This window comes from Tiliqua scincoides, chromosome 3 (genome assembly GCF_035046505.1).
Source record: "Tiliqua scincoides isolate rTilSci1 chromosome 3, rTilSci1.hap2, whole genome shotgun sequence".
Taxonomy (NCBI): Eukaryota; Metazoa; Chordata; class Lepidosauria; order Squamata; family Scincidae; genus Tiliqua; species Tiliqua scincoides.
The window spans coordinates 163,608,379-163,848,998 of NC_089823.1; the positions used below are offsets into that span (position 1 = coordinate 163,608,379).

Sequence of the window (240,620 nt, forward strand, 5' to 3'; positions counted from 1 at the left end):
TGCACGTGGATTCACAACAGATTTGTACCAGTTGGCATGTGTGTCTGTAGGGAAAATAGAATATTTTCTTTAATGGCAACTTTACAGACAAAACAGTAAACACAAGGAAAGTAAATATGAAAATGTTATCCATGAGAGTCTTACCCATTGTGTTTTAATGTCACCATGACAGTTGGAAAATAAAATCAACAAAAAGAAAGCAAGCAAAAATACTGCCAAGTCGAAATTTTCAATGGATTTCCTGTGCATTTAAGCATACATGGTTTACTCAAACAGCAAGACGGTTTGTTCAACTTCATTGTGAACTGCAGACCTATGCAGGATTGAGGCTTCATTTATTGGAGTGTAATGGATAGCAAATGTTGAAAGAATACAGTGGCTTTGAAGACCAGTATGGACAGCTACTCATCAAGGAAGTCTGCAAGAGCCTTCACTGACAACTTTCCCATATAAATGTCTACCACTTAAGTTCTCACCTCTGATCGTCTGGAGACTTACCATGGCATTAATCTGCTTCTCTAAATTCTTAATATGGTTTATCATAGTATATGAGTAGTCATTTTTCAATCAATTTTATGTTTTTTTTTTAAATTAAACTTCTATGCAGATGTTAAACCTGGTGTTTATTTGGCACTTTTTTACATACTTGCTTTCTGTGTACTATTGCCACTAAACAATACTATGGGAATGTTATGGAAAATGTTTTTGTAAACCCGCATGTATCTGTAGCGAAGATGGAGTCTTTGGAATAGTTACGGACCCAAACACTTATATCAGCATGCAGAAATTAACTGTGGGTTCGTGCCTGTACCCCATGCATGAAATACAGTCAGTTCTTGTTATCTGTTGTGATTTAAGTTCCTGAGAACTCCAGCAGATAGCAAATCTGCAGAAAGTGAACAATTGATCAAGTGGGGTTGGGGGAGGGGTGGCTCTGCAGTTTTCTGACGGTATCTGCTTGAATTAAGAAGCTCCCAATGGCCATTTTAATGGGCTCCACACTAGTTGTGGGTTCCATTTTGAAGTTCTGAGTTTCCACATATAGTTACTGCTATTATAGGAAAAAATAGGGCAAAGACACCAGTTCAGTTGAGAGTTCTGAAGCAAATATTCAATGGCTGCCACTTCCCCCCCCCCCCAATGGCGACAGATTTTGTACTTCTAGGATGCCTGTCTTCAAGTTCATGAAGGAAGTCCTATCTTGGAAGGGTCATCCTTTTTTAACCTTACCCTGTAAGAAGTCCTCCTAGGAGGACAACTCCTGATGTAATGGCAATGGTGCCACCCAAGTTAATGAATGCACAATGCCTACGTCCATTAAGGTCCTCTCTTGATTTCTTGAAAATGGCATCTTGATTACCTTTCTCTTCATACCATCAGCCTTTCTTCTACTGATTTCTGTTTCTGTTCTAAACCCTCAGGTTCCAGGAAGACTCTGCTTATTTTACTCTTCAGATTGCCTCTGGCTGCACTACAGTGAATTTCAACTGCCTTAGTAAACTAAATCAACGGCTTAATGTTTTCAGCACAACTCTCAGTAATAATCTTTCTGTTCACCTCCTGCCAACATTCACCTGTCTACCACTGCAGTGGAAGAAGCATTGAAGAGGAAAAGCTCCTTTAAGCTCCTCCAAATACCTGCCCATATGAGATGTAAAATTGCCTGTCACCTGCAATATTAGCATAGAGTGAGACTCAAAGGCTGATGGCAAGCCCCAAAGAGGATTTAAAATACTGCATTGCTACACCAAAGGCCTACCCAAGTCAATGGAAAACAGAAGCATCTATATCTTTTCTGCATTGGGATTCTATCTATCTTTGCACAAGGTGCAAATTGCTGGAAGAGTGTTCAATGTTATTTCCTTTCATGGGTGCAGGAGACACATAGCTAAACACTTGGTGCTAAGTGCCTGCCTGCAGACCAAAGAGCAAGGCCCGTACTGTGGCTCTTTTACAAGGTTGATGGCAACATAAAGACCAGGAAGAACACGCTTTTCATTGAACCATGGGATCACCTTGGGAATCATTCTTTGGAGTCAACACCCCACATTTGAAGGGAGAGCAGTTTACTCAGTCATAAATGGCATTTTCGTATCTCCAAAATGTAGATGAAGCTTTCCAGCTCTAAATCCTGTTGAAACAGCATATATGACCATAGCCACCTTCCCAGACTTTTGAGTTTGGAAAAACCACTTTTGTAAAACAAAGGAAAGATTTCATCCCTCCAAAGGTTCTCAGTAACTCCATGCTGGAATTCCAATCTAGGAATGAGACAATGACCAACTAGATACCACACCCTCAGTTGGCTAGGTAAACAAGGGCAGAACTCAGGCAGGGTCATTCATCAGGAACAAAGGATTCCCTGTTTAAATTACCCTACCTAATCATCCAATAGGATTATATGTGGCAGAAATCTGTATAAAATAAGCATGAAAGTCGTGCATTGATTACCACAGACACCCGCCTATAAGTCGACCCCACAGATAAGTCAGGGCAGGTTTAGAGCCAACAATCATGGAATTTTCTATGACCCTCGGATAAGTTGGGGGTTAAACTTAGGGGGATGTCTGACTATAGTTTTGTCTGATTTTACCCGAGGCCAGATCCTGAAAAATAATCTACCACTAATTGTTACCTAAGAACTGTAGTCTCTAATTTATTAAAAACATAATAAAAGATCATAACATACATTTTTATTCTTTTTTAAATTCTGGTCTTCACCACTTTTTTGTAAGCACTATCAGAGTAAGTGCACTGTAAACAACATACCAGTAAAACAGTGGTTCCCAACTTGGTATTCATGTACTCCCAGGGACATTCAACAGGACCTGTAGGGGTACTTGAAAAAGAATGGAATAGTGGCAGAAAAAGGCAGGTCGTGCTCCAGAATGCTTTGCAGGGCCAGCAAGGCAGGAAGGAAGGTAGCTAGTTGACTGTGAAAGCCCCACCAATAGCTAGTTTTTGGTCATCAATTAATATATGCACCAGTGATTGAAAACCAGCACAGTAAAAGAGCTGAAACATAATATGGAAAGTGATCAAGAATTTCTCAGCACACTTCTGGTGCAAAACAGTGCAAAGGCAGAGTCTTCTGTTCTTCAAACAGATGAAAAGAGAAAACACTGTGATGAATACATGAAGTCTGGGTTTTAATATGGGGGAGATGAGGGCTTGTATTATTAATTACAACATTTTGCTAATAGGAAGGGTACAATTTATGGAAATAGGCTGCCAAGTATTATGCAAGTGAAAAAGGTTGGGAACCACTGCAGGAGATCCATGAATCAAATCCACCTTTAAGGTGTCTGGTGTGTTAAGCCAGAAGCTCTACGTACAACATACAACCCATAACACATAACTGGGAGTGTGCAATTCAATTCACAGCAGAGAGATGCAGCTGCATATATTTGCAGCCCTTTTTACTCAGAAGTAGACCCACTACTTTCCATGGATGTTATTCTTAAGTAATGGTGCATGAACTGTAGCCTGGGAAGGAGGGTCCCATCCTGGTGTTTCCAAAAACAGACCTGCTTTGCAAGCATTTGCCAAGCAGAACCAGAACCAGGCTGCAGCAGAAGGAAGATTAAAAGGTTAACTTTGGCTGGAATTTCCCAGGATCTCTGCCCTGCCTGCCTGCCACCTGAGAAAGGAAACTGTTCAGAGTTGAAAGGCTCTGCCCTCTGGTTGACCCAGAGATCAGGCGAAGTGAGAATTGAAGCTTGATTACTTGGCAAAAATTTCACATTGAGTATTTTCGGTACTTCCCCATCTTGCTCTCCTGCCATGTTGCCAGTTTTAGAGTCATAACCTGCTGGTGCTGCATCAAGTCACCCCCCACTGGCCACCATCTGAGAACTACTGTGTCAGCCAGCACTGGTTACAGCCTGCAACCCACTTTCTTTTCCAGGCTTCTCTTCCAAGATGTTCACCGAGCCTTTTTGGCCACTGGCCTCTTTCTCCTTCTTCCTCTCCCACTGCACTACCCACCATCCGCTCAAAAAAGACAGCTTGGCCTCCTTCCAGGCTGTGGCCTTATTGCATGTTAGAGTCTTACTCTTTCCACCTTTGAAACCCCTCCTTGCCTCTAGAGCGAATCCTGCGGCTGACCTCTCGCCGCTGTGACCCCTTGCAACTTAATGTTCTCAAGTTTCACAGAAGCTGATTAGGAAACCTTGGAATCATGATTTTAAATGAGAAAATTATTTCTGAGCCCCAGCTATTGTTGTAGGGAACATGAAAGAGGTCATGGACATCTCAAGCAAGTTCCTCTGCAATATTTACAAGTCTCAGTGCTATCTGACAGCAGAAAGGCAGAATTACAGGGCGTAACCTATTAGATCTTTGCTGCTGCCATTGCAGTATCCCTGGCCACAGGAATCCACAGAAACTGCGGTTCCTACAAATCTTGACATCAAAAGTCGGCATTGGAGGCTATAATGAAGACCCTGTGGTGAGATTGCTTCATCACCTGGTAATTTTGGATAGGAAAAGGAAGGGTGTGGGTGTAGAGAGGAGGGATGCAGGTGCCTTCTGAATCAGACCTGGTATTTGGAAGAAGAGCATAGGCCTGGTTTTAAAAGGGCTTAAGTTTCAGAAAGCCAAGCTAGTAGGCTTATATTCCAAGCCTCGCTTCTGAAATTCATTGTTACCAATAGTAGAAATTTGGGGTGCTGACGGAACAGGGCAACTGAGAAACAGGACTGCAGAGAGACTTCAGGGCAGGGAAATAGAGAGAGGCAGACCTGTCATACACAGGGTGAGCAAGATAGTGCTACAGAGATAAATTTAACATTGTAACAAATCTTCTACAGTTAATAGTCATACGACCTTCATTAGTGAAAGTATCAAAGTGCTCTTCCGCCTGATAGAAGCTGTGTACCCCGCATTAGCAGAACTTTTTCCTGTTTCCATATTTTTCTCTTTCCAACTGAAACCAAAAAGGAAAATCAGTCCAGAGCACCCAAAGGGAGCAGAGCATATTCTAGGTTCTCAATGTCCCCCACATCTTTTTGTCTTTCCAGAGATGAGATTGGGTACAAGAAAAAGCGCAAATGCAGCATGGGCTTTCATGAAAAAACGGCAAAGGGCCTGGCTGAAATCTCAACAGGCATTGAACTTGAGTGGCATAAAGCTAAACACTCGCCCCCCCAGCTCCAAAATTGCTATAACACAGGCCTGCCTTACAGACTGAATTGGAAGTATTTAGGAAAAGGCCATGTGTTTTGATAAATACAAGGCCTATAGCATACAACATGGTGCATGAATATATATGAACTGTGAGTTTCAGGGGCATACAGTTTTTTCAGCTTCATGTGAGATGACCGTGTAGTCATTCATATGATTTTGTTCAGATGCAAGACAGGAAGGTCTTGTACCCATATTGAACAGGTACGTTCAATATGATCACTACATGCATTCTAATGTGCTTTTGATTTGAGTACTTTTTAACCTGCTGGTCCATTTTGAGCCTAGGCTCTTATACAGAATGCTATCATGACATTGTAAGCTATTTCTACTCTGGCTGTAGTATGCTAGCAGGCAATTTCCTTTCTTTTTCTCCAAGAGCTGTACAGCCCAACCTACTGAGTGATTGCTGGCTGAAGTAAATGCTGGATTTGTGCCAACAGCCAGCTGCATCAAAAATAACTGTGGGGCAAAGCTGGGAGGGTTTCCTTATTGGCATGGCGCTAAATAAGTTACATCTACAGACCTGATCATTCTCAGGGATTAATTAAAAGATCATGTTTGCTTTAAAGAGAGGAATATATGAGGCAATAAACAGCTTTTGCAGCTTGATTCAAGTTAAGGCCAAGACAATCAAAGCAACCAATGACTGCAGAAGTCATTTATTGCCTTGAAAAAGCCTCTTGCTAAGAACATTATTCTTGCTGAAATCACCTATTAAAGAATGAGAAAGAAAAAAATTTCCTGTGCCTCTCCAGCAGCTGTATTCATACTGGGCATTAAAATAATTTTTAAAACGCACAAATGAAATACAAAAAGGAAATATATTAAAACCTTAGATTTATGGTGTGTCCCAGTAGAGGTACATATCTTAGCTAGCTCATTTCTGTGTGCAAAGTCAAGACAGAAATATAAGCATGATGGGATACCAAAAAGAAATTATAGTTCAGTGAGTGAAGGACCTTTGTTCAAAAATCACTTGCATTTTCACTTCATATCGCACCAATAGAATAATTACTCAGAAGCCTACATATCTGTTTTTGTTTAAATGCCTTATCACAAGCAATGCTAAAATTTTTGTTTAAAATTCAGCTCTTTTTAAAGATCTGTAACACTGTTTAGCACAATCCTGTGGATGTTTCCCTGAAAGTTAAATTCCTGTTTGTCAATGCAATATATTTCCAAGCAAGTGTGTGTAGCATGTGCATCTACTGGGACTATGTTCAGTTGCACATAGTTAAAGAAGAGTCCTAAGTATGAAAAAACTTGCTACAAGTTACAGTTAAACACAAACATACACATGTAATACCTATTTCTGCTTTTTGATATTATCTTTGTAACAACTCTGCAAGTTAATATTGGTGTTTTCTGACACAATAACCGCAAGTAAGCTGAAATGTGAAGTGTTAAGATCAATTTTTTAATGAAATAGTGGCTATGAACTGTTATATCACAGCAGGACAATTCCAAGGGGTTTGCTACACTGTATTTAAAAGCCACATGAGTGACAAGTGGAATGCAGCAAATACTCACATAACTCTTACTAGAGGTGATTCTGCTTTCCATCCTTATAATCTGTGTTCCAACAACTTTCACTCCACTGTGCTGAATTAGGGTAGCAGGCATGAAGGCCTAAGCGCTGATTTTTCAACCATACATTCCATCAGCCTTAATTTCTACAATACCTCTTATCTGTACCATTCAAGCTTGTACAGTATTCTCCAGTGGACTCTCACGCTCCTTTTCTTTGCTGTCCCTTCACCAATATATATATATAGCTCATGAAGTTGTTCTAGCCAACAAGTAAAGCCTGATTGAAAATTGAAATTTTTTTGATAATTTTCACTACAATACCAGTGCAGAATTAAAAAGAACATACCATCCTAGCAGCTCTCCTATACTTGGTTTCAATAGTGAATTCTTGATTAGGAAATAATGTTTGAGACCAGAGGCAGTTGAGAATAGCCTCTGCTGTTCACTGCAGGTATTGTTATATGCAACCCTACTTTGTGGTTTTATTTATATACTGTCTTTCTTACTCAAACTAGTTTACATAGGCAGGCTTCTCCTAGACCCAATAAGGGTCTTTACGATAGATCGATCGATATCGATCGATCGATCGATAGATAGCCATACAATCACACAACAGCCATACAATCACACCGAGAGCCAGGCCCTTCCAGTTTTTATCACTCTTGTCACTGACATTTTCAGCATTCTAAATTCCAGTCTGTCCTCTCACTATGGCAAGCAACAGCGACTCCTTGTCAGACCTTTGGTGTCCTCCAGGCCTGGAATTGTTGTGAGCCGGATGTGGCAGGAGGGGCCTTGATGTCCAGACCCAGTGAACAAATGTAAACATTGGAACTGCAGCACTGTTATCGTAATCAGTAGCACCAGTGTTAGGTGGGTGCCATGTGACCTGGGGAGATGTGCACAGAGTCACATAGGCAATGATGGAGTGGAGCAATGCACCACTGGACAGCCAATCAAAGAAGGTCACCTGACTGTCTTGTGATGATGAGGTCGCCCCATTCTGATTGGCTGGCCCCAGTATATAAGGGGGCGAACACAAAGTGTGGGTTTGCTGTGGTGGAGTTCTGCATGTCGTGCTGCTGGTTTGTGTTCTGACTTGGACTGCCTTATTGTGACTGTGCCTTGCTGTATCCCTGACTTCTGGACTGTCTGACTACTCTTTTGCCTGCTCCTTACCAATACATGCCTCTGCATCCAACAAGCCAGTGTCTGTGGCTCTGTTTGGGACCAGTTGCTTCCTGTGCTACCTCTCTACGCTCCTGTGCCACTCTGCTACCGGGAAGGCAAGGGTCACCCTCCCCTGCCAACCTGACACTCCTCATTCTCACCAAGGGTCATGGCCCAAAGTGGCCAGCTGATGTTTCATCAGCAGATAGGAAAGTATCTTTCAATTAGTTGAGGATATGTTTTTGATTCATACACTGGCAGAGTTTGGAAATGGCAATACCTCGCAGATGAGAGGTAGAGGTGGACTTGTGTGAGAAACAGCAGGAACTGAAGTTGGTAGTTTGGAAAAAACAGAAATCAAGTCAAAAGAAAACTGCAAGCTTCTAGCTGGAGTTAGCTGAAACTGGTGATGCAGCTGCTGGGGGGTAGCTATCCAAGTTGTTCTAAGAAAGCTGCCTTGTAGGAGTGCCTGTTTGCCAGCACTTGTGTTCTGCTTGTAATATTTGTAAAGTCCAACCAATATTGTAGACACTTCTTGAGTCTTCTATACCAGGTGTTTCTCCTAGGAGCCCTGGGATTCCCAAGACCTCTTCAGGGGCTCCCCAAGCACACCAGAAGTGGCCTCCATCTATCCTCTGCCTGGTTTGCTCATTCATTTGTCCTGTCTCTCATTTGTGGCTCTCCTTCCTCATTCCTTTCCTGTTATAATTCTTCACCCAGTATTAGATGAACATAAACCAATGCTCTGTGGCTCCCTGAGACTCCATGTATGCGCCAGCAGGGCTCCCCTTTAGCATTGTGAAGAACTCCAGAGGCCACAGTAAGAACTGGTGTCCTACTTTCCTGTATATGTAATGGTGTAGATCTGGCAGCACTGCCCAGAACTTCTTGCTACTCAGGGAAGCAAGAAGTGCACAACAGCATCAAACCAGGAATGCGCGACATTTCCTTGTATTTGCACATCAACATTTTAAATGGAGCTCACACTTCCCGTCTCCTCTGCTACTGTCAACAATTGTACAGAATGGCATGAACCCATCATTTGTAAGCCTACTGTAAAGATCAACTTTGCGGAACCAAAAGCAAAAGAGGTTAACAGCACTGTGCACAGAAATCAAAAGCATTCTAATTATATTTGGATCCCCTCCTCCACCTCTCCTGCTTCTCCCCCCCCCCAATTGGGGAAGTGGTAATCTGGAATAGGGTCTGGGAAGAAGAAGTGGGAAGGGGAAGATAAGATAAATTTTATATTAATCATCAATGTCAAAACAATAAAATCAGAATAAAGCACACATTCAAACACATTCCAATAAAAGCCAGACATTTATCCCAAGTGTAATTTATATCAACCATTCATACTTCACTTTGCATAATCAGCAAGAATTTATCATAAATTATTTCCTTAAGACTGTGCTAGCCAACAAGGAGGGGATGTATACTATGATCAGACATGAAAATCCTCTGCTACGGCAGTGAAAGATCCATGTGTTAGGATAAATGTGTGCCATTACAAGCTTTTTGTTGAATGTGCAGTAAAAAACCAGATCATGCAAGCTGTGAAGTGTTTACTGTCACAGAACCAGCTGTTTCCTCCACTGAAATATTCATTAGAGGAATATTTTTTTTCTCCAACCCCATGCAGCTGTTGTGTTTGAGTAGAGATGAAGAACATGAGAACATACAATGGGCTGCTTAATGCCAACTTGGCTTTTTTATTTTTTACTTTTCACGGAATGCTAGTTTAATGGTACAATATGGTAGCATATCTATCTACCAAAGTCTGACATGTTTATACATGTTGGAGTGATCAAAACAATCCTGCTCCATAAGCCAACATTCTTTTCTTTAGAAAAAAATCGAATACTTTACATTGTTGAGGTCTCATGGCTATTCAAGCTTTGATGCCAACGTGCACAGCAAGCCAAAAACCCTAAATATGACATCTATACATATATCCTATGTATATTTTCAGACCGCTTATGTAGATTGCCCTTAATATATTCAGAAAATTGTGTACACATCTGGAACATACATGCACATCTATGCACAGACGCATGTCACTACTGACTCCCTTTTATAAGACACTTTAATGTACAACTATTGTTATTAAAGCCTTCTAGAACGTCTATTACATGATTTCAGTTCATATGCTCCATTTCCTCTGATGCAGCAGGCATTTCTAAGCAGACGTAGTCATATCTAGATTTCTTAAAAAAGCATTCCCCCCTCCCATTTAAGAGTTTAATGCACTAGTGCATAAGAGACATCGTTTCCAGCATGAATTCTCAATGTAATAAGATCTACTTCTCGAAAAGCTCTGTTTATATATTTGCTCTTTTAGTTACAAAAAATATATAGGATTGAAACCAACTGCATACATTTGATATCTGAACTGCGGTATACTGTAGCTGTACATATATACACATACATACACACACTATATATACACACACATGTATAAATTTAAAAATTGCACCCTCTAAACAGGATGAGGAAATGGCCCAAAGTGAGCCATTATTGGTAATTCCTATTAAAAAGTCAACTGCTCTCAAAATGATGTCAGGAGACTGAAGAGCACCACATACTTCAATATATAAAGGTGGGAACAGTATTATTCCAGATTGGTAGGTTTTGCCACTGTTATGTCAATGTACATTCTGAAGTGATCTGAACCAAACATTATTCTAAGTTATTTTCTTACTAATTGTACCATTAAAGCAAGCTAGCTTTAAAGAAAGATATACAACCAGTTAGGTGAAGTACTCATACAAGGTATACAAATTACTACGGATTCAGAAAAGTGGAAGAGACCATCTTATGTCAAAAGAGAACACTTATTCACATGTGCAAAACCTGTTAGTTTATTTTTCTATCAAATACGAATCTGTAGCTAGTCTGGGAATTCAAAACTACCTCACAGTAAGTTTACATGAAAAGGTTTTGTACAATGCAAGTATTTAAGACTTAACTATCCCAAAGTAAAGTAGGTGGCTCCATTCAAAATGCCAGCCTTCTCTCCAATTCTTGTATTTAATACATGTATTTACATGTTATTCTAGAGTCTACTATAAATGCTTTGAAATCTGCTGAATATCAGCTGACAATGTGAGCTGGCAGCCATTATATTAAGAATAGTTATTTGAGTGAATGCATAAACTTTTCAAGACTATATTCAGAGTCATACTGTTCTTGATCCCAAAGTTCACCAAGATTTTCAAGAACCGACTTCATAGTTGCTTTTCCAGAGGCAGAAGTGGCAGCATCCAATTTTTCAGTCTTTCCATCCTTCAAGGAATCCGAGCGGGAGGGGTGGAAGAGGAGAAAATAAAAACACACACACAAAATTTGATTTATTTTAAAAGCCTGGAATTATGTACATGAATATCAACAAGGAATTTGTTGTTAAAAATTGTTTAAAAACTGTTAAAAATTCTTTTTAAAAACTGGTAACTGCATACTACGAGTCAAGATAAGTAAAACCTTAACGGAAGGTTTAGATTAGAAAGAAGAATCTACAATTCTATTTAAAAACTTATTTAACAATTGTTCAAAAGCATAACCACCATTACTGCAGCATTAGGTGCTCATCTTCAGATAAGAAATGAACTATTCTTTACCTTGTCAAGAGTGAAGAGATCAAGAAGCTGATCTGTCCCCATGCTTTGTAAACTAGTATTCTCTTGACTAATCACTGTATTTGCTATATTCATTTTGAACTTCTGCAGACCCATTATTTTTTCTTCCAAGGTTCCTCTTGTTATCAGGCGATAAACATTAACAACTCGTTTCTGCAAGACACAGTTCATGTTTATAAGCAACAAGTCACACACCCAGAAGCCAGTCATAGGAATATTCCATATGGCAAGAGGGAACATAGGAGCTGATGAATATGAAAAACCTACACTGTCCAATCCTACCTAACTGCACACGGCAATGTAGCGGTATCTGCTGTATCCTGCAGGGGAGTTTCAGCATTTTGAGGCCTCCTTGGTAAAGAGAACATGTATTCCCTTCCCCTGGGTAAGCCCTGCTGCTGACATGGTTGAACTTAGACCTGCACCAGCGATATCGCTGGCAAAAGTCCATGTTGACCAGTGAAGGCAGATCAGGCCTGGGAAGGGGGTTCGGTTTTAGTGCGTACTGCTGCCCTTAAACCTGTCCCCTTCCCAGGCCTGATCTGTCCTCCTTCCTGACCTTGTTGCACCCCATTATACCCAGCCACTGCCACCCCCTCCCCGCCTTCCTCTGGATCCTGTACAATTTTACCACTGGTGGCAGCATACACTATCTATCACTAAGTGGACCTAGTAACTCATGATAATAATAATAATAACTATTTATATACTGCTTTTTAACAAAAAGTTCCTAAAGCGGTTTACAGAAAAAAAACCAAACAACTAATGGCTCCCTGTTCCAAAAGGGCTCACAATCTAAAAATATGCAAAAGAACACCAGCAGACACCCACTAGAAAAGACACTGCTGGGGGGAGGTGGGCTAGTTACTCTCCCCCTGCTGAATAAAAGAGGAGCACCCATTTGAAAAAGTGCCTCTTACTAGTTAGCAGGGGTAATGGCAGTCAGGATGCACTTGCTGACACTAATGTGGTTGCAACAGCCATAAAGCTGTCTACACCACTGGAACATTTGTTCCACAACCTGAAACAAGGATCAGGTTATGAATTACCACCACAGTGGTAGTAATATAAAAACAAATGCATGCATTCTTGGCTAGTCAAGGATTTTTTGTGTTGCTTTCAGGTTCTGAACAGTACAAACAAGTTTTACTATGTCCTGAGAATACCATCACTGTTCCTTTGGGGAGGGTAAGGTAAGGGTATGGAGAGAGGATAATTACTGAAAGTTTAACATGGACCTCTAAAAGGAATACAGAAGTAATTGTTATTAGTCATTTTATATCAGAGGCTATTCCATACAGGTTCCAGAGACCATTCTGATGGTTAGTGAAAGGCCTCAATGATGTACTGGAAACATCCCCATTTGCACAGGGCATAAACTTAAGACAGGCACAACCAAAATGTGCACAAGCTGAGAAAACCAAGAATGAAATAAAATTAGAGTTTTTCTTTGCGTTAGCTCTCATTTTTTGTATTGTTCAAGCGGTTTTAATTGTTCCTGAATCCTAACTGTTGATTACCTGTCCTATGCGATGTGCTCGATCCATTGCCTGCAAGTCCTTCATTGGATTCCAGTCATGTTCTACAAATACCACTGTATCAGCTCCAGTTAAATTTAACCCCAATCCACCAACATGAGTGGTAAGCAAAAGGACATCTATGGATGGGTCATTGTTAAACCTGTGTATGAAAAGCAGATATTTTGAATACAGACAGGCCACAGCTTTATTGCGTATAGCTTCCACAAATTTTAGAATGAATGACTGGTACCCCCAAGCCCCTTTTTAGGGCTGGGCAGGCAGGAAGGAATACCAACTTAGGATAGCTGCCAGAGTGAGCCAGTTCTACTTGCCATCTTCAACCCAGGATTGTGGCAGGCATAGCAGTTCCCAAGATGGAGACTTGCCCCTTATGCCCCTGAGTAGGGTTAATTGGCCTCTGAGGAAAACCAGCATTTTGTAATTGTAAGGCAACAGTCTCCTTGCATCCACTCCTGCATATGGGTCCCTTCTACTCAGAGATGAAGTCTGAGCCTGTATCAGAAACCATGGTTTTCTTTTTACCTCACAGTTCATGAACACAGATGAAAGTTAAAACCAACTCCGCAGTGACTGTTACTGTTAGCATTCCAAAGCACAGCCAAAGGAAAAAGCACCAAAATGATGACCATACTCTGCAGTATCATCTAAGAGATAGTCTTTGCCATTGGGCAGACTTGGGGCTTCTCAGCATTCTACTTTAGCACTGTCCAACCTCTAGCTTATGCCAAACTGTGCACTGGCTAGGTGTGTGTGCGGCGGGGGGGGGGGGGCTTGCTGATGGCCCCATCACCTGCTGCCACTGCTAAGCAGTGCGGACCAGGCTTTAACCCTGCTGGGTATCAGCATGCCTAGTACTTTGGCAAGGAAAGCAGTCATGTCAGCTTTAAGACACCACTCTCCTCTGCTGGCAAAACAGCAGTAAAAACAAAGGCAGTCACAGCTAGAGGCCTCTGTCTATCCTCTGCTGCAATTTACTTAATTGCCCCCAGCAACATCAACACAGAACTTGCTGCCACAAAAAAATTCATTCCCTGCCCTCCCAATCCTTAAAGGGTACATCCCTATATAAAGAACCTTTTGTGAGGAAGCAGAAAGCAAAATTCTTCAAACTTTATCCAGAACCACTCTACTAGCACCTGTCCTCTGTGCAAGGCAAGACTGATCCAGGAAGCCATGAGCTAAGCACGTGGAGTCATTAGTTCTAACTGGCCCTGCTTCATGATTGGGTGAGTGGCTAACCCATCTGTATAGAATGCTGCCTCCACCAGGGAACCACAGTCAGTTCTCCAAACTACTCTTCTATGCTGCAAGTTCAAAATATGCACACATATTTTGCTCCCTGCTCCCAGTTAGGGACTCCACTAAACCCTGCTCCCAGTTAGGGACCCTGCTCCCAGTTAGGGACTCCACTAAAATTCCTTCTTAACCCTGTGAACTGGTGACAGACGCCTGGCCTATAACCAATGAAAAATTATCTTACAATAATATACATTACAAGACAGAAGGGAGGCCAGGCATGAAAGTACTGGTCAATATTTGAATAAGGCTCTAACTTATAGCCCAGAAATTCTCACTCTGGCCAGACTTTTAGACTCCCCACCCAGACCACACATCCTAAAGTCAAACTGGCTTACTAGTAAGTCTTGCATGCAGCAGTATGAAAGATCCATGGACTAGAGCAGCACACACTACAGCAGCCACCTGGCCTCCTAATGCATGCCAGTCCCTTTACCTTCTCTCTCCCATGCTAGAATAACTGGGTCGCACTGCTGAGGCAGGGAACCAGACTGATCATATAAGAAGTAAGCACCAACTCAAAACATCTTGTCTCTTGAAAATACGTATGTTCTAAGGAATTGCAAGGGTACTTGTGTGGCACTGGTGGGGCCAGAAAGGACGACAACATGGTATCCTAAAGGCCCTGAAGTCAAGTAATCAGCAAAACCAAATCTGTATTATTTAAACAGTAAGGAACTCTTTTGGCAAGGAAGAAGGCTTGTAGAGCTTTGCCCCACTGGATAAGGACAGCATGATGAAAATGTTTGGTATAACCCTGCTCTGGGCATACTTTGTTGTTGATGATGATGCTGTTAGCTATACTTGTTACAACTTCCACTTTCATAACCACATTCACTAGCAACCTAAAAACCACCATCAACAAGTAACATTTTGGAAACCCTTTGCAAATGAGGCTAAAAGAACATGAATACTAATTTGAAATAAATTGACTTCTACCTTGACTTCTACACAATCCCCTACGCAAAGCTCTGTATACCTTTACTACAAAAAATTAAAACTGCCAGAAAGGCTGAAATGTTGTCCTCTATAAATCACACCATTTATATAATTCCTTCTAATTTGTATGTTCTGCCAGTTGTAGGAGGAACAACATGAACACTTATCCATTCACTTCCAACACCAAGAGGACGAGAAACAGGTTTTTGAAAAAGACAAAGCACTAAGATTCTCAGGAAGCCAAGTTCTATGCCCCTTGCTATAGTCTCTGCTTCCAGAGCCTTGACACACATACACATTTGCTCATTTTTTAATCTTAAAATACAGAGCACAAATTATACAACAACCTTACAGTAGATGCTAACATTTACTGTTACATGGACAGAAATTAACCACAAGACTCCATGCCTTTTGGTAAAACAGTAAGTAATCCAAACGCAAGAATGCCTTCGCTTTATAGCAGTGATCTAAGGACAGAACTTACCGTGAAACAATGGAATGTCTCTGCCCAGCAGGTATGCTGCCATCTAATCGCAGATAGGTAACAGATGGCAAATGAGGCTTGAGAAGGTCATTTTCTACTATATCCAGCATGCTCTTGAGCTGGCAGAAGATAAGGATCCTGTGCTGGGCAACAATGGTTTCCGTTCCATTTTCTGGTGAACCACCATTTCCCAAGCCACAATCTAGTAGCAACTTAAAAGACCAAAAATAGAGCATTCTGTTAACCACTTGAACTTAGTCCCATCAATAATACTAGGTAGATGTCATCCACAACACTAAACCATGAACAAGATAGAACTATACTTGACTTTGTATAAGAAGACTCAGAGCTCAATCCTATCCAATTTTCCAGCACCAATGCAGCCTCAATGAACAAACATTCCCTTACTTTGAGGAGGCCTCCATGACTGCTGCCCAACTGCAGGATGCAGCACATGCCCCTTTCGCATGGCTGCATCAGCACTGAAACGTTGGGTTGAACTGGGTCTTCAATTATAAAAAATGGATGCTTAACCCACTGAAAGATGGATGCATGCTTTCTAACAGAAGGTAAGAGTGCTACACTGAATGGAGTATAGTATCTTTTTATTTTTCAAAGTATTGCACTGTGGGGTAAAACCTACTTGAAATTTTAAAGGCTTATACTGAAACAGATACAACACAGATATCCTGTAGAGCAAGGGTGTCCAAAGTTTTTGGCAGGAGGGCCAGATCATCTCTCTGCCACTGTGTGGGGGCCGGGGAAAAAGAATTAATTTACATTTAAAATTTGAATAAATTTACATAAGTTACATAAATGAATACATTAAAGATGAACTTATATGAATGAATGAAGGTCTTGCAATAGCTCAAGGCCTATAAAAGGCCTTGCACAAAGCAAGGCTGGCCTTTCATTTGCTGCCGCATCACAGATGTGAAACCGCTAGTAGTGGAGAAAGCCCTCATCCCACAGCTCACACGAGAGGTCAAACAGTCGCCCTCATGCTAAGAGCAGTTGCATCAGGCCAGTGTGGGCTCCAACAAATCTCTGGAGGGCCACAGGCTCATTGGAGACTGGGGGCTCCCTGAGGGCCACATTGAGAGCCCTCGAGGGCTGCAAGTGGCCCCAGGGTTGGGGTTTGGGCACCCCTGCTGTAGAGCAAGAAGTGAATTTGTTTTCATAGAAGAAAATCATCCAAGATTGCAACAGAACAGGAACTGCATTTGTGCAGTCGTGTTAATAATTATTATAGGATTTATATATTTCATAAATACATGTCCGCAAGGACTGTATATTTAGTTTTCCATAGAGTATTTTGCAATTGCTGAGTACTTGGTATTTCTAATTTATTTAGAAATGAAAACTCATGATTTTTTCCTTTTCCTCCTTTCCTTTCCTTTGTTCCATACTTTACAGAGATTACGGAAAAGTGACAAAAAAAGAAAGGAATGTACTGCTGATTATTCTAGATTACTCTAGGGTGCTCACATCCCCCAATAGGACTACTAATAAATGACTCTCCTGTGGCACACCTGTAGACCATTCACAGCACACCAGCAAAATGGTTGAAAATGGCCGCTCCAGGCAGTCACATCTAGCCGGAAGTATAGGTGTGAAGCCAGCTGGGGCAGTGGGCTACAGACATGATTGCATACAGCAGCGATTTTCAACCAGTGAGCAGTGGCACACTGGTGTGCCATGGGAATTTGGGGAAGAATAATTTATTATTAGTGCCATTGGGCACTAATGCCCCCCCCCCACCAGCAGCATGGTGTGCCTTGTCAGTGATCAAAAGGCTGATCAAAAAGCTATCCTTGACAATTTTAGCACCTTGTCAGTGTGCCCTGAAATGAAAAAGGTTGAAAATTGCTGGCCAAGAGTGTTGCATTACAGCAATCAGGTGGGCTTCTTCCACACAGAGCAGCGGAACAGTAAGAATGGGCCCAAACAGGGACTGCTTTTTCCTGGCACAGCAGTCACAAGTTTGGAGACCGCTGCTCTGGATAGGCAGTTCAGGCTTTGTCTACCTGTTTCAAAGCAGAGAGTTTTGGTGCATGCTGGATGTCGCGGAGGGAAGAATTATCAGCTGCAAGTTTCTCTGTGATTCTCTTGTGTTCTGGATGATGAGCAGTTAAAACTAATGCTGGATGGTTGCACAGTTTTCTGAGATACTGTAATGCCTTAAAAAGAAAACCAAGGAAGAGATTAAGCTATACAGTAAGTTACTAACAATATATTTACATGTGGCAGAATTTAGTTTACTGTTTACAGACATTTTACAGTGTGAAAATGTTACTGGAAAAAGATGGATGTTATGCTCATCTTATCTATGAATAATGCTAATCACTGCCTGACAGTTGCACTCTGAAAGACCAAATATGTATGTGGTCCATAGTTTTAATGAGAAGTTTTTGGAACAGTAAAGTTTATTCATGGGATGGTTATCCTGACTGAACTCCAGCAGTGTGCTCAATGCAACTTGAACAAAAGATTATTTGCAACGTCTGAATAATCTGTTTCCAGTTCATCCTGAGTTGTTTTGGCCATACTACTCAATCTGTAAGTCCAATGGGTTCTGGTGCAGCACTCTAGTAAACACTCTCTCATAGTCCCAAGTTGAATACTATATCTATTAAGGATAAAAATACAGTGGTGCCTCGCATAACGAAATTAATCCGTTCCGCGAATCCTTTCGTTATGCGAAATTTTCGTTGCGCGAATCACGTTTTCCCATAGGAATGCATTGAAATCTAATTTTTGCGTTCCTATGGGCAAAAAAGGTCAAAACGAAGTCAAATTTGGTTTACAAAGTGTTTATTACGTGCTCTTTAAAGGCATACATACTGTACAGAGGATTTCTAAAATTTGAAGCATACACGAAATTTTTAATTTTTAAAAAATTCGTTATGCGAAGCACGGACCTAAAAAGTTTTCGTTATGCGAAGCACGGACCTAAAAATTTTTTCGTTATGCGAAGCAAGGCCAGAAATTTTCGTTATGCGAGTTTTTCAAACTCAATCGAAAGCTCAATCGAAAAACTCTTTCGTTATGCGAGTTTTTCGCTGCGCGGGACATTCGTTATGCGAGGCACCACTGTAATTAAACCTGTGTGTTTAATTATGAGGAGCTCCAGAAGGATCTTTCCAGACTGGCAGAATGGGCAGCAAAATGGCAGATGCACTTCAATGTCAGTAAGTGTAAGGTCATGCACATTGGGGCAAAAAATCAAAACTTCACATATAGGCTGATGGGTTCTGAGCTGTCTGTGACAGATCAGGAGAGAGATCTTGGGGTGGTGGTGGACAGGTCGATGAAAGTGTCGACTCAATGTGCTGTGGCAGTAAAGAAGGCCAATTGTATGCTCGGGATCATTAGAAAAGATATTGAGAACAAAACGGCTAATATTATAATGCCATTGTACAAATCTATGGTAAGGCCACACCTGGAGTATTGTGTCCAGTTCTGGTTGCCGCATCTCAAAAAAGACATAGTGGAAATGGAAAAGATGCAAAAGAGAGCGGCTAAGATGATTACGGGGCTGGGGCACCTTCCTTATGAGGAAAGGTTATGGCGTTTGGGCCTCTTCAGCCTAGAAAAGAGACGCCTGAGGGGGGACATGATTGAGACATATAAAATTATGCAGGGGATGGACAGAGTGGATAGAGAGATGCTCTTTACACTCTCACATAACACCAGAACGAGGGGAAATCCGCTAAAATTGAGTGTTGGGAGAGTTAGGACAAGAGAAAATATTTCTTTACTCTGCGTGTGGTCGGTCTGTGGAACTCCTTGCCACAGGATGTTGCCAGTGTGTCTGGCCTGGATGCATTTAAAAGGGGATTGGACAAGTTTCTGGAGGAAAAATCCATTACGGGTTACAAGCCATGATGTGTATGTGCAACCTGCTGATTTTAGAAATGGGCTATGCCAGATGCAAGGGAGGGCACCAGGATGAGGTCTCTTGTTATCTGGTGTGCTCCCTGGGGCATTTGGTGGGCCGCTGTGAGATACAGGAAGCTGGACTAGATGAGCCTAGGGCCTGATCCAGTGGGGCTGTTCTTATGTTCTTATGTTCATTTTATCTCATTTTAACAGCCAAACTAAATCTGTTCCTGGCAACTCCACCATGAACAATTTGACAAGAAATGTCTTATAGTACACCTGAAATCAGCAGTATTGATTTAAGTCAGATATTTATATCCCACCTCTGCATGAGCTTAAGGTAGTTCACATAAATCTAAAATTATATTGTAAAATACCACTAAAATCAATATCTGACAGCAGAGAAATAGCACAGACTTCTTCCTTTATCTAGCTACTCATTTAATACGACACACATAAGGGAGAAGACCTACTTTGATTAAAACCTAAATACACTGCCTAACATTTCTTTAAAAATTATAAAGTATCATTTAACAAAAAAAAGTGTAAATGCAACAAGACAACCCATTTTGCTTTGCTTCAATTTATAACTGCAGTACTGAAGCAACCAACCACCACTATCATTCAGCACCTGATCACACTTCAGCTTGAATGATTATAGAAAAATCTACTGGTTTTTAAAATATTTATAAAGCATCAAAAAATGATGGAATTTCAACCTGGAATACGTGTCCTGTGGCTTTAAGCTTTGGTTTTTCAGTCTCCTCAGTTATCGACGCTGCTGAAACAGTTTCTTCCACATCACATTTGGCACGGGATTTGGCAAAATCTTCATAAAGTTGAATCTATAAAAACAAAGGAATAGTTCCTAGACTATGATTAACTCCAGAGTTGTCTTACAAGAGGTAATCTCTGTTTTGTCAAAGTAGATGTCGATTCCCACATTAACCCAGGCAATAAAGAATCACTTCAGTTTGCGTCTCATACATGAGTGTGCACAACTGAAAATAAGTCACAATTTTTTTCACTGTGCACTGACAGCAGAACCCTATCTTGTGCTGGAACAGGCAGACCAAGAGGCTTGCGCTGTATCCAGCACAAGATAGGGTGCTAAAGTGACTCAGCCAGTGGTAAGGGAAAAGCCACTGCAGCCCCTATTGGTCTCCTTGGACTTGTGGCACCTCCTGAGGTGGTGCACGTCCGAGGAGAGTGGAGCGGCTTGCAGCTACTTGGGAATGGGGTTGGGACCCAGCATAAGAGCCAAATCCTAGCCCTGCCTGCCCATCCCCACGCCGTCCTCCGCAAGTCCCCCCTGCCCTGGAATGCATCAGCCAATGCAAGGCTCGCTCTGCAAGCTGCCATGGAGGCTGAATGCAGCCCTCCATGCTCCAGTGCACCTCTGCACTGGCACGGCTTGCTCACAAGGAGGCACAAACATGCTTTATGTTATGACTGTGCGCCGGGTCTCATTTCTTTGCAGCACTGTGCAAAGGCCAACGTAGCTATGATGTCTCCAGGGCAGTGGTTCTCAAACGTTTTAGCACTAGCACCCACTTTTTAGAATGACAATTTGTCAGGAGCCACCAGAAGTGATGTCATGGTCAAAAGTGACATAATAAAGGAGGAAAATTTTAACACCCCCATATGATAAAATAAAAAACAATCAAGTACATTAAAAGTGTACAATAAGTTTAAAAATGTATTTAAAATAAAATAAACCCTTCTAACCCCTCCAAGCAGTTGCTGATCTGTCAAAAAAAAATTACCCAAACTTCCCAAAGGCTGCAATCCTACCTGCACTAACCTAGGAGTAAGCCCCATTGACCATCATTGTGAAAAGAATATACATAGTAGCCTGTTAAAAGTACAGATCTGTACCATTTCTCCAAATGCAGTCGCATGCCATGGTAGCACCAAGTCTAATAAATTAAAACGAAAATACACAGTTCCCAACCCACAGATTGAGAAACACTGGTCCAGGGAAAGAGAAGCTGTTGCTCCATACCAGAACAGTCTGCACTGTCACCTTACTGCCAGTTCCCTTGGGAACCATCACACTATTGCTGGATTTTTCTATTTTTAAGATTTAAATGCAATGGTGAAGGAGAAGCCACATTGCTGCAGAAGCAGATCTACGGGTCCTTAATAGTGTGAAGTCAACACTAAACTGCTATTGTGAATGAATTAGAAGATAACAGGTTAATATCACCATTATCTTATGTTATCACCAATATGTTCTTATTGTACGAGTTAAATGCTTTTCTAACACTCCAAGACCCAACAAGGGTCATGTCAAAGAAGTCATAAGAAGTTTCTCATAAGTCAGCATGCTAAGCTTTTACCTTCAGTGCAAAATCAACAATAGGTTTCCAAGCAGGACACTCAATCAAAATGGGAATTTTATTCTAAGTTTAGGATTCTGAGAAAATCCTCAGCTTCTTTGTTTGTTGCCTACTAATGTCAACGTAACACCAAGCTAGCATTAGAATAAGAATTCTGCCCCTTTGAACTTGCCTGTAGAGGACTGAGGGTACAGTAATAGTCTTGAATAATTTTTGGTGGAAGGTCTTGTAGCACATCTTCTTTCATTCTTCTCAACAAAAATGGAAGAACTTGCCTATGCAATGCTTCCATTGCAAGAACACCTGCAAATAATCATAAGAGAAACCACATATGTACCACTAAAATGAACAGGATTATTCATATAGCACACACTAGCATAACAGTAAGACATCTGATTTTTCCAACTCTGCTTTATAAAGAAATAAAACCTTCTTACCTGCCTCTTGTTCTCGACTAGAACTTCGAGCATCTCTACTTGCTAATATAGGCTTGCCATAGCGAGCAGCAAACTGACGCTCAGTACCCAAAAATCCTGGCATAAGGAAGTCAAATAGTGACCACAATTCTAAGACACTGTTCTAAACACAGGAGAAATATTAGTTAGAAAAACTCTAATTAAAAACACACAAACGTATGCTAGACCAGGTTTGATAAGTTTACCATATGGTGGGAATCAGAATAGCTTCTTCCACCTTCAAGCCCGATTAGTGCCCATGAATTGTTACTTTGTTTGCTTAGGACCCTCACATTAAAATGGCATGTGCATAGACTCAAACGCTGTAATCGATACCTTATATCAGTGGTTTCAAAATGTTTTAGCATTAGGACCCCCTAAAAAGAAGTTTCATAAACCAGATGCTCAAGCCCTTGTGGCTATAAAGGAGAGTGGGCAGCAGTGCACCCCCCCCCCATGGCAGGCTGTTTAACCCTTGATGCACATAGCCTAATCAGCCTTGTCAGTCTTGTGACCCACCCAAAATTGGGTCATGACCCACTGGTAGGCCATAGATTCACACTTTGGGAACCACTACCTTATACAACAATTGGAACCTGACAGGGGACTATACTACTTTTCTGCATGTAAGCACTAGGCAAATGAAGTGTCCATGAGTGAATATTCAGCACATGTGGAAGTGGAACAGATTTTTTAAGACGACTTTTATCTGACCTCATTTACAAGAGGTTTGAAGTAGCTAACAAGACAGTTTAAAATACATTAGGCAGCAATAAAACACAAAATAAAAATACAAGACAGCAGAAAAACAGCACCCAGAGAGAACGGTAATCAAATCAGCAAACCAAACATCTTAAACATACCCAAAAAATGTTGAAGTAGGTTTTTAGGGAACAGCAGAACATAAAAAAAGAGAAGCAGGATAGTGAATTCCCCAGAGGTGCAAGTTCCACAAGGAGGGGGCTGAACAGAAAAGGCTCTCCTGTATGTCCCCACTGCTCTGATGTCAAATGAGTGGGAGACAGGCAAAACAGATATACAGACATGCATGATGGGTAGGTGCAATCCCTCTTCCCCACCATATGCAACCAATAAGTCAGAACCAACCAGTTTTTTTTTAAAGTTATATTCTATTTCTACTCCTATTGCTTTTGAACAGAGATCTGAATTACCTGAATTGGCGTCCCAGATAGTATTATTCTATAATTGGCAGTCAACTGCTTTATTGCTTTGGACAATTTTGTTTTTCCATTTTTGATGACATGGCCTTCATCAAGAATGCAGTAGTTAAATTTAATATTTCTAGAAAAGAAAACACAACTAATCAAATTAATGTTTTTAAAACAAATGATATACTGAATAAGGAGGAAGAACAGTTCTTACCTGAAGAAATCAATGTCATTTCTCACAACATCATAGGAAGCTACAATTAGGTTGTGCCTTTTTACATTATGTTGCAACCTTAAGAGGAAAAGGTATAAACAAATTCAGTCTTTAGATACGGAATGAAAAAATCTCTCTAAAGCACAGCTTTGTTATTTGTTTAAGCTGAAGACTAATTTCTATATTTTCACATCTCAACAGGAGATGCAACTTCAAGGCAAATCTTAAAATAAGAGGCTTCAATGATAAATTGCTTACCTTGCTCTTTCTGTGGGAGGACCAGTATAATGCAAAGGATTGAGATACTCTTTGGAACAAAATTTGCCCACTTCATCCACCCAATGTCCTGTAAGTGTGGGAGGGCATACCACTAAAGATGGGAGTGGAATGCTATCTGACATCTTAGTTTTTTCATATTCCTGGGCCCTTTAGACAACAAAACCCACATTACAAGAGATGCAAGCCAAAAGCTTTGAAGCAGAATATACTCTTGCTGATGGTCAAAGTTACCTGAGATAGTGATCTCCTGCAAGAATACAAATTGACTGCAAGGTTTTTCCTAAGCCCATATCATCACAGAGGATACCATGAAGTTTGTATTTATTAAGAAATGCCAACCAATTCACACCTTCCTGTAATTGTGAAAAGAAAAACAGTTTGCTAAGCACAAGAAAACAAGAGTAGAGTTGAGGCTTCTCTACCTAGAGAAAGATTTTACTACAAGTAAAAGCTGGTCCCCTGCTCCCAGTCAGGACTCTCTTTCAGAGATAAGTCTGTAACTCTACTTTCAAAGAGATACATAATCAGAAAGAACTCTCAATCTCTCTATAAAAATCATGAACAGAAGCAATGGATAGAAGACTACAAATCTGAAGTCCTTCCATAAAGTGATTTTTCAGGTGATATGATGGATATCTTAACAGTCTCAGTAAGCTAACAGAACTTCCTTTAAAGAAAAAAGTACCTGCTGATATTTCCTGAGTTCTGCTTTAATGGGAACTGGAATTGTATAATTTTCTAGTTTTTTCCCATCCAATAGTTGCTCCAGAAAGTGGCGCTCCTTGGCTTTAATTTTGATCAAGTCTTCAGACATGTTTGGTGGATCTGGAATGCCAGCCTGAAACAGGAAAAATATTTCTTGCATACTTTGGGAAGGAAGCAAAATCTAAGATTTCCTAGCAGATTCATTTAAATCACATGTAATGTTCTACCAGATACTACTACTGATGCTTAAAAAGAAAACTAATACTGGAAAAAATGTATTTCCATATCATCGGTGTACACAACACTAAACAGAATGAAGGGACAGGTCCCTGCTCCAAGGAACTTACAATCTGGATGTTTTCACAAATGTTAGAAGCAGGAAACCCACCAGAGAAGCGGTTGGCCCTCTGGATGGTGAGGGAGGGAAAAGGGAGATAAAAGGAGACTTCGAAATGGCAGAGAAATTAAATGAGTTCTTTGCATCTGTCTTCACGGCAGAAGACCTCGGGCAGATACCACTGCCCGATTGCCCCTCCTGACTGAGGAATTAAATCAGAGGTTAAAAGAGAAGATGTTTCAGACCTCATTGATAAATTAAAGATCAATAAGTCACCGGGCCCTGATGGCATCCACCCAAGAGTTATTAAGGAATTGAAAAATAAAGTTGCTGATCTCTTGACTAAGACATGCAACTTGTCCCTCAAAATGGCCACGGTGCCAGAAGATTGGAGGATAGCAAATGTCACGCCTATCTTTAAAATGGGAAAGAGGAGGGACCCGGGAAACTACAGGCCGGTCAGCTTAACATCTATACCGGGTAAGATGGTGGAATGCCTCATCAAAGGTAGGATCTCAAAACACATACAGGCCTTGCTGAGGGAGAGTCAGCATGGCTTCTGTAAGGGTAAGTCTTGCCTCACAAACCTTATAGAATTCTTTGAAAAGGTCAACAGGCATGTGGATGTGGGAGAACCTGTAGACATGATACATCAGGACTTTCAGAAGGCGTTCGACACAGTCCCTTACCAAAGGCTACTAAAAAAACTCCACAGTCAGGGAATTAGAGGAAAAGGTCCTCTCATGGATTGAGAGCTGGTTGAAGGCCAGGAAACACAGAATGGGTGTCAATGGGCAATTTTCACAATGGAGAGAAGTGAAAAACAGTGTGCCCCAAGGATCTGTCCTGGGACCGGTGCTTTTCAACCTCTTCATAAATGACCTGGAGACAGGGTTGAGCAGTGAGGTTGCAAAGTTTGCAGGCGACACCAAACTTTTCCGAGTGGTGAAGACCAGAAGTGACTGTGAGGAGCTCCAGAAGGATCTCTCCAGACTGGCAGAATGGGCAGCAAAATGGTAGATGCACTTCAATGTCAGTAAGTGTAAAGTCATGCACATTGGGGCAAAAAATCAAAACTTCACATATAGGCTGATGGGTTCTGAGCTGTCTGTGACAGATCAGGAGAGAAATCTTGGGGTGGTGGTGGACAGCTCAATGCAAGTGTCGACTCAATGTGCTGTGGCAGTAAAGAAGGCCAATTCTATGCTTGGGATCATTAGAAAAGGTATTGAGAACAAAACGGCTAATATTATAATGCCGTTGTACAAATCTATGGTAAGGCCACACCTGGAGTATTGTGTCCAGTTCTGGTTGCCACATCTCAAAAAAGACATAGTGGAAATGGAAAAGGTGCAAAAGAGAGCGACTAAGATGATTATGGGGCTGGGGCACCCTCCTTATGAGGAAAGGCTACGGCGTTCGGGCCTCTTCAGCCTAGAAAAGAGGCGCCTGAGGGGGGACATGATTGAGACATACAAAATTATGCAGGGGATGGACAAAGTGGATAGAGAGATGCTCTTTACACTCTCACATGACACCAGAACCAGGGGACATCTGCTAAAATTGAGTGTTGGGAGAGTTAGGACAGACAAAAGAAAATATTTCTTTACTCAGCGTGTGGTTGGTCTGTGGAAATCCTTGCCACAGGATGTGGTGATGGCGTCTAGCCTGGACACGTTTAAAAGGGGATTGGACAAGTTTCTGGAGGAAAAATCCATTACGGGTTACAAGCCATGACGTGTATGTGCAACCTCCTGATTTTAGAAATGGGCTATGTCAGAATGCCAGATGCAAGGGAGGGCACCAGAATGAGGTCTCTTGTTATCTGGTGTGCTCCCTGGGGCATTTGGTGGGCCGCTGTGAGTTACAGGAAGCTGGACTAGATGGGCCTATGGCCTGATCCAGTTGGGCTGTTCTTATGTTCTTATAAGGAAAGAAGGATGAAGGTAGGAGTGAATAGGGGAAACATACAGGTTGAGTCTTGGTATCCATGAGGGTTCCGTTTCCACCACCCACGCGGATACCAAAAATCCACAAAAGTACCAAAAAATGTTAAAGGAAATCCATTTAAAAAACAATGTCCTTTTGCTCAGCGATTTAAAAACAGCCTTGCTGACCTTTATAATGCACAACAGAAGCATCAGGCAGACTTCCTCAGGCAGAATTAATCATTCTTTCTTCAGATATTTGGAAAGGCTTCACTTGCATTCTTTCACTTTGCAGTCTTTCACTTTCACTTTGCATTGATGCTTCCTAAATGCTAGGCCAATAGTTGTCAAACTTTTAGCACTAGGACCCACTTTTTAGATTCTCATTCTCATTTAGATTCTCATTCTAAAAAGTGGGTCCTAGCGCTAAAAGTTTGACAACTATTGGCCTAGCATTTAGGAAGCATCACTTTTACCATATGTACTTCTTGTTCACTAAGATTTGCCAGGAGGCAAATGCAACTCTTGGCCTACTGAATCCTAAAACACTGCAGAAACCCCGTGTCTCTGTCAGAGCCCACTGGAAGTGTCATGACCAGAAGAGACATCATCAAGCAGGAAAATTTTTAACAATCCTAGGCTGCAATCCTACTCACTCTTACCTAGGAGTAAGTCCCATTTACTATCATTGGTAAAAGCATATACATAGTAGCCTGTTGAAAGCACAGAACTGTAACATTTCCCCAAATGCAATCACATACCATTGTAGCATCAAGTCTAATATATTAAAAATAAAATATTGAAATGAATGGGGACCCACCTGAAATTGGCTAGCAATCCACCTAGTGGGTCCCAACCCACAGTTTGAGAAACAGTGCTAGATTGTTTAAGGCTTCATATATTAATACCTAAACTTTAAATTATGCCAGGAAGCTAATAGGTAGGCTATAAATATTTTGAAGAACAGGCCCGACCTCTGTCAGAAGATGGAAGGAAAAACATACCGCAATGGTCTACTCCAACATTATAGTAACCCCTGCTAATTGGGTAAGAGGCACTTTTTCAAGTGGGTGCTCCTTTTTTTTTAGCAGGGGGAGAGTAACTGGCCCACCTCACCCCAGCACTGTCTGTTCTAGTGCCTGTCTGCTGGTATTCATTTGCATCTTTTTAGATTGTGAGCCCTTTTGGGACAGGGAGCCATTTAGTTATTTGATTTTTCTCTGTAAACCTCTTTGTGAACTTTTAGTTGAAAAGCAGTATAAAAATACTGTTAATAATAATAATAATATAGTATTAAACATTTGACCATGTTAAAACAACTTGCACAAACTACATATCATTCAAGGATGTCACATTGAAGAAAGAAGATGATACTCGGTTCTTCCAAGAAAGGGCTCAGATATAGTTTCTCATTAATAATTCAGATGCTTCATTTATTAATGAAGAGCCTTGTTTATAGTATACAGTGAAAATTTAATGCATTACTTGATACCATCATCTAACTTTACACCCTTTGCTATATTCGCTATGCCTTATCAAATAAATACTACTCTTTTGATACGCTTCTTATGTTCGAGTGTAAGCATTGGACATCATAAGAATCATTTTTAGCAATCTGGATGAAATTACATTCTGGGGTTGTTTTTTTTGCAAACTTGTTCTCAATCCAAAAACTCAGAATTTTTTATTGTTGCAATATAACACTGCTCCAAGGTTTACAGGTATAACCTAAATTATCCATGTATTTTTCACTTACGATTTTATCTCAACACAATGAGAAGAGTCCTTTAAATTAAAGGAAAAAAGTTTTCCTTGGCAATTTTCCTTGGAGTGAAGAACAGCTTCACTCCAAGGCAAGTGACCCCTCCCTTCCTCCAAGCATGTGAAAGAATGATAATCACCATGCATTCTTTCCCAGTGCTGTGCTCTGAGTGAAGGGAAGGGTCGCTGGCTTGGAGTAAAGCCTTTCTAAGCGCCTGAACAGAGACTGATGGATGGATTATCTGCCTAATGCCTCTGTCTTACATCACAAAGGTAAGCAAGGCTGTTTTTAAACCATCTAGCAAAGGGACATTGCTTTTTAAATGGATTTGCTTTAATGCGATTTTTGCCATTCACATGAGTTCAGGGAACAGAAACCTCGTGAATACAGAGACTCAACCTGTACAGCAATCCTTAACCATTCAATAAAGATCATACAATTCCAGGTTCTAATGAATGATATTGTTTGAAAAATAAGGGTATTGAAACACATGAAGCAAATAGTGCCTGATGACTGTCACTACATACAAACTCAATTGAGACTGCCCTGCTAACTGGGCAACGCGGTGGTTTTCTGCAGGGAGAGAGCAACCATCCCTATTCACTGCAGCATAGAATTCCTCTCAGTGCTGTTGCCTTCCTTTGTGTCTTTTTTTCAGTTTGGTAGCAAGGAATCATCTTTTTATGCATGTGATATGAAAACTACTTTGAGAACTTTGTTGAAAAGCAGTACAGTATAAATATTAAATGATAATTATGTGATCAATACTACTAGTACTTATTAACAATATTTATATACTGCTTTTCAACTAAAAGTTCACAAAGCAGTTGACAAAGAAAAATCAAACAACTAGTGGCTCCCTGTCCCAAAAGGGCTCACAATCTAAAAGGATGCAAAAGAATACCAGCAGACAGCCACTAGAAACACACTGCTGGGATGAGGTGGGTCAATTACTCTTCCCCTGCTAAATAAAAGAGCAGCCACTTGAAAAAATGCCTTTTACCCAGTTAGCAGGGGAAAATTAGCAGAATTATTATTACTAATAATAATCTGTTCATGACCAGTGTGAACAAGTGGCATAAATAAAAAGAAGCTATAAATCCAATACAGGCCAGTTCTCTTCTTTCTTAAAACTAGCAGACCTAGTGACTTCAACTAGAACTGCATCTGTAATAACAACATCGCTTCTTGGCCTTTTGGCTAAGATCAAGCAAAACATTCTCTATAAGATTTGTTGGGAGTATTCAGGGTGCCTCAGTTCAAATGTGTTCTTTCTGCGCTACTCCCTTAGCCCAGTGCTTTTCAAACTGAGGGCCCTGGTCTCTGCCCCCTTAAGGGGCAGGGGCAGCCTAGAGGAGGGGGAAGGCAGCGGTGCAATCCCCAGGACTGCAGGGGCCACTTCCACTTAAGCAGGGACGGGTGTGATCGCTCTGCATCCACTTTCCCTGCTGCGGGAACCCCTGCCAGAGGTCCCCGCACTCCAGGGAGGCTGCAGGAAGCTTGGGTAAGTACACCTAAGCCCCTGCAGCTCCCTGAGCAGCGCAATCCTGGGGATTGCACCGCTGCCTCCTCCCCCTGCCCCTGCAAAGACTTATTGGCTCTCAAACTCTCCCAGAGTTTGAGAACCACTGCCTTAGCCTTGTGTGGTTCTTTTTATTCACTTGCATACTCCTCAGCAGAGTATTTCCATAAAATGTACTCCTCATAAGAGCAAAAAGTTTATACAGTGGGCCCTCTTTGCCCGTGAATTCAGGAATCGCAGATCTGATTATCCGCTGGTCCCGAACCTGTGGGGTCAGCCTGATGGGAGCTACACTCCAGCTGCCTCCAGAGGGTATTCTGAGGCCCGAGGAGGCCACACATAGCCTCCCCAGGCCTCATCATAATGCCTTCCAAGGCCTTCAGGAGTCCTCAGAAGGTCACTTCTGGTTTTCTGGGGAAAACCTTCTGAGGCCCAGGGAGGCTTCATATGTAGTAACTGTAAATAAATGGCCCAATAACACAAACATATTTTATACCCAACAATTGTTCAGTGTGATCCTTGAGCTTGTTTTGAGGAACATAGATTTTTGAAATTGTGTTCAACTTATGTAAGATATAGTCATAAATTTGGAAGTGCATTCAGCTTACTACAGTATTTATTTTTTATAAAGGCATAAGAGAAAGGGGCTACAGAGCCGGTGCAAAAGTCTATTTGTACAGCTGTCGTGTTTTGTTTTTTAAATGTCACAAAAGTAAAGAAGGTTACATGCAACCATTGGATAGTATTTCCCCACACACTGGACTTAGGAAAGCCTTCACCTTCTACATATGAAAACCATACTCAAGTATTCATCACAGTCTCTTCTCTTTTTACCTGTTTGAAGAACTGAAGATTGCCTTTTCATTGTTTTACACCAAAGTGTTAGATATGTCCTGAGAACTTCTAGGCGACTGATCACTTTCACATTATGTTTTGGCTTTTTTACCATGCTGCTTTCAACCACTGCTCCATAACTGATAATACACTGATGACCAAAAACTAGCCGTTGGTGGGGGTTTCGGTGACAGCTACCTGTCTTTCTCTCTGCTTTGCTGGCCCTGCAAGGCATTCTGGGGCACAACCTGTCTGCTTAAGGACTTGTTTACCCTTGGGGTTCAGATACGCCAGGTTGGGAACTACTGCCCTAGCCCAGGGGTGTCCAAAGTTTTTGGCAGGAGGGCCACATCATCTCTCTGACACTGTGTCGGGGGCCGGGGAAAAAAAGAATTAATTTACATTTAAAACTTGAATAAATTTACATAAGTTTACATAAATAAATATATTAAAGATGAATTTATATGAATGCATGATGGTCTTACAATAGCTCAAGGCCTATAAAAGGCCTTACACAAAGCAAGGCCAGCCTTTCCTTTGCTTCTGCTATTGCATCACAGACGTGAAACAGTAAGCAGTGGAGGAAGCCCTCATCCCACAGCTTACGCAAGAGATCAAACAGTCACCCTTACGCTGAGAGCAGTTGCTTCAGGCCAGTGTGGGCTCCAGCAAGTCTCTGGAGGGCCAGAGGCTCACTGGAGACTGAGGGCTCCCTGAGGGCCGCAGTGAGAGGCCTTGAGGGCCGCATGTGGCCCCAGGGCTGGTGTTTGGGCACTCCTGCCCTAGCCTCACCACCACCATCTTGGAGTTGTAAGTGCAAGAGGCTTTTGCATGCGACTGTGTGTAGTCTACCGCTGTGTATAGGGGTCTGTAGTAAATAAATGCTAAATAAATTCTAGCAGGAATGTTTCCCTCACACTCTCTTGCCTGGGAACAATTCACACCAACCACCCACTGAACCCAGTACTAGTCAACTGTTCTGACCAGATGAAGGCTATGCAGGACCAAGGCAGAGGGGGGAAGCACTGGCCTAAAGGACAGATAAGGAAAGGCCATCTTTCTTTCAGTTGCTGCTTGTAGAGTTTCTGATCATGAATTTTTCTTTCTTGTCCTGAGACCATGAACAAATGTGCTCCTGAGACAAAGTGAACATCCACCTTCCCACATATTAATGGTTGCTCAAAATTCTGTACAGCAGACTGCTCAAATTTTCATAAACAAGAGTCCCACAATTTTAGAATCCAGGAGTTGCAGAAAACAGAATATACACATTTGGAATTCAAACTGACTTACCTCAAGAGGCATTAACCTAATTAACGTTGCGAAGCACTGAGTGGCCATGAAACGCACACAGTCCGTCTGATCACTCATTCTGCCCAGAACTGGAACCACAAGGAGGACTATATAGGGGATGATTCCAACATCTAGTTGCTCCATTACAGCTGAATACATAATTAAGGAACTTCTTTCGCAACAGTTTTGAAGTCATTTCAACTCCAACAGCATTTCAGGCTTACTGTTGAATTTATATCAAGTCTTATTTCTTGTCATCATCTCATTCCAAGACGATCTTAAACCAAAGATGCATCTAAACAAGACTCATTAAGTTAATGCAAGAACATTTTTTATTATCTGTTCAGGATGGAGGTCAAGCAATATATAAAACCCTGCAGCTCAGCCCTGCCAAATGCTAAGAAAACACATTAAAATGAGGTAGAATTTAAAAGATGAGAGCATGCTATTTTTAAAATATTAAATGGAAAATTCACTTTTTAAGAAGGGAAAGTGTCAGAACTAGAGTGATCCTCTTTATAGGGCAAGTCATTCCACTTCTTTCCTCAACTAAAAATTTTTTATACTGCAGAGATGTAGATGTTGTTAGATGCAAGCAGTACCAAAGAAACCACATAAAAGTTATTTTGCCATGAAATATAAACTGACTAACTCCTTTACTAACTGAGAACCCAATCCTATCCAATTTTCCAGTGCTGGTGCTATTGTGCCAGTAGGATGTACACTGCATCCTGTGCTGGAGGGGCAGACACCGGGGCCTTCTTAAGGTATGGGAACATGTTCTCTCTGACCATGGGGCTGCATTGTGGCTACACCAGAGCTGGAAAGTTGGATAGGACTGGGCCCTGAGTTGGTCAGCATGAGGTAGTCAAAGTATTCAACTGGCATCAAGGAAATTCCCATTTAACTGTTAAGCTTATTGAGGACCTTAAGTCTACTGTCCTATCACAGCAACACCCTTTTAGAACACAGCATTAGAAAAAGGTTCTTTGCTATTGTGCTTCTCCCTAATCTACAGAGATCTGTTCTTTTATGCCTCCCTTCCCTACAAGCATCAGTTGGTACAGAAATCAATTTTTCTTTTCTTGTACCACATATTTTAACTCTTTATTACATTTTTATTCAATCTTTCCTCCAAGGAACTTGGGCTTGCATATGAAGTGCCTCCCCTCCCCTGCTCCAATTTTATCCACTATATCACACCGGCTCTCAATATTCACATTTAGCAACAGAAACATGTATATTTAGATCCATAACCTTCTAAATAACCACAGAAAATGGCAGAGGGCACAAGAGCAGATGCATCTAATTCTGGAAACATAACCAAATGCTTGCTGGCAGCATACTAGGCAAGAAACAGGCAAAGTAAGGGATGAAATTAAAAAGATGATCATGAAAGGTAAGCAGAATTGAACCATATGGAATGATTTAGAGAGACACTGAAGAACAGAATGTTTAAAGAAAAAGAGTAAGGGTAAAAAAGAAAAATCAAGGACAAAGATGCAGGAAGAAGAAAATTTAGGCCGAGGTTAAACACTCAAAGTCCTTTCAGTACAACAAAGTTTTTAAAAGCTGAAACCTAATAGGGGGTTAGCTGAATCTAGTTGGTCTTCAGTTGGAAATAAATTGTTACAATAAACCAGGGCTCTTCAAACCCTGGCCCATGGGCTGAAACTAGGGTTTGGAAGAAGCCCTCCCTCTGTGAGCAGCACTTAATGTTTCATCACATCACAGTGTTTCTTTCAAGTTGATCTGGGCACAGGGATGCTCTGGGTAGTCGCACCTACATGGACATCCTGCTGCACAGCCTTCTGGAACACTGGGTAATAGATGCGACTGCCTAGAGTGTTCCTGTCCCCAGATCAACTTGAAAGAAACATCGCTATGTGGTGGAACTGTAAGCATCACTCAGGGCATTTTCAGGATAAACAAATACTCTTTCCAATGGCGATAACATACCACAGATACTTGAGTATAAGTCAACGTCACAGATAAGCCAGGGGCAGGTTCTGAACCAAAAATCATGGAGTTTTCTATGGTCCTAAGATAAGGTGGGGGTAAAACTTTGGAGTGTGTGAAATTATTTGAAAATGACTTATCAGGAACTGTTCTGAAGCAGTAGCATAAAACCAAAAAGGAAAAAAGTAATCATTTTACCTTCTCCAGACAGGAAGGGAGATGAAGGTGCTTTTGGGGAGTTGTTAGGAGACTTTGTGCTGCAGCCCTCATACAGACTACAATTCCCATAAGCGCCTTCTCTTCCTGCCTGGAGAAGCTAAAATAGCTACTTTTTAACTTGCTTTCTCTTGCTGCCTCAGAACTACTGGTAAGTAAAATTGCTCCTTTTCCTTCCACCCCTCCACATCCTGCTTCTCAGCCCAGTCCCATCCCCACCTCATCAAGCAGCTACTCCTAGAAGCTTCATTCATCGCACTGACCTATGTATAAGTCAACCCATGTTTTCAGGGCCAATTTTAAGATTTTTTTCACCTTATACACGAGTATATATGGTATCTCAGACTAAGGGCCCAATTCCATCCAACTTTCCAACATTGGTGCAGCTGCAATGCCACCCTGAGATAAGGGACAAATGTTCTCATACCTTGAGGAGGCCTCCGCAACTGCTTCTCCATCACAGGATGCAGTGCATGCTCCATTGGCACAGCTGCACTAGCACTGGAAAATTGGATAGGATTTGACCCTAAGTTCACTGTTTCTGCAAGAAGTAGATTATTGCTGCTATATGTCATGTAACTTGCAAATATAACAGGGCATACAATTATTCAGATAGTGATTGGGATTCAAAATGTCACATAGACTTCAACTTGCACACTAAGTTATTTCAACCCCTTTAGGTGCTCCTAAAGGTCAGAGAATCTTACAGTTTGCTTCCAGCGCAGCACAATCTTGGTCAATTGAATTAACTTGTCAATTTTTAAAAGTATCAAAGCAGTGGGCAAAGTCATAGTATTAAGCTTAAGCAGCACACTTTGCAACAGAAAGCTTTAGACTATGTTCCTCTAGGGCAGGGGTATGCAAACATTTTGGCCAGAGGGCCACATCAAATATCTGGCACGGTGCTGAGGGCTGGGAAAAAAAGTAAATATAAAATTTATATAAATAAATTAGAGATGGAACTTAGATGAGTGAATTAATGAATGAATGGGTTCATTCATTCAAACTCTCTGGCCCTTAGAACACCCTCCAGATGCAACCAGAGCAAGTTGCTCCTAGCAAGTTCAATTCTATCACTCACTCTAGATGGGCCAGAGGCTTTCATGGGACAAGAGGCTGGCCGTGGGCTGCATCTGGCCCCTGGGCCAGGGTATGGAGACCCCTGCTCTAGGGGCCAGAGAACACATACTCATCTATCAGCCAAGAAAAGGATATCTTCTCACTATCCGAATTGAACTTGCTAGGATAGAGTGAGGTTTCTGGAATATTTAAGAACATAAGAACAGCCCCACTGGATCAGGCCATAGGCCCATCTAGTCCAGCTTCCTGTATCTCACAGCGGCCCACCAAATGCCCCAGGGAGCACACCAGACAATCCAGATTTCTTGATGTAGAATCATAGCATGACTTTATCATAGCTCCCTTTATGTTACCAAGTCTGGAATCACAGTGATCACTCAAATCATGCCAGTCAGAAACAAGGAACTCTGCTCTAATAAGTTTCTGGTGCAGCATGTAACATTTTCTTTTTGTTTACCCCTAGGGTAGATAACACTTATGAAGTTTTCTTACTATTCCTATGATTGGAGAATATTAGGCAGTTAAGGCAAAATTACTAATGTATTAAATCAGGAAAGGATACAAGCAAGAGCTTCAATTGCACCTTCTTGTTTTGTACTGTCATCTATTGCTCCCAGCCACGGAAGAACCTTTTCCAAAAAAATGTGCATAGTTTCTATGGTAGCTATTTTGCTCATTACACCTACACAACGAGCAGCCATGTGTCTTACGGCTGTGTTGGGATGTTGAAGGCACATACAAAGATAAGGCAAGTGCTGTATCAGCTGCAACAATAAATAATATTTCAATTGTAGACATACCAAAACCTATTTAAAAGCAGCTACTGAGTTTCTTAAAAATAACTATTAACCCACATAATGTCAGAGTTCTTCATTACAGCATAGCACACAATTATTAGTCTCTACACTACCTTTATCTAGAACATACATTCTTTAATATCAGAGAAAATGAGCCAAAATAATGTATATTTTATAATAAGAAAACAAATGAAAACCTTATTTTTGCAAATTTGGTGCTCAGCAGTTGAATGCTTTGTTTCTTATTTTTAAAGGCATTGCCATAGTTTCACTAGGAACACCCTTCTTAGATCATCTGGTAAAATAATAGCCAGTATTTGTACTAAGCAGCTCTCATCCCACTGAAAGCCACTTTTTGAACATGGTTGCAGAAAGTAGTATTTGCAGCTTTTACATCACAATCTTATGGTAATGGTGAGAGCTGTGTTAAGTATTTTGTTAAAAAAAATCTAAAAATATCACTCATTTCAACACAATACTTATATAATCTTTTGCAACAGCTCGACTTGCGGACTAATTATAGATATTTTTCTTATTTTATAAATGTGAAAAAGTCATCATTATCTTGAACGTCTACATCAATGACTTCCATTTTTAAATTCCGCATAAGTTGTGTTTGAATACAATTCCTAAACAGTCTAATTACCAAAGGATGAAGCTGGACATCCATAGAAGCTGCTGTTGTTTCAAAAACTTGAAGAGAGTTCACCAGTTCCTGGGCTGAGCCATCTCCCTTTTCCAAGAGCAACTTTCGATCTATTAGGAAACATATCTCTTATGAAAGAACATGTATATTTCAACTTGTAGGATAAGTCATAACTGGAGAATTATACATACCAAAATTATTTATATCAATACTGTTCCTTAAGGAACCAACCATAGCATCCCAGAGATGCGGCAAACCCACCGCCATTTCACCACCAAAATGTTTAGCAATAGTAGATAAAGCAAATTCTGCTCCTCTTCGCTGCACAATGTAGGGCTTCTGAGCCTAGAATTAAATAGAAGGATTAATAAAAATTTAAGGAGATAAGGTATGAAGCAAAATGAAGTGCATTTCTATCTAATACTTAAACCTTTTAGCACTGGGACTCACTTTTTAAAATGACATCCTATTGGGACGCACCTAGCTTTATGAGACTTTTCAAAAAGGTGACCTAGAAAGAAATATTTGCAAAAAGCTCAGTCCATTTCTCATGATGAGGCAGTCCTAATGAATAGCCTCAAGGCTTGAAGGGCTTAGTTATGAGGCCCAGCAAAGGAAGGAAGCACAAGGAAGCTGCTTTTTTCAGAAAGGCAAAAATTTCTCACCTTATAGGCGAATATGTACTGTAGATCTTTCATATCACAATGCTTTTAAAAACAAAGCTAATTAACACTTTAAACTCATCTCACTAGCCCATCAAATTATACATACAGCTGTGAAACAGGCCTCCAAATTAAAAAGGAATCAGGTAAACAGGGTTCAGAAAAGTGCTGCCAACAGCATCACCCTCTGCTTTTAATCCTCTTAAATTGTTCTGGCATAGGAACCAGGAATTGTTCTGGAAGGAACCAACACAAAGTTGGTAAATGTCATGTTTTTCTTTTAACAGTGTGGTACTGAGAGAGAGAAAAAAAAGATCAGCCTGCAGCAGGTCTGGCCAATAAAGAAATTAACTTCTCTCTCTCTCTCTCTCTCTCTCTCTCTCACACACACACACACACACACTCACTCTTCAGCTATAAAAACATTCTCTTCAACTCAAACCTTTATTAGGCATAGATATTTGATAAATAACATCTCCATGCAAATACCGTACAAAGAATAAGCCTAGAAAACAAACCAATATAAGTGTATTTATACATGCGTGCATATAAATACATATATTATACAACCTTATATCATATTATATTACATTCTTTGTGAGCCTTTTTGCCCCATGATGATTTTATATACAGAGGGGGCCCCATATCCACTGATTCACGTATCCGTGGATCAGGTTCACAGAACCTGTGTGCTCTCTCTGGGAGCTTTGCTTCCCATGCCTCCGGGAAATCCTCTGAGCCCAGCAGAGGTTCAGACTGAGCCCAGCAGTAAAAAAAAAGAAAAAGACGCTACTTCCTGTTTATCTTTTTTTTTTTACAAGTGCCGCCACCTAGGGAGGTACGTGGGGCGGCTGCAAGAAATAGGGCCTTCTCAGTAGTGGCACCAATGCTATGGAACTCCCTTCCCCTTGACTTAAGAATGGCTCCCTCTCTTGAGACCTTTCGGCAAGGCCTGAAGACCCTTCTGTTTAAACAGGCCTTCTGAGTTCTCGGCCTTTTAACATCTTTTAATATTTTTTACAAGCCTGATTCTTTTATGACTTGCTGCTGCTCTATGCTCTTTTTACCTATTTTTTTTACTCTGACTGCTGTTTTTTTATGATGTGTTAATATGTTTTTATTTGTTTTTAAATTATGTTTTTAATATGTTGTAAGCCGCCTTGAGTCCCTTCGGGGAGAAAGGCGGGGTAAAAAATAAAGTTATTATTATTATTATTATTATTATTATTATTATTATTATTATTATTATTATTATTATTATTATTATTATCTGCAAAACTAGAAATTTTAATCCCCTAGGAGGCACAAAAGGCTTCCCCAGGCCTCCTAATGCCTTATAAGGCAGTGTTTCTCAATGTTTGTCCTCCACTGTACAACTTCACATTGTTCATCTATTCAAAGTACTACTGAAAGTAACTGGTGATGACATCATTGCCAGTTACTTCTGGGTTGGCCAAATGTGATGCGACCAATACCAGTAAGAGGGTGGACAGGAGGGCTTTTTTGAGCATGGTAAAGCATACTTTGGAGCTCTGTCCACTGAGCCAAACTTCCACCACTGACTGTTGCGTCACATTCCTGGTCTCTCTGCCAGACAGCAGGGGTCCAGTGAGTACCACCAGAAACCACCTCAAGTACCACTGGTTGAGAATCACTGTTATATGGTATTAAAAATGTCACTTCTGGTTTCATGAAGAAACCAGAAGTAGCATTTTTTTTTACACTGTTGGGTTCAGTCTGAGTCTCTGCTGGGCTCAGAGGACCCTCCAGAGATGAGGGAAGCAGAGCTCTCAGAGGGAGTGTATGTAGGGGGGCGCTCCCTAGTATTCACAGTTTCAGTTAACAGTGGAGGGTTCTGAAACCCCTGCAGATACTAGAGCACACCTGTACTTTTTATTACTCCCATAATGCAATATTTGTTCTGTCTAAGCTGGCTGTTCCCAAACTGTGGGACCGTGGTTCACAACCCAATTTTTGGTGGTTTGCGAAACTGAAAGGGTAGATTAGGCTACATGCATCAAAGGTTAAACCACCTGCTACTTCGGGAGGGGGAGCATTGCTGCCCAATCATCATTATAGCCACAGAGGCTTGAGTGGTTGGTAAGTGAAATTTTTTTAGGTGGGTCCCGATGCCCAAAATTTGGGAACAACTGGTCTAAGCAAAACCATCAGATCATACATCCCTATAATGGAATAACACAATTCTATTTGTAAAACTAAAAACTGAATAGGATTATACTCACCTCATCAAACTCTGTGGTTATGCTTCCACTACTGCTTGTAGGCAAGTCTCCAACTGGGTTTTTGGGGTTTTTTGGTGTTGGACCTCGTCTGCTTGTGATGGCAAATGCAGCTTTTTGATGCCTATATAATGTGATTATACCCCTATGTTTGGTGACTGTATGATGCATCCCATCTCTTTCAGAACTGGAACCTACAACAAATAAAAGGTGGTAAAATACTTGGAAAACTAGGCAGCAATTGGTTGATAGATACTGCTGGTTCTAAGGTCAGCAATGGGAGGCTTAGAAAAGAACAGGAAGGAAGGAAGGAAGGAAGGAGAGCAGATAGACTGAAATATCAGTTCTCTAATACATGCGGAAACTGAAATACAGAAAGAAATAAAAAAACAGCAGCTCACTAGAACCATCTGTGCACGATTTTACAACAGAGCGATATACTGATGGGGAAGGCAAGTTAGCATGATGCAAATTATTCCTAGAGAGAAATAAAGTGTTAACTGGAAAAAATGTCTATTTGGAAATTAATCCTCTGCACCCCCTGCCCCTCTGGAGCAGTGCTCAGAAGAGGGACTCTAGTTCATATACTCACTTGCTACCATACATGTTACTGTGGGGAACTCAAGCAATGTTTTTTTGAATCTGATTATTTGAGCACAGAATCTCCCTAACACTTTAAAGGAAGCTCTAATCTACCACAGACAAATTCCTGTGTTCAAATGATTAAGAGATCTCCCAAGAATCATGGGAAGAAAGTAAACTGCTACACAGGCCATCATGTGATCAAAACCAGGGGCTTTCCCAAGATCAGTTCCAAAAAGATTCCCATTCCTATATGAAGCTTTAAGCACCAAAATCTGAAAATAGTGAAGCAGTTTCTCTTTTTAGATGGTTGTCATTAAAAAGATAACGTTCTTTAAATGTTGGAAGTACAAATATATCAGTGGCTAGCTGGCAGTACCCAATGGATTTAAACAAAAGATGTTTAGAGTTCCTCTAATACTCTCCTATTCTTGTGATCCAAGAACTAGATTTCAAATATAGCACTCAAAAAGCATCCATGAAGGATTCCTGGGCAATTATGAATTTCAGTGCCAGTTGGTAATAACTGCAACCAAGAGGATGGTCACAGGTTATTCAACAAGAAATTCCCCAGACTCCTTTTTGGGCAGCCATTTCTACACAGGCCCCCTCTGAACTATTCTGCTATTAACTTGATAAATAACCTAACCTTACTTCAGGTTCCTCCCCCTGGGGGCTGGGGATAAGAATAGGCCCTCAGTTTGGCTGTACTTGTCGTAAGAGGCGACTAAACAGCCACCGGGTAGATGGGACTCGATAGCCTGGGAAGGCAGCTCATCTGAGAGAAGGAAAACTCTGATCCCAAACCTCCACTGCCTTGTGGCTACATCCAGTTATGGAAAAGGCTTCAGGAGTCAACCTCGAGGAAAAATCTGGAGCCGGAGTCCCTGAGGCAGTTCATGGCTGAACACAGTCACGTTCTGGCAACTCCTGCGACGCTGCTGGAACCAACCGTATTGGCCTCTGCCTTTCCATTGGACCATTTCAGCGACGTGGAGAGGGGGGATTTGCTGCATGGGTAAGAGCCTATCCTCCATACCTACTTTACCCAGGCTTCGCGCACTGGAGAGGACACTCTGTTCCAGAACCACCATTCAGAGCGTGACATCATAGTCTTCCGAGACTGAAGGATGCCAACACACAACACTTCAGGTTCCAAAGATTGCATAGGAGGTGAAAACTGAAGCCAGCACACGCATTCAGTCTTCAGGATTGTGAAACATGCACAGCTGGCTGGCTGAGAGCAGGGACTGGATGGACACTGCCACTACTGACAAGCTAGGAAGCTACATAATGACCACCATCATCATCAGTTATCACTACATCTCTCAGCCCCCCTCCCCTCAGCAAACTCTGCTGCTGACAGTGAACAGGTGCATGAAGAACTGTTGGGCTGGTATTTGGCTCCTAAAAGCCAATAAAGTGGTACATGGAGGAAAGAGAGGAAAGGACACAGAGGGATGGAGGAAAGAGTGAGGGGAAAGGGGGCAAGAGAAAGTGAATACAAGATGAAAGAAACAGAGCAAGGGAGAAGGAAGTGGAGAGAGAAGGATAGAGGGATCAGAGGTAAAGCTATGGAGATAAGGGAAGGAGAAGGAGAGATGTAGCTGGAAGGAAGGAGACAGAAGAGATGGAGAGACGTGCAGGATATGGAAAAGGACTGGGGACCCCACAAAGATTATGCCAAATCAGAAAGGGGGGTGAAACCCAAGATGGCCGGTGACTTGGGGCAGTCACGCTGCTTCTAGGGCTAATCAACCCTCCCCTCCTTGGGAAAATGCATACCAGCCACAGCTTCCAATGCTATGGCAAACCAACCCCTTCCTTTCACATCTCTGGCAGGTCTCAGGGTAGGCCTCAGTGAAGACTGGCACCAGAGACACTCTTGGATCCAGGCAATACTCTATACCAGTGGTTCTCAAATTTCCCAGAAGTTTTACTCTCAGGGTAAGTCATGGGGGGGGGGAATTGCCCAGTATTGTGTCGCTAACGGGGGTGGAAGGAGGGTGCTTTTATTTACAAGTGACTGCAGGACATTGCAGGGACCCCTGCGTAGCCCTCTGCTTAGAATGTTGAAAAAAAATCGAGCACAAAGCACTTCCTTTTTGCTTTCGCAACTATGAAGTGCTTTGAGCCCCCTTTTTATCAACGATCAGAGCAATAGAGAACCCGGGGACGGGGAACCCTTTACATGAACTGGTGGGTTGCAACCACTGCTCTATACTATCTCACCTCATGGGCCTCCAGTATCCAAGGAGAGCTTACCTGGGAGCAGCAGGATCATCCACATGAACTCCAAGACAATGAGGCAAGATTGGCGGGTGGGAGTTAATTTGTCTAAATCCCACCAGAATGAATTAACCTGAGGCAGTTCGGGAATTCCTGGGCAATAAAGGCTGAGCCCAAACTACAAAGTGCCTTATTTGTTGTCTAGGCCCTGGGACAGGGCCTTCTCAAATCCCTTCAAAGTAGAGCTCCCACTCTGGGAGAAAATGACACGTACCTTTTGAGTTTTCATGGCTGTTCTGAGGTTGTGCAGGACATGATGCTAAGGGAGTAAGATGCGGATCCACACAAAGTGAGTTGCACAGATTTTTTATAATTTTTGAATTGGGACAGGGAACCCTTGTTGTACACTGTCGAAGTAACTTAGCTATGCATAATGCTGCATGATTTTGCACCAGCATATTCTCTTCCTTCTTCACAGCCTCCATCAGTGGCTTTATTACAGGGTTTAATTTTTCTGGAAGTTGTTCCAGGTTCACAACAGCACAAGCAGTAAATGTATGCACTCTCAGCTGCAACGTCTGCCATTCTTGGTTGGTCTCTGTCACTGTCATTAAGACCTGTTGTCGCTTGCTTTCCAATTGCTGTAAAACTTTAGGATTTAAATTAAGCGAGGATGTGACTTCAGTGAATACAGTAGTGACCTAAAAAACCAAAATGAGGTCAACTTGTGCACTTTGACCAAAGATTAATTGCTCAGCAATTGCTTAAATTTTCTGAGGAATAAGCATTCTACATCCTTGATACACTGTAAGAAAAAGGATCCCTAGCTCAGAACTTTATATAAACATTTATATATAATTTTGTGCTACAGGTGGAGCCTATTAATCCACATTAGTTCTGTTCCGTGACTCAGTGCAATTAAAAAAAACATGTCGTGCTCAATCCCATAGAGTTACGCAAATACACTGCAGCCTGACACTTCCGGATGGAAGAAAACTAAGGCAGCTGTTAGCAATCCCCTCCCCTCAGCCTTCCTCCTTGCGTGCTGTCTGGTTTCTTTCACAGCTGGGATGCTGATCTTTTAAGAGTCCAGGTCTATGTGTTTCTACTCAGAAGTAAGCCCCATTGTAGTCAATGGGGCTTACTCCCAGGAAAGTGTGGAGAGGATTGTAGGCTAAATCTCATGCTTTGCTTGGTGGGAAGGCTTGCTTGTGTCTGTGATAGCCTGCACCATGGGGGGGGGGGTTTGCTTGTGAGCCTGCACCATCTCAATGGGGGGGGGAAATTTGGCAAACACTCCCTGGGTTTTTTAAAGCAATCCCCTCTGTTGCTACCACACCTGCCCCTGAGAGAGAGAGAGAGAGAGAGAGAGAGAGAGAGAGAGAGAGCGCTCCACCTTGCTGCACGTGTTCTGGCTACAGAGATTTTCGCCCCCCCTTCCCCTCTTCGCTGGCTCAGAAGTGTTATTGTTCCTTTGCAAGGGGAACCTCTTCCAGGGCTATTACCCTGCCTGGGCGAGACAGAGCCCTTCTGCAGTGTTTTGGGCTGCCTAGAAATAGAGTGAGATGCCAGTGCAGGGCAAAGGAGATAAAGGTGTGTGTGACTTTCGGTTCCCCCACCCCATTCGCGTTGAGACAAATCCAAAGATAAAAAAATCTGGATAAATAGGCTGCACCTGTATTTCCTTATAAGCCATTTGATATTACAAAGTATTGATTAAAAAGAAAGTACCAATTAAAAAAATTGGTATTGATTAAAAAGACATTAGTGAATTGGAGTCCAGACTACATACTTAGCACAACTGCAGTGATCTACTTTCTCACCTCTCACACTTTACCATAAAAATCAGAGACCAACTCTTTTATTGATTCACTTACCAATTCGTTAGCTTGATCTATTGTAAACACACTGCAGTTTACTCTGCTGCCAATGTCAATGTTTGCATCAGTGAAAGCGGAGATGAGTTGTTTACATTCATTCTGCATTCGTGTGAAGGGAACAGCAATTTCATCATAATAAAGATGCTCAGAAAGGACTCCAAGTAAGCGTGACTGGACAGCAAGAGCCACAGCTTTGTTTTCCTGAAAACAAATATGATGTTCAGTCATTTGTAGGTCAATTTTTATACATTTTCGTTCTGATCTATTTTTATACATTCAAGGCTAAACTGCACATTATGTAGAGTGAATCTCTAAAATATATGGGCAAGCCTGGCAACATCTCATAAGCAAAAAGCTGCCACAGGAATCTGTGATCAGAATCGGAATTTTGGTGGTGGTGGGAGGAGAGTCGACTCTGTGCTGTTTTCCCATCAGAAATCACCACCCATCCTAAAGTGGCCATTTCCAAAGGTGGACTTCTGCTGGTGGAAAATGGCATCAACCACCCTCAGTCCTGATTTGGCCTGAAGCCTTCTGTGAGTTGTGTGAAGGGTTAAAAGGAGATGCTGCCAATCTCTTAAGGGCACATAATATGAAATGTAGCTCCAGATGTAGGCTACCTTCAACTTTAAATAAAGACGAAATTGACATCACAAAAACACGGACACATCCAAAAGGATTCAACTGATTGATGTCTATTGCAATTCAAAGATTTCCTGCTCAAATTTTAAGAAATCAAATATTCCATACATTTACATGAAAATCAAGACAGGAACACTCAGCATCCAAAGATTGATTTATTTGAGATACTAAGGCCACCTTCACTCTCAGCAGCTTTCGCTGCTTTTCCAACAACAGTCAATTCTACTAGGTGCTTAAGTAGCTTTTGTCAGTTTCATCTTTCCAATTTAAAAATACTTTTACATTGTCAGGTATTGACAGCATAAAGTTAGTTTTCATGTTACAAAATTACTACTTTTCATTTATCTAATGGATACAAAAATGGTTTTACTTTGAAAACCATGAATTTGTGTTGCCATAAGAGTCCTACCTTCTGCAAAGCAGCCCACTCACAGATTACTAATGCAACAGTAAACCTCTGCAAAGCCGATTTGGAATTCAAGTGGAAAAGCAATAGCTGGGCTAGTGATTCAGCTGGCTTTATTTCTTGAGAAATGGCATTCACACTTTGATCACAAATACAGCAGCAAAGTGCTCCAAGCAATCTGGAACAAAAACCAACAATCCATTTATTACATTCTGAGCAACAGTGTTCTGTACATTCTAATTTCAGCTGGGCTGTAAGGGCCTTTCCTAAAAACTCATATTTTTAAAAACATTTGTTTAAGGTTATCAATAAACTTACTTAGCTGCCATCATCCGGGCTCTCATAACAACGTAATCTCTGGTTGCAGAATCTTCTGAAATGCTTTCTGCACCAGCAATGTACTCTTGTACTACTTCCTTAGTCTGAGTTTGACCTTGCCGCACCTTGCTGCCTGCTTTTTCCTATGAATAAGATATGAAATATTTTGCTTTCAGTACACAGTACTCTTTTAATATGTGGTACATACATTAGGAATATTACATTGTTGTGGTTATAGTGTTCTGGTTCTCAAACTGGTGGGTCACGAGCTACAGTTTCTGTCAATATAGCTTTATTTCTCTTCTTACACCAATTTATGTCTTCAAATGATGGTGTGCTCTTGAGCACCAAGTGAAATACTCCACCCTGTTTCACTTTGCGCGCAAGAGAACTGGACTTATTTTTGCCTTAAACACCTTTATAAGCAATTGTTACTTGATTCTGGCAAATTTATTAGGATGAGGCTGGATAACTCTGATTTACTAAATTACAACCTGGATTTAGTAAGGCTCCAAAAAAAAAAAAAAAAAAGCATCAAGAAGGTAAGAATGCTAGTCATATTTAGTTAGATGGTGTAAAGTCAGTAGTAGATTTGTGTATATAAACTATTACATCATAAAATAGTTAATGAAAGCTATGTAAAGCATTCAAATCCTTTAGAGATAAGCAAATCTCAAAAGTGTGCTCAAAGCGATTATTTCCAATGCGTATACAGATAGTAGCAAATGACCTTTTTTTTATTAACAAGGAAAAAATTCTATTCAAGGCAATTCATTTCAACACAGCTGAAGAAAACTGTATGGTCAAGCCTAACAGTATCAGACAGTACAGTACCCAGAAGCCTAAATAGATAATAAGAGGGTTCAATAAGCTTGGAAGCTTTGAAACTGGTTTACCTGCTAAGTTGGATTTAAATACTATTAGGCCACATGGTATTGAATACCTCTGCTAAACAATAGTGAGTATCATAGTCCTACATGAAAGTACCAAAATTACTCAAACAGCTTCTACAAGGACCAGTGCTGGGTTTCAAGCACTAGCAGATTTCAAGGGAAATCCAAACAAACATTGCTACAGCCATATCAGAACACTTATGGCTCTGAACATTTGGTACAAAACTGTTCAGGGCAGCCCAAATCTAGCCTGCGCTGGTACAGCCAGGCCACATGGCCTGCGCTGTATCCAACACAGGTTAGGAGGTATCATTGGGGAGATACCACACCTTGCCTATGGGGTTACTTGGACTTCTATCAGCAATTCAGCTGGTGGAAGTCTGGGTGGTCCCATGTAAGGCTGCCAGGCCTGTGAAGGGGGTTAGGATACTGCATATAAGGCCTCCGCTGATCCCACACCCTCCCAGGCCTGATCTGCCCTTGTTCCGCCTTCCCCACACCAGAAACACCTTCCCCACCATCCTCTCTACACCCCTGTGCTGCAGCACCTTGTCTGTGATCAGAATGCAGTGGAAGCATAGGCCTCCCCGCCAGGGCAAAGCATGTTTGCAGCACCCTCAGCCACTTCAGCAACCACTGTGCCACCGATTGCTTAGGACTGCACGCTGAAATCTCTTGAGCAGAGACGGTACACCCTTTTTCTGGCATTACAAGCATTCTATTCTGTCGTATTCAAAATGGTATTTTTTTTCCCCAAATTATGTCACTCTCTTTTCTGACCTTTGATCTGGCTTTCACTTCTAGCAACATATTTAAATCAATAGGCAAATGAGAAGGCTGCATCATTAAACAGAGCCAGGCTCCCATCCATGGACATGCAGCTGCTACCACGTATTGTAGAGATGCCTTGCTTAACAATTCCAGCCACACCTACAAAAGAACAAAAATCATTTATACACAATTTAAAAGATATTTAATTTTCATGACAAGTGCCGTTATTAATTCCTTTAAGATGCCATACACAAAATAGTCTCACAATTCTCACCTACAAGTTTTACAGAACAGCATTTGACAGAACATAATACAAGCCAAATTAAAATATGATTATTCAACACTTATACACAGGGCACTACAAAACAAAAATGGTTCACAACCAGATTTATAAATAGGGCTTAGCAAGCTTTAATTTACAAAGTGACACATACCTTATGAATTAATTCCAAAATTTCTTGATTACTTTCTAAAATGCAGAACTGAAAGATGTGTCTTAACATGTCTTGCAAAATGGGAGTAAGCCAAGCTGCAGAGTTCTAAAGACAAAAAACAAACCAAAGTAGCTGGGAAAGGCAGCATATAGGATTACTGTAAGGTATCAAGATATTAATTGAAATTTGCCTTTAATTGTATTTTTAATTTTGATAGTTGTAATGTTTTATGAACATTGGATTTCAAAGAAAAGCAGCAGAAAAATTTGTTCCCATTTACCTGAAATAACTAGAAGATTACTAGCTCTTACCTGATCTTGTGTTAACAGTAGAGTGAACAGGGTTTCCAATGCTGCTTTTCGAACAGATGATATTGTATGATGTAAAAATGGCCACACACGTGGTACCAGAACTGTGAGGGATTGCTCAATACTGAAGTGGAGTGAACAAAGAAAAAGTAAGAAAAGAAGTCAAACTCTAAAAATGTGAAACTGAATTAGTTACATGTTCACACCAAGAAGAAGAATGTATTCTCCGTACCATTATTAGGATACAGGTACTAACAGCCAATCCTTAACATTTCCAGCCTCTGTCACTTTCTAGTACCCTTACAGCTCAATCCTATTGGACCCAGGTGGCACTGGAACTCATATTCTGTTGCTGCTGTCTACTGTAAAGCAGTCTGCACTAGCTCTAAAAGGTACTCCAGCAGAGTGAGGAATAGTGCATTGCTGGGAAAGCCAGAGTCTTTTCTACCCATTCCAACAGATCCTCAGCCACCTGCCGAGAAAGATAAGGTAGATGGGGAGAAGGCATATCGGGGGCAGGGTGGTGATGGATCCAGCACCAGATCCAATCCCCCTTTTCTGCAGCCTCTCAGCCTCCTTTCACTCCCTAAGACTTCTGCTAGTGAAACTGCTAGCACAGGTTCAAGGAGACCCATTGTGGAGAGGGAGGCTTATGGAGGTGTAAGGGGATTTAAATACCCTTTTGCCTCAGAAAATTCCCAATCCACCCTGCCTCCCCAAAGGATACAGCATGTCTGCTTTTGGAGAGAATGCACTGGGGGGGGGGGGGAGAGAATAGAATAGGGCTGTTAACCTTCTCCGTTAACCACTTGTAGGACTCCCAGCACATTCCAAGTTTAAATCAAATTACAAACAAAACAAAAGCCCTGTTAAAATGTATTCCAAGGTAATATACATCATAATTTCTCATCTCAACAAAAATATAGAATGACATTTTGAGAAGTAGAAGAACTTCTCTATTGATTACCTGCATTTTTGAATCTGAGAATATGTCAGAAGGGATGAAAGAAGGGTCATGATACTGTTTGTGGAAGCTGTCAAGTCATCCAATTCCAAGAGCGCATCCCACAATATATTTAAAATAAAGGGTACCTAGAAATAAGTTCCAAAATGGTAGCTATGTTAATGTGTTATCGCAAAGACAACAAGAAGTAAGGAAGAAGAGATGCCTCTTCTGCCACACTTCTTTGTGGCTAGAAGTGTTTGAAAACTGTTATTCATTTTACTCAGAAGTAAGCCCATTGTGTTGAGTAAGACTTAGGCTGTAATCATATCTTGTTCAAAAGAAACAAACATCTCTACTTGTAGCACTTATACAAGTAGTGCCCATGGCACTCTACTTGTGAACCCTAGTCTTCTATTCTGGAATAGTTTGCTACACCAGAGGCATCTTTTTTGGAAAAAACTTGCGAGTCAGAGATTCTGCAACTTTGTCAACACGTTGTTACACAATATACAAAGTATAGCTAGATACCATTTATTTTTTGTGAATAAAAATACATTACAAAGGCGAAATGTATTCAAAACACAACTGACATTCACATACAGTAGTGGTTCCCAAACTTACCGGGGTTACGGTGCCCTTCTTTCGGGGCAGCCTCTTCTTCCCAGCTCTCCTGGGCATATCCATCTAGGATAGCATGAGATCTCATGCAATCCAAGATGGCAGCAACCAGCTGGAAGAAAGGGCCACCAGGGACATCCTGCAGCAACCCTGTGAGATTGCTATGGCAAACAGTTTGGGAACCACTGAGGTTTGGGGTACATTTGTAAGCATGGTGGTATTTTATATCTCCAAAACTCATTTTCTTTGTCTTTTGCAAACTAAAGTAATCCTGAAAAGTGTTAATAGTCTCAGGTAATACTATCATAACTTTTGAGCAATCCTGTTTTCAAAGGGCAAGAATTTAGTACTAAACCTGGAATAAGATCTAAACATCTAACAAAGTAAAAGGCAGAGTGTAGCAGAAAGATTAAAGAGTTACTGGGAGAGAAAAAGTACCCTCAAGCAGGCAATCATTTCAGCAAGAAGCAAACTTGAAAAGACAAGCAGAAATGGAACAACCTTCTACTCTAGATGTTTGATCTTACCCTAGGACCCTTACACTAGGTGAACCTGATGAAATGCAGAAAAGGGGAGGGGAGACATTCCTTGAAGGTTTGCTTCCCCTTACCTTATGTATTCCTTTGTAATCATGACTGTGAAGGCTTCTGCTACAAGACGAAGGACAAAGGTTGAAAACTAGTGTTTATCACTTAGTGAACAAGACTGCATATATGTTATGCAGAGATAGTATTAATCTAAAACATGGTTGGCAACCTTCAGTCTCGAAAGACTATGGTATAAGCCTACAGGACCCGGTATTCCCAGGCGGTCTCCCATCCAAGTACTAACCAGGCCTGACCCTGCTTAGCTTCCAAGATCAGACAAGATCAGGCATGTGCAGGGTAACAGTTGCTGTCTAATCTAAAACATAGCATTCTTTCATTTTATATAACCATGTTCAACAAAAAAGTTCACAGTGCTTCACGTGGCAAATAGAGAAAATGACAGAGAGGTAAATTTGTCCCATTTAAATCAACATTTTTTTGCCATAAAAGGAACAGGCTCTCTCATTGTGGGTTTAAATTTGTCTAACTTTTCACATCAAGGTTGGCCTATTGCAATGCACTTTATGGGGCTACTCCTTCAACAGTATTTAGAAACTTCAATTCATCCAGGATGAGGCAGCAAGTGCTGTTCTTGGGGTCCACACCTGGAAGCACAAGATCTTGTACTCTTCCACTTGCATGGGTTATCGGTATATTTCCAGGTTCTATTCAAAGAAAGCCTTTAATGCTTTGGGACCAACATATTTGAAGGGCCAATTTTCTCCATATAAATCTGCTTGCCCTTTCCTGTTGTCATGGGAGACTCCACTTCATTTATCCTGATCTTCTGAGTTATGGATGGACAGGACACAGCCCACCTGGATGGACTTCATAAGCAACAGAACTCTCTCCTCCTACAGGACTATTTAGCCTGTTGCGAGCTGCGTTGTGCCCAGACCGCTCTGGAACAGCTCCGCTCTGCTGCTGGAGCTCCGCCAACAGCTTGGCACGCAGGAAGCTGCGCAGCAGTTATCGTTTCTGTGCCTCAAAGCCAAGCACTATCATCCTCGGCGAGAAAGAAGACTCAAAGGCAGAAGTTCTCCACCACACTCCTCCTTTACTATGTACAGATATTTACAGAGTCCAAATAGTACAAACGGTACACGATCCACTGTTCCAACCAACGTAGCCTCCGGCTCACAATGCTCTGCTTCTCCCACACTCTTTGCTTGCCCCTGCTGGAACTTATACTTCTTGTGACCAATCAGAGTGCAGGAAATACTGCACAGTCATGCTGACTATGCAGGTGCTGCTACACACATACACACACTCACATGTAGTCACCTGATGCATGTCACCAGATATTGCATCAGCATGAGGCTCCCAGGATGCTGTGCTGCTCTGGTATGGCCAAGGCTTCAGGCCTGTTACTATGCAGCCAGCAAATTACTTGTCAGGACTGAGGATCAACCCGTGACATAGCCCCTCTATACTGAACTTTCAATGCCTGGTAAAAACTTTTATTTTTGTTTTATCAAGCATTTCAGCGGAGTTAAATTTCCCTGTTGGGTTGTTTTTGTTTCCACTGCTCCTTGCATTCAGTGTTTTGGTTTTTGCTTTTTGTATCAGTAGTTCTTTTTTTAAAGATTACCTTGCATTGTTTATGTCCAACAGTTTTAATGACTATTAAATCTCATTAATTTTGAGTTAAGGAGTTTTGCAGAGGCCTTTTGGAGGCCCAAAAAACAAGATTCAATTGACTAGAAACAATTTTTAGAATGCACAGAATAAAGATTTTCATACACTTATTTCCCAAACAAAAATCTACTTAGGGCAGTGATGGTGAACCTTTCAGGATTGGTGTGTCAAAAATTAGGAAAATGCCTAACCTGACTCTGCTGGCATGCCCCCCCCCCAACAGAAAGAGAAACAATTCTTTACACATTCATTTATTTAAAAAAATACAGTTCAATCACACATGCGGCTATGTATTATATAAAGCAGTGGTTCTCATGCATTTAGCACTGCGACCCATTTTTTAGAATGAGGATCTGTCAGGACCATCGGAAGTGATGTCATGACTGGAAGTAACATCATCAAGCAGGAAAATGTTTAACAATCCAAGGCTGCAATCCTACCCACACTTACCCAGGAATAAGTCCCATTTACTATCATTGTTAAAAGAATATACATAGAAGCTTGTTAAAAGTACAGGTCTGTAACATTTCCCCAAATGCAATCACATGCCATGATAGCATCAAGTCTAATATATTAAAAATAAAACATTGAAATGAATGGGAACCCACATGAAATTGGCTTGCGGCCCACCTAGTAGGTCCCGACCCACAGCCTGAGAAACACTGATATAAAGAAACATCAAATTACAAAAATGAAATACAAGTAATTGTTGGGAGGTGAATGCTGCTTGGTCACTCAAAGCATCGTGGTGTTTCATGTTTGACATGCGCATCATAGGTTTGCCATCACTGTCTCAGGGCAAAGCTGTTTCACAGTACAGTTCAGTCCCAAATTTACAAATACAAATCTATTCCAGAACATAAACAGTGTCAATTAACTCCTGTCAGAAGAATAGGGTTTAAAAAGACTAACCAAATTATTTCAACATAAGCTTTTGTGAACTACAGTCCACTTTATCAGTTGCATGTGTTATTCTCAGTAGGCAGATTTTTTTTATTTATATAAACACACTTTACTGTTTTTTATACACACACATACACAGTGTGTGTGTGTGTGTATATATATAATCAGAAGCATGAAATGGAATCCTCAGTTTTCTTCAGGCATTTGTGTTCATACATGTGCGTGTCCGTGTATAGACACACACACACACGCACACGTATGAACACAAATTCCTGAAGAAAACTGAGGATTTCATTTCATGCTTCTGATTACATGGACTTTAGTTTATGAAAGTGTATGCTGAAATAAATTGGTTGATCTGTAAGGTACAACAATGCTCTTTGTTACAGATAAAGAGATAAGATATACAAGGCAAGTTAGTTCACCAAAACACAGAACCCTAATTCCTGGACATATTTTTAGAGGGATTAAAATCATCCGTTTCCATACTCACTTCCTGTGGTTGAAGGTGGACAAGGTTTTCTACTACCGGCACTAAGGATGCTGCAGCAACAGCTCTGACATCATCATCCAGATCTTGCAGACCTTCAGTTATTGCCGGCAAAACTTTAGGCAATAAAGTATCAATTAAGTCCTGCAAGAGCAAGAACCATTAGGATACAGCTGACTGTACACCTACAATCAGGACCACGTCCCTTGCAACATTCTCTTTAGTAACTTAACAAAATATGACCAAGTCTCTCTCTCTTCCTAGAACAATTCCCATGGCTATCTGCAAATATTCTATTTATTTTTTTCTTCTAACTTGATCTAAAACAAACCCTTCCTCCCAGGGGTGCCAGTTAGATGCAACTGTCCCTGCAATTGGCCCTGCCTGCTTGGCTACAATAGTCACATACACTCAGACACATACAAGCTGCTCTCTTGACTTCAAAGAATAATCAAATAAGCAATACCACCTTGAACAATTTTAAAGGCAATTACCTGACGAACTGCCAAAGCATACTTTATCCCTAGGAGGCCACCATGCCTCACTTCCCACTGTTCCTGTGTAAGTAGCTTTAGCAGGATATTCACAGTTTTATGAACTCCACTCTCATTCATATGTTTCAGCACTACTCCCAGTGTCTGAGCACAAGTCTCTCGTACTGGTGCCACAACCTAAGATTTAAGGAGAAAAAGAGCCAACAATAGTATAAAGGCATTTTTTAAAATCATGGCTAAAATCCAAAGTGAGAAAGCTTTCAATGTGGCACTTACTTCATCTGAAACAAAATCACCAAATCTGTCTAATGCAAACACACAAAGAAGTCTGATAGCCAAATCTTCCAGCCAGTCTTGGTGCTGTTGAGTCATCTATTTAAACAGTAAGTAATAAATGGGTTAAATGTTGAAATACTCTCAGCATCTTGCCTTTTACAGGTTGTCATAAAAGTACTTACATGTCACTGACATGTTAAATTAGCATGCAGAATACAACTTATTCTTGTAAGGTAATGTTATATATTTTGTACTACTAGTAAACTATATAGTTAGTCCAGTGGTACTCAAATTTTTCTGGCCTGTGGCTCCCTTGACACCTGTGGCTGTTGGCCATGACTCCCCAAAATGTTCCTGAGGGCTGGAAGTGACATCATTGAACAGGAAGTGGCCAGAAGTATTAACTATATTAAATATAATATAATATTAAATTGTATATTATATATTTATTATAATATAATATTAAATATTAAATATATATTAACTATATTAATATTAATTATATTAATCATATCATTAATTAAATGCAGATCTTAAAAATATATTGTTAATACACAGCAATATACATGCTTTATAAATGACCAGCTGCTGATCACTGTTGGAGACAGCATGCTGGAGTAGGCAGATTTTGTCTGGTCCAGGACTCATTTTTTTAAAACTTTGTAAGCATACCAATAGAATTGTTTTATCAAATGAACTTTGTGAACAAACAGTCTGACCAACATTACACACACATACCCCTGTGGACCCCAATCCAACTAGTCATTTCTCCCATTCTCCTTGGATAGGATTGAACCCTTTATTAATTTATTGAAATTAAATTTTTCCAGCAGCTGGTGGGGAAAACAAAAATAGACCATGAAAATATATCAGAGCTAGTAAGGGTTTGGTTAGGAAGCTGATTTGTCTCCTATACTAGGAGAGGCACAGCTCAAGCCTATGCATGTCTACTCAGAAGTAAGTCCCATTAGAGTCAATGGGGCTCACTCCCAGGAAAGTGTGGATAGGATTGGGCTGGCAATCACTTCATCAATGGCTGATAAGTATTCCCTTCAAACAGCAAGATTCATCACTTTAAAAATACAGCCTTTCCTCTTCAGACAAACAACAAGATTAATAATTACAAGTAAAGTGTGTGCTTCTCTCTCTCTCCCCCCCCCCTTTGCCAACTGCATGGAAACAACTTTAAGACCCCTGGTGACTGGTAAAATAGGAAGTGTTTTATTTGGGGAGGGGGAGGAAAGCGGGAAGGTTTGGAGATCGAAAGGGGGAAGTGGAAGAGGGAAGGGGTTGAAAAAAGAGATTTCACTTTGATGAGAAGCGATCCCAGGCTGGGAACTAGGAACCAACCAGACAAGGATCAGCGAGGGTTAAAGACTGCAAGCTGAGCGTGCTCAGTACTTGCCAGATGAGCTTTGGAAACAACATGCATCGAACACAGAAGGCAGCAGCTTCAGAGTGGAGGGAGAAGAAGGCGGGGCGGCAGCAGCCACTTTAGCAGCTGAGTAACTCCCATTTCTTCTGCTTTAAAAAAAAAGCACAGACAGGCTTGTATTCTGCCTAGGGGTGTGACTGTATCACTGCGAGAGGACATCCCGCACCTCCCCTTTGAGTTTCTGGCGCCTCCCTAAAGAACCGTGCCACACAGTTTGAATAACACTGAGTTATTCTATAGTACAGGCTGAGCCTACTTATCTACGGTTTTTTGGTTTGCTGATTTAGCTCAACACAGGTCCTCTGGACTCCCATTGAGCCACATTCAGCCCAACCTGAAGCCTACGGAGGCAACTGGAGATATGCTCCAGTCGCTTCCAGAAGCTCTTCTGAGGCTCCCAAAGGAGTCGGAAGGCGAAATTGGAAGTTGCCTTCCAATGCATTAGGGAGCCTTCTGAGGCCGGTTCAGCCCAGAAAGGCCTCCAGAGGTCATAGAAGGGCACTTCTGGTTTTTGGCTGAAAACCAGAAGTGCCCTTCTAGGACTTCTAGAGGCTACTCTGAGGCCCTTGGAGGCTGTGCACAGCCTCCATGGGCTTCAGAACAGCTCCAGCCGCATTCAGTGCTCAGTGGACCCCAAAATCCACATGATTTGTTTAGTCTACTAAATACAAACTAACTTTAGATATTAATAACTACTACAACATTCAGCACTTAACATTGCCCAGGGACAGTTAAAGAAAACCAACTATGGAACATCATAAAGAATGTCAAAAAGATTGTTTAATGGCTGAAAACTAAATGCAAGGGACACCAAGATGAATTACCCAACTTCACTGATGTGACCACATGCAAATCTTCTAAAAAGTATCAAGTATGTTTATAAATAGATTATTTCATAAAACTACACCTAATACAATTCTACCCATGAGCAATGCTACTTCGCCAGAGAGTTGGGCTGATCTGTAAATGCAACAGAATGAAATTGGAGAATGGATTGTACTACTTCAAAATGCAGATGAGGGTTGAAAGTTTCTTTGCATAAAACTCTGTGAAAATAAACAGTATATCTAGGAAAAAGATATTGGCCCAGGCCTCCGGCTGTTATGCTAGTTTCTATTTGCAGGAAGGACTTTTATGGAAGAATGCAATAAAAATTAATTCCCCTATAGTCTAGGTGGTACATTCCAACATCACCTCAGCTGCTTTGATAGAACCAGTGACGAGTTCTAAATTACTTTATTTAAAGAACACTACTCTCAAAAGTCTTGAAAAACAATGATAATCCTTGGTATCTCCATCAGGTAAGGTAGAAAAGACTCCTGTTTGGAACTCTGAAGAGCAACTGCCACCCACAGTAGACAATATTGGTCCAGATGGACTAATGGTCTGCTTCATATATTCAAAACTTGGACTGGGATGAAGACGGAGCATGCAGCCATTCTACTTTCCCTCAAAAGAGGCAGCATGAACATTCATTGCACTGCTTTGACCAATAGAAACATTTCATTCATGAAAGAAAAGCAGTGGTACAAATGAATGCATAAATACTGATCATGCATTATCTAGGTTTGCATATTAATCTTGCCTACCTCTTCGATAGTGCTGTCTCCTATTTTGCCTCCACTTCTACCATGAGCTTTAAGTACTTCTCTCAATCCAACACCTGCACCATGCCGGATCTAAAAAGTTGCAAGAGCAAAACAGATTGAAATTCTAGAGAATGGAAGCCACAACACAAGATTATTTCTATGTAAATAAAGGCTACTGGTACAAAACAATCAATTTACAATTATGCTTGATCACACTCTGCATTGCTAGTAGATGCATAATTTAGGAGTAACAACAGAAGTGGTCTACAAAACTGCTACATCAGTAGCTACGCTTAAGGATACAATCCTATACACACTTACCTGGAAGATCAATTTTGAAACAGAGGGACTTATGTGCATAGGACTGCGCTACAAGTTGTTCTATTAATATGGTAGCATATGCTGCTCTTTACTGAGGCAACCTGAGCTATTCACAAAGAAAGGAATGTGGAAACCAAGAACCAAAGCACCAGTACTTTCAGCAAGTACCTACTGGATAGCAATCCAAACATATCATTAGTGCTTACGCAATTCCAAAGAAAAAATAACTACTTCTAGAAAGGCAAATATTCCACCAGACTATCACAATATACTGGAGAATAGTTGACTAGAATCTGTACGTTTTTAAGATTGCTAAATACATAATTTTTTAAATCTTCACTGGAATATTTTCCTGCATCCCGATCACAGATACACACAACAATACCAGAACAAATGTCACAGCCAAATCATTAGTTTAGCCTTTGGGAACATGATGCAGGCTACCATGCTGCCTCCCCCCCACATACCAATTCCCTCCTCCACTGTCTGCTTCAGGACAACAATAAATTTGGAATGATGTCTAATATAGGTGAACTGTGGGTACTGATAAAGAGAGATTCTGGTAGACAGCAGCACATGTCTAATGGTTAAGCCATGCTTTGGTTGTGATATCTGAATTCCTCTCAAACCATTATCAGACAAGAAAAGTTTACCTCCCATGATGGGTTAAATAGATCATTGCACACCTCTTCACAAAAACTCTCCAAAGGCCATTCATTGTTCTAAAAGTAAAAAATGTGGTTGTAAACAATAACACACACCCCAAGATTGTCAGTTACACTTGGTTATGATTGGACCTTAATTTGGATTTAAATTATGAAAAACTAAGGAAATTCTATAGTATTAGAAAAGAATACAAGATTATTAGTTTTTCTACAACAAATAGGAATAACATTTAGTCTTCACACTTTTCAATGTTAGAAGATTCAGGCAATTTGTCTATGGGAGAATTATGTGAACTGCCACAATCCTAGCTTGCCCCTCTCTCAAATTCACTCTCTTTCCTCCATTAAACACAGTTTTTTTTATTTTATTCACATTTCTTACACACTCTGGCACCCATTTCCTTACCAAATTTAGCTTTATTACATTTTGTTTTAAAATGTCAGGGAGAAGAAGAGGAGGGAGAAACACACAAGTCTCCAGCACTAATTCTCATAGTATTAAGCCATGTGTTAAGCCAAGTATCATCATAATTCTGCTTCCTTACAAATATGTAAACCGAGTTTGAAAGTTTCACTTTTCTCTTAAGCCTTTGATCTTTAATCTCTGCTTCTTCATCTATATTCCTAAAGGTCTTTTCTTTAAGAATTCTGTGGGAAGAGTATTTTAAATTTAATTTCTATACAGTGCCTTATTTTAAGGTGTTTTAGAAATATTAGTATGAACTGAAAGCAAATTTATTTGTATCCAATTTGTCCGCCTAAAATAGAGGGTGCTTAAGGTGGTACAGTGACAGTTAAAACACAGTAAAACATCAATACAAAATACAATAAGACAGTGCCAAAATTTAAAACACAAAAGCACACCTGAAATAGACATAAAACTAAATGCAAATACAGGTGGGCCCCCATATCCTCGGTTTTATTTATCTGCGGATCCCAGGGACACCCCTACGTGCCTATTAAAGTTCTTTATAGGCTTACCAGAAAGTGTTTCTTGCTTTAAGCAGGTTGCTATAAGCATTCAGGCTTATAATACGATAAGAGCAGGCTGCCAGCAGCTTGAATGCCTGACAAAACTAGACCTACTGCTAATCAGGAAACAGAAGTTCATTTTAAAGAACATTAACGGGCATGAGTGCGGGTGCTATTAATACTGGCATGCCTCATATTTTCAATTTCCATATCCATGGGGGATCCCCAGAACAGATCCCCACAGATACGGGGGTATGCCTGTAGAACAGCAGAGGTAAAATGCAGAGCCCAATACAATAAAGAGGGAAAAAGCAAGGCAAAAAAGGAAAGTTTAGAGGCCATGCTGGACAACTGGCAGGGAGTTCTTAATACTAATGGGAGAGAGTTCCATAACCATGCAGGGCCACCATGGAGAAGGCCCTGCTTCTCCATCACCTCCAACCTGGCTCCTGTCCCCCCCCCCCACAGAGAGAGAGAGAGAAAGTAGGGTCCCCTCAACAAATCTCAGAGGACAGGCTAATTCATGTAGGAAGAGAAAGTTCCTCAGATACCTTGGTCCCAAGACCAACAGGGACTTAAAAGGTCAAAACCAGCACCTTGATATGCTCAGAAACAAACTGGCAGAAACAAACAGCTAGTGTAGTTCCAGAACAGTGGCTGGACAGAGTCAAACTGTCATGCTCTCGAGACCATGCGGGCTGGCACATTCTACAATAAACGCTTGAGAATTATGCATAACAGTATGAAAGTTACAATCTTATGCAACAGAAGAATTGTAAGCATAAAGAACACTGGAAAACAGTTCTCCAGGACTCCTTCACTCAGGATCCTTAAAACACTTGGTTTACTCAGTGCTCCTTGCAGCTAAGATACTGCCAATGCCAAATTCTAAGCACTGTAGAAGAGTACAGGCATCAAGAGAAAAAATGATGAAGAGAACAGAGACTTTGCAATAGATGCTGTCCTATCAAAAGGAAATGAAGGAGGGTTGGCTGGCTGGCTGGCCAACTTCATAATGATGCCTGGCAGAACCCAATACTAGGTGATACAAGCCCAGGTGCACATTTGGAATGTTCCAAGCTTCCCTTGCGCATTGGGGTGAGGCATTTCAAACTATGGAAGTTTTTAACTTCAAACTTTTCCAGTGTTAATAGTGCTTTCATCTCAGTTTTCAATACTGCAGATTTCAATGGGATAAAGTTCAGCAGGTGTTTAATTACCCTAGTGAATTAACTGGGCTAACATAATTTGGTTGGACTGTGTGGTTAATTTAATTTGCTAAAAGAGCATACTGTACCTCTTCTGGTATATTATCTACCAATAGTTTGGAGTCGGTTGCAGGTTGATTGATGATAACATTTGTGATTTTTCTTCTCTTTTCTTCTGGTTCCCCGTCAGTGCTGTCATTGCTGAAAAGGAAAACCAAAACATATTCATGTTTGCAAAGTGAACACAATTAAACAGTATAGTTATTTTCCACACAATCTACTGTACACATTTAAATTCTAAACAGAAATGAATTAACATGCTGGTCATTCCAAAAGAGCATGTGTCATCTACTAGATTACACAATGTTGGGTTTATTATGAACAGATAGAGGGCTGTATCCTTTCTCAAGTATAATGGGAGCAATTATTGCCAATGTCTCTGTAACACCAGAGCCCTCATACTCTCAGAATCGTAAGAACGTAACAACCCCACTGGATCAGGCCAAAGGTCCATCTAGTCCAGCTTCCTAACAGTGGCCCACAAATGCTTCAGGAAGCACACAAGACAACAAGACACAACCTGCATCCTGGTGCCCTCCACTGAATCTGGCATTCTGAGGTAAAATCAGAATGCTGCCTGGAGATCTCTCAGCCCTCAAGAATGGTTTTTCAGGGAGAAGAAAGAGCTACTGAGTTAAGAAGGGAGTGAGGAAGTTTTCTTCCATTTACATCCCTTAGGGTATAACTCAGTGCCAGTGAAACATAAAAGTCCATAGAAATATGTACAGAAGGCACAGACACACAAGAACTGGCAATAGTTTTGGTACTATAAATTAATCTGCTCTAATGTATACTACAAAACATGAATGGACAGCATAAAGACTACATATCCGTTTGCCCTAATACACTGAAAGGGCATTTTCAGCAACCATGACAACAGAACAGTACTTGATGCACTTGCATATTCAGATAAGGTCAAGTCTTAATGCAAATTCCAGTGGTCTGAAAAATTCATATTCACTGGAATATTCAAAAAATAATTTTCCGCAGCTAACTAGGATAGTACCTCTTCTCATTTGTTTCTACTGCATCTCTTGATCTCTGTTTTGCAAACAGCTTAGCCATTCTTTTGGCTTTATTCTTTTGTCTGCTACTCATACCAGCTCGAAATTCTGAATCAATCAACTCAGCAGCTTGAAGAGTCTGAAAAGATTAAAAGATTCAGTATTATTGTGATCCAGAAAACCGAAAGTGGAGTTCTGAGGTTTCCTGCCACCTTCTCCTCACTGTGATCTTTTCATTTCATCCCTTCCACACACACACAAAAAAAATCACATAAGAGTCAATGAACCTTCCAGAAGAGAGTGGGAAGTGGCATGGGGGAGTGCTACAGGAGGAAATCAGGGATCCCAGACCCCTCGGACAAGCAAAAGTACCTTCTGCTTGTGCCATGGGCTGTCTGGATCCTATCCCAAGTCTGCAATTTAACAGTTCGTAAAAACTTGCTATATGATCTTCACCTTGAAGACTGAGCAGTGATTTTCATAACAAGATTGTGACAAATGACATTTTCATAACTGAAGTTATAGGACAGATACAGTTTAAGGCTCAATGCTTTACAATGGCAGATAAACAAAGCAAACCCACTCAGTGAGTTTGTAGCCAAATAGTCTGGCATTTTACCTACAGGTTGTTTGTGCACAAGAAACGATGAAGCAGGAGTATAGTCCAAATCCTCATCATTGAACAGGTCTTCTGTATTCATTCCAATTGCAGCACCCATATCAAGGCCAAGTTTCTTTTGGAGCAATTTCCTCTGTCGTGCTATCCTCTCTTTGGGATCAACTTCCCCTTTAAAAATGTAATAATTCATGTTTTTAAAACCCGGTTTATCTTTTGCTAAAAGCAAAGTGCTAAACACATTTTAAATCTAAGTCAGGAAATTGATTTGGAATAGTAAAGTTAGAGAAACTGACATGAGAAAACAAGTTGAGACTCTTTTCTGTAAAGCATTTGCCAAACATCTGAGGAGCTAGATGCTAAGGATTTTCTTGGCTTTCAACATCATGCCCGATGAGCTAAAAATAGATATGTCATCAGGAGAAGGCTTGGAGGTCAAGTTCAGGAGAAGCAGAACTGCTTGAGAGTTATGCATATGCACATCTTTGGAGTTCATGCAAATAACCATAAGAATACAGTGTACAGTTATGCTATATGTGAATTTGTTCATGTGTCTCCTTTCAGTGTGGAAAGATAATGGCAAATGTAAACAACATATCTGAATTATGAAAGCTCAAGCTAATTATTCAGTTAGGTATACAAGGTAAAGAAAATAAAATATCACCTATAACTACAAACTACAAAAACTAAAAGACTATGAAGTGATAGTTTAATTAGTCAAGATTTTTAAAAGATGCCAAAATACAAAATGAAAAACATTGTTTGAATGCAACACTGTTAGCTGCAAATACTAAAAGAAAATGTACCTGATGTGTCATCTTGGACCTCAAATTCTGCACCAGCAGACCCAAGAAGAGAAGCACCATTTTTTAAAAGTCTGCAGATATCAAATCGATCAAAACGCAACCGATCAGAGACAGGTAACTCTTCCACTGGACTTTCACAGCCACCTTCTAGATAAAGGTTAACAAAAACTAGAATAAGACTGGTATTGAATTGAAGAAAATAAGTTGTTTGCCATTCAAAAGTCTTACTTTTGGTAAATGAGGCCACAATCCTATCCACACTTACCTGGGAATAAGCCCCATTGACTATAATGGGGGACTTCTCAGTAGACATGCATAGGATTGGGCTCCAATTTAATTATTATGCATCTAAGCATAGTGTAAAAATAGGTAAGAGCCAAATTATGTACATGTAAGAGTCGCTTAGTGACATTCCAACTACTGACAGCCTGCATACGTGACAGCTGCCGCTGATCCCTGTTCACCCCCCTAGCCTCTGAAGCTAAGGGAAGCACTTCCCCTCACCTCTATGAGGCTCAGACCGGCCGTATCAGTCAAAAACACATGACTTCCGGTTTCTTGGGAAACTGGAAGTTGCATGTTTTTGCCAGAAATGGGCATTCTGAGCCTTGTAGAAGCAGCGTACAAACGTGCTCTGCCTCTGCGAGACTCGGAAAAGCGCCCGGAGGCAAGGGGAACGTGGCTCCCCTCACCTTCAGAGGCTTTGCATAACATCAAGCCTCACTTGGTGATGGAGGTGCCAGTCTGCATTCCTGCCACTAAGCAATGCACAGTTGTATTTTAGAAAGAATTCTTTATTTATTGACTTTAGTTAATATCCAAATACTAAAATGCAAAGGATGTTGCAGAACAGGGTTGGAAAAATAGTCGCACAGAAAGAACAGGCATGCTCCAGTATCTGCAGGGGTTGAATTCCAGAACCCCCCACAGTAAACTGAAACTGCAGATACCTGGGAACACCCCATCCATCCTCTGGAGAACAGGAGAGCTCCCCTCGCCTCTGGACGGTCCTCTGAGCCCGGCATTGGCTGCGCACGTTCATCTGTGGCCTCTGCCAGGCTCAGACTGAGCCTTAGAGTAAAAAAAAGTAACTTCCTTTTTAAAAAAAGCAAAACGGAAGTGATGTTTTTAATGCCTTATAGGCATACAGAGGCTTCCTAATGCCTAATTCTCAAACTTTCTAGCCCAGGACCCACTTTTTAGAATGACAATCTGTTGGAACCCACTGGAAGTAATGTCAATAACCTGGAAGTGATGTCATGGCTGGAAATGACATCATCAAGCAAGAAAAAGTTTTAACAATTCTAGGCTGCAATCTTACTAACACTTATCCAGGAGTAAGCCCCACTGACTATCATTGTTAAAAGCATGTACACTGCAGCCTGTTGATAGTATAGATCTCCCCAAATGCAGTCACATACCATGTTGGTATCAAGTGTTATGCTAAAAATATCGAAATGATTGGGGACCCACCTGAAATTTGCTCATGACCCACCTAGTGGGTTCCAACCCACAGTTTGAGAAACAGCGCTCTAAGGCATTAAACATCACTTCCATTCTTTCATGAAACCAGAGGTTACTTTTATTTACTCTATGGCTCAGTCTGACCCTAGCAGAGGCCGCGGATGGACATGCGTGACATCTGCTGGGCTCTGAGGGCCCTTCAGAGATGAGGGGAGCAGAGCACCCCTCATCTCTGGAGGGAGTGGTGGGTCCCTTGGACCCAATTCTTTGATAAGTGAATCTGTGTGTACGGGGACCCCATGTACTTCATAGTAATTCTATATATTTTTCAAGCACCTTGTTTTGGTCTTGGAGTTGGATTCCATTCTGGTACATTTTTCACTATTGCTTCCACAGCTTGCCCAGCTGCAATCCGAGTATCCCAATTTGTACTCCTCAAGTGTATTAATACCTGTAAGAAGTTCAATTATGTGTTATGTTCCATATCTTAAAGCAGTGGACATTTTATTCTGTCTTATAAAGTATGATGTTAAAAACTAGTAGCTGAAAAATGAGAACAGCAAGGGCACAGGTCACCTTTATAAAATGTACTGCAGACAGCCTGAAGCATCCCCAGTAGCCTGCCAAGATTAAACAGTTTTGGGTATCAGAGTACTAAGTAGTAGTCTCATTTCAATGGTTTTTTAAAAATGCAGATTTTTGAACTTCAGGAGTCAAGATTGCTTTTTTAAAATATAGCTTCAGGGGTTAGTTACCGAGGACCTGATATTACAAAACCTAGTGTCATTTTTATACAAAAAGAGCTCAGCAGCATAAGGTTCTCTACATCTCAGCTCAACAGACCTGCTAAAAGCATCTGTTTCTACAAAACACAATATTCAGATGAACCCTTAATTTCAAAGAGGACAGAGGCAATAATGTCATAGAAGATGAGCAACTCTAAGAACCAAAAGATAGGAACACTACCAAGCAGTGCAGCTGACATGATAAATAAATCTTTTCAAGGTAAGGGATTTATATATTTTTAAACTGCATAGAAATAACTTTCAAGTTTCAGCTCACCAAAGCAATCAGAACACTACTGATCCGTGCAACTGTTTTTGTATTTGGGTGACTTTTTATTGTTGTTCTTGATCCTGTTATTAAGCTAAATGTCCCTTGCAGTAAGTCTACAAATATGCCCTGCCCTCACATACCTTTGACAAAAATTTGCAGCACCGGAATGTCCAAAAAGCAGGGTGACCAGATGTTGTAACAGCAAAAGAGGGCAGAGCACCCCAAAATGTAGGACATGGCAAAAGCTAAAAACACTTGCATATTGATTTCATATGGTTAAACACTACATTACTTATTATTGAATTTAAAACGATATTACATATAATTTATTAACTATAAGAAGGCTATATTCACAGGGAAAAGGAGGACATTAAAGTTCTTTTCCAGGACGCGAAGCTAAAAAAAGAGGACATGTCCTGGAAAAGAGGGCATCTGGTCACCCTGTACAAAGGAAACCAGCGAGTTGGTCCAGATTCAATAAAATTAGAATCCTGATTCTTGCTTCTGGTTTGCAAACCAAATTCTTGCTTCTGGTTTGCATATTTTGATGAAATACCAAGTATAGCTTGCCTCAAACAAAAAAGCTTGAAAGAATCACCACACACAAGATGGAGAGGAACTACATGAACCTGATGTTCACTCAGGCTCATCACATAATTTAAACCAAGGTATGGTATAACACCAGAACCACTTCACTATGGTCCAAATCCTAACCAACTTTCCCCGCACTGATATAGCTGTGCCATTGGGCCATGTGCTGCATCCTGCAGTTGGGCAGCAGTCATGGAGGCCTTGTCAAAGTAAGGGAATGTTTGTTCCCTTACCTTGGAGCTGGAAAGTTGGTCAGGACTGTGCTGTATGTATCTCAAGGATTTAGGCAGTTAGCCACTCTGCTGATATCAAAAGTACACACACCCAAGTATTTTTGGAGCAGTATCATGGTGAGTAGCTCCTATGCAGATAATCAAGATATGGAATTAGGGATTATTCAAGTGGTGCTCTAAATCAGAAACATCACAAAGGATAGAATGTTGTAAAAATTCACTTTGGAGTCAAAAATAGATTAAAGATTACTTATTTGGCTGAACACTCAACAAAATGCTTACTTTAGCCAAGAGATTGTTTAGTTCATGTGGATGAAGTTTCACAACCTCCCCAAGTTGTTGCGCAGCTGCTTTCCTAGTTACGGGTGTTGTACCAGTGTCCAGTAAGATAAAGAGACGATCAAGCCTAGCATGGATGACAAAATGAAGATAATGTGAATATTTAACTAACATTTTAATCCTGACTCTATACAGTTTGAGACCACTTTAACAACATTCTGAATATCATAAGACTAGTCAATGGCTACAGCTCTGTCTATACGATTTGCTCATTACAGTGCCTTGCACCAACTGTATTTATCATGATGTTAAATTCCTTAGGAAAATACTATGGAACTGATCAGTGGCTTGGGTTCAATTGTTTCACTAATGCTGCAATGGGGAAAGCACAATCACATGACCATCCAGTTCTTGAATATTCAGGATGACTTGCAATACAGCATGTCATCTTGCTTTCTTTGTTGAATATACTTCAGTTATCCTAGCTTTATCCTGAAACTGAAATTATGCAAGAATCCAAAATCTGACCAGCCACCCAGTATCTTACTATGCAGAGCAAGTAGTTTTCTTCATGTTTGCTGCAATTTCTCTAATTAATGACTGATTCTCACTTTTTTGTATGCAGTACAAACGCTAAGAAGCCAAGTCATAGTAGACACACTTTATTCATATTCATGTATTCAATCAGCAACAGCCAATCTATTTACTATGACAGAGCCAAGTTAGATTCAATTGAAGTAGAAAGTTTCTTAAATATTTAGTTAAAATATAGCTAAGCATATAGCGCTCAGACAAAGCACAGGCTTGTTTTCTAGTTTAAACTATTCTAGTTTTAAATGGCCAGTACAAGTAACAAAAAGGTCACTTTTTCTGTGAAAACAGACCTGAATAACAGTCAAAATACAACTTTATGATAACATTAAATTGCATATACCATATGACCCAATCAGCACTGGACAAATGCAATATTAAATAAAAACAGATTCTTAATATAGAGTACAGCCCTGTGCTGCTTAACAACCATTCGCTTAACAATGGATTGCATAAATGACAGTGGTCAAAGCACAATAAAGATGCTCTTAATGAGGCTATTGTGTCTCCCATAGCCTGCAGCAGAGTGTCTGTTTACTCAGCAGAGAGTCTCTTAATGCAAAGAAGGGGCAATCTCCAGTAGCTTGTGCAGCCAGCTAGTGTCTGGCAAGAAGTGTCTACTGACACCACAAAGGTAATAGATTGGACTGAATGCTCACTTAATGACCTAAATTGCTTAACAATGGGGATCAGACAACCTATCCTGGTCGTTAAGCGGCACACCTGTAATATGTTTCTAGCAATCCCCATCTGGAAGCATGATACTGAAAGCATGATCACAGTAAGTCCTAACTGCATTTTATAATGTGCAGCACAATCCTAAACGTATTTATTCAGACATAACTCCCAACAAGTTCAATGGGGCTTACTTTCTAATGGGTGCACTTAGGAGTGCAGCTTTAGTTGATCCATACATAGTACGTATTTCACACTTCTTACAAGGAGTTAAAGTTTGCTGCTTCAACCAGCAGCTAAAGCAATTCATGGGTTAGAACTCTAGTTTGATACCTGCACTACTTTATCATTCCAGTCTTACCCAGTTTCAATTTCCTCACATCATAACCAAGGCTGCAGGATTTTCCCAGCAGAGTCATAGGAGGCAATGCTTGCAGTGCACACTTCCATGGCTCTTCCTGCACCTCAAACCTATTACACTCCCCAACCCAGCTCACTTTAGTTCTTACCTCCCACACAAGGCATTTCTGGCATCACCACAATTTCAGCGTTTCAACAGAAAAACTGAGGGCAAGGCATAGAATTGGCTGCAGTCAGGGCAGTACTACATCCCTTACAGCTGACAAGATGGTGATAGGAGACAACAGGTCTTCAAACCAGTGAATCTGGACATCTTAATACCAAATCTTTCTTGCAGTAAGAGCTCAAGTATTCATAATTTCTTAAAACAGTATGCATTGAGGGAGGTGGGCTTCCTGGATTTTTCTCAAGTCAAAATGTGATTCTTGCAGCAAGATCACTCAGAATACATAGTGCTCAGCACCATCATACTGATGATAGCATATTTCCTGGAATTCATCTGAAGACATGTCAGTTGTATGTAAAGGAATATCCAAATCGCCAGTCTTGTAGTTTTAATCATATTTCAGGAATGCCGCATTTTGGTGAACATTTCCTATTCCCACTAGGGGTCTACCTGGGGGAGGGAATGACTTCAAACTTATGTGGTTTGTGTTTGTTTTATTTAAAACCCCCATGGTCCACCAACATGTTTTAACTTTATAAAACCAAGGGTACGCTCTATCTGAAAAGTTTAGGTATACAACAATCTCTTGAATTTTATCTATTTGACATTCGTCACTTTGCTCTTTCAACCACATTTGCTCTTTTAGTTATAACCACATTTCAAGTTTTGTCCACTTTTTTCTTTTATTTGACTTCACCCACCCTTCCCCAACATTGGTTGACAATCTTATGTTTGTTTTGGTTTTACACATATCCTTGTGTGTTATGTTTTTCACTGACCAAAATAAATTAGCAAGCTAAGTAAGGCTATGCTTTGACATTCACCAATTTTTTACTTTCATCCATGCTCTAGTCCCTAACTAGACAAAAGTGCAAAGCACTGCTGCACCTGACCTGTTAAGCAACTGCACATCCATACTCATGTTAATGCTAACAAATTTCAGAAGTGCCTTGCTGAATCAGACCAAGATCTACCTCATGGACAATTTGGAAAAAATGGAAATGATGCTTTAATGCCATTTAAGGCATTCTGAGGCCTGGGGAAGCTTCTTCGAGAAACTGGAAGTCATGTTTTTTTAGTTCTAGGAGCCTGTCTGAAGCCTGCAGAGGCTGCGGGTGGACACACGCTGCCTCTGCAGGCTTCAGAAAGCCCTCTGAATGGGCAAAAGGGGCAGAAAATAATGGATTTGTCTATCTGTGATTTTCTGTATCTGTGAGGGATCCAAGAACTGATCCCCCACAGATACCGAGGTTCCAACTGTATAAAAGTTAGCAGTGCAATCTCTCTCCTGAAACTGAGCTGTGACAAAGACTATTCAGTTATCTATTACAGTTGAGGAGGGGTACAAACTATTCCTTAATTGTGAGAGACTCACTATGATGAAGTTTGAGAAATATTGCCTTAAAATACGGATGGAGAATATATTCCCTTGCCGTTTCAAAAGAAGAATTACTCAATCTACAACAAAGCATACACATAAACAGAAATGTGTTACGTTCCCACCCACTTCCACTGTATTTGGGACTAGTTCAGTGGTTCCAAAACTTGTTCAACCCATGGTTTCCTTCTCCTACTGGCTATTGGACATGGCTCCCCTTTACAGTGCACCTAAGAGAGAGGCACTCTTTATATGTTTAGAAGCACCCTTTCTTACAGCTATGTGTGTAGTGAAGTGGGGATTTGTTGGTATTTTTAATATTATTATATTATATTATTATTATTATCAGTATTTATATACTGCTTTTCAACAAAAAGTTCACAAAGCGGTTTACAGAAAAAAAAAACAAAAACTAATCGTTCCCTGTCCCAAAAGGGCTCACAATCTAAAAAGATGCAACACCAGCAGATAGCTACTAGAAAAGGCACTGCTGGGGTGAGGTGGGCCAGTTACATTACAGCAGGGGTGCCCAAACCCCGGCCTGAGGCCACTTGCGGCCCTCAAGGCCTCTCAATGCGGCCCTCAGGGAGCCCCCGGTTTCCAATGACCCTCTAGTTCTCCAGAGATTTGTTGAAGCCCATACTGGCCCGATGCAACTGCTCTCAGAGTGAGGGCGACTGTTTGATCTCTTGCGTGAGTTGTGGGATGAGGGCTCCCTCCACTGCTTGTTGTTTCACATCTGTGATGCAGTAGCAGCAGCAAAGGAAAGGCCAGCCTTGCTTTGTGCAAGGCCTTTTATAGGCCTTGAGCTATTGTAAGACCTTCATTCATTCGTATAAGTTCATCTTTAATATATTCATTTATGTAAACTTATGTAAATTTATTCAAATTTGAAATGTAAATTGATTCTTTTTCCCCTGCCCCCAACACAGTGTCAGACAGACAATGTGGCCCTCCTGCCAAAAACTTTGGACACCCCTGCATTAGGGGGATGGTAAACTGGAATTTTGGGTTCAGAGTGTAAGAAAACATCAGAAATTATGGGGGATGTGGGCACAGGATGCTACCTGGGGAGAAACCACTGGCCCCAGCTCTTTCTGACAGTATTAAGATGCACATTTTTATGGTGGGAGACAAATGGCAGAGTAGCTCCTTTCAGCTCAGCAAGGATGCTGTAAAAGAGGATCCTGGATGGTGCCTCTGGAGATAAGGAATCAACAATAGGCAGAAGGACAAACATCTTAAAACTATCTGGACAGAGCCTGAAAGGTACAAATCTAACTTTGGGAAAGGAAACCTCAAAAGGTGTCTATGAGAGGCTGGCACATAGCTTAAGTAGTGAACCAATTTCTTTGTTAAGAAGCTCTGTAAAAAATGGTATAAACAGAGGATGCATGAAGTCTCATGGCTCTCCTCTTCCTTCCCTATGTTCCATCTTGCCTGCTGTCAAGGGAGCATCATGGATTCACCGCAGGCCAGGCAGGAGTCCACGGGAAGTTGTCTTGACCACACCATAGGCAGATTGCCACAGACCCATCTTAGAAGCCAGGTATCAGGGAGTCAGACTAGATAGAATTTATTTTAATTGCTGTATCTTACGCCTTATCTTTTCCTTTGCACAAGGGCTTTGCTCTCATTTTGTTTAGCTATCTTGTTCTAAATAAGCTTACTTTATATACTTGATTAGTATTTCCTGACTGAACCTTTAAGATGTATATTCAAGGGACTAGTGGCAGTAATTACTGTTTGCATAAGAAAGCCAAGGTGAACCAGAGAGAGAAAGTGGATCTGGCAGTTAAGAGTTAGTCTGGGTGCAGAAGCCACAAGTATGGTAAAAGCTGATTTTTACCAGCTGTTTTGCCAGAAAACCCTAAAATGCTCCTTAATAAAAATTAATGCTCTTGGTCCACAGAGGTGATAGCATTACAATGTTTATATTCCTAAAATGAGCCCTAAAGTGGATTTTCCATGCTTATATTAAGCAGCAGTGAAGCCAAGAGCACAGCCCATGGCAAGATTAGGATGCTGCCCTCCCTTCCACAGAAGGCTTGGGGAGACTACCTGGTGGAGGGCACTGACTGCACTGCACAGCAGATTGAAACAAGAGAAAAACCAATGAGTACAAAGCAGGCTTATGAACAGATTGGTTTCCAGACTTCCCACTATGTTTTAGACATGAACTATCTCCCCAAAAAGGAATATTAGTTTTAAAAACAAATTAAGCAATGATAATATAGAAAATAGAATGCAGAGCATACCTTTCCAATTCTATCCATCAGTTTTTCTCAAACTGTGGGTTGGGACACACTAGAGGGTCACGAGCCAATTTCAGGTGGGAACCCATCCATTTCAATGTGTATTTTAATACATTGGTCTTGATATGATATGCAACTGCCTTGGGGGAAACGTTTGTTACATACTTTTAACTGGCTACGATGCATATGCTTTTAACAACATAATCAATGGGGCTGATCTATACTAATGTGAATCCGCATTCACAATGGAGGTAAGGCACTGATGTGGAGGGGCTATTCTATTCATCCTAGCAGCCAGCAAGAAAAGGGAAGATGCCTGCATCATTTGCCTGTTGATCCTTCCTTCACTGAATTTCTTCAGTGGAAGAAGAATCAACAGGCAGTGAAGCAGGCAGGCCTGTATAATAGACTCTATAGCATCTAGTACTGTGGACCCTTCTTATCTGCACTCGGCAGCCACGGACGCCAAGCTTGCACCGCAGAGGGCCTCCTCGGTGTGACCAAAAGCCACTTTCAGTTCATGCTGGTGACTTCCAGTCACATCAGAGAGGTGTTCAGAGGCATGGGAAGCCATATGCAACCTTCCTGCACCTCAGAAGTCCTTCCAGATGCAACGGAAACCTTCTGGTTGCATCCAGGGGGCATTCTGAGGAAGCTGGAAGGCCTGCGCACAACCTCCAAAGGACAAGGTTCAGCCTCCAAGTAAGTCTTGCAGCACTGCAGCAGTCTTCTGCGGATGTTATTAACTGGATTTTGGTATCCGTGGGCAATCCTGGTATAGATCCCCTGAGGATACCAAAGACCCACTGTATATTATTAACTAAAAGATTTCCATAGAGACCCCGATTGTTTTCCATGGTGCACACTTTGGGAACTATTGGACTAGTTAATTGTGGTCTTTTTTAAAAATTAAATTTCTATTCAAGGAAATTATTTTTTCAAATATTTCTCTCTGTTAGGAGATGAGAGATACAGGAAAAGATAGAAAGAATGTAAATGAGATCATTTTCCACATGAATGTAATTTAGTGGAAGGTTGTTGGCAACCTTCAGTCTCAAAAGACTATGGTAACGCGCTCTGAAACGTCGTTCTGGAACAGCGTCTAGTGTGGCTGAAAAGGCCAATTCGGAAGTGACAATCCCTTCCACACTGGGAGCAAGTGCAGTCTGTCCCTGGTCTGTCTCCCTGGCTATGGGCCTTCCTTCTTTGCCTCTTAGCCTCAGACTGTTGGCCAAGTGTCTCTTCAAACTGGGAAAGGCCATGCTGCACAGCCTGCTTCCAAGCGGGCCGCTCAGAGGCCAGGGTTTCCCACTTGTTGAGGTCCACTCCTAAGGCCTTCAGATCCCTCTTGCAGATGGATCTGCAAGTGGAAGGTACTTTAGTGTAAAAATACCAACAACAGGGTAAGCCCTTTTGCAACCTCAATTCTGAGTGGGTTCATCTGAAATTGATTTTGCTTAAATCAGAAAATAGATCAGAGTATTTCTAAACTCATTCTGAATTTTGGGCCACTCTGCACTCCTGCTGACAGGCTCCATTACATTCAATACTTAGACTACTTAATAAGAACTCATTTTCCAGGATTTCTGCTGTCCAAGACTGCTGTAGCAGATTTCTCAGGATGTCCTGGCATCATCCCTCCCCATGCTGGAACCAGCCAAGTCAGAAAAGTAAAGGTGATAACAGGCTGATATTAAGGTTCTCATTAAGACCAAAAATGCTGCTTCATCTGCATGAGAATGCTAACTCCCATTAGGGATTCATGGCTGGCTGCATATTGTTGAGAAATGATCCTGTGACAAACCCATGTTTACACCTTCATGAAGTATAAAATGCCCCTTACATGAAATGTTTGGGGAGGAAACTAAGATGACGTATTTAAGTTAGTTTGTGACATATTACATTTATTGTTTTCTATAGCACCACCAAGGACTGTCCATCTTCTTTTCACCATCAATAAGTACAGTACTGTGAGGATTTTTTCTTGATACTTACAACCAACAGAATGAAACTGAAACACTCAAAGACTTGACAACACCAGAATGAATATTTCAGCTCTAACAGGTCTCCAACCACTCAGATTTTTGTCTGGCAAATACCAATCGTATTCACCAATTTCCTTCTTTTGACCACAAGCCATTCAAAATGACAAGTTTCCTGTCTTTTTTTACTGTTAAGATTCTCAAACTCCCACATCATTTCTTCAGACTTATACATGGTTCGATTATTCTGGCTTTTATCTTACTATAGGTCAGGGGTCGGCAACCTGCGGCTCTAGAGCCGCATGCGGCTCTTTCAGCTGTCTGCTGCAGCTCCTCCCGGTGAAAGTGGCAAAGGGGGTAACAGGAGGCACCTGTGTTGGGAGGGCAGGCTGCTTCCCTCCACCCCCTGAGCTCACTGCCCTCCTCTCCCTTCACCCCCACCTGTCCCACATTGGTTTCCCTTTTCAATTTTGCTTTTCCTTCCAGCAGGGTGCCTCTGGAAGGTGGGGGCAGTTCTTTAGTATCCATGTAAGATAAGCAGATGTCATAACCGCCATATGTATTGGAATCCTGGAATATCTGGTGAGGAGGTAGATGTGGTGTCAGCAGTGGCCCCTTTAAGGGTAAGGCCTGAGCATCCAGCAGAGTGTGCTGCACAGCTGCAGCCACTTGAAGGCAATGGGGCCCTCAGGGATATAAGGAGCGCCTGAGGCAGGAAGGGGGTGTGGGTTGGAGAAGGAGTGCAGGTTGGAGGGAGGGGGAGGGGGAGACTGACTGGGCTTATTGACTTTGACTTGGATACTGTGACTGATTTGACTGTGACTTAGCTTATTGACTTCGGACTCTGCCCTGGATACTCTGACTTTGTGACTAAGGGACTGCTGGAGACATTGGAGTTTGAAGTGTGGCTGCTGTGCCCAAGACCTGCTGATGACCCAGGGTCTGCTGTAGTGGTGGGAGGCTGCTGGCAGGAGAGAAGATCTCTGCAGGTTGAACAGGCGAGCTACCCTGGAGGTGGGGTCCAGCAGGACTGTAGGGCAGAACCAGGGTCATTTGTTGGGGGAAAGAAGGGGAGCTAATTTGCTTAAAGTGGGCATAATTCTCCAGGCAGAGAATGGCCTTGGAATCAGGCAAAACACCATAGAGGACCAGGCATCTAAAAACACAGGATAAGAATGTATGACAAAACTAACTAAAAGCTACAAGAGGGGGCTACATTATAAAAACGGGAACTATAAGAGCATAAAGGTAAAAAAAACTATATATGCAGTATCATCTTCATTTTAGATGTCAAAAGGGTTTTGTGGCTCCTGAGGTATTTTTCCTCGGGAAAACGGGTCCAAATGGCTCTTTGAGTGTTTAAGGTTGCCGAGCCCTGCTATAGGTGATAAGGTTCTTCTATTGCTTTTTTTTCTGATATATGTAGAAACTATGCAGTCCCAAGACCAGGTTCCAATTCTAAAGGAAAGAATTCTGCTATATGAGAATATCGATAAAGTGACCCTACCTTTATTCAGCATAATTCTGAATAATCCCAGAATAAGAATTCAACATAAAGGTGTTTTAACTCTGCAATGACATGCAATTTAACTCTACCCACCTCCAAGGATTTTTATCTTTAACCCACAAACTTGAGGGTTATGTGCACATTTTTAATAGGAACAAATATTACACACACACACAATTCAAATGAAATAGTCTTATCTATGAAATATATAAGTATATATACATAAGTATAATATATTATATATAATATGTATAATATATAAGTATATATACATTATATATTACATAATATAAAAGTTTATATATATTATATATATAGTATATAATTTCATATATTTTATTTATACTTATAAATATATAAGTATATTTTATGTTGACTGCCAACTTTTATATTGCCTACATACAATTAGTGCTTGCCAGGAGTACTGAAAATCTCAATCAAGGTATTTGTTTTAACCATGCTTGCTACATCTAAGTAGTATGCACTATCAACCATCAGTAAAAGTACAAATCCAAAAACAGACTGTAATGGTTTGGCCACATTGACAGAATGAACACCAGTTGGTTGCCACAGAGTAGCCGGCAGGTTAGAGTGACTTCCATACTGGAGGGTTCAACAGGCAGCATCAAAGAAAACATGGCTCAAACACATTGAGGAAGATCTAAAGAACCAGTGATAGGCTATAGATGAGGCTAGAAATATTGCCAACAATCGTCAAGAGTGGAAGGATGTCATGAATGACACATGGATTCCAGCAGTACCTACAGCAGCGCATTGGTTGAGAATCAACCTGCTCCCCAACTGCCAGATAAGAACTAAAAGAAGTACTGTAATTACCATTTCCTAGCATCTGGAGGCACATATCGAAACATCACTGAGTTTTTGAAACGTGATTCAATACTGTAGGAATCATTCACAAAGAGCCAGTGCATGGCATGGTTACAGAACTAGACTTGGTTCCAATCTTAAACACAGGCATAGACTTTTGGGTTATCTTGGGTGTTACTACCTCTTAGCTTAATTTCTCTATCTGTAATAAAATGAAATACTACTCTTGAATTAACTACTGGTTTTTTCAGCATTTTGATAAACATTCCTGTGCTGTTGAATGTTGGTTCATAACAGATAAACTGTAGTGCAATGAACGTAACAATCTCTCAAGCATTCCAAAATGTTCTACTTGGTGACAAGTGGTAGTTGGAAAGAAAAATATTCTCTACTCAGATACAACATTTAGTGTATAGTCACATAGTGCATGGCTTTAAAACTTTAAGAGTATTACAGTTAACTCAGTTATTTTGGAAATAATGACTTTGGCACATTCTGCTCCAAGTCAACTATAAAATCTCACCTTGTTTTTTTACTTTCTGGGACCTTATTTGGAAGCTGTCTTATGCATCTCATCTAGTACAGTATACTTCAAGGAGAAGCTGGCTTCTAAAACCTCAGGTCTTTCTCAACCTTGCTACTAGGAATCTTTTAAATAAAGATGCTACTGATTGAACCCTTTTGCATGTGAAGGACACACACTGCCAGTGATTTACAGCCCTCCTCATATTATGCTATAACTCTGTCATGAACTCCAGCATAACAATTATTCAAAAGATAAGTTGATATTTCTGCAATTGAACAGAAATGAATCAATGACAAAAGCTCACTTAAATTACTACAAGACAAGACAATTCAAATTTACAGATCACATCCAGCAACAGAAGTTTTTTCAGTAAGTCAACAAGAAAGGGTAACTAAGGTACAGCAGGGCTGATTAACAGAAGAGAAACTAAAGCTGCAAGCCTAACCACACTATCCTGAGAGTAAGCCCCACTGAACAAAATAGGGCTAACTTCTGAGTAGACCTGGTTAGGATTGTGCCCTAAATTATAGAAAACTCCCAAGACAGAAAGTTCTGACTTCTACAGCTATATAAACTTCTCGTAACCCATTGGCTCAGTTCAGAGGTCATGCTAAACCATTGTTTAGCAAGATAATTATGACCCTCAGGACCACATGTTCCCACCTTCAAGTATAGAGGAGGGAAATTTTCAACTTTGTCCTGTTTGTAGTCTAAACAGGACAAGATTTGCTGTGATCCCCAAAGCCAGAAAATCCTGGTTTGTTCAAAACTAAGAACAAATGTTCAGATCTTCCTCCTCTTTCATGTGAAAGAGCATAGAAGCTCAAGGTTCACAATCTATGCTAGACTATACTGTAATTCAGGGGTTTCCAAACTTTTCAGATAGAGAGCTGTATCAAACATCTGGCATGGCACTGAGGGCTGGAAAAAGGATAAAAATTAAAAATTTAAATTTTACACACACAATACACACCACAGAAATAAAGCACACCTCAAATGGACCCCCATTCCCCCCACCTCCCAAGCAGCTTATGTAAATATACACCTGGCACATGTTCTGAGGCCTGGGGTAGGCCTCCCTGACCCTCAGAAAGCCTTGTAAGCCTTCAGAGGACATAAAAAGTTACTTCCGGTTTTTTGGGAAACCAGGAAGTGATGTTTTTAGACCTTTAGAAGGTGTTCTGAGAGCACTGTCCAGATGTGTCCAATGCACAGCTCCGGTCATGTTCAGTTGAGTGGGCCAGAGACTCTTAGGGGACCAGAGGCTGGTCACAGGTCAGATAAATAATAATAATAATAATAATAATAATAATAATAATAATAATAATAATAATAATAATAATACAGGCATTTATATACCGCCTTTCTTGGTCATCAGATTTCTCCTTAGACTTTAATTCAAGGCGGTTTACATAGGCAGGCTATTCTAAATCCCCATAGGGATTTTTACAATTGAAGAAAGGTTCTGTCTTTCAAGAACTGCACAACATTTCAGATGGATCTGTTATGGTCTGTTATCACTTTCTGGCCTCCAGATTCCTCCCACACAGGCTGACAAGCAGCTCCTTCATCTCTCCAAGAGCAGGTGGAATAACTTGGCTAGGCTTGTCAGCTGCCTCAAGGTCTCGCCATTCACGGTGCCGGTGGCTTCGAACTGGCGACCTTCAGATGTTATCTTCAGGCAAACGGAGGCTCAACCCGAGGCTTGCCATGGGCCACATCTGGCCACTGGGTCAAGGTTCGGAGACCCCTGCTGTAATTCAACATAGCATTTCAACCAGATCACTGTGCTTTTAAATGGCACAATGATTAATACGCTACTCAGACATGGTAGCTGAATGTTCAATGAAACTTACTCTTTAGTGAGCATGGTTAGCATTGTAACTAGTTTCTTATCTACAGGAGTCTTATCTTAGGAGTAAGAGATCTCACACACAGAGATGCTCAACTGTTTCAAAATACTGTACTATTACCAGTGTTCCTCAAGCAATTATCTTTCACCAAAAGTACTATAAAAATGTAGAAGGCACATACAAAAGGGGGTTTTAATGGAATCTAACAACTTCTACAAGACTGGACACAGCATATTAACTTATAATGTAGCTGTCTGTCAGGCACCAAGCTTTGCACACCTCTCTTAAAAAGAATTCATATACTATATTACAAATTGTGTTAGAGAGCAAGTTGCACATCATGATAAAGGTCCACTTTGAAACAACTCTTGAATTCTATTTCTTAGCTTACACTTAGCATAGCTACTATAATGAATATTACATAAAGAACACTGACAGACAAAAATTAGGAAAAAAATTCCCATTCATAAGTGTAATCCTGACAGTTGGATGGACTACAAAATACATAAGCAGACAAGTGAGCAGCATGTACTAATAACTGAGAGGAATGCGCAGCAAACCCCTTAGTATAGAAATGTAGTATAATTACAGTCTAAGACATTTCAGTTCAAAGCACTCACTTAAAGCATGGGCTTTAGAAAAGAAAGGGGCAGAGGGATACCAAGCGCTTCTTTATTTAAACTGAAGTCTATGTGCACACTTTATATACCAACCATTTTCAACCACTGTGCCATGACACACTGTCGCGAATGGTCAGCAGGTGCACCTTGGGAGTTTGGAGGAGGATCATTTATTAAGAATATAAGACAAGACCTGGCGCATTCAGGGGAGTATGGCTGTAGACCAGTGGTTCTCAAACTTTTAGCACCAGGGCCCACTTTTTAGATTTACAATCTGTCAGGACCCACTGGAAGTTATGTCATCAAGCAGGAAAATTTTTAACAATCCTAGGCTGCAATCCTTCCACACTTACCAAGGAGTAAAGTTCCTTTTACTATCATTGCTAAAAGCATATACACAGTAGCCTGTTAAAAGTACACATCTGTAACATTTCTCCAAATGCAGTCACATATTATGAGAGCGTCAAGTCTAATATACTAAAAATAAAATATTGAAATGAATGGGGACCCAGCTGAAATTGGCTTACAATCCACTTAGTGGGTCCCAACCCACAATGTGAGAAACACTGGTATAGATCAGTGTTTCTCACACTGTGAGTCAGGACCCACTAGGTGGATCGTGAACCAATTTCAGCTGGGTCCCCATTCATTCCAATATTTTTAATATTTTAGACTTGATGCTACCAGGGTATGTGACTGCATTTGGGGAAATGTTACAGAACTGTACTTTTAAGAGACTACTATGTAAATTCTTTTAGCAATGATAACCAATGATACTTACTCCTGGGTAAGCATGGGTAGGATTGCAGCCTAGGATTGTGCTTGATGATGCCACTCCCGCTGGGTCCTGATAGATTCTAAAAAGTGGGTCCCGGAGCTAAATGCGTGAGAACCACTGCAGTGGACATTTATTAGCAGGGCCTTTGTGGGATGTGACCCCCACCAACAGCAGGGTGCGCCCTGACAATTTCAGTGCCTTGTCAGTGTGCCATGGGCTGAAAAAGGTTGACAGTCACTGTGCTGTACTGAAGAGGCCTGCAAGAAAAACCCCTGACTACCTTAAGGGCTCCTCATTCGCTTCTGTGGCACTAAAACATGACTCCAAAAGTTGGAGAAGGGGGACTACTCCTGGCTCAGCCCTCTGCGCCGAAGTTAGGTACCTGCCTCACTTCTCCCTAAGCGGCGGTGGGCCTTGTGTGGACATGGCCGGGCCCCCCACGCTCCTTCAGGGTTCTCAAGTCTCTTAATGGTCAAGACTACCCTGAAGACCAGGAGTGGGGGGGGGGGCTGGCCGTGTCCACACACAGGCCCACCGCCGCTTAGGGAGAAGCGAGGCAGGTCCCTAACCTCGGCGCAGAGGGCCCAGTCCCCTGCGCTTGCACGTCTACGGCCCCCCCAGGCCCAGAGGCGCAGCCTCGCCACCGCCGCCTCACGAGGCCCACCTCGCTGAGGGGGGAGCCAGAGGCGGCCCACACGACAACGACGGGCCGACTCCCGCGGCCACCCGCCCCCTCGGCCCGCCCCACACTGACCTGGAGACGGCCATGGCGCGCGCGAGTGGGAAGCAGGGCCCGGCCTGCCGGGGAGCAGGCCGCCACGGTCCTGGCAGGAAGGAGGCGGCAGGCCCTGCGTCCCGCCAACGGGACGGAGGCTCCGTGCGGTGGCGGCTCGGGCCGCGCTCCCCCCTGCGGGCGCCTGTGCGGGCGACGGCGACACGAGAGAACGGCCGCACGGATTAAACTCCCTATTCCTCCATCACCAGGGAGAAGCCCGAAGCCTGCCTTTATATGAGCAGCCATCTTGTATTTATTCCCTTCCTCCATGGAAGCCGCTTCCTGATTGGCATGAAGGCCGCGCCGCAGCCAATCGCGAGCCTCCTTTGATGAGGAGCGCGGGGGCGGGGCCAAGCAGGGGCTGAATCGCAGTCCGCCATTGCGTTCGCCGAGGCTGGCTGGGCGTGACGGTGGTGGCGGGCGGTACCATTCTCCCAAACAGGGGAAGGAAGAAAAACTCGCTGGCTGTGGCGCCCACAAGGAGGAAAGCGATTCGTTTCTTCCTCTCACGCCTTTAGTATGCTCAGTCCATAAAACAAAGCGGGTTGCGTTAACTCCAAAGACAAATAATATTCCATGATCACCCCCCAAAAAACCGTTTCAATGGAATGACCCTTTATGTGTGGTTGCGGGCAGCAGAACTAGTCTACGCATTGATCGCGGTAGTGGGACTACAAAGCCCAGTGTGCATTGCGCCATGACATATCACGTTGGTCGCATTTGTCTTCTACCATTATGGAATGAAAGAAAGGGGACGCCTGTTGTTCAGTCTTCCTAGTGATTGTTCTATGGGGCTGCCCTCATGAGGATCCTTGACAAGTCACTCCCCTCCCCCCCTTTCCCTCTTATTTCTTCCATCCTGCAATATCAAAGGGGAAGATAGAGATGAACAGTACCCCCTTGATTAGAAGTTTGAGTAGACATAAATATTTATTCATACATACATACTCCACTAATAGCCCAATCCTATGCCTCTACTCAGAAGTAAATCCCATTAGTCAATGGGGCTTACTCCCAGGAAAGTGTGGATAGGATTGGACTGTTAATCTGCCCAATGGGCATTCTAAGCAGCTTACAATACAAAAATATAAAAAATACAAAAATATACATATAAAATAGAAATCAATACTGCCTTAAAACAACTCAGAAATTAAAGTTTTAGAAATAACTTAGAAATTATGAACATTATAAACATTAAAGACAAACAAAAATCATAGACATTAAAGTTCAATTGAATGACATTAAATTGACAGACATTAAAATTCAGAGTATCTAATCTCTAGAAAGAGCAGTGAAATTGAGTAACTTAACTATTTTCAACCTTTTTCATCTTATGACACACTGAACAAGGCACTAAAATTGTCTAGACACACCATCAGGTTTTTGACAATTGACAAGGCACACACAGGCTGCCAGTGGAGGGGCGGTTATATCTCCATTTACCCTACTAATAAATGACCTTCCCCCAAATTCCTGTGGCACACCTGTGGACTACTCACAGCACACTAATGTGCACATTACAACAAGTATGCATAGAACTGCAACCTCCAAAAGCAAAAGCAAAGCCTAGTCCCTACATTGCCATCCCCACATTGTCTAAGCAACTTCGTCAGTGATTTTCAACCATTCTCATCTCATGGCACACTGACAAGGCACTAAAATGGTCAAGGCACAACACCAGGTTTTTGACAATTGACAAGGCATACAATGCTGCCAGTGGGGGCTCACATCTCCAATTATATGTTGGCATCCTTCAGTCTTGGAAGACTATGGTATCGCGCTCTGAATAGTGTTCTGGAACAGAGTGTCTTCTCCAGTGTGCGAAGCCTGGGTAAAGTAGATATGGAGGATAGACCATTACCCATGCAGCAAATCCCCCCTCTCCACGTCGCTGAAATGGTCCAATGGAAAGGCAGAAGCCAATTGGTTCCAGCGACGTCGCAGGAGTTGCCAGAACATGACTGTGATCAGCCATGAACTACTTCTCCAATTAGCCATGAACATCTCCAATTAGCCCTGTTAATAAGTGACCTTCCTCCAAATTCCTGTGGCACAGTGGTTGAAAATGGCTGGGCTAGGACGCTAGGTAAACAAAAAATACTATGCAACAACTACTCCTGATATGCTTATAGACAGGAAGTATTGCTACTAGGGCTGCAACTCTGTGCATACTTACCAGAAATACAGTACCTTCCACTGAACTTACTGCTGTAAGTATACTCAGATATCCCACCCCCATCCATTCACAGTTAACACCCAGGAAGATTTGGTTGCTTTAACCCATAATGTACCATACCAAAAAACCAACAGTTGGATAAAGTTATTGGTTTAACTGCTTGCATACTTTTCAAAAACAGAATATAGATGCAATTTTGAGTTTTTGAAGGACATACAAAATAGATTACAGTCTAACCCAAAAAATCCATTCAGTAGCAGGGTATCTTAAATAAACAAACAAATCACAACTAACAGAGACTTTAAAACCCCAACATGCCATTATCTGTCCTGCCAAATTGAAGGCTTAACAATACAGCTAGCCATCAATCCTACCTCAACACTATGGAGAACTTGTGCAGGGAAAGCACCCTACAGGTAGACCACAGTTGTGCTACAAGGATATCTGCAAAAGGGATAGACCAAAGTTGTGCTACAAGGATATCTGCAAAAGGGATCTGAAAGCCTTAGGAATGAACCTCAACAGATGGGAAACCTTGGCCTCTGAGCGTTCTCCTTGGAGGCAGGCTGTGCAGCATGGCCTTTCCCAGTTTGAAGAGACATTTTGCCAACAGACTGAGACAAAAAAGAGAGGCCCATAGCCAGGGAGACAGACCAGGGACACACTACACTTGCTCCCAGTGTGGAAGGGATTGTCACTCCTGAATCGGCCTTTTCAGCCACACTAGATGCTGTGCCAGAACCACCATTCAGACCGCAATACCATGGTCTTCCAAGACTGAAGGTTGCCAACAGCCTCTCCTTCAATATAAAGATGAGGAAATAGAATTTATAGGCTAACATGAACTCCGCCCAACCCTCTTTTTCACCAATAATTGAGCTTGTTTTGCAGGTGTGCTGTAAGTTACTGCACTGGAAACCAGTCTTTTCCAGGGGTGGGAGGGATTGTTATGTGTTGAACACACAAACATAGGCTTATTAAAAATAATGGTGTCCTATCATTAAAATTAATTGTATGGAGGTTGCCATGTTGTTACTATACACCATGGAGGCTACCATGTCCTGACAAATTCCTGCATTCTTTAGACAGGAAAATAGGCTGAAGTGATACATGTATGGAGGCAGTCATCTTTTCTAGTTTCAACTTTGCTTTTCAAAATTCTAGCATGGCTAGCAAGCTAGAACCTAAAAAATGAAGTTCTAGCATGCTAGAAGTTAAAAAACAAACAACACCCAGTTCTCTAGCACTAGAAACTAACAAAAGAACACAACCATAGTAGAAGTTACTTGAAGCCATTTGGTGGTGGGGGAGTGGCATAATAACTCCTACTACCATTTCCATTCTGAGGTGAGGAGAAGTAAACAAAGTGAAATGCGTAACATTTCCTTGGGAACATCTTAAACTTTTTTTAAAAACTTGTGAAACAGTGAATGTATGATCCCAAAGGAATGTGTGATCGTTTACTTGCCAAAGGAAGTTGCTAATATGTAGGTTCAAGGTTTATCAGCCCCATATTTTGGTGAACCTAGTGTAATCTTGTGTAGAACCAGTCTCAAGGAGGGAGTAAGGGCTTGATCCTGAACAAAGCATGCTGGCCGAGCACCAGCATGCACTGTCGCAAACATGCTGCAAGGCATGCTTCCGACAGTCGCCACCAGTCCAGCGCTAGAGCAGGTTCAGAGCAAGCCCACGCTGAGTCAGCGCTGGCCGGCAGACAGAGGGTTGCCACCTGGAGCTCCGGGTGGTGGAGAGGTGAGTGAGGACATGGGGGGGGGGGAGATGTTCTGGAGTGTAGTTGGGGAGAGAGGGAGGGTAGGACTGGCAGAGCTCAGCTCTGCTGGGTTCATAGCCCTGTGTTGGGCTTCCTGGCCAGACACAGGGTTAAATAGCCAGCACAGAGTTGAGTAGCTCCATTGCAGGGTTGCTTCCCTTACTCAGGGGAAAGGGATGAATGTCCTCTTCTCCAGAGGTGAAGTCGGGAGCTGCCTACAGCCATAGGATGCCATTTCATTGCCACTGAAATTCAGTGCAGCAGCCATTTCAGTGCCGCTGCAGCCTTGGGCACTGGGCAGCTCAGGATTGGACTGTTGTTTGCTGGCATTTGCTTAGGAAAGAGAGGAATAAATGAGCTGGAAAAAAATCATCCACCTCTCTAAGAGCTAAAGGAATATCAGAGCTACAGGAGACCATACCTCTGAGGCCTTCTGAAGGCCTCTTGTTGGCACCTCCTGGGTCTGCTGCTAAGGAAGAAGGGAGTACATTAGTATTTGAATTAGAATACTGTTAGAATACTGTTAGAATAATAATTGTGTTGTTGCTATATAGGAGAGATAATATGTTGAGGTTTTGCCTTTAACTTGCCTGTTCTTGCTTTTCTTTTCCTCTTCAGTAAATTTGTTATGATTTTATCTCATCTTGGCTTGTCTCTGTTCCACCCCATGTACTGCCTTCCCCCAAGTTCCTGGTTGTAGGGGAACTTTCCACAACAGGAAGAGGCAAAGGTAACCGAAAGCGAGAGACTGATCTTTTGGGTACCCAAAGAAACTCTGGAGGAAGAGCTAAGAATCTTGTGAGCTTGGAGAAGGACACCAGAAAAAAGATCTGAGGTGAAGGCTTTCTCAGCCCTTCATTGGCTAGCCAAGCTCCACAGAGCCTCAGCAGCAACACCAATAAACCACTATACCAGTGGCAAGAATGTTGACCTCAATAGCAATTCAAAGCCATTTGTGTGTACAAGAACACACAGGGGTATGTTTCATACACTTATTTATCTTCAGATAGGACTCACCATCTCTTCAAATATGACCTCCTTTATCTTCAGATAGGGCTCACCATCTCTTCAAATATGACCTCCTTTATAAACTGAACTCAAGTAAGTTACTCAAGAAGTAAAACCCACTGAGTTAGTAGAACTGAGGCCAGCACCAGATGTGCAGTCAGTCAGTGGAAAATTACCTCTATGAGCATATCCCAAGTTTCAACCCAAGTGGGATTTGCAACCACATGTTCATTCCAATCTGGAGGTTTATCTGTAGAAAAAGCCATACTAATCCCACCTTCAGGGTTGTCAATCATCCTTTCAGCTGTCTTCCTATGACTGCATGCAGTGCTTTTTTTGTAAAAAAAAAATAGGTGCAGGAACTCACAACTTTTTATTTATTTATTTATTTTTAAACCATTTTTTATACATGCGCGCGCACATGCACACACACACACACATCCATCCCGTGTGAGCTCCCTGATAGCAAAAGCACTCCTGCCACAGCTGGAGTGAAACACCCCATTTTTTTTAGGTGGGGAGGTGCTCCATTGGGCTATAGGAAACTCTCTCCATTGGGCTATAGGAAAGCCTATACAGTAGTTAAAGTGTTCAGAACAAATATATAAAGTCTTGAGCCCAGCTGGTGGCCATCAGTGCCTCAAGTGTTGGTTCCAAACACTTTGAGCCTAAGAGCTCTGGTGGCTCAGTGGCTAAACTGTAGATCTGTGAAGCCAGAGGCTTGGGGTTCAAATCCCACTGAAGAATTATATATATATATATATATATATATTTTAGGTGGGAAGGTACTCCATGGCTGCAAAATATAAAGGTTGGTTTCTAGTTGCCAAAAGGGGGGCCAGTTGAGGCTGCAAAACTCCTCAAAGTTCAGTCCCAGGCAGGCTCTTTTTTGAACTTTTTTTTTTTTAAGTCCCAGGTAGGACTTAACCCACAGCCTCCAGCAGGGGGCTCACTCCAGGAGCTTAACTGTGGGTTAAGTCCTAACTGGAACTTAAAAAAAAAAAAGGTAAAAAAAAAAAAAGGTATAAAAATATATTTATGAGCATGAAAAAAAATCATTATATAAATACAGTGTGCCCTCGATATCTGCAGGGAATCCATTCCAGAACCCTCTGTGGATACCAAAATCTGTGGATGCTGGAATCCATGGGGGAGGTTGCAGCACCACAATTACATTAGGGCTGCATTGGGCCCGCAGCCCACTCCATGGGCCTCCCTGCCTCAGAAGGCCTCCAGGATGCACCTCTGATTCGCATCCTTGACTTCTGGTTGCACCTGGGAAGTGTTCTGAGGCCCAGGGAGGCCCAGAGGGAGTGTCACAGTCCTCCCCGTATTGCAGAACACCTCCCAAGACGCAATCAGAAGTGACTTCCAGTTGCACCATGGAGGACTTGGAATCTGTGGACAGTGGAATATGTGGACACCGAAAGCCCAGTGTACTAGGTTTAGAGTGCAATCCTAACCAACTTTCCAGCACTGGCATAGCTGTGCCAGTGGGGCATGTGTTGCATCCTGCAATTGGGGGCAGTCACGGAGGACTCCTCAAGGTATGGCAATGTTTGTTCCCTTACCCATAAGTTGCATTGCCCTTATGTCAGTGCTGGAAAGTGGGTTAGGATTGCGCCCTTAGAAAATTACTAGTGAGTGCTCTAAGGAGGGCCAGATTACTACCATGAACTTTTGGATGCTCAAGCAAATGGTTTGTACCTTCCATAGGGAAGGTGAATACTGGGCTATGGGGGTGAAAGGTGGTTTTTACCTTCCACACAAGGAGTCTACAAATGTAGTGCTTTACTTTTCCTCACAGAAGCGAGTGCCATTCACTTATTTTAGAAAGAGTGGGTAAGGGGGAGAAATACCAGTGGGAAAGGGGAAATCTGCTCCTGGTGAACCCATGTTTTGCCCCTCTTAGTACTGTCCCAGATAGTTGTGTACTGTCTTATAGAATTTCATGTAAACCACTGAGAAAGCAGATTTTTTTCCTGAATCTTTGATTTCAACATTAACCCAATAATTGCACCAGTTACATACTTAACAGTATGTACAACAAGAATCACCCATATAAATATGTTGGCTTCTTTTTCCCCCTCTTCTGGCATAAGGTGTTCTGTGCCTTGTCTAATGCAGTTAGATAGCTAATTAATTATTGGTAGTGCATATCTGTGCATAGCACAAGGGAATTTGAATTACATGCTGGGGTTCCTGTTAGCTCTGTTTCCACCCCTTTGCTGTCTACTCCACAGTAGCTTATGTAACAGAAGGTGCTCTGACATTCTTGTGTTAAGTGGTTTGTGTATTTTGTGACATGGTATGCCGACATTAGGAAGACACCTCCCTATTATCATGTGTAGACAGTAGTTTCCTTCATGCCTGTCACCTGACCTGCCTGCCTGAGAGGACTTCCCCAACACTGAAAACTGGCCCTGCCATGGAGTCACTCAGAAGCAGAATTCATGGGAAGACAAATCTTTCCATTTCCTTGATGCCTGGCCTGCATGGGGGTGTTATCACCATGATGCCATGCCATGATTAGTGAGCGCTGACAGTGTTGCTACAGATGTTGGGGGATTCATGTGTAGGTTGTGTAGGGGGATCCATGTGTAGATGCAGCTGCAATGCAGTCTCAAGGTAAGGGATAAAACATTCCTTTACCTTGAGGAGGCCTCTGTGATTGTCCCCACCACTACAGGATGCAGTGCATGTCCCTTGGCACAACTGCATTAGTGCTAGAACTAACCAACTTTCTGTAGTTGTGGTGTGGCTAAATTAGATTGTGCTGTGATTGTGACTGTGCTGTGGGCTAAATTAGAGAATAAGATTTCCTGACCCATCATAAAGTCCTATAAAATAAGGAATAAAGTGAAGGGAAACTTCTTCTGAGATCATACAAGTAGAGTATGAACATTTAAAAAAACTCAAGTTCATATTTTTTCATTTTGAAATAACCACTGCCTTCAACTTTCAAAGCAGGAAATATTAACAAATCCAAATTGCTACAATCATATGAATTAATCGAGTTACTATAACTATTTATTTTAAGTTTATATTTACAGGACATTTTTTCTCTTCCTTTCAAATCCTACCCTAATTCATAGTGAAAGTCTGTTGAAAGTGGTCTTTACATTTTTTTATTACAAGTTTTGTAACATGAAATAATTATATACACTTCCAAATGGGGAAGAACAGTTTCTGTTGTATTGTATGCTATGGCCTTCCAATTTCACTAAAAACAGCCATTATTTCTGTTTCACATATGTTTAACACTTATCTTCACATACACTTAACAAATGTACATACAACCTAAATATTAAAAAAAAAACAACCCCAAACATTTGTAGAAACTAATCTAATCACAGGTATTGGTAATTTTGTAATTTTGAAAGGTATGCTTCTCCAGTTGGTGAAAAGTTTTGGTCCACATACAAAGGAATATGAGTGAAACATGCATGAAGATACTTATTTGATTCATTTCCAAGCACAGTATTCTCTTGGAGGTAAATTGTAATGTGCTGTATCTTCCTCTTCTGATGCACCGTCTAAAGGCAAACCATAATTGTAATCAATTGTTACAACTTGAGATTTCTTCCCTTGACCCATCTCTCTTGAAATGTCGTATTGAGGTCCCCTTCTGTATTCCGCTGAAACCAAGCTACCTTTCTGGTGTGCAGACGAAGGGTGACGTATTGAGTGTGAGGGATATGGTACAAATCGAGTTTTCCCTCCTCTATTAATTTCAACTGAAAGACGAATTCTTCTGTAATCTTCAGGACAATCAGGCCTATAATATAAAAACAAATATGCTTTGGAAACATCTTAAACTGCTCAGGGATGGATTATTAATAACAGAGACAGATGAATACTAAAAAGATTGCACTTAAAAGAAATTATGGATAGCTCCCTGAAACATTGTAAAAAAAATTGTCCAACATTACATTATTCCTCTTGATATCCACTTTACTTTGAAAGAAAACATGTCAAAACTTGTAAAAGGTGTCTTTCTCCAAATTATGTTTATTGTACAGTGTACAAGATGGTAGCACTCAGAAAGGTCTTCATCAGTAGATGGAGCATCTACTTTCAACACATTTTAGCATAAAAATATTATCAAAGCAGATCCCAATGCATGGTGGGACTCTGATTCACACATAGCACTCAGTCTCCAATGGAGAAGGACAGTCTCTGTTCTCTTCTATAAACTGAGAAGTGTTCTATGCATATAATTAGACAATCGCTATATATTTCACGGCAGAAGAGAACAGAGTCTTTATACATGCTATGCTTCCGGTGTAAATCAGTCTCTTTGCAGAATTTAGCTGATGCCAAAACCACCCTGTTCCCAGCCTCAACACAGTACCACCTTCCTGCCCTTGTCCCTGCCCTGTTCCTCCCATCACTGTTTCGCCCAGCCCAACCAACACCCCCTGTGCTGACTTACCTGTGCCAGGGGCTTTTTAGGAGGCTGCTGGTGGTGGCCCCGCTGTGTGGAATGGTGGTTTGCCTTTTGCGACCACTGTAAAGCATTCTGTGCTATCGGAATGCGTGTTCTAATGGCACAGCAGGCCCATAGGATTGGGCTCTAAGTAGTACTGGCTGTCAGTAAACAAACTGCATATGTTTTATGCAGAAACAGTACTTTAATTTTGAAACAAAACTCCAAATCTTCCACCTTTTCCTAGATAAGACCTTCTCTGCTGTGAAACTGACCCGATGCTGACCCCACAGGAATACAAAGAGCAAACCAGTTAGCGCTGCTAAGACTGTTTTTTTCTTTTTGGAGAGACACTTTGCCTCCTTGCTATATTTAAAATTTCAGTTTATCTTTTTGCAGTGTTGACTGCTAGCTTCCCAACCTTTGAAAACATGGGTCTGGGAGACCAAACCCTAACCCATCTCCCCACCACTAGAACTAGTGTTCCAATGGCAGGAAGCGCATTACAACTCTCATGAATGGTGGCCTGCTGGTGGCGAAGTTGGAGCTGCTTCAGGTGTGATGAAGGAGTGCAGACGATATATAGATATAGATATATAGGTAGATTGAGAGAGAGAGAGATAGATTAATATTTATGAGGGAATCAACACATTCATAAATATCATGAGAATCTTACCTGCAATTTCTATTATAATCATCTGTATCTGAGCCATAATCTCTATGATGCAAGGGGGACTCTGGGAACTGCTCATGAGAAGGAAAAGGCTGATCTCTGAAAGGAGCAAAACAACATATTTGATTTTTTTAAAAGCATGTAAACAATACATTGAATAATTACCATATTTCCTAAAATACTTAAGTGTATGAGGATGATACAGTCTAAATTTTATTGACTTTCCAAAGTTATATAGCATCTAAAGAAAAATGGTAGAAAGCCAGTGAGGGGGGACAGTGGATGCTTTCCAGTATATTGCACTGAGTACCATATGTATAATTATCTGCCTGTTGGCATAAGTTGTGGGTGTGTCCTCGGTGCAATGAGCTCTTGGTTCATTTGAAGCTGGTCTTACAAAAAAGAGCTTCTGTACTTGCAATTTGTTTATTGCCAACAAACAATTAGGTGTACCATTCTTCAATTATATCAATTAATAATCAATGCTATCAAAGAGAGAAGGACGATTAAGGTAGGATTTGGCCTGAGTGAGTAAGACAATTATTCTCACCTTTCTAAATATCCTTCATATGGCACATTATTGTGAAGTGAATGGTCATTAAAAGGTCTCATTCTTTGTCCAGGTCCTCTATTTAGAAAATCATTTGACTGCATCTCCTCACCGAAATCATCATAAGACTGATGGTCATGAAATGGTCTGCATCTTGATCCAGTATCTCTGTTATCAAAAGGTTCAAATGGCATCTCTCTTCGTTGATCATTGTAATGCTGATGGTCCATGAAAGGCATCATCCTTTGTCCACACCCTCTGCTGAAAAACTCAACATCATCTCCTGGTTGTTGCATATCATCATGAAAATGTCTCATTCTTTGTCCAGGCCCCTTGTTGAGGAAAGGAGGATCCCGTAACTGCACATGTGGTCGAAATTCATCATTGGGTTGTGGGTCATACAATGGTCTTCGTTTTTGTCCACAACCCCTATTAAGTTCCATGTCTGTCAGCCTATCATGGTAAGGTGGGTTTTCAGGAAAACGCCTCTGCCTTTGTCCATGGTTCCAGCAGTCTCCAGCTGGTGCATTTCCTAGGAAGTTGTCAGAAAACTGGTGATCATGGAAAGGTCTCTGTCCTGGTCCCCTGGTACCAAAGTCTATATCTCTGGGATGCATTTCTTCTTGGCACTCATCATAAAACTCATCGTCAGGAAATGGCCTTGGTCTCATTTGCAGTAGTGGCTGCATATCATTTTGAAAATGGTGATCATTATATGGTTTTCGTCGTTGCCCAGGACCTTTGTTAATAAAATCAAATTCTCTCATCTGCATCTGACCTGGTAAGTCACAATGGGGGTGACCATCCTGATAAACTCTTAATCTTTTTCCTGGTCTGTTAAAAAAAAATAAAAATAAAACAATGCCTTTAAGAAGTGTCAAAATTAGTTAGCAATACAAAGCATTAAGAAGCAAAAGTATAAGTGTTTGAGAGATTACATTTACCTTAATGAAAACCCCCTCACCATTTAGTATGGAAAAAGCAAACACTAAGTATTCATTCATTAGTCATAGTCTTATGTTGGCATATCAACTTTATTCACAGAACAAATTCTTAGGTAGAATGAATGGACGTGACTTCTAAATAGTGACAGTACGTTAAAAAAATTATTTGCTTTAACAACCTAAGAACTGAAAATGGAATGAACTACACAAATATAACCATTCTAATAATTTTTTTTCTATAACACTCAGCTGAAGAAAAATTAATCTATGTCAATTACCTAGGAAATTCTTCATTTGGGAATCTATCCACATGTCCAACCATATCATGTGGTGGTGGCATAATATCTCCATCGCTATCCCACATGTTCATTCCCAGATTGCTAGAAAATTTAAGAACAGGATAAGACAAATGTTCTTTGCTTAAGTTACTGCTGGAAAAAAGAGAAAGCAATGTGACAATATTAATTCTAATCAAGAAAGGAAGAGTTTCCCAACTATACTTATGGGCTTGTTTTGCACCTTATTCATGAATAAATGTTTGGATACTTCCAAGAAAAGCCTTAGTTGGGCTTTTGGGAATGAGCAACGGGTGTGCTCAGTTAGCATTCTTGGAACGCTAATTCCAACTATCTTTGTGCTGATCAGTTACCAGTTCTTTAAAAAAGAGAAATCTGTATTAGACATACATTCATAGATAGTGAACAAAATAAAAGCAAAAGCAAATTACGTTATATGCACCACTTCTAAAATCTGAAAAAATAAGCACTGAACTTACACAAAACCTGGAATAACAGAAATAGAACATACTTGACAATTAAAAAAAAAAAAAGCTCTTTTCTTACCTTCTCATTGGTTGGGTTTTGAGATCTGTCAGATATATACTACCATCCATATGGTGGCCACGAGCCTCACCAAAAACTAAACAGATTTTGAGAACATTAGTATATGTGAAATGCAGCTTGGTAAAATGAGAAAGGGTATGTGTGCCTGCTGATGGAGGCTTCAAATATATCACAACACACTAAAAGTAGGATTTTCATTTTTTCTAATCTGACATTACATTGTATATGAGACTGATGTCAAAACATAACACTTGAAAACTGTAATTGCAGTGGACTGATGCTAACATATGATGTCAAAACATAACACTTGAAAACTGTAACTGTAGTGGACTGATGCCAACATAGCACCAATTTATTGTGCCAACACAGCACCATTAATTGTGGTTAATGAATCTGGAGGTTGCCTTGGGAATACAAGTTCCCTGTCAGTGGCCTTTCATTAAAACACATATTTCCCTCCCTACCTCAATCATGGAAAAACAGTTTGGCTTAAAAACAGTTAAATTTAACTGGGATTTGAAACTGTGGTTAAAAAGGGTATTTGCTCGAGGGAGGAGAAGGTTAAGCATGATTAAGTTAGCTTATACTTGACTTGATTAAGCCAACTTCATATTTGCAACTGCTATTATAAAGAAAATATTCTATATCATACAGTTCTTTAGAAAGTAAACAGTTTCTGTCAGTATCCTTCACATACTGCAGCATTCCAAGAGGTGATTCATGAATTACACCAAAAATGCTTTTTTCCCCTTCATGAGAGTTATCTATCTGTATGAACAACTTGACATGAACCAATCACTTCCAGATCTTAGCCTTAGCACTGTGGTCTTTGGTACATCAGTAAATCAATATACTGTATAGCCCCTCACACTCCATGGTCAGCACATAGAGTTAAAATTGTGTATACTAAAAACTATATTGAAAATCCCTTACTTTGGAAAATAGGTACTATCCTTTTACAAATTACAAGATGAAGGCAGGAACTGAAGCTGACGGGCAGCCCAATCCTGAGCTGCTCATTGCGCTGGGACTGCTGCGGCACCAAAACAGCTCCTGCGGCTTCCTGTGTGCAACAGAGCAGCTGCCGGTGGCTCCTCAGGGGAGGGCAAGTAGCCCCGCAATGAGGCTACTCGATTCTATGGCAACTGTTGGGTCATTGTAGAATCAAGAGCCTCTGTGTTGGGCTGGTGGCCCGACATGGAGGCTGTGGATGTGGAGGAAAGGAGCACAATATGTAGAATGCTGGATAATGTTCAAGTGACACAGATACCTTGGATTGCTGTTTCTGGATCCCAACCTTCAACATCAATAAGGTATCTAAAAGAAAATACGCATAGATGTGGATCAGCAAATCAGAACACATCACTGTTGTGAAAATAATTATTGGATCTTTGATGTAAAACTTACCTACATATCAGGTAGCCTGTTCGATTAATTCCATTAGTGCAATGTACTCCAATGAGTTTCCCTTTTTAAAAAGTAAAATGAACGTTCAATAATGAGAATATAAATACAGTGTTAGTGCATAACAAAAGTCAATGAACAGAAAATGTTTTGAAAAGTACACTTCCTGTTAACAGATCAGTATGTCTGTGAAACAGACTCATAGAGAGAACCGTGTAGAGGTGGGAACCTGGTATTCGCAGGGTATCAGTTCTCAAACCCTTCGCTTATACCGAACATTATTGGTACCTCAGAATGCCCGTTATTGGGCCTCAGAATGCATTATATGGCAAAAAAGTCACTTCTGGTTTCCCTCAGGAAAGCACAAGTGGTGTTTTTTCGCCTTTCTGGGCCATTCTGAAGCCCGCAGTGGTAGTGGGTGGACATGTGCTGCCTCTGCATCCGGAGCACAGAGCTGGGACTGGAGGGGGGGGGATCGCAGTGCAGCAAGGGGGGATGGGATTGAAGGGCAAAGGGGGAGCCAAGTTTGGCTCAGTGCGGGTCTGGGGGACCTGAACTGAGCCAGATCCATGGATGAAAAATCCACGGATAAACAGGCGCCACCTGTATTCATCAGAAGGTTGCCTGCCCTCTACTGCACTGGCAGAGCCCACACTAAGATGTGATCATGTTCTGTCAAAGCTGACAAGGGTGATCACCAATTATACTAAGGGCGCAATCCTATCCTGCGCTGGAACAGGCAAGCCAAGAGGCTTGTGCTGTATCCAGTGCAGGATAGGGGCCAGAATCAGCTCAGACAGAGGCAGGGGGAAACTTTTCTCATTACCCCTGTGTAAGGCGCCCTGGCCCCTATGGGTCTCCTGAGACTTGTGACACCTCCTGAGGTGGTACAAGTCTGAGGAGAGTGGAGCGACTTGAAGCCGCTCTAAACTGCCCAGGGAATGGGGGTTGGGATCCAGCATAACAGCTAGATCCCAATCCCGCCTCCCACTCTCCATCTGCCCACTCCCAGGGCCACCCACCGCCTGCCTTGAAACACCTCCCTCCCGCCCTTTCCCCGCCCACCCCAGAGCCTTGCGTAGGTCCAGCGGGGCTGACGCAAGGCTCACTGCCTCCATCAGTGCAGAGGCTTGTGTCAGCCTCCACAGTCTGGCATGCCTCTGCGCGCTGGCCTTGCCGACTCCTGAGGAGGCCCTCCTAGGCAGGCGCAGCTCCTCCATGTGCAGCTCAGGATTGTACTGTAAGTCTCAGGTTGGCTTATCTACTTTTTTTCTACTTAGTGATTGATGCTGTCAGAGATCATAAGTCCAGGTCTAGATGTGAAGTTTTCCTTCCCTATCTCCCACAGCAGCTGTTTCTTACACTAACAGTGGAACTTATCAAAAATATATAAAATCTTAAAGCTATTTCCATATAATGATTGGGATCTGAAGAACTGCATAAATGGTTTTGTATGCACAAGAAGAGGCTGGATTTGCATTACCTGAGTAGCAGCTACTGTCATGGCAAACTTCTTTTGAAACTGAGGGGTCTTTGAAAAGAATTTATTGAAATAGCATGGGAGCCTGCCATTCAAATAATTAAAAAGAAAGTCCCATCGGGTGTGTCTAATCCCTCAAGCTTGTCTAAAGTAGATATTTGGGCCATAGTCAATGGCCACAATCCAAAGAACCTCTTTAGACACATGACACAGCCTCTATATATAGTAGGGGCTTCTTTTTTTTGCCCCAAGAAACCGATCTTGCTCTACCCCTCCCAAATCACTCCCATCATACAACTGTAATGTTAGCTGTAAAGAAAGCACTTCAGAATTCATGCACTGCCAGTCTTATGGAATTACATTTTGAAAAGTTACAAAATTCTTGATTAGCCACATTTGAGAATCCTGAATCCATTCTAACAAATACCAGTTGCAATTCTGAAATCATACATTTATATGTAAATAACACTTCTCCCATGAACAAAATTAAAGTTGTTGCTAATTACCATTCTCTGCATTCTCCCACAGGAACTTCCTGACCCATTTTTTGAATTGTAGAATAGTAGGATTATCTGGGACTTCAAGTCCAACTGTATAAAGTTTCTTATACTCCAAATTTTTAGGTAAATCCTAACAATGAGAAGGTAAACAAAATTGTAGCAAAGATTAGTTATTAAATTATTCCATAGCTGTATAATTACTATTAAATTATATTAATTAGAATATTAATTAAAATTAATTATAACATCATTTGAAATTATTTCATATTTTAAAATTATATTTTAAACACAAGCTCCAAATAAGGTTTATTTTTGGTAGCAACTGAAAGTAAAATATTATATCAGGTCATAGGAAACTACAATATCTTATACTGTACTGGATCAAACCATTGGTCTACTTAGGTTGGCACTGTCAAGACAGACTGGTAGTGACTCTCCAGGGTTTTAGAGAGGAATTTTTCTCCATCTTACCCAGAAACACCAGGGACTGACAGCCCAATCCTGAGCTGCCTGGCACACGGGACTGCAGCGGCGCTGAAAATGGCTGCTGCCGCATCCTGCACACTCCAGGCAGCTGCCAGCAGCTCCTCGGGGGACTTTATCCCTTTCTCCTGGGTAAACCAAGTAGCCCTGTAATGGGGCTACTTGATTCTACAGTGACCCAAAGGTTGACGTAGACCCAAGAGCCTCTGTGTCGGGTAGTGAACCAGTCGCACCTCCCTCCCAGTGCCTCTTTTCTGCACTCTCTCTGCCCTTCCTCTATCTCCCCCCATGCCCCCACCTACCTCTCCACTGCTCAGCAGTCCGTGCGACTGCTGAGTGGTGGAGCTCTGGTGCTCATCCGGCATTAGCCCAGCGCCGGCCAGTGCTGGGCTACCACTGGCACTAGGGCCCATAAATGTGCCTTCTGGCATGTTTGCGACAGTGTGCGCTGCTGATAAGCTGGTGCGCCAAGCTGAGGATTGGGCTCTGAATTTGAGACCTGTGCATGCAAAGCAGATGCTCTCACTGAGCCACGGTCTTTCCCCAAAGAAGTCATTCTTCCAAAGAAGCCAATCAACACTTTTGCTAGTACAGATTATCACTGAACTCTGAAACTGAATGTTAAATGTTGTTTCTAAAAAAGGATAATAACAGAGGAGGTTTACCAAGGAAACATCTTTCATTTTTATAACCCTTTGGTAATCTGTGGACCAGGTTCCAAAGAACTATGTCAGTCCCCTCAGTTTTAGACATGATTTGTCATAGGGAGGGGCTGCTAATTGAGCAATTCAAGTTCAAATCCCCCTTTGGTGCACAAAAACAGTTGCACATTTCTTTGAATCCTGGTCATAGTAATTCTATTTAAAATGTCTATGTTTCAAATCACTTTGAAAACAACAAGAACACTGCACAGTTGACTAATAGAGACCATTCATTCTTGTTAAAAATGAAGCACAGTACTCTTCACATTTAAAAATAATTACATATTTCTACTGATGTTATAGGCATGGTAAAAATACAAGCAACACCTCAATTGTGGAATTCCCTTCTGGGGGAATTAAGAACTATCCCCTCCTTCATGGCCTTTTGCTGAGGGCTCAAACGTTTTCGTTTCATCTGGCATTTGGGTGATGCTTTGTGGTCTGATGTCCATGTCTCTGCAATAATGCTGTGGTCTAAATAGCGGTGATCTAAATAGCCCCCAATGGTTTTATATTATTGTTCGTATTATGACTATTTATTTTACATATTGTACAAATGTATTTGTAAGTTGCCGCCTTGGGCATTTGCTTCTGCATGGAAAGGCGGGATATAAAATCTTTTAAATAAATCTTTTAAATCAATCAATCAAATTTATTTCTAAATTAGCAATAAAAGAGAAAATTTAATTATTTCTGCAAATATTTATTTGCTGTACCTTAACATCATAGTATCTTGTTGTGTAGGTTAAATCAATTATCAAGCCAAGTTCCACGTTTAAAGCTTTCACTGCAGCAATCAGATCTTTTGGTGTAAACTTCTGATTTGGTGTTAGCCGCTGGTTGATTGCCTATGATAAGGAAAAAAGGGGAAATTATAAAGGGGAAATTATTGCCATATAAGTTGACAAAATTATTCCCAGAAGGGCAGCAAGTACAAGTTCCAGGAACTGAGAATAAACAAGTGGCTTGACCTGAGACCTAACTTAAAAAGACACAGGTGGTTGGAACAAGCCTTGGAAAAACAAAGGAATACATGTTAGTCTGTGGGAAAAGGCTCTAGACCTGCGGTTTTCAAGCTCTCCTGGAGTTTGAAACTCGCAGTAAGTCTTTGCGGAGGGGAGGCAGCAGGAGCAGGGGAAAGGCAGCGACGCGATCCCCAGGATCGCGTTGCTCAGGGGGCTGCAGGGACTGGGATGCACTCACCAGTTCTTGCAGCAGCTGTCCCTGTGTGCGGGGAGCCCTACGTGAGTGCCTGCAGGGTGCCCCAGGTCAGGGAAAGGGAGAATGGAGCGATCTGCTCTGCTTACGCAAAAGTGGAAGCGGAGTGCCATCGCACCACTGGGGGCACCGCAGTCCCTGCAGCCCCGTCAGAAGGGAAAGCGGCGCGATTGTGCTCCACTTCTGGTTTTGCGGAGCGGGGCGCAATCGCTCTGCTTTCAATTTTCCTGACCTGGGGAGCCCTGCTGAAGGTTGCGCAGGGCTCCCCGCACCCCTGGGAGGCTGCAGGAGGCTTGGGCAAGTGCACCCAAGCCCCTGCAGCCCCCATGAGTGGTGTGATCACGCTGCTGCCTTCCCCCTGTCTCCTGGCTGCCCCCGCCCCTTAAGGGAGCAGAGACCAGGACCCACAGGCTGGGGCATCGCGACACCCCAGTTTGAATACCACTGCTCTAGACTATGAAAGATCTGGCTAGAGAGCTACAATTTGGAATTCCAGATCCTCACTTGCAGTTGGAGTATCTGGTTATGGTATGTTATAGCACCCCAGTCATGCTTGACAGTGTTCCCAGTGAGCCAGGACATTAACCTCTGCCTCTTCATTTGTCTTCTGTCTTCATTTGTCTTCACTCTCTTCAGGTGCAATCATAACCCTTATGTTAGTACTTTCCAGCACTGGCATAGTGGTACCAATGGGACATGTGCTGCATCCTGCAGTTGGTGGTCACTCAAGGAGGTCTCCTCAAAGTAAGGGAATGATTGTTCCCTTACCTCAGAGCTGCACTGCCCTTATGTCAGTGCTGGAAAGCACTGACACAAGGGGTTAGGATTGCACCTTTCCTTGTTTCTCCCTTCTTCTGCCTCCCAATCCCTTATTTCCAGTTCTCCTAGCTTTCTTCCCCTCCCCTTTGATGTGCCAAAACCTTGCCACCCAGTGATAGAATTGCTGGCAACTCTTCACCACCCCCCTTCAGCTCTTCTGTCTCTGGAACATTGCCCCCTTTTCCTAACAAGTCACCACAAGCTGGAATAAACCTGAAATCATAGGCAGCTTGAAATCTGGGCTGCTTCCCTGGCAGAATGCATGTTCTGCCGGCACCAGCTGCTGAAAAAGGCCATAGAGCGCTGGACAATAGCTGAAGCTGTTGGCATGCTGGTGGAAAGGCCAGAGTTTTCCCATGCAAGCCATTGAACCTTGGAAGGTCCACCAGAGCAGTCAAGCTTGGTGCAAGGGAGGGCAGGATGGGGAAGAGATGGGGCAGGGGATGGGTGGATCAGGCCTTGGAGGGGGGAGGCTTCAGTGGTGGCACATGCCGAACCCAAACCCCCTTCCCAGGCCTGATGTGCCTGTGTGAATCAATTCGGACTTACACTATAGAGCTGGTACAGATCTGAATTGACCCATAGTGGCTGCTAGGGCTTATCATGAGGCAAATCTCCCTTTATCCCAAGGAGACCCCTTTACCCTGAAAAAACCCCCAAGGAAAGCTCCCCCATGGGATACAGTAGAGGCTGTGCTGCTGCCACTGCATTGCTGTGCAGGGAATTAGGTAGGATTGGGCTGTAAATCACACAAAGTCATAAGCACTGCATGTTGGCTGGCCCTCTTCCTCATCTATACCCTGCCTGAACCCCTCTTTAATCCTGGATATTCCTGGTCATTGACCCAGAACCAAACTTAGCTTCCTAAGTCTGAGCAATGTATCTAAGCCCTCCAGATACCTACTTGTCTCAACAAGCAGGGGTAGTAATCTTGGCCAGTGGCTCCCTGCCAATTATTTTCAAATTTCCAGCACACATCTCACTGACTGTATGGTCTCTCTGACCCCCACCTCTCAACTAATGTTTTTTGCATATTATCCCCTTCCATCGCAAAGCCTTAAGCAGCAAGTTTGCAAATTCTGTCTGGCTATCTATGTGATGTTGATTCTTGAGAAACTGTCATGTGAGCAGCTGAAAAAATTCAGCTGTTCAAGATGTACATTTAGTGCACGTAGGCCAGTTTGTTCTTGGTGTATCTTGGAAAGAAATTGCTACCATTCTGTTCCACTCAGTTATCTCAAATTAAACTTACAGAAGCAACTGAAAGGCAGATACAGTTTGTGAAGCCAAGCAGTGGTGGACCTCCCCAAACTCGTGCCCTGAGGCAAAGGTCCAAGACGGCGCCCCTCGTGGGATGCTGCTGCCCCCACATGCAAATCTGCCCCCCCCCCCCCCACTCACCTCATGGAACCTCATGCGACTGCAGGCTGCATTGGGAAGCTTCCCGAGGCTTCCCCGAGGCTTTAAACTATGCTTCTGTTTTTCCGGAAGCACAGTTTCCGACCTCATCGGGAACCTCAAAGAGGCTTCCGCGGGGTTCTAAAGGCTCCTGGCCTGGGGCATTTCCCCCATCGTACATAATGGGAGGTCTGCCACTGAAGCCAAGTGCCAACTCAATACCCTGTCCTGCAATGACAGCACCCTTGACCACAGATTGTAGAGCAGGGAAATGAAAGGAGGGCTTTCCCCTCACTTGTTTACTGACTATAATATTTGATTTGATAGTGTTTAAGCATACTGTTACCCAGGGAAGTTAAAAATGGACCTCACGTTATCTTTTATATTTAGTGATTAACATACATCTTTACAAATAAGATGCTATACATACCCCTTTCAAGGGTACTTTGAAAGCAATGAACCGAGTTCCAGGTATAGGTTGTCCAACTGGTGAAACATTCCGCCATCTGTCAACAAAGCAAAGAATTCTTGCATTTATTCCTTCATGTTCAGAAAGAAAAATATTGCATTATTACATGAAAGTCTGACGCAGAGACATGTGCATACACTAGAGGGCATTCCTTAGGTTACAGCATCAATTAACTGGAGAGGGGCACTACTGGAGATGGAATCTGGATACCCTTTGATGGGTGGGAAGTGAGACTTGATTCCACCCTGTATGGGCACTTTCAAAGCTAATAGCTCAACTCGTTCAGAGTGGCACTGCACAAGAAACACTGGGTGTTTCTTTAGGGTACTGTACTGGGTTCCTAATCTAGTAAAAAATGCTTTGCCCTTACAGCATTAGGGTGCATGTGTTTATGAGACACCTTGCAGCTTTCCTTCCAAATAACTGGTTCTCATTAAAATGCCAAAATGTAGTTTCAGATAATAACATCTTTGGGCATGATCAAATCAAAGTTAAGTACTTGTTTATATGATTTCAATAGAAGATGGTTAAGCAGGTACAGCCTATTTATACACGGATTTTTTATACACGGATTTGACTCAATATGAATGGCCCCTGCAAATGAGAAGGAATGTGCTGATCCCTGGAGAAGGGGAAAATGCACCCATTTAAAACCAGTTTAAAAAACTGAACAGTCCTTTAACAACAGCCTTGTTAATGAGAGAGAGAGAGAGAGAGAGAGGGCAGCTGGCTGACAATCCATCAATCCTTCTCTCTCCAGTGGCCCCTCCCTTCCCCTTGAGCACCTGAAAGAAAGGTGATCCCTTTGCATTGGTGAAGGGAGGGGCTGAGTGAAGTGCCTTTCTTCTAAGTGCTTGGAGGACAAAGATTGATGGATTGTCCTCTTAACGACTCTTATCTTACATCACAAAAGTCAGCAAGGCTGTTTTTAAATCAAAAGAGCAAAGAAACTTTGTTTTTTAAATTGATTTGCTATAGTGCCAGTTTTTTGCCATTCACATGAGTGCTTGGAATGGAACCCACAGGAATAATGAGGCTCAACCTGTATTTTATTTTCATAATGAAATCATTGGAACTTCAAAGGCTTAACTTGGTTAGAGTTTTGACTGTGCCTTTAATTTGTTCTATTTCTTACAACAAATGGCTTTATCCAAAGAAAGTCTGCCATGATGACCAAGTACAATTTAAGTCATTTCTACCCAACACTGCATATATATAACAGGAAGCAAATGTGTACACCTGTGGATCAGGCAAAAATGGGTTAATTTAAATTGGACTTAATGATGACTAAGGGCCCAATCCTATTCAACTTTCCAGCACTGGAAAATGCAGTGCAGCCCCGAACTAAGGGAACAAATGTTCCCTTACCTTGAGGAGGCCTCTGTGACTGCCTCCCCACCACAGGAAGCAGTGCATGCCCCTTTGGCTCAGCTACACCAGCACTGGAAAAATTGGATTGGATTGGGCCCTAACTTTTATTGGATAAGACCCCAAATAATTTGGTTACTGAAATTATAATATGATTTTCTATTACTTCAGTGTTTATGCAGACCAAGGTAATGAAAATTAAGGTGTTCCAGTACTGGAATGCTGAACCAAATGTATGCTTGTGATGTTTGGGAACAAATGGATGCAGATGTTTCTCATAGAAAAAAAGGCTTAGGGCACAATCCTAACCCACTTTTCAGCACTGACATAAGGGAAATGCAACTCTGAGGTAAGGGAACAGACAATGCCTTACCTTGAGGAGGCCTCTGTGACTACCCCCCAACTGTAGGATGCAGCACATGTCCCACTGGCGCTGCTATGACAGCGCTGGAAATTTGGTTAGGATTGCGCCCTTAGACATTTACAATTGACATATTACTACCTACTTTTAATTGTGCACAGGTTTTTGAATTAATTATACATAATGCAATTTTGTAGCAAATACCTATACATAAAATATATTTTTTTCCACACAAGAAGAAATACCATCTTCTGAAGCTTAAGCCCTTAGACATCATCAGGAATTTTCTGTAGAAGACGATGATGGCTTGTACATGTATCCTCAGTTTTGCAGAGCTCTGCTCCACCATCTCTTCTTCCATTCCGGGAAGGAGCTTCTGATGATGGAACAGGGATGTGTGAAACCTTAGGATACAACCCATGATCTGTAAACATGCAGGCAGCGATGCCAATTCATTAGAAAAAATTCCAACAAGCATTTATATTTTCAAATGGAGAGTGGCCATCAATATATTGCTTAGTATACTTTGACACAACTTGCACAAGTTTTCAATGAACCTTCTAAAACCCCATCTTAAGACTGCAATGTGTTGTAGACGGCCTATTACCAAGCTCTACATCAGCAACATCTCATCTTTTTTTAACATCTAGTCTTCAGAAGAATTCAAAAAAATTAAGAAGCCAACTCAATGATTTGCAATTTTGGGGTAATGTTCCTAAATATATACAATACCATGTAGAATGACATACAATAGAGTGTTTGAGATGTTGGTGGTGTGCTGCAACTCTACTATCACACACACACTCACACACACACACCCTTCTGCCTATGACAAGCCATGAAAGCCCTGGAATTCCTGGGAACTAGAAATTCACACGGAGCCATGCCCAGGTGACCACTCCCAATGTTTCTATGACTGGTCAGCACAATCATAGAAGCTTTCAGTCAAACATGCATCCAGTTGTGGCAGGAATGAGATATTGCAGGCTCGCATGTACGAGGCCAGTCATAACTGCAATGGTTTTTATTATTTTAAAATTATTTTATTATTTAAGAATATTAATATACTGCTTAAAAAAGTAGTTCACAAAGAGGTTTACATAGCAAAATACATAAATAAGCAAATAGTTTCCTGTCCGCAAAGGGTTCACAATCTAAAACTATTAAAATGAACAAGTGGAAAAATATGATATTTCATGGACATTTCTCTTTGAATACTGGGATACTGTATACATATATGAACATACAATATAAGCTCAATAATTCTTTTTCCTATCAGTAGCTATATAATCAATCAACCAATCAATCAATCTGAAACAGATTAAATACAGCCAAACAATCTGAACACTGAAAATGTTAATTCTACAAAAAATCAACCTATCCATCCTCTCCCAAGTGATTTTTTTTCTTTTTGAAAATCAGAAAGCTCCAATTTAGTACTGTTTCATATGTTGAACTTATACCAACATATAACATGGGGGGATGACGTGCTAAAATCGCGGTTTTAGGAGCAACCCCATCATCAAGACCAGAGTGAAATAGCTCCTTTCCTTCAAACGTTATCGCCAAAAAACCGTAAACAAAAAAATGCATGGAGCCCTATGGAAAGTGAAACCGAGTTGTATCATGTCTTTACTCGCGGGTAGGCGAATGTGCCTGAGTGCGTCTCAGGCAGGCTGAGAGGAATCCAACAAAACCTGAATGGTCCCTATACAATGAATGCAGCACCCAAAAAGTCCCTCCCTCCAAACTGCGAGTGTATTGAGCCCTATGGAAAGAGAAACTAAGCCACGTGGTCATATTTACTCATGAGTAGGTGGACTTCCCTGAGTCCGTCAGAAAAGACAGGCCGAGAGGAATCCAACAACATCAGAATGGTCATGATCCAATGAATGCAGCTCCCCAAAAACACCCAAGAAGGAGGTCCTTCCCTCCCAGTTGCATTGAGTCCTATGGAAAGCGAAACTAAGTCACACAGTTGCGTTTACTCACAAGTAGGCAGACGTGCCTTGGCTTGTGATCAGGCCAGGCAAAAGGGGAATGTGAGGACACCAGAATGGTCCCAATCTGATGGAACTGGAGTGCAACAAATGTTCCAGAAGGCAGCCTCCCCCCCCCCCCACCCTACTAAAAAGGACCAAAAAAAGAGGCTTGAACTGGTAAGGGGAATGTTTTCTATTTTGCACTGTAAAGCCAGGTTGGTCTTTATATTGATATGTTTGAAATAGAAGAACTTTAAACTGGGTACTGGGGAGGGCTGATAATCTGATTCTTTTTTTTGGGGGGGGGGGTGTTATTTCAGGCAGGCTACAGAGAAAATTCACTTGGTGGAACAGGACTGGCTCCCCCTTATTTAATTATGTCTTTTATTTTAATTTAATTATTTATTTTAATTTGCTTGATGATGTCACTTCTGACCATTACCTCACTGCCAATGGGTCCTGGACAGATTGTCATTCTAAAAAGTGGGTCCCGGTGCTAAAATTTTGAGAGGTGCTGCAATAAGGTGTTAGTAAGTTGACATGGGTGTGCGTGTGTGTGTACAAGTTTTCAAAATCACTAAAATCAGAGTTTGTAGGAATAATACCATTATGTTATATATAAATCAATGCATAATTTCATGCAGAATGCAATGAAACAAACCACACTGAAATAACTGTGTTCTATCAAAAGGTACAGCCCAAAAACCAGTGGGAGTGGGGCAATGGTACATCACCATGCCCACCACCTGGGGTGTTGCCCCGCCCACTGCATGGGGTGACGCACAGGCCTCTTGCACCAGGTGACGCGAATCCTAGTGACGCCACTGTTGAGACCCACTTTTTAGAATGAAAATCTGTCTGGGACCCACAGGAAGTAATGTCATTAACCTGGAAGTGATGTCATGGCCAGTAGTTCAAGCAGAAAATGATCTCCTCAGAATGCAGCAAGCACTGAAATTGTGCCATTATCCCAGGTAGGCAGACTATAAATGATTGACAGCCCAATCCTATCCATGTTTATTCACAAGTAAGTCCCATTAGAGTCAATGGGGCTTACTCCCAGGAAAGTGTGGACAGGATTGGGCTGTCAGGATGGCAGCTGCAATGGGTTAAGGGGACAAATGTTCCCATATCTTGAGGAGGCCTCTGTGACTGCCTCCCCACCATAGGATATAGTTCTATATTTATATATATATATATATAAATCAATAAGATTTTCAGCCCTACCAAGTGCCCAGTTCAATTTAAGTTCTTATATTTAAACGAGTTCAGTGTGATTTGGGACAAAATCAGTTTTAAATCCAACATGTTTTTTGTTTAGGCTGGACTGAGATTCAAATGGTTTCAATACCAGAGCACCAGCCTCCAAAGTCTATGCATCCCTCCTTATCCTCAGCCCTTAGTTTAGCCTTCCTAGGAATTAGCCTTACCCTACAAATGGATTTGAGCTTTGTAATGCTCATATAATTTATGCACATATACTTATCTTGACCTTTAGATTCTCACTCCTGCAGTCTTACTTTCCTATAAAAAGTTGAACCCACTCCCCCCTATTTTGGGAAAGAAAAAACATTTTGCAAAAACACTTTTCTTTGCCAGTGGAAAGGAATGGTCACAGTGGCTACACTAGAGGGGGTGCGGGTGGTGCAGGCTGCACTGGGTGATGCGCACAGGGGGGGTGACATGCTAAAACCACAGTGGTTAGGAATAATACTGTTATGTTATATACTGTTGGATGCGGAATATCCAGCAGAATGCAATGCAAAAAACCAGAGTGAAATACCTCCTTTCTATTAAAAGTTATGGCCAAAAAACCAGAGAACAAAAAATGCATGGAACCCTATAGAAAGTGAAACTGAGCTGTATCGTGCGTTTACTCGCGAGTAGGTGGCCTTGCCTTAGTCCGTTGGAAAGGGCAGGCTGAGAGGAATCCGACACCAGAATGGTCCTAATCCAATGAATGCGGCCCCCAAAAACACGTGAGAAGGATGTCCCTCCCTGCAAGCAGACAAATGTATTGAGCCCCATGGAAAGCAAAACTAAGCCTCCCGGTCGTGTTGGCAAAGGGGCATGTGAAGCCACCAAAATGGTCCTGATCTGATGGAACTGGAGCTCAACAAATACTCCAGAAGGCAGCCTCCCCCTCCCCCCCACTAAAAAGGATCAAAACAGAGGCTTCAGCTGATAAGCCTCTGATAAGCCTCAGCTGAACTTTTTTGAGACTTGCAAAGCCAGGTGGATCCTGGCAGTGATCTGGTTTAAACAGAAGTTCTTAAGTTGAACTGGGCACTGGATAGGGTTGAAAACCTTACTGATTTTGGAGGGGGGTGTTATTGCAGGCTGGCTGCAGAGGAAATTCACTTGATGGAACAAGGCTGGCTTCTGCTTATTTAATTATTTGTTTTACTTTAATTATTTATACTTATTTATTTTAATTTGCTTGATGATGTCACTTCCACCATGACATCACTTCTAGTGGGTCTTGGACAAACTGTCATTCTAAAAAGTGGGTCCCAGTGCTAAAAGTTTGAGAACTGCTGCAATAAGGTGTTAGTAAGTTGACACTCTGGGATGTACGTGTGTGATACCACTAGTGACCAAAATCACTAAAATCACAATTTCGAAGAATACCATCATGTTATATATCAATCAATGCGTAATTTCATGCAGAATGTGCTCTATCTTTGTTCTACCAAAAGGTACAGCCAAAAAACCAGTGGGGGCAGAGTGATGGTACTCATGGGGTGTTGCCCCGCCTGGGGTGTTGCCTGGGGTGTTGCCCCGCCCACTGCATGGGGGGTGACGTGCTGGCATCCCACACTGGGTGATGCGAACCCTAGTGATGCCACTGAATGGTAACTCCAAAATCTGAACTGGGGTAAAATCTAAGCAACATCCCTCCAATCAGCATTAAAATCTCAGAGGGATGAGAGGAGGAAAAGAGTAGGGGTGGAGAATGAGTCTCCACTGTGGGGGGGGAAGGGGTTTGGAAAACCTTTTCCAATACTCAAATCTACCTAGCTTTACAAGACTTTAAAAAAAGTTTCACCTTACTAGCTTAAGCCTCTGTTTTTAACCTTTTTTTACCACACCATAGTGGGGGTAACCTCCCTTCTGGAGCATATGTTGAACTCCACATTCAACAGATTGGTGGCCTTGCATTCCCCTTCACCTGGTCTTTGATAGGAGCTGAGGTACGTTTACTTATCCATGAGTAAACACAAACGTGTAGCTCAGTTTTGCTTTCCACAGGGCTCAATACATTTGTTAACTTGAAAGGGAGACTTCCTTCTCAAGTGTTTTTTCGTGCCTTTGTTCATAGGCTCAGGACCATTCTGGTGGTGTTGCATTCCTCTCAGCCTGCCCTTTGCAATGGACCAAGGCATGTTTGCCTACTTGTGAATAAACACAAAATGTGACTCAGTTTCACTTTCCATAGGGCTCAATGCATTTTCCTTGTCAGCTAGCAATTTGTCAATTTCACAACCCACCAACGAACAGGTTGTGACCCACCAAATGGGTTTGGGACCCACAGTTTGAGAAACCCTGACTTATACTATTTTACAATTCTATGGGCCTGCCTTCACTTCTTCCACATCAAGGCTTTAGATAGGTAGAAGTTAATAAACTACGTCGCCCTTAGGTGATCTTTGCAAAATGAAGCAGTAACCAGAGAAACTGACTCCACTAAGGGTGCAATCCTAACCAACTTTCCAGAACTGACATAGCTGTGCCAATTTGGCGTGCACTGCATCCTGCAATGGGGAGGCAGTCAAGGGGTCTCCTCAAGGCAAGGGAACATTTGTTACCTTACTTTGGGGTTGCATTGTGGCTAGGTCAGTGCTAGAAATTTGGTTAGGATGGCACCCTAAATTAATTGTCCATGCGCCAGTGAGTTGAACAGATCATCACACCAATTAATAAATATTGCCTCCACTGCTTCCTTTGGTAACAACCATTAATTCCACACTTTCAGTCACACCCAGGAAAGCTAAATAACAGGATTACAGAATGTTTTGAAGGGAGAAGAGTTATTGATTGAATCCAGTTTTGCTATCATTTAGCTTTTCCACACTTCTATAAATTGTCAGCTTTCAGGCAGTGAGGGAACCAAGTGTGTCAGTATCTGATTTAAAATAGGGAGTCTACATAGGAGGAGATGTTGATGTTGGTACTAAATACGTGAAAACTACTGCTATTGTCAAGAAACATCAATACTGACATTCTGTTTATGATCAAATAACATGCTTTGCTATTATCACTACTAACATTAGTTACAGGACATTAATATTTAAAGGGCTCTAGAGCTCAATTCCTAAACCAAATAGCTAATTCAGAGATTACTATGATCAACACTATCAAAACTTATTGAGAAATAAGGGAAAATCCACAGGGTCACATAATCTCACCCATTTCCTACCATGTTATAACTAGGTGACCAATCCCCAAAGTATGTTGTAAGCAAGACTGAAATGGGTTTAGTGTAGTAGCTATGAAACTGAGCTGCAAATCCAGACTACCCTGGTTCGCACCTCGTTGCTGTCATGAATTCTTGCTAGGTGGTTTTAAGCAAGCCACTCCCTCTCAGCCTCAGACAAAATATGGGGATAATAATGTTTTCTTCCATTACAGGGTTGTTGTAAGGATGGCTTGAAACAAGTGAAGCACTTTGCACGCTCAAAAGACACTATACAGGTGCTTATTATTATTTCTGGTGTTCTGCAAATTCATATCTGGTAGCAAAAATGAGACCACTGTTAACCCATTTTTTTACCCAGTCCACAGGTGCACACATTTGATCCCTGTTGCATATATGCAACATTGGGCAGAAATGGCTTTTAACATGACTGGTCCCAGACAGCTAGCTGCTAGTAATGTTTCAAAGAAGCAACAATGAGCAGGCTCAGCAGCATGATTACATCTGCTTTATTGTTAATGGTGTGAGACATACCCATGGCACCAACCTCACCTATTATCACCCCTTATGAACATTACTGGTGACACCAGTAATGGTAGCCATACTTCAATGGTTCCCATGCTGGTGCCAGAAACACACACATGGAGCATCTTGTGTAATCCTAATAATTGGTTAAAAGCACACCACAACCACAGTACCCATTGATAGTTTTCAGTTTTATTTGGTCTTTGACATGACAGATTCACACACGTAACTAGAAGACATAAGTTACATTTAAAAGAACAACTGGAAGCCTCTAGTCTAGTGCAATGACAAATTGGTGAAAGCCCTGACCTTTTGCCACTCTGTAAGCCTTCGAGCAAGCATGCAAAGGCCTAGCTACACTATGTCTTGTGCACACCAGGAATGGATGACAGAATCTATTCTGACTTTCTCAATGAACCATTCAATGCTAACAGTTTTTTTCCTTCACAGCAGAGCCAGGTTTTACTAGAAGTCTGAAAGTCTTTGGGAAAAAAGAGTGGCATATAAATACTTTTAATAAAGCAATTCCAACAACAAAAATAAAATGGTTTTATCAAGAATATATGCAGCGATAGATACAATATTTATACTATTGAAATAGCTTTATAACAATATAGTAGTTTAGTGAACCTAAGGAGGAGGATGGTTGCAGGACCATGTCTTCTTGGTTGTTGAATGCCATCAGTGGTCTTCAGGAACCAGACATGGATTATAATAAATAATCTTTTCCAACGTCTTTAGAAGCTATTATATTAAAACCATGTTACATGTTATTGTGGTTGTATGCATTCTAGAATGATGGTATCATCATCATCACTCCCCCTTATTTCTAGAGTTCTAAGCCCATGCTAATAGGTTTATATACAAAATAGAACCAACAAAGAAGATAGAGGTTTTCAGGAACTCTGTGAATTCCAAAGAGTGCAGGGGTCTGAAACATAAAAAAAAAAAAAGAGGAACCACAAACATGCTTTGTTTCTTTGGAAGCCTAATGGTTCAAAAGAGAGAGTCTCTTTGGCATTGGAGCGTTCTGCCTGGGGCAGGGAAGGAAAAAATTTCTGCTGCAAGTCAGCATTTGATTATTCAACTTCCAATTATTCTTGAATGCTTTGTTTTCACCTACATGTCATCTCTCTGTCCCTTTATATGTGGTTTCTTATGGTGTGGCCTATTTCTTTACACTACTAGTAAATGCCATTAAAAACCATTTACATCAAAGGATACTTCCACTAAAAAAATGATACTTGTAAACGCCCTTGAAAACATTTACTTCAAAAGAATACTGCCATTAAAATACTGAGTTCCTACTCAGTTTGAAGTTTATACTATGTCAGTAGCTTCTACATCCTGATTTCTCCACTGGACTCTCTATTACTAAAGTAAACATGCAGTGTAGCCAGGAAAAGGGGGAGTAATGGCAACAGTACAAGATTCAGGATCAGGAATGCATTTGTGGATGTAACTCGCTGCACAAGAGGTGGTGCTAAGAAGTGGAGAAAACAGGATAAAGAAATCATACCAAAAACTGTCACACTGCTTCTATGGCTAAACCATCTATTTGCCAGAGCTCTTTTATTACACAGTCCTTGGATAGCAACTAAACAATTGGGTTAAAATCTCATAAAGCAATCTAGGATGCCATCCTCAGTCTGCTCATTCGCATCTGCTCTTTCCACTTCTTATATTGAAAAAAAGGTGATGGAACAGAAGGTCAAAGGGAATGTCAAGGGAACAGAAGTGTGAAAGGGACACACTTTTCTCCCCTTTTCATCCTATTTCAATCCAGGTGAGAACAGAGGCTGACACATTTTCAAGTAAGGGGAGGCAGCATTTAGCATGCTGCTTCTGTAACTGCGAGGCCTTGCTAGGCCTGTTCATGCATATACTGTGGTCATGCCACTTGCTGCTTATTGCACGGTTCAAAGCATAACTGGATTATCAGCTATGATCTTTGTATCATCGGAGGACCACACACATTCTGCAAATATACCAGACACAGATTTTGGTTTTGTCTGTACAATTCAGTGCTATATAAATATATTTCTTGTCTTTATAGATGTGAAACTGTACTTGAAAAATATGTATGAAGTAACTGATGAATCTTAGAAGAACAGATGTAGGTGGGTGTGCCCTCACCAGGAGAAAGATGGGGTAAAAATTCAGTAAATAAAGCTACAACTAGTCCAAAATGCAGCTGCTAGAAAGTTAGCAAAGGTGTGACACATAGGTGAGATGATGCTATTCTGTGTTAGCAGCATTGGTTACCAGTCTGCTTCCAAGCATACTTCAAAGTGCTAGGATTTACCTACAAAGCTGTAAATGACTGTGGAACCAGGCTATCCTAAGGACTGACTTTGCCCATATGTATCTACCAGAATGTTAAGATCAGCACCATAATCCCTGCTTTCTGGTCTGCTGTTAACTGAAGAGCATTTCACAAGTATTAGAATGAAGCTCCACAGTTGTGGGATGAATGTCTGACCAGATAATGAATGTCTGACCCTTGAAAATGTCTGACCAGATACAGGATGATTATCTATTAGGAGCACTCACTTTAAAAGTAATGTCATATTTAGTTCAAGAATAACCCATTAGCTAGATAGTAAACATTTTTACATTAACAGCTTTCTTTCCCACCCTCACTACTCTCTCTTTCTCTCTCTCACACAAGTGCACACACACTGCTGCTTGCAAATATCTGGCATATATAATATGCCACATTCTTTAGCAGAGAGTTTCTGAGTCATGCACTGGCTGCTGGTGGTACGCCCAATCTAAAATGCAGCAACTTTAAATAGAGTGCTGGAGGCACATCACTCAGACAGTTTAGATGTGGCCAAACAAAAACTAGTGGCACTATGTATTCATTTGGAAATGCACATTTTTTCACACAGATTGCTAGTTACCTGGGATGAAAAAAAGTGAATAGATAACTGGTACACATTCTCTTTCATTTGATAAAGTATGTGGGCTTAAGTCTTCACTCTCAAAATGAATTGGCTACAAAACATCATCAAAAAGACTGATACAGCCAACTGGTGAAACAAAGAGACTGAAATATTTTATAGGACGAGCTTGCTAAAAAGACAAATTAAGTATAGTCTGGAGTCTAAACTTTTCTTCAGGCTAATTCAAAGTGGTGAGTCTACTTCAAGATTCATACAAAATCATATGCAAGAATTTAAAAAATAGCCAAAAGGTATTTGTTTTTCTTGCCCCCCAGCAGTGCCATACCATTTAATATAGTTTTATTTTTAATGTTTCACTGAAAAGAGTATTTTTTCTCTCCTGTACTAGGATGAACAACACCTGCTTTTAAACATCTTTAACAAAGCAAGTATAAGCTTTATTTCAGCAGGAAGTCCATTCATTCTTAACCAAGGTTCCTGCTCTCCATTACTTTTGTCTTACTATACTGCTCCAACCTAGCTTTGATAGCTGGAATCACAATGAAAATAAATGGGGAAATCACTTCAATAGGAAAAAGTCACCCAAATTTTAGTTTATGTTAACCATATTTTATGTTCATAATCCAAACTATGATATGAGCTTCCAAACACACAACATGAAGTTTAGAGCTGCTTGTTTGCTTTCATTTCCCTCTCTCAGCACTTCTTAAACCTAGGGCTCTCCCTGGGTTGTTTCTTTTTTTAACAGCAAATGTATGTAAACATGTAAAGGGTAAGGATTACAAATTCAAATCCAAAATTTTTCAAAAGACCCCATACCATTTGGTTCCTACAAATAAAATATATTCTGGGTCAACTTTCTACCCTCGTGTCAATGAAAAAATGCATATGCAGAGTGGAAAAAATTTTCCCAGTTATACAGGCATCCCCTGGTACCCGCAGGGCATACATTCCTGCCCCTACCCCACGGATACCAGAAACCACAGATAAGAGGAAAACTACTATAGTAAGTTCAGGGTTCTTCTTCCACCCCACGCCCATTACCCTGTCTTTGTTCTGCTTTTACAGATCGAGAAAACCTTGCTTTTACAGGTTGCTAAAATGGGAATGTGACAAGTAGGCAGTCTGCCAGTCAGTATGATAGAGGGAAAGAGTGCCGGAATGTTAACAGGAAGCCCTGCTAGCAGCTCTAACGATGTTTTTCTACGGGGTCAATTCACAGAAGGAAGAATTAGGCAAAAGAATAGTACTAAAAAGGTGTGGTTTTGGTGTTAATGTTTCAGGATTAACAAACTATGTATTCAACTTATGTAGTCTTATTTATCAAACTGCAATAGTATTTAGAGCTCAATCTTAAGCTTCCCTGGTGCCCAGTACTGAAATGGCCACCGCTGTATACTGTGGGGCCAGAGAAGCTGCAGGAGGTCTCATCGGGGTAAGGGAACATCTGGGTAGAATATTATTTCTGAAAGGCTCCTACTAATACCTACTTTAGTTAATACATGGCGAGGACAATTTTACTCAAGCATTTTCAATGGATGTTTCTCTGAAGTTTGTTTTGTGTTTTTAATTTTGTTTTAAAATTAAATACTGAACGTAAATTTTTTTGACTTGGAAATTTCTGTTGAGAAAGACAATACAAATCTTTACGATAATGTTGATCATAGTAATATCACTTTAATGAAAAAATGCAGTACTCATTTTAATGACATTTTTAGTAAATTTATTTTTGTCTCAACTGTGTTCATTTCAGTTCAATACTAAATGATACAACCCCAAATTATGTGAATACTTTAATATACCAGCTGTTTTTGTTCAAAGTTGTATCCCAAGATGATAATTAGGGCTGTCTATGGGAAGCCAGTTCACTGTGAAGAGAGCCGTGTAGTAGTAACAACTTTGTCCTCTTGACCTGGATATCATCTGTTCTGTGCCTACATTTGGTCTGGATGATTGGTGCATCTAGGGAGAACTTGTACTTTCCCACAACCACCACCAAGGACAAGGTAATAAGAACTTGAATAGCTATCAAGTATAGGTTGAGGGAATCTGTTCCTTCATTCCAGTGTGAAAACCCCACATGCAGAAGCCTGTCCATGCTAAGACTGTAAGCAACTTTATTCAACATGTTTGTAAAGTTACCTTGAAGATCAAAATTGAGGAAACACAGGACATAAATTTGTTAAACAAATAGGGCTCATTTCCATGTTTTTTAATTGGTAAATCAATCACAAAATAAGTGCTAATGTTTTTTTCCCCCAATATTTTTTTTTGTTACTATCCTGATCACATGAATGTCACAACACAAGAAACCGTGTGTTTACATGTACCTGCAAATCTGCTTTTTAGAATCACTAACATAGGAAGCTGCCTTATACCAAGTCATCTAAGGTTCATCTATGTCAAAACTGTTGAAGTTACTGACAGCAACTCTCCAAGGCTTCCAGCAGAAATTTTTCTTTACTCTGCTTGGAGGTACTGGGATTGAAAGTAGGACCTTCTGCATGCAAAGTAGATACTCTTTCACCAAGCTATGGCCCCTCCCAAGAAAGGAAGGAGATACCAAGATGGAGCACTATGTTATGCATAGATCTACCTATGCAAAATGTCCTACTTGAAGTATTTTCCCTGCAAGAGGATCAAGTTGCCAAGGAGCAAACAGACTGTGTATATGGTATCCTTTTTTCCTTCAATGTGATATTTGCACATATGTACTGTCAATGCACAGAAAACAACTCAGTATGAAAGGAATAAACGGACCAAAGGAAATCTCCTCAACAGGTAGCTGCTGTCACAAAATTAAGTCAGCAGAATGTGCCATTGGGAGTTCACATGATCATCACCAGCACACTCTGAGCTCCATACAATTTTTAAGCGGCATTTGAAAATTTACTCATAACAATTCAGTGAGGCATACAACACTCTGTTATCACACACTATTGAACTGGAACTTGGCACTGTCCAAGGTTTTTCAGTTGGCAACTGTATGGGGGGAGGGACTGCACAACTACAACCAGAGAAAAATCAAGATTTAAAAAAACCTAAAATAGGACAAGTACTGGGCAACCATAGTTTTAATCAAATTGACTGATCAGTTGCATCTTTAATGTAACAGATCATGCATATCAGTTACAACTCACTGTAAAACTTAGATGTGTGTGCTTATTTCACTCTAGCCTGATTTTCTACGTGCAGAGTGCAATTAAACTTTATCCTCATATTTTATTTGGTACCAATCCTTTCTATTTTAAGTTGAATTGCTACCCTCACTGCTAAATTCCAGTTCATCTCTTTGGGTAAGTTTTGCACTAATGAGTTGACCCACTTCAATTTGTATATGTTGTAGCTATCAATTCTAAATATATTCTCAAAATTTTATAGTCAAGCCATGCAGAAATCAAGCAGCCTTCTATTACCTCTTCAAGCTTCCTGAACTTCTGTATTAATAATTTAAACAAGAGTAAATAATACATGCAGCATAAGCTATGTTGATAGTTTAATATCATGTTACAGATCATAGGAAAGAATGGAGAACATCAAACTAAAAAGTCTGTGCAATAATGAACTTTGCTTTGGAATTGCTACATAATTTATTTGAAAACATCATTTCAAAAATCAGTCTTGTATTTATTGCCTGTGAATCAGTTTCATTACCAACATGAGATAATGCTTAACAATACTATTTCTATATTCTAGAATTACTTCCTAGCTATATAACAGTCTTGCACTTCAAGATAAAAATCAGACAAATCTGTACAGTTTAAAGATACTTTTCAGCTAATAATTCATGCTGTATTTTATGTCGTTTTGGAGGTATGAAGGCATCTCACAGAAGGAACTCCCATAACATGACTGATGTTATTTTGAAGAAATCTCAGTGTCAACTGATAATGTGACATAACTGAGATAATTAGCTGCAACCTATTTCCATTTTGAACACATATGACAGGAGGATAGAACATGGGCCATCTGCTGGCGGAGTAGTATTCATAAACAGTGGGATAAAATACTCACCTGGGAGATGGTAAGCAGTGTCTTCCCTGTGCTGTTACAAATACTTACCTTATCTTACTCTGGATGGCAAAGATGGTGCTGAAGCAAGGGAGAAAAGGTGGGGCTGTAAGAGCCCCCTTCCTTTCTCAAAATATTTGACTGGATACTTACCCATCAGGGATAGTATTCTTCTTTACCATGCTGAAAGCAGGAGCAGACAAGAGCAGGAGACAGCAGAGAAAATGGGCAGCACTGCAGCAAATGAGAGAGAGAACCGCGCAGTTAACACGGTGCCAATCTCTTTCTCCAACTCTCACAGGTCTGTCCCTAGGGGGCCAAACTAAATGTTATGGCAGGAAACCTGTTTGTCTAAACCCAGATATGCCCCCAAGCACAGAGCATGGTCTAGAACACCTGACAATAGTTGCAAAAAGTACATGTAGAAGACGAGCCATCCCTTCCTACAGTCTCACTTCACAGAAGTCTCTCAACCAAGTTAATACCAGAGCTTAGTTGAGGAGAGAGGATGGGAGGAGAGAACTGCAGGATGGAAAAAGCCCTTTCTAGCCACATGCCCTTTTGTTCTAAAAAAAAAAAAAATCAGGGCTCCAACTCTATTTTTATCAGAACTCTGAGGTGGACCAGGGTTTAAACAAATGGGCAAATCCGTCCCCATCACATCTAGTTTGGTCTTAGCCCAGTGTTTCTCAACCAGTGGTACTCGTACCTTTGGTGATACTTGACGTGATGTCTGCTGGTACTCGCAGGACCCCCAAATCCCCACCACCTGGTGGCAAGACCAGCAAAGCATTGCAACAAGCAGCAGTAGGAGTCTCAGCTCAGCAGGGAGAGCTTGAAAAAGCCCTCACATGCAACCCACGCCTCTTACTGGTGTTACTGGTGTTTGTCACATCGCATCTGGCTAGCGATCATCGCCAGTTACTTCATGTAGTACTTCCAACAGGTGGACCACATGAAGTGGTACACTTGTTGAGAAATGCTGACTTCACAGGTTGGGGCCCTGCTGGTGGCAGCAGTTTGGGGCACATCAACAGAAATAGGTTCCCTGTGGGTCTGACAGTGATCGAACAGCTGGTGACGAACAGCACAATCCAATGCACGTCTACTCAGAAGTAAGTCCCATTATAGTCGATAGGGCTTACTCCCAGGAAAGTGTGGACAGGATTGCAGTCCAAGAACCCCATCCTATGCATGGCTACTCAGGAGGAAGTCCCACGAGAGACAATGGGGCTTACTCCCCTGCAAGTGTGGACAGGACTGTAGCCGCAGAGAGCAGCGGGAGCCCACCCGCCCGAGCGGGGAGGAGGCAGCGGCAGGAGCATGAGGGTCTTCGAGGCGCAAGAGGTGCCCCGCCCACCTCCGCTGCGAGGCTGGCTCCTGCCTCCACGAGGCCCACCGCCCAGCTCCGGCCGCAGAGGCAGGCGCCGCCACGGCCTCACCGAGGTCTCCTGAGAGTGCTGAGGCGGCAGAGCCTCGCCGCCATCAGCCGGGGGGGGCGTGTAACGGTCTCCTTCTCCCCCCTCCACGACTTTCTCGGGCCGAGTCGCGGAAACCGCCACAGCAGACCTCGAGGGGGCCGCGGGCGGCGAGCTCGTACCGTCCGACTTTCTTCCCCACAGAGAGGAGCGCCTAAAACCAGCGACGGGGAGCCCTCCCGAGAGTCTTTGCACACTGCGCATGCGCCGTGCCCGGCCGAGGGGTTGCTGCGCGTGCCCAGGAGCTGCCACGTGACCAAACCCGTCACGCGTACGCTCTGTTGGCGGGGAACGGGGGAAGTGAGGTCCAGCGCTGTCAGGAAGACGTTTCTGGGCATGCGCAGGGGAAAGCCTTTGTTCTCTTGTCGCGCGCTGGGCGGGTGGGGTGCCAGCGCGCATGCGTGTTTTGCCTACTGTCATAACGGTGGAGCGGGGAGGTAGTGTTGAAGTGGGAGTTGGGATGCATGGAAGGAAGTACGTGGTCAGAAGCTTCAGATGGGAAGGCTGCTGGCCGGCTCAGGACAGGCCGAGAGGGAGGGAAGGAGCTGAATGGCCCCATTGCTGAGGGAAGGGGCATGTGGCTCAACTGTCTTTGGTTTAGTCAAGGCAGCCTTTCCCCTCTCACACAACACCAGAAACACTAACGCTGTTAGTCTGTGGAACTCCCTGCTACAAGATGTGGTGATCTGGCCTTAGGGCCTTTAAGCCATTGCTGCCCAACACTGCATCTGCGCAACAGGGACCAAATGTGCACACCTGTGGGCCAGACGAAAATGGGGCTTGGACAGACACCAACACCGGATTTCTTTACCCTGCATGTAATTGGTCTGTGGAACTCCTTGCCACATGATGTGATGGCATCTGGCCTAGGTGCCTTTAATACAGTCATTGTCAACCACTGTGCCATGGCACATTGGTGTGCCTCGAGTGGTTCACAGGTGTGCCACAGGAATTGGGGGGAAAGTCATTTATTAGTAGGGCCAATGGGGGTGTGAGCCCCCCATTGGCAGCATGCTGTGCCTTGGCAATTATCAAAAACCTGATGGTGTGCCTTGACAATTTTAGTGCCTTGACAGTGTGCCATGAGATGGAAAAGGTTGAAAATTGGGCAGATTTCTGGGAGGCAAAGTCCATCACAGGTTACGCCCCATGATAGGTATGTGCAACCTCCTGGTTTTAGAAGGCTACCTCAGAAGGCCAGGCGCAAGGGAGTGGCTACAGGATGCCACTTGTTGTCTTGTGTGCTCTCTGAGGCATCTGGTGGTGCACTGGGAAGTGAACTAGTTATGCCTTCAGCCTGATCCAGCCAGGCTTTTCTTTTGTTCTTAAGGGCACAATCCTAACCAGGTCTACTCAGAAGTATGTTCTATTGTGTTCAATGGGTCTTACTCCCAGGAAAGTGAGGTTAGAATTGCAGCCTAAGTATTATTAATTATTATTATTAACAGTATTTATATACCACTTTTCAACAGAAAGTTCACAAAGCAGTTTACAGAGAAAAACCAATTATCTAATGGCTCCCTGTCCCAAGAGGGTTCACAATCTAAACAGATGCAAAAGAGCACCAGCAGACAGCCACTAGAAAAGACACTGCTCGGTGAGGAGGGCTAGTTACTCCCCCCCCCCCACTAAATAAAAGAGCACCCACTTAAAAAGTGCCTCTTACCCAGTTAGCAGGGGGCAAGTCAAGTTATAAAGTTCAAAATGCGAACTAGCAGAAAGAAAGTTCTTAGAAGTTCTTGAAGGGACAAAGAGTGGGGCAAGGCCAGTCAAGAGAAAGCGCTGAGAGAGCAAAAATAGTTTTAAGGTGTACTTTGAGAGAAGATGCTCACAATAACACTGATATATACTTCAGTCATTTCTGCTCAACATTGCATATATGCAACAGGGATCAGATGTGTACACCTGTGGGCTGGGCAGAAATGAGTTAAAGAGGTTGCTTTTGTGTCAAACAATTTTTTGTGCCCTAGGGGCCAATGAATCCAGGGGCCCCAAAAGTCATTATGGCGCTTCCAATATTTAAGACTAGGTAGGAACAGAAGATCAAAATGCCAAGTGACACTGAGGTGCCTGAAGTAAAGAACATGATTTGTCTGTGTTGCTGCACCAGGGATTCAGGAAGGCCATAGCTGACTGAAGGCCCAGTCCTATCCAGTTTTCCACTGCTGGTGCTACTGTAACAATGGGGCATGCACCGCATCCTGTGGTGTGGAGGCAGTCACGGAGGCCTCCTCAAGGTATGGGACCATTTGTTCCCTTACCTCACTGCTACTTTGAGGTTGCACTGGTGCTGGAAAGTTCAACAGGATTGGACCCTGAAGCAGCTTTGTTACTCAAAACATTTTAAGGTCTTTAAAATTCAATACAAAAGATTAGGAGGATTCCCTTCACCTCCCCTTGAGTTGTGTTGCTTAGGTCCTAACAGGGTTGCTGACTCAGGGCCCAGTCCTATCCAATTTTCCAGTGTTGGTGCAGCTGTGTCAATGGGGCATGCATCCTGGGGGGGGGGGGCAGTTACAGAGGCCTCCTCAAGGTAGGGGAACATTTGTTCCCTTACCTCGGGGCTGCATTGCAGCTACACTGGTGCTGGGAAGTTGGATAGGATTGGGCCCTGAGTCCTTGCCCTCTGTACTTGCTCAGGGTTGGGAAGAGGCCCTTCATTCTAGAGTTGGATTGGGATATGGCCTTTGAGAGTATTGCAGCAACCACAACATGTGTCTACTAATCTCGCCAGGATTAGGAATATCAGAAAGCTTCATGGCTCTCTGAGGGTGCCCATGGACTTGCTCCCAGTCCAATAGGGGTGTTGTTGGGCCAACTCCCTTAAACTTCTTAGGGCCCAATCCTATCCATTTTTCCAGGGCCAGCGCAGCTTTACCAATGGGGCATGTGTTGCATCCTGCGTTGGGGGGGGGGGAGGCAGTCACACAGGCCTCCTCAAGGTATGGGAACATTTGTTCCCATACTTCTGGGTTGCATTGCGGTTGCACCAGAGCTGGAAAGTTGGACAGGATTGGGCCCTTAATCTCTTAAATATGGTTGAATTTCTTCTCGCTCCAAGGGTGCAATCCTAACCCCTTATGTCAGTGCTTTCCAACACTGACATAAGGGAACAAACATTCCCTTACTTTGAGGAGGCTGCCGTGAGTGACACCCAACTGTAGGATGCAGCACACATCCCATTCGCACCACTATGCCAGTGCTGGAAAGCACTGACATAAGGGTTAGGATTGTGCCCTAAAACAGGCATAAAGCATATCAATTGTCAAGATCTGCGTGACTGGTTGGTTATCTGACAAACTATGCTTTAACGTGCATGACTTCCCTGGTCTTTTCATTCTTCATGTATTTTCTATCCATATTTTTCACTTCCTCTATAGTCATTTTCTACCTGTCACAAGCATACCTTTGCTTTAATCTGGCTCCAGATTTTTGTCAACTGGAGGGCATCATTATATACAGACAAAAGTAGCAGCATTGTGGTGGAAGAGAGGATGGTACTAAGAGGCAAGAGAACCATATAGAAAAATTGGTTCATTCCTTTATGTTACCCATTCTGGGATTGAACATTCAAGCTGATATATTTTTTATAACAAAATGAGACATTTCAAATCCTTCATGTGTTTTTCAGTGTTGTCCTTTGAAAATAACTGTTTAACCCCCCCCCCCCCCAATAAATCAGGTGTTTGGAACTGATATAGAACCACAGGAATTACTTCAATAAAGGAAATGGGATAAACAGCCTGATGGATGAAGAGTTAATCACTCCTAGACCATTTATTTATTTGATTTAGGCATTTATAGGTATGTGCTGCTTAACAGCCATTTGCTTAACAACGGACCACATATATAACGGTGGTCAAAGCAAAATAAAGATGCTCTTCATGAGGCTATCGCATCTCCCACAGCCTGCAACAGAGTGTCTCAGTACACAACAGAGAGGCTCTTAATGCAAGGAAGAGGCAGTGTATCTCCAGTAGCTTGTACAGCCAGCTAGTGTCTGGCAGGGAGTGTCTGTTTACACAACATAGGCAATAAATTGGACAGAATGCTTACTTACTGAGATGGGGCACAATCCAAACTTTGAGTTCAGCCGGCCCAAGTCCCTTGGGCTGGCCTGGGAGGGTCGCAAATGTGCTGTAAAGCACGTTTGCGCCTCCTCAAGGGGAAGCCAGGCCAGCGCTCTGAGAAGCACCAACCTGCGGAGGCTGACAGAAACCTCCGTGCCGGCTTCCCCTCCGCTGCTTGTGTTGGCCCGCCTGCGCAGACACAAGCGGAAAAGATAGGCATGGGGGTGGGCAGGGAGGAGGAGGGAGGGAAGCGTTCCTGGGCAGGCAGAGGGAGGGTGATGGGCAGCTCTGGGGGAGGGCGTGCAGGGAGCCGGAGATGGGACTGGGATCCAGCAGTTATACCAGATCCCAACCCTTGTCCCTGGGGAGAACGGAGTGGCTTCAAGCCACTCCATTCTCCTTGGACTTGCGCCATCTCAGGAGGTGGCGCAAGTCCAAGGAGCCCCATTGTGGCCAGCAGGCCTTACTCAGGGGTAAGGGGAAGAGGGAGGGAGGGAGGGAGGGAGAGGGAGTGAGGTGAGTCTGATGGAGCTCTGCTCCACCAGATTCTGCACGTTCGTGTGGGGTTTGGTGCCCTACACAAATGCCTTTACCTTGGTCAGTGGTAACTTGAGTAACCCCATTGTGGGGCTACTTCCCTTACCTGGGAGAAGGGGATGAAAGTCCCCTTCTCAGGTGCCTCCCACAGTAGCCTGAGGCGCGCAGGATCTGGCAGCAGCTCAGGATTGGGCTGTTAATCTGCCCATCTCCAACCTCCTCCCCACCCTACCCTGCCTTGCTACACCCTCGCCCTGTCTCCCCCCCCCCCCCGGCCTTTCTCCGCCCTGCCCTCACTGGTCTGCAAAGTGCCTAACTGTTCCAGCAGGTGCTGGACCTTGACAGTATTTCAATTTGTAAATGATGCTATGTCTGATTGTGTTGAAAGCCATCTTATGCAGTTTTTAACTGAAAAAGCAACATAAACAATCATAAAATAAATGTAGACATTTTATGAGTCAGGTTCCATTTGGACAATAATCTGTATTCTTTCCCAATTCTTTTATAAATGGATGTAATCCAAACAGAAATGCTACTGAATAGAACAATTGTATTAGGATAAACTTTGAAAAATATTTTAAAGTAATTTCTTCTTTAATTAAAATATACCAATTAATTCATGTAATGTTTGTTAGTTGATTTTGTTATTCTAGAGTATATAGAGTAGAGTAGATAGAGTAGAGTAGATTCAGAATAATTACCAGATGTGTATTTATGTTTGAAGGTCAAGGATGTATGCTAGACAGTTAAAAATAACTGTCATTTGAGCATTTCTGAGAATAGACCTATAGATATGTTTAACTCTGTTTCCCCTAGATCATGTATAATTTTTTTAAAATACACATTTAAAATATCTTCAGAGCTTGAACGATAACTCATTATAGCAAATCAACATATAATAGTTATTAAAAGTGATAGTTGACATTTTTAGGTATGAAGTTCATGTAGAATTGCTTTTTGTTGTTTTTCTGTGGCACAGCTCTAAATTATGCAAAAGGCAGACATTCAGTTGGTGTGTCGTCCCCATCTCCATACTGGGAATACCTGTACCAGTTGAATATCTGAGGGCGCAATCCTAACCCCTTATGTCAGTGCTTCCCAGCACTGACATGAGAGCAATGCAGCTTCGAGGTAAGGGAACAAACATTCCCTTACTTTGAGGAAGCCTCCATGAGAGACACCCAACTGCAGGATGCAGCACATGTCCCATTAGCACCTCTATGCTAGTGCTGGAAAGCACTTACATAAGGGGATAGGATTGCGCCCTGAATGTCATACTGCTGTCTAGAAAAAGGTGGAAAGTAACCTCCTCTTCTTTCCATCAAAATATAAATATTCTCATGGGGACTGATATAAGGTGACCTTGTCTAATTACCAGGAACCAACTATAATAAGTGCATTTGTTAGAAGTCCAGACACTAAGAAGGCTTCTGTAACTTTTAGGGTGGGATCTTCGTAGTTACCAGGAAATACCATTGAATTAAGTGGTACTTACTTTTGAGTAGTGATGTACAGGTTTGCATTTTGAGAATTCTATAGATATTAGAGTTTCACAAGGTGTCCTTTATTCCAGTACAATACTTCCTGGAATCCATGCCTGACAGAATTTTCTCTTTGATGCAACCCTAACTTTTATTGATATGAATTATTTGAACATTGTCTGTTTACTAGCAACCTTTGTGTATAGAAAACTTTCCTATCCAGTTTTCCAGTGCCAGTGCAGCTGTGCCAAATGGTGTGCGCTGCATCTTGTGGTGGGGAGGTAGTCACAGAGACCTCCACAAGGTACGGGAACATTTGTTCCCTTATCTCGAGGCTGCATTATGGCAGCACTGGTGCTGGAAAGTTGGATAGGTTGAAACCAGATTTCCAGCACTGGCATAGCTGTGCCAGTGGGGCATGTGCTGCATCCTGCAGTTGGGGGGGGGGGGGGAGTCACAAAGGCCTCCTCAAGGTAAGGCAGTATTTGTTCCCTTACTTTAGAGTTGCATTACCCTTATGTCAGTGCTGGAAAATTGGTTAAGATTGTGGCCTTAGAAAGGGTGGATATTTAAATATGTTAAAAAAAATGATTTATTCTTTAACATTTACTTTAATTTTTTTCCCTTGGGCAACTTTATATAAGCAGACTGCAGACAACATGTATGGTGATAGAATACAAACTGAAACTTTAGATAGAAATTCACAAGAAGGTATTTCAAGATTTATATTCCTTACTAAGTTGGATCTTACCATTACTGATGTTTAATTGCATTTTGATGTAAGAGGCTTAAATAAATGTGCTGCATGTGTGTGTGAATAGATAGATGGTTGTTGGCACTCCTAGAATCATGTTTGATATATGAATTTATAATTTAAATGTGCAATATGTATCTCAGGCTGCAATCCTAACCTCACTTTCCTGAGAGTAAGTCCCATTGAACACAATAGGACTTACTTCTGAGTAGACCTTGTTAGGATTGTGCCCACAGGCAAGCAAAACATTTTCCAAACTGTAGGAAGAAATTAATCTGAATTATGGTATATAGTTTCAATTTTTCATAGCTGCTTTAGGGCCCAATCCTATCCAATTTTCTAGCATCAGTGTAGCCTCAATGCAGTCCCAAGGTAAAAGAACAGACGTTCCCATACCTTAAGGTAGCCTCTGTGACTGCACCCCCACCGCAGGACGCAGTACATGCCCCAATAGCACTGCTGCACTTGCACTGGAAAATTGGATAGGATTGGGCCCTTATGCCAGTGTTACTGCATTAGAGCACAATTCACTGAAAGTTAGGAACTTTTAAATGTCATTTATTTTAATGGACTACAGTTAACCACATGCCTTAGCTAATAATTAAAAAGCTAAGATCATATTCTAAGTAACATGATGACAACAATACTTGCACTTCTTTCCCCAGCCCCCCTGAAAATTGCTCAGGATTGTTGGACTCTTGGGAATGGTATGGGATACATCACATGGGGCTATGGAGGAAGGGAGAAGTTGCAAAATAAAGCACGTGAAGAGATGTTTGTGCTCATGGAACTCTGCTCACAGAGTCTTTGCACATTTTAACCTATGTATTTCCCCTTCCTGCCACAGCCCCCTTTGCTGCATCCCACACTATTTTCAAGGATCCCTGACTTTCAGGAGTGTTTTTGGGAGTGTTGGGGAGAAAGGCAACCCCTAATTTCTGTTATCAGCTTCCATCTTATGTTCTGATATAACTTAAAGGTTAAGAACATTTAAATACCAGGTAAAGGAGGGGGGAACAGCATGGACTTGTGTTCATGACATTGGATTGTGATCATAACAAAATCTTGGTCTGTTTAGTCATCTGAACCCACACTATGATTTACATAATGTAAGAATAATGTAGATATATTCTGTTGCACAAAGCATTTTTAAAATATTTGTTTTAATACTTGCAGTGACTGACATAGAAAAAGAGAGCAGATTAACTGAATAGAGTAAGAGGAAAGTCAAAAACTGCCAAGGTAACAAAATAGTTTTTACTCAGTTGTAATTCAGCATTTAAATGGAATGTGCAACACACTATATTTGTGTTTATATGAAAGGTGGAATTTTCAAATACTGTAAAAGAGTCATCGTCCTTCCCACATCGAATGGAGAACCTCAGAAAAAAGAAATTGAATACAAGATATGGAAAGCCTGTAAGTGATCTCAGTTTTTTCTTCCTCATTTTTAAGAAGAAAAAGGATATGCTTTGTTTTAGGCTGCACAAGATAACTAAGATATGCTTTGTTTTAGGCTGCACAAGAGGAAAAATCTTCAGACAAACTTTATTGTGATACTAAAGAATTCCAAAACATTGACACGAGCTGTGAGGTAATAAACCATTTATAAACATTGCTGCTAAGAGTGTTTGACTAAACTCATCATCTGCACCAGGGGTGCTCACACTTTTTTGGCTCCAGAGCTACTTTGAAACCCTGCAAGGCCCGGAGATCTACCAGGGGGGAAGGAAGCGTCTGACAGACACACCCTTTAATGTATGGAGCCCCTGCTAGAGTCTAGTCAGTTTCGTCAGTTTTGTTGCTGCATGCCTGAAGAGCAGCTAAAGTGTCAGTTTCAGTGTCAGTTTAGTGTCAGCTAAATATGTCAGTTTCGTCTAGTCACTAGATGAAACTGACATATTAACAGTTTGGAGAGACAGGGCTCCGCGATCTACTCATTTTGCCTCGCGATCTACCGGTAGATCGCGATCCACCTATTGAGCACCCCTGATCTACACAGTCTGGTATAACCAATCCCCAATATGAGTACGTAGATATTGAAAAAATGCAGCTTCTGGTTTTCTAGAAGTGACACTTTTAATGCCTTAGAACAGGGGTGCTCACACTTTTTCGGCTCGAGAGCTACTTTGAAATCCAGCAAGGCCCAGAGATCTACCAGGGGGGAAGGAAGCGTCTGACAGACACCCCCTTTAATGTATGGAGCCCCTGCTGGAGTCTAGTCAGTTTCGTCAGTTTTGTTGCTGCATGCCTGAAGAGCAGCTAAAGTGTCAGTTTCAGTGTCAGTTTAGTGTCAGCTAAATATGTCAGTTTCGTCTAGTCACTAGACGAAACTGACATATTAACAGTTTGGAGAGACAGGGCTCCGCAATCTACTTATTTTGCCTCGCGATCTACCAGTAGATCACGATCCACCTATTGAGCACCCCTGCCTTAGAAGGAATAAAATGACCTGGGGAACCCCTCTGGGGGGGGGAAGTCCTCTGTGGGGCCCCCCCATGCATGCCACCTCCGGAGGTGAGGAGAGCTCTGCTGGGTCTTCCGAGCCCAGCAGAGGGTGCTCGAGGGGAGTGGGGGGCCACGAACTCAATCCGCGTTTAACTGAAACCATGGATAAAGGATCTGCAGATACCGGGAGTGGAGTGGGGGGAGCTTGTAGTGAAAAAGAGAAAGATGGGTAGACTGGCAAAGACAAAGGAAGAACGAACAAAATACAATTCACTTACAGCATGGGTTCTCAAACTGGTGGGTCACAGCCCACCAACTTGAGAAGCCCTGTCTCTGCCCACTTGAGGAGGGTGGAGGGATGGTGGGGGTGGTGATGCGATCCCTAAGGTTGTGCCCCCATTGAGAGCCAAGGGGCTTTTTTTGAACTTACCCCTTCCTGCTCTAGCCTCCTCTGCAGGGCTCCCCATGCCTCAAAACAATGAAAAGGAGAGACGAAAGACAAGGAGATGAAAGACATGGCCCCAAAGTGGCTGCAAGTTGCGTCCACTGGCCGCGATTCAGTGGCGTTCTGGGCCACCCCTTCTCTCCTCCTTTATAGGAGGAGAGGAAAGAGGTGGGCTAGAGCAGCAGCATTCTGGGAGTTCCAACTTGCGGCACGCTACCACTCTAGGCTGCCCTCCTCCTCCTCCTATAAAGGACCAGCCTAAAGCAGCAGCACACCAGGAGTTGTGACTTCTGGTGTGCTGCTGCTCTAGGCCGCTGGGAGAGGAATTGCAGCTGGAGTGGCTGCAAGTTGTGGCCTTTATGGAAGGATGGAAGTGGCTTAGAGTGGCAGCATGCTGGGCATTGTGACTCTGGGCATGCTGCTGCTCTAGGGCATTTCTTTCCTCTCCTCTTATAAAGGAGAAGAGTAGAGGAGTGATCCAGAATGCTGCTGAATTGCAGCTGGAGTGGCTGCAACTCGCAGCCACTCCAGGCGTGATTCCGTGCTGTGCCCTCCTTCATCAGGAGGAGGGGAATAAACAGGCACTGGAGGGGCGAGGCTGGCAGCGGTGCTGCCTCCGCAGGCACAGCCCCTGGAGCATTTGCCCCCCCCAGGTACACCACTGAGTCTAGGAGAATTACAGCCTAATCCTATTGAAGAAGTATGCCAGCGGAACACACATTCTGCTGGTGTAACCTTCTTTATTGCCATCACAAACTTGACAAGGCCAGTGCAGATGGGCTGGCCACCACCACAAGCGGTGAGTGGCCACTTTCACATACCACTGGAGGAACTAAGCTAGTGCAGGGGGTTGGCGGGAGCCAGGGAGGTGGTTGAACAGGGTGGGGGTGTGGTGGAGCAGGGGAGTTGTAGGTGGAACACGGTGGTGATGAGACTAGGAGGAGGAAGGAACAGGCCCGAGAGGGGTGCTGGTTCATTGATTGTGTACTCTGGATCCTGATGCCTTTCCTGGGCCTTATCTGCCTTCACTGATCCACGTGAACGTGCACCAGCTGTCAAGCTAGTGCATGGCTGCTGAGGCTTACTTTGGGGCAATGAGAAAAATGTCCACTTATCCTGAGGAGACTTCCGGCAGTCAGAACATTCCCCACAGAATGCAGTGGAAGGTGCACTGCTGCTGCATTGTCATGTGGGGAGTTAGGTGAACTGGAGTTTTGACTGAGAAATGGGAAGGTAGGGGTGGATTTTTGCAACATATAAGTAAAAGTTACATGACTTGGTGACAAATTGAATATGAGGGTCCAAAGATCAAATCAAAGGTAAAGTTAGGGTGAATGGTGGTGTTAATGGAAATATAGATGCATGAATAGGAGAAAAAGGAAGACCACCCAATGATTAGTAGTATTGATTGATAATTAACTGTTTTTCAATCTTAGAATCAAATCTCATTAGATGAGGGCTTTAAATTTTTTACATCGACTTTTGAAGAACAACCGCAACTGAAAGAAGCGGGTCAAGGTATTGACCAGGTATTGCTATATTCTTGTTATAAACATTGCCTTCTTCATGTTGCATTATGTTTATGGCATGGCTTTGCGCTTGTATCAAACAGAACCCTGAGCATTTGCACGCATGTGCAGCGCAGTCCTATCTTGCGCTGGAACAGGCAGGCCAGGAGGCCTGCGCTGTATCCAGCACAAGACATGGGCCCAAAGTGGCTCAACTGGCAGTAAGGGGAAACTCTTCCTGTTACCCCTGGGTAAGCCACTGCATCCCCAGTGGGTCTCCTTCGACTTGCGTCACCTCTCGAGGTGGCATAAGTCCGAGGAGAGCAGAGCAACTTGCAGCTGCTTCACACTGCTTGGGAATGGGGGCTAGGATCTGGCATATCTGCTGGGTCCCAGCCCCACCTCCCACTCCCTGCCCACCCCGCCCCCTGCACAGCCCTCTACCTACCCCCCTGCCCTGGAATGCCTCCCTCCCATCGTCTCCTCCTCGCCCTTCCCAGAGCTGTGTGTAGGCCAAGCTCGGCTGACGTTAGCCTCCCCTTGCAAGTCAGCGTCGAGGCTGGATTCAGCTTCCACGGGCCAGTGCTTGTCCTTATAGCACGTCTGTGACCCTCCTAGGTTGGTGCAAGAGAGTTAGTGCCCTTAGTTATTGTATTTTATTTCCTCTGCTATAGTTAAAGCATACTTATGAAATAAACTAAGTTATAATCTGTAACCCAGAAGGAATGTACCAATATAAAACCATCAAGTATTCTTTAATTAGTTTTCTTTGCTTATCCAGTTTTTACTTTCAGAATACCCAGCTTGTGACATCCATAAGTTTTGTCAAATTTTCTTTGACCACAGTTCAAAGAAATCTTTTATGTATGAGGTTCTAAACAGAAGAGCAGCTTGCAGTCATGGGAAATCACTTCAAAAGAAATTCTGTGCATGTTGTGTCCTTGCCCATGCATAAAATACTTCTTTGAAACATGTCAGAAGTGTACATATTGACAGTAATCTCAGATAGTTATTTTGTAGTTGCAACTATGAGATAACGAGAACCCATGTTTCTTTTCAGAAAAGTTTCTCCAAGTTTGCTGTATCTTGTGATAGAATTACATGTCAGACCAGTTTAGATGTGACCAAACCAGTCCTGTCCACATGTGATTGTGTGTGGACAAACATGGAGTTTCCAAATCAGTTGCCCTCATTTATGGTCACCATGAAGTGGAAACTTCAAAAAATATAGGGTGCTACTGTGAGTCTCCGCATATCTGCAGTGAAAAACATTTTGGAAATGGTTGTTACTTTTTCAGTTAGCTCCATATGCTGAAAGAGGCTTTGTCCCTTCATGCAAATAAAAATAAACCCCCACCAAAACCCAAACTCAATGAATATTACACTGAATTTCTTCCTGATAACTAAACAGAAATCAATGAATGACAGTCTTCAAAACTTCTGTACCTTGAATGAGCAAGTCGCTCTACTTGACCATGTAAAGGAAGTGTTACTGCCAGAATTACTTGAAGTAAAAGCTCCTGAATATGATTCCAGTGATTTGAACAAGAAAAAGCAATGGGAGCAGCTTTTTGTGCCAAGCACTTCCCCAGGTATGATGTTTCAAAATAACATAAAATAATCAATAAGGTATGATATGTTTCAAAAAAACAGTACACTGTTTTGCACTACAATAGTATATGTGCAAATGTTGTACAGTCACGCTGTACTGCTCAGTTGCTGGAAATTGTACCAGTGTAGGTGAGAGGCAGTCTTGAGATTCTCTACTACTATTTGTACAGTATTAAAGCAAGAATGATCTCTAAAGTGCATTTAATACAATCATTGTGATTTCAAAATCTACTGCTGAATTCTGGGGGTTTCTGGAATTCAGCAGCAACAGGGTCCATCTAGGAGAAAGACCAAGATTTTGTCCATCGGATTGTCTGACCCAACTCCCTTTTGGCCACTTTTATCTCAGACTCTGGCAGTAACCAGGCACTAAACTTGGAATGGAATGTGAGAGATTCGTCCATCAGCCTATTCTGACAGTTATTCTCACAGATTTTTCTAGATTGATTCTCCCTCTATTTTATTCTCCATCCCTTTCTCCCTAATGTGACATGTATCTTTACCTTTAGCTGTATGCTTGATGGGTAGGGCTCATGGTATTTCTAATTTATGCTCAGCAATTATGTAAATACTTTATAAATAAGTGCTTTATAAATAGAATATTATCATCAGCATTTAGTGTCAGAGCGAAACCACAGCCATTTTAGAAAACAACCTCCAGATTCCATTTCAGGTTGCTGCTTTCATGCCTGGCAGCTTTTCTAAGGGTGCAGGGTCAGGCCTGGTTAGTACTTGGATGGGAGACCGCCTGGGAATACCGGGTGCTGTAGGCTTATACCATAGTCTTTCGAGACTGAAGGTTGCCAACCTACCAATCCTAATCCTAGCTTTCCAGCACCAAGGTAAGGGCAATGCAGCTCAGAGAAAAGGAACTAACATTCCCTCACCTTGAGGATGCCTCTGTGACTGCCTCCCAACTGCAGGATGCAGCACGTGCTGGCACAACTATGTCAGAGCTGGAAGGTTGGTTAGGATTTGGGCCTTAGAGATTTTGCTAACTTTTACAATGTCAGGAGGGAACTCAGGGTCATATTGATATTTTGTTATGATCACATATTTTTATTTTGCTGTTAATTTATGAATATTGGTTGCATAATGTTAGTGACAGAGCCCCCTTTTGGTCCCCCCCCCACCCTACCCCCTTATCTCAGAAAACTGCTATTTCTTGACACCCCAGGACTTAGATAGCTAAAAAGTATGAAAGGCGTGTGAATGGCAAACTGGTCAGGCAACAAAGGTAACAAGACTGGTGGAAGACAGAAGTAGATGAGGAAATGGGATCAGGTCAGCTTAGCTCATGTACTGCAACATGTGCAAATGCCAATTGGCTGGAAGAGAAAAGGCCCCACTGACGAAAGGCCAAGGAGTCCCTGCAGTGGCATCACTAGGGCTTGCATCACCCAGTACGGGAGGCCAGTGCATTACCACTATGTTGGTTCTCCTCCCATGCAATGGGACAATGCCCTGGGCAGTGGGCGTGGTGATGAACTATCATCTCCGCCCTGCTAGTATTTTGGCTATAACTTTTGATAGAATAGAGATATTTCAACATGGTTTGTTTCATTGCGTTTCACCTGAAATTACCCGTTGGTTTATATATAACAAGATGGTATGAGTCGAAAATACCAAGATTAAAAATTTTTTGGTGAGTAGTGGTTTCACCCCCCTGTGCGCATCGCCCAGTGCAGCTCATACCCCCCAACACCCCTGAGTCCCTATGGCACTGGCTAACAACAGCTTATCAGCCCTCAACGCTATGTGAAAGGGGAGCAACAGAAGCCCTTGAAATGCAGATAAGGGGACTCTGACTACCTCCCCCCCAAAAAGCAAGTGGAAATGGAATTTTCCAGGCCAGGAGACAAAGGGTGGGTGAGTATACAGAGGGGCCCATTTCAGAAAGTAAGTCATTTTGACAAGCTGTTCCAGGGGTTAAAAGGAAGATACCTGAAGAAACTCCAGGAGGAACTTCTCCATCATGTTCTCCCAACCTAGGTGTCATAATCATGTCAGTGCTGCATCTAGTCAGTAGTAAATGAGCATGTGGGATTAATTAGGGAACTTGGGCGCAATCCAGTCCTTGACTTGGGCCTGCACAAGTCCCTTGCACCGGCCTTATGGCACGTTTGCGCCTCCCCAGAAAGAAACTGGACCAGTGCTCAGAGAAGTGCTGGCCTGCAGAGGCCGATGCAAGCTCCGCACCTGCTTCCTCTGAGCACCTTGTGTCGGCCTGGCTGTGCTGATGCAAGGCTCTGAAGTAGGCAGGGTGGGCTGAGAGGAGGCAGGAGGGAGGCGTTCCTGGGCAGGGGGAGGGTGAGCAGTGGGCGGCCCCGGGAGCAGGCAGGCAGTGAGCAGGAGGTGGGGCTGGGATCCAGCAGTTATGCCAGATCCCAACCCCTGATCCTGGGGAGAACAGAACAGCTCCAAGCTACTCCACTCTCCTTGGACTGTGGGACCTCCAGAGGTGGCTCAAGTCTGAGGAGACCCATAGGGGCCAGAGATCCTTACCCAGAAGTAAGGGGAAATGTTTCCCCTTTCTTCTGGCTGAGCAGATTTTGGCCCTTATCCTGCACTGGATACAGAGCAAACCTCTTGGCTTGCCTGTTCCAGCACAGGATAGGATTGCGCCCTTAGATATTGCTACCTTTTGCTCTAATCAATGAAGCACGACGGTTGTTTCTCAGCATCCGTGGGGGTTCCATTCCCAGAACTCCTGCAGATGCCAAAAATCATGTTAAATGAAATCAATTTAAAAAAACAATGTCCCTTTGCTCAACCATTTAAAAATAGCCTCACTTACCATTGTTGTGTGAGAGAATGGTGGCAGATTGGCAATCAATAGCTTGGTAGTTGTGGTTCAGTCCATGGCAATCGACCCGCCCCCCCCCCCGAGCATGCAAAATAACGCTAAGAGAATGTAAAGCAGAAGTGATATTCACTTCTTTGTATTCTTTCATGCACATTCCAGAGGGAAGGGAGGGGTCACTTGCCTCGGAGTGAACTGAAACTAAGGGCACAATCCTAACCAACTTTCCAGCACTGACCTAGCCACAATGGAGCCCCTAGGTAAGGTAACAAACATGCCCTTAACTTGAGTAGGCCTCCCTGGCTGCCTCTCCAATGCAAGATGCAGTGCATGCCACATTGGCACAGCTATGTCAGTGCTGAAAAGTTAGGATTGCACCCTAAGCTGTTCTAAACCTCTGGAGAGAGTTTGATGGATTGTTTGTCTGCTGCCACTCTCCTGCATTACAGTGGTAGGCAAGACTGAGTAAAGGGATGTTTTTCCTTTAATTTAAAGGACACTTCTCATCCATGGTTATCTGTGATAAAATTAGGTTATACCTGTACTTTCATTGACAATTGGAATATTCAGTCTGGCATTTTTTTTGCTGATTTTGCAATTTAGAAACGAGGCCAAAATATAGTTCATATTTAACATTGTTAAAATTGTTGAGTTAATGCTGGAAGCTTGCAGAAGATTTAAACTTCCCTGGGAGCCTGTGCGTGCAATCCTAACCCCTTATGTCAGTGCTTTCCAGCACTGGCAAAGCGGTGTCCATGGGACATGTGCTGCATCTTGCAGTTGGGTGTCACTCACGGAGGCCTCTTCAAAGTAAGGCAGTGTTTATTCCCTTACCTAAGAGCTGCGTTGGCCCTATGTCAGTGCTGCAAAGCACTGACATAATGGGTTAGGATTGCGCCCTATGTCATTTTAAACCATTCTGGAAGAGTAGTAGGTGAGAAAGAGAAACATGCAAAAGAAAGAGAATTCTTGTCTGAAACTTCACTGAGCTAGGAGTATGGAATGCAGCAGGATGCCAAGGACAACTATTTAGAAAATGGCAACAAAGTCCCACATTGCATTTGAGTCTCCTGTTTGTACTTTCATGGGTCAGGTCTGCATATTTGACCAGAAAACAAGGAAAAAAGCATATGCCAAAATGTATAAGTATATACATTATCCTAAAATGAATTATTTATAATGAATAATAATTATTCCCAGTTGTACACAGCTGTAAGCTACCAAACAATACGTTGCCACGACTCTTAGAAGAGGAAGGATTTTACATTCCACGAAAGCCATGTGTTTCTAGAAACACATACCACAAAATGGAAAACCGTCTCCTACAGCAAAAAGGGGTAAATGTACCGTTTAGTTTTTTTTTTTAAAATTCTGCCTCTAAATAATACATTAGTAGATTAATTAAATCAGTAGATTTGCTCAATATCATTTCTGTTTCTTAATCATTTTTATAAAGGGAAAAAGCTGGTTTGATGAAAGTGGGGAAATAATTTCTTTGCCTTCTCCAATCAAACAATCAAGTCATTGCAGGGTGTCTTTTCCTGTAAACATCAGCCCACAATTAAGGACAGTGTATAGAAAGGTTTGTTTGCATTTTTTATTAAAGCAACAGATTAGCTATGGCTTCCCCTACCCTATGTGGGTATTGTTCTTTAGAAAAGACTTGCTAGCCTTGCTAGAATTATATGTGAGTATGAAATCACTTTTGATTCACAGAAGGGGTCAGTTTATCATGCCATATAGATAAAGATATCTTTGCTTAGGTGTAAAACTCAGCTTAACTTTTTGTAAATAAATAACATATGCTGCTAGGTATATTTTTTGCAGTCACTTTATACCGTGTTTCCCCAAAAATAAGACCTACCCCAAAAATAAGACCTAGTGTGTTTTCTGAGAATTGCTGAAGTATAAGGCCACCTGGAAAGCACCTGCTGTGCTGCCTTGGGCAGAGGACGCAGAGGAGGAGCGTCAGGAAGCAGCAAGCGAGGCACCGCTGCCTACCGGGCTCTGAGGCTCTCCACACCTTTCAGGGAGTAAGTCTCATTAACTATAAAGGAACTGACTTCTGAGTAGACAGGCAGGCATCCTCCTGGGTGTTGTTCTGCCAGATTCCCAATCCAAGCCTCACTTAGGGAACTTATGCCCACTCTAAGCTAATTAGCTTATATCAAGGCCAAAGTCCAGAGTCAATAAGCCAAGTCACAGTCTGAGGTCAGATTCCAGGTAAGTCAATCAGTCAGAGTTGCCAAGCCAAAGTCCACCATCAATAAGCCCACTCAGTCTCCTACCTGCACTCTTTCTACAACCCACAAACCCTTCCTGCCTCAGGTGCTCCTTATATCCCTAGGGACCTCATTGCCTCTAGTGGCTGCAGCTGTGTAGTACACCCTTTGCTGAAAGCCCAGGCCTTAACTCTTAAAGGGGCCACTGCAGACACCACATTCTACCTCCTCGCCAGATCTTCTGTGATTCCTATACAGGAGCTTAGGGAACACCCTCTCCACACCTTCCAGGGAGTAAGTCCTATTAACTATAAAGGGACTGACTAAGTCCTATTAACTATAAAGGGTGCTGAGGGGATATTTTTGTAAGGTATATTTTTGTACATGAATGACTGTGGATTGTTGTACATTAAAAAAAAAAATAAGACCTACCCCAAAAATAAGACCTAGTGTGTTTTTTTGTGTAAAAAAAAAATATAAGACAGTGTCTTATTTTTGGGGAAACACAGTAATTGTAGGAATGCTTAAGGATTTAGCCTTAAGTCTCGTAATTAAGGCTGGAGACAGAAATAGTTTTTAGAGCCCATTCCTATTCTTCCTCTGCCCCACAGGTGCAGGCACCCTGAAAAGGAGCGTGCTATGTCCAGTTGGGGGGAGACATATCAGACATATCAGAAGTCTTCAGAAGGGAAAGGAAATTTTTAAAGCCTCTTGCTCCACAGTGGGTCTCCTTGGACCTGTGCCTGCTCTTCAGCTGGTGCATGTCTCATGAGAGAAAGGTGGTGGGGATACTGCCAGTGGAGAGGATAGCATCCTGTGTGAGCCATCACCCTGGATCCACCCCCTCCCACAGCCTCCCCACCCCTGTTCCTCCCCTTCCCACTCAGTTTCATCCCCTTCCTGCTCCTGTTGTTGCCTTAACTACTCTGGTGGCCATAGTGGGGGTCCAGTAATGGACAGGGAGTGCTGCTGTCTCTTAGGACAGTGCTCCTAAAATGACAGATGATGGCGCGCTCAGTATGCTGTCGGAACTCTGTTCAGCTGTTGCAAACACTTCTATGCAACAGCCTAATCTTGCTTAGTGACTGATAGAACAGTTGAAAATGGGTGAAAAGTGGATATCATTTCCCTTTAAGTGTATACACACATTGTCATGGTAGTAATGTGTTGAGAATGAGAGGGAAAGTGAGCAAACAGCTTGCTTTGCCCCCTTCTTGCTCCTCCCCTTCTGTAGATTTCCCATTGGTCACTAAATAAAATAACTGTGTATGGCTGCCTTCACTGAAGCAGTCCCTGATCTTGGCAATCTTTTTGCTTATGATCCAACTACTTTACCAGTACAGCAGCGTTTTACAACACAGTATATATACAGTACACAACATAGTTACAAAATGGAAGAAACAGGTACATTTCCTACTTAGGCAAACATACATATCACATATACATTGTCCTGTTATAATCTCTGGTGAAACAGCTTTCAATTATGCAAAACTTTTTACTCCATTTCAAGATTACTTATTCTAAACGAAGGTCTGTGCCTGTCTGTCTGTCTGTCTGTCTGTCTGTCACAGGCAATGCAACCTGAGCTGGAAAATTGCATCATAACTATATCAGGGGACCAGAGTGAAATTTATCAACTAGATCTTAACATATCAAGTATTGTGTTTAGCCATCATTCTCTTTTCAGTTGTGAACAAGTGTTAGCTGCAAAGTTGCTTGATATCTATGAATGCTTTCAGAAAAGGCAGCAGCAAAATGTTACTCAATTGCTATCTGAAAAAGTAAGAAAACACTTTTTTTGTTCCTTTTCAGTTTCAGTTAAGAGTGTCAGTTAAAGAGTTGAAATATTTGCTGATAGTTTATATCCCCAACTTTTTCGACTGGCTGCTCCCTTAACCTACAGCTCTCAAATAGGGCTACAATCCTGTACAATCCTGTACATTTTATAGGGCAGTGAGTTTTACACAAGGATTCTGTTGCTCCCCTGGCTGGTTTCTGCAGCTACCTGGGGAGCCACCATTGGTAACCACTGGTTTATATGATTTCTAAAGTTCAAGACAGATTTGGGGCTATAAAGCATCAGATTTTCATGTGATTTGTGGTGTAGTCAGCAGTAGCTTGAGCCAGGCCTATAGCCTATCTCAGTGGTTCACAAACTAGCACTGGGACCCATTTTTAAAATGAGACTATAGGAACCTTCCTAGCTTTACAAGACTTTTCAAAGAGGAGATCTAGAAAGAAATAATATTTTTATTTATTTATTTTCAAGCAACTTTTATTTGTTTGTTTGTTTGCTTGCAAAAAATCCCCTCAATCCATTTCTCGTAATAAGGCAACCCTAATGAATAGCCTCAAGGCTTGAGAGGATTAGTTATGTGACCCAGCTTTCACCTGCCTTCCATACCTGTCATTGATGGACTTGTTAAAAAGACACTGGAAAAAAGACACTCAAACATTTCTCTCTCTATATTTACACAAGCTTGCAAACTGCCGGAGCGCAGATGTTTTCAATCATGAAACTGGAAGTGGGTCATGATAGTTACAGTATTTTTAGATATTCTGAGGCTTGGGGACCTCTGCAGAGGTGTCCATGGGCTCCCTGCACCCCCGGAAGGCTGGGGCTGCCACTGGTAAGTACAAAACAAACCCCTTTGTCCCTGGTAGCGCATGATCCTGTGATCGCATCACTGCCTTTGCCCCTCTCCCACAAAGACTTAACAGTGGTTCCCGAACTCCTGGAGAGGCTTTGGGAACCACTACCTTAGTGTGCTTATACAAGTAACTTTTGAGTGATCTAAATCTGGCTATTGGAAAAATTTCACCGCTATTAGTGTTTGTACCATAAAAGCTGTTCTTGAGTTTATTTAGGCAATATCTTAAGATACTGATACACTAAAGTGCGTTTTTGTTAACTATAACTCCCCCCCCCCCCCAAAAAAAAATAGTGGTCAGTGAATTGTCTTCTGTAAGTTATCTTTGCATTTCTGTAATCTGATTAATCGTGAATGTTTTTATTAATATGAATTGAATAATAAGAGTTCTGTACATAATAAAAACTTTGAGAGGAGTGCTTTTGCAACAGCTTTTAACCCCCTCTCCACAGTAAGTCTTTAACCCCCTCTCCACAGCAGCCCCCCCAACTGCTCCTCAAGGTCAAGATCCCTCAGTAACAGCATGGAATGTAGTTTAAGAAGAAGCTGAAAGTGGAAGGGGAAGCCATGGAAACCAAGTGGAGCAGAAGTGCCTCTGCCTATTTCCACTTATTCTTCCTCCCTTTGCAGCCATCCCAACACCACATTCCATGCCATTGCAGAGAGTTTCCGCACTCAGAAGCTTCTTTTCAAGGGTTGCAGAGACTTTTATTAGCAGAATAGAGTGGGAAAGATAGCTTGCCTGACCATTTGTCTGAATGCCTCTCAATTATTTTTATTTTGCATTTTTTCAAGGTTATTGCTGCCTGTGATATTTTTTCACTTTAACCCATTTTTGCCAAGCCCACAACTGTACACATTTGGTCCCTGTTGCATATATGCAACGTTGGCTAGAAAAGGCTTTAAATAGTAGCCATTTTTTCAGAGTGAAATATTGATTGCTTGATTGATTGATTGATTGATTGATTGATTGATTGATTGATTGATTGGATTTGTATTCTGTCTTTCTCCCGAAGGGCACCCAAGGCGGCTAACAATCAAGTTAAAATACAAGGCAACAGATAAACATTAAAAATACTAAACACGTAAAAACAATTAAAACAAGATAAAAGACATAGCAGCAGATTGAAAGCACGCAGTAAAAGGCATAATTTATAAAAACAGCCCTTATAGTGCCTTGAAGGCTTTCCTGAATAAAAAAGTCTTCAGGCCCCACCGGTACGTTAATAATGAGGAAGCTACTCTCAATTCAAAGGGGAGGGAATTCCTTAGTGCAGGTGCCACCACCGAAAAGGCCCTGTTTCTGGCCGCCATTCCCTTCACCACTCTCAATGACGGCACAACCAACAGGGCCCCTTCTGATAACCTTAGAGAACGGACCGGATTATACGGAAGAAGCGGTCTCTCAAATACGCTGGTCCCAAGCCATTTAGGGCTTTAAAGGTCATAACCAGCACCTTGAATTCAGCCCGGAAACGAATGGGCAGCCAGTGCAGCCACCGGAGTAGCAGCGTGATGGAGTCAAACCGCCAATTCCCAGCAACTACCTGTGCAGCCGCATTCTGCACTAGTTGTAGCTTCCGGATCGTCTTCAGGGGCAACCCCACGTAGAGCGCGTTACAATAATCTAATCTTGATGTCACTATGGCATGGACCACCATGGCCAGATCCGCCTGAGACAGGTACGGCTGCAGCTGGCACACCAGCTGAAGCTGGGCAAAGGCACCCCTGGCCACAGCTGACACCTGGACATCCAGGAGGAGCTGCAAGTCCAGGAGAACCCCCAAGCTGCAAACCTGCTCTTTCAGGGGGAGTGCAACCCCATTCAGAGCAGGGCGATAGTCCAGCACCCGCATCGTGGATTTCTGCACCAGGAGAACCTCTGTCTTGTCCAGATTTAATCTCAGTTTGTTCGCCCTCATCCAGATCCCAACTGCCTCCAGGCAACACTCCAGGACAGAGACAGCCACCCTGGAATCTGGTGGAAAGGAGAGATAGAGCTGAGTGTCATCAGCATACTGATGGCACCCAACTCCAAATCCCCGGATGACCTCTCCCAGCAGTTTCATGTAGATGTTAAACAACATGGGGGACAATATAGAACCCTGTGGCACCCCATACCTCAAGGGCCAGGGTGCCGAACAGGTGTCCCCTAATACCACCATCTGGGACCTATCGGCCAAGAAGGACTGGAACCACTGCAAAACAGTGCCCCCGATCCCCAGCTCGGCCAACCATCCCAGAAGGACACCATGGTCAACGGTGTCGAAAGCCTCTGAGAGGTCCAAAAGGGCTAGCAAGGATGTACTCCCTCCGTCCAGCCCTCGGCGTTGGTCATCCACCAAGGCGAACATGGCTGTCTCCGTCCCGAAGCCAGGCCTGAAGCCAGATTGAAAGGGATCCAGATAATCCGCTTCATCCAGGATCCTCTGGAGCTGAGATGCCACCACCTGCTCGATCACTTTGCCCAGAAACGGGAAGTTCGAGACTGGCCGATAATTATCCAATATAGAGGGGTCCAGAGAGGGCTTTTTCAGGAGGGGGAGAAAAACTGCTTGCTTTAATACCAGAGGCTCCACCCCCTCCCTCAAAGATGAATTTACTACCCTCTCTGTCCACTCGGCCAGTCCCTCCCAGGCAGGTCTAACCAGTCATGCTGGGCACGGATCCAGTGGGCAGGCGGATGGCCTCACACTCCAAAGGATCCTGTCTACATCCTCAAGTTCTACAAGTTGAAAAGAATCCCACAAAACAGGATTGACAGGTGCCACAGGGACATCACTAGGCATTGTCAACATGGAGTCCAAGTCGTGGCGAATCCGAGCGATTTTATTCACAAAGTGCCTGGCAAAGTTGTTACAGCGGACCTTCGTGTGGTCCTCCTGATCCACTGATGGGATCTGATGGATGAGACCCCGCAACACACAGAACAGTTCCGCTGGCTGGCTATGTGCGGACGCGATAGTGGCAGAGAAGAAGGAGCGCTTCGCTGCCCCTGTCGCCACAGAGTAGGCCCTGTAGTGGGCCTTAGCCTACTAATTTACTTTGTTACTAATACTAATATGCTAAGAAAAACAAATATTCTGAGACATTTATTTGTATTACAGCTTAAAGCATTAATAAGTGCCACAAAACTTGCAGAAAATAATATAGGAAGTAGTCAGCTGAGCACAAAAACTTTAGAGGATTACAGATCACAGATAAGGTAATTGTTTAAATGAAAAAGACTGAACATGCTGCAGGTATGTTTGGATTTCATCAGAGTTAATGTCTTGTAATTTATGAATGCTACTCAGTTTGCTCACGAAATAAAACGTGCATCGCCTTCTAGGTGTCAGTTGCCATTGTAAGAAGCTAAGGAATTATAGGAAGTTATGCTAGTATATATGTAGAGTCCTCTGTGTCACATCTGGGTTGGCTGTAAAAATTCCAGCCAGTGTTTGTTGGAAGAAAGTTCAGAATATTGATAGTCAGTTGACAGTAGAGAGTTTAAGGCTGCAGTCCTAACCACACTTTCCTGAGAGTAAGCCCCATTGAACAAAATGGGACTTACTTCTGAGTAGACCTGGTCAGGATTGTGCCCTAAGAGGCTGATCTCAGGGCTCATATGAGTGAAGGTAGTCTGTAATATTTTAACATCATGATTATGGTGTCCCACTTTCTGCAAACTCATTCAGAAAGAGGAAGTGGTTTCAGTAAATATCTTGGCTAATGTTAACTTATTAACAACCAGTTCCATGCCTGTTTCTTCAAATGTTCAAGCAATTAACCGTCCAATCCTATGGAACACACTTTCTGGCCGTCACAAAAGGCAACCTGGAAGTGTGTGTAGCTATGTGCTTCTCGGCCACTGCTGAAGAGGCCTCAGAGGCCCTGTATACTGTGTCAGGGAGGGCACACCAATGGAGGTGAATAGGTGGGGGTGAGTAGAATGGGGGAGTGAGGCAAGGCCATGAAAGAAAGCCACTTATGCTAACAAACCAAATGTTTACAAGCTTAATGAAGCAAGTGCGTATGCTATGCTATAGGTCAGGGGTGCTCACACTTTTTTGGCTCAAGAGCTACTTTGAAACCCAGCAAGGCCCGGAGATCTACCAGAGTTGTTTTTTTTTTGCAATAATAGCATTTGCCATAACAGAATTTCCCACCTGCTTCTGCCCCATTTACCTTCCTCATCTTCTCCAGTTCTGTCAATTTACAGTTCATGTCTACTCAGAAGTCCCATTAATGTCAATGGGGCTTACTCCCAGGAAAGTGTGGATAAGATTGGGCTGTCTGCTCTCTGCCTTGGAGGCCACCCATCCCTCTGTCAACAATGTCTACATGTTGCCCAGATGGCTTCTCATTCCATCTGCCCCCCCAATGGTCATCTCCCTCCCTTTAAGAGATGCCCCAAGGTTCCTCACAGGCACCAATGTTGTTTCAGAGTCCGGTCCAATGCCTGTCTACTAAGGTCCCATTATAGTCAATGGAGCTTACTCCCTGACAGGTATGGACAGGACTGCAGCCTCGGAGCCCCACATCCTATGCCTGTCTACTCAGAAGTCAGTATAGCCACTGGGACTTACTCCCAGGCAAGTGTGGATAGGACTGCAGCCTCAGAGCCCCATCCTAAGCCTGTCTACTCAGAAGTAAGTCCCTTTATAGTCACTAGGGCTTACTCCCAGGCAAGTGTGGCTAGGACTGCAGCCCCAGAGCCCCATCCTATGCAGGTTTACTCAGAAAAGTCCCATTAGAGTCACTGGAGCTCACTCCCAGGCAAGCGTGGACAGGACTGCAGCCTCAGCTCCTCCAGGGGACACTCTCGCACTCTCTCTCTGCCCCCCATCTCCCTGCCTGCTCCAACCTCCCCGCCGCCCTCTCAGGGGGCTCCTCGTGCACTGCCCCATCCTCGAGCGCGCTCCGCTCCTCTCCTCGCCCCACCACGCACGCGCTCCTCCTGCCTTCCTTCCCCTTTGCTGCTCTCCTCAGCCCCCGACAGACACAGGCGACCCCTCAGGCGCTGACATGCTCACCATTCCTGAGCTCGTGCTTGACGGTGAGCAGCGACGGCTCTCCCACTGCGGAACAGCCCGCAACTCCCTCCATCTCAGTGTGCCTCTCGACGAGGGGAGGGAGGCGAGGAGCGGAGTGCAGGCTGAGCCAGGCGAGCTCACGAGCTCTGCGAGGTGTGCTGCATGTTCCGGTGCGAGGGTCTGGGCGGCGCCTCCTCACGGGCGGCGCGGCCTGGCATCTTCCTCTCGCCCCCCTCCCAGCAGGGGCAGGAGGGCAGCAGCGCTAGTCTCCAGGGGCCCCTAGTCTATAGACTCTATAGACTAGACTCTAGTCTAGTCACTAGAGTCTAGTGACTCAACACGAGGCAAAATGAGTCGATCACGGAGCCTTTAGTCTAGTGACTAGACTAAGGGCTCCGCAATCGACTCATTTTGCCTCGGGATCGACCAGTAGATCGCGAGCGACGTTTTGAGCTCCACTGCTATAGGTGTTTACAGCTATAGGGAAAATATTCACAAACAAATTATTAAAGCCTAAATAGAAGTTTAATAGAGGATGCTCACATGTTTAAAACCAAAAAGCATTTCTCTGGTCTCTGTCTGCAAATTGCAAGCTGGCTGTTAAAAATAGTCTCAAGGAATGTCTCTTTGGCAAACTGTCTGGCATCCAGTTAGCAGAATGAACAGGAGGCAAATTCCACCTTCAGGTTTGCTTTTAAACAGAGAACTCATGGAAGGGAATTTGCAGTTTAAACCTTTTATTCTATTAGTTCCCTTTTAAACCAAAATACAGTCTTGAATGCATATATTAAAGACTGGGAGGGGCTAATATACCAAAGTTTCATGTCAAAGAGATTACAATGCTTGTTTACTTAATAATTGTTGCTTAAAAGTGTAAATTAATGTTAGTGGGAATATGTAGTAGTTTAAAGTGAGTTTTAGCTGTTAGAATGGTTTGAAAGTTAATAATAGCATAGAAATACACAGAAAGGTGAAAAAGCTATTACGTTTTACTGTTAAAGAGACTAAAGCCTCAAGTCTGAAAATGTAACTCAGAAAAGCTATTCCCAGCCAAAAATCAAAAGGGTCTGACAGGGAGACTCTGGAATGTGGTATAAAGTTACTCCTCAAAGATAAGACTCTTGTCTTGGGCAAAAGCATTCCTAACCCTGTATCTCCTCTGTAGACTCCAAGTTCTGCTTCATATTTTTAATGTGAACAAGGGAGTAAGCATCCCAGAGACTTTTTAGCAGCAGCACACAGGAAAGCAAGAAAAAATAACTTCTCAGACAGTTTGGTTACAATATGCGAGCAGAGGCAGGGACTTGCAACATTAAAGCGAGGGAAAAGTTATCTGTCTTGGCACCAAGAAGTAGGAAAATTGAAAAGTTATACACAAGTTTGAAACACTTGATGGGGATGTCTTAGCATATGCAACTTTTTATCTTGTTTGGCAGATGGAAATAGAATTTTCTAATACAAACACCTGCAGAGACTGCTAGAAAAGGAACAAGATAATAAAGTTGTCTATGGGAAAGTCCCCTGATTAAGCCAAAACATCACGAGAGCCTCTGTTTGAGCTGAAAGCTGACAGAAGGGGCTGGATTTAGTTAAAATGAATGAGAAAGGTCTCTTAAAATCCTTTTTACAATAAGAGGTTGGTTTTCCTGTATTAAATAAATATAATTACACCACTATACATCACTAAACATCCCTTAAGGTACACATATGGGATCACAACTAGAGAGGACTTGGTTTAAACAATGTTGGCACAGAGCCCCACGGTGTCTGCAAGAAGGAATGTTAGAGATAACACTGGTGGCTCTTGCCAAGGTCAAAGGTAAGCACAAGACATACCAAAAAGCCAGTTCTGTAATAAATGAGTAAACAGTGCCACCTAGTGGTCGTTGGAATCTTTAAAAAAATATGTCTCAATGTACATTTTTGCCTTTTTTGGAACCTGTAACTTGAAACCAACCAATCAAATGCTTGTAAAGTTATCTCTAGCTAATCCTGAGAAAGCCCCATCTCTGATGTCAGACCCCAGCCAATGAGAAGTGTAAGACTCCTCAAACAAATGAGCCAGAATAGAATATAAGCAGGAGGGTCAGACTGGGAAAATTGCTCTCTTCGGACAAGGAATCCCTGAGAAGCCCCTTGCTGGCAACAAAATAAAGCTTGCAGACAATCACCACTCTTGCCTACTGAGTTTGCTTTTGAACTTTGCTTTTGACCTTGCAACACTAGGGTGAGTCACAGACAGGAAGGGTGGCACCTGGCATGAGTGACTTGTGCAGGAAGCTGTCCCCTTTAGTGCCAACTGACTTGCTCCCTTTGCCTCCTTGGACTTGTGCCAGCTAAAGAGGTGGTGTCAGTCCAAGGAAATCCAATGGCAGTTGAGTGGCTTATGGAGGAGTAAGGGAAAATATTTCCCATTCCCCTCCCAAGCCTCCTGATTGCCCCCCCCCCCAGCATGCAGTGTAGCCTGTTTTGGCATGCTTGCATACTGTAGTGGGGAAAACCATAGGATTGGGCTATGAATGAAGTAATGTCTGATGCCCAGTGTGTGGATAGTTTTTACCAACATTCTCCTTGAGTGTTGTTAATGATATTGAGTGGTAAGTGGGCTTTTTCTTTTCACTCTGTGATTTGATGGTATTATGTGGGCTTTATGTGTTTTTAATTTATCATGATCATGTTCACTTTTATTTTGTAAATGTATTTATATAAGTAAAAAAAAAATCCTAGCTGCTTCTCTGGAAAAAAGAATCTATAGAAACAGTATAGAAGAAATGATATTTTGATGTGTTTAAATAGTTAAGAGAGATTTCTTTACCTTCCAATATTCTGATATGGGAGCAATCATTCAAAGCTGATAGAATGCTGTCACTAACAACAGCAACATTCTATGTCTTTGGGAAAGACCTGATACTCAGAAAACACCAACCACTATCAGATAGATTGTGACTAACTACAGTAATAATAAATAAATAATCAGAATCTTCATAAGATCCCTTGGAATTCCATGTCCACTAATTTGTTCCATATCATTCAAACCCATTTCCAGAAGCTATTGATTTTTCTCACAGTTCCAAAATACATAGGCTTGAGCTTTTTGCTTCTTTTGTCTCCTCTTTTATGTAAAGGTTATCCAATGAAGAATTGCTATGTATGTTAAATATAAAACATCTTGTTGGTTATTTGCAGTTTATTTCAGAGAAAATTAATATTCTGTTTTTACTATACTTTTAGCAGAAATTTGTTTAAAAGCTGGAAGTCATAAAATTTATCATTTTATGAGTGTTTATTTTATTTACAGCAATATAATACATGCTTACTCAGAAGTAAGCCCCATTGAGTTCAGAGACACTCAGATATATACGCATTGGATTTACAGCCTTAATTAATTTTATTTCCTTTCTGTTTTATGTTTTAAAAAGAAATACTAAAGTGCTTCATGACACAGAACTTCAAAGAGATAATTCTTTAATACAAAATTTGCTAAAGGTATGGAAACAAATAAAAGCTTTACGTAGACAGCAAGGATTTATCAGTACAACTGTAAAGCTGCAGTTTCAAAAGTAAGTACATAAAAATCTTCCATAGTATTTGGTAATTACTTTTAAAATTCTTATAGAATGGTTATTGTGACAACTGGTACAAACATTTGAAACTATTATAGAAAACCTAATATATTACTTATAAGAAACAGTGGTTTAACATATATTAATGTGTTGAAATTATTTAAAATGAACAAATGAAACGAATGGATTAGAAGGATTTATAAATGTCTTTTAGTTTGACTGTCAAAAGATCAAAGTACTTGATTCATTAATTATGCTCTTTTTTCTTACATATAAGGGAATCACAGAGGGTTTGATTCAGATTGGGAATGGCATAGGAGAGGGAGCTTTAAACCATTATCTCAGTTGTGCTCTCATTGTGGATAGGAACCTTCCCCCAAGGCAATTTGCCCTAGGAGGAGACTTCCATTATAGTTACCTGCACCCTTCACATGCATAAACAGCAGGATGAAACTGCATGCTATGATCCAATACATGAGTAAAGGATATGATTTTGTATGCAGGGCTCTTAGCTACTTCCACCATGTTGGCACCCCCTTTCATTCTCTTTGCAGATTTGAATCACAGTATGCAAAAACAGAAAACGGTTTTCAGCTGAAAACCGGAAGTCATGGTTTTTGGCCCTTAGAAGACATGGCCTCCCTGAACCTCAGAAGGGTCTCCGGGCCCAACTGGAGCACAACTCCGATCAGGTTCAGAGGGCTTGACCCCCCACTGAACCCCACGGATTTCCTTATCTGCAGGTTTCCTTGTTTATGGGGGTTTCTGAAATGGAATCCTAGTGGATAATGAGGGCCACCCGGTATAGAGTATTGGGGCTGCCAGAAATGCAATACATGCAATACAGAGAAGAATCACACAACCGAGCCTGTATAGAAGCTTCATTGTTTCCTTTTTACTTTTTGACAAGGCTGGCAAAGAACTCAGCGCCAGGTGAATCAGCCAAAATATCAGAAGAAACTGATAAAGAGATAAGACATGAAAGAGGTGATAGTGATCCTTCAAACAAACTTTCAGCAAGCTGGAAAAAACAGAAGGTTTTAAAATATTTCTAAATAGTAAATGGTTTTGCCACAGTAAAATAAATAAGATCAGTACTGCTGTACATGAAACACTACTAAGAACGAGGGGATAAGCCCCTGCCCTGAAGAGTTTACAATCTAGATATTGGTATAAGGTGAACAACAGATGAAGGGGAAGGAAATGAAGACAGTGGTAAGCAGGGGAAAAATATGTGTTTTAATTACAGAATTTTGACATTTTAGTTACATTTTAGTAGAAATTGGTACTAAGGGGTGCGATGGGGATGCAGAGTAATTGATGTTTACAGGAATATAGTGCTTATGAATACTGTATTGTTGTTGTAAATTTAGATTTAGAAAATATTCAATATTTTCATTCTAAGCATATATAGAAGGAGTGGTATCTAGGGGTGCAATCCTGAGGCGCCCTTGGGCCAGCGCAAGTCCCTTGCCCCAGCTCAGTAGGGTTTCAAATGTGCCATAAGGTACACTGGTTTCCTCGAGAGTCGGCTGGGCTGGCGCATGGATGCACACCGGCCCACAGAGGCTGTATCCAACCTCTGTGCCAACTTGTGGAGGGAGCCTTGCTTTGGCTGAGGTTGGCCAATGCAAGACTCTGGGGAGGGCAGGGAGGAGGTGGGAGGGAGGCATTCCGGGCGAGCGGAGGGCAGGTGGGTGTGCAGGGAATGGGATACGGGGCTGGGATCTGGCTGTTATGCTGGATCCTTACTCCCGTTCCTGAACAGTGTGGAGTAGCTTCAAGCCACTCCACTTTCGTTGGACTTGCGCCACCTCAGGAGGTGGCGCAAGTCCAAGGAGACCCATTGGGGCTGCAGTGTCTTACCAAGGGGTAAGGGGAAGAGTTTCTCCTTACCTCTGACTGAGCCACTTTGGGGCTCTATCTTGTGCTGGATACAGCGCTGGCCTCCTGGCCTGCCTATTCCAGCGCAAGATAGGATTGCGCTTTTAATCATTTATGTGGAGGTGCTCTGTGGCAACAAGCTTTTTCCATTAATGGAAGGATAGTTGCGCTTACCAAGGACCTATTCCACTGGTGGAAAGACCCCTTGCAAGAATGCACCTCTTATTTCATGAACAGACAAAACTTGTTTCTACAAAGTGCCTCCATGGAAATAGATACAATTCAGGATTTGTATAACTAATACAGTTGCAGAAATTGTGATATGTTTGAAGTGCTTGAGGTGCAGTACAAATTAATACAGTACTGATTTCCAGGGATGCTTGGATTCTCACACCTTTCTAAGTTCAACAAACCATGAAGGGATAAACAAACCTAAATTCATACCACATCTTACCTTCGTGACAGAAATAACAGCAGCAAACATGTGTCCCCTGTGAGTTGTAGTTTTCTTCCTTACTTTTGCAAAGTATCTGCTGTTATATTGTATTTCTTGATTAAGGCAGGATCATTAAAAAAGTTAATTAACTTGATAGTGTCCTTTAATGTTTAGGCAATAAGGTAAATAATACTGAAAGAGTTTAAGATTTGATTTAGATATATACATATTCAGAACGTTTAATTCAAAATGTTAGAAGCATTTAAAATGTTTGTTGTACTGTTGTGTAATAATCGACATATGCTTCATTTTACTAGTGTAGCTGACATCTAGTAGCTCTAGAAACATTGGAAATTTCATTAAATAATTACAAGTGTTTGGTCTGTATCCCTGTATGTTTAGAGATGAACAAAAGCGAAGAGAAAAAATCCAAATGCAGAAGTACTTGATTAAAATATATTACAACAATAAATTGGTCTGCTGTACTTCAGAAGCTCCTCTTCAGTATGATTTTAAAGTAATATTCCAGCAAATTTTTAGAATTCAAGTATTAAACTGGCCTGAATCTCTCCGATTAGAGGTATGACCATTGCAACGGCATGTACAGGTTAGCACAGCAATGGGCTATCATTGGAGCCTAATACAGTATTTTTTTTACGAAGCACTAATTTGGATGAGAACTCATTTGTAACTTGGTGGTAATCCTGTTTTCTTTTATGAGCAGTCAGTTATACTTAGATTCTCTTCATTATGAAATTATAGTGTACAGGTATTCCACGGTATCTGTGAATCTGTGGTTCCCTTCTGCCCACACATCCCCCACGAGGCAGGGGTGCGCAGAGACCGCAGGGAGATCAAGTTCATATCTGTGTATATGTGAGGGGCAGGGAGGAACATATCCCTCTCAGATACTGGGGGATGCCATGAATACAAGGCATGATTTTGCAATGTGCCCCATAATGTGTGCGACTGTGTAACAAGTCTTCTTTGTTGTATGCATCATTTGTGTTTGTTCACAGGTAGCTGAGCCCAGTTGTGACTCCCTTCCGGTATGTTCAGAAAGTATGCAGTGCACACATTAATTTTATAAAAATAGATCAGTTGTCCTGTTAGCACAATATTTTCCTGTACCAATGGAGTTGATAAATAGTAGATGGGCAACCCAATCCTGAGCTGCCCGGGGCGTCCAGCCTCAGTGGCACCGAGAACGGCTGCCGCTGGATCCTGCATGTCCCAGGCTACTGCAGGAGGCACCTCAGGAGTAGGGGACTTTTGTCCCCTTCCCCTGGGTAAGGTAAGCAGCCCCGCAATGGGGCTACTCACTTTACCGATGACCAAAAGGGGGCCGAGCCCTCCATGAGTGCCTTGGATCCTGCAGAGCGGAGCTTCATGAACCTGCCTCCCTCCCTCCCCTGGCACACTTCCAGCCCACCCCCCTCTCCATGTCACACCTCCCCCCTGGCCTCCCCCCTCCCCAGAACGCCTCCTCCCCACCCCCGCCCCCGCTTACTGTGCCACGGCTTGGCGATCCAGGTTAGCGCCAGCTAACCACTACATATATTGGTTCATTTTGCACCTAGCTACATGTTTATATTTTAATACTATTAACTTTAAGTGTAATTAACTTATTAATCTTAGGTGGTTCTGGTATTTAACAGAGGTTCTCAAACAGGGGCTTCGCAATGCCCCAACCTGAGGAGCTCTGTCTTTGCCTCTTTAAGGGGTAGGAAGGGGGGAGTGCAGCAATGCGATCCCCAGGATCGTGCCACTGCAAGGGGTGACATGGGCTTTGTTTCAGGGCACCCTGAGCCTAGGAAAACTAAAAATAAAGATTGCAACCCACTTCTGGTTTCGTAATTAAAAACCGGAAGTGTGTCGCGATCTTTATTTTTAGATTTTCCTACGGAGCCCTGCAGAGGCTTGCTGGAGAGTTTGGAACTGCTGGTATATAATATTGAAGATTGATTGCATCTTCTTTACTTCTCTTGCTGTGGATAACTTGTTTGGAGAATTTTCCTTTGAGCGTCCTTTTTTAACAAAGCACAATTTTATTTCCTTTTAGGTTTTTGAATCAAGTAAAAAGACAATTTTGTTGACCAAAGTGTACCTACCTCTTCCTAGTAGCTTTTTATTGAAAAGCAAAGATGTTTTGGATAAGGCAGAATTTAGCTGTGAACAGCAAGTTAAGCCTTCAGATGGGGCAGTGGGAAGCAGTAAGTTAATAATAACGTTTACAGTGTATAGCAAGAGAGTAACTGCTGCCTTTTTTTTTAATGGGTAGCATCCACAGTTTATGCTTGTGGATAACTTACAGCCCAAACTGAACCAACTTTACAGTGCCAATGCAGCTGCAGTACAGCCCCGAGGTAGGGGAACAAGAGTTCCCTTACCTTGAAGAGTCTTCCATGACTGTCCCCACACTGCAGGATGCAGCGTGTGCTCCACTGACATAGCTGCACCATTGTTGGAAAGTTAGTAAGGATTGGTCCGTTAGTTTCCCTCCCTCCAGAAGCCCCATGAGCCCCCGAAAAGCTGCTACTGAGAGTCAGGGAGTCTCAGAAGTAGCACGGGATGCAGTGCAGGTTGGGGAGGGAACTACAGAAGGAAAAGGAATAAAATGAAGCTTCAAGGGGCACTGTGGGTGTAAACTGTGAATGCTAGGCTACCCCAAATTTTTAACCCACACTTCTATAAAATGTTTTGCACTGTATTTAAACTTGCATGACAATACTAGTGAATGGGATCTTCTCTGTTCCATACTGCCCACCATATTTCAAAATACATTTTACTATTGCCATTGGTTTGCCTCTAACATTGTTGTTCTAAAGATTTTCATTGATACAGCAGTAATCAGTGTGCTGCACTCTGAGTACTTTTTTCTAGTACAAGAAATCCTCAGATTGGGCCATAAATCATACATATGGCTGTTATCAATCCACACCAGACAAAAGAAGTAGGGATTTCAAGACATTAAGGGACATTAGGGATTTCAAGTCTTGGTTAAGTGCCCTGCTTGTGAGTGTCTGTGTACGTATGTATGAAGCCTTATCCATTATGGCATAAACATTGTCTGGCAATGAACAAGCTACATAGCATTTCAAATGTAATTTCTGGCTATTTTTATAAAAGTGCTTAGTTTGGTTGCGTTTGTGTTACAGATGTTTTGTTTTTTCTTGATGAGAATAAAAGAGAAGAACTTTGCCTTCTGACGTCAGGAAAACTACTGTATTCTTTATTTTGGGCAACTGATGACAGAGGCATTCCTTTAGCACCCACAGTTCAGTCTGCAAACTTTGCCTGCAACAAGTAATAAAGTTTTTTGTTAGATAACACTGTTAGTTATTTGTTAAATAGAATTTCATGTTTGGATTTTGAACTAATATTGGTAATTTAATTTATGACCTGATATTGCTGAAGTTATCTGTATATGTGTAGGCCACAATTTGCTATAGTCATTTGACCTTTTGTTTAGCTTTACTTTAACCGTGTTTTGAGATGAGGCTGAAGCTGATGATGTCTTCAAATGTTTGTCAAGCTGATTAACTCAAATTTTAATGGTGTACATTTGAACATTGTAATGAGAATCTTTCCCCCTTTAATACTAAGCTTGTATGTGTTTGTTTTTTGTGTGTGTGCGCGCCAAGGAATGTCAATGCAGGAAAAGGAACTGGAATTTGGTGGCATTCTGACCTGCAGAAACTTATTGCTTGGGCTAAAGAAGTCAACATTGACCCAAATGATCCTAACTACTCAGATTTGATTGAGTTAATTATGGTAATAATAATAAGTTTTAGTAACAAGCCATCAAGCCTGCTTTTAGGAGAAACTGTATCTGAAACTAAAGAATTGAATCATCTATTGAAAAAACTGACTTTAGGACTGTCAGGTACAAGTGGAGTTCAAAAACAGCTAAGGGCCCACTCCTGTGCGCCTGCTGCTCTGTTGGAACTTGTACTCCAGCAGTGCAGAATGCTTGAAAGCAGTAGCAAAAGGAGATCCACTATTCCATGCAGCTGGTCTGCTGCCGCAAGTGGCAAGCAGCCAGGCACTAGCAGCCTGCAAAGAAGTCCTAGAACTGGTAAATCAGGGTGGGCAGAGGGTGGGTAGTGGACAGAATGAACAGGAGGGGGTGGGATAAGGTGGAGACTGGAATGGGGAGGGATGCGTATTGAGGCCAGAAAGAGGGTGATATTGATGGCAGCAGTGCTGCTGATATCCTGTCCTCCTTCCTGGCCTTGATCTGCCTTTCCTGGTCCCCTTGAATTTGCACTAACAAGATCGCTGGTGCAGGTCTGAGTAGACCCATTGCAGCATCTGAGGCTTAACCCCAAACAAGGGAACAAATGTTCCCTTACCTGCAGGAGACCTCTGGGACTACTCCCATTCCGCAGGATGAAGCACATGCTCCATTGGTGCAGCTGCATCTGTGGTGGGAAGTTGGATTGAGATTTGTGTCTCCCTCCTTTCCCCTCCTTTCCTCCCTGTAAATATTGTCATGTCTCAACCCAGCATCCATTAGATTCCCTCCTTATGTTGCTCTCCTTATTCTCATTTCTTGTGTTTTTCACATGTATCTCTTTGAGCTTCTTGGGCACTCTAGCCTCTCTGCTCGCAGCCCCAGTATATAATCTGTGAAACCACCTCAGCAAATATGGATCGGTAACGTGGCCTTTGGCTCCATCTTCCTTCCTTCCAAGCAGCCGACAGGATAGTCTGCTTAGTGATTGGTTTCCCCCTCCATATTCTCTCTAAGTATGTGTATCTCTGGTTTAAGTCTAGGATTCTCTAGATCTATTTTTTAATTTATTAAGGTGGGAGCTGGGAGATCAGGCCCAGGTGATCCACACATGATTCCCCTTAACCAACACTGCTGCTACTCAAATTCTTGGGATGTCCAGCAGTGTAGTGGCACCTGTAGCATTGGTTAAGAGTAACTATTCACATCTACTCAGAGGTAAGTCCCATTTATTTCAATGGGACTTGCTCCCAAGTAAATGTATGCAGTACAGGATTGCTGCTTTGTTGTAATTAACTAACCTACATATTCCAACTTAAAAATTTTCATTCTCTAATAGTTTGCAAAATCCCAGGAGCAAAGTGATTCAAAATACTTTCGTCTTGAACAGCTGCAAGAAGAATTTAACTTTGTTACTGAGGAAGAGATTAAAAATTGTAAACGTTTCCAGCTGTTGCAGCTGAGAAGCTTAGGACAGTTAGGTTTCTACCGTTTTCAACAAATCCCTCTCTATGACAGAGAGATACCAGACACAATCTTCCAGGTATGTCAGGCTAACAAGTACTGACCTACAATCTTGTGCAATGTTTTAATTCTACTTTCCTTTAATTGTGCTCTTGCACTTAGTATGTTCATACAGCGGAAATTGTTTTACTATGAAGTAATGGCTATATACTTTATTCTAGTATCTGTATTCATGTTGAATAATATTATCAAGGTACTCTGAGGATTGGAACTTTTAACATATTTCTGTGTTCTGATGGTAAATCATGTGCTGCCACAAGTATACCGCTGGAATGATTTATACTTGTGCATGCACATGAGAGTGACAGATGTGCCGCAAATTTCAGTTAAAAACGCATAACTGAAAACTACTTTTGCAACAGGAACTAGTGTAAATGGTATGGGTTAGGTGAAAAGTCACTGAAAACTTATTCTGACTGGTGACTTCTGCTTGCCTAAGATGGTGTAGGTTTGAGGAGGGAGGCTACTGGTAGTGCTACTGATGTTGATGACTGAGAAAGCAATGATAACAAAGTTGCCAGAAAGGAAACTGAGAAAGTGGTAAGTGGCAGCTCTGTGAACTCATTTTGTTTCTCTATTTTTAATCTTGTTTTGGAGAAGATTCCCTCTGCCCCACAGGAAGCTGCCAGCATGTTACCCAATTGCTTGTTAGCAGCTAATTCAGTTGCCATTTAATTGCATTTCATAGCTGGCAAATGTCTCAAAACCTCTCTGTGTCTTTTGCAATGAAATGATTGACCATGTTATTTTTAAAACATTTCAAATTATTCTATTAGACCAGTGATTTTCAGCCTTTTTCATCTAATGGCACACTGACAAAGTGCTAAAATAATCAAGGCACACCACCAGATTTTTTTTTTTTAACAATTGACAATGTATCCATGCTGCCATTGGCTCTTCTTAAACACGGTGACAAGATCCAGTGGAGGACAGAGAGCCTATACCTTTAACCAGTGTATAGAATAGGGGATTTTGGCAGGTGTAGCTTTTTAAACCCTTCCATATTCAGCTGCACCTGTCAAAATTCTAAACAGCAGTTAAAGATATAGGCACTCTGTCCTCATTTGGATCTGGCCACCCTGTTAATAAATGACCCTCCCCCAAACTTCTGTGGCACACCTAGAGACCACTTGCGGCACACCAATATGCCAAGGCACACTGGTTGAAAATCACTGTGTTAAACTGTGAGCTTTTTTGGGATAGAGAGCCATTTTATTTTGTGTGTAAACTGCTTTGTAAACTTTTTTTGAAAAGTGGTATATAAATACTGTTAATAATAATAATGAATCAAGACCACGTAGATGCCACATAAATTAAGAGGCGCCTGTACTTCAAATTTTAAGAGTATTTGGCTCTTATGTTTCTAGTATATTTTCTCGTTTCTAGTGAATAATTGCTTTTGATATTCTTAGCCCAAATGCATATTCTGCAAGAATGTGTTTTAAAAGAATGATAATATATACAGGCTTTCCGTTCCTTAGGAGGGAAGTTTGTTCTTGAAAAACCTGTTGTAGGGCAAATTCTTGTTTGAGATGAGATTTGAACTGGAGATTTCCTGGATTACTCTCATAGCCCAATTCTGTGCAGGATTAATTGTGCTATGCAGAAGGGCTGTCGTGTGGAAGGAAGTGTTTGCAACAGAGTTTCACTATGAAGTAATGGCTATACACTTTATTCGAATATCCGACTAACAGATTTTTACTGTCACAAAATGGTTGCTGACAGTGTGTAGAGTGCTCTGTCAGTGGCCATTTTGAAAGTGCTGCCACAAGCGGCAGAAGCACTCCTCATCCATGGACAGACTCCATCCACTGGAGCAGGTAAGGCATTGGCAGGGGCAAGAAAGGGGAGAACAGGACAGGGAGGCGATAGGAAGGGGTGATGTTCCTTTGATTCTGTCACTGGTACTGAGGGATTCAAGGGTTAACCTGGCTAGCAGGCCCTTGGCCAGTACCTATTCTTACTGATCTCTGATGTCACCCCGCCTCCATTTCTAATGAAAAAGTGGAAAGAATAATTGTAGCAACATACATACTGTTTCTAAGTCTTGCTGTAAAGATTTGTGCTTAATTTATGAGTATAACCTAATTCTTATTTCAGGAATATGGAAGCCAATTAGAGAAGGACAAATGGATGACAGATGTGGATCCTATTTCTGCACAAAGGAATTGTTCTGCCAATTTTATTAGAGAGGTATGACACTTTTCATATATTTAATGTTAGAAAATGAATGGCTGCACAACTATTTGTTATCAGTATTTGTATCTCATCTTTCAATATTTTAATCTCATCTTTTCATTTTCAATAAAATTCCCAAGGCAGCTAACAACATGTATAACAATGGGTGGTGGTCCTCCATCCTCCTCCTGGCGCTCGCACTGAGCCAGCACTGAATCAATTCAGAGTGTTGCAGGCTTGTTTTACAATATGTTTGCAACACAGTGCCCTGGGCTGGTGAGGACTCCTTTGGATCAGGCCTTAAGTTGCTTTGAGCTCTGTCTGTATTACAGAATGTTCCTTGACCAAATGTTCCACCAATGTGTGGTGGTCATCATTTTCAATTCATGAAAACAATATTATGTAGAAATATTGTCTATGTAGCTAAAACCATCATGATTTACTTTAAAGTTGCATTTATTAAAACAAATGATTCTTTTACAGATGAGAGAATTGGTTATGAAACGAATTATGACTATTAGGCACAAATTTAATCTATCGGATATTGTGAATGATTATGAAGAAATTATATCTATGAGGTACATAATTAAAATTTAAATTCAGGGTTTTTTTTTCTTAAATTGGTTTGTTAAAGCACACAGGTGAAACTTTTGAAAGTGATTGCTTAGTGGTCTACTGTATTAACATTAAATAATGCTTACATTGCTCAGAGCTAAGAGCCCAATCCTGAACTCGGCGCATTGGCTTACCGCTGGTGCACACTGTCACAAATGTGCCATGAGCACATTTGTGAGCCCTTAGCGCTGGGCTACTGCTGGTGGGAAGCTGGTACTCCGCCACTCAGCAGTCGTCTGGACTGCCAGGCAGCGGAGAGGTGTGTGGAGGCATGGGGTAGGTGGGGAGGAGGCATTCCAGGGTGGGGGGGCATGGAGAGAGGGGGGAGGGGGCGTGGCAGTGGGCAGGGGTGGGCTCCACCAGATCCAGAGCCCCCTGTTGGGCCTCGCGGTCCAACACTTGCTCATGATTCTGTGCCAGCTCAAAGCCTGTCGCAGAATTGAGTAGCCCCATTGGGGGGCTATTTTCCTTACTCAGGGGAAGGGGTTGAATGTCCCCTTCTCCCAAGGAGCTGCCGGCGACTGTCTGGTGTGCTTAGGATACTGTGGCAGCCACTTTGGCGCTGCGGCAGCCCCGGCACTCTGGGCAGTTTAGGATTGGGCTGTAAGTTTGCATAACCCTAGAAAAAATTACAAAACACACAATTTAGTTTACACTTTTCTTATATGAACTTATTTAAATCTAATCTCAACAACTTCATTTTTTTTTTTAGCCAATTGAGTAGTTTAGTTTTCAAGCTGGGTGAACGCAGAAGACATTTGAAACCACAGAGGAAAGAGAGACGGAAGGTTCCAGCTCAGACTGTCTCTGATGGAGATGTTAAACTTCTTCTCAGAATATTGAGAGCATATAATATTCCCGCAAGGAAGGCAACAGCAACTAAGTATGTTGCAACTAAGTATGCTGTAGAAAATCATAGATTGTAAAGGGTGCATGTGGAACAGGCAGGAAGTTGTTTATAGATTTGATAATCTCGTTATACGACTTGAGTCGAATTATCCATTCAGTCATGTCCGACCCTTGGCAATACCAGGAGCCAGGTCTCTCCATGATTTCCAATCTTGTACTGCTTCCTTTAATTGCTTTTTATTTTGGGCAGTGTTTGAATACATCCAGCCAACATGTTCTTTTGCATTCTCATCGTCTTTTGCCACTGATCATTCCGAGCATAACGTCTTTCTCCAATGATGTTGACCGCATGATATGGCTGAAGTAACTAAGCCTAAGTTCCAGTGACATGTCCGGTTTTATACACTGTAGCACTCCTTTATTTATTTTCTTTGCAGTCCATGGGATGTGCATGAGCCTCCTTCAATACCATAGTTAAAAAAAGCAATTTTCATTCTGTCTAACGTTTTCATTGTCCAACTTTCACAATCATATGCAATTATGGGGAACATGATAACCAGTTATACATGCCTTTCAATATGAAGTTTCCTTTAAAGATATTACTGCTAAAATGATGAAACAAATGTAACTGCTACAAATATTTATGTAAATCTGCTGCATTGCCATTCAGGAAGTTGGGTAGATTGGGCTGTAACACTGCAATCATATAAACACTTGCCTGGGAGTACGTTCCATTGAACTCAGTTGGACTTACATCTGTGTAGACATACATAAGATTGCATGTAAAGTCAGCTAAAAGTCACTGGATAGACATATTGCTTGGATTAGGATTTCTATTTACAAGAAAATACTGTGACAGTAAAGCATAATTAGAGGTGTTTGAAAATGGTGTTATTTTACTCAGAAGTAAGCCCATTATGTTCAGTAAGATTTGACCTGTAATCCTATCATACTTGCTGGAAGTAAACATCTCTAAGCATAATTGCTAGTTATTGTAGAGTAAGCATATTATCTCAGGGAGCAAAGTGATGGTGGTGATTGAAATCATAATCATTTGATTATGATAGGGGAACTGGGGTGTTAAAAACACGTCCTTCTCTTCATGTGGAAAATTGAAGGGTATGACTTAGTAATCATAGACAAATACAATAAATAAAATGCAATAAATACATAGTAATCAAGACAAATACAATAATAATGCTGTGTTCACTAATATTGCTGTCTTTGAATTCTGGATCTTGGAATTGTGCAGAAATTGTGCAAACAAGATGGTACTGGCAATGATTGGAGCAGAGCCTTTAGCAATTGGGGGATTGCTTTGGCTGTGATTCCTGGCAAGTTCTGGGGATGGGGATTGGGGCATCAGTGAAGCCTTTTCTGCCTGTATCCTGACCACTATTTTGCCCTCAACATGTCCCTTGGGTCTGTTCAGACTTGTACCAGCGAAATAGCTGGTGCAGATCTGAGTAGACCTATTGGAGGCCATGCAGGCACATAGTAGAGTAAGTAGCTAAATCTTTACTTAACTCTCTGCCCTGTATGGTCTCCAGTTGCCTACAGGATGCAGTGTAGCCTCTGCTGGTTCCACTGTACCTTGCAGACAGCATTTAGTTAAGATTGGACCCTCAGAGCACAATCCTTACTTGCGCTGGAACAGGCAAGCCAGGAGGCTTGCACTGTATACAGTGCAGGATTGTGGCCAGCAGCGGCTTAGCCAGAGGCAAAGGGAAACTTTTCCCCTTACCCCTGGGTAAGGACTACTGGTCACAATGGGTCTCTCAGACTTGTGCCACCTCCTGAGGTGGCACAAGTCCGAGGAGAGTGGAGCAGCTTGAAGCTGCTCTGTTCTCCCTTGGGACGGAGGTTGGGATCCAGCATAACTGCCGGATCCCAGCCCCGCCTCCCTCTCCTCGCCCACTCGCCCCCGGGGCTGCCCATTATTCCCTCCCCCCGCCCAGGAACGCCTCCCTTCCTCCCCCCCCCCCACACCTACCTTCTCCGCTTGTGTCAGCGCAGGCTGGCTGACACAAGCGGCTGAGGGGAAGCCGGAGTGGAGGCTTATGTCAGGAGGCTTATGGAGGCGCTTCTCGAAGTTCCAGCCTGGCTTCCTCTCAAGGAGGCACAAACGTGCTGTAGGGCACTAAAGGTTTGGATTGTGCCCTTAGTTACGTAAAGTATGCAGGCAAGAAAGAAACAGAGTCCTTTAAAATTAGAACTGAAAGGTGAGTTTTCCCCCCAGAATTGGGCTCCAAAATTCATGAATGTCTCAGTTAAATCAGCACACTTGAAGTTGTAGAATGTATTCCACAACTCTCAGAACTGTAGTTTATGTAGGTTAACATTTTAATGTGTAAATTTAAATAGTCAGGAAATTGTGGGGCATGTTAATGAGAGAATCTACCTGAACTATATATGCCATTCTTGTTTAATATCTCAAGGCTTGGAATCGTTCATTCATCATCACTGAATTGCATGTCCCGAAGCAGACATTTGTTTTCAGGAAAGTCAGCCTATTCAGTTGATCCTCTAACTGAGGTAACTATGAAATCACAGTTTTTATGCTCCATTCCAAATTATTATTATATTATTATTATACTTTATTTTTACCCCGCCTTTCTCCCCGAAGGGACTCAAGGTGGCTTACAAAACAAGGTTAAAACACATTAAAAACATAGTTTAAAACAGATAAAAATGACATATTGTAACATATTGTAAAAACAGTAGTCGGATAAAAACTAGTCAGATAAGAGCATAGCACAGCAAATTAAAAAAGGATCAGGCCTGTAAACAGATGTTAAAAAATATTAAGAGCTGTTAAGAGATGTTAAAAAGGCGAGGAGCTCAGAAGGCTTGTCTAAACAGAAGTTTCAAGAGAGGGAGCAGTTCTTAAGTCAAGGGGAAGGGAATTCCATAGTGTTGGTACCACTACTGAGAAGGCCCTATTTCTTACCATCGCCCCACGCACCTCCCTAGGCTGCGGCACTTGTAAAAAGGCCTTCTCTGATGACCTAAGAGGACTGGCTGGATTATATTTCCTTATCTCTTTTATTAGTTACATAGAAACTTAAGAGTAAATTTATAAGTATTTCAGCTGAGGTTTAAAATTTGATAAAATGAAGATGCCATATTTTGTCATCAACTATTTGTTTCTGAATCCTAGTTATTTTGTTTACTTTAAATGTTGTTCAGTGTGTAGATTTGGAGGTTTACATTGTGGAGGAGGATCTGTGCTAGGATCAACTGGCAGGTCTTCAGGTTTGGCCAGGTCAAGGGCACTGTTCAAGGGTCCATGTGTGGCCCAACATAGTTAGACCAGTCCTTGAATCATCAATATTAGTGGCACTGGTAGGGTTCAGTGAACCATCAGGAGGTTGGCAAGGAGCACCGTAGGGGGCCCAATGCAGTGCTTTGTCCCAGAGTCCATAACAACCTGGTGATAGCATTGTTCATTCAATGAGTTTTGCAGCTGTCTTACCAGCCTTATCAAAACATCATTGATATATGTACTTTGGTGAAAGATACTCACTTGGGGGGACTAATGTTGATGGCATAACTATGGTCTTCATTTATTTACTACAAGATGAAGCTTATGCATTTTCTCTTCTAAGATTGTTTTCTATGTTCAAGCATGCAATCCATCTGCACTTGACAAACTTCTGCGCTTGATTCAGCTGATTGTATAAATTGACCCTAAAGCTTGGTTCAGACAATAGTTCGTTAGATCATGAATGAGTAAGAAAGGAATAATTAGCTCATGCATTCCCCCATCTCCTTTCATTCCCCATGTGCGTTGGCTAAATGCAAAGTGCCCTGTTTTGTGAAACTGGCATTTCCCATAATATCTAGGGAATGGGACACTGTGGTTTGAAGGCAACACTTAAATACACAATCAGACTGGTGGTGGTGGTTTGAAGGCAAGTCATAAACCATAGTTTTCCAGGTTGGATATCATGAGAAACTGTGGTTTAGCAAAGTTAAGAAGTTTCCATTAGCTGGGTGCATGAGGGGAAAAAGAAAAAAAGAGGATGAAGTCTGCATCTTTGTTACCAGTTCATCCAGTGAACTGTAGTTTTTTTTGGTTTCTATGGCCTGGAGTAAATGTTTTGTTAAACATCTCCCAATAGAGTGGAATAATGCACTGTAATAATGGACTGTTTGATGTAATACAACAGGTATTGCCAATTCCCTGCACATCTTTTCCTGTGCACAAGGTTTCCTGAGGGCTCTGGGGGATTTCCCCACTGCCAAGACTGGCGTCTCATCTGAGGCCCTGGTTGACCTCTGGAATGGGGAAATGACCAGGGCAGTGGATGAGATTGCTCCGGAGCAACCTCTGCCACGTCGCAGACTTGGAGCGGCTCCTTGGTTCACTGAGGAGCTGCGAATGATGAAGCGGCAGGGCAGGCGTCTAGAGCGACGGTGGCAGAAAACTCGGGATGAATCCGATTGGACACAGAGTAGAACCCATTACAGAGCCTATTCCGTGGCGGTGGTAGCAGCGAAGAGATCGTTCTTCTCTGCTACCATTGCGTCTGCTGACAACCGTCCGGCAGAGCTGTTCCGTGTGATGCGGGGCCTCCTCCATCAGGCCCCCCCAGTAGACCAGGAGGAATACACGGTCAGCCGCTGTGACGTGTTTGCGCAACATTTTGCAGATAAAATCGATCGTATTCGTCACAACTTGGATGCCACATTGACAGTGTCTGACGATGTCCCCTTGGCAACTGCTTGTCCTGTGTTGTGGGATTCTTTTCAGCTTGTGCAGCCTGAGGATGTGGACAGACTCCTTTGGAGTGTGAGGCCATCTGCCTGCCTGCTCGACCCTTGCCCAGCTTTGTTGATAAGAGCTGCCCGGGGTGGGCTGGCTGAGTGGACAGGGAGGGTGGTCAACTCTTCCTTGATGGAGGGGACGTTACCACTCGCTTTGAAACGGGCAGTGGTTCGCCCCCTCCTGAAGAAGCCCTCCCTGGATTCCACTGTGTTGGATAACTACCGGCCAGTCTCCAACATCCCGTTTCTGGGCAAGGTAATTGAGCGGGTGGTGGCGTCCCAACTCCAGAGGGTCTTGGATGAAGCGGATTATCTGGATCCTTTTCAATCTGGCTTCAGGCCGGGCTTTGGGACGGAAACCGCCTTGGTCGCCTTGGTGGATGACCTACGCCGGGGACTGGACAGGGGGAGTGCGTCCCTGTTGGTCCTGCTGGACCTCTCAGCGGCTTTCGATACCATCAACCATGGTATCCTTCTGGGCCGATTGGCCGAGTTGGGAGCTGGAGGCACTGTTTTGCGGTGGTTCCGCTCCTACTTGGAGAGTCGGTCCCAGATGGTGGTGCTGGGGGATGCCTGTTCGACACCCTGGCCCTTGAGATGCGGGGTGCCACAGGGCTCAATTCTGTCCCCCATGCTATTTAACATCTACATGAAACCGCTGGGAGAGGTCATCCGGGGGTTTGGAGTGGGGTGCCTTCAATATGCCGATGACACCCAGCTCTATCTCTCCTTTCCTCCAGACTCCAGGGTGGCGGTTGAGGGCCTGGAGCGCTGTCTGGAGGCAGTGAGGATCTGGATGGGGCTAACAAGCTGAAATTAAATCCGGATAAGACAGAGGCTCTCCTGGTTCGGAAATCCTCGATGCAGGTGCTGGACTATCGGCTTGTGCTGAATGGGGTTGCACTCCCTCTGAAGGAGCAGGTCCGCAGCTTGGGGGTCCACCTGGACTCGCAGCTGCTCCTGGATTCCCAGGTGGCGGCTGTGGCTAGGGGAGCCTTCGCTCAGCTTCGGCTGGTGCGCCAGCTGCGGCCGTACTTGGATCGTGCAGACCTGGCCACGGTGATCCATGCCTCTGTGACATCGAGATTAGATTACTGTAACGCGCTCTATGTGGGGCTGACCTTGAAGACGGTTCGGAAACTGCAACTAGTGCAGAATGCGGCGGCCCGTGTGGTTACTGGAGGTAGGCGGTTCGACTCTGTCAGTCCGCTTCTCCAGCGGCTGCATTGGCTGCCCATTCGTTTCCGGGCCCAATTCAAGGTGCTGGTATTGACCTTTAAAGCCCTATACTGCTCTGGACCAGGGTATCTTAGAGATCGCCTGCTCCCGTACAATCCGGCTCGTCCTCTTAGGTCATCAGAGAAGGCCTTTTTACAAGTGCCGCCGCCTAGGGAGGTACGTGGGGCGGCTGCAAGAAATAGGGCCTTCTCAGTAGTGGCACCAACGCTATGGAACTCCCTTCCCCCTGACTTAAGAATGGCTCCCTCTCTTGAGACCTTTCGGCGAGGCCTGAAGACCCTTCTGTTTAAACAGGCCTTCTGAGTTCTCGGCCTTTTAACATCTTTTTAACATCTTTTAATATTTTTACAGGCCTGTTTCTTTTATGACTTGCTACTGCTCTATGCTCTTTTTACCTATTTTTTACTCTGACTGCTGTTTTTTATGATGTGTTAATATGTTTTTATTTGTTTTTAAATTCTGTTTTTATATGTTGTAAGCCGCCTTGAGTCCCTTTGGGGAGAAAGGCGGGATAAAAATAAAGTTATTATTATTATTATTATTATTATTATTATTATTATTATTATTATTATCATCATCATCATCATCATCATCATCATCATCTTCTGGTTTGATTCCCTTGCTATGTGATTCCTGACAAGCAACCAGAAAGAAATTAAGGATTTCTTATATTTCTTACAATGTGTGACTATTTTAAAAAGAACTTCTTTACTATAAATGGGTAAAGTGGTCACTTTTTGTGAAATCTGTCTGCTTTTTATACCAGTGGTAAATATAACAAATTTGAAAGAAGCAAATCCCCTAGTCCTAACTGGGCCAGGCACCAGCACAATGCATGTTGCGCCAACAGCAACTAGTTGCAGCATTTGCAAAGCAGTCTTCACCGGCGCACGCTATCAGACTGATGGCAGGGAGGCTGGAGCGGCCTCTTGCACATCAGCAGATACCTGAAGACCTGTAGGTAACGCTGCACAGGGATAGGGTAGATGGTGGGCAGGTGGACAGAACTGCGGCAGTGATAGGGCTGGGGAGGAAGGCGAATAAGGCCCAGGGGTGCAGGTTCGGTGGCGGCAGCACTACTTTGGTGGTGGGAAGGAGGTGACGCCAAATCCTTACCTCCTTCCCAGGCCTGAACTACCTTCACAAATTAACTTGGACTTGTGCCAGCTACCAAGCTGGCACAGGTCCAAATTAACCCCCAGAGGCTTGCCCCAAAGCAAAGGAACAAATGTTCCCTTACCCCAAAGAGGCCTCTGGAGGCCAAACATCCTTTGCAGGATGCAGCAGAGGTCATGCTGGTGCCACTGCATCGCCACTCAGGGAGTTATGGTGGCTTGAGCTGAAAATATATTTGCATTTCAGAATATAATGCTTATATTTATTTTAGGTGGCTGTTCACCCTTTTGTAGAAGTCTCTTTCCAAAACACAGTTTATCACACTAGCACTGCTGACGGCTCTCATCCTTGTTGGAATGAAGAACTTCAGGTTGATTTAATGTAAGTTTCCAGGCATCTGTTCTTAATGAAAATGTATGAGATTGTTAAACCATTCAGTGACAATTTCCAAGTTTGTTGTGGCCACCTGTTTCCAGGGCTGGTGCTATCACTAGGCCAACTTAGCAACTGCCTAAGGTGCATACCTCAGACAGGTGCAGTACTGACCTTTGAGGGGCACCGTTTTATACAGATTTGTTTTTTTAACCCATTTTAAAAATGCAACTGACAGTTTATATTTTTTATTTTAAGATAAATACTTCAACAGTGCTATGGAATATAACTGTAAAATCTTATTTAAAAAATTAGGGGGCTGCAAGTAGTTAGCCTTGTGTAGGGTGCAAAATAGCCTGCTACTAGACCTGCTTTTTTTGTAGTCTATTCAACTTAGGGCATCAAGAGGCTTGTGCTGTATCTAGCGCAGGATAGGGACCCAAAGTGGCTGAGCCAGAGGCAAGGGGAAATTTTTCACCTTAACTCTGGGTAAGGTGCCCTTACCCCATGGGTCTCTTAGGACTTGCGCCATCTCCTGAGGTGGCATAAGTCAGAGGAGAGTGGAGTGGCTTCAAGCCGCTCTGAACTCCCCAGGAATGGGTGTTGGGATCCAGCATAAGTGCTGGATCCCAGCCCTGCCTCCCACTCCCCACTCGCCTGCCCCTGCCCACCGCCCACCCAGGAATGCCTCGCTCCCGCCTCCTTCCTGCCTCCTCCTCACCCACCCCAGAGCCTTCGGGCCAACGCAAGCCTTGCCAAGAAGCCGGCATGGAGGCATGTGTCAGCCTCCACAGGCTGATGCACCTCCATGTGCCGGCCCAGTTTACTCCCAAGGAAGTGCAAATTTTATGGCATGTTTGTGACCCTCCTGGGCTGGTGTAAGGGACTTGCGACAACCCAAGTAGTTCTCAGGATTGCGCCCTTACTTAGTGAGTTCTGTCAGTGCAAGGCCTGGATAGGATTGTGCCTAAATAAAGTTATTGTGAACGTTATTTGCTTTCTGTTGTCAAATTATGAGTATCTTTAAAGCGAAGATAGCATGGCTTTTGTTTGATTCAGTGAAACTCTTTATTTCCTGCAGTTCTCCTGGGCGTGATTATACGTTTTCAGGGCTATCTCAAATAAAAGACAACATATATATTAACATTTTTGATGAATTTGAGATTGAAAAGCATGAGGTAAATTGCAGATGACAAGAATAAGTTTGTTTTTAAAACTGGATTAAAGCATATTTTTATGAAGGTGTTTGATCTAAATGGAGGCTCAACGCCCAACTCAATTTTCAAAACTATAGTAGAGGTGTTTGAAAACTGTCATTTTTTTTTTCTTAGAAGTAATCCCATTGTGTTGAGCAAGACAGGAAGCCTGATTTTAGGCTGCCTAGCATTGCTGGATGTCGCAAACTGGGTGTTGGGTTGGGCGCCACCCAAGGAGTAAACAGCCTGCACTGCCTTGTCGGTGCTGCAGTTGGAACCTCAGCCACCTTAGTGAGTTGAAGCCTTGGTGGAGAGAAGGTTAGCGCCAAGCGGTGCAAGGGCACGTGGCGGGTGGCAGGAGGAAAGTGGAGCAATCACGCGCCACTTCCGGTTTTGCGACAGTGGAGCGCAATAGCTTCACTTTCACTTTTTAAGCTGCGGCAAGCCCTGCAGTGGCTCATGCCGGGCTCCTGCAACCCCGACAGGCTGCTGCAGGGACTGGTGAGTAAATGCCAGTCCCTGCCTCCCCCTGAGCGACTCGATTCTGGGGATTGCGTCGCTGCCTTCCCTCTGCCCCTGTCCCTTAAGGGAGCAAAGGCCAGGGCTGTCAGGTTGGGGCGTCATGATGCCCCAGTTTGAATAGCTCTGATATAGTGTATGACTTTTTAATTGAGGGGGCAGAATGAATTAAAAAGTATAATGTCAAAAGTTCAGCTATATGTATTTCTATTTTAAATAAGTTGTAGCTAGAAAGACACTATGAATATGTAAACTCCTCATATCTATTCAGTAATAGGAATGCTTCAGATCGATCACCTTGTGTAATCTATAGCAATAACGAAAACACACACAAAGACAAAATAGTATTAACTTTGCTCAGCAATATTTCCAGAGCTACTGAAAATATATGCACACACCCATCCCTAAAATACAAAAGATAAACACTAAGTATGTATTTCACTAGGATATCTGTCCAAAAGGCTGCAGTGGTCACTCCTATGTAAGAAAGAATTGGCTTGGATCGGTTATGTTTCCTTTCTCGACTCTCCTTGAACAATCAAAGGTAATGAATAAAAACCACACTTTTAAAGATGTGCATAATCTATATAGCCCCAGGTATAATAAGATCATATCACACTATCTAATTTTGAGGCTCTTTTATTATGATGTATGTTTTCATGAGCCTAATAATGAATGTGTTCACAGATCTGTGGTACATTTCAAGTAAATTTGCCTCCCGTTTTGCTTGGCTATACATGGAGTAAGACATATGTACCTCCTAAAGAAGAATGCTATGGTCAGAACCTGAAAGAATATACTTTTTTAACCATTTTTGCCACTATTGAACCTCAGCTATCTTCTGCTGAAAATGCTTTTCAGTCAGATAAGGTTAGTATTTATACTTATCACTTTTTAAGAGCTTTGTTAATATTGAAAAGTAGGATAATTTGTAAAAGAAGATTTTCATCCATATTTGGCTAAGTTGTCACTGGTTTTGAAGTTTTAAAACAGTGATTCTCAGCCAGTGGTAAAGGTACTATCAGTGGTACTTGAGGTGGTGTCTGGTGGTACTCACAGGATCCCTGGGCACCTGCCGCCTCCCAGCGAGAGCAAGAACAGGACACAACAAACAGCAGTAGGAGGCTTTCTCTGTGGGCAGAGCTCCAAAGCATGCTTTTTAGCACTTGAAAAAGCCCTCAAGTCCACCCCAAGCTTCTTGCTGATCTTTATCATGTCACATCTGACCTCCCAACCTAGTAGTAACTGGTGACGTCATCGCCAGTTACTTCCAGTGGTACTTTGAATAGGTCGACCATGTGAAGCGGTACAGCGAAGAACAAACCTTGAGAAACACTGTTTTAAAGCATCAGCTCTGTTCTGTTTTCAGCTTGCAGATCATGAAGATGAAACGCTTTTGCAAAGAGCATGCATTTTTAAGAAAACATGCAAGGCACTGTTTCCAAAGAGGAGAATTATAACTTCGGTGTTCAACAATGAAGGAAAAAATATTTTAGTAACTAAGTATATTACCTCTTTAAACCCACCACAAAAATTACTAGATATGTGTTCTGATGATCCTTATTTAACTTCTGTAAGTATGGAATGTTTTTCATAACATAAAATCATTTTGAGTTACTAAAAACTTGACACACTTTAACTATTATATTTTAATAAATTGAATATGTTAATAATTGCATATATAGTCATGTCAGTTGATAATATGTGCTCTTGGAAAATATATACTCCTTTTTTTTGTAGGACCTTATATCTCGATTTGTGTCTTTAATTCCTTGTATATCTGACAGTGTGGATGAAAATGATGATGTTGATGTTTGGGTGACATCAGAGGTAATAGTTTGAAGTGATATAAAATCACTTTTCGGGGTTGTGTTATTTTGAAGTCCCTGATGTTTAAAAGGACATTGTTATGTTTTAAAGCAGTGTTCACCAAACTATGGACATGGGCCAGATCCAGTGTAACGCTAAAGCCCTCCCCATGACACCTGTTGATCATGAAGAGGTGTTCTATTATGAACTAGATAACAGTAAATATTGTACCTTGGAGCAATTCAGTTTGGAACAGGAAAATGATAGATAATCTCTTCGGTAACATGAATCTCAGTATCTGGTGCAAGACATAAGTGTTATGTTGCTTGGAAACAGTTACCACAGAGAATAAGAAATTACCTGGAAAATCCAACATAGTTATAGTTAATTTCAGAAGGGAAATTTATTTAAAAAAATGAGAAGTCTATTTAAAACAAACCTTAACAATATAGTTAAGAGGATCCAGTCCATTAGGAAGTGTGTGGTGATTTAAAAGCAAAGCAAACAAGACACACAGATAAAGACAACTACAAAATGTAGACCACTTATTAGAACAAAGAAGCCATGCCTCCAAATACTTTGAATACTGTGTGGCTGCCTTAGATGCATTGTTCATTTCTGAACTTCCTTGTGCTAATCTGACTATAGTGTAATTTTGTGTAGTAATTAAAAATGCACTGCTTCAAAAAAAATTATCCTCTTTAGTGGTAAGAAGAGTGTATAAGTAAAAGTTTGAAGTGTTTTTTTTTTATGATGGGATAGATAAGGTTAGAGGAAAAATATGGAATGTTAAAGTATTAACCAGTTGGGTTAAAGAATATGATAATTTTTGTATTGATTATTAATTTCGTTTGGATTAATGTTTGTTGTAATCGATGGCCACCACCCTCCTGTGTAACCTATGTAGTCCTAGCCCTAAGTCTATCCAATTTTCCTTACCTGTATCTGTAATAAATAAATAAAGCATTATATATATATAAATTATCCTCTTCTACTTTTCCATAGCATTGCATTGGTTTGGGTGTTGGCAATAAAGAAGAACATGCAGTGCTTCTATGTAACTATCTTCTGTATCTCAGGAAGAAAGCATGGGTGCTGCTAGGAACATCTGTGTTAGATGTAAGTGCAGCAAAGTATTTAAAATCCTTGTCTGTGTAATTCCCCATAAAAATGTGTAAACTACATAATAAGTGAAACAGAATAAAATACATAACCATCACCATGGTAAGAGACACATACAGGCTAATGTCAAATAGCTCTAAAGTTATTTGCTCTAAACTGGCCCGCCTCACCCCAGCACTGTCTTTTCTAGTGGCTGGCTGCTGGTATTCTTTTGCATCCTTTTAGATTGTGAGCCCTTTTGGGACAGGCAGCCATTAGTTCTTTGTTTGATTTTCTTTGTAAACCGCTTTGTGAACTTTCCGTTGATAAGCAGTATATAAATACTGTTAATAAATAATTAATAAGTTTGTAGATTATTTGTTTAAGTACAAAACAATTTTGTAGACAGATAAGGAATATTTTTTTTTGTTTTTGGATAGCAAGTGGTTTCAACTTTCACATTAAATAATCCTTGGTGATCGTTATGGCCTTTTCCAATACTGATACAGTGCCTGAAGTGCAGTAACAATGGTGGTACATCAGCAGAATGACTGCTGTATTCAAAACCTGTCCAGCACAAGGGGGGGGATGAGCAAAACCAGAACTCAAGCAATGACACATTGGCGCATCTCTCCCAGTAACTCTGCAAATGTCCATGGAAAACTTAATACATTTCAGCATCCATGGAGAGGGAAATAGATAATCAGCCCAACATGTAAGGAGCAAATCACCCAGCCTCAATGCCTCACTCTGACCAGCCTCAATGGCCAGAGAAGCAGGATGAACTGAGCAGGGAGCAGAGACAGGTCTAATGAGTGGCCAGTACTGGGAAGATTGCCCCCCCCCCCTTTGGTGGCCCCTAGGAATGATTACTGCAGTCAGTAACTGCCAATCATGGGGAAATGCCTGAATAACACACTGCACACAAAACACATGATACAAGGGAGCTATAACACTCTCTTCCCCTACAGGAGTTACTATAGTGTAAGCAGCAAAAGAGCAAAAGCAGAGGACTGCTAGGAATCCCAGCACCCAGGGATCAGATCACCTTATGCCATTTACTCAAACACATGCAAAGAGATACAGATGGATCCTTGTTATCCACGAAGTTTCTGTTCTTGGACCCCTCATGGATACCGAATTCCACGTGAAACCAAATCACACAAATTTCAGGCACCACCAAGCTCTGAACGCAACCAGAGCCTTGCTCCGTTCGCCTCTGGTGGCTCTTCTGAGACCTGTGGAGGCCACGTGCAATCTCCACGGGCCTCAGAATGGCCACCAGAGGTCCTAGAAGGCCTGGTTTTTAGCCAAAAACCAAAAGTGCCCTTCAAGGACCTCCAGAGGTCTTTCTGTATCTCAGGAAGAAAGCATGGGTGGGTAGGCTCAACCTGTACCTGTTTTTGACCACAGCTGCTATGGAAGAGGGCAGCCCTGTAAATACACATGTCCCTATACAGCAAAGATTTGAGTTCCCCAACTGAAAGGACCTCTTGTGCCAGGGTAGGGACTGGGACCATTCACAAGGGGAGCTTCCACAGTACTGACATAAAACAGCATGCTGTTAGCCTGCTGCCCAGAGATGTAGTCTGGGAGCCTGTTGAAACAAGGCTGAGCCCCACGAAGATGATTGTCTCACCTAGCAAAGCACTCGCCTTTTGTATCTGAAAAAGAAATGTATAAATGAAGCAATTTCATCCACAAAGTGTTCACAAATTCAACACAGTGGCTTGCTGTGCACTTCTACTCATTCCCCAAAGGAACCAAGTGGAGCAGGCCCCAAACTACTCAGAAAAGCTCAATTGGATGGCTTCTTGCAGAGATGATGGTGGCAGAGAAAAACACCTCCTTCACTGCCACTGACTGGCTGTAAAGTGAGCTTAAAAATGTGCTCAGTTGGATTTGTTCAGAGTTTTTCTCTATAATCACTCTAGAAGTCAGCCAACCTGCTTCATTGCCTGCCCTAGCACTAAGACAAAGCAGAGGCCATTCCGGAGCAATCTGATCTAATGTTGTAGACCCCTATGCTGTTGCCCTGCCCTGACATGGCCCTAGCTTTTAATTTCTCCCTTACTGAAAGTCAAGAGCAGTATCTATGTGGATAAGATGTATAGAATGATTGCTATTAAAAAGTACATCAAATTGTTAACTAATCAGTGAAGTTTTTTCAATGTGTTAGAATATAAATCACAGTTTCTTTTGTATTTGAGAAGTGAATTAAAATGGCATCTACTTTTACAAATTTAGGGGAAAGTGGCTTATGTAGCAACACAAGAAAATGGAGAGTATTTTTTGTGGAATCCACTCAGCGGCCAGTGCTATAAGCAGTTTGATGCATTTTGCCCTCTACAGAGTGTTGATTGCTTGTTAAGTTGGGAAAATGTAAGTATTCATAATTAAGTAGAATGTAATATATGGTTGTGCCCTCCTCACTTCCCCAAATGGTGGAATTTTGCAGTGGCAATACTGCCAACAGTCCAATCCTACTGAGGATCAGGCTGCCTGGTGAAGTGCATTGCGACAGTGGAAGGCACTTCTGCTGTCACAAAATGGTTGCAGTGCTCTGTCGGTGAAATTTCAAGTGTGCTGGTGCAAGCCGCAGCAGTGCTGCAATGCCACTAATGATTCTGGACCAGGTAAAGCAGAGGTGGTATGTGGAGAGAGCAGTGAGGGGCAGGAAGGGGTGAAACTGGGTGGAGAGGGGGAGGAAGATGGCAGAGAGGTGGCGGGAGGGTGTGGATTCAGCAGCAGTGGCAGGACTCTTCACTGATAATACATCTGTCTTGTATACAGTAATACACTAATACATCTGCCTGGATTTAATCAGTCCTCATCCAATCCATCATCCACTCCATCTCCAATTCCACTGTTAAGACTTTCATATGTTCTGGGTGGCTGAGTCCTAGCTGCTAGGCCCTGGGTCACAGCCTTGCCCTGGGCCTCCCACTTTGTCCTCTGTCCACCCATTGGTGTGTTGGAACTAACACTGCCTTCACTACTGAGGTTTCAAGGGTTAGCCTTGTCAGGTACATTCTCTGTTGGGAGTGGGCCTTTGTCAATTGCCTAACCTGGCCAACCCCTAATGCCATTCCTGACTGCTTCCATGTATTTTGCTAAACGCACAGCAGTTCAAACAGGTGTGCTCCATTCGGAATGCAAGATGCGTGTGCTCTCCATTTTGGTATTTGTGTGTGAGTATGACACATCACGTGACAATTGACCCTGAGTGAGTTACTGCCCTATTCCCCACCATATTATAGCATGCAGCCATACCAACAGAGTACACTGCATGTTATTGGGGTGAGGGCAATTAGACAGCCTGCATGAGGTAAGTTACAATATTTTTTACTTATCTCTCAGCCGATGGGTCTCCTCGAACATATGATAGTCATTTTTGGGCATATATGCAAGGAGGGAGGTTTCAAAAAGAGAGGATAAGATTTGTCTTCCGTAACTACCACGAGATTCACCCATTCTATCCCTCAGCAGGCTCCCCTGGTTCCTCCCCCCAAACTGGTTCCTCCCCTGGTTCCTCCCCCCAAACCCCAAAGGGGGTTTACTCCCTTTCTCCTCCCACGGCCCACACTGCTGTCAACTTACTGGTACTCATTGTAGCAGCCCCGCAGCATGCAATAGTGGCCTGGCTGTAAAGAATTTTATACTGCCGGTATGCTAGTTCCAGCAGCTCAAGGCCCCAATAGGATTAGGGCCTGAGTCATCTAAGGTCATCTATGCTGTGAACAAAAGAGAGTAACTGCAAATTTTATATTTTATAAAGATGGAGGAACAATCATTATTGTCTCTTCTTCATCGAAGAAGCCCTGAAATACTCTCAGCTGCAACCTGAGGTGATTAGTGAATCTAGCACTAATCTAGCATCTAGTGAAGCTAATCCACATGAGTCTACTTAACTTCCCCTGTAGCCCATCTGAAGACTGGTATAAATTGCAGATTTTTTATGGCTATTGCACCATGCCCATACTCCCCCTTTTTAAGCACTGAGACTGATGAAGAGTTTTGGAGAAGTTGAAATCTCGCTTAAGGTTTTGTCATTTTGGTTGCTTCAGGCTTTTGTTTGTGGCTTTTGAATTTCCTCTCCTTTAATTCTGATGGAACTGTAAACGTTTTGGCTTCTAATAAACATTTACTTCTCTGTTTTGCCAGATTAGGAAGTATTTTAGAATATTTTCTGATCTCAAATGACTTTCTTTAGAGTGATTACATATTTTGCATTAATATTTTCATAGGTCTGGTTCAACATACAGCAAAACAGCTCACCAATGTGTGTCAATTTTGATATTTCAAAGGAAGGTCTTTGGAAACAGTTGCTTCCATACAATATTCAGAATGCAAAAACACAGACTGTTCAGGTAACTAATTTTTCAGACAGTTCTAAATTCCCATGGGAGGGAGGATATATAATTGGGGATTCAGAGGTCTTTTCTGAGCTCTTCCCAGAGGATTGAACCTGGAACCATCTGCATGAAAAGTCTGTGCTCTGTCATTGAGGGCCCAATCCTATCCAGATTTCTAGTGCAGCTGCAAGGCAGCCCCGAGGTAGGGGACAAAGGGCCCAATTCTATCCTCTTTCCAGCACCAGTGCAGCTGCAATGCAGCCCAGAGTTAAGAGATCAAATGTTCCCTTACCTTGAGATTTCTGTGGCTGCCTCCCCACCACAGGATGCAGAGCACACCGCATTGGCACAGCTGCACTGGCACTGGGAAATTGGATAGGATTGGGCCCAAAGTTCCCTTACTTTAAGGAAACATCTGTGACTGCCCCCCCCCCAACCAAAGCATGCAGTGCTTGCTCTTTTAGCATGGCTGCATCAGTGCTGGAAAGTTGGATAGGATTTGGCCCTGAGTTATGGTTCTTCTCTGAAATGTGCTTTACATGGGCTACCTCTGAAAACAGTTTGGAAACTTCAGCTAGTGTAGAACGCAGAGGTCTGCCTGCTGACAGATGTACATATGCTTGTCAGGCAACAATTATCCATTTTACCGGTCTGCTCTCATTACACCTTTTATCAGCACTTGTTCTTCTCTACTTCTCTGTTTATCACAATTTGCAACACAAGGAAAAGAAAATCACTGTCAGCGATATTCATTCTGAAGCCATATTATGAAAAATCAATATGTTATCTGGGAAAAGACGGATGTTTTTCAGCAACGAAGTACTCTGTTATATCCTAAGAAGTGCAAGCACAATGGTGCTCACACTATTTAAGTCTCCCCATGCTATTGATCTGCTCTGTATATTTTTTTGGCAGTTTCCCACAATCGTCGCTACATCACATCCCACATTAATTCCTGAGGGCTCCACAATCCTCAGGAGTGGCTTTTTGGTGGCCTCAGAGAGGTTTCTGAGGGAGAAGGAGGCAGAGAAATAGCACAAATGCCACTGCTTTTGACTACTTAAGATAGAACACTTTTCATTTTCAGTATTGAAAAATTTGATTGTCTCAAAATACCTATTCCATTTAGTATGTATGTGTATTTTACAGTGTTGTACACTATCTCTGTACTCTATTTCAGCCAGAAGAACTATATTATACCCCTACTAATGAAAGTTTAGTAGAAGAGCTGCAGAACAGGTAACAACTTTGAACAACAAAGTTCAGCATTTAGAGGTTCAATTGTATGTTATTATTCTAGCACCATTTTATTAATCCTTCTTGTTGAACTTAAGTAATAAAAGAAGCCCATCTGTCAACTTTAGTCCTGAGGGAAGGAGGTGAACATTACTCCTCACCTCACTGGCAGCCCAATCCTATTCATGTCTACTCAGAAGTAAATCCCATTAGAGTCAACGGGGCTTACTCCCAGGAAAGTGTGGATAGGATTGGGCTGATATTTTCTTCTATTAGACTGTAACTGGCCACAGTGCTGCTCAAAAGGCAAAGCCCTTGGATCTTTTACATTCAGCATCTTCTTCTGTTGCTATAATTCCTCTTCTAGCTAGACCTTCCCAGTCAAATTGACTTTTTCCTTTCCTTGGAGAATCTGAACACTTCATAAATACTGTGTTGCTGAGTTTCATTCCATCCGTAGTTAGGCTGTTCATGAACATTCAATGATGCAACAATAGGTAATACAATATAAAATAATTTAATTATTCATTAGTTTTTTTTTTAAAGCAGAATTGAAAAGACATTAAGAAATAAAATTATGGAATGGCGATCCCGACAGCCAACTCGGTGGCATCGGCAGTGTACAAGTGTCTTGCGACAAATTCTTCCAAAGCTAGAGCTTAGAACTGGAAGCATCACTGCAGAAAAAGAAGAAACTTTTATGGAGCCTATTCTGGAACATTATTGGGTCAGTGCTTATGCTTTGTTATTGTTGCTAAAATGCCCTTCTCCTTTCTTCTGGACATTCCCAAGTGACAGTCCAGGAAAAGCTGCCACTAGAAGAAATACAGCCCTTGCCATGCTTATGTGGAACCAATTTTTTCTTAGACTTGGTAAGTGGGGTTGGATACTGGCTACCACGGCCAAGCTATAGGCAGCCATTGAGTGGAAGTCAGAGCCAGGCCATAGAGTTTGGAGATGCAACCAGGAGTTAGAGCTAAGGAGGCAAGGGTTCAGAGGTAAAATGAAGGAACAAACTAAGAATCAAAACAAGACATAGCTGCTTGGGCTTCAGTTCATACTTTTAACAAAATAGACAGATGAGGCTGCATTTGGGTACAGGGTTCTCCAGAGAGTCCTTAAGCACTAGGTAAAGATGGCTACTGGGGTATTTGAGTGAGTGGTATGGTTAATTTGTTCTCTTAATGGAATGTACTCCTTTTGGCTATCCCATTGTTGAATGATTGCTTGACTATCAGGGGAGAAAATCTGACCTTATGAATTTCTGTTCTTTTAGATAGGCAGTTATTCTTCCTATACTGTAGTGACGTAAATCCTGAAAACTTCAACCGTGTATCTGATTCATAAGTGAACTGAATGTGTTCCTTTCCTTTAAACACAGTATTGCAGGGAACAAGATAGTTGGAAATTAATTATTTGTTGACCTTTTCCAACCTGGAATGCTAAGGGGAGACTTCACCTATGAGTAAATTTTAGCTTAAGAAGCAGGACTTGACCCAATGTTGAATGGCCTACCTATGAGCCTACATAATGGCCTACATTTACATCAGATGATAATTCCTTTTTTCAGAGCATTCATTAATACAGCCTTTCAATAGGACCCCTTGTTTTAATTGATACAGCAGCTGAAATATAAAAATACATTTCTGATAAGTGAGTTAAGGTACTGATTACAGTAGCTATAACTTTATTTTGGCTTTCAGTAGTACTACTAGGAATACATTTGTTGGTTCTTTCAAAACTTAGAATTCTATTTTTGTAGGTTACAGGATTTCCTATCCAGATGCCATATCTAAACGTTCAGTCAATAACTGAGGCTGTTTATCAGACAGGGATTCATTCTTCAGAGGTCCCTAATACGGAATTTGCTCTTGCTGTGTATATTCATTCTTACCCAAATAACATATTATCTGTCTGGATCTACTTGGCATCTTTGATCCATCTTCAGTAAGTAGTAATAAATGTTCTTCTATAATCAGGCAGTCATTACAGTCATTACTACCATGAGATGCTTGCTGATGAAGATGTCTAAATTTCCACTAATATACCATTAGAAAGAAAACTTGAATATATAGCTAGAGATTCATATTGTTTTTCCAGGGATTCTCTTAAAGAATCCTGATATGTCAACTTACATGCAAAATATGGGTGCAATCCAAACTTTTAGCCTTAAAGCCATAAAGCATGTTTGCGCCTCCTCGAGGGGAAGCCAGGTCAGCGCTCCGAGAAGCGCTAGCCTGCAGAGGCTGCAGTGGCGTCGTGCAGGGGGTGTGGGTCGCATCGGGTGACGCACGGGTGGGTGACGCAAATCCTAGTGACGCCACTGAGAGGCTGACAGACGCCTCCATGCCAGCATCCCCTCCGGTGCTTGCATCAGCCCTGCAGGGCAGATGCAAGCAAAAAAGGTAGACGTGGTGGGGCGGGGAGGAGGAGAGAGGAAGGTGTTCCTGGGCAGGGGGAGGGAGGGCTATGGGCGGCCCTGGGGGCAGGTGGGCGAGGAGAGGGAGGCGGGGCTGGGATCCGGCCGTTATGTTGGATCCCAACCCCCGTCCCTGGGGAGAATGGAGTGGCTTCAAGCCGCTCCGCTCTCCTTGGACTTGTGCCACCTCAGGAGATGGTGCAAGTCCGAGGAGACCCATTGTGGCCAGCAGCCCTTACCCAGGGGTAAGGGGAAAAGTTTCCTCTTTCCTCTGGCTAAGCCGTCGCTGGTCACAATCCTGCGCTGGATACAGCGTAAGCCTACTGGCTTACCTGTTCCAGCACAAGTTAGGATTGCGCCCTATGTTACTTTCTTGTGAATATATTGAAAATCACTCTAAAAAATAATTCAAATGTATTTTGTTTAGCTCCTGCCACAGTAAACTAGATTAAACTTTTAATAGATTAACAATTTTTAGAAAATACATACCCTGCAAGTATGTATTGTGTATTGCAAGATTAGTTCCAGAGATGTACATGGAAAGGGGCAAGTGGGGCAAATGCCCCGGGCGACCCTCCATGGGTGCCATAGCCTGCCTCGCTCCCTTGCCTCCCATTTGTCTTTTTTTTCAAAGAAGAAAGAAGCTGGCAGCTCCAGTGGCTTCTCTCCCTTTGAAAAAAAAAATCTTCCGACGGAGGAGGGCTGCCCATAATTGCTGCTGGAGAGGCAGAGAGCTACTGCCGCTGCAGCAGAGATTCAGTGCCAAACTGAGTCACCCCCCCTCTCCCCTCTTCCTTTATAGGAGGATAGGAAACTGGCTCCCTAGAGAGGCAGCATGCTGGGAATTGTGACTCCCTCCACACTGATGCTCTAAGGCACCCATTTCCTATCCTCTGGCGGAGACAAGAGGGTGGCCTAGAGCATCTCCCATCACACTGCCTCTCTAGGCCACTGTCTTGTCTCCTATAAAGGAGGAAGGAAGAGGGGGTAGCCCCAGTTCGATGTTAAATCGCTGCTGCAGAAGCAGCACCTTGTTGCCTCTCCGGCAGCTATTCTGGATGCCCCTCTTCCACATCTGAGGGTGTCCCTCAGAGCAGCGCAGAAGCTGCAGATGCCTCCTCCAATTTTGGAGGAGATGCATGCTGCTTCCCAGGCCCCAACGGAGCCTTCCGTGCCACTCGTAAATGATGTGGAGGGGTCTGAGTGGTATGGGGCTGCTGGAAGCGGTGCGGAAGGCTCCATCAGGGCCTTGGCTGCCTCCTCTGTTCCCCCACTTTTCAAAGGTGGAGCGGAGGAGGTAGATGCACAGCAGTAACTGCGGTGACAATTATGTCACCGAAGTTACTTCTGGGTCAGGGGCCTGGGGGTGGAAAAGGGCAGGTTGCCCCAGGCGCTAGAACCCTCTGGAAAGCATCTGATTAGTTCATTTAACTAAGTTTCAAATGTTTTATATGACTGATTCATTATAGTCATAAAGCTAGTTATTCATTAGAAATTTGTGCTCTCAAATCATGCTGATGAGCGTTTAATAGTTTACGCTTACATATACACAGACAATATAAGGAAAGCAGGATCAAAGATAATTGAAGTCTAAAATCTTGAAAAGCGTTTCTACATCTAAAGGGAATGGAAGTGTAGCTCAGAGGTAGTGCACATGCTTCACATGCAAAAGGTTTCATCACTAGCATTTCTAGGTAGAGCAGAGAAAAATTCTGAAACCCTTGAGAGCCACTGCCAGTCAGTGGAATGCCTGCACAAGACAGACTCAGTTTAAAGCATCAGGGAGGCAACTATTGAGCTGCTGCAGGGAGGAGGCATGTCTTCACTGTCCCTCCCCCCCAACAGAGCAGTCTTCTCTCCATTAATGCTCTGCAGAGAAGTAGTTCTGTGTGGATTAGCTAGTACAACAGCAACCCCTTGCAGTTTCATATGGTTAGGGACCAGAGCAGAGATGAAAGCTAAAAATGGATGAATGCCAAAGCATAGCCTTATTTAGCTTGCAAATTTATTTTGGCCATTGAAAAACATAAATAACGACAGTATATAACACATGCAAATGTGTGCAAAACCTAAATAAATAAAAGAAAAATAAACATAATATTGACAAACGTGGAAGATTGGATGACATCGAACAAAGGAGGAAAACATGGACAAAATTTGAAATATGGTAATAATTGAAAGCGACTGAAAGAGCAAAGCAGTGGAAGTCAAGTGGATGAAAGTCAGGGTACGCCTGTACTAAGTATACAGTAACAGTATTAAAGAAGATTCCTTGTACTGTACTGCTATGCGGAAAGCACACAGCCCCTGCTGTTTGAGAGGGTGTCTCCTGGGTCCTAAAACTCCCTATTGGCCCTGCGGGGGGGGGCGGGGGGAGGACGAGAGCAGGGAATCCTACAGTTGTCCCTTTGCCCTGAATGATGCTAATGTTCTTTGAAATGACAAGTGAATAAAATCAAAATAGCAGGTCATGATGAATAAAGGCAAAACCTAAATATCCTAAGGAAAGGAAAGGGGGGGGGGAACAAGCTGAGAAACTGCATTCCATAAGGATTCCAGTGTTTCTACAAGATTGGCCGATACTTTGTGACACAGCAAAGCAGAGAATACATTCTTCAATCAATGCATTCAATCACTTTTTATGACTTGCAGCAAAGCAGAGGAGAGCTGCTGCTGATCCTACCTGCTGCTAGCTGCTAGCTGATCCTATCCCCCGTCCTAGGCCTGAAAGCCCTACACATGGCTACAAGGTTCTGTGCCAGCAAGTGAGCTGTTGCAGATTTGAATAGGCCCATAACAGCTGCCAGGACTCAACACAAGATAGAATGTTCCCTTACCTCAAAGAAGCTTCTGGTTGCCTCCCTGCTCCCATGGGATACAGAGATGGCTGTTTCAGTGCTGCTGTACCCCCATTAGGATTGGGCTGCCTGGCTAGTATAAAACAGTAAGAACATAAGAAAAGCTCTGCTGGATCAGACCAAGGGCCAATCTAGCTTCCCATTCCTCACTGTGGCCCACCAGATGTCTCAGTGAGCACTCAAGGCAATACATATCCACGTCCTGTTGCCATTCCTTTGCACCCAGCATTCAGAGATAGACTACCTCTAAAACCCAGAGGTTGCATATAGTTGGTTTGTTACCTGCAATAGACTTTTCCTCCATAAATCTGTCCAATCCTCTTTAAAAAACACCTATATCAGGTGGCAAGGAGTTTGACAAATTACATGCTAGGTAAATATTTCCTTTTTCCTTCAGTTTATGGTTTGCTAATGGCGATTCAGTGTTCACAGACTTGTATACACAACCTCCCCATTTCCCTTCCGCTTTTGCAGAAGAAGATGATGTCTCAGTAGACTGACTTTCATTACAGGTTCTTTTTATACTGTTTCCTGCTTCATTGCCTGCCTTTTTGTTAGTATTACAATCAGATGTAGAAATACAAAGTCTGCTATGATGAGTTGTAGTGGCAGTGCCCTGATGAATTCCATTTGTTTCTTTAATTGAGTCTGTACACACACACGCACGCACACAAATAGAATTAGAAAGAATTACTCAAAACTAGTTTTATTTTTAAGAAGAGTGCATAGCACTCATCCAGATTCCTTTGTTGTGGATATTTCTCTCTCATGACTGTGAAACACACATTTTAATTCCTGCAACAGGAACTTCAAGTAGTGTGTAGACTCAGTGGTGGTTGACCACATCTGTTTTAAAAAAACAAACTGCAACTGGTTCATAATGCATATTCCATTTTCAGTATAAATGCCAAACTCAAAAGGCTAAATAATAAATTATAAAAACCAAAACAAAACCCCCAATAGTGTTGTATAGTGTATTCTTTTAACAGTTAAAGTCTAATGACTTAAATACAAATAAAATACCCCATTACATGTAGGCTTTGCTGTTTTAACTAGACAGATTACCCTTCCCTGCTAATTCCAGTGTTAATTGTTAGCTACTGCCTGAGTGTAAAGGCCTACAGGAGACTCCTCTGATGTATTAGTAATTATGAGGATAAAAGTGAAGCCAATATAAGAACTTTAGAAGCAACTTGCTGTTATTTCAAGTCATGGATTGCCACAAGACTGTACATTCAAAGTATTATTGAGGTAGTCAGACAGTGAAGTGTTTTATATTTAGTATTGAAAACTGAGATGAATATCTTTCCCTTTCAGATTACATTCTCCAATCCTGCATCCCCAAATATTTCAGTCAAAAAGACAACCCTGAAAATACGTAGTATAAAAAAAAAACTGCCATTACCAATACAGAGGATTGCTTCTCCTCTAAATTAAATAATATTTTCCTACAGCATGTCTAGCTTTTGAAGAACTGTTGTAGATCAAGCAGTGGCATGTTCCTCCAAATGCCACATAGCTTAGAATGGTTCTTCTTCCCTGGAAAATGTCATTAACACAACTTTTATATTTCTGTTTTCCCCATACCCACCCTTGCTATTCTTTTGAAATGTTTAACATAACCCCAGGCCATATAATTCACTCTCAATCTATTACTCCATGGATTCCTTCTCAAGTCTACATCAAATAGGCAAATAATGTCTTAAAATTGTAAGCTGGAGAAGTCTCCTAAAACATTCTTTGCCACTGTTCTCCTTCCCCACTCAAGGGATTCTGCATTGGGTAGGAGCTGAGGGTATGAATTTAAACAAACCACTAGAAACTATTACAATTCTGTGACAGTTATGTAATTAGCACCACTAGTGTGACTTTCTGGTTCACACCATAATAAATATTTTGGATTCACTCCTAATATGAAAGTACATCCTGCTAACAGACTTTTAGCAATAGAAAACTGTCCTCATATAATCTGGATACTTCAATTTTTTCTTCTTACCCACTCTGCCATTGCCATGCACATGCTTGCATTTTGTGTAAGCATTTGAGTGGTACCTTTTGCCACCCCCACAAGGAACTGCGAATTCATACAATGAAAAATTAGAACTATTTGGACTCTGATTGCATAAACTAGGAGCAATCAAAGTACTCCATCAGCTACAGTACAATATTGGCTCCACTTTAAAAGGGGGGGGTAAAGCACATTATTCTCTGTCTCTTTTGAAAGCACACTTTTGGATGAAGGGAGTAGTCTGAATGAGTATATGAACTCCCTTTGGTATTTGCTACTGTAGTTACCCTGAGCAAAAGAGAACCCAAGATAACTACTTAAATGGTGTACACCAGTATCACAGTAGTTTCTGATCATTCCCTGAGTTAGTATGACAATTTGCCTTTAAATGGTTTCAAAAAAGAAAACAGTACATTGAATTACACAACATATAAAGATAACCAAGGACATAACACAAAGCTTCACCCACGAGCATGTGGATCTACACACCAAGAGTTCTCTCTTCTCTCCCACATGGCTTTTCCATCTTTTGGGGAAGCATGGCACTTGGTGGACTTCAGTGTCTTCTTCAATACTGAATGGAGGTGTTGAGAAGCTGCTTTTTCTCCAAAACCACGCTGCATCTTTCCTCACCATGAGAAGACAAGCCTTAAGTCAGTGCAGCTGTCTCTCAACAGGTTTGAGGTGAAACAGAATGTGTGTGTGCCAGAAGTATTTCTGCCATCATTCTCAGACAAACATTTCTGATACGCTCTTATCTTTGCTATTTGTGATGGAGCAACTGTTTGAGGAAAGTAAAATTCCAACCATTTCCTTTCTGTGAAGAAGACTGCCTTGTTACTGCCCTCCTCATTATGTGACACTTACAGCATATAGGTTTCTGCTGAATGTGTAGTTATCACCTCTCAAAGCAGGGAGTAATACAAGGGTAACGACCAGCAAGCTGGTAGCTTCGGTTGTAGGAAACACTTAAGCATGGCTTCATTTCTATGGGTACAGCTAGTGACACTCCAGCAGCAGTCTGCATAGGACCTCGAGCCTGAACACCACCTTGTAAACCAGCTGGGCAAGTCTGCAGAGGGTAAGACGACGCATGACTCGATGACACAATCTGTTGACAGTTTTGTTGAGGTGTTGTTTGAGGATACTGCAGCGGAGTTTGATGTGCTTGAACATACTGAGGTATGGCCTGCTGGAGATGTGCCTGCTGCGGAGGTTGAGTTGCTTCAAATAAACCATGTTGCGAAGCCTGAGAACCATGTTGTCCTTTTTGCTTGTTGGCTTCTTTTACGTCATTATCATGGGCACTAGAAAATAAAACTTATTTTATTCTGTCTTATGGAGGCTGAGATCCAACCCCCTCTCCACAGCCCTTTCCCAGTGTGCAAGTGTGAAAAACATTCATGGTGTGCCTAAAAGGGCGAGTAAGATTTCTTTTTAATAGCAGCCGCTTACTCCAATTATGGCATCACTATGGATTCTCCCCCTACCTTGAGGGATGGCTGCTACTGGAAAGGGGAGTCGAAAGATACCCATTTGTAAGCAGAACACCATTGAGGGCACTCTGGATCACAGTGACAGTTTCATTAGTAACAGATTATGGTAGTAGGTATCAGTGTTCTGTCTCACTTACATTACATCACCTCAAAACAAGCAATGCACTGTTTGTAGAACAATCAGGGCACAAGCCTAACCAGGTCTATTCAGAAGTAAGTCCTAGTTTGTTCAATGGGGCTTACTCTCAGGAAAGTGTGGTTAGGATTGCAGCCTCAGTGTGAGACTGTGATGATGAAGCAGTTCTTAAAAAACAAAAAAAAAATTCAATTTTGGAAGCATCAGTACTTCATTTCAAAGGTTTAAAATAGTAACCATAGAAATATTTGCACTTAACATTGTGAATGTGTCTTGGTGTAATAACCACCAAAACTCAACTGATTTAAAAAAAAATTGTGTGTGTGTGTGGGGGGGGGGGAACATCTAGGCACAGTTTAGTTTATGTTCCTTCATTTTTTTTTTGCAAAGCATTTCAAGTTAATCAGGAGAAATGTAACATGTCAGGTTGTTTGAAATGGCGATGCACTCCCCTTGAAAGAACAAGTTTGCAGTTTGAGAATGCTCTTGAGCATAGCTCTGCTCCTGGAGAGGACACCTGAAGGCTGTCATGCCTTTAACTAGTTTCAGCTGGTGTGCCAGCTGTTCCTACACCTGGCTCAGAAAGACATGGTGACAGTTATTAATGCATAGGTAACATCTTGGTTGGAATACTGCAATGTGTACTACATGGGACTGCCCTTGAAGATCTTGAATGCAGCCATCAGTTTGATGGTTGGTGGTAGGCATTGTGCAATGTAGTCAGAACTTGGATTGGAAAGACCTGGGTTCAGATTCCCAGTCAGACATGAAGCAACATAAATCCCCAAGTCCCAGCACAATCTACTTCAGAGGGGTGTTGTAAGGAAAAGGGGACGGGCTGACTTACATAAACCATGCTTGAAGGAATGGTGGGATAAAAATGACATAGGCTGAAGCCCTAGATCAGGCGTGCTCAAGACGTCGATTGCGATCGACCGGTCGATCACGAAGCAAAATCCGGTCAATCGCGCACCGAGCCTCCCGTCCGCCATGTTCAAAGGGACCAGGCCAATGCTGGGTGGCAGGCCAATCGGGAAGCTCCGGGGCTCTTTCCCGCCCCTTTCAACATGGCGGGCCAATCGGGAAGCTCCGGGATTCTTTCCCGCCCCTTTCAATCAATGAAAGGGGCGGGAAAGAGTCCCGGAGCTTCCCGATTGGCCCGCCATGTTGAAAGGGGTGGGAATGAGCCCCGGAGCTTCCTGATTGGGTGGCAGGCCCACCCAATCGGGCCCGCCACCCAATCGGGAAGCTCCGGGGCTCATTCCCGCCCCTTTCAACATGGCGGGCCAATCGGGAAGCTCCAGGGCTCTTTCCCACCCCTTTCAATCAATGGGTGGGCGGGGAAGAGGGTGTGGGGCTGCCCCCAAGTTGCCCCCAAGTTGCCCCCCTGGAGGGCTCCCCAGCCGCTCCCCTGGCCCCACACCTGGTGTCCCCCCGCTTCCCATCACCCCTCTAAGTTGCCCCCCTGGAGGGCTCCCCAGCCACTCCCCTGGCCCCACACCTGGTGTCCCCCCACTTCCCATCACCCCCCCAAGTTGCTCTCCTGGAGGGCTCCCCAACCCCTCCCCGTGGCCCCACACCTGGTGTCCCCCCACTTCCCATCACCTCTCCAAGTTGCCCCCCTGGAGGGCTCCCCAACCCTTCCCCGTGGCCCCACACATGGAGTCACCCCACTTCCATCACCCCCAAGTTGCCCCCCGGAGGGCTCCCCAACCCCTCCCCATGGCCCCACACATGGAGTCACCCCACTTCTCATCACCCCCCAAGTTGCCCCCCCTGGAGGGTAGGTCTCTGGGCCTTGCTGGGTTTCAAAGTAGCTCTCAGGCCAAAAAAGTGTGAGCACCCCTGCCCTAGATCTTTAGGAGCCTGAGTTGCCTGGCAGTTAGCAAGCTGGCACTGGTTGTGTGGCACTGTTTTGTCTGCCTGAGAACTCAGTCCTATCCAACTTTTCAGCATAGATGCAGCCGTGACAATGATGCATATTCTGCACCCCCTTCCTGGTGGGGGGTAGTCACGGAAGCCTCCTCAGGGTAAAGGAATGTTTGTTCCCTTACCTTATGGCTGCATAAGTGCTGGAAAACTGGATAGGATTGGGCCCTCAGACAGCAAAATGTCTTGGTTAACCTTGCCCTATATCTGTCTTTCTTGTGAGGTCATATTGGGAATTCTTATTGCGAGTGCCATTGCCACTGAAAATGCAATTGGTAGTAGCTTGTGACAGCCTTTGTGCCACCCAGCCCATTTGTGATCAGGACTGACACTTCTGTGCTGGACTTTATAAACCTATCTTTTTCAACAAACCATTAGTTGACTTACAGCATAATCTATGTATGTTTTCTTAGAAGTAAATCCTACTTTGGTACTGGGGTTTACTCACAGAAAGCATATAGGTTTGCAGCCTTGGGCTGCAATCCTATGTACACTTACCTGGGAGTAAGTTCCATTGAATACAGTGGGGTCACTTTGGAATAGGCATGCAAGGAATTGCACTATTATCTCTTTTATTTAAATGGTTAGTGTTACTTGAGTATGTCTGGCAGTCCTCTTTATTGTGGTTGCAATATTTTTTCTTTTGTAGTTTAGTTGCTTTATTAACAGTATTATTATTATTATTAACAGTATTTATATACCGCTTTTCAACTAAAAGTTCACAAAGCGGTTTACAGAGAAAAATCAAATAACTAAATGGGTTGCTTTAGATTTATATTGTTTTTAATTGATACAAGTTCTCTTATTTTCAATTAGGAAAGAAAGATGAGGCACTGTATAAAAATACAAATAATGCTAAATATTTCAAAAGACATAAAATGTCCCAAGAAGGTTAAATCTGATATCCTAAGCCTAATCATTTTCAAAGGGATTTGAATATGCTTAACTTCCTAGATTAAGGGCCAAATCCTATCCAATTTTCCAGTACTGGTGCAGATGTACCAATGGGGCATGTGCTACATCCTGCAGTCATGGGCACCTCCTCAGAGTAAGGGAATGTTTGTTCCCTTTCCTCAGGGCTGCATTGCAGCTGCACTGGCACTGGAGAGTTGGATAGGACTGGGCCCTAAGGCAACAGCGAACTTTCCAAGCATGATTTAATGAGATTAGTGGGCTATACAGCAAGCTTCTGATCAGAATGGTACCTGTTATACTGATGAAACAAATGTCTTTAAATATGCTGAAACTTCGTTTAATGTGCAGCAACAAAGCACAGGAGTAGAAAGCCTAACAGCGCAGGCCTGTGCATTCTACTCAGAAGTAACCCTACTGTGTTTATTGAATGGCTGGGAGGGAAAGAAAGCTGGGTAGAAATCTGTAAATAAATATGATGGCAACATACCGTGTTTCCTCCAAAATAAGATACTATTTTTTTTTGCTCAAAAACACACTAGGTCTTATTTTGGGGGTAGGTTTTTTTTTTTTTAAGTGTACAAGAATCCACAGTCATTCATGTATAAAAATATACCTTACAAAAGTATCCCCTCAGCACCAAGGAGGGTGCCTGCCTGCCTGCCTACTCAGAAGTCAGTCCCTTTATAGTTAATGGGACTTACTCCCTGGAACGTGTGTAGAGCCTCAGAGCCTGGTAGGCAGGGTTGCCTCACTTGCTGCTTCCCGCCTCAGCTCCTCCTCAGCGTCCTCTGCCCAAAGCAGCACAGCAGGCACTTTCTAGGTGGCGGGCACTGAGCATTCCTGGTCACATTTTCCACCTGCCCCCCCCCATCCTGACCCTGATCACAACTAGGTCTTATTTTCAGGGTAGGTCTTATTTTCAGGGAAACATGGTAGTTGTCAGCTTCTTAAAGCAGGTAGCCCTGTGGGCCACCAAGGTGAAATGAAGCTATCACATATGTTTAATTTTTTCCCCCTTTTGCTCCATCCGTATCATGGCTTAAATACACACTGAATCTAATCAGAAACCATTAGAAAGACTTACACCAATAATCGTTCAATGCATGACACCAGGAAATCCCAGGAGTAAGCAGTAAGACGGTGGAGTCGTGCAGGCCATGTGGGAGAAAGACGCAAGATAATCCTTGAAGAAGCCATACATGCAGCAGCCACTAACGAAGGGGCATAATTTAAAAATGCATGATCTGGAGAGACATCGGAGGATCACCGTTAAGTCAAACACAGGATTAGCTGTGTAACTAACTAATCATGGAGTCTTTAGAACAAAGCAATGAAAACGCACCTTGCAGCGACACCTCCAAAAAGTAGTCAGCATACTTTGCCATATACAACTTGGTCTTTTCCAAGCAAACCATTGGCCATCCATCGTGGAGATCCGATTCATGAACAGCAATTGAAAGATAATAGTCAATGAAGTGAGCTGCCGTTGGGAGGCAGAGGTTCCACTGAAAGGTTTCCAATAGCAGCAACTCCATATGTAGCAAGTTCTGTTTCGTTAATACCAGATTCATGTTAGTCATGCAGCCCAAACTGTTTAGCTGTTCCAGTTTCGGCACGCTGTCTTCCTTTTCTTCAAATTTACCTTGAGGGAAATGAGAAGGTGAAATACCATTACAACATTAATACGCAACAAAACAATTAGGCAGATTGTGGCTACGCACATAGGGCACAATCCTAACCAGGTCTACTCAGAAGTAAGTCCTATTTTGTTCAATGGGGCTTACTCTCAGGAAAGTGTGGTTAGAATTGCAGCCACAGAGAATTGGAAGAGACAACGCTCAAAGTGAAGGTGGTGGTGGTGGTTGTTTTAACTGCTATCCATTTGCAATGCAAAAAAGTTATGACAAGAGTTCAGATATTGGCAACAACCAGAAGGTCAGGAAGCTGCCATTTTTCAAAATTTTAGATCTTATACCCTCTGCAAGCACCATAGGCCATACAAACAATTGTGAAATTTATCGGTCAAAACCTTTAAGAGTAACCATAAGAATTGCTGGGAGTAATTCTTGCCATAGTACGTGATCAAATATATAGACAACATGGATGGAATTGGAACTCTATGGAATAGTAATTGCTGCCTATCTCCATTCTTATCCCCTACAGTCCTCCAATATCCTATGTATTTTTGCAAAGTTGTACAAAAGATAGAATCAGGGGAACAGAGTACAATTAATTGAGAAAGGGAAAATTTAGTGGTAGTTATACGAAATGAAAAGCATGCTTTTTTCCTTTTTTAAAAATGGAAATACTCATTTACCGAAAACACTGGCCATGTCGAGATTTCATGTAAAGCCAGACAAGATCAATTAGATCATCATGAACTGTGGCTTCAGAGCATGGCTTGCTGGGAGAACTCAGGTTAGAACAAATCAAGATCAACCAGCTTGCATGCTGTGGCTAATCCTGGCGTGTTTCAAACCACAAGAGGAAGTAGAATGGAGGAAGGGCTGTGGCTTAGTGGTAAAGTACATGTTTTACAGGCAGCAGATTCCAGGTTCAATCCCTGGCATATTGAGACAAGGCAGAGAAAAATGCCTGTCCAAAATCCTACAGAGCCCCTGCCGGTAAGGGTTAACAGTACTGAGCTAGCTGGCCCAATGGTCTGACATTGTAAGACAGCTCCCTATGAAGGATTCCTCTCATTGCACATGGAAGAATGCCCATTTCTGAATCTAGCAGATGTTGCATAGAGTGATGGTTTAATGATCACTGCTTTGTGCCAGGATGTCTGAACGTGGTCCACTGAGTAAAAACAAGCAGAAGTAACTTTAGGTAGCAGCAGTGTATGTATAGGAAAAATTCCTTAGTACCAAACCTTACTTGTACAAAACATTATGCTGAACAAAATACTGTTGTGAACTTTAATCTCTCAGGGGTCATTATGGTTCAGGGGTTGTAGAACTTGGGCCCAGTGAGTCAAAACTGGACCTCATGATGACTTGGGTTAGGGAGTGCTCAAGAAAACATTTGCTTGCTCATCTGAGTCAGGAACTGCAATTGGTTAAGACAGTTGTATTATACTTACTTGCTAAAAGCAAGCAGGAAAGAGCAACCACGTGTAGCTGCTGAATCGATATGTCGTAACGGTCCATAAAAAGGTCTAATAGGTAAACAGCAAGATGTCGGGCGGCAGGACAGAGTCTGAAGCGATTGCTCACTATGGCAATCAGGTCTGCAAAATATCTTCTGAGATTTAACTGAGGAGACTGGCCTTTATAGGAGGGCAGCTTCAGCTCCTAAATGGAGAATAAGGCATTTTTTAAAAAAACACAGCCACAACTATAGGTGCACTTATAGTTACTTAAAATTATTGTCAAGTTAACAGTTTACCTTCTCTGTTTTACACATAACATTCATGTTGCGCAAAAGCTGAAGATGTACAGAATACAAGATATTTTTCAATGGGTTGAGTCTTACCTTTGTAACTTGGTTGCTGCTTCTCTGTGGTTAGGCACACAATGCAGTGGTATAATTTGAAACCAGAGGAAACTGTGTGGGGTGGTGCAATGATGCGATTACTTCCATGTCAGTGCCACAGTTCCCTGAGGTCTGGATAGACTGGCATGGAAAGTAAGCACATCATCTGCCCATTTCACTCACTCTCCCTTCTTCAGTCTAGTATTAACATGGGACCGAACTACATAGAAAAGGCAACCATGTGAGAAAATAATGTAAGCATTGGCTCTTAAGTGTTTTATCTTGCCAGATCCAAAACTTTAATCCTGTACAATGGCAGTTTGGCTGGGTAAATATAGTTTGTAGTATCTAGAACAGGGGTGCCCAAACCCTGGCCCTTGTGCCACTTGTGGCCCTCAAGGTCTCTCAATGCGGCCCTCAGGGAGCCCCCAGTCTCCAATGAGCCTCTGGCCCTCCAGAGTTTTGCTGAAGCCCACACTGGCCCTACGCAACTGCTCGCAGCGTGAGGGCAACTGTTTGACCTCTTGTGTGAGCTGTGGGATGAGGGCTCCCTCATTCATTCAGTTTCATGTCTGTGATGCAGTAGTGGCAGCAAAGGAAAGGCCAGCCTTGCTTTGTGCAAGGCCTTTTATAGGCCTTGAGCGATTGCAAGACCTTCATTCAGTCATATAAATTCAACTTTAACATATTCATTTATGTAAATTTATGTAAATTTATTCAAATTTTAAATGTAAATTAATTCTTTTTTCCCTGGCCCCCGACACAGTGTCAGAGAGATGATGTGGCTCTCCTGCCAAAAACTTTGGAAACCCCTGATCTAGAATGAACTCTACAAAGGAAAAATCTGGGAAGCTGTGTTCCAGGATTGAAGACTACAACTCAGCTGCAGGGGGGGAAAAAAAAATCAGTTCAAGATGTTGATTTTGTATAGTTTGAAATACTGAAAGAAGTCACAACCTGATCATCACCAGTAGTGTGTTGTCACTGAATAACTTCCCTCACTTTCAAACACATGTGCAGGAGCACATGCAAACAAGCTGATTTTGAGCCCAGTCCTATCCAATGTTCCTATGCTGATGCAGCTGTGCCAATGGGGCATGCGCTGCGTCCTACGGTGGTGCAGGGGAGGGAGATGTGGAACATTTGTTCCTCTATCTTGGGGCTCCATAGGCTTTAGGAAGTTGGATAGGATTGGACCTTTTATTATATTTCTGTCAGTGGCACCACAGGGGGCTCAAATACTGAAAAAGTGATATGGCAGATCTGTGATCTACTCTCCTGATGGTTAAAAAAAAGTGGAATTGCAACAGAGGGCACAACAGTAGTGTGGGGGCAGGGGTTAACCTTCCTGGCTGAAGCCCCCGGGACCCTTTGCCAAGTTTATCTCTCCACTGACCACTGCCACAAGTCAACCCAGCCAGAAGTTACCAGCAGGAAAATCTGAGGGTCTGTTAAGTCTAAACTAGCTAATCAAAGCTTGGAGCACAATGTTCCTTGAAAAAAGATCAAGAGAAGCCAACCAGCTGGGGCTGATGCAAGATTATTCCTATCAGATCAGGGAAAAGGCTGCTGGTGTCCAATGAAAGCAAGGTTAATTCCTAAGATGCCCCACCCCTCCTGTTCTAGGAGAGGGCTACAACCAATTATCAAGACAGGGAAGTTGTTGTCAGAAGCTGGTCCTTTTTGTTTAGTTTTGAACTTTGCTTGTGATCTCAAGTATACAGTTTGGCTGTTTGTGTATTCAAACCAAAGAAAAGCTGAATTGAAACAAAAAGAGGAGGTAATCCTTTCAGCCAGAGAAAGATCACAAGTGCATCCTGCCTCTTTAAGACTTCTCCAGCCAGCGCTACCAAAGAATGCCTGGTGTGTGCCCCAAGCTGAAACAGGGCCTGAGGTGGCACCTGAAACCTCCCTTCCCCAATTTTGTGTGCCTGCACATCAAATTCCCCCCCCCCCCACACACACCAGCCTCCTCCCACAGCCACTATTTTGTCCACTTGACTTGGCATGTTTTGAAAAGGAGGCTAGGTGGACAAGGAGGCAGCAGAGTAATCCTGAGTATCCCATTCCCATTTATATCCTGCCCCACCCCCAACAGAATACAAGTTGGTGTACCTGGGATTCCCAAGATGACTCCCATTCAGGCACTGATCAGACCAATCCTACATCTGTCTACTCAGAAGTAAGTTCTGTTATAGTCAATGGGAGTAAGTTCTGTTACTCCCAGGAAAGTGTGGATAGGATTGTAGCCTAAGGCAGGTAACAAGGCTGCTGCATCATGAACCTTCAAACCATAGGCAGGGCTGGCATAAGATCTCCCAGTGCCTAAGGCAGCCTGCCAAATGCTGCTCTCATTAGCCAGTGATGAGCCACCCTCTGCTCTTCCCATTCTCGTCTGTTCTAGCTCAGCCCTCCCCTCCCCTCCACATTTCCTCTTCTTCTAGGTCCCCCTCTTCTTTTTCCAATCAAGGGAGTGGAAGGAGGAGGAGGACCAGTGGGGGCAAGTAGGCTGACAGAGATGAGAGCCCCACCAATCTGTTGCCTGAAGTGACCACTCCAGTTTGCCTCATGGATGGGCCTGCTCTGACCATACAGCACTGGATGTTGCTAAAGCTATAATATGCCACATTTTATCTACCATCATGCCCAAACGAGAAAATCTGGGGCAATACATAAAAAACCTATATTAGAGGTCACGGGACATAACTAAAGCAAGATTCTAGAGATACACTTGAAATAGACATACACACGAAATAGACATATACACAACCAACAATAGGTTTCAGAATTGAAGGCCACTTGATTTTATGGCCAAGCTAAGAGCATACTTGTATGCCAGTGAATGAAAATCAAAAAACATGAGAGGGAAAAGAAGTACTTAACCTGTCTTTAAGCAGATAAAATAATGTACAGACAAAATTTCACTTAAAGTTTCTCAAAGTTATCATACTACGCGCCCAACATCAACATCCAAGTCCCAGTTTAAATTGCTTATTTGTGAAATAGTTGCCAGCAGTCCCAAATGTAGTTCCCAACTAATAACAGTTTGGAAGTAAAAGAAAGTGTACACTGGCCCAGGTACCCAAAACTTTGAAGACCTTACCTGGATTTGAATTTATTTTAATGAACTAACATGACTATGTATGATTTTTAGATGATTCGTTTAGTTGTAAAGTCTAGCATTCTGTCATTGTGCATTTGTTTTTCCAAGAAAGCAGTTCCAGGTAAGACACTTTGGTATGCAAGTGTCTGAATTTACTTTGCTATTCAGTCCCTTTAGGTAGTTCTTGTTCTTTTTTGTTAAGTGTTAACTGTATTAGCAAGCGATTTGGTGACTTGACTGAGAACAGTCAACAAGACATCCAAAGGATGGATGGATAAACAAACAGGTAGGGCCAATTCACCCAAAGCAAGAAAAAAAATCAGTTGTTAATGAAATCAAGAATATTCCCAAATAATGGCATGGATTCAGTTTACAGCACAAAATGATTTAAAAGTAGAATAGATTCAACATTTCACAGCTGCGGTTAGATTATTTATAGGATACATCTCCCCAAGGTATCTTTAGGTTGTGATCAAGAAACCTGTAATAGGCAAGAAAGGACAAGGCAGGAAATGCAAATACCCAATTAGATTCCAATCTACAAACCCCTTGTGCTCAAGACAGCTTACACTGACTTTGCTTCAGAAAGATTGCCAATTGGCAATAGGGTTGAATGGGGTTATGTAAATTCAGCTGACTGAAGTATGCATTCTGTACATGGATAATTCAATACTTTGGAGTGAAAATATTTGGCAAATTATTTTTATTATACTTTATTAATACAACGTATTAATAGCAAATTGTTCATATGTTGTACAAACTAATTTTTGTAGTGCGTTAAAAAAATAGACAATTAATCCCAAGGATGTATTGCAAGTGTATTTTTGCTCTTTCCTCCATGCACAAAACATTTTGCTGTGCATGCTCATGAACCAATGCACTTTTAAGGTTTTCTTTTTAAAATCTCTGCTCCCTGATATTACCACATTCCTGCAGAAGACAGGTGGCCTCTGTAGAGATTCAAGGCTGCAGCAATCCTCAACATTCTTACATCAAAGTAAGCTCAATAGAATTCTGAAGAACTTACTTGTATGTAAACATTTAGGATCAGGCTGAAAGCTGTAGATTTGCCTCTCTCAAAATGAAATTAACAAAAGCCTCAAAATGCATAAAAATCACTATCAGATATTCACCAATACCAATTCTCCCAGGCTAAAATCCTTCATGATTAACATGATTAATCCTTCATGATGATCTGAAGCAGCAGTAATCATTGCTAGGAAAGCATTGGTACAACCAGGAGCAACTACAGATAATATGATTCAGGAAGTGATAGCAAGTGTTTACACAGTGAACAGGATTTAATCAGTATGTTGATATTAACTGACAATTTCAGTAGGAATTGTTACTATTCTTCTAGCAGGGATTATGTGCCTTTAACAGGGAGAAATTCAAACAGTGCAGCAGGACTCACTAGTGAACCATGTTGATGCACCAGCTGTACCTGTTGAATGCCTCATCATCACATAAGAGTCCTGCTAGTAACCAGTTGCCCAGAATGGAAAACATTACAAAAGCAGCTAAAAATCATGTGTATACTTCACTAACAAAAACAATATTACAGAACCTCCTTAGTCACTTGTACTGAAGAACGTCCCTAGCAAAACTAGAGGGATTTGGCTATATAGACGACCTCTGGCCAAGCAACAACTCTTCTCACACTGATCTTTTGAATAAGGTTGCTGCATTTTTATTGCAGTCTGCCTCTAGGGAAAGAGACAAAGAGACCTAAGTGGGGCCGGCAGTCTCCCAGACTAGAATCTATAGCACCAGCCAGCTGTCTAATGTCCCTTTAACAACTACGACCCAGCCTCTCTCCCAGTTGTTCCTGTGGCACAGCAACCAACTATCACATTTTAATCATTCTTCATGTACGTCAGCCAGTTCCCATGAAACTGTTGAATAATAGCCCTGTTAAGCAGTCAAGGGCTTCCACGTAGCTCAGCAGGCTCTAGGGCAAATCCTTAGAAGTTGCTCTGGAAGAATGCCCTTTGACACAGGAGGGCTCCAAAGCAAAGATTACACAGTGGATCAAGACCTGCTTGAGCAACTTCAGGGAAAGGCAGAGTCTCTTTTCTCACAAACTCCAAATGGTACAGCTCAACTAAACTTATTAAAAAGTTACTTCTGGAGCAGGAGTTCCATCTGAGTGTTCTCCAAGATGAAGAAGATGACACAATTCTGATCAGGTAGGTTGCAAGCTGTTTACATAAGATCTTTAGAGATAATGTGACTTAGGGCCCAATCCTAGCCAACTTTTCAGCACTGGTACAGCTGCAATGCAGCAGTGGGGTAAGGGAACAAATGTTTCCTTACCTTGAGGAGGTCTCTGTGACTGCCTCCCCACCACAGGATGCAGTGCATGCCCCATTGGCACAGCTACACAGGCACTGGAAAATGGAATAGGATTTGGCCCATAGTCACCTCCTAATTTCACAGGTGCAGGAAAGCACTTTATATAAAACCGTTGATTCTGCTACCCTTCAGAAAGACACATTTTGGTCTCCTTTTGCAGGAGCAATTATTCCAGTTTCCACTGCTCACAAACTATTCCAGTTCCAAATGACTCCAACAGGGAGGCTTGGATTTGTGAGATCCGAGTTCAAGTCCCGACTCTGTCACAGATACACTGTGCGGCTTTGGGCACATCATTCGGACAGCCTGAATGTTTACTTAGGCTCCAATACATAGAAAGGAACAGCCTGACCCTTGACAGAACTAGACACACCGAAGCCTGTTAAAATCCACTGATTTGGGTGCATCCAATGCCGCACAGCACTGTAACATGAGTTATCCTGTAGCTTGTTCCACAGAAACCAGCACAGAAATTTATCAGGAGTAACTTGATGAATTTAGTTAATTTCACTGGGATTTAAGCACAACTAACTTCCACTACAAGGGGATCCCAGAAGCAAGTTTCAGGGAGACTTTCTTCCTAGTAAGTAGACCTGGGGTGGCAGCCTCTGTTCCAGTTTCCCTTCCTGTAGACAGGACTGTTGCAAGAAGGGCTATGAAAGAAGCCTGGAAATTAGGTTCACTTAGATTCTAGTAACAGCAAGGTGTTACTAGGCTGCAATCCTGCTCACACTTTCCTGAGTGTAAGCCCCATGGAGTGCAATGGGACTTACCTCTGAGTAGACACACACAGGATTGTGCTGACAGCCTATCTGCAAGCTATAAAGACTTAAGACAAGAACAGTGATTGGCTTGGGCTTTGATGTGCCCAATGCAAGGGGGTGGGGGTGGGTGAGGGGTGGGAAGAGTTCAGGCAGCTGTTTCTCTCCTCCCTGCTCCAGAAGGCCAACACTCAGACTGTCACTCAGACCCAGGCAAAGCCCCCGATCTGCCCCCTCCCCAGCCTCAGCTCCAACGTTCAGTGGGAAAAGTCCTCGGGGAGGTGCGTGGTGCTCCCCGATGGGCAGAGTTACCTTGTAGCGCAGCGCTTGGTGGATGTCGGCAGCCAGCTGTCCTTTCCACCACTGCCCCTCTAGCTCCATGGGACGGGCTGAGGCGGCAGGGAAGCAGCAGGGGGCGGCGGCGGCGGCAGCAGCAGCGAAGCCTGCACGGGGAGAACGGAAGCAGCTCAGAACAGCTCATCGCCCCCTCGCAAACCATTCAACTTGGACGCAGCGCTCCTCTCTTGGCCGCTGGCCCTCAATTACAGGCAATCAGTCCTCCCTCCCTCCCTTCCAAGGCTCCCCGGCACCGACTGCACTCCCAGACCCCACCTCTCCGGGGAAGGAGGGAGCTGAATTTGGGGCCACACAGCTGACACCACTCACTGCATGCTAAGGAGGAGGGGTGGATGGGGGCGAGGAGGGGATCAGGACACGAGGCAGAGCTGGGGAGGCCCGGAACCCAAGCCTACGCATGTCTACTCAGAAGTAAGTCCCATCAGAGTCAATGGGGCTTGCTCCCAGGTAAGTCTAGGTAGGACTGCAGCCTCAACCTGGCTGAGAGACTGCGCTACATCGATCTCACGTCGGATTCCCTCGCAGGGACTTGCAGCCCAATCCTAGCCACACTTTCCTGGGAGTAAGCCCCATTGACTTTAATGAGACTTACTTCTGAGTAGACATGCATAGGATTGGGCTGTTGGGCTGCAATCCTAGCCACACTTTCCTGGGAGTAAGCCCCACTGAGGACTCGCTTCTGAGTAGACGGGCATAGGACTGGGCTCTTGGGCTGTGATCTTAGCCACCCTTTCCTGGGAGCAAGTCCCATTGACTATAGTGGGACTCATTTCTGAGTAGTCATGCCTAGGATTGGGCTGTCAAGAGGAGGCGGAGATGAATTAGAGTCCCTTCCAACCCGGGGATCGCCACGAGAGCCGGGCGAAGGGCTTCCTGGAAGGAGGGCGCCCGATCCACCCAGAAAGGGGCGCAGCAGCGGCAAGCGGAGGGGAGAGGGAGCGAGGCTCGCCTGCGCCCAAGCAACTACCTGCCAACTTCTCCGCCTCCTCCTCGGGGAAAGGGCAGAGCTGCGCCGATGCAGCCCGCAACAAAGGGCTTGACACGCTCCCTGCCCGGGCTGCTCCCGGCCAGAACTTCTCCCGGCTGCGCTCAGCGCCTCTCCCTTACCCGGAGTCTGCAGCCCCTCCTCCGCTCACAGCCCCGGGGCCGGGAGGGCCGCCGGGGGCATCTCCGCGGGCATCTCAGCCAAGCACGTCCCGCGGGAGCCCCGCTCGGCCATCACCGCCCGGCCCAGCAGCAGCTCCCTGCGCCCATTGTTAAAGGGCCGAGCAGGCGAGCCCTGTATACAAAGACGGGGAGCCAGGCACATGCGGCCGCACCTCTGCCAATCCGCGCTCGCCTTACAACTCCGCTCCAGCCGCAGCCGCCAATCGGGGCGCGGCATCCAAGAGGGGCACCCGCTGCATTACCCTGCTGACTGCCATATGCGAGGAAGTTTTGGGCCAATTGCATTGCCGTAGCAGACTTAGAAAAAGAAGGGGGGCAAAAGAGGAGGAGAAGGCAGGTCACGTGGCTTAGTTCTGTGCAAGTGGTTTTAGGTGTGCTGGGCTGGCAGTGCCTCTGGGGGGCTCTTCTGTATGGTGGCGTTGAAGGAGGGATTTTCAAATGATCAGCCTCCATAAATGACAATGATTGTGTGTATACATACATACATACGTATGTATGGAATATGTGCAGTGTGGGCTGTGGTGATAAAGAACTGGAGGCACTGTCTGGTAGCCTTGCTCTTTACACACCAGTGATTGTGAACCACCAAGTTGTCAGCCCTTTTTTTCTCTCTCAGAAACACTTTGTGGCAGCTTGCTCTTTTTTTGCAGTTTGTTTCTGTTCTAAACAAGAGGTTTTTTTTTTTTTTTTTTTTTTGCAGAAGAGATATAGATCTTTTTCTGAAAGAGGAAATAAAATATTTTTAATGAATGTGTTCTTTCTGAATCACTTTTGATTTTGTAGTGCGTTAACTTCATCCAGCATATTTCTAATCCTTGTTCTCGAGCTCATCAGCATAACAGCACTGTGTGACTGAATGCAAAACATGTGTAATTGATGGTATTTAATGAAAAAAACTGGTGTGGATTGCATAATGGAATGTAGACATGGCAATTGCTGTACATGCTTTTGTGCTGCACTAAGGATACCTAGACTGCATGACTACATGATGTGCTAAACTGGAAATATACCCAGCTGAGCTTGATATGACTTCCTTTGGAGTTAGGATTAGGCTGCGTGTGTAGTAAAAAATATGAGTTCTGTGCAAACTGCCATAGATGCAGTAATCTGCAACTTGCTTGTGAGTACCCCTGACTAAAGTGAGACATCTAAGTAAGACTGCACAGATGCGAGTTGCACATCTGATCATTTCTGAAATGATGCGAGCAGGTGGATTCCTTGCACACTGCTTCCTATAGAAGCTTGTGAAGGAGACAGCCTTGGGCTACAGCAGTTGTAGGTTCTCATTCAGCAGACATTAGCTCTAATAATAGAATGTGCACTAGAAGAATGCAGTCATTTGATCTACGTTGTTGCTCTGGTAACAGAACGTTTTGGACACATGTTTTGCCATACATGTTACTAGTGCGACCTGTTTGTACAGGATCAACCCAAGTTCTCTGCTTTCCAGTGACTGCACCATACTGTCCAAAAGGTGAGTGAATCCCGGACACCTCTGTGAGTTACAATGCAGTGATGGTACCATGCAAATAATAAACCTGACAATACAGAATTAAGTGGCAACTATAGTGATGAAACTGGGCAAATCCCCTTATGAGCTCATTGTAAGCTAAGCACTGAATAAGGGTGGGCAGCATAGCTGTGCAGCTGGATTTGTTTTGAGGAAGCCTTTTAAGAGCTTAAGATTATTGCTCAGCAAAAGAATCTTTTTAAATTTCTGGGCTCCCCACAATAAATCTGGTAGTCCTTATCCAAACTGTCTTGGGGGGGGGGGAGTTGCCCAGCAACATTCGGTTCACAGTCTTCCAAATCACTAGTGTGCTTTTGAAGGAGAAACAGCAATAAACACCTTGGTGCAAAGCTAGGCTGGGAGAGATAACCAATAGAAGTCTCAAGAAGATTCTGGCTAATGCCTTTCAGGGACTTCCCTAGTATGCATTACACACTCTTACATTTGATTACATTACATTGCATTACAGCGGAAGTGACAGTCTCCTGAGTATTCTTAAGCACGATGTAGATCATTAGTGAACTGAGCCTTTTAGAAATTCTATGGCAATGGTGCCTAGACTTTTCAGGAAAGATCACTAATAATGGAGTAATGCCTCTTCAGGATGCTGTGCACACGTTCCTGGAAACCAGTGAGCTGTGTGAAATAGCTCTTAGAAGGTGATGGTAACACAACTCTAATGTAGATGCTTCTGCAGTACTGTATTCGCCAGTGCATTGGGTTGGAGCCTGCTGCGTAATAGACCTCTGCTGCTATCATTCCTGTTCCATTGCAGGGTTGGAAGATGAGGGGAAGAGCTACTTCTAGGAAGAGAAGCCAGATTGTGACTCATCCTTGGGAGCAACAGGCTTCTTGTTGAAGAAGGCATCTAGGGTCAACTCTCTTGCCAGCAGTATCCTCTCTCAAAGCATTTCATGGTAGCAAGTGATTGGAGAATATACTGCTGTCATTAACAGAGTGCTAGGTAGAATACACAGCTTCCATTGGCTGAAGGCACAGTGCAGACAGCTGTCCTTATCAAACTTTTGAACAGTTCTATGGATTTTAACCTTGTATATCTAATGCTGTAAGAATCATGCTTGGGACAAAGAGTGCTATAACTAAACGGTGTGATATGAAACAGTGTTACATAGTGATGCACTTAAAACAGTTTTTGCTCACAGGGAGAGGACAGGATTTCTCAAAAGTTGTTCAAGTGAACTAAAAACTTTGTATAAATGGAGCACAGCATGCGGTACAACATTGTTCATGGTTACTCAGATGTAAATTCTATTGAGCTCAAACTTACACCCTGGTAAATGTGTTTGGGATTGTAGCCTAAATTGGAAACCAAGTTTGGGACCACCCCAAAGCAGGCTGAAGCCAAGTTAGTACAAGGTATAAGTAGAGGTGTTTGAAAAATTGTGTTATTTACTTTACTTATAAGTAAGCTTGTGTTTGGTCTTAGGCTGTAACCTTTCCTTACTCACTAGAAACAAACACCTCTAGCTACAAGAGGTGGTGGTCTTGGGGCATGATCAGGACACACAATGCAACTTCCTTGCAGAAGCGAAGCTAATAGCTTAGAACAGTGGTTCTCACACATTTAGCACTGGGACTCACTTTTTAGAATGAGAAACTCTCAGGACCCACCAGAAGTGTTGTCATGACTGGAAGTGACATATCAAGCAGGAAAATTCTTAACAATCCTAGACTGCAATCCTACCCAGGATTAAGTTCCATTTACTGTCATGGTTAAAAGAATATACATAGTAGGTTGTTAAAAGTACAAGTCTGTAACATTTCCCCATACAGTCACATCCCATGGGAACATCAAGTCTAATATATTAAAAATAAAATATTGAAGAAAATACCATAAAAATTTAAAGCTATAAAAATTTAAAAGGTTATAAAAATTTATAGAAGATAAAAGCTTTAGTACTTCAAAAGTCTGTTGTAAAAGTGCTTGTAGACCTTGAGAACACTGTAAATTTTGTAAAAAGAAAGGTGTCTAACAGTAACAATCCTTGTTGAACTGTGTTGCTAATGCAGAAAGAACATGATATGCCCTAGTAAGTTTTCTAAGAAAAAAGAAATTGGCAAACTAACTCAGTGTATTTAAATTAGAATTCTGAATCAAAACAGAGCTGGCAAATGCCCAGAATAAACAGTATACTGGGAACCTTGGAAGAAGAGTGGAATGGATGCAGCTCAATAATCTTATCTTCTGGTCTTTCTGTAGATATCTGCCCTGAGGACAGAAACATGTTTTTCATGGACAAATGCAAATTTGCCTAAGGCTCACAACTTTTTTTTTTTTGCAAAACTTTGGAGCCAGTGAGAATTACTAGGTGTCAGTGGAGAAAGATCCTGACCTCTGTAGCAAACCAGGTGCCAGTGGCAACTGTGCACCTGTCTTTCTGCATTCTTGTACCCCCATACCATGATATAGTATTAGACTGGGCAGATTAGCTCTATTCAAATCAAATAGATTTGGCATTCTGCCAAAAAAAAAGTGCCTAAGGCAAGTGATATAACCCAGACTCCAGCTTGTAGGAACTGATAATCAGTCCTGCCTTTCTAGCCTGCATATCTAAAGCTTGCATCATTTGGATTGCTTTGCTGAACAATTACACAAGCATCCCTAGCATGGAGGGTGGTGTGGAGAGGGTGCTGGACTTCAGCCACTGACAGGCAGGCTGGATACAGGCAACAGTTTAAGAACTGAACATTGATTGAGAGAGACATTGCTTCTCATGATGTCCGCACTGGTTAATTTTATCCTGGTTGTGCCTCGGGTCAGACAGATTTTTTGAAATCACACAAGTGGGAGAGGTGTTCACATCACAAGGAGCAATCCATCTTTCAAGCTACCTTCCATTTTCTGGGTGGAAAGCTATCAGTGGTCTCTAATTCAGAATGTATTTGCTCAGCCATATGAAGGTTAATGTGGGCGCAATCGTAACCCACTTTTCAGCACTGACGTAAGGACAGTGCAGCTCCAAGGTAAGAGAATAAACACTCCCTTACTTTGAGGAGGCCTCTGTGAGTGCCACCCAACTGCAGGATGCAGCACATGCCCCATTGGCACGGCTATGCCAGTGCTGGAAAGTTGGTTAGGATTTGGGCCTAAGTAGTTCTGGGTCAATCATTCCTTGCCTAGTGTACTTCACAAGGTTGATTGTGATGTAAAATGGCAGGGTGGGGAGGAAACATGTATGTTCCCCTGAGCAACTTGGAGGATGCTTAGTTTGCAAATGTGATGAAATGAAAGCTTGTTGACTTGCTTATAACACTATAGTCAAGATTAAATGGGAGGGGTAAATTTAATGTGTGGAATGGCTTAGGAAAATGCTTGACATTCTGTTTTGGGAGCAGGTTTTGCACTGGAAGAATGTTGTCTCTTCTAGTTCTTTGTGTATGTGAAGTAATATGGCTCCTTTTTATGGATCTTTATGTGGCAGAGGGTCCCACTGTGTTCAGTGAGGCTTATTTCTTAGTAAGAATATTTAGGAATTAATTGCAACATCAGTCAGTAGGCCTGTACCACCTCTGGTGCAGAAAGCTACTAAGGTCATGGTGCAACACCACCTTGTCAGGATATGCTGGTGTCTAAGAATGTGGCCTTCACTTTGGAGGCTCTATGCACATGTATGTTACAAACCTATAGGAATGCTTTAAAATCTTGACCATAACTTCATAGGTTGTTGGAGTGAAACACCTTCTGAAGAGTCTGGATAACCTGCTGTTTGATGGAGAGACTAGACAACCCAGTGGAAATTGTCAATGCTTGCAAACCATATTGTCCCAAGAATGTCCTCTAATGTGCTGCATGGTCTTGGATAGGACATATTTAGCACTGTGGGATAGTACCATGATTAAAGTCCAGCAGAAGCCAGTGTTCCTCAGGAAGGTGCACAGGAGATGCTATGTTGGCATCTTATATTAGTGAGCATGTTGGCCATGTCATTTTAGTACTTGAGACACACCTGAGAAGAACAGCAGTGTTTTATTATGAGCCAAGACATTGGGGTTTTTTTTTTGTATATATTTGTCCTTGTGGAAGAGGTAGTAGAGCATCTAACGTTGTATGTAAACATGGCCAAATTGTGTGAGCTGACATTATAGTTGGATGTGGGGTAGGTAAAGGGGACAAAGAAATGGGTAAGAATGAACTTTTTCCCACTGTGTAATCCTTTTAAAGTTCTGTATTTTGTTTTCTTGTTGGATTGTTTATGCCAATAAAGGTGGAATGAATGAATGAATAATAAAGTCCTGTAAAGCATTGTTTTCCTCTTTAGAGGTGGAGTTATGTTTCAGTTAAGTTACTTTTAAGTACCCAGACCAGGGGCATATTATGAGCCCTGGAAAAATGTGTCCGCCTAACATCTTAATAGTGCTTTTCCTGGAGTGGGGGGCTCTAACGACATCATCATTTCTTCTGGTAGATCTCCTGTGTGCATCAGCTGTTCTGATGGCCAGGCATGCAACAGGTACAAGCTCTGCCCAAATGTGGATATGTGACTATGGGAAAACCTGTACTGGATGAATTTTGAATCTTTCACACAGTGTTAAACAAGCACAGATGCTTTGCCAGAAAAGGTGATTCTATTGGAGGAGGAGGTAGTGTAGGAGGTCCACAACATGACATGGGCATTGTGTTGTATATTGTGGTGGCAATGGAAAATAACTGCATGACTCACTATAAATGCTTCAAAGTATGGAAGTTGTATAGTGGGGAAAACACAGCCTCCAGATAATGAAAAAAAGTTTAACAAAATGTCAAGGCACAATAGATATGATTTGGGACTACCTAATAGGCTTGTTTGACACATGTGCAATGACTATATGAATAAGTGCAAGAATCATACAGCCTTTTCAGCCACACTAGACGCTGTTCCAGAACCACCATTCAGAGCGTGATACCATAGTCTTTCGAGACTGAAGGTTGCCTACTACATACAGCTGGAAGGAACTTTCAAATCTATCTAATGCAAGTCCCTGTTTGAAGCAGGAAAATCCACAGAGCATCTCCAAGAAGTACCAGTCAAGCCTCTGCCTGAAAACTGCCAGCACTAATTGGTTCAATTGTCAAACTGCTCTTACCATTAAGAATTCTTCCTGATGCCCAACTGAAATTTCCCCTCCTGTAGCTTCAGCCCAGGATATCAGGAGTATCCTAGGTACAGGATGTAATACTATGACTGCTTAGAAAACATGGTATCCCTTCAGGAAGGCATGTTGCCACGGTGCCACAAATTGGGAACAAGTGCACATTTAAAAACGACTACTCTGCTTAGAAAGATCTAAAAATAATCATGGTTAGAGGAGAATCATGATTCTTGCCAGTCCTTGACAGTCTTGTACTCAAAGCTTTTCCTCTGTACTCAAAGCTAGACTATAAAACTTTATTATGTAGATCAGGGGTGCTCAATAGGTGGATCATGATCTACCGGTAGATCGCAAGGCAAAATGAGTAGATCGCGGAGTGCCGACCCCCCCCCAGGTGCCTCTGGGAGGAAACGCGGGGAGTAAGGCCCATTGTACTCAATGGGGCTTACTCCCAGGTAAGTGTGGCTAGGATTGCAGCCTCACAGCCTAATCCTAGGCATGTCTACTCAGGAGTAGGTCCTGTTATACTCAGTGGGGCTCAAGGTACACCAACATACATTGTACACATAAATGTTATATGTTATGATGGCGCGAACATTGTAAAAAAAACTCTGGTAGATCTCCGGGCCTTGCTGGGTTTCAAAGTAGCTCTCGAGCCAAAAAAGTGTGAGCACCCCTGATGTAGATGTATTAAATGCATTATTTAACATGTCTATTTCCTGTACAATGTGTGCAGACTTTTCAATATTATGAACTATACACTGAGAATGTTATCTATTAAGCAGCTAGTTGTGTACTTGACTTGTTTTGTACAAGTAGGAGTGGTGGTTTGTCAAATCTATATTTGAGTTTATTTTCAGTCATACAGGTTCACCTGTTCACCTGCAAATTTGAAATCAGCGGATTTATGTCACCGAGGGTTCTGAATCCACAGTGGAGGGCTGGACCCAGTATCAATTATGGTATTATAATTAAATTATAGTATCAAAGTATATGTGTGAACTATAGTATATTAAATTAGACACTATAAATTGCATGTGCATTTTCTTGAGGTGCTGTGTAATTTTAATGGTGACATGGAATAAACTTTCTCTGATTTGTCTACCCTACTCTTTTCAAGTAATATTTTATCACATTAAAAAAAAATCCCACCCTTTCTCCAAAATGCTCAAGGAGACACATATAGTCTCCCCTTTAACCCTATACCAACCTTGTAAGGTAGATTAGAGCAGTGGTTCTCAACCCATTTTTAAAGAATGACGATATGAGAGGACCCACCAGAAGCGATGTCATTAACCTGGAAATGATGTCATGGCTGGACGTGGCATTATCAACTAAGGTTTCAAACCTAGGCTGCGATTAATCTAAGGTTCTATTACACATCATGCTCATGCTGTTATTTTGCCTAGCTTGGAATTCAAACATTTCAGCTTGGAAGTCAAAACAGAATGCAGGCTTAGATCCTTCTCCAGTCACACAGCCCTTCCCCCTTTCCCACATCCCATCTGAGAGTGGTACTGAGAGTGGATTCCTTCCTATGACACTGGGAGCCCACTCTGCGGAGCAGCTCTGTACCCTGGATTTTCAGCTTGGTGTTTTCAATGGTGGATGAGTTAGGTGCTTTGTGACTGACCTTGGCTCATGACCCACAAATTGAGAACCACTGGGTCGAATATTGACTGACCCAAGTTCATAGTGATGAATCTATGAATTACCCTAAGAAAAATGAAGATATCTGTAAGTTCAAAGGGGCTACTACTGTAAGAAAATTAAGCAGTGTACTTGGTAGACTACACTATGGTATAATTTAAGCAGCTAGCAAAGATATCTAGAGTAAATTCAGACATCCACTGTTGGGTGTATATTAGGCTCCATTCATGCATTCAGTCACTCTGATGTGGTGCTTTGATTGTGTGGAATGTCTTTCCATTTAGCTATGGTCCACAGAGCTTCAATGCCATGAGTACAGGCCCTATGAGGGAAACAGCTTACCTAGACTGCGATTTGCAGACATCAGTGCTGCAAATTGCACTGATGTGAATAAAATGCACAACTTTTCAGCCTTGATCATATTAACTGGTCTTGTGAGCTGGCCTTCACAGGTGCCTAGTGCAAGATGAGCTAGTTCTGAAGAGAGATTTATAGGAGGGAACACTCTCAGTACCAGCTTTGAACAGAAGTACAATGACTGCATCTAAAAACCAAAGTATTTTCTCACCTCTAGAGGGACCACCAGGATCAAAGATAAGGAATGCTGGCTAGCTTAGGGACTGACACAGGCTTTTTTTTTTTACACTGTTATATTCTTGGATGTGGTGCCTTCATTTTTCAGAGTTCACCAGAAAAACTACTTAGGCTTAAAATTAGAGTTGTCAGCAGACTCAAGGCCTTCTAGTTAACTGTTCATTAGCAAGTCCTTAACTGATTAAAATAGGTATTGGCAGTATTTAAGCCCTGCTAACTAAGAGGCACTTTTTCAAGTGGGTACTCCTCTTTTATTTAGCAGGGGGAGAGTAACTGGCCCTCCTCACCCCACCAGTGTCTTTTCTAGTGGCTGCCTGCTGGTGTTCTTTTGCATCTTTTTAAATTGTAACCCCTATTGGGACAGGGAGCTGTTAGTTATTTGATTTTTCTCTGTAAACCGCTTTTGAACTTTTTGTTGAAAAGCGGTATATAAATACTGTTAATAATAATAATAATAATAATAATAATAATAATAATAATAATAATGTGTTTGGCAAAGGATGGAAATACTGATAATGGTTTATGTCCTCTAAATAATTCAAAAATCATTTATTGTTAGAGGGATAATTCTACCTACACTGCCTGAGTCATGGAAAGAACATCAGTGGAATTCTTCAAGCAGTGACTAGTTCAAGAAGATCGCTCTGATTAAAATCAGAGAAATTTATAACTGGTTTGTTTAAAGTGTATAGATTGTGGGCCCAATCCTATCCAACTTTTGAGCTCTGGTGTAGCTACAGTGCAGCCCCATGGTAAGGGAACACGTGTTCCCATACCTTGAGAAGGCCAAGGTGATTGCCCCTCCACCACAGGATACAGTGCACACCCCACTGGCACAACTGCACCAGCACTGGAAAATTGGATAGGACTGGGCCCTGTGTCATACTTATAGTCTAACACTGAGAAATAATGTTAAAGTGGAAAGGAAATACCAGTCCACTTCCATAAATACTGCATGCTTCAGGGCATATCTTGTTCTCCTTCTGCAGATGTGTTAGGAACAGGGGATATGTGACCCTGAACACTGCCTGTTGTCATCTTGGGTCCACCACCTCTGTGCTACAAAAAAAATCCAAAATCCTTACAGCACTCCATGGTGGCAGGTTGGGAGTCAGTGGCAGACTTGGGGTGAAAGACTCCTTGAATCCACTGCCCCCTCAGACCCTTTGCAATCTCCCACTGGTACAATCTGGCCTCATGGATGGGCCTCCCTGGTTAGGTCTGCACTTTTAAGCAACGTTATAGCCCAATGTTATGCAGGCTGCCCATCCCACAGTACAGCAGTGCTGAAAAGGCTACTACTGTATCCTGCAGGGTCAGCAGGAAGCAGCTGGAGGTCTCCTTGAGGTTACATTGATTCCCCATCCTCTGTCAGGCCCTGACAGCCCCTATGGGTCTACTTGGATCTGCATCAGGTCAATCACTGGTGCAGAACAGAGGAGACCTATATAGGGCTTTGAGGTGCAGGAGGAGGGATAGGATGAGGCGGCAATGTTTGCTGCTGTCCCCATCCTCCTCCCAGGCCTGAACAGCCACTGGGCCACCTTCCCTTGCCCATTTACACCCCTCCCTGCCCCCATTTAGCCTTCTCTATGCCACCTGGCAGTTCAGTTACCCAGTTCAGCTCATGCACCAGTTCCATTGGTGGAACCCGGCTTTGGATTGGGCTCTTAGTTAGCAGTAAAGTCCATTGAACATAACTTATTTTTGAGTCAACAAACATAGGACTGGTCAATATGAGTGCATAGACTTGATTCTCCCTACCTCATTTACTCCACTGCAGCTAAGCTTCTGTTTATGCATGTGAAATAATCACATATTCTTCATCTATTTACCTACTCTCCTGCCTTTCTTATCTCTTTCTAGATCGTGAGTCACTTGGGTAGGGACCTGCCCTCTTTCCTCTTGTAAAGCATCATGCACACTGGTGGGGCTGTATAAATGACAAATTCTGAAACATTCATCTTTGGTTGCCAGCTTGCCTGTTTTGAGCAAATAAATTTCCCTTTGTCTTCTTCAGCACCATTATTGATAACCTGCCCCAAAGCTAAGCAGATTTGCAGCAAAGCACCTTCACATGTAGCTGAATTCCTCTTGCAGCTCATTCGTAAATGGGTCAAAATGGCCTGGTACTTCTGCATGACTTTAGTTGTTCAGGCTGAGTGAATTTCTTATTGGTTAATTCTGATATTATTGAGTTACTTCTTTTGTTTGGTGGTGGTGAGGAATAGAATCAGGATTTTCCGCTTTGAAAGGATGGCCGGTGTGTAAATATATGCTCTGTTTCTCCACGGAAGAAGTCTGATACTTTAAAAACCAATTAGACACTGGAGACCTGGTAGAACTTCACAGGAGCTGTGCTCAGTCCGTGACTTGCAGGGACTGTTCCAATTATTATTTTTTTTAAACTGAACAGTGACATATGCAGTGTTACATTCAGGGTCTTTTGGTTGCTATAGTTAGGAGAGGGAAGATTCAGCTCTTTTGCTAATATGCTCCTTGTTTTTATGTGTCACTTGAAGATCAGTCCAGGCCTGTGCAATCTTTCCCCTTTCTTATCGGAAGTTGTTTGCCACATTCCTTGCGCTTAAAGCAATGATTAAATAGTTTCTCCATATTCCTAGCAAAGTCCGGAAGTTTTTATACACTGACCTTCTATTTAAAACAAATTTACATAAGCTCTGCTGAAGTCAACAGAACTTCTGTCTTGGAAATCTAGAAAATGATAGCATGCCTATGTTGTACTTGAATCAATGGATCTTAAGTGCTTAACTGTGGCATTTTGAAGGCTTGAAACCCATGCACATTTCCTTGGCAGTAATTGATCATTTAACTCAGTGAGACTTGCTTCTGAATAACTATGTGCAGGTTTGAATTGTGCGTCCTATTGATTTCAGTGGAATATAATAATGATTTTAAATGCATTTAACACACGCTGGCTTGTGCCCAGAGTACTAAAGGTGTCTGTAAACTTATGGAAGGCATAGCTAACTGAAATTCTGAAAATTGCAGTAGACTACTGTAGGGGATCATACCAGTAGAAGGTAGTCTGACTGTGTGGGCTACTGCCTAGTGGTTAGTGCTCATATAACTTCCTGCTTGACACGTTCCCTTTCTACTGAGTTAGCAGCTGAATGGGGGAAATCTGGTAGTTTCTATCTGCTGTTGCTGCCCTCCCAGGCCACAATGACATGACAGAAGGGGACAGTTGGGGAAAACCTTCTCCCAGGAGATCCCTGAACCACTGGCATTTCTTATCATAAATGAAAAACCATAGTGTGTCTGTGACAATGATCAGATGTGACAGCTCACTGAATTCCATTTGAATTCAGGCAGGCAAGGGTCAAGAGCTAAGAACATATTTATTAAAAATTCTGAGGAAAAGGGATGAAACCTAATAGGAAAGGTGTGGTAGTTACAAACAGGTGGGTGGAAAATGTTTGAACTTTTCTGGATGCACACACAGAAAAAATGGGATCATATGGATACAATGACGAGTAGCTCCCAGCAGATGGAGTTGAGATGCTACTCAAGAGCAAAGTACATACACAGAACCACTCCCCCCACACCTCAAGTCACTAAAGCAGTAAAGTTTGCAGGCTGGCTTGGAGTGAAAGTGAAAAATTAATTTCCTGACACATCTAGCTAGGATTACAAATTTGCTTTCTGTTAAGACATGAGTCATGCACATACAAACTCAAATTGAAGAGCAGACTAGATGACCGTTGGTCTGCTCCAGTGACATTCTTCTACTATTCTCATGATATAAGCACCAATTAATTCTTCAACCAAAGAAAACATACTACTGTCAGACACATTTTTGTGTGACACACACACACACACACACACACACACACACACATTTTTGTCAGACACACACAAACAGACAGACTTGGCTAAATGTGTCTAAAGAAAGAAAGTGTTTATGAAGAGAACTTTGCTGACTGGTAAAAATAGGTTGAGCAGCTTCATTTGAGGACTCCGCAAAGGAAAACTTTTCTTAGTAAATACATTCAGAATCAGGAAACTATCAGAGTTGGATGACTATCCTCCCAATTACTCATGAGAAAACTGTGATGAATGCTCTGTTTCACCCCTATTTTCCCTTATCTGTGGACACTTCTAACTTCTCAGAAGCTCCAAAGTAGGCTCAGCAGTCTAAGAGCTGCTGGAAAATCCTCCTGCTATAGCCTTGTCCTTTGCTGAAAGCCATTATCAGCCAGCTATGTGCATTTGCGGACTCAAAACATTCTTCCCTGGCTGGAATGGCTCAGCTTCACCAACTGGACAACCAAACCTGTCTGTGTAGGGGTGGAATGGAGTGACCAGTGAGCTCAACTCCTCCAACCATCATAACTATATGGTGTTAAATTGTGGTTGTTTAAATTCTAGCACAGGAATGCTTGTATGTGATCCTTTGGGGCAACTATGGAATCTGATGTTGTTTTGTGGAAGTGCTCTCACTCACTTTCTAGTTAAATTCAGGGACCAGGGATTCCTTGGGCAACGCAAGTGTCTAGCAAACTTTGTTGCCAATGTCCTCTTTTTCTCCCAACTCACATATTGTGTTCTAACTCAATTTTGGAATCCTCCGTTGCTGCCAACATTCAGCTGCAAATGGCAACGGGGAGGAGAACTTGCGTCCATCCAGGCACCTGGCAGGAGGTAACTGGTACATGCATGTACCCTCCAACACATGGGGGAGTGCACCATTCAGGGGTCCCCATCCTCCCTCCAAAAGCTAGCGTTGCCACTAGGTGGTCTCCCATTCAGACTGACTTAGACCTGACCTGCTTAACTTCAGCACAGTGGCTCTAGTCTATAACATGCCCTCATATCACGTGCACTGTGGCGTATTGGTATACTACTACTTTCCTTTTCAGGGCAAATAGCAGCTGGGGAGAGCAAACCAGGGTTGCAGAATCCCCTTTCCCTTATGACCACTGGATCTTATGATCCAATCTGGATCAGGCCTCCTTGTAACTGTTATTAGATAAACATGCAGGATCAACTGTTGTGTTTAAAATCACATCTAATCCAGCCCTTGAAATTGTTCTGGTGAACCTTTTAAGTTTTCAGGAAGTCATATATTAAAATTAGAATCTTCAGGTTTATTATTCAGTTTTGGGTGTGGGTGATGGTGGTAGTTGAAAGATAACCTCAATAATGATGGGATTCCAACAAGTAAATGTTTGTGCAATCATATTTCAAAGATTAAAAAGCAGTTTTCTGGAAATCAGGCATCACTTCTAAACAAGGTGGGAAGGTTGTGATTCAAGAGCTGCAAAGAACCTCCATAATTTAAAATCTTCTCACCCGTCAACACTTCCAAACCAGTTTTACAAACTTGCCCTTAGCTAATTGAATTTGTTAAATGACTCCCAGGTTATTATTGTGCCAGATTTATATATAGTAAGGGCTGTATGATGGGGTGTGGAACAAGGAGCTGTAATTGTCTGTAGGTACATTGTTACACGCATAGTTCTGTAGCCCTGTCTAATTTGCTACACCAGCATATGTGTACTTTTGGATGTTCCCACAGCTATGCCATAGCCAGTGAACAAAACATCACCTTTCATGAGCAGATACCTTAGCACCAGTAGACAGGCCATGAGGTGTAGAGGCAAACTAATTGTTCAAGAAACGTTTTTCCCACTAATAAGGAAATATGCTATAGTTCAGTACATTAAATGCATATCATACTATAACTTACCCATTCATAAGGTAAGCTTGTGCTAAGAAATGAGGAGAAACTCCTTTGTCTCCTGGAATGCAGAGAAATGCTCCTGACGTACGTGTTTTGAAAAACAGGAATATTTATTTCCAGAAAGGTATTATATTTGCCATAGTAACACCAACTGCATTGTGAGGAGATTGAGAAGAGAGAAAGATTTTGTGATGATTTTTATGTTTTTATCATTTGTATACAGGCATGCCCTGGTATTCATGGATTCGGTATCCAGGGTTTCAGTTATCCACGGATACCATGGATGCCTCTTAAAAAGATAGGGGAACATTAAAAAAAAGTGTTTTACCAAGATTTTTTGAACTTTCCCCTATCTTTTTAAAGGTATCCCCAGTATCCACGGTTTCAGGTATCCTTGGGAGAGTCCGGAATAGAACCCCAGCGGAAACTGGGGCACACCTGTACTTCAACTGATCCCAGCTGCCTTGGAAGCTTTTTTATAACTGCAAGGTGGTATTATAATAAATAAATAAAGCAAGCAAGGTGTTTGCAAATGTGCAAAGACCCTAATCGCTGCACATTATTTTTACACAAAAGGTGCATTTTCCGAATGTTTCTCCAGAAATTTCCACAATCGTCTGGGCATAGGTCAAGTTCTCTTTTAATGAAAAGCAACTTTCAAAGCTTTGATTTTTTTTCTTGTTAGTAAAATTTACAGTGTTTTTGAAGTTTCTCGTTATTGCCTATTTCACTATCAACCCAGTATTTTTATATTTGCCTGCATACTTTTTGATACATATTTATTTCCCACTATGGAATTCAAAGTGCTGTATGCAGGGTTATCAGGTAGTGACCAGACCTCCACCTGCTTAGTTGTAGTATTATTGGCAACCTTCAGTCTCGAAAGACTATGGTATCGCGCTCTGAAAGGTGGTTCTGGCACAGCGTCTAGTGTGGCTGAAAAGGCCAATCCGGGAGTGACAATCCCTTCCACACCGGAAGCAAGTGCAGTCTGTCCCTGGTCTGTCTCCCTGGCTATGGGCCTTCCTTCTTTGCCTCTTAGCCTCAGACTGTTGGCAAAGTGTCTCTTCAAACTGGGAAAGGCCATGCTGCACAGCCTGCCTCCAAGCGGGCCGCTCAGAGGCCAGGGTTTCCCACTTGTTGAGGTCCATCCCTAAGGCCTTCAGATCCCTCTTGCAGATGTCCTTGTATCGCAGCTGTGGTCTACCTGTAGGGCGCTTTCCTTGCACGAGTTCTCCATAGAGGAGATCCTTTGGGATCCGGCCATCATCCATTCTCACGACATGACCGAGCCAACGCAGGCGTCTCTGTTTCAGCAGTGAATACATGCTAGGGATTCCAGCACGTTCCAGGACTGTGTTGTTTGGAACTTTGTCCTGCCAGGTGATGCCGAGGATGCGTCGGAGGCAGCGCATGTGGAAAGTGCTCAGTTTCCTCTCCTGTTGTGAGCGAAGAGTCCATGACTCGCTGCAGTACAGAAGTGTACTCAGGACGCAAGCTCTGTAGACCTGGATCTTGGTATGTTCCGTCAGCTTCTTATTGGACGGAACAAGTTGTAGTAAGTTGTAGTAAGTACAACTTAGTTGTAGTAAGTTGGCTTGAACATATATGCTCAGACCATGCACTGGGACATCCTGTATTTATGCTTTCCTTCTGCTTATGATGAAAAGTGCACTGCTCTGAACAGATTTATTTTGTGCTTATCAGATGTGATTAGTAGTGAATGGCGGGAGGTGTGTGACATCACAGTGAGATGCTGCAGCTGCAATTTAACGGAAGGTAAATTGTTGCTGCTTTTAAGCCATTTCTGCTCAACAGTGCATATATGCAACAGGGACCAAATGTGTACACCTGTGGGCTGGGTAAAAATGGATTAAGGATTTAAATTCCACCTAATGATCAGTCCTGGGGCAGTCTTCAGTCTACAGTCATACCTCCTATAACACTATTTCCTATTACACTGTTTGGTTATAGTACTGTACTCATTTCCCAAGTGTAATTCTTACAGTATTTTAAATAGAAAAAAAAAAATTCATACAACTGTTCAAAAGTTTGATATTAAAAAGTACAATGGTCTGTGCTGTGCCTTCAGCCAATGGATGCTGTGTATTCTAACTAGTGCTGTACTAATGAGAGCAGTATATTCTCAAATCACTTGCTACCATGAAATGCTTTGGGAGAAGAAGCAGCTGGTAAGACAGTTAACCCTAGATGCCTTTGTCAACAAGAAGCCTGTAGCTCCAAGGATAAATCACAACCTGGCTTCTCCTTCTGGGAGTAGCTCTTCCCCTCATCGTCCACCACTGCAGAGGAACAGGAATGATGGTAGTGGAGATCCTTTACACAGTAGGCTCCAACCCAATGCACTGGCAAGTATGGTACTACGAAAAGTGACTGTTAGCCACGGGGGGGGGGGCACAGAATAAGTTCTGTGCTTAGGAAAACATGAAACAAAATGAGTACATCTCACTCAAAATTGAAATACATTCATTCAAAAGGAACTGTCATGATATCATGAAGGTGGGAGGTGACATAGGGCAGGAGTACATGATTGGGGAATCAATAAAGGGGTAATAATAATAATAATAATAATAAACTTTATTTTTATCCCGCCCTTCTCCCTAAAGGGACCCAGGACGGCTTACAACATATTAAAAAAAAACAAATTAAAACATAATTTAACAGATAAAAACATATTAAAAACACATTAAGAGAAACCATAAAAACAGTAATCAGATAAAAGTCAGAATAAAAAGAGCATAAAACAGCAGTTCAAGGAGGAATCACGCCTGTAAAAAACTAAAAGATGTATAAAAGATGTTAAAAAGGCCATAGAGTCAGAAGGCTTGTGTAAACAACAAGGTCTTCAGGCCTCGCCGAAAGGTCTCGAGGGAGGGAGCCATTCTCAAGTCAAGGGGAAGGGAGTTCCGTAACATTGGTGCCACTACTGAGAAGGCCCTAGAGAAGGGTAAGGCCTGGGTCCTCATCTGATGACTGAAGTATGTGGGATATAGCATAATCCAGCAGTGGGGGTGCTGGTATGAGAAGTGGATTTTGGTGATTTGTGAGATGTGGGCTGGGGTGAGAGGGATGGTGGCCAATATGGTGGTGGGAGTTGAGCCGTTCTATCAGAAGAAACTTTAGAAGGCATCACATGAGTTCTTCTTTTGGTCCTTCTTCCAGGCTAGGCTTTCCTGGGTGTTCAGGCACTGCACCTCCATGTTTGAAGGTGCTGCTGCTAATAATCAGGTCAGTAAATGGAGTGAGATTCTACTGGTGTACCAACCAACATGTGCAGCAACTTTCTGCGTAATTTGGTGGAGGTGGTTTTGAGCATGGTGTTGGGTTTCCCTTGGCTGGTTGTCCTGGGGGACTTAAATGTCCATGTTGAGGCCGCTCCAGCACAAAAGTGGATTTTGCTGGACTGAAGGTCAGTTATCTGTGGTTGGAGATGTTTGTGGCTACTACCTTGTCATGGGCAGATCACTGTTTGGTAGGGTTTAGACTTGCTCTGCAAGCAAATACAAATATATGTACAAACATATTTATACAAAGAGAAATAAGCAAAAGAGAGATGTGAAAACAAATGGCATCTTTTATTTTATGTAGTGCTTGTGTTCTGCAAAATATTCTGCTATATCGTTTTGTTTCTGTCCTCTTTGGCTATATATCTGTATAGAAAATGATTACATATTGATCTAAAGACAGCACAGTATCACAGTACAAGTTAATGTGCCTTTTCTACAGAGTTAGTGTTTGGTATACTCACATGATGTGTTTGGTATACTTGGAGGTTCTATCCAGTTTCCAGTTGAGTTTGTTGCATAATGGCAAAGTCAACTTGCTTCCCAAGGGTACATGGTAAGTGGTTCTCCTGGGATTACTGCCCAAGTTTTCTACACACTCATCCACTACCCTATTCAATACTAGCTTCCTTCTGCTCAGGTACAACCAATTCATTTTTGAAAAATTGCTGTTCTGTATTGGACCCTGTACAGCTGAGTGTGTACAGATATTATGTGTGCTCATTTCCACGCATGTACACACATACACAATGTTATAATATGGAAGCTAGACAATTCATTTGCATTCGAGGGCTAGTGTTTGCCATCATAATGGTAGAACAGTGATTCGTCTCATAACTTGGAAAGGCAACTTGGCTATTACCTTCACCTTTATGCACATGTTGATTCCTCTCTTATTGCGTTATGCATATAATGCAACATTTCCCCGAGTGGCTACAAATGGACACTTTTTCCTGCTCAGCCATTCATTGCCTCATGTATCATTCCACATCTGTAGCATCTTTGCTCAGTGCCCTGATCCTCCCTTGGCAGACAGCCAGAATTCTGAGCTATACATAACGCCCAACACTCTTTATTGGTCAGTCTGGGCACAATCCAAACCAGGTCTACTCAGAAGTAAGTCCTATTTTGTTCAATGGGGCTTACTCTCAGGAAAGTGTGGTTAGGATTGCAATCCTAACCACACTTTCCTGAGAGTAAGCCCCATTGAACAAATTAGGACTTACTTCTGAGTAGACCTGGTTCGGATTGTGCCCTAAGTCTCATAGGTAAGTAGTGAATGCTTAGTGTGGTGATTTTTGGTCTTGTTCACCAGAGTTGCTTCAGGACCTTCTGGTGCCTGAAGTAGTGGGTCAAATGCTGTTTCTTTTACCTAGTGGTGCACCAGTCACTACAATTCCTCTTCTTGCTCCCTAGATTTGAAAAACAAGAGAGGAATATAGCAAGAGAAGAAGTGTGGAGTAGCTGCCTAGAGTGTTGGATGAAACAGCTAACCATTCTCCTCTTCCTCCTCCACTCCATCCCCCTTTTCCTTTATGATTCCAGGAAGTGGGAGAAAGAGCAATGAAGGAAGGTGCCCTCCAGCAGTCCACCATTTGAGGTGCCTCTTCATAGTTAAGTCTGTCCTGATGTCCATTGTGCACCTCTGGTGTTCAGGATTTCTGGTTTGATAAAGGCTTTATTTTTATGCTGCCATTGTTTTTTGGGGTATGTGCAAGTGTGTTTGTCTTCAATATCTGTGTGGAAAGCAAAAGTCTGGTAAGTGAAGCTAAATGGAGATTTCTTGATGAAAAAACCTTTTATCTACTGAATGTCTGCTTCTGATATGTATTAAAAGCACAGGAACCCAAGCAGAAAATACTGTTGACAACTTTAGGGTTTATTCACCTTGATTAGAAAATATGCAGTGACCAGGTTATTGCAGTTCCTTGCTATCTGAGCACATGTGTCCAAATGAAGAGTTCTAGAACATGCATCGGTTAATGGGGAAACATTTTGCTGTGTATCAGGAAGGCTGTTGGTGGGGTTGGACAATAATGGTACAATCCTATGCTCAAGTGGTGCCGGCATCCCAGTGGCACATCTGTCCAATCCTAAGACAATTCAGAACAAAGGTGAAGGATACAACCACAGCCCAAAGAACTCCACAGAGGTGCAAACTCCCAGGCACTTCCTCAGCTATTCCCCCAGCATGCATACAAACATTGACAGCATGAGCCAATATAGCATCATCTAATCTCAATGATGGCCTCATGTGGGTGGGGCGTTAAATGAGTCAAGAAGCAAAAAGTGACAAGGAGATGCCCTCAGGACACCAATACCCTTTGCATGCTTTGCCTGGAATACACATGACCAAGGCAAAAGAGAAGGGGATTAGGCAGGTCCCAAACCCACTCATCAGACATCTCTCTAATCCTCAGTCACAGCGGGAGGCAAGTAAAGACCACCTCATGGATCACTCCACCCCCCCCCCTCCCAATGCCCTTTCTTTACCCAGGCATGTATTCCAGGAGCACAAAGCCTGAATGTGGAATGCTGGCACCATGGAAGATTCAGGAATACAGTTGTGACACATGGGCAGTCACAGATTTGAGCCAAAGATGTGCACTGTCCACGCGATGGGCTCAGAGGGACCACAAACAGGCACATCTGGGAAACAAACATGTGAGCCACCACACTGAGGGAGCACTGAATGGGCCAGCCAATCATCTGGCTTGCATGAGACTTGGGTTGGCCTCACATCAGCCCACCCATCCAGCCACATACCCACCCCATGACTCTTTGCCAACACTTGCTGCTCATCATCTCTGACACTGTTCTCATGCTACCTGTCCCTTGTGAATTGACAGTTACATTCAACATGGACACAGGGAATGGGCTGCTTGTGGCTTTGTGGAACCTGCCACCTCACCACCAGCGCTGGAGCATTAGAGAGGGGCCAAGGTGCAGAACCTTAGATTCAGAGGCAAAGCACCACCCTGTTGCTCCAGAAGTCCCACCCTGAGCCTGGCTGAGGTAAGAAACAACTAGGATGGGGGGGGGGGAATCCCTATTTGTTTAGACTTGTTAACAACATAACATGTGGGATTGAGTGAAAGTTTTCGGAATACATCCAAAATGGAAACACACGTTGCAAGTCATACAACAGACACAGAATTGTAGGCGTCAGTGAGGTCTGGCTTTACCAGTTACATCACTGTCTGTCACTGGGTTTGCAAAGCTATAGGGGCCTGCCTGGAAGAAGTAGGTCAGCAACTCTATGGAGGAACAGCTGCCATCGCACTGCAGTTAGGCATGCTGTGGGCTTCCCTAGTGGTCTACATGGCTTGCCATATATAGTGTCCTGTGTCCTCTTCCCCTGTTGGAAAGCTGCCTGTGGAGAGCAAGGAGAGACACACAGAGTAGGAAGGAACAGACAGCAGTAGCAGCACATGATCCCTTGCTCAGGATACACCCTCAATGTTTGTGAATCTGATTGGTGCCACCTGAGTGCACATGCACTGGTGCTCCTCTGGTGGAGTGAGTGTAGTACCTGGGACACTACTTTTCCTTCCCCAGTGGGGAGTTGCAGCGGAACTAGGTGGGTAATGGCTGTACTGCCTCATGTGGCAATGCTGCCATCTCGAAAAACAAAAAGGAACCTGATGAGTTTTTGACCAGCAGTAGCAATGGTTGGAGAACATAGTATTCATCAAGAAAGAGCAGACACTACTATTAACCAGAATTCATTAGTCCATGACTAGGGCACACAGAAATCTTTAATTGATTAAGGGCACAATGTCTGCAGGGCTCCCCGATGCATTAGAAGAGAAAGTGGAGCAATCGCGCCCCACCTTCGCTAAACAGGAAGTGGAGCGCAATTGCTCCTCTTTCACTTCTAATGGGAGCTGCAGGGACTGGGGTGCACCCACCAGTCCCTGTAGCAGCTGTCCTGGGGTGCGGGGAGCCCTGCGTGAGCCTCTGCAGGTCTCCCCAGGTCAGCAGCAGTGAAAGTGGAGCGATTGCGCTCCACTTCCAGTTTTGCAGAAGTGGAGCGCGATCGCTCGACTTTCACTTTCGGAAGGCTGGGTGTTGTACACTTGGGTCTCACTCCCAGGGTTTTGGGGTGCTCAGAGTTGTTGGTTCTGAACCCTAGAGCCCTCAAAGATCCCTGTTCGGTAGTACTGCCACCACCCTGTAAGAGCCAGTGCCCCAGTCCAGGGAAACTGAGACCCTCTAGGCTTAACTGTATCCCTTGTAGGCACTGAGCACTTTCTTTACTTAAAGTCTCAGTCCAAATACATAAGGTTACAAAAGGTTACAAAAGGCAGCAAATGCTAGAGGCATAAAAACTTCTAGGAAACAAATCAGCATAAAACAACAAAGCTAACTGGCTAACTCTATTAACCTCTGACTCTCACCTGGGTCAGCTTCTTTTGTAGATCCTCAGTTACCTAAGAGGCCACATGGTCCTGGTGGGGCAGGATGTGCACCCACCACCTCTCTCACTCAGAGACAAGGAACAAAGACCCTGTCCTCTGAAAGTGGGGCTGGAAGTTCGCCCTCTCAGCTCTTCCCTCCCCCTTGGAGATCTGCAGCTGCATTCCATCCTTGATGGGCGTCTTTCTGGCTGCCTAGGTGCTACATAATCACCTTTCATTGAATTGTAAATTCTTAGCAGCTAGGACCAAAAGCCCCTTGCAAGCCCCTTCTGTGTTACTGGGTTACTTGGTTCAGGCCTTGCAATGCTACTAGGCCTGAACTGTACATATTCATGACACTGGGGAGCCCTGCAGACGCTTGTGCAGGGCTCCCCACACCCCAGGACGGCTGCTGTAGGGACTGGTGAGTGCACCCCAGTCCTTGCAGCTCCCCCCCGAGCGGTGCGAACCTGGGGATCGGGTTGCTGCCTTCCCCCCACCCCTACTGCCTCCCCCCCAGGACTTACTGTGGGTTTCAGACTATGAGAGAGTTTGAAAACCGCAGGCCTAATGTAATCAGGAGGTCTGGTCTAGAGGGTAGAGCCTCCATTAGCCCAAAGATAACATCAGAAGGTCGACAGTTTGAGAACACCAGTAGCTCCCTGAATAGTGAGACCTTGAAGCAGCTGACAAGCTGAGCCGAGTTATTCCATCTGCTCTGAGTGAAGAAGCGTCTTGGCTGCCCTCCATGTGAGAGATGGAGCTGCTGTCAGCCTGCGTGGGAGGCACTGGAGGCCAGAAGTGAGATCAGACCCGGAAGATCCATCTGAAATGTTGTGTGGTTCTTGAAAGAGAGAACTGTTTATGATTGTAAAAATCCCCTTGAGGGATTTAGAAACGCCTGCCTATGTAAACCGCCTTGAATAAAGTCAGAGGAGTAATCTAATGACCAGAAAGGCAGTATATAAATACCTAGTTATTATTATTATTATCAACAGCCCAGTTCTGTCCAACTTTCAAGCACCTTTCAAGCCATGCCAACTTTCAAGCCATGCCAATGGGGCATAGGCTGCATTCTGTGGTGGTAGGGCAGTTAATGGAGGCCTCTTCAAGGTAAGGAAACATTTGTTCCCTTATCTTGGGGCTGCAATGCAGCTGCATTGATGCTGGAAAGCTGGTTAGATTTGAACTGTTAGTCTTTAAATGCATTTCCACGCTTTTTTTTCTCAGAGAGGCCAAGCCCCATTTGCCCCATGGAGGAACCTCGACTGATTGCATCCTAACAGCACTTCTGTTTTGCACTTCTATGCAGAAGTGAGTCCTATAGAGTTCAATGGAATTTTCTCCCAGGTAAATGTGTAAAGGATTGCTGCTTTGGTTGCTTAGCAAGATGGCTCTAATATGGTAGTTAGTGCTATAAGAAATCTCACTGATATGCATCCAATAGGAATGTGTCTAGTTTTGATTATGTCTGCTGGCCTCCACTACACAACTATCTTTTCATCACTTAAGAAATTAATGACAGCAAAATGTTTCTAGTTATAACGAAAGAATTTTCCTACCCTCCAACTATTTTTGTATCGTAGTTGAAAATGATGTGCAGTTCAGAGCAACAGCCTAGTACCTCCTGGTTTTAATTTAAATATTATATATTTTTCCTCATGAAATTGTTACATTAAAAATACCACAACAAGGCTAATTAAAATGATTTTTAAAAAAAATGAGAGTGGAACATCAACAGCAAAACATAAAGATCACAACAGCACCTAAAAAGCCTTAAGAGATAAAGATCTAAAATAACAGCCCCTTACAGGCTGATTAATGTGCTTGGAAGAAAACTCAGAAAACAACTTTACATACCGTAGATACTCACCTATAAGTCGATCCTACAGATACACCAAGGGCAGGTTTTGAGCCAATAATCATGGAATTTTCTATGACCCTTGGATAAGTCCGGGGTTAAACTTAGGGGGGTGTCTGACTATAGTTTTGTCTGATTTTACTTGAAAAATAACCCACCACTAATTGTTACCTCAGAACTGTAGTCTCTAATTTATTAAAAACATAGTAAAAGATCATAAGATAAATTTTTATTCTTTTTAAATTCTGGTCTTCATCACCTTTTTGTAAGCACTATCAGAGTAAGTGCACTGTAAACAACATAACAGTAAAACAGTCATTCCCAACCTGGTATTCATGTACTCCCAGGGACACTCAACAGGACCTTTAGGGGTACTTGAAAAAGAATGGAATAATGGTAGAAAAAGACAGGTCATGCTCCAGAATGCCTTGCAAGACAGGAATGCCTTGCAAGGACCAGCAAGGCAGGAAGGGAGGAAGCTAACTGGCTGTGAAAGCCCCACCAACAGCTAGTTTTTGGTCATCAATTCATGTATGAACCAGTGATTGAAAACCAGCACAGTAAAAAAGCTGAAACATAATATGGAAAGTGATCAATCACCCAGAATTTCTCCGCACACTTCTGGTGCAAAACAGTGCAAAGGCAGAGTCTTCTGTTCTTCAAACAGATGAAAAGAGAAAACACTGTGATGAATACATGAAGTCTGGGTTTTCATATGGAGGAGACAGGGGCTTGTATTATTAATTACAACATTTTGCTAATAGGAAGGGTACAATTTATGGAAATAGGCTGCCCACAGCTGCGATACAAGGACATCTGCAAGAGGGATCTGAAGGCCTTAGGGATGGACCTCAACAAGTGGGAAACCCTGGCCTCTGAGCGGCCCGCTTGGAGGCAGGCTGTGCAGCATGGCCTTTCCCAGTTTGAAGAGACACTTTGCCAACAGTCTGAGGCTAAGAGGCAAAGAAGGAAGGCCCATAGCCAGGGAGACAGACCAGGGACAGACTGCACTTGCTCCCGGTGTGGAAGGGATTGTCACTCCCAGATTGGCCTTTTCAGCCACACTAGACGCTGTGCCAGAACCACCTTTCAGAGCACGATACCATAGTCTTTCGAGACTGAAGGTTGCCAATATATATAGGCTGCCAAGGGATATGCAAGTGAAAAGGTTGGGAACCACTGCAGGAGAACCGTGAATCAAATCCACCTTTAAGGTGTCTGGTGTGTTAAGCAAGAAGCTCTATGTACAACATACAATCCATAACATATAACTGGGAGTGTGCAATTCAATTCACAGCAGAGAGATGCAGCTGCATATATTTGCAACCCTTTTTACTCAGAAGTAGACCCACTACTTTCCATGGGTGTTATTCTTAAGTAATGGTGCATTGAATTGTAGCCTTCTTCAAATGGAAAGGAGGATTCTTATCCTGGTGTTTCAGAAAACAGACCTGCTTTGCAAGCATTTGCAAAGCAGAACCAGGCTGCAGCAGAAGGAAGGAGAATAAAAGGTTAACCAATTGCTTCTAAGGAGCTGAGTCTGCCTGCTGCTTGAGAAACTTGGCACCTGTCTGCCCTTGAGAAATGAAACTTTTCAGAGCTGAAAGGCTTTGCCCTCTGATTGACCCAGAGATAAGGCGAAATAATAATCTGAGCTTGATTACTTGGCAAAAATTTCTATACGTACTATAGACGTGTATCTACGGTAGTCTGTTTTGAAATTACTTTGCATAGAAGTAACTGATCTGTTGTCATTAAGCAGAAAATCTTGAACGCCTGGGGGCACAATTAACAAGCACATAGACACCTGCTGTCTCAAATATCTCTTTTGAAAACAGGAGTAGGATGGACTGCTAACTTTTGTCAAGGGAATATTATTGGGATTCTAAGGTTTCTCTCCTATAGGACTCTGGTTCAAATTTAGCCAATTGGGTGAGGGGTTGGAGTAGACATGTCATCTATATTATAATTTAGACAGAACAAACACCTGATGAGGGAGGCCTTAACTTTTTGAGCCAGGGCTGCTCTTTGCAGTAGGTCATGTCTCTTCTCATTCAAAAGGATGAACACTGTTACTAAAGTGGGCCCTAACAACTGTTATCCACTTACACTGCAATCCTATGCATAGTTATTTTGGAGTGAGCCCCACTGAACTAACTTCTGAGTAGAGAGGCACAGGATTGCACTATTAGTGACGTAGATTGCATTCCTATGCACTTATCTGAGAGTAAACTCCACTGAACATAGTGGGGCTTAATTCTGAGAAAATGTATCAGATTGTACTGTTAAGTCCTTCATAAGTGTGACTCGACATGCTGCAGAATTCCTGACTACCAAGGGATATCTGTTTGATTTGCTTTCCTAATCTGGTTTTTGAACCTTTAGCCCTTAATAATATCTCTCTTTTGTGTAGCACTTAATGGGTGTGCAAAACACATCACGTGTTTTATCTTGATGTAATCCATACAACCTTGCAAGTTAAGTGCTATTATCCCCATTTTGAAGCTGTGGCTGAGAGAGAAGAACTTGCTTAAGCTCACCTGTCCTGATGAGTTTGTGGCAGAGGGGAGATATGAATCAGGGAAGCACTTGCGTAGCTGAGAGGGGTGACATGGAGTCACAGGACCCCAGGTGGCTGATCCTTGGGTGGCAGGACACCACCCTTGATCCTTGGGTGGCAGCAAGGCTGCCCCCTGTGGTCCTGTCCCCTTTGCTTGCGTGACTGTGCTGACTGGCTGAGGCCACCGCAGCCTGTCTTGATATCTTAGTTCTGAGAAAGAAGGCAGCACTGGTCCAAGGCTTGTGATCATGGCAAGATAGGCTCCGGTGGCTGCCGTCAGTCTTGTGCACTTCTGAGTGACTGCACCGACAGGAAGTAATTGTGGTGACATCATCATGTCACCACAGTTTCTTCGGGGACAGGTTGGGTGGGGCGGCGGCAACTTGATTGTGCCCCAGGGCAGCACAGGATGGACCTAAACCACTGCAGGGAAGTTGCTGGGATGAATGGATGCTACTACACTAAGTTTTATACATGCATGAAGTTTATACTACATGAAGTTTTATACAATAGCTGCAATCCGTGTGATTACAGTGGCCCTTTTTAAGGTGTGGTGAGTGCACAAATTGTGGTGGCTACACATATCAGCCCCATGTGGAGAAAGGGACTTAAACAATCAATACAACCAGACTGTCTCTGCTTGATTGTCAATGTATTTGTGGATCCAAACCTTCCCACAGTCAGTTGCATGGCTAAGCGTCCAAACCAGACTCGGTCCACAATTTAAAAAATCCATTGGTGAGAGACTTGCTACCTCAACATGAACACCTCAAAATGGATATGCATGATCACATCCCTGCATGTAGTCCAGTGACTAACCCAGGACACTCCAAATACTGGCCTGGACTATGGAATGGCTCAGTCACAAACACAACAGGGTTGGGCAGGTCAGTTGGCTTCCCAGCCATGTCTATAGAGACTGGCTTCTGTGCTGAGGTAAGCCCAGTAATTAGAATCTCACTGAATGGAAGAAAGGAAGTAGAAGGGCATCCCCCTCCCTTTTCTGGTTTTCCTTTTCTGGCGACAGCAAATACTTATCTGGGATTGTTTGTTCTGTGTCTGACTAATTCGCCCAAGAGGAACTTGACAGTGTATGGGAAGATTAGGTGTGAAGAATGTGTGCTCTGCCTTTCCTTCCATTTCCACATGGTGGGCCGTAGAGCCCCACTGGATCAGTGCAGCATCAAAAGTTAGAATTAAGTGAGAAAAATATTTTGCACTGATATGAATATTCTTTTATGCGTTGAAACCATTTCTGAAACTTCCAGCTTAGCGTACTTGGCATTTTTCTTATTGAGAATATGTATTTCACTATTACAGATATTGGGTGGCAATGTCGACAATGCCAATAAAATTTCTAAACTTTCCTTTTTGTGGTTTAGCCTCAGTTATTTCTGACTGTCATTTTAGAGAGAAACTTCAGAAATTTTTCTTTATTCCATGGGGGTTTATGACATAATTTTAGTTGAAATAGCTTCTTCCTTTGATATGGGAAGGGATTTATATGACTGAGGTCCTCAGCCTTTGTCTCCTTGACTGACTAGTTCCTATCAATACATCCTGTTGGTCATCTTCTGCCCAGATATAACACTTCAAAGAATAATGACAGTATCATCTACATAGCACTATAGAGTGTTTGAAGCACTTCAGACATATCTCAGTAGAACTTACTGACAGTAGAACCTACCTTACACAATTATAGTAGTATTATTACATTGCAAATGGTTTGAGACTTGCCTAAGGCTTTCCAGGAAGTTCACTGCTGAAGCAAGATTAAAGGTTAGTTAACCTAACAGCTCACAACCCTTACTCTTCCATCCATTAATTCCAAGGCATTCTTCTCTGCTTTTAATGTCACTACATCTTCTTCCAGCTGTTGTGAAAAAATACATTTTTTGTCTTTAGTCTGGATGCTAGTCTACTGAGCCTTGTGAGTAAACTTGGATGATTGGATTCCCAAAACACAGCATGTAGCCTTTCCTTTCTATAGTGGTTTCCTTAAGAAGACTACAAACCAGAGCTGTTGCAGTGAAATCCATTGTTGGATATGATGGCATCATTTTCTAATATTTAAAATACGATGCCCATTAATAGTGACCAAATGATGCTTCCATATCCATGAAGATGCAAACAAAAAGACAAAACAAATCATTCCCAAGTGTGTACAACTTCATCAAAGAATTGATGGATGGAGGTCTAAAAATGCACTTCAGACTGATAACAACACAAGCATGACACTGCAGTAGAAATGTAATTTGCGGCTTATACTACAAGGTAGAATTTCAGGAAAAAACTGATAAAAACACAGTTCACACATGCATATCAACGGCAAGAGTGTGGCTCACCTACACTTTAAGTCTTAGGCTGCAATCCTAACTACACTTTCCTGGGAGTAAGTCCCATTTAACTCAATAGGACTTACTTCTGGGTAGACCTGTATAGGATTGTGCCCTTAGCCATTATACTAGAAGAGCCCTAGCACAGTTCTATGCATCAGTTAGATTCTTTGTGCTAATCACTGAATTGGCCAATTGGTTGTTGTGTTGTTTTTATTCACTATAAAATAAACAGATGATAATCACTCTAACAACCTCATGCAGTGCAGAGTTAGGCATGCTTAAGCCTACTGAAATTGGTCAGTTTAGGCATGCTGGCAGCCCAGTCCTACCTAACTGCCTAACCACCTGTGCACCAATGCAACCATGACACTGGGATGCCTGCTACAGCCAGTGGGGGAGTTTCTTGCTGCAAAGTCCTCCTCCAGGTAAGGGAATATTTGTTCCCTTGCTCTGGGGTAAGCACTTGCAGCCCCACTGGGTCTATTTGGATCTGTGTCAGCTATATAGCTAGTGCAAGTCCAAGTGGACCTGGGAAGGAGGGTAGGATATTGGAAGCACTGCTGCCACTGATACAGCACCCTTCCTGGCTTTGAGCCTCTGTCCTTCCTACTCATCTCCCTGTAGCTCCTCTTTCGCCCATCCCTGCCTCCCTACCCCATCTGCTGACTTACCTGCACCAAAGATGCGGACAAACCATTGGCGTGCAATTGCAGCCATTTGTGGCAGCAGCCCGGCTGAAATGGCATGTCAGCCTTCAGCCATTTCTGCCCAATGTTGCATATACACAACGGGGATCAAATGTGTACACTTGTGGACTGGGCAGAAATGGGTTAATGCTGGTTCTGGCAGCATAAGGCTCTGTTAGGATTGGGCCATACATTTGCATAAGACTGAGCAGAAAGGCTACAACCTTATACACTTGCCTGGGAATAAGCCCTAATTAATACAATGAGAATAAAAAGTCACAGCGGAGTGATTCTGAGAATGAAAAACATATGGTGTAACTCTGAACCATCTCTCATCATGATGGGGCAATTGAGAACATTACTAATGTAATTGGTTTAACCATCTTGGCCTTTTCTGAAAACATCTGAGACCTGTAGCTGAAAAATATAGTTTTCCCCAGGTTCCTGAGGAGAATCCATCAATCTCTTTAAGGTTGCCGCATGCAAAACATACTTTATGTAAAGCCTCTTTAGTCTCAGAAGTGATCAATATTAACTTTCAAAGACAGCTCAAAAAGAGATATTCCAATAGGCTCAGGCAATTGTTTAACACAGGTCTCAACATGTTTCACTAGAATATCTTCCTTGGGAATACAATAACAGCAGATAAAAATAGAATCAAAATGAGAAAAAATCAATTAAAAAAACACTCAAAGATATAACAAATCACAGCATAAAAGACTGTAAGATACAGCTAAATGATAACCTCAGTACAGTAATACAACACTTAATCACCTTTTTCAAAAGGTTTGACATAAAACATCAAATTTATAAGCTATTTACCCAGTCTCCTAGCATGCTCATGAGCATCGGCATGTATATCTACTGTGAAAAAGACAAATAATTCTAGCCTGCAGACTCTCAATGTGACCAGAATAATCAAAATCACAGTAGTCATGATAAAAGCAAAAAGAATCAGCTAGTTGTGTAATGACTGTTGTGAAAGACTTTGCCCTTGAGAAACAAAGCCACTAAATGTGCAGTCTAATGCCTGTCTACTCAGAAGTGTGTTGCATTGTGTTCAGTGGGCTTACTCCCCAGGAAATGTGTATAGAATTGTAGCTTAATATTATAAATAAAATAAAATACATTGAACCCTTGATTGAACTGATCTTGATTGAACAGGCTTTGGAAACAATGGACATTTTCTGCTTCATTAAAAACTAGTGATATATGTTTTGCACATGTTGAGTCCAGTGATGTTAATGCATTCAGATGTAGTGGACTTTTGGCATTAATGGACACCCCCTTCCCTCAAATAGTTTATTAAATCAAAGGTTTAACTGTACAGAGGAGTTTCATTACACAGCAGACAAGGATCTTCACTACTGAAATTAGCAGCTGAATTCAAACAGCAGAAGAAAGCTCAATAGAAATGTGTTGAATGCTACAGTAGATTACTATGGTGATACAGCCATACAAGCATGTTCAAACGTGACATTTCCCAATCATTTCCGAATTTCATCAGGCATAGTTAAAAATAGTTACTTGATCTGGAATCTTCAGTTGTGTAAACTCCTATATTATCTGCTTGGTATTCTGGAGAGAAGAACTGCTAAATAAAGTTAGTGGTTAGAAGGTATTTTGAAATGGTACAACTGAATATTTACCAATAGTGTGTAGTTTCTGATTTGTTTAAAGAAGTGTAAAATCTGATCTCAAGGGGAAATCTCAGGAACTCATAGGATTGTACCTAAAGAAAGTCAGTCAAGACTAACAGCCCAGTCCTATACTGTACTGGGCTGCTGGCCATAGCACTTTGATACAGCAGAACTGAGTTCCACAGTTACAAAATGGTCTGCCAATGGAGTGTGGAGTGCTCAATCAGCAGACATTTTGGGAGCAAGAGGTGGCCACTCTCCTAGGACGTCACCGAAGCTTTTTGCACCTACTGGAGTAGATAAACAAGTGGTGGGAGTGGGGAAAGAATGAAATGGTGGGGAGGGGGAGGAATGGGGCGAGGCTGTGGGAGGGGGTGGATTCAGCAGTGATGGCACGCACTCGATCTTATCCTTCTTTTTTGCAGCCTCCCTGGCACCTTTCTCTCCTTGGACTTGCACCAGCTAAAGAGCTGGTGCAACAGCTAAAGAGCTGGTGCAGGTCCATTGCAGAGTGGGTGGCTTATGGAGGGATAAGGGAATTTCCCTTTCCCCTCTGAAGACTCCTGATCTGTCCACCCACTGGATATAGCATGTGCCTTTTTGGCACATGTCAGGGTCAAGAGATGGATGCCAGGGACAGCATGCCTACTGGTTAGCATACTCACCTTCCCATTCCCCTCTCTTCTTTGTTTGGACATACACCTTACTGGGGAAAAGCCTTAGTAGACAGAATCTGTTGCTATAGCCCAGGAGATCAGGATAGCCAGAGGTGCTCCCTGGGCAGAACCCCCCTTCTAGAATAATTGAATCTGCTGTCACAGCCCAAGAGATCAGGCTAGCCAGAAGTGCTCCCTTGGTAGAACCCTCCTCCTAGAACAATATTGAACCTCAGGGGCCTCTATCATAATCAGTCTCACAGCAGCACCTGCTGAGCAAGGAGACATGACAATCCACTGAATTTCCCAGAACAAGGAAGACTCAGAGTAAAAATCTAAAAAGTTTATAAAAGTCTGATAAAAAAAAAGGTGATACAAAATCAAATGAACAAGAAGAAAAGGTAAGGAGGTCTGAAGTTGGTAGAAAAAGGTTAATCGCCTTCAATCATACAAATGACCAGCAGATGGCAGTGAAATGCTGTAGAATCTCACACATGGGTTGTATCTCAGATCTGTTTCCTACAAAGTTCAGTTTAGGTTAGAATGCAATAGAATGGCATAAAGAAGACAAACCCCAAAACAACATAAGAAGTTAATGATTTCTGATTAATAAACTGTCTTTATCTGATTTATCAGCAAAGTAGAGATTGAAGGTGGGTCTGACTCCACCGTAGAATCTCTGTGGGTTAAATTACCAGGCTTGTGCAGCGATGTAATACTGGGGGCGTGCTATCGTCCTCCAGACCAGAAATCTGATGGGGACCTTGAAATGAGGAAACAGATCAGGGAGGTGACAAGGAGGGACAGGGTTGTAATCATGGGGGACTTCAATTATCCTCATATTGACTGGGTCAATTTGTGTTCTGGTCACGATAAGGAAACCGGATTTCTTGACGTGCTAAATGACTGTGGCTTAGATCAGCTAGTCACAGAGCCCACCAGAGGACAGGTGACTCTGGATTTAATATTGTGCGGTACGCAGGACCTGGTTAGAGATGTAAATGTTACTGAGCCATTGGGGAACAGTGATCATGCTGCGATCCGTTTTGACGTGCACGTTGGGGGAAGAATACCAGGCAAATCTCTAACAAAAACCCTTGACTTCCGACGGGCGGACTTCCCTCAAATGAGGAGGCTGGTTAGAGGGAGGTTGAAAGGGAAGGTAAAAAGAGTCCAATCTCTCCAGAGTGCATGGAGGCTGCTTAAAACAACAGTAATAGAGGCCCAGCAGAGGTGTATACCGCAAAGAAAGAAGGGTTCCACTAAATCCAGGAGGGTGCCTGCATGGCTAACCAGCCAAGTTAGAGAGGCTGTGAAGGGCAAGGAAGCTTCCTTCCGTAAATGGAAGTCTTGCCCTAATGAGGAGAATAAAAAGGAACATAAACTGTGGCAAAAGAAATGTAAGAAGGTGATACTGGAGGCCAAGCGAGACTATGAGGAACGCATGGCCAGCAACATTAAGGGGAATAATAAAAGCTTCTTCAAATATGTTAGAAGCAGGAAACCTGCCAGAGAAGCGGTTGGCCCTCTGGATGGTGAGGGAGGGAAAGGGGAGATAAAAGGAGACTTAGAGATGGCAGAGAAATTAAATGAGTTCTTTGCATCTGTCTTCACGGCAGAAGACCTCGGGCAGATACCGCTGCCTGAACGGCCCCTCCTAACCGAGGAGTTAAGTCAGATAGAGGTTAAAAGAGAAGATGTTTCAGACCTCATTGATAAATTAAAGATCAATAAGTCACCGGGCCCTGATGGCATCCACCCAAGGGTAATTAAGGAATTGAAGAATGAAGTTGCAGATCTCTTGACTAAGGTATGCAACTTGTCCCTCAAAACGGCCACGGTGCCAGAAGATTGGAGGATAGCAAATGTCACGCCTATCTTTAAAAAGGGAAAGAGGGGGGACCCGGGAAACTATAGGCCGGTCAGCCTAACATCCATACCGGGTAAGATGGTGGAATGCCTCATCAAAGATAGGATCTCAAAACACATAGACAAACAGGCCTTGCTGAGGGAGAGTCAGCATGGCTTCTGTAAGGGTAAGTCTTGCCTCACGAACCTTATAGAATTCTTTGAAAAGGTCAACAGGCATGTGGATGCGGGAGAACCCGTGGACATTATATATCTGGACTTTCAGAAGGCGTTTGACACGGTCCCTCACCAAAGGCTACTGAAAAAACTCCACAGTCAGGGAATTAGAGGACAGGTCCTCTCGTGGATTGAGAACTGGTTGGAGGCCAGGAAGCAGAGAGTGGGTGTCAATGGGCAATTTTCACAATGGAGAGAGGTGAAAAGCGGTGTGCCCCAAGGATCTGTCCTGGGACCGGTGCTTTTCAACCTCTTCATAAATGACCTGGAGACAGGGTTGAGCAGTGAAGTGGCTAAGTTTGCAGATGACACCAAACTTTTCCGAGTGGTGAAGACCAGAAGTGATTGTGAGGAGCTCCAGAAGGATCTCTCCAGACTGGCAGAATAGGCAGCAAAATGGCAGATGCGCTTCAATGTCAGTAAGTGTAAAGTCATGCACATTGGGGCAAAAAATCAAAACTTTAGATATAGGCTGATGGGTTCTGAGCTGTCTGTGACAGATCAGGAGAGAGATCTTGGGGTGGTGGTGGACAGGTCGATGAAAGTGTCGACCCAATGTGCGGCGGCAGTGAAGAAGGCCAATTCTATGCTTGGGATCATTAGGAAGGGTATTGAGAACAAAATGGCTAGTATTATAATGCCGTTGTACAAATCGATGGTAAGGCCACAGCTGGAGTATTGTGTCCAGTTCTGGTCGCCGCATCAGAAAAGACATAGTGGAAATGGAAAAGGTGCAAAAGAGAGCGACTAAGATGATTACGGGGCTGGGGCACCTTCCTTATGAGGAAAGAGGCGTTTGGGCCTCTTCAGCCTAGAAAAGAGACGCTTGAGGGGGGACATGATTGACATATACAAAATTATGCAGGGGATGGACAGAGTGGATAGGGAGATGCTCTTTACACTCTCACATAATACCAGAACCAGGGGACATCCACTAAAATTGAGTGTTGGGCGGGTTAGGACAGACAAAAGAAAATATTTCTTTACTCAGCGTGTGGTCGGTCTATGGAACTCCTTGCCACAGGATGTGGTGCTGGCGTCTAGCCTAGATGCCTTTAAAAGGGGATTGGACAAGTTTCTGGAGGAAAAATCCATTATTGGGTACAAGCCATGATGTGTATGCGCAACCTCCTGATTTTAGAAATGGGTTATGTCAGAATGCCAGATGCAGGGGAGGGCACCAGGATGAGGTCTCTTGTTATCTGGTGTGCTCCCTGGGGCATTTGGTGGGCCGCTGTGAGATACAGGAAGCTGGACTAGATGGGCCTATGGCCTGATCCAGTGGGGCTGTTCTTATGTTCTTATGATTCTATCCGATCTTATTGGGATGATGAAACCATCAACTCTTTCCTCTGCATTTCTCAGTGAGTCTGGTAGGCTCTTGCCTAGATGGATGAAGGACCAAGAGAGTGAACTTCTGGTGGATTGGGATTTTTATCATTCAGCTAGAACAGCGGTGACCAAACCCTGGCCCTGGGGCCACTTGCGGCCCTTGAGGACTCCCAATTCAGCCCGCAGGGAGCCCCCAGTCTCCGATGAGCCTCTGGCCCTCCTGAGACTTGCTGGAGCCTGTGCTGGCTTGATGAAATTGCTCTCAGGCCAACTGTTTGATTTCTCACATGTGCTGTGGGACAAGGGCTCCCTCCACGGCTTGCTGTTTCACGTCTGTGATGCAGCAGTGGCAGCAGAAGAAAGACCAGCCTTGCTTTGTGCAAGGTCTTTTATAGGCCTTAAGCTATTGCAAGACCTTCATTCATTCATATAAATTCCATCTCTAATATATTCATTTATGTAAATTTTTTCAAATTTGAAATGTAAATTAATTCTTTTTTTCCAACACAGCATCAGAGAGATGATGTGGCCCTCCTGCCAAAAGGTTTGGACACCCCTGAGCTAGAATGATGTTATCCTGCTATTTGATGGGAGTAGGGCTAGCTGCCTGGTACAGTGTTGAAACTTAATCAACCAGTTTGGCATGTCCCGGCTGCTTTGAATCCAGTTTGCATTTCTACTTCACCAAGCAGTCTGTAACTTGCATCCCAGCTCTCGCTGACACAAAACTCACAGGCTGTTGAGTTTTAAGCTTGCTCCCACATAAGAACATAGACAAACTATACCAATAAATCCACACAAAATATAGACATTTTATGACAGCATGTCTGCTCCAGTGGGGGTGGGGGAGGAGAATAAGATTGGATTCCAAGTCCCGTCAGAATTAATGGAAGCAAAGTTTGTCACAACAAAGTTGTCTCATTGGTCGAAGGTGCTTAGTGTTTGTGAGTACAATTGATACGCATCAAGTATCAAAGATTATATTCCAATAATTTTCAGGACAATTTCTAGGGAAGTTCTAATGGAGAGGAAATCTGTTCAGTAGAGTTGAGTAAATGCTTGAAAATTCTGTGGATGATCTTGGGAAAAAATATGTTGAAATGTGTGGGACTTGAACACTTAACCATATGCTTAATTCTTAAGATTTGATTTATATACGTTTGATCTACAAGCAAATGTGCTTCTGTTAAGATAGTGTTTCCTTGCATTGCTTCTCATACATTTCTGTCTAATCATCTACACCTTCCAGCAACCTCATACTTTGCAAATGTTGGGTTCTTCTGATACAATGGAACTGTTCCTAGAGATGAACTGGAATCAATTCATGGCTACCATCATCATCTTCGTTGCCCATTTCCCTTTTCCATAGTTACCAAACATGCTAAATGACCTATTTACATGCCAAGGTTTAGGGTTTTATTATTGGTATAAGAACATAAGAACAGCCCCGCTGGATCAGGCCAAGGGCCCATCTAGTCCAGCTTCCTGTATTTCACAATGGCCCACCAAATGCCCCAGGGAGCACACAAGACAACAGACACAACCTGCGTCCTGGTGCCCTCCCCTGCATCTGGCAATCAGAGGCAGTCTGCCTCTAAAACGAAGAGCTTGCACATACCTACTATGACTTGTAACCCGTAATGAACTTTTCCTCCAGAAATTTGTCCAATCCCCTCTTAAAGGCATCCAGACAAGATGCCATCACTACTTCCTGTGGCAAAGAGTTCCACAAACTAATTACACGCTGGGTAAAGAAATATTTTCTTTTGTCTGGCCTAACTCTCTCAACACTCAACTTTTGTGGATGTCCCCTGGTTCTGGTGTTATGCGAGGGGGAAAAGAGCGTTTCTCTATCCACTCTGTCCATCCCCTGCATAATTTTGTACGTCTCAATCATGCCCCCCCTCAGGCACCTCTTTTCTAGACTGAAGAGCCCCAAACGCTGTATACTTTCCTCACAGGGAAGGTGCCCCAGCCCAGTAATCATTTTGGTTGCTCTCTTTTGCACATTTTCCATCTCCACTATATCCTTTTTGAGATGTGGCGACCAGAACTGGACGCAATACTCCAGGTGTGGCCTAACCATCATTTTGTACAGTGGCATTACAATATTAGCTGTCTTATTCTCAATGCCTTTCCTGAGAGTAAGACAGCCAATATTGTAATGCCGTTGTACAATGGATGGTACAAATTGATGGAAAGGCCACACCTGGAGTATTGTGTTCAGTTCTATTTCTTTGTGGCTGCATTTATGGAAGTGTGCAAGTGTGCAAGTTAAAGTCAAAGGGAAAACAATTACCGTAGATACTCACCTATAGTACATAAAATTTTTGCCAAGTAATCAAGCTCCAATTATCACTTCGCCTTATCTCCAGGTCAATCAGAGTGCAGAGCTTTTCAACTCTGAAAAGTTTCCTTTTTTGGGTCATTAGAAGCAATGCAGAGATTAGTTTCTATAGTAACTTCATTGGGAAATTCCAGCCAAAGTTAATCTTTTATTCTCCTCTGTTCCATTTTGCAAATGCTGTTGCAGCCCGGTTCTGTTTAGCAGAGATCTGTTTTTTTCAACACCAGGATGGCATCCTCCTTTCCATTTGAACCAAAGTCCCAGGCTACAGTTCAGTGTACTATTACTTAAGAATAACACCCATAGAAAACAGTAGGTCTACTTCTGACTAAAAAGGCTTGCAAATATATGCAGCTGCATCTCTTTGCTGTGAATTGAATTGCACACTCCCAGTTATGTGTTATGGGTTGTATGTTGTACGTAGAGCTTCTGGCTTAACACACCAGACACCTTAAAGGTGGATTTGATTCATGGTTCTCCTGCAGTGGTTCCCAACCTTTTTCACTTGCATATCCCTTGGCAGCCCATTTCCATAAATTGTACCCTTCCTATTAGCAAAATGTTTGTAATTAATAATACAAGCCCTCATCTCCTCCATGTGAAACCCAGACTTCATGTTTTTATCACGGTGTTTTCTCTTTTTATCTATTTGAAGAACAGAAGACTATGTCTTTGCACTGTTTTGCACCAGAAGTGTGCTGAGAAATTCTGGGTGATTGATCTCTTTCCATATTATGTTTCAGCTTTTTTACTGTGCTGGTTTTCAATCACTGCTTCATAGATGAATTGATGACCAAAAACTAGCTATTGGTGGGGCTTTCATAGCCAGCTAGCTACCTTCCTTCCTGCCTTGCTAACCTTGCAAAGCATTCTGGAGCACAGCCTGCCTTTTTCTACCATTAATCCATTCTTTTTCAAGTACCCCTAAAGGTCCTGTTGAGTGTCCCTGGGAGTACATGAATCCCAGGCTGGGAACCACTGTTCTACTGGTATGTTGTTTACAGTGCACAGATAGTGTTTACAAAAAGGAGGTGAAGACCAGAATTTAAAAAGAATAAAAATGTATCTTATGATCTTTTACTATGTTTTTAATAAATTAGAGACTCTACAGTTCTTAGGTAACAATTAGTGGTAAGTTATTTTTCAGGATCTGGCCTTGGGTAAAATCAGTCAAAACTAAAGTCAGACACTCCCATAAGTTTAACCCCTGACTTATCCGAGGGTCATAGAAAATTTTATGATTTTTTTGCTCAAAACCTGCCCTCGACTTATCTGTGAGTTCGACTTATAGGCGGGTGTGTGCGGTGGTTCTGTAGGCATTCCTTACTGACCAAGGGCAAGTAAGCACTTTTTCATGTGCTTTCCCACCAGATAAATCCCCTGCAATTTTGCTACCTTTGTGCTTGCCCTTCCTTCCCCCTATTTGCTTATCTGCCCCTGTGGGAGGGTGAGGGAAGACAAGTGAGTGGCCAGGTCAGTGAGTGAACACCTCCTTTCATGAATAGGCTGTGAGGAGAGCGGTATCCCCACCCCTTCCCTGGAACTCAGTACACAGCCTCCCTCCTCTGTGCTGTTCCTGTTTTGGATGGAGAGGAGAGGTATGTGCTAGAAATTCAACATGCAATACTCCTGCTCATTTGAAAGAGAAGCACTGTGGAGAAGGGAGGTCGCACTCTATGCTCCACGTAAGTGAAAATAAGGGGGGCAGCATCCAAATCGCTTCTTCCTACTCACTTGGTGCTTCATAAGAACCATTTTGGTGGGAAGGGGGAATCTGGAGCTGCTACAACAGCAACAGCATGGCAGAAGACCTCAGGCAGATACTGCTACCTGAACGGTCCCTCCTGACTAAGGAATTAAGTCAGGTAGAGGTTAAAAGAGAAGATGTTTTAGGCCTAATTGATAAAGATCAGTAAGTCACTGGACCCAGATGGTATCCAACCAAGAGTTATTAAGGAACTGAAGAATGAAGTTGCTGATCTTTTAACTATAATATGCAACCTGTCCCTTAAAACAGCCACAGAGCCAGAGGATAGCAAATGTCACACCAATCTTTAAAAAAGGAAGGAGGGTTGGACCCAGGAAACTACAGGAGGGTCAGCCTAACGTCTGTTCCAGGTAAGATGGTGGAAAATCTCATTAACATCTTAAAACACATAGAAGAACAAGTCTTGCTGAGGGAGAATCAGCATGGCTTCTGAATGGGTAAGTCTTCCCTCACAAACCTTTCAGAATGTTGGGTTTTCAGAAGGTGTTTGACACAGTCCTTCACCAAAAGCTGCTGAGAAAACTTCACAGTCAGGGAATAAGGGTCCTCTTATGGATTAAGAATTAGTTGAGAACTAGGAGCGGGTGTCAGTGGGCTGTTTTCACAATGGAGAGAGGTGAAAAGTGGTGTGCCACAGGGATCTGTACTGGGACCGATGCTTTTCAACTTGTTCATATATGACCTGGAGAAAGGGATAAGGTGGCCAAGTTTGAGACACTAAACTTTTCCAGGCGGTGAAGACCAGAAGGGATTGTGAAGAGCTCCAGAAGGATCTCTCCAAACTGGGAGAATAGGCAGTAAAATGGCAGATTCATTTCATTGTAAGCAATGCATGTTGGAACAAAAAATCAAAACTTCACATATAGGCTAATGGGTTCTTAGTGTCTGCGACAGTTCAGGAGAGAGATCTTGGGGTGCTGGTGGACAGTTTGATGAAAGTGTTGACCCAGCAGGGATGGGAACTCGAGTCAGGTGACTCAAGTTCAAGTTGCAAAAACATGTTTACATTCGAGTCACCTGAGTCGAAGACTCTGGTA

General features: G+C 42.7%; 4 protein-coding genes across 6 annotated transcripts; 1 reads left to right on the forward strand and 3 right to left on the reverse strand.

Moving 5' to 3' along the window:
• Positions 1 to 9,583: 9,583 nt before the first annotated feature.
• BTAF1 (B-TFIID TATA-box binding protein associated factor 1) lies at positions 9,584 to 81,337 on the reverse strand. Of its 2 annotated transcripts, XM_066621901.1 has the most exons (38): positions 81,092 to 81,337; positions 66,822 to 66,945; positions 64,996 to 65,110; positions 63,196 to 63,342; positions 62,397 to 62,560; positions 61,776 to 61,912; positions 60,799 to 60,910; positions 58,518 to 58,586; positions 57,544 to 57,633; positions 54,520 to 54,615; positions 54,244 to 54,420; positions 53,753 to 53,893; positions 49,535 to 49,659; positions 48,571 to 48,691; positions 48,260 to 48,364; positions 47,835 to 47,984; positions 46,162 to 46,304; positions 45,847 to 46,021; positions 44,793 to 44,996; positions 43,190 to 43,616; positions 40,108 to 40,298; positions 37,394 to 37,547; positions 37,203 to 37,312; positions 36,322 to 36,523; positions 32,505 to 32,653; positions 24,809 to 24,961; positions 24,355 to 24,476; positions 24,103 to 24,270; positions 23,845 to 23,922; positions 23,634 to 23,763; positions 22,444 to 22,585; positions 22,179 to 22,309; positions 20,384 to 20,509; positions 17,810 to 17,962; positions 15,783 to 15,994; positions 13,043 to 13,202; positions 11,505 to 11,675; positions 9,584 to 11,172 (listed from the first exon to the last, which is right to left on the reverse strand). In XM_066621901.1, the coding sequence occupies exons 1-38, from the start codon at positions 81,103 to 81,105 to the stop codon at positions 11,023 to 11,025; spliced, it is 5,538 nt and encodes a 1,845-aa protein (XP_066477998.1). In that variant the 5' UTR covers positions 81,106 to 81,337; the 3' UTR covers positions 9,584 to 11,022. The 2 variants fall into 2 exon arrangements, with proteins under 2 accessions (XP_066477998.1, XP_066477999.1); XM_066621902.1 differs by lacking the exons at positions 63,196 to 63,342; positions 64,996 to 65,110; positions 66,822 to 66,945; positions 81,092 to 81,337 and having other exon boundaries at positions 62,393 to 62,448.
• Positions 81,338 to 89,114: 7,777 nt separating this feature from the next.
• LOC136645187 (uncharacterized) lies at positions 89,115 to 119,448 on the reverse strand. Its single transcript, XM_066621424.1, has 12 exons — positions 119,120 to 119,448; positions 117,704 to 117,784; positions 101,939 to 102,014; positions 98,790 to 98,921; positions 96,896 to 97,019; positions 94,913 to 94,973; positions 94,776 to 94,822; positions 93,506 to 93,581; positions 92,942 to 93,043; positions 91,720 to 92,553; positions 91,173 to 91,268; positions 89,115 to 89,845 (listed from the first exon to the last, which is right to left on the reverse strand). The coding sequence occupies exons 1-12, from the start codon at positions 119,446 to 119,448 to the stop codon at positions 89,533 to 89,535; spliced, it is 2,271 nt and encodes a 756-aa protein (XP_066477521.1). The 3' UTR covers positions 89,115 to 89,532.
• Positions 119,449 to 127,241: 7,793 nt separating this feature from the next.
• On the forward strand, positions 127,242 to 179,022 carry CC2D2B (coiled-coil and C2 domain containing 2B). The gene is made up of 32 exons (XM_066621425.1): positions 127,242 to 127,289; positions 127,387 to 127,464; positions 130,200 to 130,292; positions 131,683 to 131,863; positions 135,886 to 136,022; positions 136,142 to 136,267; positions 138,479 to 138,688; positions 142,666 to 142,763; positions 147,993 to 148,133; positions 149,047 to 149,104; positions 150,392 to 150,513; positions 150,859 to 151,036; positions 152,519 to 152,669; positions 153,615 to 153,733; positions 154,063 to 154,230; positions 155,532 to 155,735; positions 157,817 to 157,909; positions 158,378 to 158,472; positions 159,222 to 159,392; positions 161,797 to 161,893; positions 166,755 to 166,864; positions 167,937 to 168,033; positions 169,016 to 169,114; positions 169,258 to 169,440; positions 169,940 to 170,143; positions 170,311 to 170,400; positions 171,385 to 171,498; positions 173,728 to 173,862; positions 175,728 to 175,850; positions 177,016 to 177,074; positions 177,621 to 177,798; positions 178,834 to 179,022. The coding sequence occupies exons 1-32, from the start codon at positions 127,242 to 127,244 to the stop codon at positions 179,020 to 179,022; spliced, it is 4,149 nt and encodes a 1,382-aa protein (XP_066477522.1).
• Positions 179,023 to 185,254: 6,232 nt separating this feature from the next.
• Positions 185,255 to 198,909, reverse strand: CCNJ (cyclin J). 2 transcript variants are annotated; one of them, XM_066621819.1, is made up of 5 exons: positions 198,841 to 198,909; positions 191,918 to 192,128; positions 190,175 to 190,474; positions 189,917 to 190,043; positions 185,255 to 185,663 (listed from the first exon to the last, which is right to left on the reverse strand). In XM_066621819.1, the coding sequence occupies exons 1-5, from the start codon at positions 198,907 to 198,909 to the stop codon at positions 185,255 to 185,257; spliced, it is 1,116 nt and encodes a 371-aa protein (XP_066477916.1). The 2 variants fall into 2 exon arrangements, with proteins under 2 accessions (XP_066477916.1, XP_066477915.1); XM_066621818.1 differs by having other exon boundaries at positions 189,917 to 190,076.
• Positions 198,910 to 240,620: the final 41,711 nt, after the last annotated feature.

Coding starts and splice junctions, on each gene's coding strand:
- CC2D2B (XM_066621425.1), top strand. CDS start 127,242: ATGGAGAACCTCAGAAAAAAGAAATTGAATACAAGATATGGAAAGCCT. Junction 150,514..150,858: donor GCAGCAAACATGTGTCCCCT/GTGAGTTGTAGT, acceptor CTGTATGTTTAG/AGATGAACAAAAGCGAAGAG. Junction 170,144..170,310: donor ATGATCCTTATTTAACTTCT/GTAAGTATGGAA, acceptor TTTTTTTTGTAG/GACCTTATATCTCGATTTGT.
- BTAF1 (XM_066621901.1), bottom strand. Junction 46,305..47,834: donor AAGTGAAAGCCAGATCAAAG/GTCAGAAAAGAG, acceptor TCTTATTCATAG/GAAAAAGCAGGCAGCAAGGT. Junction 44,997..45,846: donor AGTGGGCTGCTTTGCAGAAG/GTAGGACTCTTA, acceptor ATTTGTTTTCAG/GAAAACAAAGCTGTGGCTCT.
- LOC136645187 (XM_066621424.1), bottom strand. CDS start 119,448: ATGACAGTAGGCAAAACACGCATGCGCGCTGGCACCCCACCCGCCCAG. Junction 94,823..94,912: donor ACAGGCTACCTGATATGTAG/GTAAGTTTTACA, acceptor ATTTTCTTTTAG/ATACCTTATTGATGTTGAAG. Junction 93,044..93,505: donor AAAACCCAACCAATGAGAAG/GTAAGAAAAGAG, acceptor TAAATTTTCTAG/CAATCTGGGAATGAACATGT.
- CCNJ (XM_066621818.1), bottom strand. CDS start 198,909: ATGGAGCTAGAGGGGCAGTGGTGGAAAGGACAGCTGGCTGCCGACATC. Junction 192,129..198,840: donor ACCAAGCGCTGCGCTACAAG/GTAACTCTGCCC, acceptor TTCTCCATTTAG/GAGCTGAAGCTGCCCTCCTA. Junction 190,475..191,917: donor TTCCTGCTTGCTTTTAGCAA/GTAAGTATAATA, acceptor ATTTCCCTCAAG/GTAAATTTGAAGAAAAGGAA.